The sequence below is a fragment of the Homo sapiens genome, chromosome 9, assembly GCF_000001405.40.
Source record: "Homo sapiens chromosome 9, GRCh38.p14 Primary Assembly".
NCBI lineage: Eukaryota > Metazoa > Chordata > Mammalia > Primates > Hominidae > Homo > Homo sapiens.
Genome location: NC_000009.12, coordinates 87832098 through 88099602, shown reverse-complemented (window position 1 = coordinate 88099602; position 267505 = coordinate 87832098). Strand labels below are relative to the sequence as shown.

Genomic DNA, 267505 nt, shown 5'->3' with positions numbered 1-267505 from the left:
AGGGACGCACCACACCTGGATAATTTTTGTACTTTTAGTAGAGACAAGGTTTCACCATGTTGGTCAGGCTGGTCTCCAACTCCTGACTTCGTGATCCACCCACCTGAGCCTCCCAAAGTGCTGGGATTACAGGTGTGACCCACCACGCCCAGCGACACTTCACTTTTTAAAAGAATGTTGCAAAAATATCAAATGTCACAACCATTATCAGATTTTAATGTACTGGTCTCAAGATTTCCTCTTAGACATTGGTATTTAACTGATACTGAAAAAAGCATATTTTGCTCAATGGTGTTCAATAAATTCATATGACACCAAAATAGCAATTTAGTAGAAACAAAAATTATAAAATTAATTATTTTGAAGCATAATTGTCTGTTTTTGAAAGGTACTTACTTGAAATGTATAACCATTGAATTCAGTTGTGCTTTGAACAGCCTTGGTTAAGAGGAATCCTGCCTTCCAGCACACAGGGAGTTGCTCTTGTCAAAATCCATCTCAAAAAGAAAAAATTGTCAGCCAAAAGATGGGAGCAAGACATGCTGCTTCTCTGCTGACCTTGGAAACCAGGCACCCTGGACACATCTGAGTCGTTGTGGGCAGGGATTGAGGTGGAGGATGAAGGTAGAAACATCCCCTTTCTGTCCACACCTGACACTGCCCTCCAGGTGGGCTTGTTGCTTACGTGTAACTTCATTTTAGATTCTATTTCAGTGTCATGTCTCCGATGATCCAAAGACAAGGTAGGGGATGGGTCAAAGCAGAGAGTGATTTGGCAAAGAAGATGCATTTTTGGTTTCTTTTCTTTCTTTCCTCAGTCCCCACATCAGTCCTACCCATGCCACACTGGGTGTCCTGAGGAAACCTGGGCCTAGGGTGAGGCCCCTCCCATTCTCAAAGCCACCTGGAAAGCAAACAGTGGGCACCACCAGTCTCAGAGGGGCTTTTCCTCCAGATGGAGACTGTTCTAATCAAGTAGAGGGATGCAGGCTGACAATAATGTTTCCCATGTCGTTCCTTGAAAAATGTGGCATGGATTTTTGCATTTTTTTTTAACCTTGAATCCTTGAAGAAAGTTACCAGCAAGTCAGTGAGCACCCATGATCCACTCACAAAATGCAAAGGGAAGCCATGTGGCAGGAAGTAAATGGCCTGTCAATCATAGAGACAGAGCTACAGTGGGATAGAAGAGGGTCCCTGATATCAGCAAATGCAAATAGGCAGAACTTCTGACTCAAAAAAAAATAAAGATCATTGCCAGTATTACAAAAAAAAAAGTTCAGTACTTGACCCCCTACAGGAGGCACACGTGAAATAAAAATACTCAAGCAGGCTGGGCGCAGTAGCTCACTCCTGTAATCCTAGCACTTTGGAAGGCTGAGGTGGGCGGATTGTCTGAGCTCAGGAGTTCGAGACCAGCCTGGGCAACGTGGCGAAACTCCGTCTCTACTAAGAATATAAAAAATTAGCTGGGTGTGGTGCGAGCATGTAATGTCAGCTACTAGGGAGGCTGAGGCATGAGAACCGCTTGAACCTGGGAGGTGGAGGTTGCAGTGAGCTGAGATCATGCCACTGCACTCTAGCCTGGGTGACAGAGCAAGACTCTGTCTCAAAAACAAAACAAAACACCGCAAGCATATTAGAAAGTAAGATCCCTCTGCTGGTGCAGACTGAAAGCAACATGTGTGTCTCTTATAAAAGTCACTGAGAGACAACGTCCACATGGGATGATGCGAAGATTAACTACATGCAATGATACTAAATTTGTGACCTCAAAAGCATGACTAGACAGAAGAATAATGATAATACCTCTATTTCTACCTAGATGATAGGAGATCAAGAACTGGTATTAAAATTATTCCTCAGAATAACACAATAAATGTAGATTTGATTGGCAGGTGGGAGATACCAAGAGGGACACTGTAGTGGGGATCCCAGATGTGTGAAAACTCCAGAGAGCAGACCCAGCACCATTCTCACTGCACCTGCCCCCAGAACATAAACTCCACTTGGAATAGGCACTGACTCTGCTGAGGGTTGGAATGAAAATGTCTTTAATTGTGCCTGACCCGCTTCATATAAATAAACTTGTTAATGGGCCAGTAGAAGGCCAGGATTTCTGTGCTGGGTTTTTCTGTTTCTTTCCCTGCCCCCCTCCCTCTGTGGTCTCCATCCTACTTTAGCCCTGCCTGAATACACACATTCTTTTCTAGGATTTATTTGTAAACTGCTAATATTATGCCACCCGCAATAAACCAATGCTGAAACAAAAGCAGCATATATAAAAAACAAATTAATAAATTGTTTGACATGCCCTAACTTCCAAACCATGAAAAATAAAGATGCAGCTAAATAACATCAATGCTGCCGGGCGCTGAGCAAGGAAAGGCATCCACGCAAGCTAAATACAAGGCCATCCTCATAAAGTGAAGTTTGAACTACCCTGAAATATCATCTCTAACTATATAGACACTGGATTTAGGAATATCCAGGTAGGATCAAGGGGTGTAAATCGTGTAGGAGAAACAATGGTTAGGCCTAAAATAAGATTGTCGCTCAGAAGCTGAAGTCACAACACACATGTTGCATCTTGTCAGAATGATCGACACCAATGAAAGGGAAATGGTCTGGGAGTACTTTAGACAATGGGGCCTACAAGTTGCAGTACGGATTTTTCAGTGTTTCAGCCAAGTGCACAGTGAAGCTGTTCTGGCCAACTTGAGGTCCACGTATGGGAGTGACGGACACATCAGTCACAATAGGACACAGCTCTCAGCTTCCAATTCATAGATGCTTCCTGAGGCCACCATCTGGGAAGATGCCTTTAATGTGTCTCATGCACCCCTCTCCTCCACCCCAGCACAACCTCCTAGGAATAACGGACTTCCCATATTGAGGGCAGAGAATGTGCAACACAGCAGAACTGTGCTTCTGGTCCTCTATTCACTCCGAATTTAAAAAATTAGGGCCAGGCATGGTGGCTCATGCCTGTAATCCCAGTAGTTTGGAAGGCCAACATAGGTGGATCACCTGAGGTCAGGAGTTCAAGACCAGCCTGACCAACATGGTGAACCCCCATCTCAACTAAAAACAAAAAATTATCCAGACGTGGTGGCGTGTGCCTGTAGTCCCAGCTACTCAGGAGGCTGAGACAGGAAAATCGCTTGAACTCAGGAGGTGGAGGTTGCAGTGAGCTGAGATCGTGCCACTGCGTTCCAGCCTGGGTGACAGAGCGAGACTCCATCGCAAAAAAAAAAAAAAAAAAAAAAAAAATATATATATATATATATATATATATATATATATATATATATATATATATATATATTTCGTGTTTGAGGTCTCTTGAGAGTTTGGTTAACTTGAGTTTATAGCTATGGGTCTATGGAAAATAACTGTGGACACTAGGCAGTAGAGACCTTGCTAAGGTGGCAATGTCTGGGAGAAAGCTCCCTGGCCAGCAGGCATCTTCCCTGACATCACAGTGAGGTCAAAGCTTCAACACTGATGCTTGTTCAAAATGGACTGGGGAGTCTGGGATCAGCCCACCAGTAACACACCAAAGGCCTTCTCTGCATGTCGTTTTCCACTGGAAAACATTTTCTCCAAAGAGAAAATTCCTTGGACGTTTTTGTCTCATCTTTTTATAAAATTTTTTCTCAATCAAACAACAGACATTTCATGAAAGTCTGAGTACTTCCTTTTTTTTTTTTTTTTCGAGACAGAGTCTTGCTCTGTTGTCCAGGCTGGAGTGCAGTGGCATGATCTTGGCTCACTGCAACCTCTGCCTCCCGGGTTCAAGCAATTCTCCTGCCTCAGCCTCCCGAGTAACTGGGATACAGGCATGTGCCACCATGCCCGGCTAATTTTTTAGTAGACACAGGGTTTCACCATGCTGACTAGGCTAGTCTCGAACTCCTGACCTCGTGATCCATTCGCCTCAGCCTCCCAAAGTGCTGGGATTACAGGCGTGAGCCAACGCGCCTGGCAGAAAGTCTCAGTACTTTCAATAACAAAAAAATGTAGTTTAATTTTGGCCACAGAATTTCTTTTTTGACCCAAAGTTACACAACATGAAAGTTCTGCCAGACATTTTGGGTTGGGCCAGCCTATCTAAAAGTTGGCATCTCACTGGGGATTTTGATCCCTGTTCTTGAGCATCTTGACCTGTGACCATGCTGTACAACTCTCGTGATACGGAAGCTGCTTCTTGTGAGAAGAGGACTCTTAGCTTAGATCTCACAGTGGTGATTTTCTAGCTGATGGGAAGATATGCAGCAGGTCAGTCTTGATATAGGTGTGGTGAGAGCAACAGGCTGGGGAAGGACTTGATATCCACAGATGAGCAAGCTGGGACAGTCACACAGCTGCAAGGAAGAGGCAGGTTCGTGGGCCCAGGATGAAAATCTTTCAGAGGGAAGGGTTAGCCTTGGTGCAGTGGTTAACAGCTCCAAAGCTATCACAGCTGACAGCTTACTTCACGACCCCCGATCTAGACTTCTGCCTCTCCTCAGCAGGAATGGGAGAATGGGAGAGATTATGCTGCACCAGCTGCCTGTCTCCTGGGGGTCAAATTTGAAGACATATATCTCCTTCAGAATTACAAACCAAAAAGGAAACATTTATTATAACAAGAAGACCCCCATTCCCTTTGATAAAGTTGTCATATATTTTATTGAAAATTATCAAAATTATAGTTTAATGCATTTCAAGGTGCTAGTAGCAATATCACAAGATTCTTGGCATGAATGAACACATGAGCGCAGTCATCTCATAGCTCTATCAAGATAAGCTGTGGTGTCAGTCATGACACAGGAGCAAAGAGCTTGCTCAAATAATGATCAGAGTTCCTGCCACTTCCCAGCTCTCTATTTGTCTACAAAGCTTCTTTTTTTCATTAAATTTTTAACATTTTGTACAAAACAGTTATTCCAGGCACTTTTCTTTCAAAATGATTTCATTACCCATTTCCTTCTTTTAAAATATGCCAAATTGGGGGCCAGGCGTGGTGGCTCATGCCTGTAATCTCAGCACTTTGGGAGGCCGAGACAGGCCAATCACTTGAGCTCAGGGGTTCGAGACCAGCCTGGGCAACATGGCGAAGCTCCATCTTCACTAAAAATACAAAAAATTAGCCTAGCATGGTGATTTGTGCCTGTTGTCCCAGCTACTCGGGAGGCTGAGGTGAGAGAATCAATCACCTGATTGATTATATATTGATTATATATATATAATATATATATACCAAATTGAGAAACTACAGCTCTCTCATTCCTTAAGGTGTAATGCTGAGTGTTTTATTAGAAAATTTGATTACGTTAGGGGAAAAATAATCCCACTAGACAAGGCTCTGACCAAACTGCATTCAAGGTGCTACCTTCAGCTCCAGATGCTGGGTCTTCAGTGGGGGCTACATCAGGTGCACCCTTGGTAGAGAGCTGCCCTCAAGCACAGGAACCTGGAGCCAGGATGTCTCAATGTGGTCAAAAAGACCAAGGCTATTAAGGCTAGAGAATAAAAGACTTCAATATTTGCTTTTCGTTATTCAAGAATGCATCACAGAGAATTAAGTGTCTTCTTCAACTTCACTCTTGGCCTCAGGGATGAGACTAAAAAGTAGAAACAGGAGAAGGGAACTAATATTTCTCATGCATCTTCAGTGCACCTGGAAATGCTCTCAGGCAGTCCTCCCATAATTGGCCCCATTTTACAGAAGAAGAAGTTGAGGCACAAGAGGATTAAGAATTCACATTCTCGGCCGGGCACGGTGGCTCACGCCTGTAATCCCGGCACTTTGGGAGGCTGAGGTGGGTGGATCGCAAGGTCAGGAGTTCAAGACCAGCCTGGCCAAGATGGTGAAACCCCACGTCTACTAAAAATACAAAAAAAAAAAAAAAAAAATTAGCTCGGTATGGTGGTGGGCGCCTGCAATCTCAGCTACTCGGGAGGCTGAGGCAGAGAATTGCTTGAACCTGGGAGGTGGAGGTTGCAGTGAGCCGAGATCACACCACTGTACTCTAGCCTTGGCGACAGAGCAAGACTCCGTCTCAAAAAAAAAAAAATTCACATTTTTTGCCTGTGAATTAGTTACACAGTCACCTAATGGCAAGATGTATCTTCGAGGAAGAGGAAATAGATACCCCCAACCCACAGGGAAGTCAGGGCAGGGTCTCACACCTGGAGGAGTCCTGGTCAGATGCTCCCTTTGGAGTTGAGTGAAGGGCAGGTAGATAGAAAGCAAAGAAGACAAACAGCCAGGAGACCAGCCGTGCACAGGCCATGTGCAGGCTAGAGCTGACAGAGACCTGGGCCAGGCCAGAGGCAATCAGACGGCAGAGAAACGGGGCTCCAGAGGGGCCCAGGAGGCGAGTCTGTACAGCGGCTGCCTCATGGGTCAGAGTGTGAGATGGTGCCCAGGTCACATGTCTGCTGTGCAACAGACAAACACAGCTGTAGAGGGCTGCAGCAGAGAACAGTTTCGTCATCACTAGTGCTCAGTGAGGAAAGGGGGGTAGTTCTCAAGCCTCTCATTTCATTGAGGGGTTCTGGGCAAAGGTTTTTAAGGGGATTTGTGGAGGTGAGGGGCTGGGAAATTTGGATGGTCAGTTGGTCTGGGTGAGGGGATGAAATCATCAGGATGTGGAAACTGCATTCCTTCCTGAGCCAGCTTCCTCCTGGGCCCTCCACACCAGCTGGTGTCTGTCGCTGAGCAGAACCTGAAGAAGCAGCTCGAACAGAAAGCTGATGGCCTCACAGCGCCTCAGACTTTATCCACAGAACGGCAACCCAGAAGCGGGCCAAAGGGCAAGCCGACCTAAAGATGGCTGTTTCAAGCCTAGTTGGATTTTATTTTCTTTTTTCTTAATTGATTTTACAAAATTGCGGAGGGGTGGGGGGGGCGTGGGGGGAGTGCGGGAGGCAGTTTCAATATGAGGAATACAGAAGAGAAAAAGAGATCTCCTGATCATCAGGAAGTTCATGTAAGATAGCCCATCCCAGACTACTGATCAGAAATCAAACAGGAGCTAGCCACAAACAGAGATCATTGGAACCGAAGAAAATAGATTTTTAATCAAAATTTCTATTTTTCAATTGTCTGGCTTTGTTGAGAGGAAATGTCCTCAGCACTGGGGCCCTTTCTCTAAGTCATCTAGCTGTGTGGGCATCTGCTTACTGTTAGTGACAGCACTAAAACGATTAGTAATAATTTATTGGTCATAATCATCGACAGTTTACAGCAGAAGGCAGCAAACTACAGTCCACCACCTCTTTTATGCCACCTATAAGCTAGAAATAGTTTTTTTTACATTTTTTAATGCCTGGGGGGGCAGGACAGTGGGGAGAAGAAGAATATTTAGTGACATGTGAAAAGTATGTGAAGTTCAAGTTTTAGTGACTGTAATAAATGTCCAAAATAAAGTTTTATTGGAACACAGCCATGCTCGTTCATTCAGGACTGGTCTAGGGCTGTTTTCCCACTGTAATAACAAGGTTGAGTAGTTGTGATAGAGGTTTGCAAAGCTTAAAATATTTACTATCTGGCCTTTCATGGAAAAAATTTGCTGACCTGTGATTGAGAGAATAAAGTATGTGTGTGTGTTTAATTCATTCCTTGCTTACTATTTGAAATGGCTGACTACAAAAACATGCTTAAATTTATCAAAGACATTTAGAAAAGAGAGAGAGAAATCAGAACCACACAAAGTGGCTTTTCCAGAGAAGGTATTTGTGAAATAAATGACAACATGAGCAAATTCCCAAAACTGATTAGAATTTCATACCCTTCAAAGAAAAGAGAATTTTAGATATGCTTTGAGATTTAGAAAACAGGCTCATATTTATAATATGTTTAACACAGAAAAACTGGACAGAAGAATCAAAATGGTAACTAAAATGGAAAGGTTTCCATTCATATCATATTAATGGAGTTGTGATTGTCCACTTAGCTGATAGCTAAACAACGTTTGCGTGGGGCGAGGTGAGGTTCACATGACAACCTCTTGTAGCAAATGTGAAAATTACAATGGGCATCCTCATAATCTGGAAACCTAACAGTCTCCATGGCTGGTAAGCCCTTTGTGCCTGATATACCCTGGGCACTCTTCTAAGCACCTGGCAGGCATTATCTCAGGAGGATTCAATTTTGAATTAGTGACTCATTTTTAGATCACGCTACTAATTTATTTCTTGGATTTTTTTTTTTTTTTTTGAGACAGAGTCTCTCTCTGTCACCCAGGTAGGAGTGCAGTGGCGCGATCTCAGCTCACTGCAAGCTCCACCTCCCGGGTTCACTCCATTCTCCTGTCTCAGCCTCCCCAGCTGGGACTACAGGTGCATGCCGCCATGCCCGGCTAATTTTTTTGTATTTTTAGTAGAGACGGGGTTTCACCGTGTTAGTCAGGATGGTCTCGATCTCCTGACCTTGTGATCCGCCCACCTCAGCCTCCCAAAGTGCTGGGATTACAGGCATGAGCCACCGTGACTAGCCTATTTCTTGGATTGTTTTAAAGGGTTTGGGTTTGTTTGTTTGTTTTTTAGACAGAGTCTCCCTCTTTTTTGCCCAGGCTGGAGTGCAATGGCGTGATACTGGCGCAGTGCAACCTCAGCCTCCCGGGTTCAAGCGATTCTGCTGCCTCAGCCTCCCTAGTAGCTGGGACTACAGGTGCCTGCCACCACGCCTGGATATTTTTTGTATTTTTAGTAGAGATGGGGTTTCACAATGTTGGCCAGGCTGTTCTCAAACTCCTGACCTCAAGTGATCTGCCTGCCTCAGCCTCCCACAGTGCTGGGATTACAGGCGTGAGCCACCATGTCCAGCCAAGGGTTTGAGTTTTTTAAAAAAAATTTAAACAGAGGAATCGATATGGAATGGTAACAATGTAAAATACATAGAGCCTGTCAAAGTCAAAATATAAATGTAGACCCAAATATCTAAATTTAATGTTTCATTTGGGAAGAGAGAATCACAATTCGGGGCATACACACAGAACAGGTGGTCTCTGGTACGCTCCGCAATGTTACGTATTGTTCTTTGAGAAAGTTCATTGACACTGGGAAGCTCCTGGAGAGCTGGCAAGCTCTGATTGTTGAGCAATGGCAATGGGAAAAATTAGTCCTAGAGTTGCAGCAAGTTATCTCAGAAGCTAGAGATAAAACTGGTTTCAGATTTCAACAAGCAGTTCCAGCAGCGAGACTCGCAAAGGATGACACCCTGGGAGCAATGTTTTGGTCCCTGAGCGCTTTTCCCACAGCCCTGTCCCACACCCCCCTGCCCTCCAACCACTGGCTTCTCGCTTCTTATCTCTGCTTTAGTTTGGTAGGACAAGAATGACCCAGTTGGGATGATCAACCCTCACAGGCCTAAGGACAATGTTGACATAACAGCCAGAGCATTCCTCCTGGTCTATGGGAGGCCCTGAACACCATTTTGATGGGGATAGATTGGTTTTAAATGCAGGCAAGGAGGCAATAAAAACACTCTGGATTTTCACGATGGGCTTCTGAAGTCTCGATGCTGCTCCCTGACTCGGCACCCCACAGCAGGTGAGGGCTGCTGGCAGGCAGGCAAAGCGGTTTAGGATTCCTGGTTTCTCCAGTGACTTACCTTTAATGCTTTTTACTAAAGTATAAGCTTGATGCTTCTCAAGGAGCCTGTGACCCCAGTCCTCTCCCTGCACAGTCATCTTTTCTTACCCGGATTTTCTGTCACTACGCAGTGCGTCCCCTCCTTCGTGCAGACTCCCACAGTGGGAGGGGACCTGCTGCTGGCAGAGAAAGACAGCTTGAAGCACGTTGCATATAGTTTGAGTGACATGGGATATAGAGGGGAAATTCCCAGTCCCCATCCAGAAACAAGACTGTTGAATGCTTCGTCCCTTCCCCTTGAGCCATGAGAACAGGCACCTGGACGGGAGGACACTTACTCTGGAGGACTGAAGAATGTGTCTGGAAAAGTCCTTTCAACTCAGGGTTCTTGTCTGACCACGACACACAGCAATTTGGACAAGCCCTTGTGGCTTATTTGGGTTCTGTATTCTAGGGAGCTCTTATCTGAATTGTTGTGTACCAACTGAGAGAGGGAGGAAGCAATTCAAAATCTCTCAGTTTAGAAATAGGAAAGCTGGGTCCTTGGCTGTGCCTGCCACCAACAGGGCCCTTCTCCAGGCCCTGATGGGAAAACATGAGGTGGGGGTGAAATTGCTATTGTCTCAGGCCCTTCAAGGCAGACATTAAAACTGCCTATGATGGCTGGGCGCGGAGGCTCACGCCTGTAATCCCAGCATTTTGGGAGGCCGAGGTGGGCAGATCACTTGATGCCGGGAGTTCGGGATCAGCCTGGTCAACATGGTAAAACCCGGTTTCTACTAAAAATACAAGAAATTAGCCCAGGTGCGGTGGTGCACACCTGTAATCCCAGCTACTCAGGAGGCTGAGGCATGAGAATCACTTGAACCTGGGAGGTGGAGGTTACAGTGAGCTGAGATCGTGTCATTGCACTCCAGCCTGGGCAACAGAGCATGATTCTGTCTCAAAAACAAACAAACAAACAAGCGAAACCTGCCTATGATGAGAATTGACCCCAGCAGAGCATTAACAGGTTTTGCTAGTGCATTCAGCTGGTTAGGACTTCAAGTGACCATTCACCTTTGTTTTGAGAATGTATTTCTAAGGCACAGGGCAGAATTATTTTAGAAATGTTATTTAACATTTCTAAATTAACAAAGCCTATTATGTGCATAACCTGATTAGGAGGAAGGAAGCAGAAAGTTTAACTCTATGAGATGAGTCAGACATGTGCGATTGAAAAAGACTTGTTCCTACCTCTCTTCTGAGAATGTTCGTGAACATCACAACAGGACACTTTAACAGAGGAGCTGATAGACATGGTCACAGGCATTAACCTTGGGACACCAGGCCACAGTGTGTGCACTAAATGGCACTGATGGACACTTCAGAGGCCTGATAGCCCATCTCCCAAAGAACCTACCTTATTATAGCTCAGAAACAGCAGAATGAGGTACTGTTTCCCAAGCTTAGCAGAAGATAAGAATGGCCTGGGATGCTTGCTAAAGATACAGATTTGGGGTCCAAACCAGGGAATTCTTACTTGTGTAACCACTCTGGATTGAAGTGAAACTTTCAAGAAATGGGGAGAGAAAAAAAAAAAGAAAAAAGAAAAAACTAAGTGAAAATTTAAGTGTGAAAGAGGAAGAGAAGGGATTTGGAGCCTATGTGCTCCCTCATCTCCTTCTGCCTCTCACAGCTCCCAGGGGTCTCCCTGCCTGGTTACAGAAAGAAGGACATGGACAGAGCTGGATAAAAGCAAATGTGTTTTCTGTTTCTTTGCTATGAGAGATCCCGACCTTAGATTTCAGAGTCCATCAGTCGACAGCAGACAAGGACTACTTTTGTCTCTGGGCGCATGTCAGTGATTACTAAATTGAGTGCATTGGCAATTCACTAGGCCATGGTAAAACTCTTCAAAGAGAAAAGCTTTCGTGGTTTTTAGTCACTGTGAGATGGTCATCTATGTGGCAGGCTCTTCACAAACCACAAAGTGCCACCCTCTTCTTTTCCTTGTTTTAAAAGATGGAGTAACCAGAACGTGGGAAAAGACATGAGCTGACATTTCACTGAAAATCTACAGACGGCAGACAGGCACAGGAAAAGACTCTCAGCACCATTAGCCATTAGGGAAATGTAAAGTAAGCAAAATGAGATATCACTACACTCCTAACAGGATGACTGAAATACAAAACAGTGGCAGCACCAAATGCCAGTGAAAATGCTGGGAAAACAGATCACTCACACACTGCTGCTGGGAAGGCAAAGTGGGACAGCCACTCAGGATAGTTTCGGCCAAGTTTTTTGACAGTTTCTCACAAAACTGAGCATGCAACTAATCTACAAACAAGCAAGTAAACTCTGGGGTATTTATCCTAGAAATATGAAGATTTATGTTCATACAAAAACCTATATGTGGCCGAATTCAGTGGTTCACACCTGTAATCCCAGCAGTTTGGGAGGCCGAGGTGGGTAGATCACTTGGGATCAGGAGTTCAAGACCAGCCTGCCCAACATGATGAAACCCTGGTCTCTAATAAAAACACAAAAATTAGCTGGGTGTGGTGGTGGGCGCCTGTAATCCTACCTATTTGGGGGGTCTAAGGCAGGAGAATCGCTTGAACCTGGGAGGCGGAGGTTGCAGTGAGCCAAGATCGTGCCACTGCACTCTGGCCAGGCTGACAGAGCGAAACTCTGTCTCAAAAAAAAAAAAAACAGCCTATATGTGAATGCTCAGAGCAGCTTTATTTGTAACAACCGAAAACTAGAAGCAAACCAGAGGTTTTTCATTGGATGAATGGTTAAACAAGCTCTGGTACATCCATATCATGGACTACTTCTCAGCAATCAACAAACTATTCATGCAACAACTTGTATGAATCACAAGGCAGTTACACTGAGTGTAAAAAAAAAAAAGCCACAGGTAACGTACTATATGATTGTTTATATATCATTCTCAAAATTACAAAATTAAGAAAGAAAAAATGAAATTACAAAATTATAGAAATGGGGAATAATCTAGTGAAGATTAGTGATTGCCCAGGGTTAGGGTTGGGATGGGAAAGCCAGGGGCCAAAAATGATTAATATGAGGGATCCCTGGAGTGCTGGGAATGTTCTGTATCTTGACTATGCCAGCATCAACATCCTACCGTGATACTTGTTTTACAAGATGTTACCATTGGGAGAAACTCAGTGAAGGATACTCAGGATCTCTCTGTATTATTTCTTAAAACTGCAAGTGAGTACACAATTTTCTCTAAATAAAAGGTTAATTTTCGAAAAATGTGGTGCGATTATAAGTGTGTTTCACTTCATTCTTATTGTTTTATATATCCCAGCACAACACACATTTATATTTGCTTGACTCCATAAGTATTTGAATTTCTGAACTCTTCTAAATGACAATTAAAACAGCCAAATGATTAATTAAACCACTGAAAAGATGTTAGCTTCTTGTTGTTTGTCAAAAGGATTTATCTCTTTTATCTGTTTCACATGACTGAATCATTCCTCCATATACATATCGCTGAGAAGCACCGTATAAATTTTTTTAGAAGTTATATATAAATAACATTTGTTGGCCGGGCGTGGTGGCTCACGCCTGTAATCCCAGCACTTTGGGAGGCCAAGGTGGGCAGATCACCTGAGGTTGGGAGTTCAAGACCAGCCTGACCAACGTGGATAAACCCCGTCTATACTAAAAATACAAAATTAGCTGGGTGTGGTGGCGCATGCCTGTAATCCCAGCTACTCAGGAGTCTGAGGCAGGAGAATTGCTTGAATCCGGGAGATGGAGGTTGTGGTGAGCCGAGATTGTGCCATTGCACTCCAGCTTGGGAAACAAGAGCGAAACTCCGTCTCAAAAAATAAATAAATAAATAAATAACATTTGTTATTCAAAATTGGGATTCCGAAATGAGTTTCACTGAACATTTTATTACAGAATGATTAAATAGAAGAAGCAGATGGTACCATGGCCTTGAGACCCAAAGGATGGGGAAGAGACTGTTGCTTAGATGAAGGAATGACAGTAAATTAGATATTTCAAGTAGACAAAATTGCTTACAATGATGGGGCCTACCATTTGCAAGCAAGTACAACTAGAATCAAGCACTGAACAGTCTGTAGGATCACATATAAAGACTATAAAGAATAAAAGCTAAGTCTGCAAGCATAAAATGCTATCTTTCATTTTCATCTTTCCTACGAAACATAAAAGACCCAAATCAAAAATTAAACCCACAGCCAGTGAATTGAGCGAGTCATCTCTGCAGCTGAATAGGCCTTAGGTGATCTTGGTGAGCAACAAATGAATAATGAAACACTTGAAATGCTAAGACATTTGTATAATTATGGAACCTGCTGAGGAAGGAGCGGCTGTAATGAAAGCCACAGGGAAATGCAACGCAGAGCATTCTGGGTAATCCCCTAATCACACTTTTTAACGAGAGAGAAGTCCTTTCAGGCATGTACCTTTCATTCCTCTAGAAACTAAGTGCTGAATTTCCCACTAGAAAATTATTTAAATCAATGAATCAATGAATATTCTTTGGAATTTGTCTTTATGTAGAAAGACAAACGAAGGATAAATAGTCCAGAAAAATAATTAAGTCCCATCGTTTTTCATAAGGCTCTTTTTCCTCGTTCTGAACTCAAAGCACTTTGATCTAGATACACTATCGTACTCTCCAGTATAGACTCAACTTCCACCCAGTGCTCGGTGGGACGAGAGCCAATGGCCTTGGACACCCCGGCTGCTGGGGTTTGGTCTCCTCCAGCCCCCATCTGCCCTCTCATTGTCAGAGGCATTTGAACCAGAACAACTCCATCTTGAATAGGGGCTAGATAAAATAAGGCTGAGATCCACTGGGCTGCATTCCCAGGAGGTTAGGCATTCTAAGTTACAGGAGAGACAGGAGGTCAGCACAAGATACAGATCACAAAGACCTTGCTGATGAAAGGCTGTGGTAAAGAAGCTGGCCAAATCCTACCAAAACCAAGGTGGTGATGAAAGTGACCTCTGGTTGTCCTCACTGCTCATTATGTGCTAATAATAATACATAAGCATGCTAAAAGACACTCCCACCAGCACCACAACAGTTTACAAATGCCATGGCAACATCTGGAAGTTACCCTATATGGTCTAAAAAAGGGAGAAACTCCCAGTTCCAGGAATTGCTCACCCCTTTTTCCCGAAAACCCAAGAATAAGTCACCCCTTGTTTAGCATACAATCAAGAAATAACTATAAAAATAGCCAAGCAGTAGCCTTTGGGGCTGCTCTGCCTATGGAGTCATTGTTCTTTCATTCCTTTACTTTCTTAATACACTGGCTTTCACTTTATGGACTCACCCCAAATTCTTTCTTGCATGAGATCCAAGAACCCTCTCTTGGGGTCTGGATCAGGACCCTTTCCCAGGCACATCATCACCATTCAGGAGGGTTAGTCCACTCACATTTCCAATCCCTGCTCCAACTGACTGCCAGCCAGAAAGGAGCTCCCAGTGTCTCACACGTCATTCTTGACATCTTACCTCCTTCACGAAAACCATTTTAACAGACAGGAAACGAGACCATAGAACTTATTGCCTTCTTCTCTGCAACTCACCCCAACACCTCTCGTATCTTTATCTTTGTCCCTGCTGCAAAGAATACAAATATATATATTGGTTGAGATGGCATGTGCCTCTAGTCCCAGCTACTTGGTGGGCTGAGGTGGGAGGATCTCTTGAGCCCAAGAGTTTGCGGCTGCAGTGAGCTATGATCGTGCCACTGCTCTCCAGACTGGGTGATAGAGCAAGACCCCATCTCTAAAAAATAAATAAACTAAAAGTTTTAAAAAAATCAGTGGCGTAAAACAACATCCATTTTATTATGCTGAAAAAAGAAAAGAAGAAAACAAACTTTTTATCCGAGGAATATGAGCCCCTTTAAATTATCAGGCCCAGAGAAGTGTTGGAATGAAACAGCAGTCTTATGTCTCCCCCTTGAGCTAAATAGTTATATTTTGAAGCCCCTTGCTTTGTGGACTCTAGGCTAACTGACAACAAGTAGCCATAAAATGCCATACATCTGGCCAGGAGAGGTGGCTCACGCCTGTAATCCCAGCACTTTGGGAGGCCAAAATGGGCGGATCACGAGGTTAGGAGATGGAAACCATCCTGGCCAACATAGTGAAACCCCCGTCTCTACTAAAATACAAAAAATTAGCTGGGTGTGGTAGTGTGTGCCTGTAGTCCCAGCTACTCGGGAGGCTGAGCAAGGGGAATTGCTTGAACCTGGGAGGCAGAGATTGCAGTGAGCTGAGATCACGACACTGCAGTCCAGCCTGGTGACAGAGCGAGACTCCATCACAAAAAACAAAAAACAAAAAACGAAGCCATACATCCTATGGTTGGTTCAACAATGTGTAGCTAATTACTAACCAATGTTATTTCTGAAAGCCAATGAGAATTCCTGACAAACAACTTTTGTAATATCCCCTCTCCTGATTCATCCTTTTTTCTTTGAAAACCAGAGCCTCCCCCTTGTTCCCCAGAACACTCTCCAAGGCAACCTGGGAAGTTTGTCCTGGGCACAGCCCTCAACCATGGCGCAAATAAACTGTTGGTTTTAATTTTGCCTCAGTTTCTTCCTTTTACATCAACAATGCTATCTGGATTCTCAGGTCAGGACTTTGAACAGGCCCCGAGAGGACAGCTTGTCTGCCCTACAAGGTCTGGGATCACAGGTAAAAGGACTCCAATGGCAGGGGCTGGAATCACCAGAGGCTTCTTTATTCACTTGAAGAAGTGAGTGAAGCTTTGACTTGAAGGCTGAACTCATCTAGGACTTGCCAGGTTTACATCATGTGCTTTTTGTCCCATCACATTTCTACATGGCTGTCAATCATCCTAGGAAATGAGTCCTCCATAAAAACCCAAAAGGACAGAGTTTGGAGAACTTACCTCCAGAGAGCTGAACGCGTGGAGGCTGACAGGAAGGTGAGCAAGAACCCATCCACATGCTGGATGGAGCTAGGACTGGAGCTCTGACGTGTGGCTTCTCTGTGAAGCTTGGACTTCCTGCCAGCATGGCTACCTCAGGTGGATGTGGATTCTTCTTACACAGGGACCCACGGCTGTGAGAGTGAGTGTCTGATAATGAAGGCAGAAGCTGCGTGGTCTTCTATGGTCCAGAATCAGAAATCCCATAGTGTTTGGGAAAAAACAAACTAATTTTTTTCTTCTCTCACACCAACACACCACCAATCAACACAGCAGACTTCTGTGACCAAATGAAGGGTTTTTTTCCCTACACACCAAGAAGCAGACACCAGCTGGGCATCCTCTAATTCAATTCCAAGATTATCTACCTGGAGATAGCATCAGATCCCACAGGTTGAGGGCTCAATCCCACAAGCCCCCTCTCCTCCTTCCCATCAATTTCAAGTCCAGGCCTCTGGAACTTCAGACTGACTGGCTTCAGGGTGGGGTTCCCATAATTCCCTCTTTGGGTTTCACTAATTTGCTGGAGCAGCTCACGGAACTTAGGGAAACACTTACTTGTATTTACCTGTTTATTATGAAGATATTTTGGTTTTTTTTTTGAGATGGAGTTTCGCTCTTGTTGCCCAGGCTGGAGTGCAATGGCGTGATCTCGGCTCACCACAACCTCCGCCTCCCGGGTTCAAGTGATTCTCCTGCCTCAGCCTCCCGAGTAGCTGGGATTACAGGCATGTGCCACCACCCTCGGCTAATTTTGTATTTTTAGTAGAGACGTGGTTTCTTCATGTTGGTCAGGCTGGTTTCAAACTCCTGACCTCAGGTGATCCGCCCACCTTGGCCTCCCAAAGTGCTGGGATTACAGGCGTGAGCCACTGCGCCTGGCCTTATTATGAAGATATGTTAAAGGATACAAATGAACACCCAGATGAAGGGATACACAGGGCAGGTCTAGAAGGGTCCCCAGGGCAGGAGCTTCCATCCCTGTGGAGTTGGGGTGTGCCACCCTTCCGGCATGTGGATGGGTTCTTGCTCACCTTCCTGTCAGCCTCCACGTGTTCAGTTCTCTGGAGGTAAGTTTTCCAAACTCTGTCCTTTTGGGTTTTTATGGAGGACTCATTTCCTAGGATGATTGACAACCATGTAAAAATGTGATTGGACAAAAAGCACATGATCTAAACCTGGCAAGTCCTGCCTGTCTGTTCAGACTTCTCTCGGCCTCTCTATGTAGCCTTCCTTCCTCTAGGGTTGGAAGCTGGGGCCTCTCTGGACTGGGAGTCTTTCGACCCACAATCAGATTAAGTCCTGCCTTTGGCAGATGAAAGATGGGCAGGAGAAGGGCAGAGAGAGGTTCTGTTTCCTGAGGCCTGCCTCTGAGGCCCAAAGTGTCCCAACACTATAACAAAAGACTGTAACAAGGGTTATGGGAGTTATTAATACAAGCCAGAAACTGTGGACACACACACACATATATACACATGTATGTGTGCATGTATGTATATATATATGTGTATATATATTGGTTTAGGACTCATATGTATACATATGTGTGTGTGTGTATATATATATATAATATATGAAATCATAATATCACAAATAGGGTCACCTCTGCCATATTCTGTTGGTCAGAGCAGCCTGCCCAAATAAAAAGGATGGGAACACCCCCTACCACTCCCCACCTGATGGGAGGGGCTGCAAAGAATTTGTGGCCATTTTTAAAAACTGCCGAGTGTCTCATACATGTTCTTCATTTGACCTCCTGAGCATCTCTGGGACTGCTTCTTTTCTTCTCTCCCACCTGTTCCAAACCATCCTCTCCCACCTGGACCAACTTGATATCCTCCTCACTGCTCACCCTGCACATGACCTTATGCACTGCTCAGCCACCATCTATTCTCCGCCCTATAAGCAGGGTGGTTGGACAAACCCAAATCTGCTTATTACCAGCCTCCAACCTTCGGAGATTAAGATACAGAGTCCTGGGCCGGCCGCGGTGGCTCATGCCTGTAATCCCAGCACTTTGGGAGGCTGAGGTGGGCGGATTGCCTGAGGTCAGGAGTTCGAGACCAGTCTGGCCAACATGGTGAAACCCCATCTCTACTACAAATACAATAAAAGTAGCCAGACGTGGGGGCGTGCATCTGTAATCCCAGCTACTTGGGAGGCTGAGGCAGAGGAATCGCTTGAACCAGGGAGGTGGAGGTTGCAGTGAGCTGAGATTGCACCACTGCACTCCAGCCTGAGTGACAGAGTGAGACTCCATCTAAAAAAAAAAAAAAAAAAAAAAAAAAAAAAAAAAAAAAGATACAGAGTCCTTGCTTGGTCTAGAAGGCCCTGTGTGGTTTAGTCCCTGGTGATATATCTAGTTTCCTGACCCTGGGCTTCATTATCTTCCTGAGTGCTGGGTGCCCTCTAGTGCCTCAGGGCCTTTGCACATTCTGGTCCCTCTGCCTCAAATGCTCTTTTTTGCAGATCCCACTAACCTTCACCCAGAAACCTCCTACTCATACCACTTGCACATGGGAGGCTTCTCTATGCCCCAGAGTAAGTAGGAGCCCCCCCGTAATGTGACCTTACAGATCGCACCATCAAGAGGTAGAGTCTACGCATGGGAGTCGGCGGTGTGATTTGCTTTGCCCAATGGGTCATTCACAAACATGAATACAAGAGGAAATCTGAAAAGTGCTTGTCCATCAGGGCCTACTCTCTTGCTATGACTGGAAGCCCAAGACCACCAAATCCTAATCAGCTTTCTGAACGCTGGAAGGTCATGTGCAGAAGAGCTAAGGCTCCCTGGCAGAAGACCTGCTGACTGGCAGACACATGTGTAAGGCCATCCTCCAACAGCCAGCGCCAGCCCACTCCTTAACTGACCAGGGACAGAGGAGAGAGCTGAGCAGAGACCACGCAAGCTGACCCAGCCTGGAAGGCCCTTCCAGCCCAGATGACACACAGAATCATGTACAACAATAAAACGGTGGTGGATTTAAGCCACTGAATGTGAGGGGAAACTGACGGATATCCATGGAAATTTGTTTACTATCAATAACCTCATCAGACTACGAGCTTCATAAAGGCAGGCACCAGGTGTATCTGCTCGCCGCTTGATCACATATGTTTAAAACAGCACCCAACATGAAGTAGATTCTCCGTAATTATTTATTGTTTAGTGAATTAAATGAATAAGTCAATAGTCTCCACTGGAGAGACAAAATTGACTGTCAAGGTTTTGCAGCTCTTTTTTTTGTTTGTTTGTTTGTTTTGTTTTGTTTTGTTTTGTTTTGTTTTTGGGACGGAGTTTCGCTCTTGTTGCCCAGGCTGGAGTGCAATGGCACAATCTTGGTTCACCACAACCTCTGCCTCCTGGATTCAAGCGATTCTCCCGCCTCAGCCTCCTGAGTAGTTGGGATTACAGGCATGTGCCACCATGCCTGGCTAATTTTGTATTTTTAGTAGAGATGGGGTTTCTCCATGTTGGTCAGGCTGGTCTCAAACTCCTAACCTCGTGATCCGCCCGCCTTGGCCTACCAAAGTGCTGGGATTATAGGCGTGAACCAACGTGCCCAGCTGGTTTTGCAGCTCTTAAAAACAGTGACTCTACAATGTTTTTCTCACATTTGCTGGGGTCACTTTCTAAGGTGTATAGACTAGTCCTTTACAAACCAACCCTCTCCTCTCCCTGACAACTTGGATATTGCTTCCTCCTCTGCCTGTCGAGGTGTTTTGTCTGTACCTTAGTTTGAGTTTCCCTGCTAAGCACCAAGTTCAGAGCCAGGCTGTGGGACACACGGTAACTAACCCAATATGTCCCCTTCCTGCAGAGAATACACAAGTCCCAAGAAGGTCCATGGGGCCTCAGGGAAGGAAAATATGGTAGGAGGGCTCAGGTCTAATTGAAAGTTGCTCACCTCCAGCCCCAAGGTTTTTTTTGACCCGGATAAAGTAAAACAAAGAAAGCACACTGAAATTAGAGGGAGGCAATGGCATTTTGCACACCTTAGTAACAGCATGTGGTGGCCTGTGGGCATCCTGTATGACTGCAGAGGACCAGGGAGCTTTCTGGGGCAATGAAAACATTCTGAATTTCCTCTCTGGTGGTGCATATTCGTCAAAACTTAGCAACTGCACACTTAAAATAGGTGCAACTTGTACATAAATCATTCTCCAAAACAGTGATTTTGGAAAGGCCTCATGTGGTCCTTTTCTCTTTCCTGGTTCCTTCTCTGCTCACCTGCCAACAGTGCTCCATGGTCCCCCAGGTTGGAGCACGTGGAGGGATGAAGCAAAGGGAAAAAAGAAATGTCATTCACATGGATCCAGAAGTAAGCTGGCTCATACTGGTGCCTAGAAACACCTCCCCACACACCTTCCCACCAAGGAGCAGTTTGCCAGCCCATCTGTTTTGCCCTCTGTGTTTCCCTGGGCAGGAGTTATCCCCCAGCCATTGCATCCCCCAAACTCCAGAGGTTCAGTTGAGCTGAACTTCACCGAGCCTGAGGCAAGAAGACAAGCTCCCCCTACCCAAGCCCTTGACAAGGCAGGAGGAGGGGCTCACAGCACACGGCTGCCTACAGAAGTCTTCCTCTCAAAGCTCCTTAACCTTCCTCCTTCTCGCCATGTGTAACTGCTCACTGCTTCATCACAGATGTTTAAATCAGCACCGTCTGTATTTTGGTCTGGCAGCTCACTTGGGAATGCAGCATCCTTGGAAATGTGGTGTCGGGTGGATGCACCAATGTCCATCTCCTGCTACAAATGGCAACTGAACTTGTGGCCATCTGGGCTTTTTAGTCTGTTGTTGTTGGTTTTACCTCTGTTTTATACTACCCAGCATCCACCAACAATCACAGGCTAATTTTTCCTACATGATGGCTACTTCCCCAACTCCAGGTGGTTGTAGTAAAGAGGACTCCAGCGACATACGGCCTAGTTCAAGGGGTGGACAGGTCAGCCTTGCAGATATTCAAGGGAGAGCCACCTGGGCAGAGGGAAAGTTATGGACTAAACTGTGTCCTCACAAAATTTGTATGTTGAAGCTCTAACCCCTAGTGTGACTGCATTTGGAGGCAGAACCTATAAGGAGGTAATAAAGGTTAAGTGAGGTCATAGGGTGGGCTCTGATCCAATAGAACTGTGTCCTTATAGGAACAGGAAGAAGCGCTAGGGATATCTCCCCTCCCCCGCTCCCTCTGTCTCCCTCTCTCCCTCCCCTCTCCCCTCTCCCATGAGAGGACACAGCCAGAAGGAGACCGTCTGCAAGCCAAGGAGAGAAGCCTCACCAGCCATGGAATCTATAGGCACCTTGATGTTGGACTTCCAGCCTCCAGAGCTGTGAGAAATGCGTTTCTGTTGTTTAAGTTGCCCCGTCTGGATTCTGTTACGGCACCCTGAGCTAAGACAGGGACTAACTGGTGCAAAGGCCCTGGGGGGGACCTGGAGGCAGGTTTGAAGGGTGGGGGGAGGGGAGGCCATGATCACCGGGTGGAGGGTGGGAGTAGGTGGACATGGGTTAGAAAGGTCGTGGGCCAGGCGGCCTCCTAGGCAGCTTCCTGATGTTGGCCTTTTCATAGATGGAAGCCAACCGTCGGGAGCACACACACCACATTACAAGGATCCCAGCCAGGCCCAGGAGGGGAAGCAAGGACACCCTAGAGGCAGAGAGAACTGGCAGGTAGCACCGTGGGGGATGAGAGCGGGTTGGAATCTAGATCCTTCTTGAGAAAGGAGGACGCTGGAGGGTGGGATGTGAAAACTGGGGGAGAGAAGACTCAGAGGTCACTGGAGGTCTGAACAAGTGCAAGGATAGAGGTGCCCCGAGCTGACACGGGTGGCCTGGGCAGGGGCCGGTGTGTTGGGGGAGATCCTGGGGTCTGGAGGCCAGGGGTCGGGCCATGAGGCCGTACCGGCAAAGGCGGTGCGGGCCCTGAAACCAGGCGAAGACAGAGCTGGCGGGAGGCAGCGGCCCCAAAGTCAGGACCGAGGAGGGCCGGGCTGACTGCCAAGGAAGGCCGGGCTGGCTGCCAAGGTCAACCAGGTGGAGGCCTTCGGGGTTCGGCAAGAGCAGTTCTGTGAGCTGGCGGAGCCTGGCGTCTGCCTGCGTGACGTGGAGGAACCGCAGGCGGCGACCGCGGACAGAATGTACAGGTTTCTGGGCGAGGAATGGAGAATGAGGCGGAGCTGGGCTGCAGGAGACGGAGGCAGAGAGAGACGGCCTGGCGGGAGATGCAGGGGCCCGCGGCAGGGCCCTGGAAGCTCCAGGCGGGAGGAGGGACGTGGTGGCGGGCGGGAGGGCAAGGGCTGGGGCCCGGGCTCATTCCGCAGAGCCTGCGGGTACAGCAGGCTGAGGGGTCAGACTGAGCACAGGGAGCTGAATAGCGAGCCCCGCCCGGCAGGGGAAATGAAGGGAGGGTGGTGTGAGAGCTTCTGCCAGGGGCAGAAGGACACCGAGGGACCGCAAGCAGAGCCGAGGGAGTGCGCGCTAGCCCCGGAAGAGGGTGCGCTGGGCTGGCTGCTGAGCTACCCTCAGGAGCTGCAGGGGCTCGAGGGGCTGGAAATGCTGCGGCAGAAACTGGAAGGGCCCTGCCTAGGTTGGCTTAGGAGTAGAGGGGTGCACCCTGGTCAACCCTGCACCTCCGGGGCGCCACGCGCTCGCTGGCGGGAGGGCGGAGGGAGGCGGGAAGGAGACGCTAAGGCGCTGCGATCCCGGACGCGCAGCCCTCTAGGCGTGGAGGCTGCTGGAGCCGCCAGGCAGCTTCTCGGCGACTCCACGCGTCAGTGCAGAGATGCTGCAGGGACGCAGCGCTCACAAAAGCAGCTCCGCTCACAAAAATACGGCCACACCGAGCAGACGTCTGCTTTGACACCACTCGACCCTGCCAAAAAGAGCAATTAATGGGATCAGAAGGGCGGGAGGTGGGAGGGAAGGCGGGGAGTGGGCAATGAGCAGAGCCTGGCTTTCTATCCCAGGACAGCGTGGTGTTCTCAAGGGAATTTAGACAAACATTTCATCCTAACCTCAACAACAGGTCCTCCTGAGTCCTCATACAACCTATCCTTAGGCGGTAACAGGCTGCAGCTGTTGAAGTCTAATTTCACTCTATTGATTGGTACTTTCAATGGAATGCTTTCTGATTAATTCTGTGCCTTTAGTTTTACCCTGGACATGTTTCAAGACAATGTATTAATAAGACTCTGGTGTTACGTATTCAATCAATTTATAGATGAAACCCAGAAAACTCAAATATGGTTAGAGGACTGGATTAAATGATATTTACTTTGGCAATAGAGAAATAAAAGTATACTGAACTGATGGAAATATTCTAAAACTATATTGCAGTGATGGTTACACAACTCTACAGATTTACTGACAATGGGTGAAATATGTAGCATGTTAAAAATACCAGCTGTTAAAAATGAAGAAAAAGTCTATCAGTAAAAAAATAAATACGTGTCTAACTGGAAGAAGATAAGATACAGAGGCAGGGGGGAAAGAGGGTAGGGTAGGGGGGCTAAGAGCCTCATTCACATCGTGGTGTGGCAGTTAATACAGTCTAAGTTTACAGAACAAGAAATTCAAGTTCAAGCATATTGCTTAAATCTAGTTAACCTATAGGAAAACTAAGTATAATAATAAGCACAGCAAAGTAGGAGGAAGAAGACAAGTAGCCTTAATCAGCTAAACCTTCCTCTTTTATAATGGAAAGCCACTGCAAAAGAAATCGAGGTTGATAAATACAGAAGCTCGATAAGTGTATTATTACTTAAAATTTTGAATTTTGAAAGGAACTCCCCAAAAATCTAAAAATGCTTATTGTTAAAAAAAATTTTTTTTGAGATAGGATCTCTCTCTGTCACCCAGGCTGGAGTGGAATGGTGTGATCATAGCACACTACAGCCTCTCTACCTCCTGGGCTCAAGCGATCCTCACGTCTCAGCCTCCTGAGTAACTGTGACTACAGGTGGGTGCCAGCACACCCAGCTGATTTTTTTATAGAGAAGAGGTCGCGCTGTGTTGCCCAGGCTGGTCTCAAACTCCTGGCCTCAAGCAGTCCTCCCACTTCAGCTCCTAAAGTGTTGGGACCACAGGCATGAGCCACCATGCCAGCCTAAATTTTGCCTTTAAAAATTGTCCCATGAATTCCTGGATTGGCATAACAGTTGGTATTGTCTTGATAGAAGAGTTGTTGAAATAATCTATCACCTTCACACTGCCCGGCATGTGCACACACGTGCATGTCTGCGCATGTCCGTATGTGTGCACATGTCACATGAATGTGCAAGTGTGTGCAAATGTGCAAGTGTTTGTGTGTGCTTGTCTGTGTCCATGTGTATGTGTGTATGTATGTTTTAAGAGACCTGTAAAATCAAAAGAAAACTAGCCTCAAGGTAAAATTACAAAAAATCCCCACATATTTACAGTGATCAGTGACATAGTCTTTCTTTTCTTGAATAAATATTACAATTTGATTATCTGAGATGCTTTTATATTTAGGAAATGAGTTAATACAGATTAAATTACATTTCAATATTTTAAATATCTTCCTAAATCTTCATGACTTTTATTACTGAATCTGCTGCTAAAGGTCTTGGTACAATTAAATTTTAAAACTTTTTTGAAAGGAGGGGAGAAAATTTTATTTTTCTAATTTTATGCTTCAAATTTATATTACGTACATTAAGTGCTATGTAAACTTGTCTTTAGGATATCAGTATTTAACTTGGGCAATATTATTTCATCTTAATTTATTTGGAGAAATACAACTTAGCTGTCTGCTTATAAACATCAAAAAATGTGCCAAATGAGAAAATAGGGCATTAACAATCAGAATTTAAATTTTTTTTAATTTCGATGGTTTTGGGGGTATAGGTGGTTTTGGTTATGTGAATAAGTTCTTTAGTGGTGGTTTCTGAGATGTTGGTGCACCCGAGCAGTGTACACTGTACCCAATATGTAGTCTTTTATCCCTCACCCCCCTCCCAACCTTCGCCACTGAGTCAAAAGTCCATTATATCATTCTGTGCCTTTGCATCCACATAGTTTAGCTCCTACTTATTAGTGAAAACATACAATATTTGGTTTTCCATTCCTGAGTTACTTCACTTAGAACAATGGCCTCAGGCTCCATCCAAGTGGCTGCAAAAGACATTATTTCATTCCTTTTTAGGGCTGAGTAGTATTCTGTGGTGTGTATGTACCACGTTTTCTTTATCCATTCATTGGTTGATGGGCACTTAGGTTGGTTCTTTGTCTTTGCGATTGTGAATTGTACTGCGTGTGTAGGTGTCTTTTTCATATAATGACTTGTTTTCCTTTGGGTAGGTACCCGGTAGTGGGATTGCCAAATCAAATGGTAGTTCTACATTTAGTTCTTTAAGGAATCTCCACACTGTTTTCCATAGTGGTTGTACTAATTTGCATTCCCACCAGCAGTGTAAAAGTGTTCCCTTTTCACCACATCCATGCCAACATTTGTTGTTTTTTGGCTTTTTAATTATGGCCATTCTTTCAGGAGTAAGGTTTCATCTCACTGTGGTTTTCATTTGCTTTTCCCTGATGATCTGTGATGTTAAGCATTTTTTCATGTTTGTTGGCCATTTGTATATTTTCTTTCAAGAAATGTTTATTCATGTCCTTTGCCCACTTTTGGAAGGGATTATTATTATTATTATTATTTTCTTGCTGATCTGAGTTCCTTGTAGATTCTGGATACTAGACCTTTGTTGGATGCAGTTTGCAAGTATTTTCTCCCACTCTGTGGGTTGTCTGTTTACTCTGCTGATTATTTCTTTTGCTATGCAGAGCTTCTTAGTTTAATTAGGTCCCATTGATCTTTGTTTTTGTTGAATTTGCTTTTGGGGTCTTAGTCATGAATTCTTTGCCTGAGCCAATGTCCACAAGAGTTTTTCTGATGTTATCTTCTAGAATTTTTATAGTTTCAGGTCTTAGATTTAAGTTTGATATTGTTTAGATCTGTGTCCGGATCCGCACCAAATCTCATGTTGAATTGTAATCCCCAGTGTTGGAGGTGGAGCCTGATGAAGGGTGACTGAGTCATGTGGGTGGCATTCTCATGAATGGGTTAGCACCATCCTCTTGGTGCTGTTCTCATGGTAAGAGTTCTCAGGAGATCTGGTTGTTTAGAAGTGTGTGACACCTCCCCACCATCTCACTCTCTCTTCTTTCTGCTCCAGCCATGTAAGACATGCCTGTGCCTGCTTCCCCTTTGCCTTCTGCCATGACTGAAAGTTTCCTAAGGCCTCCTCAGAAGCCGAGCAGATGCCAGCATCATGCTTCCTCTAAAGCCTGTGGAACCATGAGCCAAGTAAACCTCTTCTCTTTATAAATTACCCAGTTTCAGGTATTTCTTTATAACAATGTGAGAACAGACTAATACAAAGTGTTTGGCCATCTTGAATTGATTTTTGTATAAGGTGAGAGATGAGGATCCAGTTTCATTCTTCTACATGTGGCTTGCCAGTTTTCCCAGCACCATTTATTGAATAGAGTGTCCTTTCCTCAATTTATGTTTTTGTATGTTTTGTCAAATATCAATTGGCTGTAAGTATTTGGCTTTATTTCTGGGTTCTATATTCTGTTCCATTGGTCTACATGCCTATTTTTCTTTTTTTTTTTAGACAGAGTCTCGCTCTGTCTCCCAGGCTGGAATGCAATGGTGCAATCTCGGCTCACTGCAACCTCTGCCTCCTGGGTTCAAGCGATTCTCCTGCCTCAGCCTCCCCAGTAGCTGGGATTACAGGCACCTGCCACCACACCCGGCTAATTTTTTGTATTTTTGGTAGAGACGGTGTTTCACCATGTTAGCCAGGATGGTCTTGATTTCCTGACCTTGTGATCTGCCCACCTCGGCCTCCCAAAGTGCTGGGATTACAGGCGTGAGCCACTGCGCCTGGCCTACATGCCTATTTTTATACCAGAACCGTGCTGTTTTGGTAACTATAACCTTGTAGTATGATTTGAAGTCAGGTAATGTGGTGCCTCCAAATTTGTTCTTCTCACTTAGTATTGCTTTGACTATGCAGGCTCTTTTTTCGTTCCATATGAATTTTAGGATTGTTTTTTCTAGATGATCATGATATCTTTTTCTTTTTCTAGAAGAATGATGATAATATTTTGGTGGGAATTGAATTGAATCTGTAGATTGCTTTGGACAGTATGGTCATTTTCACAATATTGATTTTTCCCATCCGTGAGCAGGAGATGTGTTTCCATTTGTTTGTGTCATCTATGATTTCTTTCAGCAGTGTTTTGTAGTATTCCTTGTAGAGATCTTTCTCCTCCTTGGTTAAGTATATTCCTAAGTATTTTATTTTTGCAGCTGTTGTAAAATGGATTGAGTTCTTAATCTGATTTGATTTTCAGCTTGGTCGTTGTTGGTATATAGCAGTACTACTGATTTGTATACATGGGTTCTGTATCCTGAGACTTTATTGAATTTGTTTTTTAGATCTAGGGGCTTTTGGGATGAGTCTTTAGGGTTTTCTAAGTATACATTCATCATTGGCAAATAGCAAGAGTTTTACTTCCTCTTTTCCAATTTGGATGCCTTTCATTTCTTTCTTTTCTCTGATTGCTCTGGCCAGGATTTACAGTACTATGTTGAATAGAAGTGGTGAGAGAGGGCATTCTTGTCTTGTTCCAGTTCTCCAGAGGAATGCTTTCGACTTTCCCCCATTCAGTATGATGTTGCATATGGGTTTGTCATATATGGCTTTTACTACTTTCAGGTAAGTCCCTTCTATGCCTATTTTGCTGCAGGTTTTTATTATAAAGGGATGCTGGATTTTATCAAATGCTTTTTCTACATCTATTGAGATGACCATACAGTTTTTATTTTTAATTCTGTTTATATGATGTATCACATTTATTGACTTGCATATGTTAAACCATCCCTCTATCACTGGGAAGAAACCCACTTGATCAAAAAGATGTATTATCTTTTTGATATGCTGCTGGATTCAGTTAGCTAGTATTTTGTTGAAGATTTTTGCATCTATATTCATCAGGGATATTGGTCTGTAGTTTTCTTTTTTCTTATGTCCTTTCCTGGTTTTGGTAGTAGGGTGATAGTGGCTCCATAGAATGATTTGGGGAGGAGTTCCTCTGTCTCTATCTTTTGAAATAGTTTCAGTAGGATTGGTACCAATTCTTTGAATGTCTGCTAGAATTTATCTGTGAGTCCATCTGGTCCTGGACTTTTTTTTTTTGTTGGCAATTTTTTTAAATTACTGCTTCAATCTCACTGCTTGTTATTGGTCTCTTCTGGGTTTCTATTTCTTCCTTATTTAATCTAGGAGGGTTGTACATTTCCAGGAGTTTATCCATTTCCTCTAGGTTTTCTAGTTTCTGCATATACAGGTGTTCAAGATAGCCTTTAAATCTTTCGTATTTCTGTGATATCAGTTGTAATACCTTCTGTTTCATTTCTAATTGAGGTTATTTGGATCTTCTGTCTTCTTTTCTTGGTTAATCTCACTAATGATCTATGAATTTTATTGTTTCAAAGAACCAGCTTTTTGTTACAATCAGAATTTTTAGATTTACCCACATACGTTTTTCTTTTAACCTGCTATTGGGTTAACTTATATATAGCATTTACCCTTAAGGTTGTTGAAACATCCTATCAAGGTATTATGCAGGAGTTTACATCTTTTGCATAAGTGGTGCCCTGGGTTGCGCTTATTCTTGACCAAATGAAAAACAAACACTGCTGGCACCATACTCTAAACTATCTTTGTATCATAGGTTGTAAGACTTGGTGAAAGCCAAAGGGAACCTTTAAGGTTGGAGGGACCCGTTAGTGGTACATCTTTGGGCTTAGAGAAGGAAAAAAAATTGTCCTATACTACATTTCACATCTCCTACAAATAGTGTTTTAGCAGCTGAAGCCTTTTTACCTCTAAAACTTATTACACTAGGATTTACTTGGAAATATAGTTTACAACCAAATCAAGTATAATATACAGACACTGGCACTTTAGCACAAGGGCAAACTTTTTAAAAATTTGTTTTGGACCTTTAAAAGTAGGCCATAGTATAAAAAACAAGTCCACGCTCTTACATTCAGCAAATTCATACTAAAATATCTCATTCTTGTAGGATAAAGGCCAAGAAAACTTTACATATGCTACAAGTTTATTACATGTATTTACATGGCTCTTTCTTCCCTAGTTACTTAAAATTTTCACATTATACAACTCCCCAAAGTAAGTGTCCTCTCCCCAAAGCAAGCTTTGCAGAAACAATGAGGCCAAATCACCATAAGAATAGCTTGTGCAGGCGGGGCATGGTGGCTCACACCTGTAAGCCCAGCACTTTTGGAGGCTGAGGGAGGCGGATCACCTGAGCTCAGGAGTTTGAGACCAGCCTGGCCAACATGGCAAAACCCCATCTCTACTAAAAATACAAAAATTAGACAAGTTTGGTGGCCCATGCCTGTTAACCCAGCTACTTGGGAGGCTGAGGCACGAGAATTGCTTGAACCCGGGAGGCGGAAGTTGCAGTGAGCTGAGATGGCACCACTGCACTCCAGCTTGGTGGACAGAGCAAGACTCTGAAAAAAAAAAAAAAAAAGAATAGCTTGTGCAGTGCTATAATACAAAAGTGTATTTTGAAAGCTGTTGAGTCACTATTAAATAATGTTTCTGTAAAAATGGTTTTGGTGTATTTGTTGGCAGACACCTATCCACTGCATTTAAGAAAGAGAGCTATTGGGGTATACTGTGCCTCATTCTAATGAGCCCCAAGTGGCCTTTCCACCTTCATCACTGTACAGTTTACTAAAATGCAACTATTAGGAAAACTTCATCTTTTTATTTTACAGTACATCAAGTTGTTGGCATATTACCGTCTTGGGTATTTCTAGTATACTGAACATTTAGATGTTTACCTACTTCTCAATCTTTATATTCTTAGCTAGATGCTTATAATCTGATTCAGCAACTTTCAGCAATTTACTGTCCATGACTGATAATCTTATATTACTATTTTCCTCAACCCAACAATAGAAAAAGTTGGTTCTTTTACCACTCCCTAGGTCTAAACATGAATGGTTTCACTTAAAAGTTACTCAGTTGAGAACATTTAATATCAAGTACAATTATTAATTTAGTTACTTTAAGTTGTACTGATGCTACCATTACATCACAGTGCACCCAACACATAAAGCAACACATAAAGCAGATGAGATGAAGTCTAATTATGTGTGTGTGTACATATATATATATATTTTTGTTTGTTTGTTTGTTTGTTTGTTTGTTTGTTTTTTGAGATGAAGTCTTGCTCTACCATCCAGGCTGGAGTGAAGTGGCATGATCTCAGCTCACTGGAATGTCCACCTCCTAGGTTCAAGTGATTCTCCTGCCTCAGCCTCCCAAGTGGCTGGGATTACAGGTACATGCCACCATGCCCAGCTAATTTTTGTGTTTTTAGTAGAGACGGGGTTTCACCATGTTGGCCAGGCTGGTCTCAAACTCCTGACCTCAAGTGATCTGCCTCCCTCGGCCTCCCAAAGTGCTGGGATTACAGGCATGAGCCACCACACCCGGGCATATTTTTTACATTAATTAGCAGTTCTATGCAAATAGATTAATTCCCTGGTGAATTTGTTTCAGACCAATTGACAACTATCTGTAAACATAATTAAATTTAAACATAAGTACTTTATCTTATTTTATATCTGCACTTTTTGTTTTTTTGAGACAGGATCTCACTCTGAGATGGAATTTCGCTTTTGTTGCCCAGGCTGGAGTGCAATGGCATGATCTGGGCTCACCGCAACATCCGCCTCCTGAATTTAAGCAATTCTTATGCCTCAGCCTCCCGAGTAGCTGGGATTACAGGCATGTGCCACTACACCTGGCTAATTTTTGTATTTTTAGTAGAGATGGGGTTTCACCATGTTGGCCAGGCTGGTCTTGAACTCCTGACCTTAAATGATCCACCTGCCTCGACCTCTCAAAGTGCTGGGATTACAGGCATGAGCCACTGCGCCTGGCCTATATCTGCACTTTAGATTTTACGTTCAAATGTCTTTATTTTCTTATCTAAAGGATTAAAGGCAATAGGAAGTATATTAGTCCATTTTTGTATTGCCATAAAGAAATACCTGAGACTGGGTAATTTATAAAGAAAAGAGGTTTAATTGGCTCACAGTTCCGCAGGCTGTATGGGAAGCATGGTGGCATCAGCTTCTGGGAAGGCCTCTGGGGAGGGAACTTACAATCATGTTGGAAGGCAAAGGGAGAGCAAGCACTTCACATGACAGGAGCAGGAGGAAGGCGAGGAGATGCCACACACTTTTAAACAACCATATCTCATGAGAACTCACTCGCTATCACAAGAACAGCACCAAGAAGGAAATCCGCCCCCATGATCCAATCACCTCCCAGCAGGTCCCACCTCCAACATTGGTGTTTACAATTCTACATGATATTTGGGTGGGGACACAGATCCAAACCATATCAGGAACCCAGTGGTTTGGTGGTTAGGGAAGAATACTTGGTGATGGCAGCTCACTGCATTTGGCTCTGGCATCATTCTGGTTAGCTTCAGATTTTTGGTTTTTTTTTTTTTTGTGAGGTAGAGTTTCACTCTTATTGCCCAGGCTGGAGTGCAATGGTGTGATCTTGGCTCACTGCAACCTCTGCCTCCCGGATTCAAGCGATTCTCCTGCCTCAGCCTTCCGAGTAGCTGGGATTACAGTTGCCCACCACCATGCCCGGCTAATTTTTTTGTACTTTTAGTAGAGACAAGGTTTCACCATGTTGGCCAGGCTGGTCTTGAACTCCTGACCTCAGGTGATCCACCCACTTCAGCCTCCCAAAGTGCTGGGATTACAGGTGTGAGCCACTGCACCTGGCCATAACTTTAGATCTTAGAGTAAGCTGGGACTTGACAAACTAGAGCTCCAATTTGATTATTTGGAAAAGTTTTGTTAGTCCCCTTATCTTGCATGGCTTGCCAGGCAGTTGCTGATGAGTTATAACCCTGTCCTCTTTCTTCTTACAAACAGTCTTCATCGGGGAATTCTGATCCTTGGTCTTCTATTAAGCTACTGGTAGTTCTTACTCTCCTTTCTAGATGGAGGAGCTGGGTTGTTATTCCTCTCTCCACCACCTATCTTCAGCTGCTTTGTCACCTTTCTGTCTGCTTTTCAGATTGCAGGATTTCCACTACCTGTCCTCTTCCTTGGTGTCAAGCCCAGGACAATAGGTGTTGCTTTCTGACAGATCCTTTGCTTTGTCTCAATATAGGATTTTTCATGGGCCGATCTGCTGAATTCAGCCTAGGAGCTGAGACCAACATCTGAGTCTCTTCAGCACACAAGTTTGAAAGAAGTCCTAGCAACTTCAAGCTCAGAACTACGGGTGGCAGCAGCTCCCTCTTGACGTCGAAGCCTCCCATTCCAGAGAGAGTCAAGGCCTGGATCAAACAAAGCCCACAAGCACCGATGACTGAGCTGCTGACTACCCCCAGCATCTCCAACTCAACCTCCTCTTTCTGCCTCTACCCAAATTTTAAAACTTTCAAACATGGGTTTAAAAATGGTAATGAGTAAAGTTGCATCCAAGTGTATCAAATAAAACTAAATATCCATAAATGCTGTAATAATTCCTGCTTTGATGCTGAACTAAAGAATTTTCTGCCAGGCGTGGTGGCTAACACCTGTAATCCCAGCACTTTGGGAGGCCAAGGCAGGTGGATCACGAGGTCAGGAGTTCAAGACCTGCCTGGCCAACGTGGTGAAACCCCATCTCTACTAAAAATACAAAAATTAGCTGGGCATGGTGGCAGGCATCTGTAGTCCCAGCTACTCAGGAGGCTGAGGCAGGAGAATCACTTGAACCCGGGAGACAGAGGTTGTAGTGAGCCAAGATGGCACCACTGCACTCCATCCTGGGCAACAAGCGAGATTCCATCTCAAAAGAAAAAAAAAAAAGAATTTTCTGTTTATATTACATATAGTCTCACTTCATATTTCATTTCTCTCACCTCTGATACCTGGAGTCCTTTGCTAGTACTGAAATTGAGTAAAGTCATTCTCATGAGTTTTAGTAAACTCAAAACTCAAAACTCATGAAGTTGGCAAAACTCAAAGAATGCTTTGGTCTAGTTTGACATTGGCCAGTATGTTTTTCATATCCAGTCATTCCTTTTTTCCTGGCTGACATCCTCACTTCCTGCCTGTGGAGGAAAAGTTAAATATTAAATTTGAACTCAATTGAATGTGGACACAAACAATGGTCACCAAGTCCGGGAACAGGTTGTGTGAGTCCCTTGAGGCATTTATCCTGCCCTGTTTCGGAGAAATCTCTATTTCAAACTATTCCTATGTGTTACTTACTGAAAAACAACAGACAATCGCAAAAACAAGTTGACCTTTTTGTGTTCCTTGAGCCCAGTCACAAAGGGCCCTCATGACTGGGCCTCATGCCAAACAACTTGTTACAAAAAGAGCTAGGGTCCCAGACCGCACCAAAGACCCATGAGACCTCTCCTCGTCTGTGCACAGACTGGTGGCCGACTCTGGAGCCCAGGCTGTTGCTTCCTGGTCTGGTGATGAATCCTCCATAGTCTGGTGAGTGTAAATATATATATACATATATATCTTTTCCCGTCTCCCCTTCCCATTGCAATTTGCTTATTATATCATTTGCTTATTATACGTGTATTGCGATATACTTGGGATAAAGGCTGTTTACCCTTAAAAGTATTGTCTGTGCCTTTTCTTTTCCCCTCATGCATTTCCCACACAGAACACTGCCCTAGAGGAGGGGGTGGGAGAAATCTATGGAGATAGTACATTGAGTCTTAAAATGGACTTTGAAGGTCTCAGCAGAAATAATAGTTTGGAAGAAAAGACTTCTGAATCTCAAAACCATGAATTCTGAGTGTCATAAGCAGTGGTACTCAGTGTCATAAAAGATTTGTCATAAACAAGTTTTGCCATGAGGAAGATAGTGGGCCATGTCTAGGAGGGAAGTTGTAGAAGAAATTAAATGTGCTAAAACCCCAGGTGTGTGGACTAGGAGGATACCTTACCAGCTACAAGTTAAAATGTGCTTAAAATCGTATTAGTGTAGCCAGTGGTAAAAAGAAGGCTAAGAATTGGGATGTGTTCTTTGTCATTAGTCTAAGAATCTAAAAACTTACCTGCTGAATAAAAAATACTGAGTCTTAAGGCAAATTAGAGCCTATCTTGCTTCAGTGTTTAAAACGTGTTGGCACTTGGCAGAAATGCTGCTTCTCCTCACAATTTCACATAGTCCAGACACAAAAGCAGAACATCTGGCGGGATAGAATAGATTGTTTTAATTTAATTCTAAGTATGGGAAATCCCCAAGACTCCCTGTTTGAAAGCAAACGGCTATGTTGCAAGATTTAATAGATGATTTTTATTTAGGAGACATGGGACAGTGTGAATTTTGACAAAGACATACTTCCCCGCCACAGTGACTGTTCTCCACCTGCCCTGGAAGTGGAGGTAGACAGCAGCCCTGGGGTATATAATTCACTGTTTCACTCATTACTCCTTGTTTTCCAATCTCTGAGCTCCTATGATCAATTTTATGTAAAATAGCTGGGAAATTAATATTTCAAGCCCATTGAAGGATATATAAAATACATTGCAATTTTATACATGTGTGTGTTGCAATAAAAATGCCCTGATTAGAAAGAAAAAATTCCACCAGCTCTTGTCCAGCATCCAAGAGAGACAGGAGATGGAGCTTCAGACCCAGGAAACAAGTTCTCAACCACCTCAGCAACCATTCTTTATTTTCCTTTCAAATGCTGACTCAAACTTGGGTTTAAATCTTCTGTCTTTATTTGTGTTGGACCTTTTGTTTCTTCATCTGGAGACAGGAGTCATACCCCCTCCACACATCTAAAAAAGTACCCAGTGCCATAGCAGGCTGACCCTGGGAACTCCAAGAACAGAAGCTATTAAAATCAAAACAGAGGTTGCTTGGATCCCAGGACTCTCTACCTCGCCACTTCTGATACTGAATACCCTCCACAAACACAAAGATGTGAGGTTATCTAGAATATTTACTGATGTCTTGAGAAAGGTCTCAACGTGTGGTTCCCTCCCCCAACACTTGGTAAAAATTTTCAAATAAACAGCCACTCAACTTGTCCAAATGCTTCTTTTGAAAGATCACTCTGTGTGTTTTCAGTGACTTTTTTTTCATTATAATGAGTGTGATGGTTAATTTTATTTGTCAACTTGCCTGGGCCATGGGGTACCCAGATATTTGGTTAAACATTATTCTGGGTGTGTCTTGTGAGGGTGTTTTCAGATAAGATTAGCATTTGCATTGGTGGAGAGAGGGAAACAGTTGCCCCTTCCCAATGTGGGATCATCAAATCAATCTGTTGAGTGCCTCAGTCAAACAAAAAGGTGGATGAAGGTTGAATGTGCTCTCTCTGCCTGACTGCCTTTCAGCTGGGGCATCAGTCTTCTCCTGCCTTTGGATTTAGACTATAGATACCACCACCTCTCCTGGGTCTCCAGCTTTTGCTGATGCAGATCTTGGGACTTCTCAGCCTCCACAATTGTATGAACCAATTTTTTTTTATAATAAATCTTTTTCTATATATATATATACACAGATCCTATTGGTTCCATTTCTCTGGAAAACCCTGACCTAATACAAAGGAGTAATACATATATTAACTTTTTTAAACTTAGAATTTATAAAAGCTATTTTAAAAATCACCTATAGGCCAGGTGCAGTGGCTCATGCCTGTAATCCCAGCACTTTGGGAGGCCGAGGTGGGTGGATTATTTGAGGTCAGAAGTTCGAGACCAGCCTGAGCAACATGGCAAGACCCTGCCTTTACTAAAACAAAACAAAAGAAAACAAAAATAGCCTGGCATGGTGGTGCACACCTGTGGTCCCAGCTACTGGGGAAGCTGAGGTGGGAGGATCGCTTGAGCTTGGTGGGTGGAGGTTGCAATGAGCCAAGATTATGCCACTGCACTCCAGACTGGGTGACAAAGCCAGACCCAGTCTCAAAAAGAAAAGAAGAATAAAGATATTCACCTAAAATCTCAATTCTCAGAAATAACTAGAAACATTTAAATGCAATTATTCCCAATCATTTTTCTTTATATAATTGCACAGCAGCATAATATACAGGGTTTTGTCTTGTTTTGACTGAGATGGAGTCTCGCTCTGTCGCCCAGGCTGGAGTGGAGTGGCATGATCTCAGCTCACTGCAACCCCCGCCTCCAGGGTTCAAGTGATTCTCCTGCTTCGGCCTCCCGAGTAGCTGGGACTACAGGCACATACTACCACACCCAGCTAATTTTTGTATTTCTAGTAGAGATGGGGTTTCACCATGTTGGCCAGGCTGGTCTTGAACTCCTGACCTCAAGTGATCCACACACCTTGGCCTGCTAAAGTGCTGAAATTACAGGTATGAGCCACTGTGCCCGGCCTGCAGTTTTGTAATCTACTTTCTTTCACATTATTAAATTTTTAAGAATATGCTTTTTTAACATTATTATTTCAAATAATAGATGATTATTAATTTTAAAAAATATAGGTGATAACAGAAAAAAACACAAAGAACATAAACTATCATCCTAACTCCCATCAGCCAACAACAGTATTAGGTAGCACCCAGCGAACAACACTCAATGCATCCCTAAACACAGACAGAAGAATAGAAAAATTTTCACAAAAATCAGATGATATTATGTATGCAATTTTTAAATAAAGCTGTCAAATTTAATTTTCTGCAATTTAATAGAAGAAAATGAAACAAGTCAAATGTAAGGAATTTCTGTAGATCAAACAAAAGTTTCTTCATAAAAATTCATACCTAAATGATCACTCTGAAGACAGAAAAATGCACAGTATTGGGTTGGAGAATGTGTTAGAGAGGGTTCTTTTTTGCATACCTCAGAAAACAACTGGTTGGCTTGATCATAAAGAGAGGTTTTGTTTTTTGAGACAGAGTCTCACTCTGTTGCCCAGTCTGGAGTGCAGTGGCACGATCTCGGCTCACTACAATCTCTGCCTCCCAAGTTCAACAGATTCTCCTGCCTCAGCCTCGAATAGCTGGGATTACAGGCATGCGCCACCACGCCTGGCTAATTTTTGTATTTTTAGTAGAGATGGGGTTTCACCATGTTGGCCAGGCTGATCTTGAACTCCTGACCTCAAGTGATCCACCCACCTATGCCTCCCAAAGTGCTGGAATTACAGGCATGAGCCACCACTCTCCACCAAAAGAGATATTTTTTAAAAGAGACATGGTAGCTCACAGAATGTGGAAAGGTTGCAGGGCAACCTTTAAAATTCTTTATTGAGAATGTATCCTCTTATTGCCTTCACCTAGGGTGAGTCATTCCCACCACCTCTCCCCAGTTTAAGGAGTAGGGAAGGGGCCAGGCACAGTGGCTCACGCCTGTCATTCCAGCACTTTGGGAGGCCAAGGCAGATGGATCACCTGAGGTTGGGTGTTCGAGACTAGCCTGACCAACATGGAGAAACCCCGTCTCTACTGAAAATACAAAAATTAGCTGAGCATGGTGGTGCATGCCTGTAATCCCAGCTACTCGGGAGGCTGAGGCAGGAGAATCACTTGAACCCAGGAAGCGGAGGTTGCGGTGAGCTGAGATACGCCATTGCACTCCAGTCTGGGCAACAAGAGCGAAACTCTGTCTCAAGAAAAAAAAAAAAAAAAGAAGAAGTAGGGAAGGAAGAAGGGCCAGGCAGTCATGCTTACACTGCAGGGGTCAGTTGGAGACCGTTGGGCACACAGGCCCTGGACCCTTGGCCTGGCTGCTGCCACCACAAATGAACAATGTTACCGTCCCCATCTTTCCATCACTCCCTCAAGATTCAAGTCCCAGGAGGACACACCACAGGCCATGGTGCAGGGAGTGTGGACAGCAGGCATCTGGCCCACTCCGTGCCATACTGGGAGGAAAGGGCCAGTTATTCCGAAATCAGGGAATTATCCAGCACAGGATGAGTGTTTCTACTAGGTAGCCACAAAAATGTACTCTACAGTCACCGCTGCCTGCCCCACATCCATGTATATCCTTCTGCTACTTGTCGCAGAATTAATCACGGCTAACACCCCCAGTGGGCAGTGCCTTCCTTGCCATCTTATCCATGAGTCCAGTAAGCAAGCACTGGGTTAGCAGCTGACTCATTTCGTCATGTGGATCGTCTCATCCACCAGATTCTTGACAGCTCCATTCATGGTGGGGCATGGCAGAGACTTGAGTGTGTGTAAGCCAAACCCAAACTGTTCTCAAAGTGTGGGACCATTCTCATTTATGTCATATAACCTTACTTGCAAGGATGTTCAAGGGCGGGATGGTGCAGGTCTCAGATGGTGTCCTGTGGAATGTGCACTGCAGATGGCTGCGGAGAGCCAGACCACTGAAACCCTCGAGGCAAGACACAGAAGATGTGCTTCTTGGTCAAAAAAACTCTCTCAGTTGTTTTCTGTTAATTTGGGATTAAGAAAAAAAATTTCCTTATCTGTAGCTGCATTCTATATGCCTGAGTGTGTTTCGATTTGCTCCACTACAAAGCTCACTTCTGGGGCCGGGCGCGGTGGCTCATGCCTGTAATCCTAGCACTTTGAGAAGCCAAGGTGGGTGGATTGCTTGAGCTCAGGAATTCGAGACCAGCCTGGGCAACATGGTGAAGCCCCATCTTTACTAAAATACAAAAAATTAGCCAGGTGTGATGGCACACGCCTGTAACCTCAGCTACTAGGGAGGCTGAGACAGGAGAATTGCTTGAACCTGGGAGGCGGAGGTTGCAGTGAGCCGAGATTGCGCCATTTCACTCCAGCCTGGGTGACAGAGTGAGACTCTGTTTCAAAAAAAACAAAAAAGCTCACATCTGGAAAAGCAACTGTAATTATTGGTGAGTCATAATCCACTGTCATTATCTACCATCCATCCACTTTTCATGCTGGTCAAACTGGAGGTTAAATAGGACTATGACAGGAATCAACATCCATGCATCTTTGGTCACAAACAGCCAACATCCTCTGAATTTCCCTCATGGATTTGCTATTGCTTTTGGCTTTTTTGCCAATGGTGAGGGAAGCTATCAAGAGTTTTCTATTGTAATGATTTTTTTTTTTTTTTTTTTTGATGCAGGGGTCTCACTTTGTTGCCCAGGCTGGCCTATTCCAGGATTTGACTTTGCAGTTGATTCCCTAGACATGTGAAGATCTGAGTCTAATCAAAGATAATTCAGAGATCGTCAGGGTAACATGCAAGGACTGGTGAGTGAGGAGCCATTTCTCCATGCAATGGAACTTGCTTGAGCAAGAGGCCTTCAGGGTCTTTATGCCAGGAAAGTCATTCTGGTTATATTATGAGGGCAGGATGTGGGCTGGTAAGGAGGACCTGGGGGCAAGGGGAGGCGGGGTTGAGAGTAGTCTAGATGCTTCGGCTTCTCTTCTAGATCCCTAATCTAATTCTTAGAGTTTTGAGCAATGCTCTAACTTTCACCTAAGTGATATTGAGATTCTGTAAACTCAATGGACTTTACAATTCAGCAACCTGCAGGACTGAACTTTATCATTTCAAAAGGACCCTGGGTTACACTTTGTGCCTCAATTTCAGAATGTAAGACTTTTAGGTTTCTTTTTGTTTTTCCTCAAGCTGTCCTATGCCATATCAGCATTGTGTCCCTAAATACTAAGTGGATTTTCATGACCTTTTGTGACTACTAGGTCAGACTGCTAAGCCCACACAACCCACATTTCTTTAACAGTTTGCTTTCTGTAACTCACTTTCTGTATTACCTAAGTTTTTGGTGCAGTTAATAGAAAATGTTCCTGGCCATCCTAAGGAAATTTATTGAAGATATTGGAGGGCTGGCTATTGGGGAGCTACTAAAGCCAATGGGAAGGCCAGAGAAATAAGGCTTTGAAAGTAGTTGAGAATGAAGTGAGGCCAGGTGGAGGAAATACAGCCGAGGCCACGCCATCCGTATGTCACTAACCTACACCGTCAGCAGTGCCGCAGGCCAGCACCGCATTACCACCCCATCCCCTCCAGGTCCTCCCTTGCCATCATCCCAGGAATCCCCTGTGATTCTCTCCTAGGTCAGATTCCCTAGTTCCTGAGTGGCAGGTGTTTCTCTTAATGTGTTTCCTCCATGCCCATTTATGATTTAAATTAATACACTCTCAGAATATAAAAAATAAGAAATGTCCTCACCTTGATAAACATTACATTTTTTAAAAACACAGCAAAAAAAATATGTAATTCAGAAATGTCAGATGACTCTCCTTCAGACTGGAAGCAAAACAATTATGCCTGTTGTTAGCGCTATTTTTCAATATAGTACCGGGGGTGTTACCCAATGTTACAAGACATTAAGAAATTAAAATTGCCATCCAAATGAGTATTGGAATAAAAAAAGAGAAAACTGTCATTCTTTGCAGATGATGTGATAGTTCACATATAAATCTCAACAGAACAACATGTAATCTATTAAAACTATTAGAAGAGGTAAGGCCAAATCACAGCTCATGCCTGTAATCCCAGCACTTTGGGAGGCTGAGGTGGGCAAATCGCTTGAGCCCAGGAGTTTGAGACTAGCCTGGGCAACATGAAGAAACGCCATCTTTACATAAAATTGGACAGGCGTGGTGGTGCACACCTGTAGTCCCAGCTACCTGGGAGGGTGAGGTGGGAGGATCACCTGAGCCCAAGAGGTCGAGGCTGCATGATTGTGCCACTGCATTCTAGCCTGGGCAACAGAGTGAGACCCTGTCTCAAAAAAAAAAAAAAATTACAAGAGTTTATAAAGGTTTCCAGGAATAATATTAACTCATAAAAATCACTAGTGTGGGGCCGGGCGCGGTGGCTCATGCCTGTAATCCCAGCACTTTGGGAGGTCGAGGCTGGCAGATCATGAGGTCAGGAGTTCGAGACCAGCCCGGCCAAAATGGTGAAACCCATCTCTAATAAAGACACACACACACACAAAAAAAGGCAGGCGTGGTGGCACACACCTGTAATCCCAACTACTTGGGAGGCTGAGGCAGGAGAATCGCTTGAACCCAGGAGGCGGAGGTTACAGTGAGCTGAGATTGCACCATTGCACTCCAGCCTGGGTGACAGGGTAAGATTCCAACTCAAAACAAAAACAAAAACAAAAAACACAAGTGTTCCTTTTCACAAATTTACAACTGTATAAAATTATAAAGCAGGTAGGAATTAACTCATCCCAAAAAGCACATGATATTAATGGAGTCAATTTTGAAAGTCTAAAAAAGTCGTAAAAGAGTGAGTAGGCTAAGCCAGGCACGGTGGCTCATGCCTGTAATCCCAGCACTTTGGGAGGCCAAGGCAGGTGGATCACTTGAGGTCAGGAGTGCGAGACCAGCCTGGCCAACATGGTGAAACCCCATCTCTACTAAAAATACAAAACTTAGCTGGGCATGGTGGTACACAATTGTAGTCCCAGTTACTCGGGAGGCTGAGGCAGGGGAATTACTTGAACCTGGGAGGCAGAGGTTGTAGTGAGCCAAGATGGCACCACTGCACTCCAGCCTGAAGGACAGAGTGAGACTCCATCTTCAAAAAAAAAAAAAAGAAAAAGAGTAAATGGAGAAATAGACCATGTCCATAGAAGGGATAACTTAACATTGTAAAGATATCAGTTCACCCCCAAAATAATCTAGAAGGTTTATAGAATACCTATAAAATGTTGAGGTTTTGTGGGTTTTTTTCAATTTCAATAAACTAATTCTACAATGTACATGGTAGGTCAGGCATGGTGGCTCACTCCTGTAATCCCAGTACTTCGGGAGGCTGAGAAGGGAGGATAGTTTGAGCCCAGGAGTTCGAGACTAGCCTGCACGACATAGCAAGACCACATCTTTGCAGATAAAAAATTTATCTGGGCACGGTGGTGCATGCCTGTGGTTCCAGCTACTCAGGAGCCTGAGGTAGGAGAATTGCTGGAGGCTAGGAGGCGAAGCCTGCAGCGAGTCATGATTACATCACTGCACTCCAGACTGGGAGACAGAGTGAGACCCTGTCTCAGAAAAGAAAGAAGAAAGATTGAAGGAAAGAAAGAGAGAAGGAAGGAAGGAAGGAAGGAAGGGAACGAGCGAGGGAGGGAGGGAGGGAAGGAAAAGAAAAGAAAAGGAAGGAAGGAAGGAAAGAAGGAAGGAAGGAAGGAAATAGAAAATCAAAACAAAACAAAACAAAAAAACACTCAACAAACGAAGAGGTCTTTGAGGACCCTTTGTAGGCCTTTGATACTTGACTTGCCAAGACATATATTTATTTCTTTGTAGATCATAAATGTTTTCCTGGATAAATACTGCAACCTTTTCCAAATACATGCTGTCTGCATCTTTCCACTACTGTGCTTGCCTGCAGATTGTCACAATGTTCCACATTTGGCCTAAGCACCATGATGAGTCCCTCCTCCATGCTGGCCACAAACCCTGGAAAGGGCTCTGAGTGTCAAAGCCAGCCTGGGGCACCACTGCTTCAGGGACTGGCCTCTGACCTTGAGCTGCTTCTGTGGAATGGTCACAAGACACCTGGTCACTAAAGGGAATGGCTTATATCACGATTACTTATCATTTCTTTTTGTTGCTATTGTTGTTTTTGTTGTTTTTGAGACAGAGTCTCGCTCTGTCACCCAGGCGGAGTGCAGTCGTACAAATGGCTGGCCGCAACTTCCACCTCCTGGGTTCAAGCAATTCTCCCACCTCAGCCTCCCGAGTAACTGGGATTACATGTGCGCACCACCACATCTAATTTTTGTATTTTTAGTAGAGATGAAGTTTTCACCATGTTGGCCAGGCTGGTGTCGAACTCCTGACCTCAAGTGATCCACCCACCTCGGCCTCCCAGAGTGCTGGGATTACAGGTGTGAGCCACCGCTCCCAGCCAATTACCTATCATTACTAATCGAAGGGTCCCTGGTAATAATTTAACTTTCCTTCCATCCTATGAGATAAATTGATCTGTGTCATTGACTGTCAGCAACAGATATTTAGGGGCATTCTGGAACTTTGAAGGCTATGAACTTCACCACACATACCTGACGGTGTATTTTGAGTACTGACGACTCTGCATCTGGGAACCCACAGATCGCCAACGCCCACTCTTCTTTGTGAAGTCCAGCGGAGGAGCTTGGGCTTTAGAATAAGTCTCAGATATGCTGGCCGCTGCTGGCCAACTACGCTGCCTGGATAAGTTACGTTACCTTCGCCTCAGTTTCTTTATGTTAAAGCATGAGGACCACCTACAATGTGTGATTGTGAGAGCCTGACACAGTGCCATGGAGTCTGACGCCCTGCCTCACACCTGTCTCCTTCCTAATGCCTCTGGTTGCTGGTGCCGTGGGCCAAATCGCGTCTCCCCCAAAATTCAGACATGGAAGTTCTAACCTCCAGGACTTCAGATGTGTCTGTATTTGGAGATGGTGGCTTCAAAGAGGTCATCAAGTTAAAATGAGGCCCTTAGGGTGGGTCCTGACTCATCATGACTGGTGTCCTACAAGAAGAGGAGATGAGGACACTGACAAGCACAGAAGGCGACCATGTGAGGACCCAGGGAGAAGACGCGATCTGCAAGCCAAGGGGAAGCCTCAGGAGAAACCACCCTGTCAATGCCTGGATCTTAGATATCCAGCCTCCAGAACTGTGAGAAAATAAATTTCTGTTGTCTAAGTCCCCCAGCGTGTGGCACTTTGTTACGGCAGCCCAAACTGACCCATGTGCCTGGGCAAAGTGGAAGATGAGTGGGGATTCTGGCGAGAGGCAAATCCAGATCTCAGCAAGCCAGGCAGGGAGGCCGACGTCGCTCAACAGAAGCCCAGGAGCCGGCCCTGGCCTTGACCAGGTACTCCCTGCTACACTCTCTCACAGATGTTCCCAGCATCATGGGGCAGGGTCCCAAGGGCAGGATCCCTCCCTCCAGGACAATCTCCTGCTGCTTCTGCACCGTTTTGCAGATGGAAGAGCTCCAGGGCCCTGAGCCCTCTGCGGCTCCTCTGCTCACAGCATGTTCCCACAAACCTCATTTTGTACGGGCCCTGTGCTCGGCTCTGGGATGTGCTGCCAAGCCCTTTGCACGACACACGCTTCTTTCCCACACCTTGCCCCTCCAGCACCCCCTGGGTGCCAGGATCATGTGACCTCTTGCACCCCCAGAAGTCCCACATCCTGCCCCATGGCCACTGATGCAGAGACGACAGTGATAACTGACAATGGACAGCCTTTCCCGGGGCTCCCAAATCACACTTGCTCAAGCTCAACATAAAACCAGAGTGGTAGCAACTTCAAATGTGAGGAAGCTGAGTCTCGCAGAGGCAGGGCGAATTCTCAAAGGCACAGCGCTGAGATACTTGCGTTCACCCTTCTGTGTATCACAGAAGAAGCACTGAGCTCTCTCACAGCTTCGTCTGCACCACCCAGTGCCCAGGACCCAGGCTCCGTCATTGGAGGAGCATCATAGTTACAGATGTTGCTCTTAACATGAAAGCTGTTGTTGAATTCAGATCAAACCAAAAGAGAAGATCTTCCCAGTGAGGTGACTTCCCCTCCAGGCTGGATACCCCTGGGTGGCCTGGGTCAGGTGGTCAACACCTGGGCTCCCGTCCCAGCTGCAGAGGTTGCAGCGCAAATGACTCAGGTGTTGGAAGGGCTTGGCCTTTTCAAGTCCGTGTCTGTGTGCAGGACCAGGGAGCACATTCTAGCGCCTCTAGACCGGCCAAGGCCATAAGCTCAGCCAGTTCCCAGAAGCACGTGTGGCCATTTAGCAAGTGTGTTGGCCCCTTTCCTGGTTATACGGAATCAACGGTGGGAGGAGGAGTTGAGGTCAAATGTGACAAGCATATTTGGCATTCTCTGGTTGGTCCTAAGTTGGAAGCAGGAACAAAAAATGGGAAGCTGTCAGTTACCGATCAAGCCCTGGCCATTTGGGGCCAACTGTTACAGGAGAGTTATTGGTTGGCTTCCTGGATTGTCACTAGAGATAGCAGTCTGACTTCCTAGAAGTCTGACTTGTAATGGACAGCCTGCCTGCCTGGGCTGGTTCCTGTAGATAAACATTGGTTTCCTGGGCAGCTTGCTGCAGACTGTGGGGCAGGGCTCTGTTTTTTTATATAGTCTGACCATTGTCTGTTTGTGTACTCAGTCCTTTAGTAGCTAAACCAGAGACGTGCAGAACCATCTGGGCTACCTTCTCTCCTGCCACCCTGTAGCTACTTGTACTGAAGAACCAAGCCTGTGGGCTCAGAGGACCCACATGCAGGTGGGAAATGGCACCTTCCCTCCACCCAGGGCACATAGACCTGTGCCAACCCAACCAGCCATTGCAGTGTGGCTTATGGATTACCTATCAGATAAGTGCTCAAAATCAGCCTTCTTTTTATGCCTGGAGCCAAAAATATCTGGTGTGCTCTGCACACCACTGGGGCCCTCTGCACTAAAGGCCAGTGATCAGCCAAGTAATTGCTTCTCTCCTGGACAAAATAAGAGGCAGCCACTGCTCCCTCTTGGTGATGTTGCCCTACCCTGAGTATCCAAGTCTTTCCCCCATGTCTAGCCCAGTACCTTGACCAAGGTCAGGAGCTACTTTGGATTCTCTCAGAGGAGACTCTGCGCAAGGAGGGGAGGAGGCAGGAAGGGACCACTGGGAAGTGACAAAGATTGTTGCCCTGACGGTACTTGAGTCAGGCTCCCGAACCTTCTCCTAGACCTTGTAAGATCCAGTTTGGCTAGAACCCCCACCCTTGATATCTGATCACCCTCCATATCTGATCGGTTTCAGGTGACATCTGGTCACCCTGGCCTGTCTTCAGCGAGAATCCTATTAGGTCAGTTTAGCCAGAATCCCCCTCACCCCTGACACTTCCTCTTAGCAATTCTCCATCCGCTGACCCCCACCCTGCTCCTTGGCTGTAAAATCCCCCCTGCCCATGCTCTATTCAGAGTTGGGCTCAATCTCTCTCGCCCACTACAAGACCCCAGTGCAGCATCTCCTGCACCTGCAGTGACGGTCCCCACCAAACTTTCGCAGGTGTCATGAAGATATTATCCTTTAATAGGAGCTCTGGGGACAGGGTGGAATGTGCAACCCAAAGTCATCTCCCCACTGGGCTCTGGCTTCCTTGGTCATGCCTGAAGGCCAGTGGGCAGCTCTGGCCTGACACAAACCCAAACAGAGAGGGCTCCAGTGGCCAGTGAGCCTCTGCCTGGGATGCAGCTCCACCAGGGACGCAGCTGTGGCAGCTGGGGGTGGGGGATGGGGTGATGGCCCACTGTGGCCGTAACATGCCCTCTGCTTGACAGCTTCTTCCTGCCTCCAGGGCCCTGACTTATCTTTTCTTAGAACGTTTTCTTTAGAAAACTGGTTGTAAGTTCTTTCTCTGTCCCTTTGAGGTGTATGTAAAATGTTTTTAAAGGCCTCTTGCCAGCATTACAACCCAGGAATATCTTTCTTAAGGGCCTAGAAACCCTTTCTTTGAACTATAATCTCCCAGTGACTGTGAGAGGGTAGGAGCCTAACCTCCAAGCTGTAAAACTACTTCCTGTCTTAGAGATGTGAGAAGTTTACTTTTCCTTTGGGTAAAGCCCACTAGCACACACAGATGGCCCGAGGAGTCCACTCTGCAGGCCTTTATTTATTTTATTTTATTTTTTCGAGATAGAGTCTCTGTCTCCCAGGCTGGAGTGCAGTGGCACAAACATGGCTCACTGCAGCCTTAACCTCCTGGGCTCACATAATCCTCTTGCCTCAGTCTCCCAAGTAACTGAGACTATAGGTGCATGCCACCATTCCCACTAATATTTATTTATGTATTTATGTACGTATTTATTTATTTATTTTGAGATGGAGTCTTGCTCTGTCGCCCAGGCTGGAGTGCAATGTCACAATCTGAGCTCACTGCAGCATCCACTTCCTGGGCTCAAGCAATCCTCTCACCCCAGCCTCCCTAGTAGCTGGGACTACAGGTGCATGCCACGGTGCCTGGACAATTTTTGTATTTTTTATAGAGATGGGGTTTTGCCATGTTGCCCAGGCTAGTCTTAAACTCCTGGGCTCAAGTGATCCTCCTGTCTCAGCCTCCCAAAGTGCTGGGATTATAGGCGTAAGCCATCGTGCCTGGCTACAGGCCTTTAAAAGCCCTCTGCCCTTTGTCTCAGCAAAGTTGAGTTCAGACTGGGTTCTGCCCTCTCTCCCCCATGGTCATAGCCTGGAGTAAAGTATTCTATACCTGTCTGACTGTCTGGTACAGTTTTTGTTTCGTTTTGTTTTGAGACTGACTCTTAATCTGTTGCCCAGGCTGGAATGCAGTGGTGTGATCTCAGCTCACTGCAATCTCCACCTCCTGGGTTCAAGCAATCCTCCCACCTCAGCCTCCCGAGTAGCTGGGATTACAGAAGCATGCCACCACACCCAGCTAATTTTTGTATTTTTAATAGAGATGGGGTTTCGCCCTGTTTGCCAGGCTGGTCTCGAACTCCTGACCTCAGGTGATCTGTCCACCTCAGCCTTCCAAAGTGCTGGGATTGCAGGTGTGAGCCACCGCGCACAGCCCAGTTTTTGTTTTGACAGCACCCAGGGCCTCCTGTGCAGGTCTCTGGTTGGCCTCCTCACCTGCTTTCCTACTCTGAGGTGCTAACTGCAGAACACAGGGACCACCCGCCAGCGGCACAGCCAGGGGAGCTCAGGGCTAACAAGCCCCACAAGCCGCTACCAGTGCTCACCACAGGCCCGGGGCTGCCCTGCCGCATGCTCCACAAAGGCACATTTCTATAGAAAGTAAATCTGCAGGAAATGAAAGCAGTTATTGATTTCCATTAGGTCAATGAGATTCCCGCTGGGCAAAGGATGGGGTTCATTTCTCTTCCTTTTTTTTTAAGTTGAACTATCTTTATGTCCTAAAAAAAAGAAATTTCTGACATGCACCTCAATTTTCTACCTACACACTTAGCTTCTGCTAAAAAATGAAAATACCTGCTCATAGAGGGAAAAACTCTTGAATTTTAAGAAGATCCCTGAAAAATAATCCTTGGCCTTTCGCAGAAAGCTTAGAGGCCACTGGTGTGACCAGAGCCTGACTTTAGCCCCTTCTCTGTGAAGAGCTATCTTTTTTCATACATGCCAGGCCCCCAGAGAAGGCGTGACACAGAGCCCAGTGTGAGCGTCATAATTTTTCACGAGAACAGGTCATCAGGACACATGGTGGTAGCTGGCTTCTGCAGGCAAGGGGCTGCTGCCACAGCGAGGAGGGGAATGGAGGTGAGAAGGTGGCATTTCCTTCAAAACCATTTGGGGGGCTGGGCATGGTGGCTCATGCCTATAATCCCAGCACTTTGGAAGGTCGCGGCGAGCGGATCATTTGAGGTCAGGAGGTCAAGATCAACCTGGCCAACATGATGAAACCCCGTCTCCATTAAAAAAAATACAAAATTAGCCGGGCATGATAGCGGGTGCCTGTGATCACAGCTACTTGGGAAGCTGAGGCAGGAGAATTTCTTGAGCTCGGGAGGCAGAGATTGCAGTGAGCTGAGATCACGCCACTGCACTCCAGCCTGGGTGACAGAGCAAGACTGTGTCTCAAAAAGAAAAAAAAAAACCATCTGGGGAACAACAGGTTAGGTGTACTGCTCGGTTTGGGTTTTTTTTTTAGGTTGGGTGTCCTAGAGTTGAAAGCCATCCCCGTATTCAGAGAAGAAAGAGCAGGATGAAGCAGATGTTTTGGGAAGATAGTTCTTGGGAGGTGGGGTGGGGGGACCAGCACAGACCAGCTGGACCCTGGGCCACGCCGCACTTCCCATGACACCACCCCACACCTGGGCAGCAGGGTGGAAAGACTGCTGCAGGGCATCTACACCCTGCCAGAGCCCGCAGCCTCTTACGGTTCGCTTTTGTTTTCTCCAGTACTTCTGCGCTCATCAAGCTGGCTTGAGATGCATATTGCAATGAGAGCTAGGAATAGAAGCCTCTTGGAAACACTGCTGAGTTCCAGATAAAGAAAGGAGGCTCTTCTGGAAGCTCTTCCCCGCAGGGGCCACAGACCCAAACACAGCCATAGATGGGGTGGGGAGGGCCTCTTCACACTCAGCCCCCCTTCCTGGGGCTTCTTTTTCTCAAGAACTCTTAAAAGGTCACTTTGCAGTACTCGGAGGGGACTCCTGATAAATATTTCAGCTCTGGCCTTGGTCCTGAGCCTCCTGCCTTTTGTGATCACTGAGAGTCCATTTTTCCTCTCTCTGCTCTCAAGTGCTACCTGGTGGCTACTTAAAAATCAGTGGCCAGGCACGGTGGCTCACGCCTGTAATCCCATCGCTTTGCCGCTTTGGGAGGCCGAGGCGGGTGGATCATTCGAGGTCAGGAGATCGAGACCATCCTGGCTAACACGGTGAAACCCCATCTCCACTAAAAATACAAAAAAATTAGACAGGCGTGGTGTCAGGCGCCTGTAATCCCAGCTACTCGGGAGGCTGAGGCAGGAGAATCACTTGAGCCTGGAAGCCAGAGGTTATGGTGAGCCAAAATCACGCCACTGCACTCCAGTCTAGGTGACAGAGTGAGAACCTGACTCAAAAAAAAAAAAGAAAAAATTAGTAAGGGCTGTATGAGACATTCCGGAGAAAACATGGTGAAAGTTTCTTGACATTTTTGCAATAATTGTCATTATGAAAGCGAAACTGACTTTCCAGGCAGTCAAAAAAAAACAAAAAAAAGCTTCAGTTGTGTTCTAGTGGAAACTGGCTCTTTATTACAGCCTCAGTACTATAGGAGCCTGTAGCGCAAGCCAATGCAATGCCATTTAACATCACATAAAAAAATGTTTAAAAGTAGTGGTTAGGGGACGGCACGGTGGCTCACACCTGTAATCCCAGCACTTTGGGAGGCCGAAGTAGGCTGATCACCTGAGGTCAGCAGTTCAAGACTAGCCTGGCCAACATGGTGAAACCCTGTCTCTACTAAAAATACAAAAATTAGCCAGGCATGGTAGCACATGCCTGTAATCCCAGGTACTCGGGAGGCTGAGGCAGGAGAATCACTGGAACCCAGAAGGCAGAGGCTGCAGTGAGCCGAGATTGAGCCACTGCACTCCAGCCTGGGTGACAGAGCGAGAGGCCATCTCAAAAAAAAAAAAAAAAAAAGGTGGCGATTAGGATATCAGTGACGGTTCAAGTATCCTTTTGGAGTAAAAGTGTAAAGTGAGGGCTACTTGTCATATTTAATATTGTTCTTCCCCATCGCAACTAGAATCCAGCCTTCACTCTTCAGTAGGGCAAACAGTCTTCCTCAGAGCACCCCATTTTACACCTGCCATGTAGAACTAGAAGATCTTTATAGAAGTCCCTGGTACCTAACACCACAAATACATATTTTTTTCCTTTAGCAGTTTCATCTCCATACCTCTCAGAATACTCAAAACTCCCTATATATCCTCAGGGCCCTCCACCATGTGGCTTCAGCTCCCCTCTCCCTGCTTCACTGCGGTGCACTCAGACCACTTCCCCACCTTTCCTCATCCAAGTCAGGACCCATCATCCACTTTCCTGGAATGGTCTTCATCATTTTCACTTAGTCAGTGTGATGGTTAATTTCATGTGTGAACTTAGTTGGGTCTTGTACCCAAATATTTGGTCAAGCATTATTCTAGATGGTTTCTGGAAAGGTATTTTTCAGATGAGATTAACGTTTAAGTCACCAGACTTTGAGTGAAGCAGATGAACCTCCGTAATACAGGTGGGGCTGAAGGGGTTCAGGATGTGCCGCCCAGAACAAGCCGCTCTGGCGTAAGTATTATTTTGAGTTGAAGGCAACTGAAAAAAGTAGACAAAGTGAGCTCTCTGCTGCCCCACTCACTTCCTTAAAACAGAGCACAAATTTTCATTTGTGAAGGTGCTCCCCACTTTCCTGTATCAGGAAGGGGCTAACAGCCAGATCACCGAGATGAGATAGCACCAAGGAAGACTACTCACACAAGCCCTTTCTTGCCTTTTCCCCAGACATTAACCTTGTCTGTTCGCTGCCCCTAAAAGCCTAACTCCTCTTTCCTTTTTCTAGTCAATTCTCGACAAAGTTATTCTTCTTTATTAAGACACAACAATCTCAGCCCAAGTTCTTTTTTTGTTTTTGAGACAGGGCCCCACTCTGTCACTCAGGCTGGAGTGCAGTGGTGCGGTATGGACTCACTGCAATATCCATGCAACCTCAGCTCACTGCAACCTCTGCCTCTCAGACTCAGTGATCCTCCCGCCTCAGCCCCCCAAGTAGTTGGGAACACAGGCACATGCCACCATGCCCAGCTAATTTTTATGTATTTTTTTGTAGAGACAGGGTTTTGCCATGTTGCCTAGGGTGGTCTCGAACTCCTGGACTCAAGTGATCCACCTGTCTCTGTCAAAGGAGTTTGAACCAGAGCAACTCCATTTTGAATAGCGGCTGGGTGAAATAAGGCTGAGAAATGCTGGCCTGCATTCCCAGACAGTCAGGCATTCTAAGTCACAGGATAAGATAGGAGGTCATCACAAGATACAGGTCATAAAGACCTTGCTGATAAAACAGCTTGCAGCAAAGAAGTGGGCTAAAACTCACAAAAACCAAGAGAGCGACAAGAGTGACCTCTGGTCATCCTCACTGCTACACTCCCACCAGCACCATGACGGTTTACAGATGCCATGGCAACATCAGGAAGTTACCCTATAGGTCTAAAAAGGGGAGGCAGGAATAATACACCCCTTGTTTAGCATGTAGTCAAGAAATAGCCATAAAAATGGGCAACCAGCAGCCCTCAGGGCTGCTCTGCCTATGGAGTAGCCATTCTTTATTCCTTTAGTTTCTTAATAAACTTGCTTTCACTTTACTGTATGGACTCGCACTGAATTCTTTCTTGTGTGAGTTCCAAGAACCCTCTCTTGGGGTCTGGATCAGGACCCTTTTCCTGTAACACTTCAGCCACCCAAAGTGCTGGGATTACAGGTGTGTGCCACCGTGCCCGGCCCTAAGCCCAAGTACTAACTACCCCTTTCAACGACTCATCTCTGAGTCCTCCCATGTGTAAGCATGCTTTAGCAAACTTTGGTTTGTTTTTCTCCTGTTTCTTCGTCTTCTACTAGTCTAATTTGCGGGGCCTCATCCAATGAACCCTAAGATGGATAGGGTAAAGATATTTTATTCCTCCCCTACAGGGCTCATGCAATCAGTTGAAGGCCTTAAGAAAAAGGCTCACCTCCCCCATGGAGGAGGGAATTCTGCCAGCAAACTGCCTTTGGGCCCGAGCAGCAGCTTCAACTCTTCTCTGAGTTTTCAGCCTGCCACCTGCCCTGCACATTCCAGACTTGCCAGCCCCACAGTCATATGAACCAGTGCCTCAAAATAAACCTCTCAATCTATTTAGGAAGTTTATTTTGCCAAGATTAAGGATGTGCTCATGACACAGCCTCAGGAGGTCCTGATGACATGTGCCCAAGGTGGCTGGGGTACAGCTTGGTTTTATATATTTTAGGGAAACATGTAGCTTTTTTATCTTTGTAGCTATCTTATTTAGGAATAAAATGGGAGGCAGGTTTGCCTGATGCAGTTCCCAGCCTGACTTTCCCCTTTGGCTTAGTGATTTGGAAATCCCAGGATTTATATTCCTTTTACCATAGGTAGATAGATAGATAGATAGATAGATAGATAGATAGATAGATAGATAGATGATAGATAGATAGACTGATGAAAAAAGCCAAATTCTGTAAAATATTTGAAAAGGTTTATTCTGAGACAAATGTGAGGATCATGATCCTCAGGTGGTTCTGAGAACTGGTGCCCAAGGTGTTTGGGTTATAGCTTGATTTTATACATTTTAGGGAGACAGAAGTTACAGGCAAAGACATAAATTAATACATGTAAGCTATACATTGGTTTAGCCTGGAAAGGCAAGACATCTCGAAGCAAGACGCTTCCAGGTCATAGGCGGATTCAAAGATTTCCTGATTGGAAATTAGTTGTAAGAATTAAACTTTGACTGAAGAGTTGAAGTCAGCAGATAGAAATGCTTGGGGTTAAGATAAGGGGGGCTGTGGAAGCTGAGGTACTTGTTATGTAGATGGAGCCTCCAGGTGGCACGCTTCAGAGAGAATAGATGGTAACTGTCTCTTATCAGACCTTAAAAGGTGCCAGACTCTTAATTAAATCTCTCCTGGATCAGGAAAAGACCTGGAAAGGGAAGGGGATTTTCTACAGAGTGTAGATTTTCCCCACAAGAAATGGCTTTGTGCTGGGCGTTGTGGCTTACACCTGTAATCCCAGCATTTTGGGAGGCCAAGGCAGGTGGATCACCTGAGGTCAGGAGTTCAAGGCCAGCCTGGCCAACGTGATGAAATCCCATCTCTACTAAAAAAACAAAAAATAAGCCAGGTGTGGTGGTGGGCATCTGTAATCCCAGCTACTCAGGAGGTTGAGACAGGAGAATCACTTGCACCTGGGTGGTGGGGGTTGCAGTGAGCCAAGATCATGCCACTGCACTCCAGCCTGGGCAACAAGAGTGAAACGCCATTTCACAAAAAAAAAAAAAAAAAAAAGAAAGAAAGAAAGAAAAGAAAAAGCTTTACAGGTCCATTTTAATATATGTCAAAGAAAAATAAATTTTGGAATAAAATACTTTGATTCCCTTTAGGGCCTGTTATCTGTCATGGGATGTTATACCAGGGTCAGTTCAGAGTGGGTATCTCATTGCTACACAGAATCTGTGTTGTCAGTCTTGGGATCTCTATTTTAATGATAATACTGGTCAGTTTTTCTAAACTCCAAAAGGGAGGGAGTATAATGAGGCACGTCTGACCCCTCGTCCCTTCCTGTCATGACCTGAACTAGTTTTTCCCATGTCTTTGGAATCCCTTTGGCCACTGATCCATTCAGTCAGTTAGGAGGCTTAGACTTTATATTTGGTTTACATTCAGATAGATAGGTAGATAGATAGATAGATAGATAGATAGATAGATAGATAGATCATCTTATCTCTGTTTCTCTGGTGAAGCACTAATCCAGTGAGGCAGCTCTCTTCAACCATCGTGTCTAGAGGTGGTGGCTGACAGCGTGGCCTCTCTTGATGTTCTCCTTGGGCATTTTCACACCTGGGGCTACCATGTGTACTTGCCGCCTGATGTCCCAATGCCTGAGGGCCTTGATGGGCACTCATAGCACGACCCTGAGCCAAGCACAGGCTATCTGCTGAGCAATGGGTGGATGGTGAATGTAAGATACAGTAAATTCCCCTTCAAAGATTTAGCCTGTTAACTTCCTTATTCTTTGTTCTCAAACTCAGCTTCCTTGTTCTCCATGTCTCCTTGCCTCTAGTTACTGTAACAACCTTCTCACCAGTTCTAATCAATAACTCACATCTTTCCCTTGGTTACCCACTCTGCACCCATTCTTCCCACTGAAACTGCACGTCCCATCACTGTAACTCACATCCCCCTTCCCTTCCTTATTTGGAAAAGTATTCACAAATAGCCAATCAGGTCAACTTAGAATGTGTGGTCCAACCCCAACCCCTGGGGTAGTGACACAGAGGTAGGGACTGCATTAGGGATAAAAACCCTTTCCCTCCTTTGTTCAGTGTGCTCCTGTGATCGTGATTGACACAGGCAGCACCCTTCTGCAGAAGTAAATTGCCTTGCTGAGAAAACCTTTGCCTGAGTGCTGGTTTCACTTTGCAGCTCTGAGCATTTGTTTCCAGCAAATCTGGGGACTCATCCAGGATCCCCATTTTCCTCCAGGAAAGGGGTCTCCAGTCACCTCTCATGAGGAGACGCGTCCCACTGCCTCATTGAGGTGGCCTCAGGGTGAAGAATCAGGACCCACCTGGTGCAACGAATAAACCCAGACTCTCAGCATCGCGAGGAGAAAAAGTCTTGCAACACCGTGGCGACCAAGTAACTCTGTGCACATACTAAGGTAAGAAACTTTGCAGCAGCAACAAAGTACTTCCTTGGTGGTTGGGATATTCTGGAGGCTTAAAGCACATGAATGGCAACAAGCATGACTGCTGTGTAGTGTGAGTGAGTCCAATCTGCAGTTCTGTGGTCACCTCATACGGCTTAGGGAGGCCCTTTGGGGGTCCCAGCAGGGGTTTATACTGACCCGCCATCAATGCTAAGAGGGGCCTGAAACATTCCCAAGAGGGAAGTGGCCAGAGTGGGCGAAGCAAAGGGAGAAGGGTGCAAAGAGCCTCCAGCAGGTGGGGTTAAAGGATAAGCAAGAAATCTCTAATATGAGGGATTGAGCCTCAGCAAGCCTCAAGAGAAGAATAGGTAAGAAGTCTCCAGTATGAGAGATTGAGCCTAATTGGAACCCAACATGGGAAATACCCCAAGCAAGACAGGGAGTAAAAAGGATAAAGATAGGGCTGGGCACGGTGGCTCACGCCTGTAATCCCAGCACTTTGGGAGGCTGAGACGGGCGGATCATGAGGTCAGGAGATTGAGACCTTTGTGGCTACCACGGTGAGACCCCATCTCTACTAAAAATACAAAAAATTAGCCAGGTGCAGTGGTGGGTGCCTGTAGTCCCAACTACTTGGGAGGCTGAGGCAGGAGAATGGAGTGAACCCAGGAGGCAGAGCTTGCAGTGAGCTGAGATTGCACCACTGCACTCCAGCCTGGGCAACAGAGCAAGACTCCATCTCAAAAAAAAAATGGATAAAGATAGCAATAAAGATATTCCCCCGATAGTTCCCTAGGTCTCATGTTGAAATATTGGAAAGATAATGAGAGGACTAAACATAAGAAAAAGCAACAAATGATAAAATATTGCTATTTTATTTGGACTCAGGGACCCATCCTCAATCCCTCAATCTTCTGGCCAAAGTTTGGGTCTAATGAGGATGTGATGTGTCAACTTCTAATTCAATATGTAAATGATAAAAGTCCAGTTTCTCAAGAAGAACTGGACAGGCCGGGCGCAGTGGCTCACACCTGTAATCCCAGCACTTTGGGAGGCCGAGGCGGGTGGATCATGAGGTCAGGAGATCAAGGCCATCCTGGCTAACATGGTGAAACCCCGTCTCTATTAAAAAATACAAAAAATTAGCCAGGCGTGGTGGTGGGCGCCTGTAGTCCCAGCTACTTGGGAGGCTGAGGCAGGAGAATGGCGTGAACCCAAGAGGCAGAGCTTGCAGTGAGCTGAGATCCGGCCACCGCACTCCAGCCTGGGTGACTGAGCGAGACTCTGTCTCAAAAAAAAAAAAAATATTAAGAAGAACTGGACTATCCTCTTTGTTGAAGGCAGGGACCTGTCCTCCTCTTTCCCTTAAATACAACTAGGGAAAAACCCAATCTAGCAACTCAGAATGAAGAGTCAGAAAAGCCAGTTCCCGTGCCTAAAGACTCCAGCACATGGGCTCCCCTAGACCATCTTCCCCCACTCAGGGCCCCTAAACCTTCCCCTCAGGCAGCTGTTGCCATCCTGGATCCCGCTCCAGATCCTTCCCCTGCTCACATTATTTCTCCTCCTTAAAATCCTGATTCTTGGGAATCATCATCCCATGAGCCTGTTCCCTCCCAGCCCAAGTACTCCTCCCTAAAAGGACTCCAGCATGAGGTAGAACAATATAAAAAGAATATCCAGAATTTCCCATTTCTCTCCACACCTAAGAAGTCAGCCCTGACTCTCTTCCCCTTAAAAGAGGTGCCACAAGGAGGGGGAGCTATTGGCTTTGTGAATGCTCCCTTAACCAGTTCAGAAGTCCAAAGTTTGAAAAAGGAAACGAAGCCATTGTTAGATGACCCTTATGGGGTGTCAGATCAGGTTGATCAATTCTTGGGACCTCAGTTATATACTTGGGTCAAGTTAATGTCCATCCTAGGTATCCTCTTTTCAGGGGAAGAAAGAAGCATAATCTGTAGGGCTGCTATGGCAATTTGGGAACATGAACACCCTCCTGGTCAAAACATTCCACTGCAGATAAAAAATTTCCCACCCAAGACCCACAGTGGGACAATAATAATGCAGCTCACTGGGAAAATATGCAAGACCTATGGGAAATGATAATAAAAGGAATTAGAGAATCAGTACCCGAACCCCAAAGCTCTCTAAAGCATTTAATATACAACAGGAAAAAGATGAAGGGCCTATGAAATTCTTAGACAGGCTAAAGGAGCAAATGAGACAATATGCAGGCCTAAATTTGGAAGATCTCCTTGGACAGGGAATGTTAAAGCTCCATTATGTCACTAAAAGTTGGTCAGACATTTTCTAAAAGTTACAAAAATTAGAAGATTGGGAAAACCAAGCCCTAAGTGAACTTCTCAGAGAAGCTCAAAAAGTGTATGTGAGGAGAGGCGAAGAAAAGCAGAAACAAAAAGCAAAATCCATGCTATCTACTTTCCAGCAGATGGCTCCAAACCCATATGCTTCTAAACAAGGTCTCCAGGGGGCCAAAAACTATAAAGGGTCCAGACCCCTGTTCAAAGGACCCAAGCCTCCAACTAGGTGACCTAGGCCTTCATTTCCCAGGCCTTCTAAAGAGAAAGTAGAGGAGAGACCAAGTATATAATTCCTGAGAAATTGGTCTTTTGTTTCTAATGTAGGAATGTCAGCAGTGGAGTGTAAATAAGGCAATCCATAGAGCATCTCATAAGGAGAAAGGCCAGTATCTTTCCGAGGGGCAGTTCAGATTCTTAACAAGGCAATAGGAAGACATTTAATCCATGGCAGCCAAGTTTCTAGAACTAATTTGGTTAAGTGGTTCTTCAGGGTCTGATTCATCCTTTCTACCCTACCTGACAAAGGTGGGTGCCAAAGAGTATGATATTCCCATTTAATGTCTAGTGTTTGGGATAACTTTTTAATGATATGTGCTGTGAAGAAATCATCTAGGCTGGGCACAGTGGCTCACATCTGTAATCCCAGCATTTTGGGAGGCCAAGGCGGGTGGATCACCTGAGGTCAGGAGTTCGAGACCAGCCTGGCTGATATGGTGAAACCCTGTCTCTACTAAAAATACAAAAATTAGCTGGGCGCCTGTAATTCCAGCTACTCGGGAGGCTGGGGCAGGATAATCACTTGAACCCGGGAGGCGGAGGTTGCAGTGAGCTGAGATCTCGCCATTGCACTCCAGCCTGGGTGAAAGAGCAAAACTCCGTATCAAAAAAAAAAAAAAAAAAAGCGGTCGTTATAAACCCAAATGAAGTAGTTTCCCAATACAGACGTTTTTGAGTGTCTGCATCACCATAGTGACTTACTTTCCCCTATTTTGCCAACAGTCCTGAAATCTTGGTTGTATGGATCTTGAAATGATCTTTCATGAGAACAACCCGGGTCAACATTAAGGCCACACAGACAATCATCACACTGGGGTCACTGTCCAAACCAAACATAACTGTCTCAATCCCAATCTGCAAAATAGAAATGTATTAAAAACCTAAATCATGAGCCGCTGGCTCACGCCTGTAATCCCAGCACTTTGGGAGGCGGAGGCGGGCGGATCACAAGGTCAGGAGATCGAGATCACGGTGAAACTCCATCTCTACTAAAAATACAAAAAATAATTAGCCGGGCATGGTGGCGGGCGCCTGTAGTCCCAGCTGCTCAGGAGGCTGAGTCAGAAGAATGGCGTGAATCCGGGAGGCGGAGCTTGCAGTGAGCCGAGATAGCGCCACTGCACTCCAGCCTGGGTGACAAGAGCGAGACTCCATCTCAAAAAAACAAAACAAAACAAAACAAAAAACAAAAACAAAAAAAACAACTAAATCATGATGTGCTACATTTTCTTCTCCTTAAGCATAAAATGCACTGTTTCCTGTTATATTGAATATTTGATCAGATTCTGCTTAAAGAAAGAAAATTTAAAAAGCTTTCTCAAGTCCAACAGAGCTTATAAAAATAAAAAGTAAAAATAAAAAGCTTTCATCAGACTCTACGTTCTCTTTTCTTAAAACCAAAGGTCTCAAAACACAGGCACGGCCCCTGGAGTTCCCAGTACATCAACATCAGCCTGGGGATCATGTCCTCATCAAAAGCTGGAAAGAGGAGAAACTCGAACCAGCCTGGGAAGGACCTTACCTGGTGCTCCTAACACTGAAACCACAGTCCAGATAGCAGAAAAAGGATGGACCCATCACACCCCAGTCAAGAAAGCATCACCACCTCCGGAGTCATGGGCCGTTATCCCAGGGGAAAACCCTACCAAACTAACGCTAAGAAAAGTTTAACTCTCCTTCATCTATTCTATTACTCCTTCTTCTTTCCTCATTCTATGGCTGACCACCTCATTATTAATGTAACCAGGTCAAGCTCACCCCAAACTATTACCTTCGATGCATGTCTTGTCATACCCTGTGGAGATCTCCAAAGTCAAAAGCAACTCTCAGACTCAGAGAAGTATCTCTGCCCCTTTAAGATAAAAGGCTCCCCCTATCAAGACCCTTGTTCCTTAACGAATGCAGGAAAACAGGTCTGCCATAGCTGGAATGATGTTGTGTGGACAACTGAATATCAAGGCTGGACCTCGTCAACCGGTGGTTGTATGTCCTTAAAACCATACATTCACTTCACTAAAGAAAGTACCCCCCATAATTGCCAGTATAACCAATGTAATCCAGTGCAAATTTCTATTCTCATTCCAACTTCTACTGACCCTAAACCTACTTTAAGTTGCTTATATGGCATGGGAGCCGAAATAGCAGGGGCACATCTTATTGGATATTTTGAGATATGTTTTATTACTCCTTCACCTCCTACATTCCTTCTACATTATCCCCCAATGTTCTGTTCTTCCTCCACCCAAAGATAAAACCAAAATAGATATTGTAGAAGTAAATGACCTAAAACAAACTTTAGCAATTGAAACAGGATATCAAGATGCAAATGCCTGGATGGAATGGATTAAATATTCCGTCCACACTTTAAACAAAAGCAATTGTTATGCTTGTGCGCACAGCAGGCCAGAGGCCCAGATTGTCCCCTTTCCACTCAGATGGTCCTCCCGTCGACCAAGCATGGGCTGTATGGTAGCTCTCTTCCAGGATTCTACAGCTTGGGGCAATATATCATGCCAAGCTCTCTCTCTGCTCTATCCTGAAGTTCAACACCCTGCGGGTCAGCCCCCGAGGGCCATCCAGCTTCCGTCTCCCAATGTCAGTTTCATCTCATGTCTCTCATGACAAGGGAAAACTTGGCATTCCGTGGAAGCTTAATGGGATGTAGTGAGCTTAAGCCCTTCCAAGAGCTTACCCATCAGTCTGCTGTTAGTCATTCTCGAGCGGATGTAGCGGATGTATGGTGGTATTGTGGTGGACCCTTACTGGACACTCTGCCAAGTAACTGGAGTGGTACTTGCACTCTTGTCCAATTCGCTATCCCTTTTGCCCTTGCATTTCTTCAACCAGAAAAAGAAAAGCCACAACACCGTAAAATAAGAGAAGCCCCTTATGGGTCTTTTGACTCTCAAGTTTATTTAGACGCAACTGGAGTCCCACAGGGAGTACCACACAAATTCAAAGCTCAAGACCAGATAGCTGCAGGATTTGAATCAATATTTTGGTGGGTAACTATCAGTAAAAACATAGATTGGATAAATTACATCTATTATAACCAGCAGCGGTTTATTAACTACACTAGAGATGCTGTCAAAAGAATAGCTGAACAGTTAGGGCCTACTAGCCAGATGGCTTGGGAAAACAGAATGGCCCTAGACATGATATTAGCCAAAAAAGGTGGAGTTTGTGTTATGATCAAAACTCAATGTTGTACCTTCATCCCAAACAATACTGCCCCTAGTGGGAGCATAACAAGGGCCTTACAAGGCCTTACTGCTTTATCCAATGAATTAGCTAAAAATTCTGGAGTCAATGACCCTTTTTCAGGATGGCTAGAAAGGTGGTTTGGTAAATGGAAAGGAATCATAGCCTCAATTCTTACTTCTCTTGCAGCCGTAATAGGTGTAGTCATTCTTTTTGGGTGTTGTGTCACACCATGTATCCGTGGGCTAGTACAGAGGCTTATAGAAACAGTACTTACTAAAACCTCCCTTAGCTCTCCTCCACCTTATTCAGATAAGCTTTTCCTTTTAGAGGATCAAGTCGAACAGCAAAGCCAAGACTTGTTAAAAAGGTTTGAAGAGGAAGGACCATAACAATTGAAAGGGGGAAATTATAAGATACAGTAAATTCCTCTTCAAAGATTTAGCCTGTTGACTTCCTTATTCTTTGTTCTCAAACTCGACTTCCTTGTTGTCCATGCCTCCTTGTCCCTAGTTACTGTGAACAACCTTCCCACCAGTTCTAATCAATAACTCACATCTGCTCCCTTGGTTACCCACTCTGCACCCATTCTTCCCACTGAAACTGCACTTCCCACCACTGTAACTCACATCCCCCTTCCCTTCCTTATTTGGAAAAGTATTCACAAATAGCCAATCGGGTCAACTTAGAATGAGCGGTCCAACCCCAGCCCCTGGGGGAGTGACACAGAGGTAGGGACTGTGTTAGGGATAAAAACCTTTTCCTTCCTTTGTTCAGTGTGCTCCTGTGATCATGATTGATGCAGGCAGCACCCTTCTGCAGAAGTAAATTGCCTTGCTGAGAAAACTTTTGTCTGAGTGCTGGTTTCACTTTGTAGCACTGAGCATTTGTTTCCAACAGTGAATATTCTACTTGTTTTAAAAAATGTCTACTTTGAGGTAACTGTGAGGTTTGACAGATACAATTTTAAAGCATAATAACATTTGAAAGTTAATTCCAAGTTTATTCTTTTTAGAAGCTGGAACACAGAAACATAGGAACTGGAGTTAGAGAGCATCTCATTAATAGCTAACCCTCCTCTAATAACTCATGAATTAATTAATAATTACAACCTTAAAACCTCATCAGTAACTAATTACTCATTGGTAATTCATTTTTTAACTCACTAGTCACCTACGACTTCCCCCAAGTGTCCACAGAAGGGAGGAAGGTAGGAGGGATGCGCTGGCCCCGCCGGCCTCTGCTGGCACATCCCATCACATCCATCATCTGTCTCACAGATTCCCTGGCCTGTCCCCCAACAGGATCCAACACCACCTTCCCCAGCCCCTGCCCAGAGCTTCCTCTCCAAACATAGCTCACTGGATCAAGCTGGGCTGGGGCTCTTCTCCCCTTTTCTCTTTGATTGATGTAATTTAAGGGCATGGAAGGAAATCAAATTGCACATTGTAAACTTTTGCATAGAAAAGTTTATGATGAAAATTTCCTTTGCCCTGCTCATCCCCACCTGGAATGCAGCTTCCCAGTGAAAGGACCCACAACCCACCAGGAGGCAAGAAAGATTGCTTTAGACCAGCAGTCCCCAACCTTTTTGGCGCCAGGGACCGGGTTTGTGGAAGACAATTTTTAACCCGGGGTTGGGTTGGGGGATGGTTTCAGGATGAAACTGCTCCACCTCAGATCATCAGGCATTAGTTACATTCTCATAAGGAGCAAGCAACCTAGATCCCTCACATGTGCAGTTCACGATAGGGTTTGTGCTCCTATGAGAATCTAGTGCCGCTGCTGATCTGACAGGTAATGCTGGCTCACCCACCCACCATTCACCTCCTGCTGTGTGGCCCCGTTCCTAATAGGCCACAGACGAGCTCCAGTCCATGGTCCGGGAGTTGGAGACCCCTGCTTTAGACTGAAGACATCTGAGATACAGCAGACACAGCTAGATACTTTTTTTGTTTGTTTGTTTTTTTCCGAGACGGAGTCTCTCTCTATCACCCAGGCTGGCGTGCAGTGGTGCAATCTCAGCTCACTGCAACCTCCACCTCCTGGATTCAAGCGATTCTCCTGCCTCAGCCTCCCAAGTAGCTGGGATTACAGGTGCACACCACCACACCTTGCTAATTTTTGTATTTTTAGTAGAGACAGGGTTTCACCATGTTGGCCAGATTGGTCTCAAACTCCTGACCTCAAGTGATCCGCCCGCCTCGGCCTCCCAAAGTGCTGGGATTACAGGGGTGAGCCACTGCACTCAGCCTAGAGGCCTTTTTTGAGCTTCCCATATATGATTAAAGGCAGAGATTTCTGATCATGAAGCTGCCATACATCCCCTCTCAAGGTGCCTGTTAACACCAAGAGTAAACCCTGTGTAAGCAAGCCCTCTGAAAACCTTCCATACTTCCCTCCAAAGTCCTAACCACCCTATTTTTACGATGCTGATGTATGAACTCTCACCCCTGGCGGCTCCTGGAGCCACTCCTTTTGGAGTGCTCCTAAATACAGTGAAAGCGAACTTTTCTGCTGTTATTCTTTCTATTGTCAATTAAATTGCCATCCTCTCCACCTCCCCACCACTCAGATCTATTGGTAAAGAAAAGCTTTCCTAGGCCGGGCACAGTGGCTCACACCTGTAATCTCAACACTTTGGGAGGCCAAGGTGGGCAGATCACCTGAGGTCGGAAGTTCGAGACCAGACTGACCAACATGGAGAAATCCCATCTCTACTAAAAATATAAAGTTGGCTGGGCGTGGCGCATGCCTGTAATCCCAGCTACTCGGGAGGCTGAGGCAGGGGAATCGCTTGAACCTGGGAGGCAGAGGTTGCAGTGAGCCGAGATCACGCCATTGCCCTCCAGCCTGGGCAACAAGAGCGAAACTCCAACTCAAAAAAAAAAAAAAAAGAAAGAAAAAGTTTTCTGTCAAAGCTGGGAACACATGTTAATACTTTTCTGGTGGTTAACTCTATGATTCTTCTTTAAAATCCTATAGTTTCCCTTTTATTACTATTCTATAAATCCTCAGTTCCTTTTGATTCTTTTATTGCTTATCTTTACACTTTCAAATAATAATCTCAAAACTCCATTTCTTGTTTTGTCAACTGAACTTGCCCTTGGACTATGTGAGAGCATCAGCACCTGCTGCTCGGTCGCCAGCGCAGCGGCCCCTCCTAGCTCTGGCCAGCAGCACTCCAATTTTGACAGCACTGAGACTTGCCCACTTGCATTCTATTCTGCAACTATATTGGATTTGTCCATGTTTTTGTCTAACTGCTGTTTCTACAAGATAAAAATCAATATGCATCAAATGCATTATATTGACTACTATGTAAAAAGTGGTCATTATAGCCTGCTGTGGTGGCTCACGCCTATAATCCCAGCACTTTCAGAGGCCAAGGTGGGTGGATCACCTGAAGTCAGGAGTTCGAGACCAGTCTGGCCGACATGGTGAAACCCTGTCTCTACTAAAAATACAAAAATTAGGCAGCCGGGCGATGTGGCTCATGTCTGTAATCCCAGCACTTTGGGAGGCCTAGGCGGGCAGATCACAAGGTCAGGAAATCGAGACCATCCTGGCTAACATGGTGAAACCATGTCTCTACTAAAAATACAAAAATTTAGCTGGGCATGGTGGCGGGTGCCTGTAGTCCCAGCTACTCAGGAGGCTGAGGCAGGAGAATGGCGTGAACCTGGGAGACAGAGCTTGCAGTGAGCCAAGATGGCGCCACTGCACTCCAGCCTGGGTGACAGAGCGAGACTCCGTCTCAAAAAATATATATATATATACAAAAATTAGCCGGAGCCTATAAACTTGGGAGGCTGAGGCAGGAGAATTGCTTGAACCTGGGAGGAGGAAGTTACAGTGAGCTGAGATCGCACCACTGCACTCCAGCCTGGGTGAAAGAGCAAAACTCCATTTCAAAAAAAAAAAAAGGGGGTCGTTATAAACCCAAATGAAGTAGTTTCCCGATGCAGATGTTTTTGAGTGTCTGCGTCACCATAGTGACTTACTTTCCCCTATTTTGCCAACAGTCCTGAAATCTTGGTTGTATGGATCTTGAAGTGATCTTTCATGAGAACAACCCTGATCAACATTAAGGCCACACAGACAATCATCACACTGGGGTCACTGTCCAAACCAAACATAACTGTCTCAATCCCAATCTGCAAAATAGAAATGTATTAAAAACCTAAATCATGATGTGCTACATTTTCTTCTCCTTAAGCATAAAATGCACTGTTTCCTGTTATATTGAATATTTGATCAGATTCTGCTTAAAAAAAAGAAAATTTAAAAAGCTTTCTCAAGTCTAACAGAGCTTATAAAAATAAAAAGTAAAAATAAAAAGCCTTCATCAGACATTAGGGGCTGAGGTTTTCTGTTTGTAATTAAATGTGCCATTAACAAGAATAGAGAATACTTGAAAAAAAATTTTTTTTTTTTGAGACAGGGTCTCACTCTGTCGCCCAGCTGAAGTGCAGTGGTGTGATCTCGGCTCACTGCAGCCTCAACCTCCTGGGTTCAAGCCATCCTCCCACCTTAGCCTCCTGAGTAGCTGGGACTACAGAAGTGCACCACCATGCCTGGCTAATTTTTGTATTTTTTGTAGAGACGACATTTCACCATGTTGACCAAGCTGGTCTCAAACTCCTCAGCTCAATCTACCTGCTTCAGCCTCCCAAAGTGCTGGGATTATAGGCGTGAGCCACCATATCCAGCCAAGAATAGAGAATACTTAATCTCCATTTCTCTGTATAACATGCTGGCAAAATACTACATAATGCTCTTAGGCCCTTGGCCAACGAATACCTCAGTCAATCATCCAATTAACCTTGGTGGTTCGTTATTACCTGTCATAAACAATACAATACACCATTTCCTCTACCTCCCACATTTAAGGTTCTTTAAACATCAACAGTTCCATGTAGCTGAGTCCAACCCAGAATCAATGCAAGAGCATGTTCTTCAACCATTTTTAAGCATGGAGTTTTCCTTTCCTTTGAGTTCATAGTCCTCAGTAACTAGAGCTACTTAATATGTACATATGCAGGCAGGAAACCTGATGCAGAAGGGTCTTATAAATGCACTTATGAACCTGGGCAAGTTGCTGTGTCAAAATATGCACAGTCTAACCTCTGGCTGAGTTAGCTACAACCAATAAACAGTAGATCCATGCAATTTTTATTTGGGAGTTATCTTTATAAAATCACAGACAGAACTAAGAAGTCACGAATGTGAAAAGGCACAGGAAATGTAAATGAGTGAACAGAGCAAATCAGACAAGAAGGATGGAGGTAAGAGGGTAACAGGGAAACAGGGAGGTAAAGAGGGTAACAGGGAAATGAATGTGAGGATCAGACACTTTCTTCATCATTGAAATGGTCAGAACAGGGCTTTGGACCTAGGCAAAGCCTCCATGCCGGTGGTTCCCAAATTTCAGCATGAATCAGAATCCCCTGGAGGCAGAGCTGCCAGATACAATACAGAACCCCAGGCCGGGCGCGGTGACTCATGCCTGTAATCCCAGCACTCTGGGAGGCCGAGGTGGGTGGATCACGAGGTCAGGAGTTCAAGACTAGCCTGGCCAAGATAGTGAAACCCTGTCTCTACTAAAAATACAAAAATTAGCCGGACGTGGTGGCATGTGCCTGTAATCCCCGCTATTCGGGAGGCTGAGGCAGGAGAATCACTTGAACCTGGGAGGTGGAGGTTGCAGTGAGCCAAGATCACGCCACTGCACTTCAGCCTAGGCGAAAGAGAGAGACTCTGTCTAAAAAACAAACAAACAAACAAACAAAACAGTACCCCAGCTAAAGGTGAATTTCAGTTAAACAACAAATCATTTTAGTATTAAACATGTCCCATGCAATAATTGAGACATACTCATATTAAAAAATGATGTCACTTATCTAAAATGAAATGTAACTGTGTGTCTTGCATTTTTGCTCTACCTACACAGAGGTTCAAATACTGATTGCTGTGCCCACACCCAGAGTTCTTGATTCAGTGGATCTGGGATGGGGCCCAAGAATCTGCATTTTTTGAGACAGGATCTCAGCTCCGTTGCCCAGGTTGGAGTGCAGTGGCACAATCACGGCTCACTGCAGCCTCGATCTCCTGGGCTCAAGTGATCCTCCCGCCTCAGCCTCCCAAAATGTTGGGATTATAAGCATGGTCCATGGCACCTGGCCAAGAATCTGCATTTCTGATACTTTTCCAGCTGACGGCGATGCTGCTGTGTGAGGATGCCCTTTGAGAATCCCTGCTACAAAGCCCCTGCCAGTGGAGTGGCATTGCTGTGTGGTGGCCTTGCACTGCGGATTGCCCACCGGAGGGATGCTGTGTGAGCACTGGCTGTGTCACCCTGCCACTGTGTCTCTGCTTCCCTGGAAACATGCGTTTCTCCACTTTCAGGCAGAAGCACCAACTGCTCCTGTGAATTAATATGCTCATTTAATGCTCATTACATTTAAATTTTGTCATTGAAAGGGCTCATTTTCCCATACTGGACCGTGGCCCTCTCCCTGCTCACTTCTTTAGAATAAAGAAGAGCATGAGGCTGGTGAAGGGGACTGATGCATTATTGCACTGGCTCTGTCTGTGGTGACAGGCTCACAAAAATACTGTCACCATGGTATTTCTCAGCATTTGCTACATAGGAGGTTTTTCATACTTCAGGAAACATATTTACCATTTTAAAACCAAAGACATCAGGGTCCCATCAACATCTGTGATTTAGCTGTTACTAAACATTGTAAATCTATCAGTGTCTTGTTCCTTGGAAGTAGAACACCTACCACTGGACTCCCTTTACTCTAATTAACCAAAGGCACCCCACATGAGTGGTTAATAACTGGTTGGGCTTTGTCCCCTTCAGAGGGGACACACATGGTATAGTTGCCAAGTCCTGGACTCACTTTCTGACAAAAGCTTTTCCAAGATGCTCCTGGCTGGAAGCCGTGTGTGTCAGTTTGCTATGGCAGATAATACTCTGTCCTCTGGACACCCGAAATTCGTGTGTTGAAGTCCCAACCACCAGCGTCTCAGAATGTGACTGTATTTGGAGGCAGGGTCTTTAAAGAGATAACAGGCCAGGCGTGGTGGCTCCCACCTGTAATTGCAACACTTTGGGAGGCCAAGGCGGGCAGATCACCTGAGGTCAGGAGTTCGAAACCAGCCTGGCCAACATGGAGAAACCCTGCCTGTACTAAAACTACAAAAATTATCTGGGTGTGGTGGCGCATGCCTGTAGTCCCAGCTACTTAGGAGGCTGAGGCAGGAGAATTGCTTAAACCCGGGAGGGAGAGGTTGCAGTGAGCCACTACACTCCAGCCTGGGTGACACAGTGAGACTCTGTCTCAAAATAAATACATAAATTAATTAATTAATTAAAATAAAAAATAAAGAGGTAACTAAGGTTAACTGAGGTCCTTAAGGTGGAACCTAATCCAATATGACTGGTGTTCCTTATCAGAAGAGGAGATGAGGACACAGGGCAAGGACGCCCATCTGCAAAGCTAAGGAGAGAGGACTCAGGAAAGAACAACACCGCAGATGCCTTGATCTCAGACTTCCGGGCTCCAGAATTGTGGGAAAACAAATTTCTGTTGTTTAAGCTGTCCAGTCTGTGATACAGAAAGCCCTCACTTAACATTGTCAGTAAGTTCTTGGAAACTAACTTTAAGTGAAATGATGTATAACAAAATCAATTTTCTAATCAATAGGCTAATTGATATAAACAAGAGTTAAGTTCCTACAGCACGCTTCTCCCTTTGCAGGGCGCACTCACACACATGCCCACCCTCACTCACCTTGGGACCACGTAGACACATCAGTTCACCTAATGGGCACAATCATGGGATCAAGGAGGAAACGAGAGCACCCAGAAAAAACCCACACAGACATGGGGAGAACATGCAGACAGACTCCAACACAGGTAGTGGCCCCAGGTGAGGATTATTCTTTTCTCATCGACCTTATAATAAAGACCTGTTGAGGCCAGGGGAGGTGGCTCATGGATATAATCCTAGCACTTTGGGAGGCTGAGGCAGTAGGATCGCTTCAGCACAGGAGTTTGAGACCAGACTGGGCAACACAGGAAGACTCCAGTCTCTACAAAAAATATTTTTTAAAAATTAGCCAGAAATAGTGGCAGGGGCCTGTTGTCCCAGCTGCTTGGGAGGCTGAGACGGAGGAAGATCACTTGAGCCATGATTGTGCCACTGCACTTCAGTCTGGGCAACAGAGCAAGACCCTGTCTCAAAATAAATAAAAACAAAATGACCTTATTCTAGGACCTGCTGTACTTTGTTACAATAGCCCAAGCAAACTGAGACACCATGTAAATGCCAGTTTTCCTTTACAATAAAGACAATAGTGCACGTACCCCAGATGTGACAACTGTAGGATTCCATTTGAAAGAGCAGGCAGGCTGGGTATGGTGGCTCATGCCTGTAATCCCAGCACTTTGGGAGGCCGAGGTGGGCAGATCATGAGGTCAGGAGTTCAAGACCAGCCTGGCCAACATGGTGAAACCCCATCTCTATTAAAAATACAAAAATTAGCTGGGCGTGGTGGCGGGCACCTGTAGTCTCAGCTACTCAGTAGGCTGAGGCAGGAGAATAGCTGGAATCTGGGAGGCAGAGGTTGCAGTGAGCCGAGATGGTGCCACTGCACTCCAGCCTGGGTGACAGAGCAACTCTGCTCAAAGAAAAAAACGAAAGAAAGAAAGAGCAGGCAATTTTCACCTTACAGTAACCTATGATTGAGGATCTCAGTTGCCCCTCTCAATAGGTTTTCCTGTTTTATCCTTCAGTTCTTCTCTGCCCCTGGCTGGAGACCAGACATAAGCACAAATCTGAAGGTTGAGCCCTGGGGTGGAGGACAGGAACCATTTTCTCACTACCACCACCCTCTGTGAGCTACCACTTGCTTCTGCCAAGAATCATCCTTACAATGAGCTCCTTCCTTACTCATTATTTTTCTTCTTCCTTGCAACACGCAGAATTTATCTCTCCTCATCTTGATGTTGATGAAAGGCAATATTCTTTGCTAATTTAAAGTGTGATGAAACATACAGAAGAAAACAAGATTTCTGATAAACACTTTTTGCTAATTAAGTATTTGGAAATCTGCTTGTACCAAAATAATATGACATTCCTCCCTGTGCCCTCCCTGTGCCTTTTATTTCCTCTAATAGAATTGTTTTCCTCCACACAGAGGTTCTCTTTTTTTTTTTTTTTTTCAGATGGAGTCTCACTCTGTTGCCAGGCTGGAGTGCAGTGGTGCTATCTCGGCTCACTGCAACCTCCGCCTCCTGGGTTCAAGCGATTCTCTTGCCTCAGCCTCCCGAGTAGCTGGGATTACAGGCACCCGCCACCGTGCCCAGCTAATTTTTTATTTTTAGTAGAGACAGTGTTTCACCATGTTGGCCGGGATGGTCCCGATCTCTTGATCTCGTGATCTGCCTGCCTCGGCCTCCCAAAGTGCTGGGATTCCAGGCAAGAGCCACTGCTTCCGGCCAACAGAGGTGCATTCTAGATCTTTAATTTCTCCACCTCACTTGGAAGATTGCTAGAAATCACAAATAAAGTTTGTAATGTAGTTATATAGCTTTCACTGAACATTTTAAATACTTGAACAAAAAATTCATGACGATTACACATAACCAAGCCCATCCCAAACTTTTTGAAGACTTCATATGTCAATCCCCCGATAGTTAATAAATACTGTATTTTTTCATGACTCCCACTCTTAATCATCATACTGACTCATACCACTCAAAACTGCAGTTTAATTATATTAGTTTTCTCTAATATAAAATTAGTTACATATTTAATTAACTTCCTTTCTCCCAAAATAGCAACCATCCTCTTTGATTAACCTGGCTGAGTCATGCAAAACCTTATGCTTATCTTGCTGTCAATTACAAGCATATTTTAGTTTTAAGCAGAAATAGCTTACATTGTACCATGCAAAAATTACGGTGTTAGGGCCGAGCGCTGTGGTTCATGCCTGTAATCCCAGCACTTTGGGAGGCCGAGGTGGGTGGATCACCTGAGGTAAGGAGTTCAAGACCAGCCTGGTCAACATGGTGAAACCCTGACTCTACTAAAATACAAAAATTAGCCGGGCATGATGGCGGGTGCCTGTATTCCCAGCTACTTGAGAGGCTGAGACGGGAGAATCTCTTGAACCTGGGAGATGTTGGTTGCGGCGAGCTGAGATCACGCCACCGCACTCCAGCCTGGGCAGCTGAGTGAGACTCCATCTCAAAAAAAAAAAAGAAAAAGAAAATTACGGAGTTAGGAGGAAGGATGGCATATGGTTAGGAAACTAATTTCACAAGTAAATGGATCCTCTATTGACTTTGACAGACAAAATGTAAGAACAAGAATGCAAAAGTAAGACCTTTTTTTTTTTTTTGAGATGGAGTTTCGCTCTTGTTGCCCAGGCTGGAGTGCAATGGCAAGATCTCGGCTCACTGCAACCTCCTCCTCCTGGGTTCAAGTGATTCTCCTGCCTCAGCCTCCTGAGTAGCTGGGATTACAAGGCATGTGCCACCACACCGGCTAATTTTGTATTTTTAGTAGAGACTGGTCTCAAACTCCCACCGTCAGGTGATCCACCCGCTTTGGCCTCCCAAAGTGCTGGAATTACAGGCATGAGCCACTGTGCTTGGCAGTAAGACTCTTATATTCCTAGACTTTTTTTGTATGTATGAATCACTTTGGTACCAAAAGGTCCTTTATTTGATAAAGACAGTTCATGACTGCTTTATTCATTACCAGTTTATTTCATTTAAAATTTTATTACTTTTGGAATCTGGATGTCACAGACAAGGTTGGGTGATAACAATTTAAGGTTAGAGTCCTCCTGCAAGGACAAGGATGTCAATAAGAGGTGAGGAGGGTTCCAGGCACATTGCTGCCCACATAAAAGAGCAAGCTAGGACCCAGGCGCGGTGGCTCACACCTGTAATCCCAGCACTTTGGGAGGCCGAGGCAGGTGGACCATGAGGTCAGGAGATCGAGACCATCCTGGCTAACACAGTGAAACCCCATCTCTACAACAAAATACAAAAAAAAAAAACAAATGAGCCAGGCGTGGTGGTGGGCACCTGTAGTCCCAGCTACTCGAGAGGCTGAGGCAGGAGAATCTGTTGAACCTGGGAGGCAGAGGTTGCACTGAGCCGAGACTGTGCCACTGCACTCCGGCCTGGGCAATAGAGCGAGACTCCGTCTCAAAAAAATAAATAAATAAAAATAAGAATACCAGCTTTTTAAAGGAAAAATCATTTAGGACCAAGGTCTAAAAGCAATTCTTTGGGAGTGTGTGTCCTAACAGAGCAGACCCTGAGTACTGAAACTAACAGATTATTCCGTGTGATGGCTGCATGGTGCCTCTCAAATGTCATATGTTGAAATGCTAACCCCAAGAACCTCAGAAGGTGACTATATTTGGAGGAGGGGCCTTTACAGAGGTAATCAATTAAAAATGATGTCATATGGATGTGTGGGCCCTAATCCAATCTGACTGGGTCCCATAAGAAAAGGCTTGGGTGCAGCGGCTCACACCTGTAATCCCAGCACTTTGAGAGGCCGAGGCAGGAGGATCGCCCGAGGTCGAGAGTTCGAGACCAGCCTGACCAACATGGAGAAACCCTGTCTCTACTAAAAATACAAAATTGGCCAGGCGTGGTTGCGCATGCCTGTAATCCCAGCTACTCAGGAGGCTGAGGCAGAAGAATCGCTTGAATCCAGGAGGCGGAGGTTGCAGTGAACCGAGATTGCGCCATTGCATTCCAGCCTGTGAAACAAGAGCGAAACTCTGTCTCAAAAAAAAAAAAAAAAAAAAGAGATGAGGACATAGACACACACAGTGGGGACACAGGGAGAATACAGCCTCAGCCTTCTGCAAGCCAAGGAGAGAGGACTCAGGAGGAATCAACTCTGCCCACACCTTGATTTTGGACTTCCAACCTCTAGAACGGGAGAGAATAAATATCTGTTCTTTAAGCCCCCCACTGTGGCACTTTGTTATGGAAGCCCTAGCAAATTAACACATGCATGCAACAATATTCCTCAACAAATGCAAAAGTAGCTTTAAATGGGAATTTGTTAATCCCATCCTCAGAGTACTGTAAGGTCAAAATGTCTACATTTAAATTGCTGAATGCAATTTTCAAGGAGGGACATCACTTTCAAACAAGTGAGATTTGCAAATTCCTCTGCCCATTGCATGCTTCTCAAGATCAGAGTTAGGAAAGAGAAAGGGGTGCCCCCTCTTCGTGGCACACACAAATGACCCTAGGAATGATGCTAAGCAAACAGGCCCTCCCCATGGGGAAGCCCTTGCTGCTGACTCTGTGTCACGAGCAGCAGTGCCACAGAACCAGACTCTGGCCATGCCGCTTTACAGCGGCGGGTCTTCCCTGTGCATTGACACATTCATCCCAAGTGAAATGGCTTATGGAGAAACAGCTCTTCCCTGGGTGCTAACTTCTATGGGGCAACTAATTAGTGCTATGGCTTAGGATAATAAAGAGATACAAAAAATATTTGAGTTGGGAAATGTGACCATGACATATCAAGGCTAAAGACAATAGCTGCATCCTGGAGGGCCAGGGCCTTTGCCAAGCATCAAAAGGACTGGTCTACTGCAGGAGCTCGACTCCTGCCCTTCAGAACCCAGGGTCTCCACCCCTTCCCAGTTCCCTCCCCAAGCTGCCAGAGTGCCACCTGCTGGGGGCCTCAGAGGAATTGCCCTCTGCCCCCAGGAACTGCCCTCTGCCAAGTTTTGTCCCTTTCCTGGGAGCAGCCTGGATCTGATGGTTGCATGTGCCGCAAAGCCAGGAATTCAGAGGGGCCAATCTCACCCAGAGTCCATTCCAGACAGCCAGCTACGGAGAAGGCATATTTCCTTGGGGTGGCACTGGATTGAAAGTCCTTCAAAAATGCTACATGAGAAGTGCCATGTGGTGTTAAACAAGACTCTAGGATTTCAGGGCAGCAGGTAGTGAGCAAGAGCCCCAGCCTGCCCCCTCCTCCTACTGCCCTTGCTTTCATGGAGAACATTTGCGTTCTTCTTTGGAAGTAAAGAAAGTAATGCATAATAACTTTCTTTGACAAGTATGTCTTTCTGCCGTGAGCTAACAGGCACTGGACTGAGACGCAGGAAAGCCTGCAGTGAATCCTAACAGTTCACTTCCCTCTTACAATGTGAATTCATTCAAATTAGACCTTCGAGTGAAAGCCTCTTAATTAGATGATTTCCTAAGTCCCCATTGATGTCTCCTTTCCCATACAAAGGCATCTACAAATGACTGCATGTTTAGTCCTGAAGTAGTGGCTTTGAGAAACAGGCTTCAGAGGGAAGTGAAATATAACCAGGTTAGCAGGCCATGCATCAGCTATTGACTGAATGAGTGCCAGGAAGTCACCTGAGGAGATATCATCAAACTACTGCTCCTCTTGCAGCCTATCATGCAGATAATAGTAGAAAAAAGTTGCAGGATCTGGAGTCATTTTCAAATAGTTATCAATGATCACCATCATGTGATCCACAAGCAGGTCCCTTCATCGTCCCTAGAACATATCTTATCTTTTATTATCACTTGTGGATTTTGCATGAATTTGCATGAAGTCTCTCCCATTACCCCTCAAACCTAGTAAAAAGTTTCCAAAGCCCTTTCTAAGCACTGCAAGTCAAAACAACTTTGACTTGGCCAGGAGCGGTGGATGACGCCTGTAATCCCAGCACTTTGGGAGGCCGAGGCGGGAGGATCACCTGTGGTCAGGAGTTCGAAACCAGCCTGGCCAACATGGTGAAACCCTGTCTCTACTAAAAATACAAAAATTAGCTGGGCATGGTGGTGTTTGCCCATAATCCCAGCTACTTGGGAGGCTGAGGCAGGAGAATAGCTTGAACCCAGGAGGCGGAGGTTTTTAGAGAGCTGAGATCATGCCATTGCACTCCAGCCTGGGCAACAAGAGCAAAATTCCATCTCAAAAAAAAAAAAGACAAACTCTGGCAACCTGTATTATATGGTACCTGTGTTATCTATGGGCTTTGAAACTCATCGGCTATTATGTATGGTCCTGTCTTTCCATGTTCTTTGCCTACATCTCTACTGAGCATCTTTCTATGGTTCAGGGATATTACATATTTCCTCCTCTGCAGTTATAAAGGTGTATTTCGTGGAAGAGCTATGCAGTAAATCCTAATTAATGCACTTAAAGAATTTTTTAGGCCAGGTGCAGTGGCTCACATCTGTAATCCAAGCACACTGGGAGGCCGAGGCAGGCAAATCACCTGAGGTCAGGAGTTCGAGACCAGCCTGGCCATCATGGTGAAATTGTCTCTACTAGAAATACAAAAATTAGCCGGGCATGGTGGCTGTGCCTGTAATCCCAGCTACTTGGGAGGCTGAGGCAGGAGAATCACTTGAACCCAGGAGGCAGAGGTTGCAGTGAGCTGAGATCGCGCCATTGCACTCCAGCTCAGGCAACACTCCGTCTCAAAAAAAGGAAAAAGAAAGAGAGAGAGAATTTTTAATCAAACAATCTGGCTTATTATTTTTGAATATATTACTTAAGTCTTCCTTCAGGACCCAGACAAAATTCCCATAGGATGCCCATACATACACCCCATCCCTGTCCCCCCACCACCACCAACAGCCAGCTTCTCCCCTTCCGGGCACACACAATGCACAGGTCATATTCTGCCCATAGTCCTTTGGCTTCATTTTCTCACATGCATATCAAGACCAGAACCAACCGCTTGTTAAAGGATTTCAAGGTGTTTAGCATATGCATGAGGAAGAAACACCCAGGGCCTGGAAGGTGACTAGATTACCCATTTTCTTCTTACCTGTTTATTGAGTAATGGGCGGTGACTGCTTTCAGCCTGTAAGTAGGAAGTAGACTGATGCAAGATGACTCTTGAAAAAAAAATAACTTTAAAAATGTATTTAAATTGCCCCTAGATCGCTTTACTTAATGTGTGTATTAGCCCATTTTGCATTGCTAATGGAATTCTTCAGACTGGACAATTTCTAAAGAAAAGAGATTTCTGGGCTCACAGTTCTGCAGGCCGTGTAAGCATGGTACCCGCATCTGCTCAGCCTCTGGGGAGGCCTCAGGACATTTTCACTCATGGCGGAAGATGAGCAGGGAGCAAGTGTGTCACATGACAAGAGAGGAAGCAAAAGAGATGCCAGGCTTTTTTAAACAGCCAGCTCTTGCATGAATTAATAGAGCAAGAATTGACCCATTACCACAGGGAGGTCACCAAGCCCTTCCAGAGGGATCCGCTCCCGTGACACCTCCCACCACGCCCCACCTCCAACTTTGAGGATTATATTTTAATGTGAGATTTGGAGGGGTCAATGTCCAAACCATGTCACTCTGACTGTAAGTTGAGCTCAGAACCAAGTATATTCTTTCTTTTATTCGCTTTCCACTGCTTCCATTTTGTTACAAAACAGCCCTTAGAGAATATCAAATTGGCGGGGCACGGTGGCTCATGCCTGTAATCTCAACACTTTGGGAGGCCGAGGTGGGTGGATTACCTGAGGCCAGGAGTTCAAGACTAGCCTGGCCAACATGGTGAAACCCCGTCTCTACTAAAAATACAAAAAATGAGCCGGGCGTGGTGACACGCGCCTATAGTCCCAGCTACTCGGGAGGCTGAGGCAGGAGAATCGCTTGAACCTGGGAGGCGGAGGTTGCAGTGAGCCCAGATCGTGCCACTGCACTCCAGCCTGGCGACAGAGCAAGACTCCGTCTCAAAAAAAAAAAAAGTATATATATATATGTGTGTGTATATATATATATATATATATATACACACACACACATATATATGCGCTATCAGTCTTTAGGTACAAAAGTGAGACTTCCAAATTTAAAGGCAGATCTTTAAAAAAATCAGATCTGGGAGAGAACTAGAGAAAACAATTGGGGTAACTCCCAACTGTACAAACATACATCTATTGTTTCTCTTGCTGGTCTTACAAAGGTGGGTCAGGTAAAACCAGAGGTGTTGATGTGGCAGGACTGACCACCGAGTTATTTGTGGTGAAGGAAATTGAAGCAATAAGAGGAAAGGAAAACTACTGATTTTTCCCTAAAACTAGACTCTTTTAAAAATGGAAACTCATTTCTTTGAAGAAGCGGCAGGATTTTTTATTCTGCTCTAGCTCTGTGGGGTGCCTGGTTGAAGAGCCGCGCACATTGACTTGAGGGTTCGGTCTTGAAGGAGCGGTAAAGGGCCGCTCATTGTGGAGGAGACGGGGCAACCGTCAGGAAACTTGGCTGCAGGTGAACAGTGCCCCTGAGAACCGTGAGAAGTTCCCCCAGATGCCCGGCTAAAAGACAATGAGCTGGATTCAGAATAAACAAGTTAGTTCACACAAAACTGTAAGTTCCTTGCCCGAAGGATTAATTGTCAAAGAGAAATGAGAGGCTCTCTCTTCCCAGAAAGCTTTAAAATGGAGACCCAAGAATATGGCGGCAACCGTGGCAGCAGCTTGGTTTTTGGATCTTATAACATCTTTTAAAGAGAGAGAGAGAGAAGGCCAGGCGCAGTGGCTCACGCCTGTAATCCCAGCACTTTGGCAGGCCGAGGTGGGCGGATCACAAGGTCAGGTGATTGAGACCATCCTGGCCAACATGGTGAAACCCCGTCTCTACTAAAAATACAAAAATTAGCTGGGCGTAGTGGCGGGCACCTGCAGTCCCAGCTACTCGGGAGGCTGAGGCAGGAGAATCTCTTGAACCCGGGAGGCAGTGGTTGCAGTGAGCCGAGATTGCGCCACTGCACTCCAGCCTGGCCACACAGCTAGACTCCGCCTCATTAAAAAAAAAAAAAAAAAAAAAAAAAAGTGGGAGCTGAAAATTGGGTACTCATGGACAGTAAGATGGCAACAATAGAAACTGGGCACTGCGACTCTATGGCCGGGTGCAGTGGCTCATGCCTGTAAACCCAGCACTTTGGGAGGACGAGGCAGGAGGATTGCCTGAGTTCAGGAGTTCGAGACCAGCCTGGGCAACATGGCGAAACCCCATCTCTACTAAAATACAAAAAATTAGCAAGGAATGGCGGTGTGCCCCTGTGGTCCCAGCTACTTGGGAGGCTGAGGCAGGAGAATTGCTTGAACCCAGAGGCGGAGGTTGCAGTGAGCCAAGATCGTGCCACTGCACTCCAGCCTGGGCGACAGAGTGAGACAAAAAGAAAGAAAGAAAGAGAGAAAGAGAGAAGGAGAGAGAGAAGAAGGAAGGAAGGAAAAGAGGAAGAAGAAGGAAGGACGGAAGGAAGGCACGCACTACTAGAGAGGGGAGAGAGGGGGTGGGGGTTGAAAAATTCACTATTGGGTACTGTGCTCAGTACCTGGGTGATAGGATCAATCGTACCCCAAACCTCAGCATCACACAATATACCCAGGTAACAAACCTGCACAGGTACTCCCTGAATCTAAAATAAAAGATTCTTTAAAATAAAAAATAAAATGTCAAGTATGATTTGACAGTGTATCTACTACAAACTTCACAATGGAAATATGACAAACTTAGATATCCTAGAAAATCCTGGGGGATCCATTCTTCTTTACTTTGCTGGTCAGAATGAGAGCTAATGGGGTCAAGTGGTTTCAGGGGCCAAGGGAAAATTTCCCCTTTGCCCTCTGAAGATTTGCTAAAAAATCAACTCACAAAAGGCAGATTAATTGGAGAGAAGGCACAGAAGTTTATTGGTGTGCACAGGGGAGAACCACAGAGTGATTGCCCAGTATCTCAATGGGGTGCAAATGCTTTTACACCTTACTGCTTAAGAGAAAGGGAGATGGAAAAGTGTGGATGATTTTAGGGGAATAGTAAATGACTTTCAGTGGATATTTAAAACATACAATGGTAGCCAGGCACGGTGGCATGCTCCTGTAATCCCTGCTACTCAGGATGCTGAGGCAGGAGAATCACTTGAAGCTGGGAGGTAGAGGTTGCAGTGAGCTGAGATCACACCACTGCATGCCAGCCTGGGCGACAGAGTGAGACTCCATCTTAAAAAAAAAAAAGAAAAGAAAGAAAGAAAACAGATATTCCCATTACTATTGGTGCATCACAGACCATCCCCAAATTTAGTGCTGCAGCTTTGCCACCATCATTTACTATACACACAAATCCTATGGCTCAAGAATTTAAACTGAGCAGACCAGGGATGGCTTGTCTCTGTTCCACAGTGTCTAGGGCCTCAGCTAGGACAACTCAATGGCTGGGGCTGGATCATCGGGAGTCATCTTCATTCACATATTAAGAATCAATAAGGCCGGGCGTGGTGGCTCATCACTGTAATCCCAGCCCTTTGGGAGGCCGAGGTGGGCAGATCACCTGAGGTCAGGAGTTCGAGACCAGCCTGACCAACATGACGAAACCCTGTTTCTACTAAAAATACAAAAATTAGCCGGGCATGGTGGTGGGCTCCTGTAATCCCAGCTACTCGGGAGGCTGAGGCAGGGAGAATTGCTTGAACCTGGGAGGCAGAGGTTGCAGTGAACCGAGGTTTCGCCGTTGCTCTCCAGCCTGGGTGACAAAGGGAGACTCTGTCTCAAAAAAAAATAGAATTGATAGTTGGGCAAGGTGGTTCATGCCTATAATCCCAGCACTTTGGGAGGCCAAGGCAGGAGGATCGCTTAAGCCCAGGAGTTTGACACCAGCCTGAGCAACATGGCAAGACCTCATCTCTATTTATTTAAAAAAGAAAAAAAAAAAAAAAGAGGCCAGGCACGGTGGCTCACACCTGTAATCCCAGCACTTTGGGAGGCCAAGGTAGGTGGATCACCTGAGGTCAGGAGTTCGAGACCAGCCTGGCCAACATGGTGAAACCCCATCTCTACTAAAAATACAAAAATTAGCCGGGCATGGTGGTGGGCGCCTGTAATCCCAGCTACTCGGGAGCCTGAGGTGGTAGGAGAATTGCTTGAACCAGGAGGCGGAGGTTGCAGTGAGCTGAGACCGCACCACTGCACTCCATCCCGGGCAACAGAGCAAGACTCTGTCTCAAAAATAAATAAATAAATAATAATAAAATAAAATAAATTTAATTTAATTAAAAAAAATGATAATCCCTGTTGACCAGGGCATCACTGGACTTTTGGCTGAAACAACTACACATAGCCCCACTATGTGGTATCTCTGCATGGACTAGTTTGGGCTTCTTCATGACATAGCTTCCCAAGAAAACCAGGTGGAAATGACCTTCTTTTATGACCTCATTTTAGAAGTTGCAGAGAATCAACTTCATCCTAGTCAAAAACCCATGCAAATCTAAGAGGAGAAAACAGAGACTCTACTTTTCAAGTGTCAAAATTATTGCAAGAAGAGGGTATAGAGTTAGAGATATTGTGGTAGCCAACATTGGAAAAATCTAATACTCCCTTAACAGGAAACGAGAAAACAGCAATCAACTTTGAAAGCTGGAAAAATAAAGAAAACTAATGATTAATTTTGCAAACCTAAGAAAGATGATTTTTTAAATTTATTTATTTATTTATTTATTTTTTAGACAGAGTCTCAGTCTGTTGCCCAGGCTTGGAGTGCAATGGCACAATCTCAGCTCACTGCAACCTCCACCTCCCAGGTTCAAGCAACTCTCTTGCCTCAGCCTCCCAAGTAGCTGGAATTACAGGTGTGTGCCACCACACCTGGCTAATTTTCGTATTTTTAGTAGAGACGGGGGTTTTGCCATGTTGGCCAGACTGGTCTCGAACTCCTGACATTAGGTAATCTGCACACCTTGGCCTCCCAAAGTGCTGGAATTACAGGTGTGAGACACCACACCTAGCCTAAGAAAGATAATTCTAGGCCAGAAGCGAGTTCAGCTGAGAATCAAGATGTTTAAGAAGCAGTTGGATCCCTCGATCCCATTCCCCACCCCACAGGGCTGGGTAACATTCAGCAGAACGCTGGAGGTCTATTTTCTTGAGAGGACCTTTGGGCTGAGAGTTGACCACAACAGTTGAGCTTAAGGGCACATTCCTCAAAAAGGGACGCAATTACATTGATGCAAACTGATTGCTGACAGCCCCAGCCCTCTTGGCTCACAGAATGCTAAAACCACATAAGAACCCTTCAAACAGGAAATTGGAAGACTACTTTCTGGAGAATCTGAACAGTACATGAGGAAAAAGCAAGTAATATTGATACACGTATTGGGTTCCCTAATAGCATACACACAGACCTCACGGTGAATTGCAAGGTAAACAAGCCACACCTACTTACAAGACTTCCAATAAGTTGTTCAGTTCCATATTTCTAACTGCAAGCCAGGCTGGGTGCAATGGTTCACGCCTGTAATCTCAGCACTTTGAGAGGCCGAGGCAGGCAGATTGCTTGAGCCTAGGTGTTGGAGCCCAGCCTGGGCAACATAGCCAGACCCTGTCTCTACAAAAAAACTCATAACACTAGCCAGGAGTGGTGGCAAATGCCTGTACTCCCAGCTACTTGGGAGGCTGAGGGAGGAGGATCACTTAAGCCCAAGAAACCATGGAGGCTACAATAAGCTTTGGTTGCACCATTGCACTCCAGACTGACCAACAGAGTGAGACCCTATCCCCCAAAAAAGAAAAAACCCTGAGCAGACAACCAAGATTTACCAGACAAAGCCTCTAAAATGGAAGATATGGGCCAAAACAAGCAGAGACAGAAGCAAGTTGGAGGAACAAAACTATGGAAATGTATTATCATGTTCACATATTTAGAATTTCTTTGATGATATTACACATCTATCTATGCCTATTTAGAGTATGCATATGAATATATAACTATGAAAAACAAAGAGGTTGCTGTTAAAAAGAGCATTCAGAACAGAGGAAAAACAAAAGGTGAGTAATTAAAAACTTAGTAGAATAGTTGGAAGAGCAAGTTGGGGAAATCTCTCAGAAGGTGGAGCAAAAGTACAGAGATGAAAATGAAAATGTTAAAATCAGAGATTAAGTTCATGGATTCCAATGTTATGACAGGATTTCCAGAAGAGAGAATGGGAGGAGGAGGAGTGTTGGGAAAGAGGGAAGGAAATTAAATGTTGGACTGGCAAGATTCTTTCGTTTTTGTTCAACTGATAGCAACAACTATTCTTATTAGTGGTATTGGCCAAACTCTCCTAAAGTCATTCTTTTATTTATTTATTTATTTTTTTGAGATGGAGTCTCGCTCCGTCACCCAGGCTGGAGTGCAGTGGTGCAATCTCGGCTCACTGCAACCTCTGCCTCCCGGGTTCAAGGGATGCTTCTGCCTCAGCCTCCTGAGTAGCTGGGATTACAGGCGCATGCCAGCATGCCCAGCTAATTTTTGTATTTTTAGTAGAGATGGGGATTTCACCATGTTGGTCAGGCTGGTCTCGAACTCCTGACCTCGTGATCTGCCCGCCTCGGCCTCCCAAAGTGCTGGGATTACAGGTTTGTTTGTTTGTTTGTTTGTTTTAAGGATTTTTGGCTGTAAGTTTATTCAATGCAAAAGAATCCTCTCCAATTTTACTGAGGTGGCTGACCACGTCCATGACCAAATCCGCCTCTAAACTGGAATTCGGTTGCTGACCCAGCCCCAGCCTCAGCTTTCTTGCCGGCACCAGGTGGCACAGCACTCATCTGTGGGTATCTCTGTCAGCTTCCCCTCTTGCGAGTCTCGTAGGTCGCTCAATCTCCAGACCTTTAGGCCGAGGCCTGCCAGTCTCTGGACGGCTACGGCATAGGGTGGCAGGCACAATCTCTGGGGGCAGATGAAGGTAATCACGGAGATACTGGATACCCTCATTGGTAAGATACCAGTAGAAATGTCTCCAGGCAAACTGTTCCTTCACATAGCCTCGGGACTTGAGAAACTGCATGGCCTTCATGACATGAAGGTTGGGCACATTCTTGTCTGCCAGCTCCGGGTGCTTAGGCATGTGGACATCCTTCTTGGCCACCATGACTCCCTCCTTAAAAAGGAGTTCATAAATGGCAATCCGGTTCTTCTTAGGCATCAACATCTCTGCAGCTGCAAGGGCCGGGCTGGGGCTGGGAAAGGGGATTACAGGTTTGAGCCACCACACCCGGCCCCAAATTCATTCTCAAGTAAAATCGGGGGTAGGGGCTGGGTCATCCAATGCTGTGCAATGAACTCTGCTCTGTTGAGACTCACTACAGAGGTTGGGCATGGTGGCTCACATCTGTAATCTCAGCACTTTGGGAGGCTGAGGCAGGCGGATCACAAAGTTAGGAGTTCGAGACCAACCTGACCAACGTGGTGAAACCCTGTCTCTACTAAAAATACAAAAATTAGCCAGGCGTGGTGGAGCTCGCCTGTAATCCCAGCTACTCAGGAGGCTGAGGCAGGAGAATCGCTTGAACCCGGGAGGCAGAGAATGCAGTAAGCCAAAATTGCACCACTGTACTCCAGCCTGGATGACAGAGTGAGACTTCGTCTAAAAAAAGAAGAATTAGATTGGCATGGTAGGTGCCTGTGGTCCCAGCTATTCAGGAAGTTGAAGTGGGAGGATCACTTGAGCCCAGAAAGTCAAAGCTGCAGTGAGCTGTGATTGCACCACTGCTCTCCAGCCCAGGAAACAGTGAAACCCCGTCTCTAAATACATGAATAAATAAATAAGTTTTTAAAAATAAAAATAAAAATGATTTGCTTTAAAAAAAAATCTACCTGGTATCATTTGGTTTCTAGATCCAGTTGAAGAGACCACTGAGAGCTAAAAGTGGGGCTGGAGGTGATCTCTGGCTCCCCTAACATTCTTGATCAAAAATCACACAGTGCCTTAACCACTCTGTGATGCAGTCAGCTACAGGTTTTTCCCTGCAGGCTTGACCCAAAGCTGGGCCTCAGCATTGATAAAGATACCTAGGTTGTTTGCCAAAAACACAGAAAGAAACTGGCCCTGACCCTCAGCTAAATTCCTTCAACCCTGACATCTATAAACCCTGGTCCCCCTACTGCAGACATACCTAGGGAGAAGATGCTTGTCTCTCGCTGTCCCTCGAGTGGGTTGCTGCAGCCTCTGTATGTAGGTTCCCTAATAAATGCTCTGGATTCATCACCCTGGTGTTACTGGTGTTAGTGCTTTTTTTTTTTTTTTTTTTTTTTTTTTTTTTTTAAGACTTAGTTTCACTCTTGTCCCCAGGCTGGAGTGCAATGGCACGATCTCAGCTCACTGCAACCTCCGCCTCCCAGGTTCAAACTATTCTCCTGTCTCAGCCTCCCAAGTAGCTGGGACTACAGGCGTGCGCCACCATGCCCGGCTAATTTTTCTATTTTTAGTAGAGATGGGGTTTCACCATGTTGGCCAGGCTGGTCTCGAACTCCTGACCTTGTGATCCACCCGCCTCGGCCTCCCAAAGTGCTGGGATTACAGGCATGAGCCACTGCGCCTGGCTAGTGCTTCTTTCTTTGGAATCCCAACCAACCCCATCTTGGGATGGTATGGGGCACTCCCTTCTGGCAATTTCCCTGCCAGCATTTTGAGGCAACTCTAGCTGTGTGCTTGGCGGGACAAAACAAGACCATGTGGAGCACAAGTGTTGGTGTATTTTGCTCTTTCCTTTAGGCCAAGTCCTACCCTAAGTCCTCATGTGTATTAATTAGTCCTCACAATCTCCCCTAATCCTTTTATCCCTTTTCTTTCTTTTCTTTTCTTTTCTTTTTTTTTTTGAGACAGGGTCTTCTCTGTCACCCAGGCTGGAGTACAGTGGTGTGATCACAGCTTACTGTAGTCTCAACCTCTGGGGCTCAAGCAATCCTTTCATCTCAGCCTTCTGAGCAGCCTCGACTGCAGGCATGTGCTACCATACTTGGATAATTTTTGTTGTTGTTGTTGTTTTCTAGAGACAAAGTCTCACTATGCTCCCCAGGCTGATTTTGAACTCCTGGGCTCAAGCAATCCTCCTGCCTCAGCCTCCCAAAGTGCTGGGCCTATCTCCATTTCTTTGAGAGAGAAGGCCAGAGCACAGACTGAGCTCCTCTCTCAGAGCAGCCCTGGGATTCTGGCCCGTCTCAGCCACCATGAACTACCACACTGAACCCGAGAAGGGCTGCTTCCTCCTCTTACAGACTAGCAGGTGTGGGAGGAGAAGGGCAGGGAGGGTGTTCGTGTTCACTTGTCCTGTGCTATCCAGGACAGCAGCCCTGGTCCACACACAATGATTGTGCACCTGAACATGGCGAGGCCGAATTGAGTTGTGCTGTGAGTAGACGACAGGACACACACCAGATTTTGGAGATTTACCATGGAAAACAGAATGTGACCTATCTCAGTGATTTTTATATGCATTACATGTGAAAATAACATTTTTGACATATTGGGTAAAATGAAATGTATTATTAAAATCAATTTCACCTGGTTCTTTTTAGTTGAATGTTATTAGTGTAAACGTAATGTTACATATGTGGCTGACATTATATTTCTCCTGAGCAGCACGGCTCCAGGAGGGTGGACACTGAAACTGCTCTCAGCCCGCATGGTTGTGCGGTAGAGCTGTGCTGCCAACTCAGGCCTGGGGACTGGTGTCATCCCTATGTTTCCATGGAAACAGGTATTCCTAAGAGAAACACCAACCCTCCTCCACCTAGGGACAGATGTCTATTTTCTTTTTTCTTTTTTAGTAGAGATGGTGGCAGGGAGGGTGGGGGTCTCGCTATGTTGCCCAGGCTGGTCTCGAACTCCTGACTGCAAGGCAAACCTCCCGCCTTGGCTTCCCAAAGTGCTAAGATTACAGGATTGAGTCAATGAGCCCAGCTGGGAACAGATGTTCATGTCCTCCTCTCATCTTTTCCCCAAATTGCCCTTGGAAACTCTTGACAAGTCTTGGCCTAAGTTCTCTACCTCTTCCCCACCTATCTAGAAAAGGCTACCAGAGCCCAGAACACCTGGAGAGATGATAGCTTTCAAGGTGCAGAGATAAAGAGTTCCCAGAAAGGAGACACATTTTGGGGATTGTGAATTGTCTCCTTAGTGGAGAGAAGGACAAGCTTCCTGCAGCTTTCACTCTCTCCTTTGTCCTGGAACCTGTCCCTGCCTAAGGAACTCTTTGGCAAAAGACTTTGCTTTCTGGGTCTCACTTCCTGCTTGATGAAATAAGCTGCTCAGCATAGATTATCCTTAAATGCCATTGAGATGCAAACAAATGTCACTGGTGCCCTTTGAGCACCGCCCGAATATTTTAACACCTCCAGACAGGAGGACTGCACTTGTCTCCTGTTTGTTGTGACTTTTCTCCAGCTTCTTTTCTGTAGGTTGTTAGCAGTCAGAAAACTGTTACAATTACCATGGAGCTGGGTTTGCAGGGGTGAAGGCTAGGAGATGGAAAATCACTTCCCTAAAGGGGACCTTACCCACAAGTGGCAAAGCCAACATTTTAACCTGAACTGCAGGTTCCAGGTGAGGGCCGGCACCCCTGCATCACCTGAAAAAGGAGGTCACTGGATCACGAGTTCTAAGAAATCATTCAACTCTGACATGTGGGGGCCTATTTATTTTTATCTCACTAGAAAACAAAGTCAGAGACTGGGTCTGAAGGTAAGGATGCAGACATCTGAGACAAAATCTCTCTCCTTCCTGTCTTAACTTTGTTTTATTTAGTGTGTGAGGTTTGTTTTTGTTTTTGTTTGTTTTTGAGATGGGGTCTCACTCTGTGGCCAAGGCTGGAGTACAGTGGCATGATCTCAGCTCACTGCAACATCTGCCTCCGAAGCTCAAGCAATCTTCCCACCTCAGCCGCCTGAGTAGCTGGGACTATAGGCCTGCGCCACCACACCCAGCTAATTTTTGTATTTTTAGTACAGACAGGGTTTCACCATGTTGCCCAGGCTGGTCTCGAACTCCTAGATTTAAGAGATCCACTTGCCTCAGCCTCCCAAAGTGCTGGGATTACAGGCATGAGCTACCACACCCTGCCCTGTTTTATTATGTATTATTGTTTATTTTTTTGTAGAGAAGGCGGGTTGCACTATGTTGCCCAGCCTCCTCTCGAGCTCCTGGCCTCAAGAGATCCTCCTGCCTTGGCCTTGTTTTATTAGTTTCACTAGGAAAATTACAGAGGAAGATAAAGCATACAAATAAGGTTAAAACCAACAATAATCCCACAATTTTTTAAAAAGATATAAAATTAAAGTGAAGCATCTGCCCTCGGCTCACCACAGCCCTCAGTACCTGCCCTTCCAAGAGAAAACCCCTCCCCTCCAATAGGTAACTATTCATATTGTCCTCCCAGAATTTTCTTTTTTTCTTTTTCTTTTTCTTTTTTTTGAGATGGCGTTTTGCTCTTGTTGCCCAGGTTGGAGTGCAATGGCATGGTCTCAGCTCACTGCAACCTCCACCTCCCGGGTTCAAGTGATTCTCCTGCCTCAGTCTCCCAAGTAGCTGGGATTACAGGCACCCACCACCATGCCCCTCTAATTTTTGTATGTTTAGTAGAGACATGTTGTCCGGGCTGGTCTCAAACTCCTGACCTCAGGTTATCTGCCTGCCTCGACCTCCCAAAGTGCTGGGATTACAGATGTGAGCCACTGCACCTGGCCCAGAATTTTCTTATATTAATACACACAGTATATTATTTATTTTACAAAAAGGTAAGCATGCTAAATCTATTAGACTGCAAAATATGTTTTCTCATCTCTTGGATATCCTTTCCTGCCAGCACATTGGCAGTATTTAGTGGGTGCACAGAATTCAGTTTCCTGGATTTTCTCTATTTTAACTCTTCCTCCCTCTGCTGGTAGACATTTAAGTTTTTCTCCAGTATTTTGGAGCTGCAGTGAACAGGGCAGCTCTCTACAGGGGCAGATTCCCAAAGAGAGACCTAGTGCCCTGGGAAGAGAAGGGGGTTTCATCTACCAAGAAGCCAGGCAATTAGGAATGAGTTTGCCATCAAATCTGTCAGAAAGAAAGGACTGGGCAACAAGAGCAAAACTCCGTCTCAAAAAAAAAAAAAAAGAATTTAAGTTGCTAGAGAATGTGGAAAGTTTCAAAGGCAGAACTTGTAGCCCTGACATAGTAAAACCTTAAAGCAGCTTTTAGAAAGTCTTGGGCAAAGGCCTTGAAGCCCAACTGGCTCTACACTGATTCTCGCTCCCAGCCTTGGGCAAGCAGATCCACCTGCCAACTCTCAGTACTGCCTTTTCATAAAACCTCAGATAAGCACAGTGCTCTCAAACAGCATAAAAAGCACTAGCCACAAAGGGAAACAATGACTCCATTAAAAACATTTGACTCTATTAAGGCCAAGAACTTCTGTTCATTAAAAATCTGGATTTAAGAGTGAAAAGGTGGGGCCAGGCTCGGTGGCTCATGCCTGTAATCCCGGCATTTTGGGAGGCCGAGGCAGGTGGATCACAAGGTCAGGAGTTCAAGACCAGCCTGGCCAAGATGGTGAAACCTCGTATCTACTAAAAATACAAACAATTAGCCAGGCGTGGTGGTGGGCGCCTGTAGTCCCAGCTACTCGGGAGGCTGAGGCAGGAAAATGGCATGAACCCAGGAGGCAGAGCTTGTAGTGAGCTGAGATTGCGCCACTGCACTCCAGCCTGGGCGACAGAGTGACACTCCATCTCAAAAAAAAAAAAAAAAGAGTGGAAAGGTCAGTCATAATGGGAAAAGACTTTTATCATCCATAAATCCAACCAAGAACTCTGCATAATTGTGGCCCTATATTAATTTTAGGAATTGGTATCACTATCACATAAAAGAAAATAATATTTTTGGTGGTAAGGGATGGAGCCTTGCTCTGTTGCCCAGGCTGGAGAGCAATGGCATGATCTTAGCTCACTGCAACCTCCACCTCCTGGGTTCAAGCAATTCTCCCACCTCAGCCTCCCAAGTAGCTGGGATTACAGTTGTGTGCCACCATGCCTGGCTAATTTTTGTATCTTTAGTAGAGATGAAGTTTCACCATGTTGCCCAGGCTAGTCTTGAACTCCTGACCTCAAGTGATCCTCCTGCCTTGGCTTCCCAAAGTGCTGGGATTACAGGTGTGAGCCACTGCGCCTGAACTGATTGTGTCCTCTAATGCACAAAGTTTTAAACTTGTTTGTTTGTTTGTTTTCTAACCACTAGACCACCAGGGAAAAAGTTTTCCATTTTTATTGACTTCAATTTATCTATTTTTTCTTATGTTGCCCATGCTTTTGGTATCACATTCAAGAAATCATTGTCAAATCTGATATAAGGAAGACTTCTTTTAAGATTCTTATAGTTTTTTTTTTTTTTTTCGAGACGGAGTCTCACTCTGTTACCCAGGCTGGAGTGCAGTGGCACAATCCTGGCTCACTGCAAGCTCCGCCTCCTGTGTTCATACCATTCTCCTGCCTCAGCCTCCCGAGTAGCTGGGACTACAGGTGCCTGCCACCACACCCAGCTAATTTTTTTGTATTTTTATTAGAGATGAGGTTTCACCGTGTTAGCCAGGGTGGTCTTGATCTCCTGACCTCGTGATCTGCCCGCCTCGGCCTCCCAAAATGCTGGGACCACAGGCGTGAGCCACTGTGCCCAGCCTAAGATTCTTACAGTTTTAGCTTTTATAGTTAGGTCTTTGATCCATTTTGAGTTAATTTTTGCATATGGCACTGGGTAAGGGTCCAGCTTCATTCTGTTGCATGTGGAGACTCAATCTCCCTACAACATTTATTATTTTTATTTTTTCAGAGATGAGGCCTCACTATATTGTCCAGGCTGATCTTGACCTCCTGGGCTCAAGCAATCCTCCTGCCTCAGCCTCCCAAAGTGCTGGGATTACAGGTATGAGTCACCATATCCAGCCTTTCAACACTATTTTTTGAAAAAACTATTCTTTCCCTGTAAATGGTCTTGGTATCATTGTTAAAAAAAATCATTTGAAAGCCTGGCGGGGTGGCTCACGTCTGTAATCCCAGCACTTTGGGAGGCCAAGGCGGGTGGATTGCCTGAGGTCAGGAGTTTGAGACCAGCCTGGTTAACATGGTGACACCCTGTCTTTACTAAAAATACAGCAATTAGCTGGGTGTGGTGGTGTGTGCTTGTAGTTTCGGCTACTCGGGAGGCTGAGGCAGGAGAATCACTTAAACCTGGGAGATGGAAGTTGCAGTGGGCCAAGATCATACCACTGCACTCCTGCTTGGGTGACAGAGCAAGACTCCATCTCCAAAAAAAAATAAAAATCATTTGACCATATATATAAAGGTTTATTTCTGGGCTTTCTGTTCTATTCCATTAGTCTATGGGGCTGTTTCTATGCCAGTACCACACTGTTTTGATTACCGTAGCTTTGCAGTAAGTTTTCAAATCCAGATGTATGAGACCTCCAACCTTATTGTTTTTGAGATTGTTTTGGTTACTTAAAGTTCAAGAAAATAACATTTTGACAGACACAATGTGATGCACTGACAGCAAATTATACCATTATTTGTAAAATGCTTGGTCAGGCACTTATACAGAGAACTACAGTAGTTTCCCCCCTCCTTATCCATGGGGGACACATTCCAAGACCCCCAAGACCCCCCAGTGGATGTCTGAAACCTCAGATAGTAACAAACCCTATATATATTATACTCTGGGTTTTTTTCTATGCATACATAACTATGATAAAGTTTATTTATTTATGTATTTTTTTTGAGACAGAGTCTTGCTCTGTCACCCAGGCTGGAGTGCAGTAGTGCGATCTTGGCTACTGCAACCTCTGCCTTCCAGGTTCAAGCAATTCTCCTGCCTCAGCCTCCTGAGTAGCTGGGATTACAGGTGCGTGCCACCACACTTGGCTAATTTTCGTATTTTTAGTAGAGACAGGGTTTTACCATGTTGGCCAGGCTGGTCTTGAACTCCTGAGCTCAGGTGATCTGGCCACCTTGGCCTCCCAAAGTGCTGGGATTACAGGCATGAGCCACCACGCTCGGCCTTATGATAAAGTTCAATTTATAAATTAGGCACTGTAAGAGATTAATAACAACAATAATAAAATAGAACAATTATAACAATATACTGCAATAAAAGTTATGTAAATGTGGTCTCTCTCTCTGTCTCTCAAAATATCTTATCCTGTACTTACTTTTCTTCCTGATCTGATAACTGAGACAGCTAATAAGTGACTAATGGGAAGGTAGCATAGACAGGGTGGATATGCTGGACAAAGGGGCGATTCATGTACTGGGTGGGACAGAGCTGGACAGGGCAAGATTTCATCCCACCACTCAGAACAGAATGCAATTTAAAACTTACTGTTTATTTCTGGAATTTTCCATTTAATATTTTTGGACCAAGGTTGACCTCCTGTAACTGAAATTGTGGAAAGCGAAACTCCAGATTAGGGGTGATGACTTTAGGTGTATTTCTTGTCTCATGTCACAGAGGAGCAAGATAAAAATAAATTATAGAGCCGGCTTCAGGCAGCTGCTGCCTAAAGTCAGGGCCTAGAGGGAAAATGTAAAAACTGACTCAGTTTGTTACCTGAGGCATTTTATTTTTCTGCCAAAGGCAGAATGAGCCACTGTGAGCTCTGCAGATTCTCCAGGCAAAAGGATTTAAATGGCTTCTGGGTACCTCTCCAGGGACAGTCACCACATTTGGGGGTCTTGAAACATTTCAGGGAGCATCTGCTATTTCAGTTCTTTAACAGGATCAGTCTGAGAAGCCGCTATGCCGTCTGAGGCACCCCTGGCATTCTTGCTATGTGGCCTACTTTTTCCTTTCTAGGTTCTTCCATCCCTTGAGAAGTCCCGCCAGACGCCTCTTCACCTTCCCAGCAGGAGGGGCTGGGCTGCGGGAAGAGTTGGGGGTCGGAACCACGCCGCCAAAGGGCGGGAATGAGCGTCTGTGACCTCTGAGCGCTCGAAGCACACCCACATAAGGTGTGAGCCAGCTCAGAGGAGGAAAGAAACCAAGAAAATCTTTAGCAGAAGAGAATCTGGAGAGGAGGGAGGTTAGCGTGGCTTACCGCAGGAGTCTGCTATGAGGAGAGGTGGGGACTTCCCAGACAGTTCTGCAAGTCATGTGAAATTTCCTTTTACATCCTGTGGCTTAAAATGGAGCGGCAATAGCCTCTCAGAGCAGAAAGGAACACCTACCCACACCCCACCCCACCACACCACACCGAGGGCAGGGCATGGGGGTGAGCCGGCCAGCTAAGGAATGGCCGGGACATCAGCGTTCAGATGCTCGTGCGGGCCCTGTCGTTTCCATCCTGAAGCTGGCCCGGGAGGAGCGCCGCAGAGCGAGCCTGGAGCCTGGGGAGTCCCCCGACGTGCGAGAGCCGGAGCTGCCTGGACCGGCCTCCCTACTCGCTGGCTGGACTGCGGCCTCAGGGGCTGCCTCGAGTTCTGGGGCCTGCAGGTACTGGACACGACATCTGAGCTTCCCGCCTTCCCCTGCTCTGCATCCTCAGGCGCTGGAAGGTCCTCGGACAGGATGTGCTCGGATGGGCAGTCCCCGAGTTGTCCTGTGGCGGAGCGGTCCAGGGACTGGGCCACCCTGGGGCTGGGTGGTCCTCGGATGAGACTGTCCCCCGCGTTGGGGGGTTTGGGGTTCCTTGAGAGAAGCTTCAGGTCATGCGGCTGATGGGCCCCCTGAGCCTGAGAGTAGGGATGACCCTGGAAGCGGCGCTAGTGCTGATCCGCAGGTCCCCGCGCTCCCGCCAGAGCCGCGACCCGGCTTGTGCCACCCAGCTTCGGGGCCTGCAGGGAGCGCTGCTTCTTCTGAGCCTGAGTCTGGGACCCTCTTTGCAGTGTGGCTGTGGGGGCGCTGGTCCCATCACGGCCTTTTTCATAAAGTAAGGAGACTGTTTTAGGCCTAAATAGTAGGATTATACTGATTTGCCAGGCAGCCTTTTTCCATGATTTTGGAAACATTAGCCTCAAATAACAACAAAAAAAATTCGTTGATTCACAGCTATGTTGCAAATCCTGGCTGGGCGCGGCGGCTCACGCCTGTAATCCCAGCACTTTGGGAGGCCATGGCGGACAGATTGCTTGAGTCCAGGAGTTCGAGACCAGCCTGGTCAACATGGTGAAGTCTCTACTAAAAATACAAAAATTGGCCGGGCATAGTGGTGGGCGCCTGTAATCCCAGCTACCCGGGAGGCTGAGGCACGAGAATCTGTCTCAAAAACAAAACAACAACAAGAAAACACATCCAGCCATCTCTTATGGAAAGAACATATTAATTTATGAGTGTCTAATATACTTTGTGAATAAAAACATAGTCTTGACTAGATCAACTCAACTCACTATGGAATGTCTTGTTTGTTGTTGTTGTTGTTGTGGAGACACAGTCTAGCTCTGTCGCCCATGCTGGAGTGCAGTGGCACCATCTCGGCTCACTGCAACCTCCACCTCCCAGGTTCAAGCAATTTTTGTGCCTCAGCCTCCTGAGTAGCTGGGATTACAGGCGTGTGCCACCATGCCCGGCCAATTCTTTGTATTTCTTCTAGTAGAGACGGAGTTTCGCCATGTTGCCCAGGCTGGTCTTGAATTCCGGAGCTCAGAAAATCTGCCCGCCCTGGCCTCCCAAAGTGCTGAGATTACAGGCATGAGCCTTTGCACCCGGCTGAAATGTCTTTTGAGGAAAAAAAAAAAAAAATTAAAACAAAACAAAACTTAGTGTTTTTGTTGTTGCTGTTGTTGTTGTTGTTTTTGCCTCTTTCCCTGTTATTCTTTGAAGGAATCCAGAACTTTGATGGTCTCTCATGAGGTTCATGGAATATTTTTGAAGCCATAAAACAAACCGTATTTTCCTTGTTTATATACTTATCTTTAGAATCTTACCCAGTAACTGACACTGAACAGGCACCACATAGCAATTACAAGCACAGAATTCAGTTACTTAGGAATTGTATTTCAGTTCACCTTCATTTTTGAAAGGTATTTTCTCTGGTTATAGAATTCTGGTCTGGCAGGGTTTTTTCTTTCAGCAAATATGACATTAGTTCCATTACTCACATAAGAAAAATGAGGTTTACAGCATTTTTCGGAATCTTCCAACTTGAGGGAGCTAGAAGGGGAGGAGCCAGAACCACAACAAAACCCACCCGATCTCAATGCCTCACTCCGCTCCCTGAAAGAAAAGAGAGAGCCGGGCGCAGTGGCTCATGCCTGGAATCCTAGCACTTTGGGAGGCCGAGGCGGGTGGATCACGAGATCAGGAGTTCAATACCAACCTGGCCAAGATGGTGAAACCCCGTCTCTACTAAAAATACAAAAAATTAGCTGGGCATGGTGGCAGGCACCTGCGATCCCAGCTATTCAGGAGGCTGAGGCAGAGAATTGCTTGAACTCAAGAGGCGGAGGTTGCAGTGAGCCAAGGTCATGCCATTGCGCTCCAGCCTGGGCGACAGAGTGAGACTCCGTCTCAAAAAAAAAAGAAAGAAAAGAGAGAGGAGACAGGAGGGGGAGATGAAGGGGGGAAGGGACGGGGAGACAGGGAGCAAGAGATAGAAGGGAGAGAAACAAGTATGAGAAAGAGAGATTAATATTAAGAGTGATTGAGGAACTAAAACTATTCTTTCCAAACTTATTTTCACCAAGGCTGTGTATCAGCTGTCTTCAAGGCCATCCTCCCCCAGTTGACTGAAATGAACCAAACCCCTTTAATTTTTTTTCCCACACGTTCTGACCATGTTCTAGATGACTAGATTCCCTCAATCATGAAATACACACTCAATAATAATAATGGCAACTTAATTTGACTGTGTGCTTACTACATGCCAGGAACCAGTCTAAGCCAGTTCATGAATTATTTTAGATATTCTTGACAATTACCATAAGAAATCAGTACACATGCAGCTTTTCAATGACTTAGTATGATTTGGGGGCTTGGTTCTTTTTTTTTTTTTTTTTTTTTTTTTTGAGACGGAGTCTCGCTCTGTCGCCCAGGCCGGACTGCGGACTGCAGTGGCGCAATCTTGGCTCACTGCAAGCTCCGCTTCCCGGGTTCACGCCATTCTCCTGCCTCAGCCTCCCGAGTAGCTGGGACTACAGGCGCCCGCCACCGCGCCCGGCTAATTTTTTGTATTTTTAGTAGAGACGGGGTTTCACCTTGTTAGCCAGGATGGTCTCGATCTCCTGACCTCATGATCCACCCGCCTCGGCCTCCCAAAGTGCTGGGATTACAGGCATGAGCCACCGCGCCCGGCCGGTTCTTAAATTCCTTCCCTATGCACAAGATGACAGTAAACAGCCACACTAGACAATTCCTGTGAACTTGCTTGTCTTTAATCCACATGGGACCTAAGCAGCTGAGTGTAACAGCAGGGTGTGGCAGGAATGCTCTGAGGGTGCCAGCCTTCCTTGCCTAAGGTATTCAAATTCAAATCCTTTCTAAAATACTCAATCTGTCCTCGTGTTTTAATTTCTATGCCCAAAATTTGACCTGCACTTGATTTTGCTTTCTGTATATCAGCTCAAAAAATATTAGTCCGTAATAACCATTAGAGAAGAAACGTTAAGTCTATAATTTTTATAAGTTTTTTTTTGGAAGTAATAAATGACTTTATGATGATAAAGGTGAGGGGAGGGAAAGCTAGAATCCTCACAAATTGGTAGCAATTGAATTAGGTTTATCATTTTCTAAACTATGAGCTTGGCTGGGCACAGTGGTTCACACCTGTAATCCCAGCACTTTGGGAGGCCGAAGCAGATGGATCACTTGAGCCCAGGAAGTCAAGTCTGCAGTGAGCTGAGATCATGCTCCAGTCTGGGTGACAGAGTGAGATCTTATTTCAAGAAAACACACACAAAACTATGAGCTTACAATAAAGTTCCTTAGGAGTATTAATAAATTATAATAAAGATATTTAAAATAACAAAATTATAATGAAATATAGCCAAGCAGTTATGGATCTGATCCCAATACTAAATTTTCCTTATCTCTGAGATGGAACTGGCTCTGTTAGCTTAAGAGAGCTGATTATTATTATTGTTTTTTTTTTTTGAGATGGACTTGCTCTTGTTGCCCAGGCTGGAGTGTAGTGGCATGATGCTGGCTCACTGCAATCTCTGCCTCACAGGTTCAAGCAATTCTCCTGCCTCAGTTCCCTGAGTAGCTGGGATTACAGGTGCCTTCCACCACACCCGGTTAAATTTTGTATTTTTAGTAGAGACGCCATGTTGGCCAGGCTGGTCTTCAACTCCAGACCTCATGATCTGCCTGCCTCGGCCTCCCAAAGTGCTGGGATTACAGGCGTGAGCCACTGTGCCTGGCCAAGAGAGTTGATTATTAAATTATTAAATTTTGCAAGCTAATTGTTAAAAACACTTGTATTAGACTGTTTTCACACTGCTGATAAAGACATACCAGATACTGGGCAATTTACAGAAGAAAGAGGTTTATTGGACTTACTGTCCCATGTGGCTGGGGAGGCCTCACAATCACGGTGGAAGGTGAAAGGCACATCTCACATGGTGGCAGACAAGAGAAGAGAGCTTGTGCAAGGAGACTCCCATTTTTAAAACCATCAGATCTTGTGAGAGTAATTCACTATCATGAGAATAGCATGGGAAAGACCTGCTCCCATGATTCAATTACCTCCCACCAACACGTGGGAATTGTGAGTGTTAGAATTCAAGATGAGATTTGGGTTGGGGCACAGCCAGTTCGTATCATTTTGCTCCTGGCCCCTCCCAAATCTCATGTCCTCACATTTCAAAACCAATTATACCTTACCAACAGTCCCCTAAAGTCTTAACTCATTTCAGTATTAACTCAAAGGTCCACAGTCCAAAGTCTCATCTGAGACAAGGCAAGTCCCTTCCACCTATGAGCCTGTAAAATCAAAAGCAAGTTAGTTTAGTTACTTCCTAAATACAATGGGGGTATAGGCATTGGGTAAATATAGCCATTCCAAATGGGAGAAATTGGCCAAAACAAAGGGACTACAGGCGCCATGCAAGTCTGAAATCTAGTGGGGCAGTCAATTCTTAAAGCTCCAAAACGATCTCCTTTAACTCCAGGTCTCACATCCAGGTCATGCTGATGCAAGAGGTGGCTTCCCATGGTCTTAAGTAGCTCTGCCCCTGTGGCTTTGCAGGGTACAGCCTCCCTCCCAGTTGCCTTCACAGGCTGGCATTGAGTGTCTGTGGCTTTTCCAGGCACATGGTGCCAACTGTTAGTGGATCTACCATCCTGGAGGATGATAGCCCTCTTCTAACAGCTCCACTAGGCAGTGCCCCAGTAGGGACTCTGTGTAGGCGCCCTCACCCCACATTTCCCTTCCACACTGCCCTAGCAGAGGTTCTCCATGAGGGCGCTGCCCCTGCAGCAAACTTCTGCCTGGACATCCAGGTGTTTCCATACATCTTCTGAAATCCAGGCGGAGGTTCCCAAACCTCAATTCTTGACTATTGTGCACTCCCAGGCTCAACACCAGATGGAAGCTGCCAAGGCTTGATGCTTGCACCCTCTAAAGCCATGGCTGGAGCTCTATGGTGGCCCCTTTCAGCCATGGCTGGGGTGACTGGGATGTAGGGAACCAAGTCCCTAGGCTGCACAAAACATGAGGACCCTGGGCCTGGCCCACAAAACCACTTTTTCCTCTAGGCCTCCATGCCTGTGATGGCAGGGGCTGCTGCAAAGGTCTCTGACATGCAATGGAGACATTTTCCCCATTGTCTTGGAGATTAATGTTTGGCTCCTTGCTACTTATGCAAATTTCTGCAGCTGGCTTGAATTTCTCCTCAGAAAATGGAATTTTCTTTTCTATTGCATTGTTAGGCTGCAAATTTTCCAAACTTTTATGCTCTGTTTCCCTTTTGAAACTGAATGTCTTTAATAGCACCCAAGTCACCTCTTGAATGCTTTGCTGCTTAGAAATTTCTTCTGCTAGATACTCTAAATCATCTCTCTCGAGTTCAAAGTTCCACAAATCTCTAGGGCAGGGGCAAAATGCCAGCAGTCTCTTTGCTAAAACATAAGAAGAATCACCTATGCTCCAGTTTCCAACAAGTTCCTCATCTCCATCTGAGATCACCTCAGCCTAGACCTTATTGTTCGTATCACTAGCAGCATTTTTGTCAAAGCCCTTTAACAAGTCTCTAGGGAGTTCTGAACTTTCCCACATTTTCCTATCTTCTTCTGAGCCCTCCAAACTGTTCCAACCTCTCCTGTTACCCAGTTCCAAAGTCACTTCCACATTTTTGGATCTTTTCAGTAATGCCCCACTCCCGGTACCAATTTACTGTATTAGTCCATTTTCACACTGCTGGTAAAGACATACCTGAGACTGGGCAATTCACAAAAGAAAGAGGTTTATTGGACTTACAGTTCCATGTGGCTGGGGAGGCCTCATAATCATGGTGGAAGGTGAAAGGCACATCTCACATGACAGCAGACAAGAGAGCTTGTGCAGGGAGACTCTCGTTTTTAAAACCATCAGATCTCATGAAACTTATTCACTATCATGAGAATAGCATGGGAAAGACCCACTCCCATGATTCAATTACCTCCCACCAGGTCCCTTTCACAACACATGGGAATTGTGGGAGTTAAAATTCAAGATGAGATTTGGGTGGGGGACACAACCAAACCATATCAACAATCATTTATGAAAAATTAAATCATATAAACTTGTAATTAAATACATTATATTAAACACACAGGTATTGAATGCTCAAACTCATCACTTTCTATTTATTTGACTAATTATTAGAAGTCACCCATATCATTGCGCAAGTGAAGTTCTCTCATGTTGGCAACAAAACTATTAAATACTCTTCTGGATTTTACAAGAAATAGCAGTTCAAAGTGAAGTCATAGGTGCATAAAATTTGTGATAGAGTATTGTATATTTTACTATTAGTAGTAAATTGTGTGCTATATATTCTTTATATCAGTAAAATTTATAATAAACTCATAAAATATATATAATAACTCCCTATAAGGCCTGTTGATAGACATTTAGTCATACACCACTGAATGAAGCTGTTTTGTAGCACATGGAACTACAAGGAGATTTGGGATGAAAAGCTCTAGAAGATTTAGGGTAAAATACATAATCCAGCATTTATTATGCAGCACTTTAGATCCTTAAATACATTATTATTTAACTTCTCCAGGCTTGTAAAGACTTAATAATAACAAACATTTATTGAGGTCTTAAGGACTTACTATGGACAGGCCAGTAACATGATGATCTCATTAAATCATTGCAGTAACCCTCTGAGAGGAATATTATTATTATTATCCCCAATTGAAGAGGGGGAACGCAGTAGTTGTCATGGTACCCCAGATGGTGAAGAGCAGTTTGAGAAACCTACTGCAGATGGCTGTGCTCTGAGCCCTGTCTGAGCCTATACATGCTCAGGTAGAGACAGAAGCTCCCTGAGATCGAAGCTTGGTTCATGGACCTGGGCCCAGGAGATGGCACATTATGGACACTCAGCAGAGGTTTACTGATTTATTACTTAATGGATCAAGTAACAGTGGATCAAGTCATGATTTAAGCATCATGGGAAGCCACTGATCCAGTTTTAGTCTTGAGAAAATAGTGAATTTGGGGGAGATGAGAAGCTGTAGAGGGGAGCAGAAAGATTAACTAGAGCTAGAGTTTAAAACACTTGCTGCAAATATATTAATATTTAACCCTCACAAAGGTCCTTTATGAGAGCTGTTGTCTCCTTCCTTCAGCCAAGGAACTGCAGGCACTTGCGTAGAAAATGGGACTCATGTCTTCATGAAGAAGAGCTTATAGAGGGTCGTTCTTGACCTGTAGTGTGTATCTGAGTCATCAAGGGACCTTGTTAAAAATGCAGAGTCTGGTTCAGTAGGTCTGGGGTGCTGCTCAAGCATTTGCACTTGTGACGAGCACCTACAGGAGGCTGAAGCTGCTGGTCTGCCAGTAATACTTGGAGTAACTAGTCAAGAGGGTTTGTGTTGTTTGTTTGTCATTGAGAAAACTTTCAATGAAAGTTTCAGTTGAGAACTTTCAAGCTCATTGGCTTGGATGGGATAAGGCAAAATAACGTATTCTGTGTATTCTGAATACACAGAATAACCTGGGGTCCTGCATAGCTCCCTTTTGATAAATGAGAGCTCCCTTTTCTAGACAGATAACTCACTGTTAACTTATGGTCAGAGTATCTCACACAAGATTCCATGGAATCCTCCCAGCAGCTCTGAGAGATGGATATTGTCTGTGGATAAAGATGCTAAAGCATAAAGGGAATTCCACATTCTAAAATAAATAAGAGGAGGAGAGAGAAAATTAATATAGAGTAAGTGAATATAAAGTCCAGAAATGAGGGATCTATTGACATTACTCCTGAAGGACAAAAAGTTGTCGAGATGAGTTTTAGGCTCCTGAACCGACCATGTCACTAGGAACCAATTGTTACGGGAGCCAGAAGAGAAACTGATGCGCTAATGAATTTTTGATTGCATGAAGCTGGAGGCTCAGTGAGGGAGAACAGAGGTCTAAAAGAAAGATAGTTCTATGCTAGTTCCACTACCATTACTTTTGTCTGGAAATTTAAAGTTTGTATCAGTGTGTAAAGTTTGTTATTCACTCCCATTTCTTCATATACACATAGAACACCTCTGTCAAGAAAGAACTGCTGGGGCCGGGGGAATGTGGCTCATGCCTGTAATCCTAGCACTTTGGGAGGCTGAGGCAGGTGGATCACTTGAGGCCAGGAGTTTGAAGCCAACGTGGTGAAACCCTGTCTCTACTAAAAATACAGAAGTTAGCCAGACATGGTGGTGTTTGCCTGTAGTCCCAGCTACTCAGGAGGCTGAGGCAGGAGAATCGCTTGAACCCAGGAGGTAAAGATTGCAGTGAGCAGAGATTGTGCTACTGTACTCCAGCCTGGCTGACAGAGCAAGGCTCTGTCACAAACAAACAAACAAACAAACAAAAAAAAAACAAAGAACTGCTGGATACAGGTCATCTTGGCTGCAGAAAGGAACCTGCCTCCTTACTATATATCTGTGCTAATATTTATATTTTAATTCATGCACTTACTAATTTTTCAAATATTTTATATTAAAATCAGAATTTATGTGCTTGCTTCTGCAGCACATATACTAAAACTGGAACGATACAGAGAAGATTAGCATGGCCCCTGCACAAGGATGACACACAAATTCATGACGTGTTCCATATTTAAACAAAAAAAAAAAGAAAAAAAAATCAGAATTTATGAAAACTACCAGTCTGTTGGGTTATGAGCTCAAATTTGTAGCATAAATACATAAGCATATTTTGAAAGAATAAGTATATGAAGGTATACCAAAGGAGAGAGTAAGAGTGAGAATCCAACAGGATGTAAACCCAGGCTTCAGCAGGGGCTGTCCCTGGGTGGACATGATTATGGGGGTAGTTCATGACTTTTGCTCATCTGAATGGAGTGAGGTTGTTTTCACTGAACTTGCTTTGAATAGTGATAAGAAGGTGTCAGTCCCTTCTGTGCTGCTATAACAGAAAACCTGAGACAGAAATTTATAAAGATCTGAAATGCATTTCTTATAGTTCCAGAGGCTGTGAAGTCCAGGATCAAGGTACTGGCATCTAGTGAGGTCCTTCTTGCTTCATCCTCACATGGCAGAAGGCAGAAGGGCAAAAAAGAGCAAACCCACCCTTAGAAGCCTTTTTTTTTTTTTTTTTTTTTTTGAGGTGGAGTTTCACTCTTGTTGTCCAGGCTGGAGTGCAATGGCGTGATCTCGGCTCTCTGCAACCTCCGCCTCCCGGGTTCAAATGATTCTCCTGCCTCAGCCTCCCAAGTAGCTGGGATTGCAGGCATGCACCACCATGCCCGGCTAATTTTGTATTTTCTAGTAAAGACAGGGTTTCTCCATGTTGGTCAGGCTGGTCTCAAACTCCCAACCTCAGGTGATCTGCCCGCCTCGGCCTCCCAAAGTGGTGGGATTACAGACGTGAGCCACCACGCCCAGCCAGAAGCCTTTTTATACTGGCATTAATCATGACCTAAATACCTCCCCAAAGGCCCATCTCTTAACACTGTTGTCTTGGAGATTAAGCTTCCAACACATGAATTTGGGGGGACAGAGTCAGCCCATAGCAGAAGGGAAAGAGGAAAAAAGAAACAAGCTGCAAATGAACCTTTGAAACCAACATATTGTTAGACCTTTAGCTGTTCCAACTAATCTTCTGTTGTAGGACATTTTTGTTCTATGTAATCTTCTATTGTTGAGAATTCACTGATTTTTAATACTGTACCTGGATTAACCATGAGTAGTTATTAAGTGTGATAAAATAAAGATAAAAGTTAAAAGTACAATTAAGAGGAAAAACAACAGCAGATTAAATCTCCAAAATTCTGTCCAATATAAAAGCAACAAGAAAAGTAGCAAAAAATGGTCAGAATCAAACATTTTCAGAACTCTGGAAATTAATTCAGAGAGTATTTATTCAAAGAAAGTGGCTGAATTTCAGGAAGGACAGTGAGCTTTGTGATACCATCACTGGTTCTAGTCCCATCCCTTCTTGACCAGCTCCATAAAACAGCTCACAACTGCCAATGAAACCAGCAGCTTGGCAGCTAATGGAGGGGCATAGCAGGATTTGAAATCCTTCAAACCCTCATTCCCAGAGAATTGTCATTATTTGACTCGTCTAGTGGTTTCCTGGATACCCTACTCAATAACGCTATCTTTATCTCACCTAACTTGCAGTTAACCCAGTGCAAAAAGCCTTTGCCCTGGGACATTAGAAGCAATTTATTGATTTTGTAGCTGCATGATGCAGTAGATAACAATTTGGGCAAACAACAGGCTAACCAAAAAGCTTGAAAGAAAAGGCTGAGGAATGAAATGCTGACAGGGCTTTAAAAACTCTGACATATTCCTGGGAATCTAGAAGGCCATGCACATGTATGGTAATGTGTGCATGCCCAGGGCTATGTGCCTGCTCGGAAGAGATGTGAGAAGGCCCTAAATTCTCATCTCTGGGTCATCCTGAGGCTCTATGTAAGGAGGAAGTGAAGGATAAGTCCCAGTTAGCAACTTCCTAGCTGAGTGTTGAAAGTGTGTCCCAGCACATACACAGAATCCCTCTGCAAGGACTAGAAACCTAGTGGTTTCAGGTATTTAAGGAAATTTCTCTCTAATTATTAGTTGATCACTAAGCTAACTAAGCAGAGATTTCAGAGGCCACCATGATAAGAAAACAGACATTACTCAACCAAGTCAGAAAATACACTAAAGAAGCAAACAACAACCAAAAGCAACAACAATAAACCTTTAGGAAGAAAGAGAATCTGATTTCCAGAGTTGCCAAAATACGTTACTTTAAAAGTTCAGTTTTCAACAAAAAGTTATGAGACTTGCAGAGAATTTAAAAAGTATGGTCCACAAGCCGGAAAGTAAGCAGAAAACAAAAATTATCCCTGAAAAGCACAGATGTTTGATTTACTGGACAGACCTTAAATCACCTATTTTATTTTTTTCTTTGAGACAGAGTCTTGCTCTGTCACCCAGGCTGGAGTGCAGTGGTGCGATCTCTGCTCACTGCAAGCTCCGCCTCCCTGGTTCACGCCATTCTCCTGCCTCAGCCTCCCAAGTAGCTGGGACTACAGACACCTGCCACCACACCCGGTTAATTTTCTGTATTTTTAGTAGAGACGGGGTTTCACCGTGTTAGCCAGGACGGTTTCGATCTCCTGACCTGGAGATCCACTCGCCTCGGCCTCCCAAAGTGCTGGGATTACAGGCATGAGCCACCGTGCCAAGCGACCTATTTTAAATATGTTCAAAAACTAAGCAAAACTATGTGTAAAGAACTAAAGAAAAGTATGAGAATAATCTCTTCCCAAATAGAGAATATTAATGAAAAAGAGAGGAAATATTAAAAAGAACCATATAGAAGTTCTGTAGTTCAAAATTACAGTAACTGAAATGAAAAGTTCACTAGGGAGGCTTAGCAGCAGATTTAAACACTCAGAAGAAAGAATAAACAAACTTGAAAATACATCAATGAACATTATCTAGCCTGAGGAACAAAATGAAAAAAAAATGAATGAAATTGAATACAAATGAATCAGTGGGATATCATTAACTGTGCCAATATATACACACTGAGAGTCCCAGAAGGAGAGAAGAGAAAGGGCAGAAATAATATATTAACAAATAATGGTCTAAAGTGTCTGACTTTATTTTTTTTGAGACAGTCTCATTCCGTCACCCAGGCTGGAGTGCACTGGCATGATCTCGGTCACTGCAACCTCCACCTCCTGAGTTCAAGTGATTCTCTTGCCTCAGCCTCCCAACTAGCTGGGATTATAAGCACCTGCCACCATATCCAGCTAATTTTTGTATTTTTAGTAGAGACGGGGTTTCACCATGTTGGCCAGGCTGGTGTCAAACTCCTGACCTCAGGTGATCCACCTGCCTCAGCCTCCCAAAGTGCTGGGATTACAGGCATGAGCCACCACGCCCAGCTCTTGGGCAGTTCTTTATAGCATCCTGAGAACAGACTAATATACCTGCCCTATAAGAAATGCTAAAAGGAGACCTTTGTACTGAATTGTAGGGCTCTAGATAGTAATAAGAATCCACACCTATAAATAAAGAGTACCAATAAAGATAACTACATAAGCAAATGTAAAAGACAGTATACATGTATTTTTGTTTGTAACTCTTTCTTTTATTTGATGTAAAAGACAGCCACATAGAGAAATAATTCAATAATTATAAATCTGTGTTGATGCATACTCTATGTATAAAAATTAGTTTGTTTGCCAATAACAGCACAAAGGAGAAGGGAAAGAACAGAGCTATAGGACCAAAGTGTTTAGATGCCATTAAAATGAAGTTGATATTAATCAAAATTAGATTAATATGTTATTAATTTTAATCCCAAAAGCAACATTAAGAAGATAATGTTTTTAAATATAGAAGGCCAGGCGCAGTGGCTCATGCCTGTAATTCCAGCACTTTGGGAGGCTGAGACAGGTGGATCACTTGAGGCCAGAAGTTCAAGACCAGCCTGGCCAACACAGCAAAACCTGTCTCTACTAACACAAAAATTAGCCAGGTGTGGTGATACACGCCTGTAATCCCAGCTACTTGGGTAGCTGAGGCACAAGAATCACTGGAACCAGGGAAGTGGAGGTTGCAGTGAGCTGAGATTGCGCCACTGCACTCCAGCCTGGGAGACAAGAATGAAACTCCACTTCAAAAAAAAAAAAAAAAAAAAGAAAAAAGAGTGGGGAAACCCAGTGTCTGTCTAGGTTTTTTGTGGTCTCTGTGAGCATGCTTTCTTTCCTTCTGGGTGTGGAGCAGGGTCCTCTCAGCAGGGATCGGAGCCTTATGACCTACAATCAAACAAGGTAGGTCAGATAATCCTTTATGACCAGTTTTTACACAGAAAGATGGAGGAAAGGCTAGATTCATATTTTTAGGTTTTATAGCTGGCTTTGGGGAAAAGGGGTTCTGGTTTCTATAACCCACCTTGTGGAAAAGGGATTCTAGGTGTCTCTGGCTAGCCTTGGTGGAGAATGGGACTGAGAGACAGGAGGGTAGGAGAAGGTCAGAGAAAAACTTTTTCTTCTGAGGCTGTTTCTGAGGCTGTCATTCTGGGGTATGGTTTTATGAATGCCAAAATTCACAATGGGATGAAATTAGATATCAACAACAAATTTGGCAAATATGTGGGAATGAAACAACACACTCTTGAATAACCAATGCGACAAAAAATAAACACAAGAAAAATGAGAAAATGCTTTGATATTAATGAAAACAAAAACGCAGAATACCCAAATTTATGGATGCAGCAAAATTAATGCTTAGGGTGAAATTTATAGCTATAAATGCCCATATTTTTAAAAAAGAAAGATTTCAAACAATAATCTAACCTTCCATCTTAAGACACAGGGGCGCCAGGGATGGTGGTGTGTGCCTGTGGTCCTAGCTACTCAGGAGACTGAGATGGAAGGATCACTTGAGGCTAGGAATTTGAGGCTGCAGTGTGCTATGATTGCACCTGTGAATAGCTACTGCACTCTACGCTGGGCAACTTAGTGAGGCCCATTTCTTAAAAAAAAAAAAAAAAAAAAAAGACGCTGGGGAAAAAGGAGCAAAATAAACCCAAGGCAATCAGAATTAAGAAAATAATAAAGATTAGAGGGAAAATAAATGCAACTGGGAAGATAAAAACAATATAAATAATTAACAAACCCAAAAGTTAGTTATTTGAAATGATTGATAAAACTGGCAAAACTTCATTATAGCTAGAATGACCAGGAAATAAGAGAGAAGACTTGTATCACTGAAACCAAGAATAAAAAATAGGACATGACCGGGCGCGGTGGCTCACGCCTGTAATCCCAGCACTTTGGAAGGCCAAGGCGGGCGGATCACGAGGTCAGGAGATTGAGACCATCGTGGCTAACATGGTGAAACCCCGTCTCTACTAAAAATACAAAAAAAATTAGCTGGGCGTGGTGGCGGGCGCCTGTAGTCCCAGCTACTCGGGAGGCTGAGGCAGGAGAATGGCGTGACCCCGGGAGGCGGAGCTTCCAGCCTGGGCAACTCCGTCTCAAAAAAAAAAAAAAACCAGATTCGTGGAAAGACACAGACTACCAAAACTGACTGAAGAACAAATAGAAATTCAGAATAAACACATAACAATTAATAATTATAAAGCTTACCACAAAGAAAAGCGCAGGACCAGATAGCTTCACCGGTGCATTCTACCAAGTGTCTAAAAAAGAATTAACACCAAACTCTTTCAAAATATAAAAGAGGAGGAAATACTTTTCAACACATTCTATGAGGACTGTGTTACATTGATACAAAAACCAGACAATGACATTGTAAGAAAACTACAAACCATTATCTTTTATGAAAAAGGATGAAAAAAATTCTCAACAAAATACTAACACACCAAATCTAGCAACATATAAAGATTACATCAAAAGAATATTAAGACAATTCATAGACTGGGAGAAAGTATTTGCAAAAGACATATCTTACAAAGGACTGTTATTTAACCCAATTAAAAAATTGACAACATGTCCGGGAGCAGTGGCTCATACCTGTAATCCCAGCACTTTGGGAGGCCAAGGCGGGTGGATCATTTGAGGTCAGGAGTTTGAAACCAGCCTGGCCAATGTGGCAAAACCCGATTTCTACTAAAAATATAAAAATTAACCAGGCAAGGTGGTGCATGCCTGTAATCCCAGCTACTCGAGAGGCTAAAGCAGGAGAATTGCTCGAACCTGGGAGGCAGAGGTTGCAGTGAGCCAAGATTGTGCCACTGCACTCCAGCCTGGGCAACAGAGCAAGACTCCATCTCAAAAAAATAAAAAATAAAAATAAATTGGCAAAATCATCTGAGATATGAGGACTTGAAAATTAAAAAAAAAGAAAAAATTGGCAAAAGATCTGAACAGATACCTCACCAAAAAAGATATACAAATGACAAATAAGCTTATGAAAAGATGTTCAACATCATATTTCTTTAGGGAATTGCAAATTAAAACAATAAGTTATCACTACAAATCTATTAGAATGGTGAAAATCCAAAACACTGGCAACAGCAAATGCTAGCTAGGAGATAGAGCAACAGAAACCCCCATTCATTACTGGTGAGAATGCAAAATGATATATCCACTTTGGAAGATAGTTTGGCAGTTTCTTACATAAGTAAACATACTCTTAACATACATTCCAGCAATCATGTTCTTTGGTATTTACCCAAATAAGGTGAAAACATGTCAACACAAAAACCAGCACACACATTTTATGGCAACTTTATTAATAATTGCCAAAACTTGGAAGCAACCAAGATGCTCTTTAGATGAGATCAGGTGCGTTCAGGGTGGTATGGCCGTAGATCAAGATGTTCTTTAGTAGGGGAGGAGATAAATAAATTTTGGTACATCCAGGCAACAAAATATTATTCAGCACTAAAAACAAATGAGCTAACAAGCCATGAAAAGACATGAAGGAAACTTGCATATTGCTAAGTGAAAGAAGCCAATCTGGAAAGACTACATATTTTCTGATTCCAACCATATGACATGTTGAAGAAGGTGAAACTATGGAAACAGCAAAAACATCAGTGGTTGCCAGGGGTTTGTGTGAGGGGAAGAAGAGGTAGAGCACAGGCATTTTTAGGGCAGTGAAACAATTCTATATGACACTATAATGGTGGATATGTGCCATTATATTTGTGCCAAAACCTACAGAATGTATGACACCAACAATGAAACTGAATGTAAACTATGGAACGTGGATGATAATTAAGTGTTAATGTTGGTTCATCAATTCTAGTAAATCTCCCACTCCAGTGCAGGATATGGATGGTGAGGAGTGCTATGCATGTGTGGGAACTCTGTACTTTCTGCTCTATTTTCTGTGAACCTAAAACTGTTCTAAAATGTCAGGTGTATTTTTAAAGAAAAGGATTAGACACAATGAGTAGGTGCGAGTTACCCCACAAATGCAAACTGGGTTCAACATAAGAAAACCAATCAATGTAATACACTATATTAATAAAAGACAAACTCTACATGATAATCTCAAAAGAAAAAAAATTTGACAAATCCGAAACCTTTTCAGGATACAAAATATTCAACAAAGTAAGAATATTCCTCAACCTAATAAAGCCATCTACAAAAACCCTACAAGTAACATCCTACTTAATGATAAAAAGCTGAAAGTGGCTGGGTTCAGTGGCTCATGCCTGTAATCCCTACAGTTTGGGAGGCTGAGGTGGGAGGGTCGCTTAAGCCCAGGAGTTCAAGACCAGCCTGAATAACATAGCAAGACCTTGTCTCTACAAATAATTTTTTTGGAGACGGAGTCTAGCTCTGTCGCCCAGGCTGGAGGGCAATGGCGCAATCTTGGCTCACTGCAACCTCCGCCTCCCAAATTTAAATGATTCTCCTGCCTCAGCCTCCTGAGTAGCTGGGATTACAGGCGCCCGCTACCACGCCCAGCTAATTTTTGTATTTTTAGTAGAGACGGGGTTTCACTGTGTTGGCCAGGCTGGTTTTGAACTCCTGACCTTGTGATCCACCCACCTCAGCCTCCCAAAGTGCTGGGATTACAAGCATGAGCCACCGTGCCCAGTCTTACAAATAATAATTTTTAAAAACTAGCCAGTCATGGTGGTGTGCACCTGTGTTCCCAGTTACTTGGGAGGCTGAGGTGAGAGAATCACTTGGGTCCAGGTGGTTGAGGCTGCAGTGAGCCATGATCATACCACTGCACTCCAGCCTGGGTGACAGAGAGAGATCCTGTCTCAAAAAAAAAAAAAAAAAAAAAAGCTGAAAGTCTTCCTGCCAATATAGGGAACAAAACAATGTCTGTTTTTTCCATTTCTATTCCACATTGTACTGAAGATTTTAGTCAGGACAATCAAAAGAGGAAGAAATAAAAGGCATACACATTAAAAGGAAGGAATAAAACCATCCATTTGCAGATAATATGAATTTGCACGTAGAAAACACTAAGGAATTCACATGAAAATTGTTAAAGCTAACAAATAAGTCTGGCAATGTTGCAGAATACAAGGTCAATATATGAAAATCAATTATATTTATACACACTAATAGTGAACAATCTGAAAATAAAATTAAGACAATAATTCCATTTACAATAGCATAAAAATACATTTTTAGGAATAAACTTAAAAGAAGCACAACTTGTTGAGATAGTTTTGATATTTGTCCTCTCCAAATCTCATATTGAAATGTGACTGCTAATGTTGGTGGTGGGGCCTGGTGCAAGGTGTTTGGGCCATGGGGACAGATCCCTCAGTAATGGCTTGGTGCCTTCCCTACATTAATGAGAGTTCTAGTGCCATTAGTTCAAGCAAGATCTGGTTGTTAAAGAGTCTGGGATCTGCCCTATCTCTCCTGCTCCCTCTCTCCCATATGACATGCCAGCTTCCCTTGCCTTCTACCATGAATAAAACTTTCCTGAGGCCCTCACCAGAAGATCAGCCAATGCTGATGCCATGTTTCTTGTACAGTCTGCAGAACTGTGTGCCAAATAAACTTATTTTCTTTATAAATTACTCAGCCTCAGCCAGGTGCAGTGGCCTGTAATCCCAGCACTTTGGGAAGATGAGGTGGGTAGATCACTTGAGGCCATGAGTTCAAGACCAGCCTGGCCAACACAGTAAAACCCTGTCTCTACTTAAAAAATAGCAAAAAATTAGCTGGGTGTGGTGCACATGCCTGCAATCTCAGTTACTTGGGTGGTTGAGTCACAAGAATCACTTGAACTCGGGAGACGGAGGTTGCAGTGAGCTAAGATTGTGCCACTGCACTCCAGCCTGGGCAACGGAGTGAGACTCTGTCTCAAAAATAATAAATAAAAATAAAAAACAAACAAATTACTTAGCTTCAGGTATTCCTTTATAGTGGTGCAAAATGGACTAATATGGAAAATTAATACTGAGGAGTGGCACATGGCTATAAAGAAAGCTGAAAATGTGGAAGCAGCTTTGGAACTGAGTAATGGACAATTTGGAAGAGTTTGGGGGACTCAGAAGAAGAAAGGAAGATGAGGGAACGTTTGGAACTTTTATGAGACTGGTTAAGTGGTTGTGACCAAAGTGCTGATAGAATTAGGGACAGTGAAGGCCAGGCTGATGAGGTCTCAGATGGAAATAAGGAACTTATTGGGAACTGGAGGAAGGGTCACCCTTGTTACACCTTAGCAAAGAACGTAGCTGCACTGTGCCCATGTCCAAAGACTTTGTGAAAGTCTGAACTTAAGAGTGATGATATGAAAAACTACAAAACAACATTGAAACAAATTAAGATCTAAATAAGTAGAAAGACATCCTGTCTTCATGGGATTAGTATTTTCATCTTAAGATTGTGTACAGATTCACTACAATCCTCACAAAATTTAGTTGGCTGTTTTTGTTGGAAACGTTGAGAAGCTAATCCAAAAATTTATATCAAAATTTTGAAGTCTTCCAAGGACAAAAAAATTTTTTTTAAATCCAAGGAACTCAGAATAGCTAAAACAATCTTGAAAAAGGGAGACAAAGTTAAAGGATTTACATTTCTTGATTTCAAAACTTACTACAAAGCTACAGTAATTAAGATCAGGTAGTACTGGCATAAGGATAGACATGTAGATCTATATCCATATGAACAGAATTGAGAATCCAGAGATAAACTTATACATTATGGCCAACTGATTTTTGACAAGGGTTCCAAGACAATGCCAAAGGGAAATAATAATATTTCCAACAAACACTGCTGAACAACTGGTTATCCCTACATCCAGAGGAATAAGGTGGACCCCTGCCTCACACCATATACAAAAATGAGCTTAAAATGAATCAAAGACATAAATGTAAGAGCTAAAGCTATAAAAATCTTCAAAGAAAATATAATCATACATCTTTGTCATGTGGAATACTCAATGGTTTCTTAGATATTACACCAAAAACACATGCAACCTCCAAAAAATAGGTAAATTGGACTTCATCAAAATTAAAAATGTTTGTGCTTCAAATGACACTATCAAGAAAATGAAAGACAATCTCCAGAATAGGAGAAATATTTGCAAATCATATATGATAAGACAGCGGTCCCCAACCTTTTTGGCACCAGGGACTGGTTTTGTGGAAGATAGTTTTCCACGGATGGAAGTAGGGGGATGGTTTCAGGATGAAACTGTTCCACCTCAGATTGCATAATCTAGATCCCTCACATCTGCAGTTCACAATAGGGTTTGCACTTCTATGAGAACCTAATGCTCCCGCTAATACAACAGGAGGCAAAGCTCAGGCGGTAATGCGAGCTTACCAGCTGCTCACCTCCTGCTGTGCCAGTACTAGTCTGTGACCCTGGGGTCTGGGGACCCCTATGATAAGGAACTAACACCTAGAATAATACATAACTCTATTGTTATATAAGTCAGTGGTAAACTACAAATATCTTTAACGAAAATGGGCAAAGGATTTGAATAAACATTTTTTCCAAAGAAGACATACACATGGCCAAGAAGCACATGAAAAGAGGTTCAACCTCACTGATTATCAAGGAATTGAAAATCAAAACCACAATGAGATACCACTTTACACCCACTAGGATGGTTGGAATAAAAAAGACAATAGCAAGTGTTGATGAGGATGTGAAAAAGTTGGAACCCTCATACATTGCTGGTTGGGAATGTAAAATGGTGCAGCCATTTTGAACAGTGTGGAAGTTCCTCAAAAAGTTAAACATACAGTTACCATGTGACTCAGCAATTCCAATCCTATGCAGATACTAAAGACAAGTGAAAACATAAGTTCACACAAAAATTGTACATAAATGTTCATAGCAGCACTATTTATCATAGCCAAAATGGAAACACTCCAAATGTCCATCACTGATTAATATATAAACAAGATATGCAGCCTGGGCAACATAGCAAGACCCCATCTCTATGAAAAATTTTAAAACAATTAGCCAGGTGTAGTGGCATGTACCTGTAGTCCTAGATATTCAGGAGGCTGAGGCAGGAGGATCTCTTGAGCCCAAGAGTTCAAAGTTACAGTGAGCAATGGTCATGCCACTGAACTGCAGCCTGGGCAACAGAGGGAGATACTATCTCCAAATAAATAAATAAATAAATATAAACAAGATATGCTATATTTATTCAATGGAATATTATTCAGCCATAAAAAGAAGTACTGATATACATTTCAACGTGAATAAACCTTGAAAATATTATGCTAAGTGAAAGAAGCTAGGCACAAGAGGCGACTTACTGTATGATTCTATTTATATAAAATGTTCAGAAGAGGCAATTCCATAGGGACAGAAAGTAGATTAGTGTTGTCAAGGACTGGGGGAAGGGAGGAATGTATACTGACTGCTAATGGGTGTGGGCTGTTTTTGGAGGGTGACGAACTATCTGGATTAGATAGTGACAATGGTTGCAATCTTGTGTATGTAACAAAAACATTGTAAATATGCTAAAACATTTAATCATACACTTTATAAGGGGGAATTTTATAGTACGTGAATTCTATGTCAATTAAAAACTAACAGTTGGCCATATTAGTGTTAGTCTACTCTTGAACTTGATTCCCTTCCATCTATTTGTATGTCTGCCCCTCTGCCATATCATGCTATCTTGATTACAGTAGTTATATAAAACCTCTTAAAATTGGGTAGGGTGAGTCCTCCAACTTTATTCTTTACCTTCAAAACTTTAAAAAAATAGCTATTCTAGAGCCTTTGCTTTTCCATGTAAATTTGACAACCAGCTTGTCTCCATCTACAGAAAATCCTGTAGTTACCTGGTTGATGGTGCTGTTCAGTTCCTCTATACCCTTGCTGATTTTCTGTCGGGTGATTCTGTCAATTACTGTGAAGAGTGTTAAAATGCCTGACTATAATTGAGAATGTGTCTACTTCTTCTTTCATTTCTGTCATTTCTTTTGTTTAGTGCATCCACATTTTTGATTATATCTTCTTAGCGAATTCATCCTTTTATCATGATAACGTTCTTCTTTGATTCTGGTAATTCTCTTTGCTCTGAAGTCCACCTTATTTTCTAATAATGTAACCATTCTAGCATTCTTTTGATTAGTGTTTTCATTGTCTATACTTTTTTATTACTTCTTTTTTTTCTCTTCTCCTTTCTTGTTTCTTCTTTCTTCTTGTATAAATTTAGGGGGTACAAGTGCAGTTTTGTCACATGAATGTATTGTGTAGTGGTGAAGTCTGGACTTTTAGTGTAACCATCACCAGAATAGTGTACATACTCATTAAGTCATGTCTCATCTCTCACCTCCCTTCCACCCTGTCAAGTCTCCACTGTCTATTATTCTACACTCTATGTCCATGTGTATACATTATTTAGCTGTTACTTATAAGTGTGAATATGCCATATTTGACTTTCTGCTTTTGAGTTATTTTACTTAAGATAGTAAGCCGGGTGTGGTGGCTCATGCCTGTAATCCCAGCTCACCCTGTAATCCCGGGTGACAAGAGCAAAATTAGCTGGGTGTAGTGGTATGTGTCTGTAGCCCCAGCTACTCAGAGGCTGACATGGGATGGTTGCTTGAGCCTGGGAAGTGGAGGCTGCAGTGAGCTATGATTATACCATTGCACTCTAGCCTGGGCAACAGAGGAGCCCCTTTCTTAAAAAAAAAAGGAAAACGGGAAAAGAAAGCCAGGCACGGTGGCTCACGCCTGTAATCTCAGCACTTTGTGGGGCCGAGGTGGGCAGATCACCTGAGGTCAGGAGTTTGAGACCAGCCTGGCCAACATGGTGAATCCTCAACTCTACTAAAAAAATACAAAAATTAGCCGGCCACGGTGGTGTGTGCCTGTAATCCCAGCTACTCAGGAGGCTGAGGCAGGAGAACTGCTTGAACCCGGGAGGCAGAGGTTGCAGTGAGCCAAGATCCTGTCACTGCACTCCAGCCTGGGTGACAGAGCAAAACTCCGTCTCAAAAAAAAAAAAATATATATATGTATATACACGTATATACACGTATATACGTGTATATACGTATATACACGTATATACGTGTATATACGTATATACACGTATATACACGTATATACGTGTATATATGTATATACACATATATACATGTGTATGTGTGTATATATATATAGATATAAAAATGATATCCAGTTCCATGTTGCTGCAAATGACATGATTTTATTCTTTTTTTATGGCTGTTGGGAAAAGGGCTTGTGGGGTGCCTGCATAAACTGGCCATAAAAATATGGGACAATAAGTTGTGGAAAGCCACAAGAGGCCTCTGAGGAGGAAAGTCTTCTAATTGCCATAACGTTCCCATGACCAGAGCGTGACCTGCTCTCTTATCTATAAACACTGTGCTCAAGGAGAAAGACACTCCTTTGAAGCATTGGAATGTGGCCAGATATGCCGGCTCCTAGTTATGCCCACTCCCGATAGCTGCTCTCCAATAAGTTAAAGAATAAATCAGTAGTTAAGTTTATGCTGCTTCAGCACAAAGAAAATTTACCTAAACCGCCATTGCTATAGATTAGGTGTATGTCACACCGCCCCCCGCTTTCACCGTTTCACCCCTGAACATCTGCTTCTTAGATCTAAGTGACTGTACTCAATAAATAGTGTGGAGACCAGAGCTTGGCACCTTCGCAGCCTCTGATTTGTTCTGGCCCCCTGGCTCCCACCTTTATGAACTCTTAACCTGTCTCTTCTCATTCCTTTGTCACCACCGGACTTTGGGTACCCTACGGGTGGTGTTGGGGTTGGTCCCCAACATATGGCTGAGTAGTATTCCTGTATATACACATACATATATGTGTGTGTGTGTGTATAAAACATTTTCTTTATTCAATCATCCTTTGATAGACACCTAGGTTGACTTAGGTTGATTCCATATCTTTTCTGCTGGAAATAGTGCTACTACATACATACAAATGCAGGTACCTTTTTGATATAATGATTTCTTTTCCTTTAGGTAGATACCCAGTAATGGGATTACTGGATTGAATGGTAGTTCTATTTTTAATTCTTTGATAAATCTCCATACTGTTTTCCATAGAGGTTGTACTAATTTACATTCCCACCAACAGTATATAAGCATTCCCTTTTCTCTGTATCCTCGCCAACATTTTTTTTTCTTTTTTCTTTCTTTTTTTTTTTTTTTACAATTTATTTATTTTGAGACAGAGTTTCGCTCTTATTGCCCAGGCTGGAGTGCAATGGCACGATCTCGACTCACTGAAACCTCCGCCTCCGAGGTTCAAGCAATTCTCCTGCCTCAGCCTCCCTAGTAGGTGGGAGTACAGGCATGTGCCACCATGCCAGGCTAATTTTGTATTTTTTTAGTAGAGACAGGGTTTCTCCGTGTTAGTCAGGCTGGTCTCAAACTCCCGACCTCAGGTAATCCACCCGCCTCGGCCTCCCAAAGTGCTGGGATTACAGGCGTGAACCACTGTGCCTGGCCTTTGACTTTTTATTAATAGGCATTCTGACTGGTGTAAGCTGATATCTCATTTTAATTTTCATTTCCCTGATGAGTAGTGATGTTGAGAATATTTTCATATGCTTGTTGGCCATTTGTATGTCTTTGTTTGTCAAATGTCTGTTCATGTTCTTTGACTGCTTTTAGTGGGGTTATTTGGTTTTTGTTGTTGTTGTTAAGATGTTTGAGTTCTTTGCATATTCTGGATATTAGTCCGTCAGATGCATAGTTTGCAAAATATTTTCTCCTATTCTGCAGGTTGTTATTCACTGCGTTATTTTTCTGCTGTGCAGAAACATTTTAGTTTAATTAAGTCTCATTTGTCTATTTTTGTTATTGCTGTATTTGCTTTTGAAGTCTTAGCCATGAATTCTTTGCCTAGACCAATATCTAGAAGAATTTTTCGTAGGCTTTCCTTATGTATATTTATTTTATACTTCGGTTAATAATGTACTATTATATTTTTTATTTTCTTGGTCAAATTGTTCTAGCTTTGGCCATTAGGAATTCTTTCAGCTGGCTCCTGTGTCTCTATAACATACCCCCATCACTTCTTTTTACAACTTCTTAGTTTTTGTCACTACTTGTTTTCAAACTATTTATATTGTTATATTTGGAATGAGTTCGTTGTAGATGGCTTATGGTTGGGTCATGTTTTCTTTAGATTCATTCTGTTTGGTGTTCACTCAGCTTCATGAATCTCCCTTTCCGTATATTGCTTTTTTATTCTGTTGTGTCCTTTGATGCACAGAAGCTTTTAATTTTGATAAAATCAAATGTGTCTATTATTATTTTAAAATTTTGATTGACATATAGTAATTGTATGTATGTATGGGGTACATAATGATGTTTTGACAGGTACAGTGTCCAATACATAATGTATAAAGATCAGATAGGGTAATTACCATATCCATTATCTCAAATATTTATCATTTATTTGTGTTGGAAACATTCAATATCCTCCTTCTACTTATTTGAAACTATATATTATTGTTAACTAATATATAGTCATACCACAGTGCTACAGAACACTAGAACTTATTCCTTTTATCTAACTAGTTGTAATTTTGTATCCTTTAACAAATCTCTCACTATGTACCCCCCCTTCTCCACTACAAGTATGTTCTGTTCTACTTTTTACTTCTCTGAGATTAACTTTTCTTGGCTTCCACATGTGAGAATATGTGATGTTTCACTTTCTGTTCCTGGTTTATTTCACTTAACATACTATCCTCCAGTTCCATCTATGTTGCAGTGAATGACAGGATTTCATTCTCTCTGAGGCTGAATAATATTCCATTATATATATATACCACATTAAAAAATTCATTCATCTATTGTTGGACACCTGGGTTGATTCCATATCTTGGCTGTTATGAATAGTGCTGTGCTGCAATAAACATGGGGATGAAGATGTCTCCTCAACATACTGATTTCCTTTCCTTTGGATAAATATCCAGTAGTGACAGCACTGGATCTTATGGTAGTTCTAGTTGCAGTTTTGTGATGAATGTCCATACTGTTCTCCACAGTGGCTGTACTAATTTACGTTTTCATCAACAGCATATTAGAGTTTTCTTTTCTCCGCATCCTTGCCAGGATTTGTTATTTTAGCCATCCTAACTGGGATGAGATTATACCTTATTGTAGTTTTGATTTGCATTTCTGACAATTAGCATCATTGAGTACTTTTTCATATGTTTCTTGGCCATTTGTATGTCGTCTTTTGAGAAATGTCTTATCTAGATCATTTGCCCATTCTTAAACTGAATTGTCGTTTTTGTTTTGTTTTGACTGTTGAGATGTTTGAGTTCCTTGTGTATTCTGGATATTAATCCCCTGTTGGATGAATGGCTTGCAGATATTTTCTCAGATTCTGCAGGTTGTCTGTTCACTGTGTTATTTCTTTTGCTGTGCATAAGCTTTTTAGTTTGATATAATCCCATGTGTTTATTTTTGCCTTTGTGGCTGTGTTTTTGAGGTCTTACTCATAAAGTCTTTTCCCAGACCAATATCCTGAAGCACTTCCCCTATGTTTTCTACTAGTAGTTTTATAGTTTTTTGTGTTACTTTTAGGTCTTTGATCCATTTTGGGTTGATTTTTGTATAAGGTGAGAGGTGGAGGTCTAATTTCATTTTTCTGCATATGGATATCCAATTTTCCCAGCACTATTTGTTGAAGACATTGTCTTTTCCTCAGTAAGTGTTCTTGGTGCCTTTGTCAACAATCAGTTTGCTATATATATGTGGATTAATTTCTGGGTTCTCTATTCTGTTCCATTGGCCCACGTGTCTGTTTTAAGGTCAGTACTATGCAGTTTGTGTTACTACAACTTTGTAGTAGATTTTGAAGTCAGGTAGTGTGATGCCTTCAGTTTCGTTCTTTTTGCATAGGATTGCTTTGGCTATTCAGAATCTTTTGTGTCTCCACATTGTTTTTAAATCTTTTTTTCTATTTCTGTGAAGAATGTCATTGGCATTTTGATAGGGATTGCATTGAATCTGTAGATTGCTTTGGGTAGTATGGTCATTTTTTTTTTTTTTTTTTTTTTTTTTTTTGAGACAGAGTCTCACTCTGTCACCCAGGCTGGAGTGCAATGGTGCAATCTCGGCTCACTGCAACCTCTGCCTCCCTGGTTCAAGCTATTCTCCTGCCTCAGCCTCCCGAGTAGCTGGGATTAGAGCTGCCTGCCACCGTGCCCGGCTATTTTCTGTATTTTTAGTAGAGACAGGGTTTCGCATGTTGGCCAGGCTGGTCTCAAACTCCTGACCTCAGATGATCCACCTGCTTCGGCCTCCCAAAGTGCTGGGATTACAGGTGTGAGCCACCATGCCCGGCACAGTATGGTCATTTTAACAATATTAATTCTTGTACTCCATGAGCATGGGATGTCTTTCCATTTATTTGTATACTCTTCCATTTCTTTTATCACTGTTTTTTAGTTTCCTTGTGGAGGTCTTTCACCTCCCTGGTTGGATTTATACCTAGGTATTTTATTATTTTTTATTTTTTGTAGCTATTGTAAATGTGATTGCCTTTCTTTTTCAGCTAGTTTATTGTTCAAATATAGGAACACTACTGATACTTATATGTTGATTTTGTATCCTAAAACTTAACTAAATGTATCAGTTCTAAGAGTTTTTTGGTAGAACCTTTAGGTTTTTCCATATATAAGATCATGCCATCTGCAAATAGGGACAATTTGACTTTCTGCTTTCCAATTTTGATACCCTTTCTTTCTCTTGCCTAATTACCCTGGCTATTATTACATTTGTTGCCTATGTTTTTAGTGTTACATGAAGAAGTCACTGTCAGGCCAGGTGCGGTGGCTCATGCCTGTAATCCCAGCACGTTGGGAGGCCGAGGCAGGCAAATCATGAGGTCAAGAGATCGAGACCATCCTGGCCAACATGGTGAAACCCTGTCTCTACTAAAAATACAAAAATTAGTTGGGCGTGGTGGCATGCGCCTGTAGTCCCAGGTACTTGGGAGGCTGATACAGGAGAATTGCTTGAATCTGGGAGGCAGAGGTTGCAGTGAGCCGAGATCATGCCATTGTACTCCAGCCTGGCAACAGAGTGAGACTGTGTCTTAAAAAAAAAAAAAGAAGTCACTGTCAAACCCAATATTATGAAGCTTTTCCCTTATGTCCTTATGTTCTCCTCTAAGAGTTTTATAGTTTTAGCTCTTTCATTTAGGTTTTCTTTTTTTTTTTTTTTTTTGAAACAGAGCCTCCCTCTGTTGCCCACGCTGGAGTTCAGTGGCGTGACCTCAGCTCACTGCAACCTCCACCTCCTGGTTTCAAGTGATTCTCCTGCCTCAGCCTCCTGAGTAGCTGGGATTACAGGCATATGCCCCAATGCCCAGCTCATTTTTTTGTATTTTCAGTAGAGACAGGGTTTCACCATGTTGGCCAGGCTGGTCTCGAACTCCTGACCTCAAGTGATCCGCGGGCCTTGGCCTCAAGTGATCCTGCCTCAGCCTCCCAAAGTGCTGAGATTACAGGTGTAAGCCAGTGCACCTGGTGTAAATTTGGGTCTTTAATCCATTTTGAGTTAGTTTTTCCATATGATATAAGGGGTCAATTTTTTCATTTTCTTGCATGTAGAGCTCTAGCTTTCTCACCATCATTAGTTAAAGAGACTGTCCTTTCCCCATTGAATGGTCTTCATAATTTTTTTAAAAATCATTTGATCAGGTATGTGAAGATTTACTTCTAGGCTCTCCATTCTATTCCATTGGGCTGTCTGCCTTTATGTCAGTACCACACTTTTTTGATTACTATAGCTTGTGGTAAGCTTTAAAATCTGGACGAGTAAGACCTCCTCCTTTTTTAAGATTGGTTTTGGCTATTTAGGGCCTCTTGAGAATCCACATTGGTTTCTGAATAATTTTTTTTTCTAATTCTGCAAAAAAGAAATCCCATGGAGATTCCATTAAACCTTTAAATTGTTTTCAGTAGTATTGACATATTCAAAATATTAAGTCCTTCAGTCCATGAACACAAGATGTCTATTTATTTGTGTCTTTCTTTCAGCAACATTTTTTAGTTTTCAACCTATGAGTCTTTTGCTTCCTTATTTACTCCTAAGTATTTTATTCTTTTTGATATTATTGTAAATGGAATTATTTTCTTAATTTCTGTTTCAGAGTGCTCATTGTTAGTATATAGAAACTATTGATTTTTGCATATTGATTTTGAATCTTGCTACTCTGTTTATCTTGTTTATTAGTTTTAACAGTTTTTTGTGGCATATTTAGGATTTTCTACATATATTATCATGTTGTCTCTAGACAGAGATAGTTTTTTCTTTCCAATTTGGATGCTATTTATTTATTTACCTACATTCATTTATTTATTTATTAGACGGAGTCTCACTCTGTCACCCAGGCTGGAGTGCAGTGGTGCGATCTCGGCTCACTGCAACCTCCGCCTCCCGGGTTCAAGCGATTCTCTTGCCTCAGCCTCCCAAGTAGCTGGGACTACAGGTGCGTGCCACCATGCCCGGCTAATTTTTGTATTTTCAGTAGAAATGGGGTTTCGCCATGTTGGCCAGGCTGGTCTTGAACTCCTGACCTCAGGTAATCCACCTGCCTCAGCCTCCCAAAGTGCTGGGATTACAGGCATGAGCCGCTGTGCCCGGCCTATTTATGTATTTATTTATTTATTTTTCTAATTGCTTTGGCTAGGACTTCCAGTATTATATAAAATAAAAGCGGCAAAAGTGAGGATCCTTGACTTGTTCTTGATCTTAGAGGGAAAGCTTTCAATCTTTCACCATTGAATGTAATGTTAACTGTGGGCTTTTCCTGCATGGCCTGTATTATGTTGAGGTGGTTTTCTTGTATTTATAGTTTGTTGAGTGCTTTCTTCATTAAAGAGTGTTGAATTTTGTCAAATGCTTTTTCTGCATCAATTGAGATTATCGTCTCCTTTTACCATTTCTTGAAGAGAATAGTGAAATAACTCCCATTACCATAATCATACTAGTCTTTGTGCTGTGATGTTATGCACAAAATGGTGCTTCATAAAGCATTTGATAATTGTACGACAGTCTTATGTGTGGGAAGATAAGTAAAATTTAGTCATGTAAAAGTCATTATGCAGTTATTGATTTGGCAAAAAAAAAAAAAAAAAGAAAAAAAAGAAAAAAGTCACTAGTCCAATAAAAAGGCATTTGCTTTGAAACTTTTCTTGAACCTCAAACTAGCTAGTAAAACTTGACAAAGTGGAGCCGTGTGTGGTGGCTCAGGCCTGTAAGTCCAGTACTCTGGGAGGCCAAAGTGGGAGGATCCCTCAAGCCCAGGATCAGCCTGGGCAACATAGAGAGACCCTGCCTCTACAGGCGTGGTGGTACGTGCCTGTGGAAAAAAGTGCCAGTTTTTCCAAGGGGTTGTATGAACTTGCACTCTTAGCAGCAGTGTATGAGAGTTCAAGTTGCTCTTTGCTAGCATTTGGTATTATCTATCTTTTTCATTTAAACTATTCTAGTGATTACAATAACACTCTGTTGTGGTTTTAATATGAAATTCCCTTCTAGTCAGGGAAGTTAAACACACATATTGCAAAATTTATTGGCTGTTCAGGAATCACCTTTTGCGAAGTGTCTATTCCAGGTTTTTCTAATTTTTTTTTTGTAAGATTGTCTGCTTCTTCTTCAGTGTTATAATAAAAGTTCTCTATAAATTCTACATGTGAGTCCTTTGTCAGATATATGTATTACAGTTCTCTTTTGCCTTTCTGTGGCTTTCTTGTTCACTCTCTAATGGTATCTTTTTTTTTTTTTTTTTAATTTGAGATGGAGTCTCACTCTGTCACCCAGGCTTGAGTGCAGTGGCGTGATCTTGGTTCACGGCAACCTCCACCTCCTGGATTCAAACAACTCTCCTGCCTCAGCCTCCTGAGTAGCTGGGATGACAGGTGCATGCCACCATGCCTGGCTAATTTTTGTATTTTTAGCAGAGACAGGGTTTCACCATGTTGGCCGGGCTGGTCACGAACTCCTGACCTCAACTGATTCTCCCATGTTGGCCTCCTAAAGCGTTGGGATTACAGGTGTGAGCCACTGTGCCTGGTCTCTAATGGTATCTTTTGATGAATAGATATTCTTAGCATTGATGAAGGCCAATTTCTCATTTTTGTTTTTCTTTTAGTGTATTCTGTAACCTAAGGATCTTGAATTAATCCAAAGCCATTAAGATATAATTTTCTTCTAAAAGCTTCATTATTTACCTTTTATATTTAGATTGCAGTCCATCTGGAATCAATTTTGTGAATGGTGTGAGACTGGGGTCAATATACATTATTTTCCCCTTATGACTTCTCAAATGACCCAGCACTATTTGTGAAGACCATCCTTTCCCTACTGTATCTTTTTTTTTTTGTTTGTTTTTTTTGAGACCAAGTTTTGCTCTGTCGCCCAGGGTGGAGTGCCTTGGCACAATCTCGGCTCACTGCAACCTCCGCCTCCTCCATTCAAACGATTCTCCCGCGTCGGCCTCCTGAGTAGCTGGGACTACAGGCCGAGTGCCACCATGCCCGGCTAATTTTTGTATTTTTCGTACAGGCAGGGAGTTTCGCCATGTTGGCCAGGCTGGTCTCAAACTCCTGATCTCAAGTGATCCGTAGGACTCGGCCTCCCAAAGTGCTGGGATTACAGGCCTGAGCCACCATGCCCAGCCTATCTTCGCCAGTTTTAATGCTAAAAACTATTCCATTCTATGGCACTCCCTTAACTTAACTTAGCCATTTTTCCATCTGGGTATTTGGGTTGTTTTCAGATCTCTGCTATCATCAAACAGGAGGAATACTTTGTATGGACATCAAGTCATTCTTCTGCAATTATTAACCCAGAAGTGAAATTTCTAAGCTAGAAAATATTTGCTTTTTTGGAAAATTAATAAATTATATTCAAAACTCAAATAATGTAAAGAGACCCAGTGAAAAGTCTGCCTCCTATTCTGTCCCCCTGTCCTCCCAGTCCCTCTTCCACCAGGTAACCACACTCAGGAAATCTTGTGTATCTTTCCAGATATCTTGTAATGGATGTACAAGCATTATTTATATTCTTTTCTCCTTTTGTTTACACAGCCAGTGGTACTCTATGCATTCTGTCCTGCATCTTGCCTTTTTCATTTAACAACCTATTTTAGAAATCTTCCCATTGCTGTACATAAAAAGATTTAATACCTCATTTGAAGGAGGCACCACAATGATGGACATCTGTGTTGTTTCCAATAGTTTGCCGTTGAAACAACGTTGCAATGGAATAACTTTGTACATGTCATTTCACATGTGTAAAAGGTGTCTATTGGGGAAATTGCTAGAAGTGGCTTTGCTGAGTCTGAGGGTCTGTGCATTTGTGATTTGATCAACATCGTCAAATTATACTGCCACCAGCAATGTATGAAAGTGCTTGTTTTCCCGTAGCTTGGTCAATGAACTATTAGACCTGAGATCTTTAGCCATCCAATATGTGAAAAACTGTAACTTTAGTTTGCATTTGTTTATTGTATGTGAAGTTGAGCATCCTTTCAGAAGTTTAAGGCCTACTCTGTCCTGTCTGGGTCAGAGTATGCCCTTTTATTTTATTTTTAGTTTTAGTTTTTGAGACAGAGTCTCGCTCTGTCACCCAGGCTGGAGTACGGTGGCGCAATCTCGGCTCACTGTAACCTCTGCCTCCCGGGTTCAAGCGATTCTTCTGCCTCAGCCTCCTGAGTAGCTGGGATTACAGGAGCACGCCACCACGCCCGGCTAATTTTTTTTGTATTTTCAATAGAGACGGGGTTTCACCATGTTGGTCAGGCTGGTCTCGAACTCCTGACCTGATGATCCGCCCGCCTCAGCCTCCCAAAGCGCTGGGATTACAGGCGTGAGCCACCGTGCCCGGCCCTCAGAGTATGCCCTTTTAAAAATCTGTGGGTACACGTAGCCAACTGACATTTTAAGACAAGAGGACCCACAGACCCTCTTTCCACAACGCAGCCCGGGACCTGTCTGTCTGCATCAATAGTGCCTGGCTTTCGGAGCTAGAAAACAGCACCTGCGCGTGGTCGAAGCCTGAACCTCTACTTACAGGTGCGGAGCTTCCGGCTTGCCAGGGGAAGGAGCCCGCCCCTCCCGGCTGCGTGCACCAGCGCAGCTAGTCACGTGACGCCGGGGGCGGGGGCAGATAGGAGGTGCCTGCTGTCATCGTTCCGTGGGCCCTGCTGCGGGCACGCTCTCGGCGCATGCGTTTTTTATGCGGGATTAAGCTTGCTGCTGCGTGACAGCGGAGGGCTAGGAAAAGGCGCAGTGGGGCCCGGAGCTGTCACCCCTGACTCGACGCAGCTTCCGTTCTCCTGGTGACGTCGCCTACAGGAACCGCCCCAGTGGTCAGCTGCCGCGCTGTTGCTAGGCAACAGCGTGCGAGCTCAGATCAGCGTGGGGTGGAGGAGAAGTGGAGTTTGGAAGTTCAGGGGCACAGGGGCACAGGCCCACGACTGCAGCGGGATGGACCAGTACTGCATCCTGGGCCGCATCGGGGAGGGCGCCCACGGCATCGTCTTCAAGGCCAAGCACGTGGAGGTGAGGCTGGACCGCGGCCGGCAGCCTGGCGGGGGTGTGCCCCCGCCACCCTCCGGCTAACGCTCTAAACTGTTTCGGTTCCCTTTTTACATCCAGTACAGTTTTTAAAACCTACTCATATTCTAAACCTACTTTGGGCCGTTGCGCTTCCCTCCGCACAGCTGGCTTGGTCCCCTACCCCAGCGGCTGGGTCCCAGGCTAGTCCTAGACCCCCGAGGAGGGCCTCTGGCCGAGCCGGGGGCGCGTGTCTCTCTCTCAACCACCTTCCCCTCACCCACCTTCATCTCTCTTTCCCAGCCGAGGGTGGGCTGGCAGTGTCTGCCTTCTATCCTGCAGACTGGCGAGATAGTTGCCCTCAAGAAGGTGGCCCTAAGGCGGTTGGAGGACGGCTTCCCTAACCAGGCCCTGCGGGAGATTAAGGCTCTGCAGGAGATGGAGGACAATCAGTATGTGAGTAGGGGAGGGGGGGCATGGTATTCTCACCCTCAGTCGCTCGTTCCCACTTCTTTGTGCCTTCATTTTCCCAGCTACGCCTTCACCAGCTTTCAGGGATTTCCTCCCGCTGTCACTCACACACACTGCTCATTCATCTGCCTCCTTACCCCCTTTTGCCCTTTTTTGTCCACTTGTTCACCTTTATTTACCTATTTCTTTCATTTCTCACACATTCACTCTCATTTGCCTACTTATTTCTTAATGTATTCATTCATTCACCGACTTTTTTTCTCAAAACATGTAGTGATTTATAATGTAACTAGCACCTATTGAGCTCCCGATGTGTTCTGCAGGCATTATATACATTGTCATTTTGAGACCTCTTTACTACTGTACAAGGCAGGTTTCCAGATCTCTGTTTCTCAGGTGAGAGGAGGAGGTTATGTCACCAGCTCTTGGGCCCTCCGTTAGTCAGTAGAGGGTTTGGCCCAGGTTTGATTGAGAGTCCATTCTTCCCTTGGGACCTCCCATAGGCTCTACCCTGTGTTGGGCACTGGTGACACAGAGAAACCAGCTCCAGCCCAGCTCCTGAGGACTTAAGTGTGCTAACAAGAGACAGAGGCAACAGGGCCCACCTAGTGTGGTTCGTGCTGTGATAGGGTACCGGGAGGGGCTGCTGGAACACGAAGAGGGGCATCTTTCACCCCTAGTGTCATTACTCTTTTGGTGCTCTCTCTCACCCATGTCGAAATAGGGAATGTATTTGACTCCCTGGAGAGTTAACAGGGTTGGGTCTCTGTGATCTGGAGATATGCATGATATATTGGATGACAAAAGCATGTTATAAAATTTTGTGTCATCTGGGTTTTGTTTGGAAATATTATATATGTGAATGTGTATTTGTGTGTGCCATATCTGTTGTAAAGTCTGGTAGAATACACTCTAAGATTGACTGTAGGATTTTTCTTTTGTTCTTTTTCTGTTGGATTTTATGTCTTACCTGAATGTGTGCATGTGTTTTGATCTGTTAAATGGTTGTGTACTACCTGAAAAATCCGAAAACAGCAATCAGGCCATTTTGATTTTTTGAGGAAGATAAAAGGGCTTCCAGACAGCCATGTGTGGGATAGGTGGAGAGATCCATAAGGAAGCTGGTGATATGGTCCCTACATCCAGTTGGTCAGCAATTCTGAAGGTTCTAACTTTAAAACATACTCTAGATTTGCTCCTTGCCCAAGTCATCATCACCACTCATCAGAATGACAGTGGCAGCCTCCCCACTGCTCTCCATAGCCACAGTCCGGAGGGCTTTGTCAAAAGTGTAAGTTAAGTCATCGGCTCCCCTGCGTAAAAAGCCCTGGTGGCTTCTCTTCACACTTAGAGCACTATCACCATGTGCCCACCTCCAGCTGGCCTCTCCCTTTTCTCTCATTCAACACAACTTCTTAGGCATCTCTCCAGTGACCAGCACCTATCTAGGGTCCAGGAGCACAGAACAAGGCAGACACATCCTTCCCTTAAACAATCTCATGTACTCACATCCCTCTAGCCTCCTTCTGTGCTGGCGTTAGGGCCTTGCACTTGCTTTTCTTCCTGCTCAGAGCTTTATCCCAGATCCCCACAAACTGGGTCCTCATCTAGCCCCACCCCACCTAAATAAAGAAGTATCCTTTTCTCCACTCACAGAATCACACTATCCTCTTCTAGTTCTGTTGATTTTTTTTCTTTTTTTGATACAGGGTCTCACTCTGTCACCCAGGCTGGAGTGTAGAAGTGCGATTTTGTCTCCCTGTAGTCTCAACCTCCTGGGCTCAGGTGATCCTCCCACCTCAGCTTCCCAAGTAGCTAGGACTACAGGCACGTGTCACCATGCCTGGCTAGTTTTTTGTATTTTTTGTAGAGACAAGGTTTCACCATGTTGCCCAGGCTGGTCTCAAACACCTGGGTTCAAGCCATCCGCCCACCTTGGCCTCTCAAAGTACTGGGATTACGGGCATGAGACGTCATGCCCAGCCCCCTTGTATTTTGGTTCCTGTACTTACAGAATCTGAATATATCCCTTTTATTCATTTATTTGTTAAACTGTTTGTCCTTTGTGCTGTGAGTTCATTAAGAGTCCTGTCTCTCAGCTCACTCTCTGTGTAGCCTGGCTCCTCTGACAGTACTGGCCTCAGTGTTTGTGATGTGTCTGTAGCTGTCCCAGCACTGGGAAAGGTGGGATTCCTGGTGTCCTTTCCTTGGTGCTGGGATTCGGTGGTTCTAGAGGAAACAGGAGGAGACCTGTCCATCTCATGTGTGACCATCCAGATGATTTTCAGGCGGGTAGGCTGGGTGGGCGGACCAGATGGTGCCACTAAATGACCTTTTTTAGACCTTTTAGTGTTCATGGAGAATTAGAGTGGGGGCACACCTTATCTCAGGAGAGCAGAGCAAATCATGAGCATCGAGCTCTCTGATTCTTAGCTCAGGTCCACGTCACCTTCTTTGCTTACTGTCTTTTTGGATACAGGGTCCTCTGTCAGGGCATGGGCTGGGGTCTCAGGGTCACAGAGAGGGTCTGGTGACTTGAGTCTGGGGGCTAACAAGATGTCCTGCCCACAGGTGGTACAACTGAAGGCTGTGTTCCCACACGGTGGAGGCTTTGTGCTGGCCTTTGAGTTCATGCTGTCGGATCTGGCCGAGGTGGTGCGCCATGCCCAGAGGCCACTAGCCCAGGCACAGGTCAAGAGCTACCTGCAGATGCTGCTCAAGGGTGTCGCCTTCTGCCATGCCAACAACATTGTACATCGGGTCAGTCTCAGCATAGGCCGGGCATGGGGTCTGGGGAGCTGACTTGGCTTGGGGATGGGGCTAGCCCTTGTAAAAGGTGTGATAAGAAGTTGGGACAGAGCTGGTCAAGGCCTCCAGGTAAGTGGCCAGGGCATGGCCCTGGAGGAGGTGGGGACCGGGGCTGACCTGAGTGGTTAGACTGCCAAGCCCGCTTGTCCCAAGGTCCTATGGGGGATTTGGAGGGACTGATGCTTCTTTTGGTACTCCCAGGACCTGAAACCTGCCAACCTGCTCATCAGCGCCTCAGGCCAGCTCAAGATAGCGGACTTTGGCCTGGCTCGAGTCTTTTCCCCAGACGGCAGCCGCCTCTACACACACCAGGTGGCCACCAGGTAGGGAGGGCCAGATCCCTTCCAGTCTTCTCCATGGGGAAGAGATGCTTCTGGGCCTTTTCTCCAGACATTGCTTGTGGGGCTGGGGTCACCTCCCCAGGCATCCTTTTCTCAGCCCAGTGCCTGCCAGCCCTCTTCCTCGCAGGTGGTACCGAGCCCCCGAGCTCCTGTATGGTGCCCGCCAGTATGACCAGGGCGTCGATCTGTGGTGAGACCCCTGTGGGTGGTCAAAGGGTAACATGGCTCATGGATTTCTGCTAGGCTCTGAGGTCTCTGAGCTGTTTGGTGGTCTTTTCCCTGGTGGGAGTTTAGGCTTCCTTAAGGGTGTCTTCCCTGGTTGGGGTATTCTGAGCACTTTGGGGTTGGGGTTCCTCACTATGATGTTTTCGAGCTGGGTAGGGGCCAGGTGGGATGAGAATGGTGGTCCCAGGTGGGAAGCTTTCTGGGCTAGATGGGGAGGTGGTCTGAGCCGATATGTGCTGGAGTTAGATCCTAGGATATGGCATCTCTGAGCTGGTCAGAGGCCTGTGTCCTTGGACATGAAAGCTCTGAGCTTGTTTTGCAGCAAGAAGATAGTTGGCAGTGCCCATGGGTCTGAGATTTGGGGCAGGTTTGCAGGTCTGCCCCAGAAGTGTCCTAGAGCAGGAGTCTCCGAGAAGTCTTGGAACAGCTGGGGCTTTGCTCTGGGTTCTAGGGTTGAGGGCTTTGAGGGTTCAGGGACTGGGCCTCTGGACGTGAGGCTCCAGGGCTGGCTTGTGGGGCCTTGCCCTGGAGTGCAGTGTTAGAGCTGCTCTGTGGGTGGGTCTGTGGTCCATGGTGGGAGATCTCTGACCTGCTTGGGGCTCTGTGTCCACAGGTCTGTGGGCTGCATCATGGGGGAGCTGTTGAATGGGTCCCCCCTTTTCCCGGGCAAGAACGATATTGAACAGCTTTGCTATGTGCTTCGCATCTTGGGCACCCCAAACCCTCAAGTCTGGCCGGTTTGTAGGGGCCCTTGGTGAGGTGGGTGTGGGGCAGGTTTACTCCACTCCCAACAGCAAGTAACCACTCCCTCCCCTGAACCTTCTCTCTCCTGGCCCCAACCCCCCTTGATGGACAGGGACCACTGTCCTGGCCCAACTCAGGGCTTCCTCCTTCCTGCTGTCATTTGGGTTGGGGTAGATCCTGTCCTTTGTCCCTTTTCACCCCAGTACACACATGTGCAGTGTCTCAGCAAGCTGTGCACAGAGTCGTCATCTGAGAGGGCAAGGGGATGGATGAAGGAATACAGGGGTGGGTGAGTGAATGAATGATGGGTCAGGGAGACACATGGATGGGAGAGCACCCCCCATGTGAGTGTGTGTTAGGGGCTGAGAGTTGACAGCAGAGAGCATGGCAAGGGTCGGGAACTACTCTCATTGTACCCTGTTCCTTCTCCCTGGCCCAGGAGCTCACTGAGCTGCCGGACTACAACAAGATCTCCTTTAAGGAGCAGGTGCCCATGCCCCTGGAGGAGGTGCTGCCTGACGTCTCTCCCCAGGCATTGGATCTGCTGGGTCAATTCCTTCTCTACCCTCCTCACCAGCGCATCGCAGCTTCCAAGGTAGGGGGAGAGGCTGTAGTCTCTGCTCCTTCAGCTCCCCTCCCCATCACCCTGGTACTCTGTACTTGGTAGCCATGTGACCCCATCACATCAGCGACCCTCAGAACCTGTGATTGGCATGGACCAGCACCAGACATCTGGAACCCAGGGGACAGGGGCCTTGGAGCAGGTGTGCCTCTCATGAGTAGACCCCACTGGACATCCCCAGACTTCCCCTGAGGGTGGCCCATACGAGGGGCATGCCCAACTCTCAGGAGAGCGCGTGTCCGGGAGTGCAGGTTTCTGGGCTGCCCCTGACCCTGTGGCAGATACAGTAAGAGAGTCACTGGGGACTCATTCCTTTATTCCATTAGCAAGTATTTTCTGCACATCTGGCACATGCAGGGATTGTCCTGGGCCCTGCACAGATGGTAAACAATCAGTCCTACCTCCGCGGGGCACTCCTGGTGGTGAGGTAGCTCCAGGTCCAAAAGGTCACAAGAGGTCATGTTCTCCAGCTGTGGGAGCCCCAGGAGAGAGGCAAGGCCGACTTTGGGGTCAAGCAAAGCTTCCTGGTGGAGGGCAGGTTTAAGCATGAGATGTTTGAGGAGGTGTTCGCTGAAGAGAGAAATGGTGGGCAGAGGCCTGGAAGAGAGGACCCAGGAAGGCTGGTTATGGCTGGTAGGCCTGGGAGGACGATGACCACAGGAGCATGGGCTGACAGGTGTCAGGGTGTCTCTCAGGGGTCCCTGTCCCCTCCCTGCACTCAGCACCAGCCGCGTGTGTTTACATACGCCCTCTTGGTCTCCACTGTCAGCAGCTCCTGTGGGCTCTGTGTCCACAGTGTACCCAAGCCGTGTGACCCTTATCTCTTGGGTTGCCTCCCAGAATCTGGGTCTCCCCTCATCCCATTTAATCTCTTCTCCACCTGGCAGACAGAGTAACTTTATCCAAGTAGAACAGGACACATTCCTTCTCTGCCAGGGCCCTCCTGTGGCTCCATCTCAGAGGAAAAGCCAGGGTCCTTTTTGTGACCCACAGATGTCGTATGCTTGGGTGCCATCACCTCATGACGCTGCCTGCTGTTGTGCCCTGTGCTCACTCCTCTCCAGCCCCAGGGGTCAGTACACTTTTGTCCCTGGCCTGGAGCCTCATGTCCCACTTGCTTATGTCTCAAGTCTTGGCTTAAATGTCACTTCTCAGATGGCCTTCCCTCATGACTCTTCAGATCTGCAACCTCTCTCCAGGATTCCTCATTCCTCTGTCTTGCTTTCTCTCTTCCACTGCACTAATCATTATCTGACATACTGTGTATTTTACTTCATCTTGTTTATTACCCCCCACCCTCACTTATGTCAGAAAAACAGAGCTTTTGTCTGTTTTATTAACGGCTATGTTCCCAGCTTCTGGAATAGTGCTTCAGACATAGTAGACACTCAGAAAACACCCAGACACACTGAGTCAGCTGAATGCATAGATGAAGGAACATCTGCTTGAGGCTGGGGACAGGGAGGTGACTAGTTTCCTTCTGCTGTTCCTTACTTGCCACCCTCAGGCTCTCCTCCATCAGTACTTCTTCACAGCTCCCCTGCCTGCCCATCCATCTGAGCTGCCGATTCCTCAGCGTCTAGGGGGACCTGCCCCCAAGGCCCATCCAGGGCCCCCCCACATCCATGACTTCCACGTGGACCGGCCTCTTGAGGAGTCGCTGTTGAACCCAGAGCTGATTCGGCCCTTCATCCTGGAGGGGTGAGAAGTTGGCCCTGGTCCCGTCTGCCTGCTCCTCAGGACCACTCAGTCCACCTGTTCCTCTGCCACCTGCCTGGCTTCACCCTCCAAGGCCTCCCCATGGCCACAGTGGGCCCACACCACACCCTGCCCCTTAGCCCTTGCGAGGGTTGGTCTCGAGGCAGAGGTCATGTTCCCAGCCAAGAGTATGAGAACATCCAGTCGAGCAGAGGAGATTCATGGCCTGTGCTCGGTGAGCCTTACCTTCTGTGTGCTACTGACGTACCCATCAGGACAGTGAGCTCTGCTGCCAGTCAAGGCCTGCATATGCAGAATGACGATGCCTGCCTTGGTGCTGCTTCCCCGAGTGCTGCCTCCTGGTCAAGGAGAAGTGCAGAGAGTAAGGTGTCCTTATGTTGGAAACTCAAGTGGAAGGAAGATTTGGTTTGGTTTTATTCTCAGAGCCATTAAACACTAGTTCAGTATGTGAGATATAGATTCTAAAAACCTCAGGTGGCTCTGCCTTATGTCTGTTCCTCCTTCATTTCTCTCAAGGGAAATGGCTAAGGTGGCATTGTCTCATGGCTCTCGTTTTTGGGGTCATGGGGAGGGTAGCACCAGGCATAGCCACTTTTGCCCTGAGGGACTCCTGTGTACTTCACATCACTGAGCACTCATTTAGAAGTGAGGGAGACAGAAGTCTAGGCCCAGGGATGGCTCCAGTTGGGGATCCAGCAGGAGACCCTCTGCACATGAGGCTGGTTTACCAACATCTACTCCCTCAGGATGAGCGTGAGCCAGAAGCAGCTGTGTATTTAAGGAAACAAGCGTTCCTGGAATTAATTTATAAATTTAATAAATCCCAATATAATCCCAGCTAGTGCTTTTTCCTTATTATAATTTGATAAGGTGATTATAAAAGATACATGGAAGGAAGTGGAACCAGATGCAGAAGAGGAAATGATGGAAGGACTTACGGTATCAGATACCAATATTTAAAAGTTTGTATAATAATAAAGAGTATGATTGTGGTTCAAGGATAAAAACAGACTAGAGAAACTTATTCTTAGCCATCCTTTATTTTTATTTTATTTATTTTTTGATGGAGTCTTGCTCTGTTGCCCAGGCTGGAGTGCAGTGGCACAATCTCGGCTTACTGCAACCTCCGCCTCCTGGGTTCAAGTGATTCTCCTGCCTCAGCTTCCCGAGTAGCTGGGACTACAGGCGCGTGCCACCACACCTGGCTAATTTTTGTATTTTTACTCAAGACAGGGTTTCACCATGTTAGCCAGGATGGTCTTGATCTCCTGACCTCGTGATCTGCCTGCCCGGGCCTCTCAAAGTGCTGGGATTGTAGGCGTGAGCCACCATGCCCAGCCCCAGGCTCCCTTTATTTTTAAAATGTTTATTTTATGCTTCATGTGGATAAACTCTTCTGTGAGCACTCAGGGTGACTAACACTGCTACAGATGCTGGCCTTCAAGCACTTAGTGGAGAGAGAAAACATACTCAACCCTCGTTCTTGGCTTTCAGGAAAGTCTGATGTTTTCATGATATGGCCTCTGTTTATTTCTCCAGCCACATCTTCTGCAGACTGTAAGCTTCTAAGAGAACTTCAAAGAGAACTCTAAAATGTATATAACATTTGCAAGTAAAAGGAGAAAAAATGATTTATCGTGCATACACAAACCAAAAATCTGGTGTAGTTATTTGATATCAAATAACAGAGGCCGGGTGCAGTGGCTCATGCCTGTAATCCCAACACTTTGGGAGGCCAAAGTGGGCAGATCACCCGAGGTTGGGAGTTCGAGACCACCCTGGCCACCATGGTGAAATCCCATCTCTAATAAAAATACAAAAATTAGCCGGGTGTGATGGTGCATGCCTGTAATCCCAGCTACTTGGGAGACTGAGGCAGGAGAATCGCTTAAACCTGGGAGACAGAGGTTGCAGTGAGCCGAGATCGTGCCACTGCACTCCAGCCTTGGTGACAGACTTGTCTCAAAAAAAAAAAAAAAAAAAGAAAATAGATTTTAAGGCAAAGAGCTGTTATTTAATATAAGATACAATTTCAAGGCAAAAATCATTACTAGTGATAAACACATTCAGTTCTAATTATATTCAGTTCATTGGTAAAATTTTTCAAATTTGTACGTACCTAATCTCAAATATTATCAATATTAGAAATGAATAGGATTCAAAAGACTAAGGATATTAGAAGTAACTTTATACATGCGAAATTTTGGTAAAATTGACAAATCCATAGAAAAATTCGACTTGCAATAATAAAAAACAAACCCCTGAAGTGTCTTAAAACTGTTAAAAAGGAATTGAACCTCCAAATTAAAATATTTTCATTATGTAATCTCCAGGCCCAGATAGCTTCACTACTAAATTCTACCAGTCAATCACTTAATAAATGGACAGTGTCACGATTCCAGAGAATACAGGAGAAAGCTTACTCAGCTTATTTTGTGACACCAGCAGTAGTCTTGATACTAAAATTCAACAAGGACATTAGAAAAATGAAAATTATATAATGATTCTTGTGTTACCTTTCAAAAATAAAGGAAAAATCAGCCGGGTGTGATGGCTCATGCCTGTAATCTCAACACTTTGGGAGGCCGAGGTGGGAGGACTGCTTAAGTCCAGGAGTTTGAGACCAGCTTCGGCAATACGGCAAGACCCCATCTCTACAAAAAAAATTAGCCAGGTGTGGTGGCATGCGCCTGTAGTGCCAGCTACATGAGAGGCTGAGGTAGGAGGATCGCTTAAGACAGCAGTGAGCTGTGATCACACCACTGCACTCAGCTTGGGTGACGAAGAGTGAGACCATGCCTCCCCATAAGGGGTAGCCCCCACAAAACAGGAGTGTGGTCCTCCCTGACCCTTGCCTGGCCAGGCTCTTCCCAAGGCTGAGGCCCCTAGTGGCATGAGGGTCTCCAAAGAGCCTGGGGCCACAGGCCTTGCTCTGGGAGCCCCAGGAGCTCAGGGTCTGGCCAGCCTGTCCCCAGCCCAGGACAGACCACCAGTTGTTTGGTGGTTACTGCAATGGAATTCAGTCCCAAACCTCCCCATAGACCCTGACGTCAGGGCCCCTGGTTCCCACAGTACTGCTTCGGGCAGGAATGCTGGGCCCCCATCCCTTCAGCATCTGCCCTGGCTACCTCCCGGACCATGGACAGACTGGCCCTGCAACCCCACTGGGGCCCATCATCAACCCCTGCCTAGCTTTCTGAAGATCCACAGGAAGAGCCGAAGACACCTCCCCTTCACAGTGGCCCATGTCCTATCCCTGTCAGTTTCACTGACCTGCATGTTCTGGAAGGAGCCAGGACAGCAGCCTACCCCGCAAGCTGCCCAGAAGCCCCGGATGGCCCCTCAGCCAGCTGAAACCACCGTCCACTGGGAAGATGGCTACTTGGAGGCCTCTGGAGGGGAGGGGGTGTGGCATCCTCATAGCTCTGGCCAGCCAGCAGGATGTCTTGTGTCCTCATGCTGACCTCCTGTGGGACAGAACTCCCTAACACGGCACAAGGTCCAGATCCAGAGGGGTTTGATCTGGCCTCAACCCGAGCCTGGGGCCCCCAGCAGCCAAGGTGATCACCAAAGGGACTGAGCCACCTGTAGCTCTGACCAGTACTAGAATCTAGCCCAAGGTAGGGCGAGCCCTCTCAGAGCAGTGCATGGCTACTTGGGACCTGTGCAAACCCCAAAAGGCCAAGTCAGTGACCTTAGGGGGCCTGAATAGCAACCAGTCACCTTGGCGATGAGGCTGCAGGAGTAGGCAGGCCAGCCACCACCCTCATTCATACAAGGAGGCAGGGATGGCCAGGCTCCAGGACCTGAGTGGTCACCTGGTCACCCATGAGAAAGAGCCCTGAGGCCAAGCGTGGTGCTGGGCCCTCCTGCTCCAGGTGGTAGGACTGGAGGAAACTGGGCAGGCCTGGGCCCAGGAGACTGCGTCCCTCTATCTGCCATCCTTGGCAGGTCACGGTCCCCAAAACTCATGAAATGTGGCCTTACTCAAAGCAAGGAGGCTTCAAGGTGGGGACCAGAGTCCCCAGTCTTGGTTCACCATTCAAAGCTTCCCTCCTGGGGACAAGGGATGCTCCCCTGGCCTCATGCCCACCCCTCCCCACCCCCCACATATTGGTTAAAAGACGATAAATTGTTTATCATTATGACTCATCTGTTCTTGGGGCACCCAGAGTTGTCTGCAAGAAGCATCAGACACCCTGGAACAGGTGAGAGAAGAGGGTGGCACAGCCCATGCTGCCTGACCTGCCTCCCCCTTGCAAAGGCTATAGTAGGGCCTAGGGCCATACAGAGCCAAGGCTCCCATATACTTCATGTAAGACCATCAGGAGGCCTCAGGAAATCTGAAGCGGGGAGGTCAAAATTCTCTGATTGCCCACTCAAATGTCCTAATCCCACATCTCAGGGTCTTGCTCTTTCCCTATCTGGGCCTGACTTTTTAAAATTGCCATCGACCATGAGGCTGCTTCCCTTCCGCAAGCCAAACAAACCACCTACAACCATGCTCCTGCCAAGATGTACAAGAGAGGTTATACTAGAACCTAAGGAACAAGGGGGTCCCAAATTGGATGATCTCTGGGAAACCCGTGGGGCAGTTACAGTTCTTACTAGGGTCAGATTATGGTATCTCCTTCAAGCCATCCCCGCCTTCTGTGCCTGCCCCTGATCTCCACCAGTGGCAGGTACCCACCCTACACAGGGATTTGGTGATTGTGGAATCAGGTTCCCCTGAAAGACAATCACCCTATTCCATTAACTGTGGTTTGGGTTCCAAAAAATAAACACCACAGCCTGGCTCTGTTGGATGTGGATGCTCAAATCTCCCTAACCCAGGAAGCACTCATGCTTTAAAGGGACACTTCAAGGAGGTGACAGGCTTGGAAGGAAGATTAATAAGCCACTTAACTATTAAAGTTAGTCCCTAGGGCCGGGCATGGTGTCTCATGCCTGTAATCCCAACACTTTGGGAGGCCGAGGTGGGTGAATCACCTGAGGTCAGGAGTTTGAGACCAGCCTGGCCAACGTGGCAAAACCTTGTCTCTACTAAAAATACAAAAATTAGCTAGGTGTGGTGGCGTGTGCCTGTAATCCCAGCTACTCAGATGAGGCAGGAGAATTGCTTGAACCTGGGAGGCAGAGGTTGCAGTGAGCTGAGATTGTGCCACTGCATTCCAGCCTAGGCAACAGAGCAAGACTCCGTCTCTAAATAAATAAATAAATAAAGTTAGTTCCATTTTGCTAAGAAATACTTCTCTCTTGTTCCCACTACTGAATGGACCTCCTCAGTCAGCAGCAACAAGCCTAAGACTTTTACACTATTGGTGGGTGGGTTCCCTGTGGGAATCGGTCAGCCTTCCTCTATCCAGTTGAGGTGGTAGATACACCACTGTGCTGCCTAAGACAAGACACTGAAGGGTGCCAGCCTGTCGGGACTGACTTGGGTAAGAAGGGATGCTGATTCCTACCATCTCACCTTTCAGTTCCTTTAAGCCTGTGCTTAAAGCTGTTACTGATGACTGGACTTATTATAGATGATACAAAGCTAAACAATGCTGTTCTCTTCATTACAGCATCTCTACCAAATATTGTCACCTTAATGGATGACATTCAAAACAACATGGGTAAATGGTTTAGAGTTACTGCACAGACTTGGCTAACAGGTTTTATTCACTAAAATTTTTTCATGACAGCCAACCACAATTTGACTTAACCTTTGAGAGTCAACAGCACAGCTTTACCTGACTGCCTGCACTGTGGTGAAAGGCCTTTACTTACATCTGGACTTTGCTAAGAGGACCCCGATGCTTGCCCCACACTTCCCCCAAGAAACTTAGCTTTGGCATCATATCAGTGACATCCTCCTCACTGGTCCTGACCAAAACTTTGTTTCACAGGTCATCACAGCTGTGAGCAAGCACCCCACTGAGGGGATGGACAGTTGCCCCACATAAGGTGCAAGACCCCTCCTGACCTGTTAAAGTGTTGGGCTACACCTAGAACTCAGAGAGGTAAACTATTCCCAATTTGGCAAAAGAGAATCTCCTAGCTCTCCAACCTCCCACATCAATAAAGGGATTCAATCAACACTGGGATTCTGGCACCAATACATCCCTTCCTCCCATATTTCTTCGTATCCAGTCACCCACAAATTTTCTGCTTTTTAGTTATCAAAATTGAAGCCCTTACTAGGGCAGAGCCCATTTACCCTATGAACCAAGATTCCTATTATGCCCTGGGTAATGGAAAAAGCTTACTGTAAAACTGGATCAGCAACAGAAACCTTCTTACTACAATGGAAATGGTATTTACAGAATCAACTCACATTTAGTCCTACTGGAGTGTAACATTCCATGAGAAAATAGCCACATACCCTGCCACTGAGGTCAACTTGCCAAAATCCTGAAAATGCCTCTGCCTCTTGCTTAGTGGGGACTGGAGGGAGGATGGTCAGCAATCTCAAAACAAGAGAACCAATGGCCTCTCATTACTGATGAGGGAGCACAGGGCATAAGGAATTCAGACCAAGGAGAGCTACAGCCTTTAACCCCATTCAGACACTCATTCCATATGTGCATTACTCCTAGCAATAGATACGCCATTTTCCCAAGGTTTCTATCTTCATGAACTCTTGGTTAATGGCTAATGAGCTAACTACTTGGTTGGGACTTTGGCAATATCAGAGCTGGAAAATACAAGGCCAAGATATTCAGGGTAAAAAGATGTAGGGAAAATAATCATTATGAGACAGTATAGGAAAGAGACTTGGTCTTTGTAGACCGAGGCTCATGGGGCTCACATGTCCAGGCATATTCCCTCCCCTACCTTCTTGCCTCCCTTAACAAGCTGACCTAAGTCACATAGCAGAAGGGAAGCCTCTCCTAACTTAGCTGATCAGGCTGAATTCTTAACCACAAATAGAAGAAACTGTTTATTGCCTTAAGTGATGTCTCCCAAGGTTGCTAAAAGCCGGACTCTAGCATTCCTGATAAGAACCTGACCATATTCCAAGTTTACTAAAACAAAACTCTGGCATTCCCTATGAGAATTGGACCAGATCCAGTTGGCTGAAGACAAGATGGACTTCAGCACTGACCTTTCACTGAGTTTTCCTCATAATCTCACTGTAATACGAAAATCTCTGCCCAAATTGGGGCTTATCTACCATTTTCTAATTATGCAATGTATGTTAGGGCATGACACCCCACTGTACAGGCACAAAGAAAACTGCCTAAACAGGCTTCTGACAGAGCAGGAACATCACCATCTTGGACAAGCACCACCATTTTAAAATTCCCCTTGATCAGAAACCACCTAAATCCAAAGGGCATCAGCTAAGGTCAGCATGACCATAAATCACAAATGACATCTCCAACCAGAAACATTCCAACCCCTAAGATAAACCCCTCCCCAACCAGACACATGCCAGCCCCGAGATAACCTCCCCTCCAGCTGGAGACATTCCAAACCCCGCAATAAACTTCTCCTCCACACAGAAACATTCCAAGCCTGTGATAAGCTATCTTGCCCTAAAACACTTAAATACTCTTAGTCTGTAAGAGAGAGTGCTCCTGACTGAAATCGGCCAGAAACCCCTCTCAGGTTCATTCTCCAAAATAAACCTGTCTTTGACTGTTGAGCCACTTTTTGTGTTTCTTTCCTCTTTCTTTAACTCTCACAGCTTCTATGTCATTCCTTTCTCTGCCTCAGCTTCCTTAAAATGACAAGAGCTGAGCCCTTTTTGGCTGTAGCACTGGGGTCCTTTTCCTGGGCACTGCTCCCTTGCTTTGATTGAGCTCAAGCCCATTAAAACTTGCCTGAGAAAAATTACTGTTTGGCCTGGTATTAATTTGTATTTACTCGAGAGCCAAGATGCTGCACTAACACTTACAGTGGCTCCCATTCTGCCTACCTTGATGCACCGTACCTTGGCTCATACCAGACAAGACATGGAAGAGGCATGACACAACACCAAAGCTGATGAACTAACCATAGCATACCAGCAGATAAGCCTCTTGAAGGAGGCAGAGTCCTAGAGCTTTGGGATGAGCTACCCTATCCCATGCAAGGGCATGTAAGAGGAGAGGTCAGGGCATTTGGGCATCATGGGGTTACAAAAATGAATTATTATTTTTTATTTTTCTTTGAGATGGAGTCTTGCAGTGTCACCTAGGCTGAAGTGCAGTGGTGCAATATCGGCTCACTGCAACCTCTGCCTCCTGGGTTGAAGCAATTCTTGTGCCTCAGCCTGCCAAGTAGCTGGGACTACAGGCACGTGCCACCACACCTGGCTAATTTTAGTATTTTTAGTAGAGACGAGGGTTTCACCATGTTGCCCAGGCTGGTCTAGAACTCCTGACCTCAAGTGATCCACCCGCCTCTGCCTCCCAAAGTGCTGGGATTACAGGCGTGAGTCACCATGCCCGGTCAAAAAGGAATTATTAACAGAGGAGTCAACCCAGCAGAGACACATTTATGCAAGGTTATTAGGGACTGTACCATGCTAGAAATTTAGATACTGGGTTCACTGCCTGGGAGGAGAAATTCACAGGAAGGCCATTATCAGAACTGGCAAATCAACTTCAAAGGGCCTCCCCCTACAGTGACAGGAGCCAATGAATATGCTAAGGGATATCTACACAGGCCATCCATTTGCTTACCCATGTGAGGCAGGAACCTCTACTAATGTCACAATGGGTTACCAAAACAGCTTTTACAGCCTTTGGGTGTGCCACAAGTTACACAGTCAGATCAAGGCTCTTCTTGTACCACAAAGCAAATGCAACGATGGGTATTACAAAGTAACATTACAAAGTAACAGCAGTGGGTATCATAGAAAGATATAATGAGCTTTTAAAACGGGGGCTACTGAAACGATGTAGATGACAATGGTGACCTGAGTCATCAAAATGCTGCCTCTAGCCAGGGATGGTGGCTCACGCCTGTAATACTGGCGCTTTGGGAGGCAAGGTGGGTGGATTGCTTGAGCTCATGAGTTCAAGACCTGCCTGGGCAACATGATGAAACCTCGTCTCTAGTAAACATACAAAAATTAGGCATGGTGGCATGAGGTCTAGTTACTCAGGAGGCTTAGGTGGGAGGATGGCTTGAGCCCAGGAGGCAGAGGTTGCACTGAGCTGAGATTGCACCACTGTACTCCAGCCTGGGTGACAGAGCGTGACCCTGTCTCAAAAAACAAAAACAAAAAAAGCCAAGATGGTGTCCCAAGTCCTAATTACATTATATGAACTCTGCACCCCCTAGGGCATAACTACACAATATTTAAATTCACAACCAATGAGGGACTATCAACAAGAAAGGCTGCGACCTCTGCCCGTGACCACACTGGCCACAACGTAATTACAGTTTTCAGGTACACAGAAGCACTGATATGGCTGCACATGGCCAAGAAACCACTCGACACTTTTACCTTCCCCTTCTCCCTCATAGAAAACCCACAGCCTAACCACATCCCCCTTGATCCTGCCGCCCACATACATATAATACATATGTGTGTGTATACACATGTATATATGTATCTATTCATGGTGTGTATGTGTGTGTGTGTGTAAAGGAGAGGCTGGGCCGGGCACAGTGGCTCACGCCTGTAATCCCAGCATTTTGGGAGGCCGAGGTGGGCAGATCATGAGGTCAGGAGATCGAGACCACCCTGGCTAATGCAGTGAAACCCTGTCTCTACTAAAAATACAAAAAAATTAGGCAGGCATGGTGGCACGTGCCTGTAATCTCAGCTACTCGGGATGCTGAGGCAGGAGAATCACTTGAACCCAGGAGGCAGAGGTGCAGTGAGCTGAGATTGCACCACTGCACTCCGGCCTGGGCGACAGAGCAAGACTCCGTCTCAAAAAAAAAAAAAAAAAAATGAGGCCACTAAGATATTTTGTACTTGAATTACAAGTATATTTAAACATGAGGGTGGTAGATACGTCATGGTTAAGTAGGAATATACAAGCCTCTAGTCGCCTTGGTGTGTGCATTCTGATTGTTAGATTTTTTTTCTCTAGGATGCTGCAAACACATTTCAAAGTATAACCATGGAGTTATAGTATCAAAGAACTTAAGATTGAAAGGGCCTGTGGACATTATCTAGTCTGACTCTCATATTATAGCCTCAGAAAAAAATGAATGCCTACGAATGGAAACGGATTTGCCTAGCAATCCTGGAAAGAGCTGGGAACAGAACTTGACCTCTATTACACAGTAATAAAAATATTAATGGAAACAACAGTCATCACAAGAGCTAGTACCATTTTAGGGGTGGCTGCAATATGCCCTATATATATGTTATCTTATTTAATCCTTAAAAACAATATTTTAATATAGGTATTATCCTCATGTTGAATTTAAAAAATGAGTTTTTAAGTCTAGGAACATACAACTAATACATGGGAAAACCTACATTTAAATTGAGTTTTCTTATAGATACAAAATTCCATGTATTTCCCACTATTATTTTCACCTTAATTTTAATATTTATTATTATTTACTCATGCTATTAAAACTGTAGAAAATAATTGAAAATGATATCAATGAGAAGAGAACAGGATTAAGGCAAATATAATATGTATTTCATGATCAGTATCTGAAAGATCTCTAAAATAGCTCAGCTTTATTCTTGCCTCCAGGAGAATCTGTAAGAAAATAACACGTGCACTGCATATTACCACCTCAAGTTGTAAAGAAATAGAATCAGCTGGGAAAAAAATCAGCGCATTATTCTCTCTTTTGTAGGAGGTTTTGTTTATTATTTTAGAGGCAGTCCATTTGTGTCCTCAATTATCTAGTCCTTTTTTTTCTTTTTTGGCTTGTCCCAGTAGCCACTTCTACTGCTTTCTTGGGTCACAGAGAGATACAGAAGGAGACCCAGGTGTGTTCTGTCTGTATTGGATGTTTCAGATGAACTCGTCCCCTATGGTGGCACAGCATCAGTCACCACAATGGCTTTTGAGGAAAATAGCCAGTTGTCTTGTGAAGCTTTACCAAAAATCTCTTCAGGGCTGCTTTTTCTCTATCAATCTCCCTGATCTGGATGTCTAAAGCCTTCTGGATGCTTTGGATCTGAATCCTGGTTCTCCTTTCCTCTCCAAGGTTGTTCACGAAGGCCCTTCGCAGGTACAGGGAATCTCCTGCTTTGAAGGCGCTCTTATTCGTTACGAAGCCCATGCCACCTGTGTTCACACTTTGGTGGAGGATGTTCAAGACAGGACAGTGAGGCTGCCTGTAAATGTCTCTGGAAAATGATTCTCCTGTGGTTTGGAATATTATAACCACAGCACCATGGGAACAGAATCTTGGAGCTGAGTGGCATCAGAGATCCACTTAGCCCAAAACCCTTACATTTACTAGTGAGAAGATTTTAAGCTTGCAGCTGTTCTTAGTGTAAAAATATAGATGAGTGCATTGATAGACCAGAATGGCCATAAGGATGCTGACTGCCATCCTGGGCTTCTACTTAGGCTGAAAGGTAAGTGCCTTTCGGTCCTCATAAATCAGGACCAGAATGTTTATGGAGAGAAAAAACTAGAAAGTTGATTCAATAAATTTGTTTAGTTTCAGAAGCAATTCTTTATTCCTTTATGTGTATGCATCCTTGAAGTTGTTAAATAATTAAGATTGTGCCATTTGTCTAGGTTTGGGGTTACACTTAAATTAGATAACTTTTTCATGAGGTATTTAGTTTTCATATAAGAAAGAACAGGAAACAGAAAAATACACGTTATCTATTCTTTTGCTCAAAAAGGAAACAAGAAATCTAAACGAAAAACCAGTAAGATTAGAGAGACAGGAAGAGGCAGGGTAGATAGGATGGGGGAATGGGAGTAGAAAAGGAGGAATAGGAAGAGGGATACCTTTTTGAGTGTACCCTTTACCTGTTCTTATATTTAGAAACAAGCTAATTTTTCATGTGCTCAAAAATAATTAAGGAGTGGGAGGGATGCTACCCTAAACTACTTTATGTGTATTCTAAGATTGTGCAAAGAAGTAAATACAATATGGATAATGAGGGCCGGGTTCTCTCTGTTGGAGAAGGAGCTATAAATAAGAAAGGAAGAAGGTTAAACTATACCTGTGGTGCTGAATTGGAATTGCAGATACCAGTATAAATTTATGATTCTACGAATCAGTATGAATCTGTAGTTATGTGAATCCATTATTACATGAACCAGTATGAATGAATGGTTCTATGAATCAGTATGAATTCTTGTGAAGAATGGCCCACTAGACCTTCTGGCCTTCAAAGGTACCTTAGGAGTTGGGATTTTGTGACTCTTCCTCGCATGAATTGAGCCCCATTTATTCCCAGCTTCAGAATTATTTCTGAAAAATTCAGAAGACAGGTTTTATGTCTCCTCTTTGGGTTTTATCTCTGACTTTCACCTAAGTCTTGATTATGTTATTTTATTCCTTTAAAATTCATCATGAGCAGATACATGTCAAATTCTTCCTGCTGTCTTTAATCAGGAGCAGAAAATCGGAGCAATGTGTCCTTCATGTCTAGGAAGGGGCATTTTTCTTCTGACAGGATAATTTTATTAGTTTTCAACTTTCAACTATAGCCTTTGGAAAGCGTCAAAAGACTTAGTATTCATATTCATGTCACTAACTAGAAATGAATGTACTTACTGAGAGCCCAATCAGGCCCACACACTTGGAAGTGACATCTCAAGAGACCTTTCCAGACAGGACACTCTGGCAGAGATGACCAAGCTGGCACGAGGTGTGGAAATGAATGTTTGGACAGAAAAGACTTGGGCAAGAAAACCCCTTCAAATCACTGAAAGGCTGGCCTGTGGAAAAGGAAGTAGACACTGTGCCCTGACCGCAAAACCAGGATCAGCAGATGGAAACAGCACATTACTGCTCAGGGCCAGGAGGAATTTCCCCAACTTCTAGAGGTGTCCACTGATAAAATAAAATCATTGTCACTGGCGATGTTCAAACTGAAACTGAAAGATCATCACAGGGGTGTATACAAAGCAAGAAGCTAGATGGTGTCACCTCCTTTGGAAATATCCTTCACCGACCTGACATAGATGTGAACTATGCCCTGAGGTGGACTCCTCTGAGACACCCTGAGCACTGCCCTGCTTTGGAGGATGTTTGAAGAGTGGCCATGGCCTGGGAGGATCTGGGCTGCTCTCCCACAGGCTGTCAAGTCTAAAGTTTGCTAGTTTTCATGCAGGTGAATGTCAGTACATATATGCAGAAGACATAAACTTGAACATATAGCAATACAAACTGTCCAAAGTAAAAGAAAAACAAAAGACTGAAAATAAAGAACAGATCATAAGTGACCTGTGGGAAAACTTCAAGCAGCCTAAATACAAATACCTGTAGTCCCTGAAGAAGAGGAGAATGGAAGAGAAAAATTATTTGATGCAATAACGGCCATAATTTTAAAAAATTGGATGAAAACTATAAACTCACAGATCCAAATAATTCAATGAAACAGAAGAACAAGAAACAAGAAGAAAATAAAACCAAAGCATATCATAATAAAATTTTTCACTACTAGTGATAAAACAGCCAGAGAAATAATATTACATATAAAGGAGCAATAAGAATAACAGAAGAGGCCAGGCATGGTGGCTCTTGCCTGTAATCCCAGCACTTTGGGAGGCCGAGATGGGCGGATCACGAGGTCAGGAGTTTGAGACCAGCCTGGCCAACATGGTGAAACCCCATCTCTACTAAAAATACAAAAATTAGCCAGGCATGATGGTGTGTGCCTGTAATCCTAGCTACTCAGGAGGCTGAGGCAGGAGAATTACTTGAACTCGGTAGGCGGAGGTTGCAGTGAGGCGAGATTGTGCCACTGCACTCCAGCCTGAGCAACAGAGCGAGACTCCATCTCGAAAAAAAAAAAAAAAGAATAACAGATTTCTCCTAAGAAACAAATTAAACTAGAAAAAAACAAAAGCACCATCTTTATAGTATTAAAATTAAAAACAAAACAAACTGTCAACCTAGAATTATATCCTCAACAAAAACTAATTTTAGAAATGAAAGACAAGGATAATCACTTTTTTTCAGAAAGGGAAAATCTGAATGAATTAATCACCAGCACATGTGCCCTATAAGAAATGTTACAAGAAGTCCTTCAGGCAGAAGGAAAAGGATGCCATATGGATATATGCATCTTCACAAAGGAATAAAGAACACTAGAGGCCGGGTGCGGTGGCTCATCCCTGTAATCCCAGCACTTTGGGAGGCCTAGGCGGGCGGATCAGGAGGTCAGGAGATCGAGACCATCCTGGCTAACGCGGTGAAACCCCGTCTCTACTAAAAATACAAAAAATTAGCTGGGTGCGGTGGCAGGTGCCTGTAGTTCCAGCTACTCGGGAGGCTGAGGCAGGAGAATGGCATGAACCCGGGAGGCGGAGCTTGCAGTGAGCGGAGATAGCGCCACTGCACTCCGACCTGGGCGAAAGAGCGAGACTCCATCTCAAAAAAAAAAAAAAAATACTAGAGCCGGGCACAGTGGCTCATGCCTGTAATCCCAGCACTTTGGGAGGCCGAGGCAGGCAGATCACGAGGTCAAAAGATCAAGACCATCCTGGCCAACATGGTGAAACCCTGTCTCTACTAAAAAAATACAAAAATTAGCTGGGTGTGGTGGCATGCACCTGTAGTCCCAGCTACTCTGGAGGCTGAGGCAGGAGAATCCCTTGAACCCAGGAGGTGGAGGTTGCAGTGAGCCGAGATTGTGCTACTTTACTCCAACCTGGTGACAGAGTGAGACTCCATTTCAAAAAAAAAAAGAACACTAAAAATAGTAAGTATGTGGGTAAATATAAATGATATATGTTTTCTTATTTTACAATTCTCTTTGGAAGACTTTCTAAAGCATAGTAATAATACATCGTGGGGTTTATGATATCTGTAGAAGTAACATATATTGTAATAATAGCAAAAAAGCCAATAGAGTAGAAATGGAACTATACTATTGTAAGGTCCTTATGCTATCACATGAAGTAGTATAATATTACAGAAAGTTAGTGACGAAGAAGTATAAACAAACATAGGGCAACCACTACAAAAAATAAAAAAGACAGTTACAGCTAATAAGCCAACAAAAGAGATAAAAATAAAGCTAAAACAATTACTCATTCCAGAAAGAAGGAGGAAGCTGAGAACCCTGCATAGAGTTGCCCAGCTCCTGGCCCTGAACAGGTCCTAAGGGAGGGTGAGTGAAGGAACTATGGGCAACACACTCCTGCCATGGGCTTCTGGGATCCTATAGCCACAAGAGATGCCATGGCCCCACAGTGGGGTCATGCCCGGGGAACTGCCAGAGAGTAACCAGAGGCAGAGCTCATGCCTGCGTGGAGCCAGAAGGTTTTGTGTGCAGGGCAGCTGCAGCAAAACACAATCATAGGTGCCCATCCTCCAAGGCACTCCGTCTTGCGCCGAGTGGCTCTAGCCCCTGCTCAATGCTGGGCAGGAGAGAGCAGGGCTGTCTTTCCTGTGGGACCAGGGTGCATCTGACCTCCCCCGACTCCCCCTGCCCCCTGCTCAGCATCTACTGGCCCCTCCTAAAGCCTTTGCCTGGCTGCTCCTGCAAGAGCATGCACAAAGCACAGCCTCCACTGCCTTGCCTGGGAACACTTTGGCTCCCCCAGCACAGCCAATGCTCAACTCAACAGGACAAAGCTGCAGGCCCAGTCCCAAACCGCCAGGGTGTGAGAATATAGCTCAGGAGTATTGAGCTGAGATCTGTGACTGGAGCTTGAGCAAGAGAGGAGCCTCCACTTTCAGAACACTGAAAAGAGTGCGGCACAGGTTCATGGGACAGTGTGGGAGCTAGGCCTGCCTCCCCCTGTAACACTGGTCTAAAAAGGATGCAGCTTATTTGCCAGCTGCAGCCTCTGCCCAAGGGTGTCCCAAAGCCTAGAGCACCTAACAACCCAAAGATCTAGTGCAGAAGGCTTGGGACAAAACTAGCTGGCTAGGCCAGCTCCAGGGCAGACACTAGGAGACCCAGTCTGGGTAGCACAAGCTGGGTGGTTCCCACAGCCATCTGCTGGGCAAAAAACCCTGGGCCACAGGTGCCACACCAGCTGCACACCCACAGCAACACCACCCTCCCCAGGGATCCTCTACCCTTGACCCAGTGCATCCACAGACACCTGCAGACATAACCCACAGCCTGCTTGGACTCTGCCAAGCACAGAGGATCAGTGGGCCCTTGGGGAGCTGCAGGTCTCCTGGAGTCCTAACCTTCAGTTCAGGCTGCCCCTAAGGGAGGCAGGAGCGCAGCCTGCCAGAGCCCCCCTTGGGGCTAAGGAAACATGGGGGCAATGCCAGTGATTGGAGGAGCTTCCCTAAGGCCTGAGAATGCACTTAGTGAGGGGGTCATCTCTCACTGCCCCCTCCTCAGTCTCCCCCACCCAAGAGTACTGCTGCAAACATGCTAAAATACAGAGGAGGCAGGTGGCTGAGAGCCTATCTGCTGACCCTTACACTTTAGCACCATCTACTGGATTATGGTTTTAATTACACCACCAAACGAAAATGCCTTCAGCGCACATCACCTGTGAAAGCCAATGCAGGTGTCTAGCCACAAATAAAGATCCTGTAGGAAGCCTTGGCCCTCTGAAAGCACCTAGAAACTAAACCTATCAACTATACTCAACATACCGCACAGTCAAACCTTCAATGGAAATAAACATATAAAAACAAAAAGCCACATCCAATGACAGCAATTTCAAAAAGACAAAGGAACATAAGCCCTCTCAGATGAGGATCAGTACAAAACGCTGGCAATTCAAAAAGTCAGAGTGTCTATTTACCTCCAAAAGATCACACTAGCTCCCCAGATTGAAATGGCTGAAATGACAGAGAATTCAGAATCTAGGTGGCAAGGAAGCTCAACAAGCAGCTAACAAACATATGAAAGAATGTGCATCATCACTAATCATCAGAGAATTCCAAATCAAAACCACAATGAGATACTATCTCACAACAGTCAGAATAGCTATTATTAAAAAGTCAAAAAACAACTGATGCTGGCAAGGCTGTGGGGAAAAGGGAATGCTTATATGCTACTGGTGGCAATGTAAATTAGTTCAGTCACTGTGGAGAGCAGTTTGGAGATTTTTCAAAGAAGTAAGAATTGAACTACCATTTGACCTAGCAATCCCATTACTGGATATATACCCAAAGGAAAACAAACCATTCTACCAAAAAGACACATGCATGCGTATCTTCATTGCAGCATTATTCACAATAGTAAAGACATGGAATCAACCCAGGTGGCCATCAACAGTGGACTGGATGAAGAAAATGTGATACATATACACCATGAAATACTATGCAGACATAAAAAAGAATGAAACTGTGTCCTTTGCAGCAACATGGAAGCAGCTGGAGGCCATTATCTTAAGTGAACTAATGCAGAAACAGAAAACCAAATACCACGTTTTCATTTACAAGTGGGAGTGAAACATTAGGTACAAATGGACATAAAGGTAGGAACAATAGACACTGGGGAACACGAGATGAGGTATAGAGAGGAGAACAAGGGCTGAAAAGCTAACTGATGGATACTATGCTCACTTCCTGGGTAATAGTCAATCATACTCTGAACCTCAGCATCACGCTATATACTTTTGGAACAAATCTGCGTATGTACACCCTGAATCTAAAATAAAAGTTGGAAAAAAAACCCCTACTCATTCCAAGAGCAGGCAGAAAAAGACAGAAATGGGAATGAACAGAAGATGGGACAAACAGGAAGCAAACTATTACAATGGTAGAATTAAGCTCAGTTATGTCAATAATATTAAATGTAAATGGCCCATCTAAACAGCCCCATTAAAAGGTAGATATTGTTCAATTAGATAAAGAATTAAGATTCATCTCTATGCTTCCTATAAGAAAAACACTTTAAATATAAAGATGCAAAGAGGTAAAAGTAAAAACACAGAAAATGATATACCATGGTAACACTGAGCAAAAGGAGCTATAGTGGCTAAATCAGTAACAAAGTAGACATCAGAGAAAAGACAATTACCAGGGTTACAGAGAGTCATTTCATAATGATAAGGGGTCAACTAATCAAAAGTTTATAACAATTGTATATATTTATGTACCTAATAATTTCAAAATACATGAAGCAAAAACATATAGGATTAGAAGAAAAAAATTAAAAAATCCAAAGTTATACTGGGGAGATTTCAATACCTTTTTCTCAATAACTGATAAAATAAAAATAGACAGAAAACCAGTGACAACATAGAAGACTGAAACATTATCGGCTGGGCGCGGTGACTCACACCTATAATCCCAGCACTTTGGGAGGCCGAGGCAGGTGGATCACCTGAGCTCAGAAGTTTGAGACCACCCAGGGCAACATGGTGAAACCCCATCTCCACTAAAAATACAAAATAATTAGCCGGGTGTGGTGGCGCATGCCTGTAGTCCCAGATACTGGAGAGGCTGAGGCAGGAGAATTGTTTGAGCCCCTGAGGCAGAGGTTACAGTGAGCCAAGATGACACCACTGCAATCCAGCTTGGGCTACAGAGTGAGACTCCATCTCTCTCTCTCTCTCTCTCTCTCTCTATATATATATATATATATGTATATGGGCCATTTACATTTGATATTATTGACGTAACTGAGCTTAATTCTACCATTCTAATAATTTGCTTCCTGTTACCATATACCATTGAAACACAATGTATCAATGTGTGTGTATATATATATAGTATCAATGTATATATGTGTGTATATATGTATCAATGTGTATATATATACAGTTTATGTATATATAAACTATATATATAAACTTGCTGTAATATTAATACTCTACCCAATAACATATGTTCCTTTAAAATGCACTAATAAGATTTCCAAGATAGACTGTATTCTTGGCCATAAAACAAGTCTTGATTAATTTTAAAAAGATTTAAATCATATATAGCAGACCACTGTGAAATCAAAGTAAAAATCAATAACAGTATCTCTAGAATATCTCCAAATACTTGGATATCAAACAGCACACTTCTAATTAAACCATGAATCAAAGATATCAAAGGGGAAATTAGAAAGTTTTTTTTTTTTTTCCTGAGACAGAGTCTCACTCTGTCACCCAGGCTGGAGTACAGTGGCATGATCTCAGCTCACTGCAACTGCCACTCCCAGGTTCAAGCGATTCTCCTGCCTCAGCCTCCTGAGTAGCTGGGACTACAGGCACCCGCCACCATGCCTGGTTAATTTTTGTATTTTTAGTAGAGACAAGGTTTCACCAGCTTGGCTAGGATGGTCTCAATCTCCTGACCTCGTGATCCACCTGTGTTGGCCTCCTAAAGTGCTGGGATTACAGTGACAATCAAAACACAATGTATCAAAATTTGTGGAGTGCAGACAAAAGGTCTGTATTAGAAAAGAAAGCTCTCAAATCAGTGATTTCAGCTTCCTACCTTAAAATACTAGAAAAAGATAAAAATGGATTAAGGACTTACATGTAAGACCTGAAACTGTAAAACTCCTGGGAAAAAAGTAAAGAAAAAGCTTCATGAAATTAAATCTTGGCAATGATTTAATGGATTTGACACAAAAAGCAGAGGCAACAAAAGCAAAAACAAACAAGTGAGACTATATAAAACCAAAAATCTTCTGCACAGCAAAGGAAATAATCAACAGAGTGAAAAGGCAACCTACAGAACAGGAGAAAATACTTACGAACCATACAACCAATAAGGGGTTAATTTCTAAAATATATAAGGAACTGCTATAACTCAATAGTGAAAACTCAAATAACTCAATTAAGAATGAGCAAAGAACTTGAACAGATATTTTGCCAATGAAGACATAAATGGCCAAGTGTCTGAAAAGGTGTTCAAATTCATCAATCATTAGGGAAATGCAAATGAAAACCACAATGAGATATCATTTCTGTATTAGTCCATTTTCACACTGCTATGCAGAAATACCTAAGACTAGGTAATTTATAAAGAAAAAGAGGTTTAATGGACTCACAGTTCCACATGACTGGGGAGGCCTCACAATCATGGTGGAAGGCGAAGGAGGAGAAAGTCATGTCTTACATGGCAGCAGGCAAGAGAGCGTGTGCAGGGAACTGCCCTTTATAAAACCATCAGATCTCATGAGAATTATTCACTATCACGAGAACAGCAAGGGAAAAACCACCCCCAATGATTCCATTACCTCCCACCAGGTCCCTCCCACAACATGTGGAGTTTATGGGAACTACAATTCAAGATGAGATTTGGGTGAGGACACAGCCAAACCATATCAATCTCATACCTGTTAGGATGATTATTATTAAAAAAAACAAAAGATAAAAGTGAGGTTGTGAAGAAATTGGAACTCTTGTACACTATTGGTGGGAATGTAAAATGGTACAGCCACGATGGAAAACTGTGGAGATTCTTCAAAAACTTAAAAATGGAATTACTATGTGATGCAGCAATTGCACTCCTGGTTATATATTCAAAGGAGTTAAAATTATGATCTCTAAGAGATATCTACACACCCATGTTCACTGCAACACTATTCACAATAACTAAGATACAAAAACAACCCAAATATCCACTGATATATGAATGGAAAAAGAAAATGTAGTATATATATATATATACAATGGGATACTGTTCAGCCTTAAAAAAAAGAAAATTCTACCATTTGTGACAATATGGATGGACATAGAAAACATTATGCTAAATGAATTCAGTCACAGAGAGACAAATACTCCATGATTCCACTTAAATGAGGTATCTAAAATAGTCAAACTTATAGAAGTAGAAAATAGAATAGTGGTTGCTAGGGGATAGGGGAGGGGGAAATGGGGAGTTGCTGAATGGGTGTATAAGGTTACAGTTAGACAAGATGAGTAAATTCTAGAGACCTGTTGTACAACATAGTGCCTACAGTCAACAATATGGTATTATGCACTTAAAATTTTAAGATCTCATGTTAAGTGTTCTTACCACATACACACAAAACAATAAACAAATAAACAAAAAGCAACAAAAGGACACAAGAAAACTTTTGTAGGGATAGTATCACGAGAATATGCATATGTTCAAACTCATTAAATTGTACACATTAAATATATATAGTTTTTAATATATCAATGATATCTCAGCAAAGCTGTTAAAAAATTAAGCTGACATACACAATAAGCACAACAAATTGGAAGAGAATATGAAAGTTAAATAAGCCAAAGGGAAAGATAAAGAAAATAAGCCAAAGGGACAGATAAAGATTAGTAACCATGAAATAGAAAAGAGAAAAAATATAAAGAAATGAATTAAAAATGGTTCTTTGAGATTAATAAAGTCATAGATTCTACAGATATTCAAAGGATATAAGAGAATATTAACAACTTTATGTTAATATATTCAACAACTTAGATGAAATTCCTTGAAATAGATAAATTACCAAAGGGCACTCAAGAATAAATATATCTATTAAAAATTAAACATAGTTAAAAACATACCCACAAAGAAAACCCTAAACATATATGGCTTCACTGTCAAATAGCACTATATATTTAAGGAGTAAATAATGTTGATTATACACAAACTCTTCTAGAAAATTGAAGAGGAGGAGACATTTTCCAACTTACTCTATAAAGCCAGTGTCTCAGTCCATTCAGGCTGCTATCACGAAATAACTTATACTGAGTAATCTATAAACACAAGAAAGTTATTGCTCACACTTTTGGAGTAAGGATAGACCAAGATCAATGTGCCAGCAGATTCAGCATCTGTCAATTCCTCATCGATGGCACCTGCTATGTGTCCTCACAAGGTGGAAGAGGTGAATGAACTCCCTTGTGCCTCTTTTATGAGAGCGCTAATCCCATTTATGAGGTCTCCACCCTAACGAAATAATCATCTCCTAAAGTTCCCACCTCTTAATACTATTGCATTGGTGGTTAGGTTTCAATGCAGTGAATTTTGGGGGAAACACAAACATTCAGACCACAGCAGCCAGCATTACTCTGAAACCTTTTTTGGTTTCAGAGCAGATATTACAGGAAAATAGATATTACAGGAAAATAAAACTGCAGATGATAATCCCCACCATGCACACAGACACAAGAATTATCCAGTTAATAAAAATGTAGCTAAATGAATCACACAATATATAAAACAGTTCATACATGATGACTAAATGGGGTTTATCCCAGAAATACAAGGTTGCTTTAATTTTGAAAATCAATTAATATAATGTGCCATATTAACAGAATAAAGATGAAAAATTCTATGACCATGTCCGCAGATGCAGAAAAAGCATTTTACAAAATCCAATATTAATTCCTGATTAAAAACTCTCTGGAAACTATGAATTGAAGAAACTTCCTCAACCTGATAAAGTATACTGACCAAAAACCTGCAACTAACATCGTATTTAGTGAAAAAATGCTCTTCTTCCCACGCCACAGGAGGACTTCCCAGCGCTCGGCGGCCCCCGCCCACCCCGGATGCCGCGCCCCCAGGCTTCAGCGCTGTGGTGCTCCTGAAGGGCACGCCTCCCCCTCCCCCACCAGGCCTGGTGCCCCCAATCAGCAAGCCGCCCCCCGGCTTCGCTGGCCTTCTGCCTAGCCCCCAACCCCGCCGCCGCCACCACCACCACCACCACCACCACCACCACCACCACCACCACCACCACCACAAAAGCACCCAGGCCGCCGCCTGCCCCACGGGCCTACCTAGTCCCCGAGAACTTCTGGGAGAGGAAACTTCAGCTCATCCAGTCCATCAGGGACTTCCTGCAGAGCGACGAGGCCCGCTTCAGCGAGTTCAAGAGCCACTCAGGGGAGTTCAGACAGGGCCTGATCTCCGCAGCCCAGTATTACAAGAGTTGCCGGGGTCTGCTGGGGGAGAATTTCCAGAAGGTCTTTAATGAGCTGCTGGTCCTGCTGCCCGACACGGCCAAGCAGCAGGAGATCCTGTCTGCACACACGGACTTCGGCAACCGCGAGAAGACTCTCAGCACCAAGTCCAAGAACAACAAGAAGAGTGCGTGGCAGGCCACCACCCAGCAGGCGGGCCTGGACTGCCGTGTGTGCCCCACCTGCCAGCAGGTGCTCACGCATGGCGACGCCAGCAGCCACCAGGCGCTGCATGCTGCCCGGGACGACGACTTCCCCTCCCTGCAAGCCATCTCCAGGATCATCACGTAGCTCCTGCCAGCGTGGCCAGAGCTATTGCACCATGAGCGTCCTTCCTCCTTCCTCTCCGGGCTGCCAGGCAGCCAGGTCAGGCCCGGTGAGGCCACCTGGCCTCTTGGTTGGCCAGGCCCACCAGGAAGTCACCAGGACGGTCCACCTGCCCTGTTGGCACACTCAGGCGGGAGTCCACCCCTGCCTCAGTGGTGGGCCAGTCTCGGTTTGCATTCTTGTGCTTTTGGGAGGCGCCAGGGGAGGGAAGGGCTGGGATGCTGGGACCTGTTGTTGCTGGCAAAGCCAAAGGTCACAGTGGCCTGATCTGGGCCCTCCCGAAGCTGAGGGCTGCAGCCCCTGCGGCCTCAGAGCTGAAAGCTGCGGCGCCACTGGTGCCAGAGTCAAGATGTCACATATGTGTGTTGTGTAAACAGTTGGCTGTTTCGTGCTTCAAGAATGTTCAGGATTAAAAGCAGACAAGAAATTGTGCTACTTGAAGTTGAATCTTTTTATGAGACAAGCTGAATCTGGGATCTCGAATTGCCTCTGACCTTTTATAAGACATTTTATCTTCAAATAAATTTATTTTGCAATACCACACACACACACACACACACACACACACACACACACACACACACACGCTCTTCTTCTAATATCAGGACACAGCAAAAATGACCACCCTTTCATTCTTATTCAACAATGTATTAGAGATCCTAGCCATTCTAGCCAATAAAAATAAGATATAGAAAGTGATCTTATTTAAATGGAAGAAGTAAAATTCTTTAATTTGAAGATTACATGTTTTATTTTTATGCAGAAAATTCTATAGATTCAACAACAAACTACCAAAACTAATAACTGAGTTTAGGAAGATCACAAGACATAAGGTCACAAAAATCAATTGCATTTGTATTCATTAGCCAAAAAACTGAATTTAAAAATGTTTAAGTACAATTTATAAGGTACCAATAACATATAAAATATTAAGATGTAAAGCCAATTAAGTATATGCAGGAGATATACGTTGAAACTACAAAATAGTGATAAAAGGAACTAAAGAAGACCTAAATAAATGGAGAGACACATGTTCATGGTCAAAGACTCAATATTTTTAAGATATCAATTCTCCCCAAATTGATCTACAGATTCAAAACAATCTCAGTAAATCTTTTAGAAGGATTTTTTGTATGTATTGACAAGATTGACAAGATGATTCTAAAATTTATATAGGAAAGCAGGTAACCTAGAATAATCAAAACAACTTGAAAAACCCAGTGTTTAGCCGCCCTGCCATATCCATTCTTTTGCCAAATTATTTTCTTTTTTTTCTGTTTTTGAGACAGAGTCTCGCTTTGTCACCCAAGCTGGATGTGCAGTGGCGCAATCTTGGCTCACTGCAACCTCCGCCTCCCAGGTTCAAGCTATTCTCCTGCCTCAGCCTCCCAAGTAGCTGGGACTACAGGCACGTGCCACCACACCCAGCTAATTTTTGTATATTTTTAGTAGAGACAGGGTTTCACCATATTGGCCAGGCTTGTCTTGAACTCTTGACCTCAAGTGATCCACCTGCCTCAGCCTCCCAAAGAGCTGAGATTACAGGTGTGAGCCACCGCACCCAGCCCCAAATTATTTTCAATGCCACTTTGGTCATATATAAAATTTCCTTATGATTGTGATTCTGTTCCTTAGCCTGTATTCTCTTCTCTTATACAACCACTATCTTTGCTCTATTATCACCTATCAAATTTATTATAAACTTAAAACATGCCCTCTCTGTGCTAATTTTTGCCTTGTTCTCCTTCAAAATTGTCTTGGCTATGTTTGGCCCTCTTATCTTTCATATAAAATTTAAGATATTTTTGGAATTTCCATAAAAATCTGTCATTATTTTGACAGAAATTGTATTGCATATATGATCATATTTGAAAACCAAAATCTTTATGTTACTGTCTTCCCATCCATGATCATCTATCATAACTTTATTCAGTTTTTCTTTTAATACCTCTGACTAAAGTGTTATATATTTTGAACAGTCTAAATTTATCATGCCATGTATATAATAGATTGATCATGTGTTTGTTATTCTAAGTATCTTTTTAAAAATCTACTTAATGTAACTTTTTGCTGGTATTTAAAAATGCAACTGATTATTCCTGGTATGTTTTCCTCTGACTACTTTTAAGATCCTCGTTGTCTTTAGTCCTCCCCATCTTATTATGTTTTTTTTTTGAGACTGAGTCTTGCTTTGTCACCCAGGCTGGGGTGCGGTGGCGTGATTTTGGGTCACTGCAACCTCTGCCTCCCAGGTTCAAGTGATTCTTGTGCCTCAGCCTCCTGAGTAGCTGGGATTACAGGTGTGTACCACCATGCCTGGCTAATTTTTGTATTTTTAGTAGAGATGGGGTTTCACCATGTTGGCCAGGCTGGTCTCGAGCTCCTAATCTCAAGTAATCAGCCTGCCTTGGCCTCCCAAAGTGTGAGATTATGGGCATGAGCCACCATGCCCGGCCTAAGATGTGTGCTTTTTATTTCACGTTTTTAATATGTTTTTGTGCCCTATGTTCTTAATACACTCTGAAGCACTGTCAGTCTTCATCTCACACCTAGAGTTGCTGTTTTCCCAGGCTCCTCATTTTTTCCCTCAAAGCTACTCCTTTTCCTTTGCTATCTATCATTTATACAATGTCCAGAGTGAGATTTTTAAAATGCAATTCAGATAATATCATGCCCCTGCTTAAAAGCCTGGGAATGATTTCCTTTGCATTTAGGGTTCTTAAAAAAATCTTTATAGTAGCTGACGAGGCCCAGCCAATGTCCACACCCTTTCTTTGGCATCCTCCTTTGTTTTGTGATTTAGTCCCACTGACCTCCTTCAAATTCTTTCCAAAAAATTCCTGTCAGGCCATTCACTCTCTGGTCTGTTTGGGCCACTGCTCCTCACTCACCGTACCTGCCTCATTTGTCTTTATTCTTCATGTTGGAGCTAAAGTATAACTTTCTTAGGTGACTTTCTCCATGGAACCTACTATTATAACTCACTGTCCTTGTTAAACTCCACATAACACCCTGTTTTTCCTTTATAGAACCTACTGCATATTGTGATTATATGTATATTTGTGATTACTAATTTGTTTCTTTCTCCTTCCTTACCACAAATCTTAAGACAAAAATTAGCCTTTTAAGGCCAGGCATAATGGTTCATGCCCGTAATCCCAGCACTTTGGGAGGCTGAGGCGTGCCGATTATGAGGCCAGGAGATCGAGACCATCCTGGCTAACGCGGTGAAACCCCGTCTCTACTAAAAATACAAAAACATTGGCCGGGTGTGGTGGCAGGCACCTGTAGTCCCAGCTACTCAGGAGGCCGAGGCAGGAAAATGGCGTGAACCCAGGAGGCAGAGCTTCCAGTGAGTCGAGACCGTGCCACTGCACTCCAACCTGGGCGACAGAGCGAGAGTCCGTCTAAAAAAAATTAAATTAAATTAAAATTTTTTAAAAATGAAGAAACAACCAGAGAATGGAAGCAAGTATTTGCAAACTATGCATCAGACAACGGATTCATCCACAAAATATATAAAGAATTCAAACTACTCAAAAGAAAAAATACAAACGATCTTATTAAAAAAATCTACCCAAAACCTTTGTCCCCCACCATTATTTCCCTACACCTTCTTTTCCCGACCACCTTTGACCCCCTCCCTCTGGCCACCCTTTTTCTTCCTCCATCTGCCCCCAAACTTCTTCACCATTTTTCTCCACCATCATTTCACAAAGCCTTCTCTACTCTCCTGCTCAACACCCTTTTCCCCATCCACCGACCCAAACCCTTTCCCCACTGTTTCTTCCCACCGTCTTTTCCTCTTATCCCTGGCCACCCTCTTTTTACCCCTCCCGCATCACACTCTTTTGCTCCTTCATCTAAGCAAAAACATTTTCCCCCGCCTTTTCCCAAAACCTTCTCCCCACTCCTGCTGCTCACCACCGTCTTTTCCCCCTTCATCCACCCAAAAACTGTGTTCTTCATCGTCTTTCCCCCCGTTCCTCCTTGCCATTTCTCTTTCCCTTCTCCATCTACCCAAAAACATTTCCCCCATCTTTTCACAAAGCCTTCTCCCCACTGCTGCTCATCTTCCTCTTTCCCCCCTCCATCCACCCCCCAAAACTTTCCCCACCATCTTTTCAAAGTCTCCCCCCTTTACCACTCGTGCTCTTCTTTCCCCAATCCTGCTTGCCATCCTCTTTTTTGTCCTGTATCTACCCCAAACTATTTTCCCGTCGTTTTCCCAACCCTCTAATCCCTGCTCCCTCTCCCCACCCTCTTTCCTCCTCCTCGTCACTCTCTCCCCCCTCCATCTATCGAAACACTTTTTACCCACCGGCTTTCTGCAAAACCTTCCCTCCCTCCCGCTCCCCACCCTGTTTTTCCGCCTCCATGTACCCAAAAACTTTTTTCCCCACCATCTTTTCGCCGCCATCTTTTTGCAACCCCTTCTCCTGCTAAGCTATCCTTTTTTTCCCTTTGGCATTAACTACCCTCTTTACCCCCCTACAACTATCCCAAAACTGTTTTCCTTCTTCTACCTCTCCAGCCGCGCCATCTCCATCGCTGCCAACAACCGCAGCGACGCAAGCCACGCTCCCGCGTCTCCAGCCTCCAGCATATGGCCAGTGACTCCCGATTCCTAGTCCTCTACGCCGGGATGCGACCACCTCGACACGTCAGTACGGGAACCTGAAAAGACCAGATTTCTTTTCAGCATCATTTATATACTGCCGTTATGCCCACGGAGGATCCTGGACTGCATGTATTGATTGGATGAGAAAAAAACCTCCAGGCTTACTCTGATTGGACTTCATGATCATGTTCTGATTGGATGAGAGCAAGTCTTAACAACCAACCACAGCATGAAAATAAAGTCCAATCAAAGTAGGCCTAGAGGTTTTTTCTCTCATCCAATCAGAACGTGTAGTCCAGGAACCGCTTTTGCATAACTTCAGTAGATAAAGCATGCTGAGGTCATGTCAGGTCATTTCAAGCTCTTCTGTGTCGAGCTAAGGAGCTGCTCTGTGCCCGGCTTACAGAACTGGAAGGGGTAGCCACCTTCCGCCTGATGGAGGCTGGAGAACGGATGGAACCTGGATCCCTGGAGCCTGGGACACTACCTCGCTGCGGTTGGTGGTGGCCACAGACCAGTAGGAGGGCGGCTGGCAGCGGGAGCTTCTTCTGCCGGGCTGGAGGATTAGGAGAAGGAAGAGGGAACGCCACATGCTGGAGGCTGGAGCCTGTGCCACCGTGGCTCACCTCGCTGTGGTTGGTGGCAGCTCGCCTTGCTGTGGTTGGTGGTGACGTCGGAGACTGCAGCTCGGCCACAGTGGTAGAAATGTGTTGGGGTAGGTGAGTGTTCCGGGGCTGCCCTGTACGTCTCTGGGGGTAAGGGTTGGGTGTCCTATTGGGGCTCACTGCTAGAGGCTACACTGCCTGTGGTAGTGGTCTGGTTGGGGGCACTCTCCGGGGTTGCATTGCTGGTGGTGGGGCAGGTTGACTGGCTATCTGGGGCTATGCTGCCCGCGGTGGCAGGAGTGGTGGCGGGAGGCAGGTTGTGTACACTAACGTGTACTGCTGGTGGCTGGGGAAGGGTTAGGGGCGCTATCTTCTGCTGCACTTCCCGCAGCAGGGGGTGGGTTGGGTGGAGTTACCCAGGGCTACAATGCTGGCAGTGGGGGGTGGTTTAGGGGCGTTGTTGGGTGCTGTACTGCCTGTGACTGGGGGGTGCGCCATCAGGAGCTGAACTGCTGTGGTGGAGTGGGGGGAGGCGGGTTTGGGACGCTATCCAGTGCAGCAACACCTGTGGCTGGGTCAGATTGTGGGCACTATCGGATGGTACACTCCCTGCGGTGTGGGGGGAGTGCTTTGGGGGGGAGTATTGGGGTTACATTGCCTGAAACTGTAGGGTGTGTTGGATGTGCTATCTGGGGGCTACACTGCTAGTAGCAGGGGGCAGATTAGGGGTGCTACGGGGGCTACACTGCCAGCGGTGTTGGCGAGCTGAGGAGGTGGCAAAGGCAGCGACAGCAATGGCCTCCTTCTGCCTTCTGGTGGCTTCCAAGTAAGGGATCGTTCTCCTCTTGGCAGACTCCAGACTCTAGAAGGAGATCTTCTCCTGCTTGAGCTAGATTGCACCGCAGGGCCCCCACACCCACTGTGGTTTCCTGTCTCGCCCTCATGCTCTGTGTTGCAGAGACCACCTGGGACTACTGGGCAGGGAGTAGGCACCACGGGGGAAGTGGGGGACAGGGCACTGTGGGTGGAGGCGTCAGGAATGGGAACCAGCCCTTGGGTGGGGAGGGCTGGCTGGGTCTGAGTTTCTCCTACTCAGGCTCCCCGAGGAAGGCAGCCCTGGCGGGCCCAGTAATTCCTGGCCGGGTGGACCTGGCCAGGGGCTGGTTTCAGTGAAGGCACTCACTCCCACCCCAGGCCCCAGTTCCTGGCCAGCTCTTGACAGAAGGAGAGGCTGGACTTTGGAAGGTGGGTGTGAGTGCCTTCAATGAAACTGATCCCTGCTACCCAGTCACCAGTGTGACAAGGTGAGGCTCTAACGGTTCCACTCCCTGAATCCTGTTTTGGGCTTTTCGGGCTTGCCTGCCCAGCTGCTCCAAGCCAGGCTGAAGGAGGAGAAGGAGGAGTTGCCTGTGGTATGGTTTAGCCTGCAGATGACGTGGTTCTGCAGCTTGCCTCATGTGGTTGGTGGTGGCGATGGAGACTGCAGCTCGATCAGAGCGGTAGGAGGACACCCACGGGGGCCAGGTGGTAGGAGCCTGGTAGGGTGGGCTGGTACATTGAGGGCGACGGTGGTTGTATTGGCATCGGCGCTAGTGGTGGTAGCAGTAGGAAGTCTGGGGGCCGGGAAGGGGGAGTAGGAGCACTGCAGGACCCATCCCGTTCTGGGGTGGGGAGGAACCTGTGGGTGCTGTAACGAAGGCCTCGGTGGCAGTGGTGGTGGTACACCTAGGGTCTTACTCTACTTGATTGTAGTTTGTCTGTGGTTCACATCACTTTTTTTTTTTTTTTTTTGAGACAGTCTCGCTCTGTTGCCTAGGCTAGAGTACAGTGGCACGATCTCGGCTCACTGCAACCTCCGCCTCCTGGGTTCAAGTGATTCTCCTGCCTCAGCCTCTTGAGTAGCTGGGACTACAGGTGCCCACCACCACACCTGGCTAATTTTTGTATTTTTATTAGAGATGGGATTTCACCATATTTGCCAGGCTGGTCTCAATCTCCTGACCTTGTTATCCCCCCGCCTCAGCCTCCCAAAGTGCTGGGATTACAGGGGTGAGCCTCCATGCCCAGCCTATACCACTTCTAAAGTTTCTTTGCATCATCTTAACTCTTTCCACCCATAATCACAAGTGAATGACAACCAAACACTTAATGACATGTAGATATTTATTATTTAATAGAATCCAAAATAAGTGCATTTTATGAATTAAATAAACAAAACACTGAAAGGTTCATTTCCATTTTTCTGTTAAAAGCTTTGTGCTTGGCCAGGTGTGGTGGCTCATGCTTGTAATCCCAGCATTTTGGGAGGCCAAGGCAGGCAGATCACCTGAGGTCAGGAGTTTGAGACCAGCCTGGCCCACATGATGAAACCCTGTCTCTACTAAAACTACAGAAATTAGCCAGGAGTGGTGGCAGGCACATGTAATCCCACACACAGCAACCCCATTACTATACTAGGGGTATACCTCAAGGAAAATAACTCATTGTAACAAAAAGATGCATGCACATGTATGTTCATTGCAGCACTATTCATAATAGCAAAGACATGGAGTCAATCCCGGTGCACCAAAGATAGATTGAAAATCCAAGGTAGATTGGAAAATTCCATATATATACCATGGAATACTGTGCAGCCATGAAAAGAACAAAATCATTTCCTTCGCAGCAACATGGATACAACTGGAATCCACTATCCTAAGCAAACTAACGCAGAAAGAGAAACCAAGTGTCTCGTTTTCACTCATATGTGGGAGCTACACATTAGGTGCACATTGGCATAAACATAGGAACAATAGACACTGGGAAATAAGAACGGGGAGGGACAGAGTGGGCCAGGGTTGAAAAACTACTTCTTGGGTCCTATGCTCACTACCTGTGTGATGGGTTCAATTGTACTCCAAACCTCAGCATCCCTCGATATACCTTTGGAAGAAACTTACACAGGTACCACTTTAATTTAGAATACAAACTAGAAAAAAAAAAAGAAAAATTTACTATAAGAAATTTTCTGTAAGTAAATATAAATTTCTTTTTAAGAAAAAAATTACTGAAGTAAAAAAATGGATTAAACTTTTACAAAGGACAGAGTTTTGCTAAGAATTTCAAAGCAATGCATTCATTGCAAAATATGACTTTAATTGTTTAACTTTTCTTCTTTTTTTGGAGATGGAGTCTCGCTCTGTCACTAGGCTGGAGTGCAGTGGCACGAGCTCAGCTCACTGCAACCTCCGCCTCCTGGGTTCAAGCAATTTTCCTGCCTCAGCCTCCCGAGTGGCTGGGACTACAGACATGCACCACCACACCCAGCTAATTTTTGTATTTTTAGTAGAGTCGAGGTTTCACCATGTTGGCCAGGATGGTCTTGATCTCTTGACCTCATGATCTGCCCGCTTTGGCCTCCCAAAGTGCTAGGATTACAGGCATGAGCCACCGTGCCCGGCCATTATTTAACCTTTGTACTAATAAAACACCACCTTTCTAAAATTATGTATATCCAATAGACCAATATTATCTATTTTTGTCAGATTACTCTAAACAGCATTGCACAGATACATCCTCTATTATCTAAACTTAAAATAAGCAGGAATTTTACTTTATTTATGTGATTACTTTTCTTTTTAAGCAAACTTCATGTTACGTCTAGTCCCTAAAAATACTAAAGGCCACATTTTGTAAGTGATATATTATTCTCATGATAATGTCTCTTGTTTAACTTAAACATTATTATTTTTTTAACGTATTTTAGATGGAGCCGGACTGTGTAGAACAAATAATTACAGAAACAAAGAAAAGTATGTTTCCAAAATTTATTAATTAAATTTAGGTTTATTTTAGTAATAAAGTGTAAATAGCAAATGGCATTCCTTTTCATTATTGGGTTAGTAGATACTACGTTCAGTATCTTTTCCTTACACACATCTAGTGAAAGATGTGAAAACAAAAACTTTCACAGTGAAGAGTATACTCATGTACCATTAATTCATCATGTCCGATAGCTTAAAAAATTCCCAAGAAGTGTATCCATCTCTTTTTTACTGGCTCTACAATTTCTTCACTTTTGCCATCCTCATGGAACTGTCAGCCAGCACGTTGAAAGGATTCTCTGAAAACAAAGTCATCATCAAGTTCTCTGGGTTTTGGTAGAGATTGAAGACCAACAGACCTCAGACTCATTTAGAAGTACTTAGTTGAGGAAAAACCCTTCATAAGCAGTCGCTTGACAGGTGACATTTTAAATCTCCTGTCATTTACTGTGCCATTGGCTTACATCTGTTCTCAGGAAAAGTTCCAAAATTTTCACCATGAAATAAAAACACCTGTGTCAATGTAATTGTTGTCAGGTTACTCAGCCTTATCTCTCGCCGCTTACCGCACTCTGCCCTTTGCTCTAGCACCAAAGTGGGCGGAGTAGAACTCTGTAGGGCTCTTCCTCACCTCAGGCTCTTTGCCTTCGCCTCGTCTCTCTATCTGGCAAGCTTTTCCTTGTCCTTCAGGTATCAACCTATTTATCTGCTCCACAAAGCCCATGATATTGACACAAAAGTGGGGTAGATGTCCCTTCTGTGTTTTCCAGTAGTGCCCTGCTTTATACCTGTCATAGTGTCTATGACTCTATACGGACATTGCCTGCCTGTCTGTTGTTTTAGGTTATAGCATATGACTGTTGAGAGGTGGACCATGCCATCTTCATATTGTAATTCCAGTACTGATTCTAGTGCCTTAGCACGTGGGTGTTGAGTACATGAATAAAGAATGGAAAAGCTGTGATATTTAACCACAATTAGAATTAATGCCATGCGTTAATTATTTAATAGTAATTTTGTATTGTAATCGTACGTACATATTTCTCATTCTTTTTAACTCTGATAACGTTCTCAACTCTTTAGATTTTAAACTCACAGTTAACTGAAATGTTTTGGGTAAAGAACATAATCCTTTCTTTTTCTTTCCAGCTTTTGCTGTGTTGGGCACTTGCTCCCATCTGCTTTCTTCTCTAGAATCCACTGGTAAGCCACATCTAATAAAGAGAATATTTAACCATAAAATCTTAAGGAAAAGTTGTGTGATTTAAAAGATCATAAAACTTTATTACTGGGCTATTGACATGAAATTTTAATTGCTTCTCATAAAATATATAACATCACAATCTTTACTAAAGTAGAATATTTTCATATCATATGTATGATGAACATTTATTATGGTATTTTAAATGATGTTTTTTAGCCCCCTTAAGTTTTAAGTGGATCTTGCAAATGAACACCAGTATTATGGAGTTTGACATACTCAAATTGCCCAAATGTCAGCTGTTTAAAAAGCCAAACAACCAAGTCATCCTTGATACTTTAGTAAAGGTCATCGAAGCCTTCTTTGCATTTTACAGGTTTTATTACTATATATAGTAGGAGACTTAAAGAGTACCTGCCAGGTTTGTCCATACTAATGTTATGAATTTCTTTTTGTAGTTCAACCGTATTTTGTGTGGAGATACTTTGAGGCTCTGTAAATATCTGGTTACTCCTAAAAACCCACTAGATTCGGTATTTCATTGATGTCTTGTCTTTGAACAAGTATTACTGTGATGGTTGCCAGATGATTATTTTCGTATTCTCTTGTTTGTTCTACATGGAGAAATAAAACCAATAAATAAAGGAGAAGGGAAAGCTCATGATTCTGGTGCTCCAATTCCCCAAGATGAGGCCAGTGGTAGACATTTCTTTATGTCTGACTTTATGTCTTTTTGATTTGTCTCTGTTACTCTTGTCAGCACTTTTTTACTTTCTGGCACAAGATGTTCCAAACTAATCTTGTATTTTCTCTGTTCCAGCCCTAGAATGAGTAATTTTTCTTAGAAGCAGAGTTGGAACCACTGAGGAAGCACAGGTGAGCCCTCCCCAGCACACACTCGCTAGTCCCCAACAGAAGAACTGTTGCTGCATCCATTGAGGTACCAAGAAACTAGCAAAGGGCCTTCTGGCTGTCTGGGGACAGTCCTCATGTGGTCCCTGGCTCAGCCTCAAGGGTTCTGGATTAATTTGTCTGCAGCCTCTGTGCTGTGTCTCTAGATCGGGGCTCTGTGGGAAGGGCAGTGGGAGACCCAGCAGCACAGGGTGTCTCGTCTGCCAAATGTCCCTCCCTTCTCCCACTCTGACACTCAGGAATAGGGTAGATGGCATGTCCAGGCAGTGCCAGGCCACCTCATTGTCTCCTTTGAGATGGGCCCAGAGGGCCTTGGGGGGCGAGTGTGAAGCTGGGTACCTGGAGCCTGAGGCTGACTGTCCTTCCTGTGTCTTGGAGGAGAGGCCTTGGGGCCCAAGAAACCCCCCCGGGCCTGATCTCTGGGCACACATGCAGGGAGGGAGGGTCTGTGGGCTGACTGGGGCATTGTAATGAGACGTTGAGCACCACTGCACAGGGGCCTCGTCAGTGGATCATGGTTAGAGATGACCTAGCCATCAGGACCTGGTCAGTTGGGACCAGATCAGCAGGGACCTGGCTAGAGGGTGGCCTCCTCAGTGAAGGCCTCACCAATGGGGACCTGGTGACCTAGTCATTGGAAGCCTAGTCAGTGGGGACCTGGTCAGTGGTGGCCTTATTAGTGGGGTCTGATCGGTTGGAACACAAACAATAAAAAACTGGCCGGTGGGGTCTATTCAGTATATTAGGGGTCTGGTCAGTGTGGGGCCTTAGTGGCTTGGAGCCTGGTCAGTGAGGGCCTGGTCAGAGGGGGCTCGGTCAGCTGGGGACTGATCCATGGAGAATTGTTCAGTGGGGGTGAGGTGAGGGGCAACCTGGTAAATTGTGGTCTTATCAGTGGGAACCCAGTCAGTGGGGTCTGGTCCGTGAGGCCTATTAATAGGGGCCTCTTCCTGGTTATGGAGACATGGCCAGTGGGGACTTGGCCAGTGGGACCTGGTCAATGGAGGAGTGGTCATTAGGGGCCTTGTCAGTGGGGATCTGGTTTGGGGGGCGCCTGGTCAGTAGGAACCTGGCCAGTTGGCCGCTGTGTGACCTTAGGCAGGGGGTTTGTGGAGCCTCCTTGCTTCCATGTGTAGGAAGGTGAGTCAGGGCACCCTGGAGCGTTGCTGGAAAGAGAATGTGAGAAGATGTGTTGAATTCAGCACTGCTTGGCAGACCTCCAACTTTACACACAACCTGGGTTCCACCTAGAGAGGGTACCAGCCCGCTCTACTCTGCTCGGCGCCCCTCCTCTGTCTGCATCCCCAGGACCACACTCGGTGGGGAGGGCAGAGATTGGGGAGCACCTGTGGATTCTCTAATCCTGGCCCTGGGCCCTGGTGGTGATAGTGATGAGGACCTGGGTGCACCTGTGAGTGGAGCAGCTAGGCCAGGCCAGAGAAGCAAGACAAATACACCCATATGCACATAGACACATACATGCATAAACACATTGCATGCACACATGTGAGTTCAGGGGATAGAGGACACTGATTCTGGGCCCTCTTGACCCAAGCAGGCTCCCGTTGTGGTGTGTTGTGTCACCCCACGATGTCACTGTTGCTGAGCCCCCATTGCCTATGTGTTGTGGAGCAGTTAGAGACACACAGCAGTGTCTGTGAGTGGCTCTGCATGAAGGGCCATTTTCTAGGTGAGAGGCACACCTCAGCACATCTCACTGATCAGACTTACGTGAGTGGAACCTGCTCTCTTCTCTTCTTCCTGGCTTAGGGACAGTCGCTATCAGGTGGATGGTTTTGGCCTCTGGGCAGCTACTGAGGGTAAACCCTGAGCACTCACCAGGTGCCTGTTCTGTGTTGACAGTCATCTGATTCATCCTGGTAGCAATTCCATTCTGCATCTCCTCTGGACACCCACAGGACCACCAGAACAACACCATCATGGCCCTGTCACCAGGCCCAGTTTGGCTCCATGATAACCAAGACGCAGGTCCAGAGACAACCGCCCTGCTTGATGCCTGCATCTGACCTCCCTTGGTGGGTAGTGATGAGCACAACATGGAAGAAGCCAGGGCAGCTTGTGGCCAGCTGCCCTACAGCCCCAGATGGCTGGGGACAAGGATTCCAAAAGGATGATTTTAGAGCTGTAGGATTGAATGACTGGCCTGCTGGGTTTTGGATGTTCATGTATCCTATGAGTCCCATCGGTGTTTGTTTTTCTTTCAGGCAATTTTTCTTCTATTGGCTGGGAATGCTTACCCATTGCCTGTACAATCATTGTACCTTGGAAGTAGTTAACTTGCTTTATAATTCAGAGGCTCATGGGCAGAAGGGACTGTATCCTTGTCCCAGATAAAACTTTGGGCTTTGGACATTTGCTGGAATGAGTTAAGATTTGGGGGACTGTAGGGAAGTCATCATTGTATTTTGCAACGTGAGAAAGACATATGAGATTTGCATGGGCAGGGACAGAATAATATGACTTGGCTCTGTGTCCCACTGCTGTGAAATTGTAACGGGAAATGTTAAAGGTGGTGGGGGCTGGTGGAAGGTGATTTAATCATGGTGGAGAGTGGAGGTTGGAAGGTGGGGGTGGTGGGGAGAATTGGGGGGAATTATGGTGGGGTTGGGGGTGAAAGGCAGGGGTGGGGGTAGATCCTTCACAAGTAATTAAACACCATCTCCTTAATGCTGTCCTTCTGATAGTTCTCGTCATAATTTCGTAGCTGTGAGATTGAATACTGGTCTGCTGGGTTTTGGATGTGCATTGGGCCTGTGGTCCCATTTGTGTTATTTTTCTGGGAAATTTCTTCCCTTTGGATTAAGAAAGCTTACCCAATGCCTGTACCATCATTGTACCTTGAAAGAAAAGAACTCCATTTTAACTTCAGGGACTCATAGGTAGAAGATACTGTAGCCTTGTCTCGGATGAGACTTTGAACTTCTTATAGTTGAGTTGATGCTGGAATGAGTTAAGGCTTTTGGAAACTTTTGAAAAGGCATGATTGTGTTTTACCCTGTGAGAAGGACATGAGATTCGGAAGGGTCAAGGTCTGAATAATATGGTTTGGCTGTGTTTTGCTAGAAAAACTCATGTGGAATTGTAATCCCGAATTTTGGTTGTGAAGCCTGGTGGGAGGTGATTTAATCATGGATGGGAGGTGGGTGGAGGTGTAAGGAGAAAGGGGTGGGGAGGAGTACGCTGGCTGTAGGGTGGTGGGAGGGTGGTGGGTAGTAGGAAGGGGGAGTAGCCTGCTGCACAGGTAGAGGCTCATGGAAAACCTCTACTAGGGCAGTGCACCTGTGGCTTTGCTGCTCTCATGGCTGGGCTGGTGTTGAGTGCCTGTAGCTTTTCCATGCAGAGGGTGGGAGCTGTTGGTGGGTCTATGACTGGGGTCTGGAGGATGATGGTATCCTGTGTGGGAGCTCCAAGCCCATATTTTCCTTCCGCACTTCCCTAGGAGAGGTTTTCCCAGAGGCTCTGCCTCTGCATCAGGCTTCTGCCTGGAAACAGTGGGAGTTGGGGGTGGGGGGCGAATCCTTCATCAATGGTTAAGCACCATCTTTTTGATGCTGAGCTTGTGATAGTGAGTTCCCATGAGATCTGGTTGTATAATAGGGTGTGGCACCTCTTTCCTCTCTCTGTCTTGCTCCTACTCCTGCCACATGAATCATCTCATTGCCCCTTGACATTCTGATATGACTGGGTGGCTTCCTGAGTCCTCCCAGATTCAGAAGCCACTATGTTTCCTTACAGCCTGCAGAATCATGAGATTCTTTATGATCATAGAGAAAATTAGTACTGGAAAGTGGATGTATGAAATGTCTTCAAGGCCTTTTCCCTGTTGTCTTGGCAATCAGCACTCAGCTTCTTTTCATTCAAGTATCTGAAGCCTTGAATTTTCCCCCTGAAAATGGACTTGCCTTCCTTTACCACATTGCCAGGCTGTGACAAAGATAGGTGATAAAGTAGAAGCAGGTTCAGAAGGGGGTAGCAGACAGAGGTTGGGAGAGTTTGAAGGGCTTTGAAGACAGGAAAATGAGGAAAAGTTTGGATCTTTGTAGAGAATTGTTAAATACTTGCGATCAGAAGGCTGACAGGAAAATGGTCAGTGAAAGCCAGACTTAAAAGGTCTCAGATAAAAATGAGGAACTTATTGGGAACAGAAGCCAAGGTTACCTTTGTTTTGCTGTAGCAAGGAATGTGGTGGCACGGTGACCCTGCCCTGGAGATCTGTGAAACTTTAAACTTGAGGGTGATGACTTAGTACATATTTGGTGGAATGAACTTCTAGGAAGCAAAGCTCAAGAGGTGTCCTGTCTGCATTGAACAGCCTGTGCTCTGATGTGTGACTGAGGAAATGACCTCTGGATGGGACTTCCATTAAACAAGTCCCAACTCTTACATTAAATAAGAAACAGAACTCAGAAGTTTGGAAAATTTGCAGCCTGGCCAAGTGGTCAAAAAGAAAATCTGATTTTCAGGGAGAAAATTCAGGAAGGCTTCAGAAATTTGCATAAAAAGGAGCCCAGTGCTAATAGCCAAGACAATAGGGAAGAGGCCTTGAAGGCATTTCATAGAACTTTGCAGCAGCCCTTCCTGTCACAGGCCCTGGGGCCTAGGAGAGAAGAATGGTTTCCTGGGCCAGTCCCATGACCCCCCTCTATGTGCAGCCTCAGGGCACTGCTGCCTACATCCCTGCAGCTCCAGCTCCAGCCATGGCTGAAAATGCACAGATGCAGCTTGGGTCACTGCTTCAGAGAGTGCAGGCTAGAAGCCTTGGTAACTTCCTCATATTGGTAAGCCACTGGGTGGACGGATCTTGAGACTAGAGGCTTGGAAGCCTCTCTGTAGACTTTGGAAGATGTATGGAAATGCCTGGGTGACCAGAAAAAAGCATCCCAAAAAGGCAGAGCCTCATAAGAAACCTCTACTAGGGCAGTGCAGAAGGAAAATATGGGGTTGGAGCCCCCACACTGGAGGCCACCATCATGCAGACCCCAGATTCGTAGACCGACCGATAGCTTGTACCATCAGTCGGGAAAAACTACAGGCACTCAACACCCGCCCAGCCCATGAGTGCAGCCGTGGGGCATAAACCCTGCAAAACCAAAGGTGCAGAGCAGCCCAGGGCCTTCAGAGCCCAGCCCTCACGTCCCTGTGCCCTGGATGTGGGACAAGGTTTCAGAAAGGATGATTTCGGAACTGTAGGATTGAATGACTAGCCTTCTGGGTTTGGAGTTTCATGGGGCCTGTAAGTCCTGTGTTTTGTTCTTTCTGGCAGAATTCTTCCTTTCGGCTGAGAATGCTTACGTAACATTGCCTGCACAAGCATTGTACCTTGGAAGTAGTTAACTTGCTTTATTGTTCAGAGGCTCATGCACCTAAGGGACTGTAGCCTTGTGTCAGATGAGACTTTAAGCTTTGGACATTTGTATAAATGCTGGAATGATATAAGATTTGGAGGGGCTGTAGAGAAGGCATCATTGTATTTTGCAATGTGAGAAGGACATGAGATTTGGGAGCCAGGGACAGAATAATAAAGTTAAAGGTGGGGCCTGGTGGAGGGTGATTTAATTATGGTGGAGAGTGGGGGTTGGAAGGTGGGGGTAGGGAGAATGAGGGGATTATGGTGGGGGTGAGGGGTGAAAAGTGGTGGTCGGGGGTGGATCCTTCACAAATGATTAAACACCACCTCCTTATTGCTGTGCTTATGATAGTGAGTTTTCTTCATGATTTTGGAGCTGTGAGATTGAATGGATACTGGCCTCCTGGGTTTTGGACTTGCATTGGGCCTGTGGTCCTATTTGTGTTTTTTTCCTGGGAAATTTCTTCCCTTTCGATTGAGAAAGCTTATCCAGTGCCTTTACCATCATTGTACCCTGAAAGAAAAGAACATCCTTTTAAATTCAGGGACTCATAGGCAAAAGGGACTGTAGACTTGTCTCAGATGAGATGTTGAACTTTTTACTTTTGAGTTAATGCTGGAATGAGTTAAGACATTTGGAAGGAAACTTTTGAAAAGGCATGAATGTATTTTGCTCTGTGAGAAGGACATGAGATTCTGGGGTATCAGGGTCAGAATAATATGGTTTGGCTGTGTTTATTTACAAAACTCATGTGAATTGTACTTCTTAATGTTGGAGGTGGGACCTGGTGGGAGGTGATTTAATCATGGCAAGAGGGGGTTGGGGTTGGAAGGAAAAGGGGTGGGTAGGGTGGAGAGTAGGTTGGCAGTAGGGTGGTGGGAGGGTGGGGGGTAGTAGGAAGAGGGAGTAGTCTGCTGTAGAGGCAGAGGTTTGTGGAAAACCTCTACTAGGACAGTGAACCTGTGGCTTTGCAGGCTTCAGCCCCCATGGCTGCTCCCATGGGCTGGGCTGGTGTGGAGTGCCTGTAGCCTTTCCATACTGAGGGTGCGAGCTGTTGGTGGGCTTATGAATCTGGGGTCTGGAGGATGGTGGCCTCCTGTGTGGGGGCTCCAAGCCCATATTTTCCTTCTGCACTGCCATAGTGGAAGTTTCCCAAGAGGCTCTGCCTCTGCAGGAGGCTTCTGCCTGGCAACAGTGGGTGGTGGTATGGGCGGTGGTTCCTTCACCAATGGTTAATCTTCTTGATGCTGATCTCCTGATAGTGGGTTCTCTTGAGATCTGGTTGTATAACAGGATGTAGCACCTCCTTCCTCTCTCTGTCTTGCTCCTACTCCTGCCATATGAAATATCTCATTGTCGCTTGGTCTTCTGGTATAGTTAGGAGGGCCCTGATCAGTGTGGGCCTCGTCAGTGGACCTAGTCAGTTGGGACTTGGTCAGTGAGGCCTATTTATTGGGGGCGTGGTCAGCAGGGGTCTGCTTAGAGAGGGTCTCATTAGGGGGATCTAGTAGTGGGGTCTTGGTGAGTGGGGACCTAGTGGCAGCCACTTGTTTGGTGTCTGGTCAGTGTAAAACTAGGCTGCAGGACTTTGTCAGTGGAGACCTGGTCAGCTGGGGCTTAGTGGTGGCCTTGTCAGCATGAGCTGGGTCACTGGTGACCAGGTCAAGGGGTGCTATTCAGTGGAGGCCTGGTCACATGGGACCTAGTCAGCAGGGCCTGGTGGCCATGTCCTCATCAGTGAGGCCCTTGTCAGTGGGGCCCTGATCAGGGCAGCCTGGTCAGTGGAACCTAATCAGTGGGGGCCTGTTCAGAGAGAGCGTGGTCAGTGGTGGCTTTTGTAGCACTGGTCTGTGGGTGACCTGGTCAGCAGGGATCTGAGCAGTGGGTGCCCATTCAGTGGGGCCTACTCACTAGGGTCATAGTCAGAAGTATCTGGTCACCTTGGGCCTGCTTAATAGGGGCCTGGTCAGTGGCAGTCTGTTCCCCGGAGGCTTAGTCAGTAGGACCTCATCTGTGGGGCCAGGCAATGGGGTCATGATCGGTGGAACCTGATCAATGAGGCCTTGTCAGTAAGGACCTGGTCAGTGAGGCCCTGGTGTGTAAGGTCGTGGTCAGTCAGTAGGGTCCTGGTCACTGTGGGCCTGGCAGCAGGGCCTGGTTAGTGGGGCATGGTCATGGGGTTCTAATCAGTGAGGGTGTGGTCAGGGAGGACCTGATGTGCGGGATCTGGTCAGCAGGGACCTGGTGCGGGGGCTGCTGAGCACTGCTGGGAGATGCCAGGTGCAATGCACGTTATCACAGGCCCTATGGACAGCTCAGATGGGCCAGTGGTGCCCAAAAGCCCAGTCAAAAGTGGACAAAGCAGGTGTTTGGATGGACCTGGGAGATCTTGCTCAGAGATTTTGACAGGACAAAGGCAAAGGAAGGGCCAGAGTAGCCGGTGAGATGGTCACAGTCTATGGGCTGCACGGGATGGAGGAAGCCAGGGAACAGGCAGGGTGGGCAGCTGGGGTGCAGGGAGAGGCAGGTACATGCTGGGAGGTCAGATCCTGTCAGTGCTGTGGGGGCGTCAGGTGGGGTGGTCTCCAGTTGCACCCTCAGTGCACTGGGCAGGTCTCAGCCCAGGCTCCCTGCACCCTGGTCGAGTGATGGCGGTCGCTCCCTGAGGGACTTCCGTCGGGCCCCAGCCACCCACCCTGGGCAGTGCTGTCCCATCTCAGGACTGGACTTTCTCAAATCCTGCAGAGGGCACAGCCTCCAGCCCAGGAGGGGCAGCCCCATGGTGCAGCCCGAGCTCTCCATGGGCCTGGAGCATCCCCTGCCAGCCCTGCGCTCCCTCTTCTTCCAGGTCCCGCGTTTCCAGTGTCAGCCAGCAGGGAGGCCCCGTCCTCCCTTCCCTATGTGTCTCCTGGGCAGAAATTTGTGGTGGATTGGGACAGGGATGGTGCTTCCCTCAGGCCCATTTAGGGAGGGGACTGACTCCCAGCCTGGCACGGGTCCTCAGCTCTGCCTTGGTTGCCTTAGAGTGAGAAGGATCATTCTTCATGAAGGTAAAGGTAAGAGACTGTCCGTGCTGTGTGGGAGGCTGGTCTAGAGATGGAGGACTTAACAGTTCCTCCCAGTCTGTCAGGCCTGGGCAGCACCGTCCTGTCTCAGGACTCAGAAAGTCCAGTCCTGCGATGGGACGGTGCTGCCCAGGGTGGGTGGCCGGGGCCTGACAGCAGTCCCCCAGGGAGTGACCACATCACCCAGGTGGGGTCCAGAGAGCCTGGCCTGAGACCTGCCCAGTGCACTGAGGGTGTACCTGGAGCCCACTCCACCTGATACCCCCACAGCCCTTGCAGGCTCTGACTTCCTAGCAGGGTCATTCACTCATCTGGGGCAGGGGAGTTCGCCGCCCTCAGCAGCCTCCATGAAGGCCGTCCCCCCAGCCCCCCGCCCCCCACCTACACATGCACAGAGCTGGAAGGTCTATCCCCACCACCACTCCAGAGTGCGAGAAAGGGAGAGGCAGTGGGATGGGGACTCTGTGCTTCACATGTTGGCTGAGCTAAGAGGGCCCATCTCCATCCCAGCCTTTGTCAGGGAGAGAAGGGGCTTCCCAGGGCAGACATTATCTATTCTTCACCAGGATACCCAGGGTCAAGACTTCTCCCACTTCTGAACTCAGGGTCCAGCACTCTCCCACCCAAACTTCCACTATTTTGTGACACATGAAGTTATTTGGCTGTGGCACTTCCTGGAGCCTGCATGGAGATGTTCAGCCCTGTGACATCTCTGCAAACCTTCTCCCTATAGTTGCATAAAGTTTGAGGTGGACAGTAAGTAGTGGAAAGATGGGTTGAACCTTATTTCAGAGTGGGATCTTCATAGGTTTTTCTCATCTTGTTTTTAGAATTTTTTGTTGTTTGTGTAAAGATGGTATTACGGAAACATAAGGTTCAGTGAAGGAACTCAGGATGAAGGTGGGCTTACAGCACCGCTGTCAGCCTCCCTCCATGTCCTGTCGCTTCTAGAAACCAAGCCCACACCAAGCACAGCACAAATAAAAGCCATCACCCTCTTATGAATAAAAAACCGTATATATTGTGGAATATTAAATGTTCTGCGTGTACTAACATGAGAGAAAATACTTTTCCTCTACATAGAGTGAATTTTTTCTTGGTGACTTGTTTTTCTCTAGGGAAGGCTAAAAAGGAATTTGTGACTGACCAAATTAGATACCTCCCTGAAAAAGACAGTGCCTTGGTCAGTGGTGATGGTGGCTGGAGGCACTGGGTGTCTTCGGCCGGTGCTGAGGGGGACTGACTGGGGATACAGCTTTCTTGGGGAGCAAGAGTTGGGGATGTCGCAGGCCCCATTGCTCATTGTTGCACCGGACACTTTTCAAGGGCTGCTGATCTCTGATTTGTCTGTCTCTGTTGGGACGACTCTGGTTCTTGAGAGTGGCTTGTTGACTGCTGGCTGCATAGCTCAGCATTCTGCTGTGGTCTGAGTAGAACGGGTGTCTGTGGTTGCAGGGAAACCCACAGACTGGGGCTTGAAACTGCTGTCTTTGCTGATTTACCTTCGAGGCATGGCGCGCATGGCAAAGTGACATGTTCTCCTCCGGTATCTGTCCAACTGCTGTCATGAGCCTCTCAGCTTCAGCACTGCTGCCGTACACGCATGATCTGTTTTTTACTGTTTTTTGGCTCTCAGCAGTGACTGGTGCTGGCTTCCTTTCTTTCTTTGAAAAAATCGTCTCAAAAAATTGCTTGATGTTTTCTCCAAAGTGGCTTATTGAAGGAGGCTGTTTCTTTGATGGCAGTAGCTGGACGCCTTCATTCTGACGGGTGTCTTCTGTTTTTCTGCCTGGGGTAAGTTGAGGAGTCCTCAATCCTTGAAACATTTCTTCATGTTTTTCTAAGTTGGGCTTCCTAGAGTTCTCCCTCTTGTGAGTAGGGGGAAACATTGGGCTTTGGCTCTTGCATGAGCCTTGACAGTTTGGGTTCCTGGGCTCCTTGTGCCCCATGTTACTCCTTCTGGCTGACATGAGGTCACATAGCTCCTGGGAAGCCTGCATGTTCCCAGTAGGCGTGCTCTGGAGATGGCCCTGGGGCACTTGAGAAGCCAAATTCTCTGAAGCATGGGGCACAACAGATGCTTGCCCATCTGGAAGGAGCACAACAGCGGCAGAAACTTGAGGCTGGGTCTCTGACTTCGTGGCCATTCCAGGCTCAAATTCACTAACAGCCTCCTCCATGAGACACAGCTTTCTTGGGTCTTGGGAGACAGACATTCTAGGGAGTAGAGAGCTTTTGCTGGCGCCTGGAGCCTTGAAACCACGCACATCCTCACTTGTGGCTTGGAGGTTTGCTCTCATACAGGTTCCCAAGGGGACTGTGGGTTGTGGCACTGCCTCCCTGGTCTCTCCAGCCCTTGAAGATTGGGCTCCTAAGCTCCTGCTCTGCTGGGTGCTGCCTTTGAGGCTGTATGTGAGGGGCTTAGATGGCCACCTGCCCTCCTGTCCAGCTGTAGGAGCCTTCAAGGACCCATGATCATTTGAAGATGGGATCCCTCGCGGGGCCCTCTGGAACTGCTTACATGCAGGTGAGGAGGCCTGAAGCCTCTCTGGCATGTGAACAGATGGTTTGGTCAGCACTTGCTTTCTCAGACTTGCCATTGGTGGCTCTCCAAGGAGCGTGGCCACCTCAACTTTTGAGCCAGCCCCAGATTCGCAGGTGTCTGAGGAGGGACCAGCAAGCTGTATAAGGGACAAGGATGAAACCTTTTCCAGTTGAAAGCACTGAATGGGCTTGAGGACCCTGAGGGGTAGACCCCACCTGTGTTTGGCCCAAAACCTCACAATATGGGCTTCCAGCACCTGCTGAGTACACAGCTCAAGGAAGGAAAGCACCTGGGCTGTGTTTACACAGGCTTTCCTACTTTTCGGGGCTGCTAGATTGCTGGTTTTCACGTGGGTGTTGGATACGGGAAAAGCCTGGTTGACAGCAAGCCAGGATCGACGCACACTCACGGGGATCAAGCCCTCGTTGGTCTGGCCCAACTTTCTGCCCATGTGGGCTTTCAGGATGTTTTCTATATGATTCCTCTCTGTGCGTCTTAATAAATCACTTCCTGAGTCACTCCTCAAGGGCTTCCTCAGGTTCCTTTCTGACTCCTCAGAGGTCGCCCCCAGAACCTTCCCTGGGAAGCTTTCCATGCCCCTGGATAGATTTTGTGGGGTCTCACCCAGAATTTGCCCCAGATGTGGGCATGGGTCCCTCTCTAGCTGGAACTTCACCGTCTGTGCCTCCTTGCTGCTTTCACCTGTGGACGTGGAGGACTGCCAGGGCCTGGGTTTGCCCTTGGCCTGACTTGTCCCTGGCAATTCATCCTGAAGCTGCATCAGATCCAGAGACTCTTGGATCCTTCCACGTTGCCCCATGTATTGCTCCAGTTGTCTCCAGAGTTCAGGACTGACTGGAAAGTTCTCAGGCAGAATGGATGTCAGTCTTTCCTGGGGAAGGTTAGGAGTGGAGACACTAAAGACGTCCTGAGATTTTTGGACCCTAGAGGGTAAAGCCAACCCACCTTCTAGTTGTTTCCTCAACAAAGGCCTTTCAGGGTGCTGAGTTTCAGGTAAGGAGAGAGCTTGCACTTTATTCTGCGACGCAGGGCAAGCTACTCCAGTGTTCTTCATCGGGGATAGAAAAGCAGGAGATAGGACTGGGAAAGAGGATTGAAGATGGGCCTGAGCCTCGGCCTGAGCCATAGGTGTGGGCCGGAATTGGGGTGTGGATGAAATAAAGGGTTGGGACTCAGGCCCCAGATGGGACAGGGGCTGGGCCTGGAAAAGCAGTGGGGACATTGTGGTGTCCCTTTGGCGGGAAAGATGATCTTGCTGGACTGACGAGTTGAAGATGCACCAGGTTTTGGTAGTCTCCTGCGACCAGGAGAGGGCAGAAACTTGACTGTTTGAGCCGCCAAGGCCTGAGATGGCTGGGACAGAAGCCGCCAAATCCTCACGTGGAGACAAGCTTTGAGGGACGGTGTCCAGTGGAAGTGCCACTGAGTCACAGTGAGATGGTGTTAACAGAGTGGAGTCCCGCAGGGGAGGAGGAGTGAAGCCTTTCGGAGGAGGTGGAGAGCAGGCCAGAGGATCAGGGGTGTGTGGTGGGTGAGGGAAAAGTGCAGGTGGCTCGGGTGAGGGGCGTTCTAGGAGAAGGGAAGGTTCTGGTGGCTGGGAGGCACTTAGGGAGGAGACTGAGGTGGTCATTGGGCCTGGTGGTGGGGTGGAGGCCAGATCCTGAGGATGCTTGGTTCGAGGATCCGGGGAAGCTAACGGGGAGACAATGGGAGCAGCATCTTCCATAGGCTCATGAGAGGACCGGGAGGCTCCATCAGGTGTTCTTTTGCCCACCTCACCTGGCGGGTCTGGACCAGAGAGCTGACCAAAGTCACCTTTTTCAAGGTGTGGCCCCAGGAGGCTGCAGGAGACAGGAGGCACAAGCTGCAGCCAGGAGCCAGATGGGTTCGGAGGGCAGAGTGGGCGCTTGGGCCACAGCCCCTCCACCACGCCACACCCTCTCCACCACGCCACACCCTGACCACCCAATTCTCCTGCTACCCCTCGCCCCAGGGCTTTACTCCCATCCTCTGTCCCCCTGGTCTCCCCATCCCAGGTCAGCTCCAGGCTGCCTGTGGCCCTGGGGTCACGTCCCAGCCCTGGTAGGAAGGATGCAGGGAAGGGGAAGTGCCTCACCTCTGCAGTTGTGAAAGCAGGTCCCAAGTCTCCTCCAGGCCTCTCGGGCACTCTCTACAAGCTGGAAATCAGACCGGGTTAGGGCAGTGAGGGAGGGGCTTGGGATCTCACAGGAGGCTGAGTGTATGTTTCTTTAGGGAAGACCATGGGGAATTAGACCCTGGAACCCACCCATCTGTGTCCAAAGCCACATGGCCCCGACGGTAATAGCAAGGCATAGAGGACAGGGCTTTGTCATTCACAAAGGGCTTCCACACACAGACCCTCCACCCCCACGGTCCTCACAACTGCCCTGTGAGGAGAAAGGACTGGGGTGGTCTCAGAGAGGAATCAGCCTTAGCAGAGTTGAACAGCTGTTCCCAGGGAGCGGGAGGCCCCTCACCCCCCTCCGCATCCAGGCAGGCATTGGTCTCCCCAGGACACACACACTGCCCCCTGCTGGGTAACGCTCAGTCCCTGGCCCACCATGGCTTCATTCCGGCGGCACAGAATCTGAGAAGGACCCAGGGTTCTGATTTCCTTCCTAGGAGCCCCCACCTCAGGTTTTTTCAACTGACTTCTTCAGAGTCAGTTCCCTCCCGGACAGATGAGATCAAATTAACTCTAGTGTGCCCTGGCAGAGCCTTACCTCTCAGACTGTGGTTTTTCATCCTGCCTCTGGGCCTCCCCCTCCGCCCTGTTGGACACTGGGAGACAAGATGACGCTGGGAGACAAGATGACGCTGGGAGACAAGAAATGGCGAGGAGCTAGGACCGGCTCTCCCTCTCTGCCCCCAGCCGCAGCACGCTGCACTCATGAACCGCATGGCTCTGTCTGTCTTGCTCAGGGAGCTCTGTGTGCTTTCTCCCCTCCCACTCATGTTTAAATGGATGATAAACTGCTTTTCTTAGAAAAACAGGAAGAGGGGGTCGGGTGCGGTGGCTCACGCCTATAATCCAAGCACTTTGGGAGGCCGAGGCAGGTGGATCACCTGAGGTCAAGAGTTTGAGACCAGCCTGGCCATGGTGAAACCCCATCTCTACTAAAAATACGAAAATTAGCCAGGCGTGGTGGCGGGCGCCTGTAATCCCCAGCTACTCAGGACGCTAAGACAGGAGAATAGCTTGAACTCTGGAAGCAAAGGTGGCACTGAGCCGGTATCGCTTCATTTCACTGCAGCCTGCACAAAAAACAAAATAAATAAAAATAACACACAAACACACACGCACACACACAGGGATTTTCAATATGAGGTCCACCATGGACGCCATCAGTCCCTGTTCCTCTGCTCCAGGAACACCCAGGCTCAGGCCCGCAGGCACCACTGAGCTGTCAGGTAGCATTCTGCTTGCCAGGAGACCAGAGGAGATGCCAGGCCCCGGTGGGAGGCCCTCGGGGGCCCAGCACAGGCCCCATATCACCCCACACAGAAGAGGCTGGGTCCCGAGCCACCTGCCCCAGGAAGGGACTGATGAGCCAGGGCTCAGGGCCTGGCCTCGGACAGAGACCTCCCGTCTCATGACCAGAGACCTCCCCCGTCTCATGACCGGTCCTGGCCGCTGAGCCCACGGGTTTGATTTTGCCTTCATGCCTCCTGGCTCCCCCACAGATGGACTGAGAGCTTGGGATGGAAATCCCAGTACACGATCTACCCCTACCAACCCCTGGCTGCCCTGCCTCTCCCTGGAAGCATGCTGTTCTGGTCTCTCCTGAGACTTCCCATCGCAGAAGTCTCCACTGGATTTGGAAAGGTGGAACTAATAATAAAAAGAAAGAAGAGAATCAAGCTCTGTGGGTCTGGACTGAGAGCTCCTTACCTTTCTCTTCCTAGGCGATGGTGAGGGTGGGTTGTCACAACGGAGGTAAGAGAAGTAGGGGAGTAATAGGAAGAAGAGCCCCAGGGCAAACACCAAGGTGAGGAAGATATCCAACACCCATGGTGTGGAGCTGGGGGTGTTTAGTGATGAGGCACTAAGTAATTTTAGAGGAAAGGGAAGATTCTCCATGTGAATAGGCGCATTGCTTTCTAGCAACTGAGCTCTGGGCATCCTCGTGGAGACTAGGGACTGGGGCCCAGGCCCGCATCACAGAGCTGGGGCTTCACATCACAAAGGGCTCCTTTGTTGGGGAGGGGCAGTAGGAGGGGGAGGCCGAAGCACAGCCCCTCCCCACCCTCCAAGCCGGGGATCCCTTCACCCTCCCGCCTTCCAGATCCCTCCTTCGCACTAAGTTTTGTCAGTGATAGAACTCAGCCAGTTTTCTATTCTTTCTCCCTGGAACACAGATATTACCTGGTTCCTTTTATCTATTGGAGTCGGTGGCTTGAGGTTACCTATTTCATAGCCTTTGAAAATCTGTAGTTGACTCTGAAATTTTGGCTTATGTACCAGGGATTTTTATTTTCAGAATCTCGTTCGTCCTCAACTCCAGCTTTCCCACACAATGTTTTTGTCTTCTGTGAATCCAGGGACAAAATGTAAATTTCTTTTACTCTTATTTAGTTTTGCAAATTTTGAATAGTAAGTTTTAAAAAATTATTTCTATCTCACTTTCCTTTTTTTTTATTTTTTTTATTTTTTTGAGACGGAGTCCCTCTCTGTCGCCCAGGCTGGAGTGCAGTGGCGTGATCTTGGCTCACTGCAAGCTCCGCCTCCCGGGTTCCAGCCATTCTCCTGTCTCAGCCTCCTGAGTAGCTGGGACTACAGGCGCCCACCACCACCACGCCCTGCTAATTTCTTTTTGTATTTTTAGTAGAGACGGGGTTTCACCGTGTTAGCCAGGATGGCCTCGATCTCCGGACCTTGTGATCTGCCCGCCTCTGCCTCCCAAAGTGCTGGGATTACAGGCATGAGCCACTGCGCCCATCCTTCTATCTCACTTTGAATCAAAGGGACCTACCCACATACAATTAAGATTTTTTTAAAATTCTATTTATGTACTTATGTATTTATTTTAAGTTCCGGGGTACATGTGCAGGACCTGCAGTTTTCCTTTCTTTTTGAGATGGAGTCTCACTCTGTTGCCCAGGCTGGAGTGCAGTGGCACGCTCTTGGCTCACTGCAACCTGTGCGTCCTGGGTTCATGCCATTCTCCTGCCTCAGCCTCCCGAGTAGCTGGGACTACAGGCATGTGCTACCACGCCCGGCTAATTTTTTGTATTTTTGGTAGAGACTGGGTTTCACCGTGTTAGCCAGGATGGTCTTGTTCTCCTGACCTTGTGATCCGCCCGCCTTGGCCTCCCAAAGTGCTGGGATTACAGGCGTGAGCCACCGTGCCGGGCCTGCTGTCTTATTTTAATGTCTCTCTGGGCTTGATAATTTAAAAGGACTGGCATTCCTCTGATAAAAGTTTTTTTATTTTCTCATTTTCCATCAATCTATCCTGTTCAGTGAAATATCGGTTCATGCCTTTAGCCCATTTTCTAATTGGCTTGTTTTTTCTTGTTGTCGTTGTTGACTTTTGAAAACTTTAAACAATATTCTAGATATGAGCTCCTTGTCAGATATGGTTTATCAGGTGTGGTTTGCACTTTTCTTCCAGTTTTTACCCTGTCTTTTTATTAACAGGCTCTTATGCAGGGCAAAAGTTTTAAATTTTGATAACATCCAATTAATAAATTCTTAGAATTGATTGTGCTTTTCTGGTGTCATGTCTAATAATTATTCATCAAGTCCTAGGACCTGAAGAATTTCTCATTAAATTTCATATTTTTACATTGAGATATGTGATCTTTTTTTTTTTTTTTGAGATGGAGTCTTCCTCCATCTTCATATCTGACCACCATTGGTATCTAATTGGTTTTCTTATTGTCTACCATCCCCAGGTGATATCTGATCACTCTGGCATGGCTTCAGCAAGAATTCTGTGAGGTCAGTTTAGCCAGATACCCTCCTATTAGTAATTTTCCATACACTACCACCCCTCCACCCTGCTCTGTGGCTATAAAATTTCTATTCAGAGGGAAACCTGAATATATGGAAACTGGAGATTACTGCAAGACCCTATTGCAGTAATCTCTATATCTATTGCAATAATCCCTCTGAATAACGTTTGTCTTACTATTTTTTAACAGGTGTCACGAATAGTTTTTTCTATAATACAGCTCAACAAAACAAGTCTGAAATAGAAGAATAAAGTGGGAGGAATTATTCTCCCCAATTTTTTAACTTTTTACATAGCTACAGAAATCAAGACAGTGTGGTATTGGCAGGGGGACAGACAGTTCAATAAAACAGAATTGAGAACTCAGAAATAGTTCCATACAAGTACAACCAACTGACTTTTGAAAAAAGTGCAATATCAGTTCAATAGTACAGTGGTTCTGGAGCAGTTAGATACCATAGACAAAACAATAACCTCAATCTAACCTCATGTCTTTATTAAAAAAAAAAGGATCAGCCGGGCGCGGTGGCTCATGCCTGTAATCCCAGCACTTTGGGAGGCCGAGGCAGGTGGATCACCTAAAGTCAAGAGTTTGAGACCAGCCTGGCCATGGTGAAACCCCATCTCTACTAAAAATACGAAAATTAGCCAGGCGTGGTGGCGGGCGCCTGTAATCCCCAGCTACTCAGTACGCTAAGACAGGAGAATAGCTTGAACTCTGGAAGCAAAGGTGGCACTGAGCCGGTATCGCTCCATTTCACTGCAGCCTGCACAAAAAACAAAATAAATAAAAATAACACACAAACACACACGCACACACACAGGGATTTTCAATATGAGGTCCACCATGGACGCCATCAGTCCCTGTTCCTCTGCTCCAGGAACACCCAGGCTCAGGCCCGCAGGCACCACTGAGCTGTCAGGTAGCATTCTGCTTGCCAGGAGACCAGAGGAGATGCCAGGCCCCGGTGGGAGGCCCTCGGGGGCCCAGCACAGGCCCCATATCACCCCACACAGAAGAGGCTGGGTCCCGAGCCACCTGCCCCAGGAAGGGACTGATGAGCCAGGGCTCAGGGCCTGGCCTCGGACAGAGACCTCCCGTCTCATGACCAGAGACCTCCCCCGTCTCATGACCGGTCCTGGCCGCTGAGCCCACGGGTTTGATTTTGCCTTCATGCCTCCTGGCTCCCCCACAGATGGACTGAGAGCTTGGGATGGAAATCCCAGTACACGATCTACCCCTACCAACCCCTGGCTGCCCTGCCTCTCCCTGGAAGCATGCTGTTCTGGTCTCTCCTGAGACTTCCCATCGCAGAAGTCTCCACTGGATTTGGAAAGGTGGAACTAATAATAAAAAGAAAGAAGAGAATCAAGCTCTGTGGGTCTGGACTGAGAGCTCCTTACCTTTCTCTTCCTAGGCGATGGTGAGGGTGGGTTGTCACAACGGAGGTAAGAGAAGTAGGGGAGTAATAGGAAGAAGAGCCCCAGGGCAAACACCAAGGTGAGGAAGATATCCAACACCCATGGTGTGGAGCTGGGGGTGTTTAGTGATGAGGCACTAAGTAATTTTAGAGGAAAGGGAAGATTCTCCATGTGAATAGGCGCATTGCTTTCTAGCAACTGAGCTCTGGGCATCCTCGTGGAGACTAGGGACTGGGGCCCAGGCCCGCATCACAGAGCTGGGGCTTCACATCACAAAGGGCTCCTTTGTTGGGGAGGGGCAGTAGGAGGGGGAGGCCGAAGCACAGCCCCTCCCCACCCTCCAAGCCGGGGATCCCTTCACCCTCCCGCCTTCCAGATCCCTCCTTCGCACTAAGTTTTGTCAGTGATAGAACTCAGCCAGTTTTCTATTCTTTCTCCCTGGAACACAGATATTACCTGGTTCCTTTTATCTATTGGAGTCGGTGGCTTGAGGTTACCTATTTCATAGCCTTTGAAAATCTGTAGTTGACTCTGAAATTTTGGCTTATGTACCAGGGATTTTTATTTTCAGAATCTCGTTCGTCCTCAACTCCAGCTTTCCCACACAATGTTTTTGTCTTCTGTGAATCCAGGGACAAAATGTAAATTTCTTTTACTCTTATTTAGTTTTGCAAATTTTGAATAGTAAGTTTTAAAAAATTATTTCTATCTCACTTTCCTTTTTTTTTATTTTTTTTATTTTTTTGAGACGGAGTCCCTCTCTGTCGCCCAGGCTGGAGTGCAGTGGCGTGATCTTGGCTCACTGCAAGCTCCGCCTCCCGGGTTCCAGCCATTCTCCTGTCTCAGCCTCCTGAGTAGCTGGGACTACAGGCGCCCACCACCACCACGCCCTACTAATTTCTTTTTGTATTTTTAGTAGAGACGGGGTTTCACCGTGTTAGCCAGGATGGCCTCGATCTCCTGACCTTGTGATCTGCCCGCCTCTGCCTCCCAAAGTGCTGGGATTACAGGCATGAGCCACTGCGCCCATCCTTCTATCTCACTTTGAATCAAAGGGACCTACCCACATACAATTAAGATTTTTTTAAAATTCTATTTATGTACTTATGTAATTTTATTTTAAGTTCCGGGGTACATGTGCAGGACCTGCAGTTTTCCTTTCTTTTTGAGATGGAGTCTCACTCTGTTGCCCAGGCTGGAGTGCAGTGGCACGCTCTTGGCTCACGGCAACCTGTGCCTCCTGGGTTCATGCCATTCTCCTGCCTCAGCCTCCCGAGTAGCTGGGACTACAGGCATGTGCTACCACGCCCGGCTAATTTTTTGTATTTTTGGTAGAGACTGGGTTTCACCGTGTTGGCCAGGATGGTCTCGATCTCCTGACCTTGTGATCCGCCCGCCTTGGCCTCCCAAAGTGCTGGGATTACAGGCGTGAGCCACCGTGCCGGGCCTGCTGTCTTATTTTAATGTCTCTCTGGGCTTGATAATTTAAAAGGACTGGCATTCCTCTGATAAAAGTTTTTTTATTTTCTCATTTTCCATCAATCTATCCTGTTCAGTGAAATATCGGTTCGTGCCTTTAGCCCATTTTCTAATTGGCTTGTTTTTTCTTGTTGTCGTTGTTGACTTTTGAAAACTTTAAACAATATTCTAGATATGAGCTCCTTGTCAGATATGGTTTATCAGGTGTGGTTTGCACTTTTCTTCCAGTTTTTACCCTGTCTTTTTATTAACAGGCTCTTATGCAGGGCAAAAGTTTTAAATTTTGATAACATCCAATTAATAAATTCTTAGAATTGATTGTGCTTTTCTGGTGTCATGTCTAATAATTATTCATCAAGTCCTAGGACCTGAAGAATTTCTCATTAAATTTCATATTTTTACATTGAGATATGTGATTTTTTTTTTTTTTTGAGATGGAGTCTCGCTCTGTCGCCCAGGCTGGAAGTGCAGTGGTGCCATCTCGGCTCACTGCAAGCTCCGCCTCCCGGGTTCACGCCATTCTCCTGCCTCAGCCTCCCGAGTAGCTGGGACTACAGGCACCTGCCACCATGCCCGGTTAATTTTTTTGTATTTTTAGCAGAGACGGGGTTTCACCTTGTTAGCCAGGGTGGTCTCGATCTCCTGACCTCGTGATCCTCCCGCCTCAGCCTCCCAAAGTGCTGGGATTACAGGCATGAGCCACCACGCCCGGCTGATCCTTTTTTTTTTTAATAAAGACATGAGGTTAGATTGAGGTTATTGTTTTGTCTATGATATCTAACTGCTCCAGAACCACTGTACTATTGAATTGATATTGCACTTTTTTCAAAAGTCAGTTGGTTGTACTTGTATGGAACTATTTCTGAGTTCTCAATTCTGTTTTATTGAACTGTCTGTCCCCCTGCCAATACCACACTGTCTTGATTTCTGTAGCTATGTAAAAAGTTAAAAAATTGGGGAGAATAATTCCTCCCACTTTATTCTTCTATTTCAGACTTGTTTTGTTGAGCTGTATTATAGAAAAAACTATTCGTGACACCTGTTAAAAAATAGTAAGACAAACTTTATTCAGAGGGATTATTGCAATAGATACAGAGATTACTGCAATAGGGTCTTGCAGTAATCTCCAGTTTCCATATATTCAGGTTTCCCTCTGAATAGAAATTTTATAGCCACAGAGCAGGGTGGAGGGTTGGTAGTGTACGGAAAATTACTAATAGGAGGGAATCTGGCTAAACTGACCTCACAGAATTCTTGCTGAAGCCATGCCAGAGTGATCAGATATCACCTGGGGATGGTAGACAATAAGAAAACCAATTAGATACCAATGGTGGTCAGATATGAAGATGGAGGATTCTGACTAAATTGCCTTGCTAGGATTCTTACTAATATTGGGCAATTTATAGACAACACAAAAGCCCAAAAGCCAGGGTTTAGTTGACAAGAGAGTTCAAAGGAGTATGGCTAGAGTCTGGTTATGGAGAGAATTTTTGTCAGCTGGCTGGGTCTTCCAGAGCTATGTAGAATAAAAATGATGAGCACAGACATATTTTCCTTCTTCCCAAACTGAACGGGAAAGCATTCAGTCTCTTTCATCTTTTAGTTTGATGTTAGCTGTAGATTTTTTTCTAACTTAAAAGTTAGAAAGTTTACCTCTGTTCCTAATTCCTGAAAGTTTTTTTTTCATTATAAATGGGTGTTGAATTTTTTCAAATGCTTTTCCTGCATTGATATAATCATGTAATATGCTTATCTTTAGCTTGCTAATGTGGCAGGTTACACGAATTGATTTTTGAATACCAAAACAGCTTTGTATTCCTGGAATAAATATCACTTGTTCATGGTTTGTAATTATTTTTATATGTTGTTGAATTATTTTTGCTATTATTTGGTTGAGAATTTTTTCCATCTATATTCATGAAGAATACTGATTTATTTTCTTCTTCTGTCTTTAGCTCTGATATCAGAGTAACTAACACTGGCCTCATGAGTTGGAATATCTTTCTATTGTCTTCTTTCTATCCTTTATTCTGGAAGAGACTGGATATAATTCGTGTTAACCTTTAAATGTTTGTTAGAATTCTCTGATCTAGCTATCCAGGCCTGAAGATTTCCTTTTCAGATGTTTCAAATTATGACTTCAGTTCTAAGTCTATTCAACATAACTATTTCATGTTGTAAGAGAGAATTTGTGGTTTTTCAAGAATTAATGCATTTCATCCATGTTGTGAAATTTATGTTTGTAGAGTTGTTTGTAGTATTCTGTTTATTCTTTTGATTTCGTCATGGTCAACAGTGGTATCTCCTGTTTCGTTCTTGATATTGATATTTTGTGTCTCCTCTACAGGCTTGTCAATTTTATTAACATTTATAGAACCAGCTTTTGTTTAATCGGTTTGTCTCTATTTTTCTTTTTACATTTTATTGAGTTATTTTCTTATCCTTATTATTTCCTTTCTTTCACTTGCTTTCGGTTTATTTTGCTCTTCTTTTTCTAATATGTGAGGGACCTTGGTTATTGCTTTGAAATTTTTTTCTTTTCTAATGTAAGCCCTTAGTGGGCTACATTTTTTCTTTTTACATTTTATTGAGTTATCTTCTTATCCTTATTATTTCCTTTCTTTCACTTGCTTTCGGTGTATTTTGCTCTTCTTTTTCTCGTACGTGAGGGACCTTGGTTATTGCTTTGAAATTTTTTTCTTTTCTAATGTAAGCCCTTAGTGGTATACATTTTTTTCTCACCACTGATTTAGCCACATTCCACAAATTTTGATATGTTATGTTTCACTTTCATTCATTTCAATGTATTTTAAAAATTTGAGACTTTCTCTTTGAACAATGGATTATTTAGCATGTGTTTTTGCGTGTTTGGATATTTTCCTTTTATCTTCCTGTTACTGAGTTCTAGTTTAATTCTATTGTGTTCAGAGAACAAACTGTATGATTTCAATTGTTTTAAATTTGTTGAGATTTGTTTTATGGCCCAGGTTAGTTCATATCTTGCTAAGTGTCCCATTGACACGAATAAAATGTGTATTCGGCTGCGTTTGCGGTGTTATGTAAATGCTGATTAGTTCCTGTTGGTTAACAGTGTTGTTGTGTCCACAGAAGCATTGGAGAAAGACTGTAACCTGAGGTGACAGGCTTTGATTGTGTCCTGGCTTAGTATGATGGGACACACCTCTGCTTGCTTACTTTCCTTTGGACAACCCTCAGCCCCTCAGTCTCTACATCGCCTCAACATTGCCGCCCACAGGCCAGAGTGTCTACATGAGCGCCGCCATACTGGCGCTCAGCCTAAGCCGCAGAAACAGGAGTGTGTTTGGCAAAGCGCCATGTTGACTACTGGCAACCTTTGGCCACGAAGACTGCTGAGCTTGCACACACCCAGGCAGCACTGTAAGAAGTACCTCTAGGCCTGGGAGGCATTGAGAAAAAGGAAGTGGGTCCTGTTCTGGTTCTTGCGACTGTAGTCACCGCCCGAGGCAAATGACCACTGTCCTGAGAGGACGTGGATGAGGGCAGGTGAGTAGAGGGATGGCAGCATCTGTGGACTGAGCAGGAAGAATCTCTGATGTCTGTCCTGAGCCCTCCGGTCAGTGATGGGGACGGTCAGTGGATGGAATAGTGGAAGTTGGAGCGATCTCTGATGGTGGATCTGAGGGAGGAGTGAGGGGGCACTGAGGGGTCTCTGGTGGTGGATCTGCAGGCGGAGTGAGGACGGACTGGGGGTCTCTGTCTGGTGGTGGATCTGAGGGCGGAGTGAGGGCAGACTGTGGGGTTGTGGGGGAGGATGACTGTGGGGACTTAGGAGGGATCTGAGGAGTGAATGATGCACATCTTAGTTTCCTCTCTTTTATATGTACCGATCTGTTTATATTTTCGTTTCTGTTTCATTATCATGATATATTTTGCTAAAGATTTAAAGAATATATTACATAGAATTGCATGTTTCCATTTCCATTTTGTTCTCTTTCATATCCAGACTAGTAGCTCCTTTATCATTACAGTTAGTATATTTATATATCATTCATTTTTCTCTCTGTTTAAAAAGAATCAAGTGTTTGAAAGGTTTATCTATTTTATTGGACATTTTGAAATGTCCGATAAAATACTCCCTACTCTTTTAGTATTAATTTTTTTCTCTTTTTCTTTTCAGGTACTTTCTCTTTTTTCCACTTTTCGATGTAATTTGTTGTTCTTTTCCTTATTTTCTTAAGTTTTATGCTGGATATATTTAGGGTTGTAAAGTTTCTTTAAGTACATCTTTATCTATGAAATGCATAAGTTCATCTTGATGTTTCCCTTTGATTCTTAGTTATTTGGGAGAGTTTCTTCATTCCCAAATTATTAAAGTATGTTTTAGCTGTTTTTTATTTTATTGTATTGTCAGAAAATGCAGACTATCAAGTCTCAACTTTCAACAATTTATCAAGATTTTCCTTGAAGCCAAGTTACTCAATGAACTTTGTTCAACAGATATAAGAGAAAAATTATATTTTGTTGTATGGGCCAAAATTCTCTTTAATTAAATCTTGCTTGTTGCTATTTTTCAAATCTTTATCTTTACTAATTTTGATCTACTTGTTTCATATTCTGGAAGAGATACAATAAAAATCACTTTTAATAGTTCACTTTGCAGTTATATGTGCTTTTTTGCTAATTTTATTTGTGCGTCTGATGGACGGGCATACATACACTTAATGGTTAGTGCATTTTTTGTCCTTTTTCATGTATTAAGTGGTATTATTATAGGATCCCTTTTTTCAACCAAAAAGAAAAAAGAAAAACACTTTTTAACATTGAATTCCACTTTGATACTCACATTGCCATCCTTGTTTTTACTTTTATTGCATTTGGATGATGTGTCTTTGCCCAGAGCTTTATTTTATATCCATATTTGTCTGTGTCAGATTACCTATTTGTTTACAATAGATACTTTTGTTTTTTTCTTTTTTAAAAAATTTTATTATTATTATACTTTTAAGTTTTAGGGTACATGTGCACAACGTGCAGGTTTGTTACATATGTATACATGTGCCATGTTGGTGTGCTGCACCCATTAACTCGTCATTTAGCATTAGGTATATCTCCTAATGCTATCTCTCCCCACTCCCCCCACCCCACAGCAGTCCCTGGTGTGTGATGTTCCCCTTCCTGTGTCCATGTGTTCTCATTGTTCAATTCCCACCTATGAGTGAGAACATGCGGTGTTTGGTTTTTTGTCCTTGAGATAGTTTGCTGAGAATGATGGCTTCCAGCTTCATCCATGTCCCTACAAAGGACATGAACTCATCCTTTTTTATGGCTGCATAGTATTCCATGGTGTATATGTGCCACATTTTCTTAATCCAGTCTATTGTTGTTGGACATTTGGGTTGGTTCCAAGTCTTTGCTATTGTGAATAGTGCTGCAATAAACATATGTGTGCATGTGTCTTTATAGCAGCATGATTTATAATCCTTTGGATATATACCCAGTAATGGGATGGCCAGGTCAAATGGTATTTCTAGTTCTAGATCCCTGAGGAATTGTCACACTGAATTCCACAATGGTTGAACTAGTTTACAGTCCCACCAACAGTGTAAAAATGTTCCTATTTCTCCACATCCTCCCCAGCACCTGTTGTTTCCCGACTTTTTAAGGATCACCATTCTAACTGGTGTGAGATGGTATCTCATTGTGGTTTTGATTTGCATTTCTCTGATGGCCAGTGATGGTGGCATTTTTTCATGTGTTTTTTGGCTGCATAAATGTCTTCTTTTGAGAAGTGTCTGCTCATATCTTTTGCCCACTTTTTGATGGGGTTGTTTTTTTTTTCTTGTAAATTTGTTTGAGTTCATTGTAGATTCTGGATATTAGCCCTTTGTCAGATGAGTAGGTTGCAAAAATTTTCTCCCATTCTGTAGGTTGCTTGTTCACTCTGATGGTGGTTTCTTTTGCTGTGCAGAAGCTTTTTAGTTTAATTAGATCCCATTTGTCAATTTTGACTTTTGTTGCCATTGCTTTTAGTGTTTTAGACATGAAGTCCTTGCCCATGCCTATGTCCTGAATGGTATTGCCTAGGTTTTCTTCTAGGGTTTTTATGGTTTTAGGTCTAACATGTAAGTCTTTGATCCATCTTGAATTAATTTTTGTATAAGGTGTAAGGAAGGGATCCAGTTTCAGCTTTCTACATATGGCTAGCTAGTTTTCCCAGCACCATTTATTAAATAGGAAATCCTTTCCCCATTGCTTGTTTTTCTCAGGTTTGCCAAAGATCAGATAGTTGTAGATATGCGGCGTTATTTCTGAGGGCTCTGTTCTGTTCCATTTGTCTGTATCTCTGTTTTGATACCAGTACCATGCTGTTTTGGTTACTGTAGCCTTGCAGTATAGTTTGAAGTCAGGTAGCGTGATGCCTCCAGCTTTGTTCTTTTGGCTTAGGATTGACTTGGTGATGCAGGCTGTTTTTTGGTTCCATATGAACTTGAAAGTAGTTTTTTCCAATTCTGTGAAGAAAGTCATTGGTAGCTTGATGGGGATGGCATTGAATCTATAAATTACCTTGGTCAGTATGGCCATTTTCACGATATTGATTCTTCCTACCCATGAGCATGGAATGTTCTTCCATTTCTTTGTATCCTGTTTTATTTCATTGAGCAGTGGTTTGTAGTTCTCCTCGAAGAGGTCCTTCACGTTCCTTGTAAGTTGGATTCCTAAGTATTTTATTCTCTTTGAAGCAATTGTGAATGGGAGTTCACTCATGATTTGGCTCTCTGTCTGTTATTGGTGTATAAGAATGCATGTGATTTTTGCACATTGATTTTGTATCCTGAGACTTTGCTGAAGTTGCTTATCAGCTTAAGGAGATTTTGGGCTGAGACAATGGGGTTTTCTAGATATACAATCATGTCATCTGCAAAGAGGGACAATTTGACTTCCTCTTTTCCTAATTGAATGCCCTTTATTTCCTTCTCCTGCCTGATTGCCCTGGCCAGAACTTCCAACACTATGTTGAATAGGAGTGGTGAGAGAGGGCATCCCTGTCTTGTGCCCATTTTCAAAGGGTATGCTTCTAGTTTTTGTCCATTCAGTATGATATTGGCTGTGGGTTTGTCATAGATAGCTCTTATTATTTTGAAATACGTCCCATCAATACCTAATTTATTGAGAGTTTTTAGCATGAAGGGTTGTTGAATTTTATCAAAGGCCTTTTCTGCATCTATTGAGATAATCATGTGGTTTTTGTCTTTGGTTCTGTTTATATGCTGGATTACATTTATTGATTTTCATATGTTGAACCAGCCTTGCATCCCAGGGATGAAGCCCACTTGATCATGGTGGATAAGCTTTTTGATGTGCTGCTGGATTTGGTTTGCCAGTATTGTATTGAGGATTTTTGCATCAATGTTCGTCAAGGATATTGGTCTAAAATTCTCTTTTTTTGTTGTGTCTCTGCCAGGTTTTGGTATCAGGATGATACTGGCCGCATAAAATGTGTTAGGGAGGATTCCCTCTTTTTCTATTGATTGGAATAGTTTCAGAAGGAATGGTACCAGCTCCTCCTTGTACCTCTGGTAGAATTCGGCTGTGAATCCATCTGGCCCTGGACTTTTTTTGGTTGGTAAGCTATTAATTATTGCCTCAATTTCAGAGCCTGTTATTGGTCTATTCAGAGATTCAACTTCTTCCTGGTTTAGTCTTGGGAGGGTTTATGTGTCGAGGAATTCATCCATTTCTTCTAGATTTTCTAATTTATTTGCGTAGAGATGTTTATAGTATTCTCTGATGGTAGTTTGTATTTCTGTGGGATAGGTGGTGATCCCCTTTGTCATTTTTTATTGCGTCTGTTTGATTCTTCTCTCTTTTCTTATTAGTCTTGCTAGTGCTCTGTCAATTTTATTGATCGTTTCAAAAAACCAGCTCCTGGATTCATTGATTTTTTGAAGGGTTTTTTGTGTCTCTATTTCCTTCAGTTCTGCTCTGATCTTAGTTATTTCTTGCCTTCTGCTAGCTTTTGAATGTGCTTTCTCTTGCTTCTCTAGTTCTTTTAATCGTGGTGTTAGGGTGTCAATTTTAGATCTTTCCTGCTTTCTCTTGTGGGCATTTAGTGCTATAAATTTCCCTCTACACACTGCTTTGAATGTGTCCCAGAGATTCTGGTATGTTGTGTCTTTGTTCTCACTGGTTTCAAAGAACATCTTTATTTCTGCCTTCATTTCGTTATGTACCCAGTAGTCATTCAGGAGCAGGTTGTTCAGTTTCCATGTAGTTGAGCGGTTTTGAGTGAGTTTCTTAATCCTGAGTTCTAATTTGATTGCACTGTGGTCTGAGAGACAGTTTGGTATAATTTCTGTTCTTTTACATTTGCTGAGGAGTGCTTTACTTCTAACTATGTGGTCAATTTTGGAATAGGTGTGGTGTGGTGCTGAAAAGAATGTATATTCTGTTGATTTGGGGTGGAGAGTTCTGTAGATGTCTATTAGGTCCACTTGGTGCAGAGCTGAGTTCAGTTCCTGGATATCTTTGTTACCTTTCTGTCTCGTTGATCTGTCTAATGTTGACAGTGGGGTGTTAAAGTCTCCCATTATTATTGTGTGGGAGTCTAAGTCTCTTTGTAGGTCTCTAAGGACTTGCTTTATGAATCTTGGTGCTCCTGTATTGGGTGCATATGTATTTAGGATGGTTAGTTCTTCTTGTTGAATTGATCCCTTTACCATTACATAATGGCCTTTTTTGTCTCTTTTGATCTTTGTTGGTTTAAAGTCTGTTTTATCAGAGACTAGGATTGCAACCCGTTTTTTTTTTTTTTTGTCTTCCATTTGCTTGGTAGATCTTCCTCCATCCCTTTATTTTGAGCCTATGTGTGTCTCTGCACGTGAGATAGGTTTCCTGAATACAGCACACTGATGGGTCTTGACGCTTTATCCAATTTGCCAGTCTGTGTCTTTTAATTGGAGCATTTAGTCCATTTACATTTAAGGTTAATATTGTTATGTGTGAATGTGATCCTGTCATTATGATGTTAGCTGGTTATTTTGCTCGTTAGTTGATGGAGTTTCTTCCTAGTCTCAATGGTCTTTACAATTGGGCATGTTTTTGTTGTGGCTGGTACTGGTTGTTCCTTTCCATGTTTAGTGCTTCCTTAAGGAGCTCTTTCAGGGCAGGCCTGGTGGTGACAAAATCTCTCAGCATTTGCTTGTCTGTAAAGGAGTTTATGTCTCCTTCACTTATGAAGCTTAGTTTTGCTGGATATGAAATTCTGGGTTGAAAATTCTTTAAGAATGTTGAATATTGGGCCCCACTCTCTTCTGGCTTGTAGAGTTTCTGCCGAGAGATCTGCTGTTAGTCTGATGGGCTTCCCTTTGTGGGTAACCCTACCTTTCTCTCTGGCTGCCCTTAACATTTTTGCCTTCATTTCAACTTTGGCGAATCTGACAATTATGTGTCTTGGAGTTTCTCTTCTCGAGGAGTATCTTTGTGGCATTGTCTGTATTTCCTGAATTTGAATGTTGGCTTGCCTTGTTAGATTGGGGAAGGTCTGGATAATATCCTGCAGAGTGTTTTCCAACTTGGTTCCTTTCTCCCCATCACTTTCAGGTACACCAATCGACGTAGATTTGGTCTTTTCACATAGTCCCATATTTGTTCGTTTCTTTTTATTCTTTTTTCTCTAAATTTCTCTTCTTGTTTCATTTCGTTCATTTCATCTTCCATCACTGATACCCTTTCTTCCAGTTGATCGAATTGGCTACTGAGGCTTGTGCATTTGTCACGTAGTTCTCGTGCTGTGGTTTTCAGCTCCATCAGGTCCTTTAAGGACTTCTCTGCATTGGTTATTCTAGTTAGCCATTTGTCTAATCTTTTTTCAAGGTTTTTAACTTCTTTGCAATGGGTTCGAACTTCCTTCTTTAGCTTGGAGTAGTTTGATTGTCTGAAGCCTTCTTCTCTCAACTCGTCAAAGTCATTCTCCGTCCAGCTTTGTTCCATTGCTGGTCAGGAGCTGCGTTCCTTTGGAGGAGGAGAGGCACTCTGATTTTTAGAATTGTCAGTTTTTCTGCTTTGTTTTTTCCCCATCTTTGTGGTTTTATCTACCTTTGGACTTTGATGATGATGATGTAAAGATGGGGTTTTGGTGTGGATGTTCTTTCTGTTAGTTTTCCTTCTAACAGTCAGGACCCTCAGCTGCACGTCTGTTGGAGTTTGCTGGAGGCCCACCCCAGACCCTGTTTGCCTGGGTATCAGCAGCAGAGGCTGCAGAACAGCAGATATTGGTGAACAGCAAATGTTGCTGCCTGATCGTTCCTCTGGAAGTTTTGTCTCAGAGGAGTACCTGGCCCTGTGAGGTGTCAGTCTGCCCCTACTGGGGGGTGCCTCCCAGTTAGGCTCCTCGGGGGTCAGGGACCCACTTGAGGAGGCAGTCTCTGTTCTCAGATCTCAAGCTGCGTGCTGGGAGAACCACTGCTGTCGTCAAAGCTGTCAGACAGGGACATTTAAGTCTGCAGAGGTTTCTGCTGCCTTTATTTGGCTATGCCCTGCCCCCAGAGGTGAAGTCTACTGAGGCAGACAGGCCTCCTTGAGCTGCGGTGGGTTCCACCCAGTTCGAGCTTCCTAGCCACTTTGCTTACCTACTCAAGCCTCGGCAATGGCGGGCGCCCCTCCCCCAGCCTCGCTGCCGCCTTGCAGTTTGATATCAGACTGCTAATGCTAGCAATGAGCAAGGCTCTGTGAGCGTAGGACCCTCCGAGCCAGGCATGGGATATAATCTCCTGGTGTGCCGTTTGCTAAGACTGTTGGAAAAGCACAGTATTAGGGTGGGAGTGACCCAATTTTCCAGGTGCTGTCTGTCACCCCTTTCCTTGGGCAGGAAAGGGAATTCCCTGACCCCTTGCGCTTCCCGGATGAGGCAATGCCTCACCCAGCTTCGGCTCATGCTTGGTGCACTGCATCCACTGTCCTGCACCCACTGTCTGACAATCCCCAGTGAAATGAACCCAGTACCTCAGTTGGAAATTTAGAAATCATTCATCTTCCACATCGCTCATGCTGGTAGCCGTAGACTGGAGCTGTTCCTTTTCGGCCATCTTGGCACCCAACAAGGTATGTCCTTTCTATGCCAATTTTGCTGAGGGTTTTAAATATAAAGCAATGTGGGATCTCCCCAATGCTGGATTTTTTTTGGAATAGTGTCAATAGAATTGGTATCAATTTTTTTTGAATGCCTTACAGAATTCAGCTGTAAATTCATCTGGTCCTGGACTTTATTTTTCATTGGCATTTTAAAAATTACTGTTTCAATCTCTCTGTTATTGTTCTGTTCAGAGTTTCTATTTCTTCTTGGCTTAATCTAGGAGTGTTGTATATTTACAGGAATTTATTCATCTCCTCTAGGTTTTCTAGTTTGTGTGAATAAGGATGTTCACAGTAGCCTTAAATTATCTTTGGTATTTCTGTGGTATGAGTTGTAATATCTCCTGTTTCGTTTCTAATTGAGCTTACTTGTATCCTCTGTCTTCTTTTCTTGGTTAATTTCACTAATGGTGTGTCCCTGTTGTTTATCTTTTCAAAGAACCAGTTTTTTGTTTCATTTATCTTTTGTATTTTTTTAATTAATTTTTTTTTTGTTTTAATTTCATTTAGTTCTACTCTCATCTTCATTTTTTTTTTTTCTGCTGCTGGGCTTGGGTTTGGTTTGTTTTTGTTTCTCTAGTTCCTTGAGGTATGATCTTAGATTATCTATTTGTACTCTTTCAGACTTTGTGATGTAGGCATTCAATGCTATGAACTTTCTCTTAGCACCACTTTTGCTGTATCCCAGAGGTTTTGATAGGTTCTGTCACTATTATCATTCAGTTCAAAGAATTTTTAAATTCCCACCTTGACTTCATTGTTGACCAGAGATCATTCAGGAGCAGGTTATTTAATTCCCATATATTTGCATGGTTTTGAGGGTTCCTTTTGGAGTTGATTTCCAATTTTATTCCACTGTGGTATGAGAGAGTACTTGATATAATTTTGATTTTCTTAAATTTATTGAGACTTGTGGCCTATCATATGGTCTATCTTGGAGAATATTCTATGTGCTGATGAGTAGAATGTATATTCTGCAGTTGTTGGGTAGAATGTTCTATAAATATCTGTTAAATACATTTATTCTAGGGTATAGATTAAATCCATTTTTTCTTTGTTGACTTTCTGTTTTGATGACCTGTCTAATGCTATCAGTGGGGTACTGAAGTCCCCCAGTATTATTGTGTTGGCATCTATCTTTTAGTAGACTGTTGGAGTCAACTTACTAATATTTGTTTGGGAGTTTTGCATCTAAAGTCATAAGGATTATGTGTCTGTCTTTTTTTTAATGATGTTTTTATTTGGCTTTGGTATCATATTAGTGCTAGACTCATAGAATGAGTTAAGAAGTATTCTGTACTCTTCAATTGTTTAGAAGAGTTTGAGAAAGATTAGTGTTAATTCTTATTTAAATGGTAGAATGCTCTGATGAAGCCATGTGACCCAGAACTTTTCTTTGTTTTGAGATTTTTATTACTGATTTAATCTCTACTTGTTATAGGCCTGTTGAGATGTTCTATTTATTTGAGTCAATTTGGTAATTTCTATGTTTTAAGAAGTTTGTCTCTTTCACTAGGTTATCTAATTTTTTTGGCATGCAATAGTTTATCGTATTTTCATATAATTCTTTTTATCTCTAAGTTAGTAGCAAAGTCTCCACTGTCATTTCTGATTTCAGTTGTGTCTACACTGACAATTGCCAAAGGTTTTGTCAATTTTTTGATCTTTTCAAAGATCAATTATTTCTTTATTTTCTTTATTTTTTCAGTGCTCTATTTTGCTTATTTCCAGTCCAGTCTTTATCACTGCCTTTTATTTGCGAGCTTTGGGTTTATTTTGCTCTTCTCGTGTACATTTCTTACAGCATAAAGTTATTTAATGTAGATATTTACATCTACAAATTTTCTTCTGATCACTGCATATAATAAGTTAAAATATGTTGTGTTTTCATTTTCATTTGTCTTTTAACTGTTCTCTAATTTCCTTGTGATTTGCTTTTGTGTGTGTGTGTGTGTTGTTTACTTTTCACATATTTGTGAATATTTTTGTTTTTCTTCTGTTACTGATTTTTAACCTCCTGTTGTGTTTGGAGAAGATACATTGCATATATTTATCTTTTTAATGGATTGAGACTCACCTTGTAGCCTGACATGATCTGTCCTGGAGAATGTCTTATGTGCACTTCAATATATATTCTACTGTTTTTGGTTAGAGTGTTCTGTTTAACTTTCCTATATGTATACCACTGGTCCCTGAATTAACAACTTTTTGACTTTACAATGTTTCAAAAGCAATATACATTTAGCAGAAGCCGTACTTTGAGTATCCATACAACCATTCTGTTTCATTCTGTTTTTGACTTGCAATATAGTGTTCAAAAAATTACATGAGATATTCAATACTTTATTATAAAATAGGTTTTGTAATAGATAATTTTGCCCAATTGTAGGCTAGTATAAGTATTCTGAGAGGGATTAAGGTAGGTTAGGCTAAGCAATTATATTTGGTAGGGTGGGTTTATTAAATGTTTTTCTCAACTCACCATATTTTTAACTTACAATGGGCTTATTGGGAAGTAGCTCTGTGGTAAGTCAGGAAGCATCTTTAGTTGGTTTATTGTGTTGTTGAAGTCCTCTCTTTTCTTACTTTTTTTCTGTCTGATTGATCCATCTATTATTGAAAGTATACATTGAAGTTGACAACTAGTATTGTATAATAACCTATTTCTCCCTTCTATTTTGTCAATTTTTTCTTCACGTATTTTGAGGGTTTATTAAGTGCGTATATATTTGTAATTGTTATGATACTGCTCTACTGAACCTTTTATTAATATTCAATTCCTTCTTGTCTCTTTTAAACTTCTTAAAGTCTATTTTACGTAATACTACTATAGCTGCTCACTTTTTGCATGTAATATCTTTTCCCATCATTTTACTTTCCACCTATTTGTGTCTTTAGATATACAGTGAGTCTCTTATAGATAGTGTATAGTTGGATTATGATGGTTTTGTTAGTCATTCTGCCTATGAATGTTTCTTAATTGCAGAGTTTAATCCATTCACATTGGAAGTAATTTCTGCTAAGAAAGGGATTGCTTCTGGTACTTTGTTATTTGATTTTTATATGCCTTATAATTTTTACTACTCCTTTCCTTTATTACTTACTGAGTTTGTTTTACTTGAATTTTTTTTCCTAGTGAAAGTCTGGATTTTTTCATTTCCTTATATGTATATTCTATAGGTGTTTTCTTGGTGGTTACCATAGGGTTCAATTTAGCATCCCAAAGTTATAACAATATAATTTAAACTGATGCCAACTTAACTTGAATCACATGTAAAAACTCTGCTTCTATACACCTCTATCCTCATGTTCTGTTTTGATGGCATAGATTACATCTTTACATATTGTATGCCCAATAATAAAGATTAAATTTATCAAGTCATGTATTTTGTCTTCTGAATTCTATAGAAAATAGAAAAGGTGAGCTATAAACTAAAATCAGAAAAACAAAATCACCTGTTACAACTGACTGTATATTTTACTTCACCTTAATTTCTTTACATTGATTCAGCATATGGTCTATCTTCCTTTCATTTCAGCCCAAAGGACTCTCATTAGCATTTCTTGCAGGGGATGTCTAGGGGTAATGAGCTCCCTCAACTTTTAAAAAAAAATCTGGGAATATCTTTATTTCTGTCTCATTTTAAAAGTAAGACAGTTTTTCTAGATACAACACTGTTGAGTGACTCTCTTTAAGCATGTTGAATATGTCAACCTACTGACTTCTGGTTTCTAAGGATTTAATAGAAATTGGCTGGCAATCTTAATGAGAATTCCTTGTATGGGGTGAGTCACTTCCCTCTTGCTGCTTTCAGGATTCTTTCTTTATCTTTGTCTTTCAATATTTTGAGTATAATGTGTCACAGTAGATGTGTTCCTGAGTTTATCCTACTTGGTGTTTACTGAGATAGTTTGTGTATTTGTTTCTTGCATAAAATTTGGGAATTTTTCAGGCTTTATTTCTTTAAATATTTTTTCTGCTCCTTTCTAACTCTCTTATCCTTTGGGGATTCCCACAATGCATATGTTGGTCTGCTTGCGGGTGTCTCCTAGTCTTCTTAGGCGCTATCCACTTTTCATTACTCTTCTTTGCTTTCTGTTCCTCCAACTCAATAATTTCAGTTGTGGTTTGCTCAGGTTTACTTCTTCTTTCTTCTGCTTGCTCAAATCTGCTTTTGAATCCTTCTAGTATATTATCATTACAGGTAGTATGCTTTTTAGATATACTTTAGATATACTACTTTAGATATACTACAGGTAGTATACTTTTTAGATATAGGAAGAATTTTTTGGTTCCCCCTTATAATTTTATATCTTTATTAATACACTTATTTTTTTCAGGCATAACTTTTTTAGTTGTTCATGTCTTCCTTAACTCTTTGAGCATCTTTAAGACAACTGCTTTAAAGTATTTGTATAGTGTGTGTGTGACATCTGGGCTTCCTCAGGTTTTGTGCTGATTTATTTGGTACCATTCATGGGTTGTAATTTCCTGTTTTGTTGTATGCATTGCTTTTTGTTGTAGTTGTTGAAAACTGGACATTAAAACTTATAATGTAGGAACTCTGGAAATCAAATTTTCCCCCTTTTTCTGTGACTTGCTGGGCTTAAAAAATGTTATATGATGTCTCTGTGTTGGGACTAAATCTGAGTTGAGAGCTTAAGGTCTTCATCAGTTCTTTTCTGGGCCTGTTTCTTTCCTTTAGCATTCATGGTAGCTTCCTCAATTTCCCACATATGCAGTTGTTTCTGAAAGTTCAAAAAAACAGGTGTAGCTGCTTTAAATCTTCTAGGAGACATTTCAGGTGAATGCAGATTGGAACAGTGGTGGCTAACCTCCATGCCCACACCTCAGTGATCAGAGAAACATTCCACAATCTCAACACAGAGCCCTGATATTTGCAGGGACAAGATTTTATTGCCCACCCTGGCTCCAGCAAGCTCCCTTGCCCCAAAATGTCAGTTATGACCCCTACAGCTGCCTGACATGGGACTGTGGTTGGGGATAGACAGCTGCCACTGTGCTGAAGGCTGAAATAGAGCCAGCATTATCATAATTTAGCAGCCAGTCTGTTCCTTGGGAGTTGCAAGTGTTCACATCAACTACAGAGTCCCAAAATATTCACTTCAGAGAGTCCCTTTCAGTATAATTGTTGTCCAGGAGGAGAGTTGGATTCCTGGTGGGTGTGTCCTATTCCACCATTTTTCTTGACTTCACTCCTCTAAGGATCAATTTTAATAGAAAAGCATAATTATTCTTTTTTTTTTTTTTTGAGACTCAGGTGACTCTCCTGCCTCAGCCACTAGAGTAGCTGAGACTACAAGTGTGCACCACCATACATGGCTAGTTTTTAAATTATTTGTACAAATGGGGTCTCCCTATGTTGCCCAGGCTGGTCTAGAACTCCTGGACTCAAGTTATTCTCCTGTCTCAGCCTCCCAAAGTCCTGGGATTACAGGCATGAGCCACAGGGCCCAGCCCATAATTAATCTTTGAAACATATTGCTTTCTCTGTATTGGAGGACCTTATTTACTCCTCTTTTATTAAATTTAGGTTTTCTATGTCTCTTTTTATTGGCATCCAGAAATAAATCTTTGTAACCTAGACAAAAATTTTCATTTTGATTAATCCGAAAATTACATTACACTCACATCCTTGTCAGTCAAGTATTTATGTGGCATTTGGTCCTACTTTGTGGGGTGACTGTAATCACTAGCTTTGCCATTACTGCCTTTAGAGTGTGAAATAACTATATATGTATGAAGGTCTCTGGGGAGAGAACCTATGCTCTTGCCATTCTCATTTACTATTAGAGCAACAACAGTTTTCTGGGGATAGTCAGCTCAAACGGCTTCAAATTCTTAGGCAGTAACTCCATGGTAAAGAAAATAAGTGGATAAATATAGATTTCAGTGTGAAAAGTCATAGATTTACCTTTTGTATTTTTTGTTTTTTTTTGAGACAGGGTCTCACCCTGTCACCAGGCTGGAGTGTAGTGATCACAAAGGTATCACACAGAGAATTTTAGGCTGATGCAGCTCTTCTGTGTAGTGTTGGGTGGTGGACACATGTCTCTATGGGTTTCTCAAAACCTACCACATGCTACACCATACAAACTCATCCTTATTTTTCTCAAATTAAAAAAAAAATAAACCAGAATGTCAGAATATTTTAGGAGGAAAAAGAAACTGATTAAAGACACTTTAGAAAATTTTGATTGGATACTCTAAGACTAAGACAAAACAAACTTTATAGAAACACTCTAGTTGGTAATTTTATCACAGGGGCAAATGATAATTCTGACACTAGGTGAGAACAAACGAGTAAGTCAGTTGTAGATCATGTGAGCTGGAGTTGTCACTGTTGTGGAGTGACTTTTTCTTGCAGCATTGAGAAATGTTTCTTTCCCAGTAGTGTGTTAATTCTCCCCAGAATTCTCACCAACCTATTCAAGTATTTTTAAAAATACTTGCTCTTATGATTTTAAGACAAAAACACATCTGTTTTCAGCCCAGTTGGAGAAGCCTCATTACTATCACATCCTTTGTGTTCTAACTGAAACCCTGCACATAAAACAGCAAACGAGCATGGGAAATGTTGGAAAAGTATAATAAGGATGACAGACTCCCTGGGGAATGACACAGTGGTACATTCCTTGGGTTTCTTATTCTTCTCATCTGCCCTGGAGAGAGTGCTGCAGAAGCCTCCAACCAGAAACCACACCCAGCAAAACCAAACCCAACACAAACCCAGCTGTCTCAGCCAAAGAACCTGGAAAATAATGGCCTGGCAAGAAATACGCACCTGACTCCAGCCAAACACCAATGGAAAAAACCCTCAAACACCATAGTTCATTGGAGTCAAGTGCGGAGCTGATGATCCACTTCACTTCCACCTAGTGGAAGGAAGCAGCAGCGCTCTGATTCCCTTGCCTGATGGTGTCCATGGGGCCAAGGAGGGAGGTAAATCTTCTCTCTTCACCTGGCAAAAGAAGGTAGCATTCTGATATTTCTTTCAGGTGATGTCAACAGACCAAGTAGGAAGCTCTTCCATTTCCTGTCTGACAAAAGCAGACTGTTCTACAGTTCCTTTGCCAAGATGGTGTCTGGTGGTGCCAGAGGCAAGCTTAGCCTCAAACTCCTCAAACTCATGCAGCAACGATGACATTGACTGAGGCAGGGTGAGGTAGGCTAGTGTCATCCTCCCCACCCTGATGTCACTGGAGACCAGCAGGAAGCTGAACCTCTGCTGCCGCCTAAATCAACCACACTGACAAGGTGTAGCATCTAGGCTAATTAGTACTCCAATTTCCCCCCACTCCCGGTGTCAGTAGGGCCCAGTGGTGAATTAAACCTCCATACTGACCCAGCTGAAATGAGACTGAGTGAGGTGCTACCGGCAGGCAGTTATTAACAGGAATTCCTTTGAACCAAATGCAAATCTTGAAAATCTCAGAAAACAAAAAAATAGCAGTTATAAGAATGAACCAATTGGAAATTATAGAATTAAAAAATACAACTGAAATAAAACTTTACTGGGTAAGCTTAATAGTAAAGGGGAGAAGACAGAAGATAGAATCAGTAAACTTCAGGACATATCAGTAGGATTTACTGATTCTAATCTGAACAAAAGAGAAAAAATAGATACAAAACAAAACAAAACAACAGAGAACAGCCTCAGGGACCTGTCAGACAGCATCACAATACTGAGTATATGTATCATCAGGGACCCAGAAAGAAAGCAGAAAGAAATAGTGGGACTGGAAAAACAGTCAATAAATTGATATCTGAAAACATCTTAATTTCGACAGAGACAGAAATCTACAGAATCAAGTAGCTGAGTAAATCCTAAATAAGATAAACCCAAATAAATTCATACTGAAACATATCATATAAAAACTTCTGAAAACAGAAGACAAAAATTCTTGAAAGCCTGCCCCCAATCTGAAATAGTGTAGGACACAAGGAAGTGTTCCAACATTTTTTATGTCCTGAAAGAAAAGAACTGTTAGCAGCAAATTCTATGTCCAGCAAAAATAGCATTCAAAAAGGAAGGAGAAATAAATGCATCCTTATGTGAAGGAAAACTGACACAATTTGTTTTTTACCAAAACTCCTCTTAAAAATGTGAAAAGTAAGTCACCTAAACAGAAATCAAATGATATCAGAAGAATGATTGGAACTTCAGAAAGAAAAGAATAAGAGAATGGGAAAATGTAAAAAGATATAATAAGTTATGCATCATCTCAGAAGTTTTCAAAATCATATTTGGTGTTTTCACAAAAATTATAACACTGCTTGTTGCAGCATCCTGTGTATTAGATGTGTTACTCAGTGCAATTCTATTTTTAAAAACAAGGTGGGTGTAAAGGGAGTTACATGAAAATAAGGTTTCTACACTAGATGTAAAGTGGTAAAACATCAATATCAGTTGACTGTGGTCGGTTACAAACGAATACTGATCATAAGGTAAAGATAGAAAATAATGTAGAGATGTACTAGAAAACTGTATAAAGAAATAATTATGTAATCCTAAAACTATTTAAGTAACTCACAGGAAGGTAAGAAAAAAGAGCAAAGAAAAAGAGAATGAACAAACAGAAAACAAATTATAAAGTAGAACATCTAGGCCTTAACATATATATTACAGTTATCTTAAATATAAATTGTGAACATGTGTCGATTAAAAGACAAGGAATGTCAACCTGGACAAAGAAACATGATTCAAAAATACTATGCCACTTATGTCAATTGATGTAGAAAAAGCATTTCCAAAGTATAGCACAGTTTTATGATAAAAACTTTCAGAAACCTACAAATAGAAGGAAACTTCCTGAACTTTATCAAGTGTATTTATCAAAAACCAACAGCTATGTGATACATAATGGTGAAAGACTGAATGGTTTTCCCCTCAGGGTGGAAACAAGGCAGAGACATCTGCTCTCACCTCTGCTATTTAACAGAGCACCGAAAGTTCTAGTCAGCACAATTGGGCAAGAAACAAGTAAGGCATACTGATTGAAAAAAAAAGAAAGAAGGAAAACGGCCTCTATTGCAGATTACACGATTGTCTTTGTAATGTCTCCGGGAATCTAAAAAAGTCTTGTAGAAATAATAAGTTACTTAGCAAGTTCACAGGATAAATGATCCATCCTACAAAATTCATCATATTTCTATAAACTAACAATGAATGTGTGGAAACTGAAAATACCTTTACAGTTGCTCTAAAGAAAATACTTAGGCATAAATCTGACAAGATATGCAGGATCAAGATGGCAAAAATTACAAAATCTGCATGAAAGAATTGAGAGAAGAACTAAATAAATTCAAACATACCTTACTAATGGTTTGGAAGACTCAAGATAGCAAAGATGTCAATTCTCTTTAAATTGATGCGTAGACTTAATGACATTCATATCAAAACTCCAGCTAGATTTTTTTATGCACATAAACTTATTTTAAGTTTATATGAAAAGGCACATGATATTGGTGGAGAGATGGACACATAGGTCAGCAGAACAGAATACAGAACTCAGAAATGGACCCAAGCAAATATGCCCAACTCATTTTTGAGAAAGGTACAAAAGCAATTGAAGGAGGAAGGATAGTCTTTTAATCAAATGCCACCGGAGAAAATAAACATTTATAGGCTCAAAATCTCAGTGTAAACTTCACACTTTATACACTAATTAACTTGAAATGGTTTGCAAACTTAAATATAAAAGGTTTTACCATAAACCTTTTAGGAAAAGAGATTAAAAAATCATTGGGATCTAGCTAAATAAAAAGTACTTTCTTACATGTACCTTTTAATGATTTTTTTATTTTCAGTAAAAGATCAATGTGTACCTGTACTTATTCTAAAAAAGAAAAATATTCAATATGCTTTTCCAGGTTAATAGACAAATGAAATAGATTCATCTTTCTTTATGAACCCATAGTGTATCAGTGATCGAGCCATTATTGTTTTCCTGAGAGGAAAACTCTCTTTACGCTCATCACATTTTTGGAGCATTAGGAGTGGAACCAGGGGCCTTAGGTGAGGTGGACATGCTGCCAGTGGAGGTGAGCAGGAAGGAAATTTCCAAACCCAAGAACTGGCAGGCCTGGCAGAAACTGCTGGAGAGAGAACAGTTACTCAGGCTTCAAGATATGTGTGTATATGTGTGTATTTATAACTGAGGTTGAACCGTTACGCAATAAGAATGCAGTCCTATTTTTCTACCCTCTCTTTTCTAACATCTTTCAAACAGATGATGTTTTGTAAGATTTTCAATTATTTTCAATAATTTAAAAAAATTTCCAACAGAACGAATATGCATGCCGAATTATTTATCAATACCCTATTTTACACGTGGTTGTAAATAAGCAACCCGTTTTATAGATTCAGCATTTTGGATGTTAAGGTAAAAATATAGCTGCTCCTCATTTTTAGAAGAGTGGATTTACAATATGTGTGTCGGTTGGAAGTTGTATATTTAAATTACTTAAAAATATATCCTCTTTGGTAATAGTTTTTTAAAATGAATTTGTGGCACATTAGAATGTTTTGAAGCAAAATTTGTTTTTAGTTTGTATTCTCTAAACATCAGAAATTTACGTTGAAGAATTAAAAAACTTACAAGAATATTCATATTTGACCTATAAAATAAGTAACTTGGAATAATTTGAATTTGGAAATTTCTTTATACCACTAAATTTGAAGTATCGATGCCATTTTATTTTTACAGATTTTCCTTGACACATTATATTGGCTACTGGAAAGAGTTAAGACCCTTTATGAAAATATGATTTTAGTGATGCAACTTATGTATGAGGTAGATTAGGAAGCATTGATTCCTGTGCCCATTAACTAAGAAGATTTTATGAAACAATTTATAACAGGGGCCACAGTCAGTACCGGGAGTGTGGTCAGGCACGCCTCCGTCCTCACCGGGCCCACCAGAAGCTTTCAGGGTTCTGGGAGAAACGTGCCCAGGTGTGGAGAGGCTGTCACAAGGGAAGAAGGGCCAGGTTGGGGAACCCAGCACAGGGGACCTGGCCTCATAGGGGAGTCAGAGAAGGTTTTCTGAAGAAGCTGTGTCCAAGCCGAGATCCTTCCTGTTCCATGTGCTCCAGCACAAGGCCCACAGGAGGAGCCCTGTGAGCAAGACCAATCTAGACCAGCCGGGTTTATTCCCTTGGCAGTGAGGGGGAGCATGGCCTGAGGGGCTAAGGGCGGTGTCAGAAGCACAGCGTCAGAGGAACTCTTACCGTTTCCATCATGAATGATTACAGTTTGATATCAGCATGGGGGTTGTAATTGGGTGATCTGGGGAAGGGTCTGCCAGCGGGTTGGGGGGTCGCTCTAAGTTGGATGTCGACTGATAGAGGAGGCTTTTCTATTGTTCAGTTTCTCAAGGAATCTTACCTAGAAGAGGGCAGAGGGCTGCCAGGAGAAAGCGCTGCTGGGAATGAGGTAGATGCCGCTCATTTTCACCAAGTGCAATGCTAGGGATTTTAGGGGGTGGCAAAGTGACCTTGATATATTTTCTCTGTGCAGGTCTCTGTTAGAGTCACCTCTAAAATCTCCGTGGGGATCTCTGTTGGTTTTGAAGGGTCTCTGTGTGAGTCTGTGTCAGGGGTTTCTGTGGGGAGTCCTTCTGGGGGGTCTTCATGGGGGGATCTCGGTCAGATTCTCTGTTGGGGTCTCTGGGGGTCACTGTGGGGAATCTCTGAAATCTCTATGAATGTGGGGTCTCTGTGGGAATCTTTGAGTTTGGGGGTGTACATGGGGGTCTCTGTGGGGCTCCTCTGCTGGCGGGTTCCAGGATCCTGGGTCCCATAGATGTTGGGCCCACACTGGAGCTGCCCAGGTCACCACCCCAGACAGGACTTGGCTCCAGCAGTAGCCTGGGCACCCAAAGTGACACCAGGGCCTTTTCCAAACAGGTCCCCAGCATGGGTCCCGCCACGCCTGGGTACAGGCCTGTCCCCTTGTCCTCAGCCTCCACAGCCCCTGCAGGTGCAGAGCTCTCCCTGGGCAGAAGGCCCCTGGGCAGAGCCCTCTGGGGAACCAGCTCCTGCATTTGCTCCTGCCTTCCTTGGGGATGGACAGGAGGGACCCAGCACCAGGACGGAGGAGCCCAGGACTGTGCCCTGCGGGGACTGTCCCTGCCAACCATGTGACCAGATCCTCTGAGCCCCAATGTGTCCCCTGCCAGCACCTGGGCTTGGAGCCATAGATGTGCTGTGTAACCAGGCCAGCCCTTGCCTTCTGGGTCCCTCTCCCCTGGGAGTGGCACTGACCACCTTTGCTTGTCATGGTCACCAGACTATGAGGACCCTGGTTACAGCTGTGGGCAGCTTGTGGGTCCTGCACTTGCGAACTTACGTTCGTCTTCCCTGATTCTTCTCACGACCTCTCACCCTGGGCCTAAGGTCTCCTCCTGCGGTTCCTAACCACAGAGTCCCACCAGAGGGGCAGGCAGCAGCCCTGGGTGCCTCCTGAAACAGACACCCCACACTAGTGGGCTGGGAGACTGCTCTGGAGAGTGAGGCAGGGGACACCAGACGCAAACCCAGGGGTGTTAACAAGGCTGAACCAAGTGCTGGTGGGGCCCAGGTCCATCCCAGAACTCAGCAGGTAGGGAGGGGTCTGGGGAGGGTGTCATTTCTTCCCCACCAGGACATCTGAGAAGGAGCTGTCCCTTCTCTCACCCAGGGCCAGTACAGGACACCCCCACATTCCCAGGCTACCACGGGGCAGGGAGGCTGCTGGGATCCATCACTCCTCCAGCCTGAGGGGAGCCTGCCACCCTCTCAGTCCATAAGGCCCTTGCAGACCCAGCTCCGACAGCAGCACAGAAGTTACCTTAGTGAGAACGAAGATGCAGTGAGCCAGAGCCCGGGTGGGGTCTCCATAGGGTTTGCTGTCCTTACACGTCCTGAAGGCTCTGGGTCATGATACAGTTTGGAAACCAGACATGGTTTCTCCCTGGACAGGGAGAAGAGGGGGTCCTCCACGTCCCTGCCAGCCTTCTCCAGGCCCAGCCATTCTGGAAGCCGCACTCAGAAGGGGCAGATGCTGTGCCCTTTCCTGCCCCCTAGCATGGCACAGACAGAAGCCACGCCCTCTGCAGGGAAAGCAGGTATATTGGGAACTTCTCCGTGAACGTCATGAACACATGGCGGCTGTGATCACCCACGCAGGACAGGTTTATTGTGTAGGCATCAGTTTTATTTGAGTAGAACCCCCTGTCTCCCCCAGGAGACATGCAAGAAGACTGGTCTAGTTCAGGAGGCAAGACACCTCTGTGCAGACATCAGTTCCTGCAGCTGTGGATGGGGGCCGCCCGAGGTGCTTGCCATTCTTGGCCTGTGGTGGTGGGGACCAGCTGGGGACACAGGCTCCCTGGGAGGTGGGGCCCAACTGCTGTCTCTGTCTCTGATGCCCCTGTTTTTGACAGGACAGTGGTGGCCCTTGGGGGTGGCTTTAGGGCTGCAGGCCAGAGCTCTCATCTCTCTGCTACGTTCTTGGTGGCAGTGACCCCTGTGGCAGCAGGAAGGCACATTCTCCTGGGCGCGGAAGTCACCTTTGTGGCGATTGACCTCTGAGGGACCTCGTCCCCACTGAAGCCCCAGTTTGTCCACCAGGATTTGTCCCACAACTCTGCTGATGGTCCAGGCTTTGTCAGCCATGCAGTCCATAAACTGCCTTGGTGGGCCAGACCCCCAGCTCTGGAAAGCATCTGCCCCAGGCTTGCCTTTCTGCAGGACATCTTCCCACCGTGTGCCTCCTTTCCTGGGGTGTAGACCCTGTGGATGGTGACTGATCTTTCTCTGGAAGTGGCTTTCTGGTGGTGTCTGTCCCTTCTCCAGCTGAAGCTGGTTGTATTTCCTTTCTTGTTTGTCTCCTATTTCCCTGGCTTGGGCAGGGTGGCTCCTCCCACTGGCTTCAGAGGTCCTGGGTCCCTTGGACCTGTGTCCCTGCTCCCCTGTTCTGGGCCTCCTGTGGGCCTCGCCCTTGTCCGCACAGCCCAGCGTCTTCTGACTCTTCTGTGGGGCCTTTGCTTTTGGGCTCCCAGGCTCCTGCTGCCCTGGACTGTCCCCTCCCTTCCATAGGAGGGCACATGGCCCCTGGGAAGCTGTCATGTTCTTACCAGACACACTCTGGGAGGTGGACAGAGGGGCTTGAGTGGGCAGCCTGTCTGCGGCAGTGAGCATGTCCATGTGGCGGCCTGGAAGGCACAGGCCTGTGGCGCCGTCCTGGAGGAGGATGCCCGGGGCACGGCCTGGCAGCTGCTCCTCTGAGTCCACCTGCACTATGAGCGCAATCTCACTGACCACCTGCGCTTTCAGGTGCAGCTGCTCTGGATCCTGAGCAACACAGACTGAAGACGCTGAGGGGTTACCAGTGGTCCCCAGAGCCCCTGTGCTCCTCAGATCCTCCTGAACACTTCCCGAACTTGCCCTCACACTGGCTCCCAAGGTGACTTCCCAAGTTGGGGGCTTCTCCCCCACTTTCAGTGCCTGCAGGGCATCTTCAGCCCTTGCCCACTGGGACCCTATGCTGAGCACTTGCAGGGCTCTGCTACTACAGGGGTCTCCTGGGGACATGCTCTCACTCTCAAGCCATGCCTCGTTCCCAGCCATTTCTGAACCCATACTCCCCTCTAGTCTGGGTTTGGGTTTCCCGGATTCCAGGACAGTCCTGCTCTGCCAGGTTCTGCCCACAAGGCTGCATGTTGGGGGCTGAGAACACCCCCTGCCCTTGTGTCCAGTCGGAAAGGCCTCTGATCGCCCATGGGTATCAGCTGACTGGGACCCTCTCGGGGGCCTCTGGACTCCCTCCTGCTCAGGCGGTGGGGCAGCGAGAGGGCCACTCACGGTCGGGACTGACTTGCTTGTTGTTCTGTTGTCTCCTGGACCATTCTGAGGACGTTTTCCCAGGAAAATGGGAACCTTGGGTACAGATTCAACCCGAGATACCCAGGAGGCCCAGGGGGTAAAGGTGGATTGTGGGAAGGGCGGGGCCTGAGCCTCACCTGACCAGACATTTATGGGCTCCAGGGACTGGAGGTCTGTACCCCAGCTGTGCCTCACACAGAACCTTACAAGATGTACTTCCAGTATCTGCTGGGTGCAGGGATGGAGGAAGGAAAGCTCCTGGGAGGTGTTCACGTGGGCTTTCCCACCCCTCCAGGATGCCAGCTTCCCAGGTTTCCTGTGGGTGTCAGACTTGGGAACAGCACATTTGGCCATGAGCCAGGAGCGACGCACAGGCATGGGGATCCAGCCCTCTTTGATCTCCCCTACCTTCCTGGCCAGATGGATTTGCAGCTTGTTTTCCAGATGCTCCTTGTCTGGGTCCCTGGGTGTGGAACTTACTGATTGGTACTTCCAGGACCTCCGTAAGTCACCTTCTGCCTCCTTGTCTTCGTCCAGAGCCTTCACTGAGGTCCTTCCTGAGCCTTGATCCCGGCTTGGGTCCGGCCCTAGTTTGGACCCTAAGCACCCCTTGTCAGAGAACCTTCCGGAGCTCCTGAACCCGGTCTTCTGCACATCCTTCCTGCCCTTCCCTGCAAAGTCAGAAGGCTGGGAGGGCAAGAGGGCCTGCTGCGTGTCTTCTGCCTGACTCTGGGGCCTCCCTGGGAATTCCCCATCAGGCTGTAGCAGGTCCCCAGATGCCTGCAATCTGCTGGGAGGGCCACAGGACTGCTCCTGGTGGATGGCATTCCTTCCTTGCCACCAGTGCTCTGGGAGCTCAGGGCTGGTGACAACCCCGGGAAGGATGGGGGCTGACTTGGGGCTCCAGGAGGCCGGCCTCTCTTGGGGAAGGTGGGCAGTGGGCTGGCTCAGAACAGCCTGAGACTTTTTGAGGAGAGAGGGCAAAACCCTCTTCCACTTTGGTCGCTTCTTCAAGGGCCATTCAAGATACTCCTTTCCAGTGGGGATGACAGACTGTGTCCTCTCCTGGGATGTAGGGTAAGATGCCCCACAGCCCCTAATCTGGGGTGGAGAAGAGCACCCCAGGCTTGGGACAGGGGGTGAGAGGTGGGCCTGGGTCTGGATCTCAGCCAAAGGTGGGGGCTGGGACTGGGGCCAGGCTGGAGTGAAATGTTGGGGCTGGGCCATGTGGTGGGGCTGGGGCGGTGCCTGGGAAAGCTGTGAGGATGCCTCAACCTCAGGTTCACCTGGAAGAGAAGTGGAGGCTTTATCCAGTGGTACAGAGTGTGCATTCTGTGAGGAAGGGTTCCTAGAAACCCAGACTGTGGTCGCCAGGGACTCGCTATTGAGAGAGGGGAGGTCCCAGAAAAGCTGGCTGCGTTTCTGCTGTAAGTGGTTCCCCACGGTTGTGGCATCAGAGACTTGCTGAGGACGGGGCAGCTGCTGTGGCTGGGTTGACACGTTCCAGAAGGGATTTAGGGTCGTGATGTCCCACTCCTTCCCCAGTGATGTCATGTGCGGGTGGTCGGCCCGTTTTCTTTCTTTCTCCTGCCACATCTTCATCAGTGCTCTCTTGGCGATGAGGGTCTCCAGCAGCTTCTGCACGTCAGGGTGGATGAATGTGCAGCCACCTACCTCCATGTGCTTGGGTGTGGGGTCTCCCCAGAAGGAAGCCTCTGAGGTGTGGTCGGGAAGATGCCGTGGCTGGGATTTGCCATGTGAGTAGGTGGAGAGGCCCCAGGTGGTGGCAGCCTCCCTCCAGCAATAGAGGTCCCAGATGGGATCGCTGGAGCACCCCAGGCCAGAGATCACCCTGGTTGGAGGAGGCAGCACCTGGTTGTGTAGAGGGGAGCTCTGGGGGACGGGGCATGTTGTGGAGCCACACTGAAGTCCAGCCAGGCTGGAGTCGGGTGGAGGTGGAGAGGAGGCCAGGGGACCATGCGGCTGTGGTGAAGGAGGAAAAACCACATGTGGCTGGGTTGCAGGGCATTTTAGGGGAAGCAAGGGCTCTGGTGGCCCGGAGGCACTCAGGGTTGAGTGTGGTCCAAAAGGCTCTGAGAAGGTCATCGGGCCTGGTGACAGGGTGGAGGCCAGAGGAGCTGGGGGAGCTGGTGGGGACAAGCTGGCAGGAGACGGATCTTGCATGCATTTCCCATGCGGCTGGTGGGCCTTAGCAGGCACTGGTTTACACACGTCCCCCAGGGGGTCTCCACCTAAGGGCAGGTGGGAGCTGCCTTCGCCAGCGAGCTTCCTCAGGTGGCTGCAGGAGACAAGAGGCACAAGCTGCAGCCAGGGGTAGATGGGGCCGGGAAGCTGGGACGGGTGGGCACCTGGGGCCCCCGGTTCCTCCACCTCCCCAACTGCTGACTTCATAAAGCTCTGCCTAAGCCTGCCCCAGGGCTTCAGTCCCCTCCTGTCCCCTTCCCGGGACCTCCCCCTCCCAGATCACCACCAGGCCGTAGGGTTGCATCAGAGGCCCTGGTAGGAAGGAGGACAGGGACAGAAGGGGGAAGCTCCTCACCTTTCCAGAAGGTAGTTCAGGTCCCGAGTCTCCTCCAGCTCCCTCAGGAGGATTCTGCAAGCTGGAAATCAGGAGACAGGGTTATGGTGGAGAGGGCGGTGCCTGGGAACCTCATGGAGGCTGAGTGGATGTCTTTTTAGGGGACACCATGGGGGACTAGACCCTGAAGCCCTCGCATCTGTGTCCGAGGCCACATGGCCCCAATGGTGACAGGAAGGTTTCCACTGTGCAGCACTTTGTCATTTGCAAAAAGTGCTTCCACGTCCACCCCCTCATCGGTGTCACAACCATCTTGTTGGGAGAGCAAATGGGTGGTCTCAAAGAGGAGTCAGCCATTGCTGAGGTGAACAGCTGTCCACATGGACCTGGAGCCTCCCTGACCTCCCCCCATATCCAGGCAGGCCTTGGTCCCTTCCCCACACCGCCCCCTTATGGGCAATACCGGTCCCAGGCCCGTGGCTTCATTCCCGCAGGGAATCTGAGGAGGCCGCAGGTTCTGATTTCTCTCCCAGGAGCTTCCCTCTCAGGCCTCTGCAAATGACTTCCTCAGGGACAGGCAAAGCTCAGTTACCTCTGGGGAGTCCCGGGGGGCAGCAGAGCCTCACCTTTCAGAGCTGAGATCTTCCTGCTCCTGGACCTCCCGCTTCTCTCCCTTTGAGGCTGAGAGGCAAGAAAGGATGAGGGGCTGGGACCAGTTCTCAGTCTCCTCTCCCCAGACCAGCTGCACACACGCAGTGCTCATGAGGGACACGGCTCTCAGCCTCTAGCTCAGGGAGCTCTGTGTGTGCTTTTTACTCATGTTTACCGTGAATGAAATGTTTTCTGTTTTCCTTCTTAGGGAAATGCAAGGAAGGGTTGTCTGTGTGACTCCAACCTGGCTGTCCCCAGTCCCTGCTCCTCCGCTCAAGGAACACCTAGGCTCAGGCCCACAGGCGCCTCTGAGCTGCCAGTAGGATTCTGCTTTGGATGAGAATGGAGAGGAGGCCAGGGTACCATGGGGCTGTGGTGAAGGAGGAAAAAGCACATGTGGCCGGGGTGCAGCCACAGGCGAATCCAGGCTCTACTGGGAGGCTCTCAGGAGCTCAGCACAGCTCCCAGATCACACCCAGATCATACAGAGGAGGCTGGGCCCCCAGGCACCTGCCCCAGGAAGGGGGTGATGAGCCAGGGCTGGGGCCTCTCCTCCCACAGAGACCTCACCCCTCTCCTGACCCGGTCCTTGCCACTGAGTCCAGTGTTGGTTTTTGCCCTGACGCCTCCTGTGCACCCCACAGATGAGCTCGGGATGGAATCCTCTGCCCACTCTCACCCCTGCCTGCCTTGCCCTTCCCTAGAGGGATGACGAGATTTCCCATCACAGAAGGGTCTCACATTGCTTAGGAAAAGTGGAAATGAGGGGAGGAAAAGAAGAGAGAATCTTTCTCTGTGGGGCTGGGCTGAGGACTCCTTACCTCCCTGCTGCTCCTCTTCCTCCCGGGCGGGGGTGAGGGTGGGTCACTGTGGACGTAGAGGAGCAATAGGAAGAGGAGCACTAGGCCACACACACTGGTGAGGATGAAATCCATCATCCAGGGAGTGGAGCTAGGGCTCAGCCATGTGGCACTAGGGCTCTTCAGAGGAAAGAGCATTTTCTCCATCTGAAGTGCAATGTCGTCTCCTGTGCACTCCACAGATGGTCTGGGAGCTGGGGGTGGAATCCTCTGCCCACTCTCAACCCTGCCTGCCCTGCCCTTCCCTAGAGGGATGACGAGATTTCCCATCGCCTTCAAGCAACTGAGCTCTGGGCATCCCCTTTGGGACTAGGGACTGGGGCCCAGGCTTGTATCACACAGCTGGGGCCTCCTCCTCACAAAGGGCTCCTGGGGGTGGGGGAGGGGCAGTGGGAGGAGGAGGCTGAAGCACAGCCCCGCCCTCAGCTCCCAGCCCCCAGTCCCTCCACCCTCCTGGGTCCCCCAAATCGCTCCTTCCCACTCCAGCTGCTCACCCTGTCAGAGACAGTCCTCAGTCCATTTTCTATTCTCTTCCCCTGGAACACAGGTGTCACCTGGCTCTCCTTGTACCTTGGAGATCTAGGCCTGAGCCCACCCATTTCATAGCCTTTGAAACTGTGAAATTCTCCTAGGAATTTAGGTGGTTTCTTAAGGATTATTTCAGAATCTCCTCTGTTTTTGTAATTTTCCCACACCTTACATTTTCTACTTTCATCAACCCAGAATAGAACTCTTAAATTTACAAAACTAAAAAGTATAAAAATTACAAATAATTAAACCTCCAAATGACATTTTTATATTAGGAACATAATTTTGAGTTACCGAATTATGGAGCTTGCTGTAAAAAAACCTCAAACACTTTGACAAATTATTTTCAAAACAATAATTAAGCCTTTACTTATTTTCTTTAGATCTTTCATATGTTGTCCTGATCCATTTTTTCTTTCTCTGCCCCAAATACAGTCCTCACTTTCCTAAGTTTTGGAACATGTGTGCTCCACCATGAGCCAGGAGTGGTTTGGGGTGATCTGAGGTCCAGCTCCTTTGGGTGGAGAGCGGGACTGGGCATTCCGTGCCAGGCTCAAGTCCAGTGTTCAGCAGACTCTTCTGAGATCACTCGTGTCCTCCGTACATATTCTTTTTTTTTTTTTTTTTGAAACGGAGTCTCACTCTGTTGCCCAGGCTGGAGTGCAGTGGCATGATCTCGGCTCACTGCAACCTCTGCCTCCTGGGTTCAAGCGATTCTCCTGCCTCAGCCTCCCAAGTAGCTGGGACTACAGAAGTGTGCCACCATGCCCAGCTAATTTTTGTATCTTTAGTAGAGACCAGGTTTCACCATAGTGGCCAGGCTGGTCCTGAACTCCTGAGCTTGTGATCCGCCCGCCTCGGCCTCCCATTTGTATTCTCTGCTCCACAGTGTGTCCTGTTTTTCACCTCCTGCCTGCTCCAGACCACTGGGGCCTCATGTCTGGCCTGTACCTGATAGGGAGCATACTTTGAGCCCTGGAGGAAATGTTCTCATTATACTATTAGACATCTTTTGGGCAGCAGAAACTCAGGATTAGAGATTGCACTTTTTAATCACTATGTGATACATTTATTTAATACTTGAAAAGTGGCCTTGAAAATCATGTATATCTTTGTCATGCGTTCTATATAGCCTCAATGGGAGTGAGACCATCTGAGTCTATTTGGGTCTGTTCTCATGAACATGCATCTTCAAGAGCATATCTGCTTCATCTACTGCTGCTTTTATCTGTCTACAGTCTCTTCCTCCTTTATGAGATTGTCACTGGGGAGGCATGACAGTCCCTAATGTGGTCAACTGGGTTAACTGGCAAGAGTGGAGACCCCAGTGACGCCTGCTAGGATCACTGGGAAGTATGGGGGTCCTAAGTTCTACTTCATTTGCAGGGAACTGAAGCCTGAGAAGTGGGTCTCATCTTGACCTATGCAATTGGGCTTGGGCATGCAAGGAATCGCCTCCCAACAAGCCACTGCCAGGTCAGTAGGTGCGCTCTGTGTGAGAAACAGGAACTGGAGAGCAGAGACAACTGGTCGCATCAGCTCCACATTTAGGGAAAAGATTTGTTTTAGGTTCCATTCCTCCTCAAACCTGATGTTCGCCTTTCTGGATAAATGAGAGGACCATGTGGGTGTGGGGGTTCCCAGTCTCTGGTGGGCTGTGTGCATGTCTCCATCCATGCACCTCTGTTCCCTCCACAGACTTCACTGCAGGGTTATGCTGTTCATCCAACCATCCACCCACCTGCCTGCTGCAACGAGGGCGAGGCTTCCCAGTGCCAGCCCCTTGCTCCTGCTGCTGCAGGGGAAATGAGCCTCAAGGCCCTTCCTTGACAAACCCCCCCCCCGCCCCGCCAACCACACACACTTCCAGACACTGTGGTGCCCACAACAGAACCCTGGGGGCTTTTGAGGGACACCACACCTACCTCGGAAGAACTGGGCCTCTCATCTCACCTGGGCGAACCTGGGTGCCTTTTGCCTTCCTGCCTTTGTCAGTCCGTATTTTACTACAGCCAATTGCTGTTCCTCATGGTGACTGTAGAACCCTCCTTCCCGCATACCACAAGCCCCTGGTCCTCAGGCATCTCCAGGGTCCTGGGAGTCTTCCTGGGCTCTGGTGTGGACTGGAGTCACAGCTTTGGTCTCACTCCACGTTTCCTGCAGGGAAGCAGAGGAAAGGGGAAGAATTCCTTAGAAAATGAGAGTGAATTTCTCTTAGGAAGAACAGCTTTTCCCCCCATAGTCTCTGATCATCCTTAAGTATTTAAAACAAACAAATACACCCACACAGGCATTTCCCATCGTGAAGCTTAACTTCCTGCAAATATCTCTCATGTTGCATACACGTGAAATTCGTGCACCTCAGCTGCACAGCCTTATCATAGTCAATGTCTGAATGTCTCAGTAGAGACCTTGAGGTACATTTCAGTGTGTTTTCATTGTCAGCCTTTGTGGACCCCTGTGCGCTCCTGCTTCCCTAATTTCCGCATGAGGAAAACGGATGGGGGAATACGGGCTGGCAGGGGAGTGCTGCGAGTGTGCATCTGGTGGGCAAGAAAAAATGATCATCCTGCTGACAGTCTTCCTTTGGACTTCATAGTTAATCTAGAAATCTACTTGAAGAACAGTGGAAACAGTACAGATTATTGATTCTATGAACCCTTTGGTACACATAAATGCTTAGGCATCCAAATTTTATAGTTATTATGCAATTATACATACGGATTATAGGAAGACAATTTTTTATATGATAAAAAAGATAATCTTAGTTATACCAACAGAGTTCTTGGATAAATTGTTCTTGTTGACTGGGCGCAGTGGCTCACGCCTGTAATCCTAGCACTCTGGGAGGTTGAGGTGGGTGGATCACCTGAGGTCAGGAGTTTGAGACCAGCCTGGCCAACATAGTGAAACCCTGTCTCTACTAAAAATACAAAAATTAGCCAGGCGTGGTGGTAGGCGCCTGTAATCCCAGCTACTCTGGAGGCTGAGGCAGGAGAATTGCTTGAGCCTGGGAGGCGGAGGGTGCAGTGAGCCAAGATTGTGCCACCTCACTCCAGTCTGGTGGACAGAGTAAATTTATTTCCAATTTATACATATTTTCTATCACAGAAGAATTTGCTGCATAGTTAACTCAGTAATCACCAAAATCAAACAAATGCATCCTTAATTAGTTGAACAAAGATCTTTTATTGGAGCTATAACTCAAACTCAAGGCTACTGTATTGCCAAATAGCAAGTGGCTTAGGTGGAACTAAGAAACAGGAGCATAGCAAGGAAACTGGTGGTTACAGTGGGAAGTTATTTATTCACTTTATATTTACTTATGCAGCACTTATGAAGGATCAAGTACAGTGCTAAGTACCTTTAAAATGCAAATCTTCGAATACTTAAATAATAAAAGCTGAAGCTTGGCATAAATAATGTATAACTGTAGGGTCTGAAGCACAAAGGGGCATCACTAGCATGTCTGGAAAATAGAATTACTGTTAGGCATGAGTCAAACTGTAGCTCTGCATTTTGATGAATCATTCTTACTGGCAAGTTCCTACTGCATTACTTTTCACCAAAACACATTGTGCACTTACCATTTCTGAAGAGGCCATGCATATCAACTCTTTGCAGTTTCAATCAAATTTCTCCTGCCTCTTCCCCATAGTTCTACAGAACCTCTCAACTATGTGTCTTAGTCCATACAGACTGCTATAACAAAGCACCATAAATGGTGTTACAGGACCAACGGATGCATATGCCCGCTGTACAATAACAGAGCAGTAACACCAAGACAGCAAGATTTGTAGCAGAGAAAGAGTTTAATGATCACAGGGATGGAGCAAGGGATGAGTGGAGACCCCCAAACCCATCTTCCGGAGGAGTTCTGAGCTGGGGTTTTTAAGGAGATTGTGGAGGGTGAGGGATAGAAGATTGAGGTTGTTGATTGGTCAGGATAAGGAGGATGAAACCATCAGGGTGTACAAGCTGTGTTCTTCGGTGAGTCAGCTCCTGTGGGGTCCTTCAGACCAGCTGGCATCAGTGGTTCCATTCGTATGCAGGACCCAACAGAGTCCCTCACCTGGAAAACATAACATTTTATAATGTTCAAGTTGCTGCCTATAGAGCAGTGATGGGGACTGTAATCTTTTGACGAGGTCTCTGTGACTCGGAGGCAATTGGCACGAACAACTATGAGGAAAGGGGTCAGAGAGCAGCTGCCCTCATGGTTTACGCTGAACGTGCTGCAAGCTTAGCTTATTTTCATTTCTCCCTCTCCCCTCCTCCCTAATTAATTTTATAACGTTTGTAGGGATGGATTCAACAGGGTGACTTATAAACAACAGAAATGTATTTCTCACATGTGGAGACCGAGAGGTCCAGGATGGAGACACCAGCAGATTTGGTGTCTGGTGGGGGTCTGCTTTCTGGTTCATACATGACTGACTTTTCTCTGTGTCCTTGTGTTGAAGAAGAAACAACTGAGCTCCCTTGGGCTTCTTTCAGAAGGGCACTAATCCCGTTCGTGTGGACTCCACCCTCATGCCCTAATCACTTCCCAAAGGCCGCATCTTCTAATACCATCACCTTGGGGGTTAGGATTTCAATACAACAATTTAGGAGGAACACATACATTCAGCACCTTGATTCAAAGTTTAGTTCCCTAAAAACGTCCTTGTGGAGAATTTCAGAGAACCCTAGAGTAAATTTCCACAAGTGCATCATTCCATTTCCCTTTGTAACTTCTGTTAAATCACTTAGTGGCATGGGCTTGGTGGCAGAGTCATCTACTGTTATGTCTAACTCTTTTATGATATGGCAGATCTCTGGAGAGCAGGAGCTATTTTGGATAAAACGTCTGTTCAGGTTCAAGCAGCATCAAAGAACCTTGAGTTTCTGTGAACCTAGGCATTTTCTTTTCCAGGCAAGGCCCTATTAGGGTTGGAGACCTTTGAGAGAGACCCACAACAGAGACCCCCACAGCAATCCCTCCAAAGACCTACACAGAGACCCCAAAGAGATACCCAGAGACCCACACAGGGAGCCCCAGAGACCCACAGAGACCTCCACAGAGATCCCCATGGAGACCCACACAAAAACCTCCACAGAGACCCCACAGAAATTCACACAGAGACCTTCGGGAGAGACCCACACAGAGATGCCCAGAAACTCACACAGAGATCCACTAGTGACCCCCACACAGATCTCCACAGAGATCCACATGGAGAACCCCCAGAGACCCATACAGAGATTCCCCCACAGAAATCCACACAGTGACTCCCAGAGACCTGTAGAGACTTTTGAGAGAGGTGCTACAGAGACTTGAGAGAGACCCTTAGGGACTTATAGAGACCCCCACAGAGATCTCCCAGAGACCCATGCAGCCACCTCCACAGAGAATCCCAAAGAGACCCTGAGAGACCTACACAGAGACCTGTGAGAGAGGCCTCCACAGAGACTCACATCGAGAGACCTCTGACTGAGACTCAAACCAAGAGGGAACTCGGAGACTTAGCACTGAGAGCTCCCCAAGGACTTCCAGGAGACCTGGAGATGAGCACAAGGTCTTTCATGCAGAGACCTCCCACGGAGAGCGCGTCTCTCAGCACCACCCAGGCATCTCCCAGAGCTCTCTTAGGAAGACATCACGCAGCCTCCTGGACCCTCCAGAAACCTCACAGACTCCCTCAGAGACCACACAGGGAGTCCTCACACGAGAGACCTCCCTCACAGAACTTGCACAGAGACCTCCCCAGACACCTTGCACAGAGACACCAGGCAGTGACCTCCCACAGGGACCACACATGGTCACCAGGTGCTCACACAGTGACCTCCCACACCACCACCTGAGCACAGACCCATAGACCTCCTCACAGAAGCCTGGCCCAGAGCTCTACAGACTTCCAGAGAGTTCCCCACAGAACTCACCTCAGAACACACAGAGACCTCATATGGGATCTCTCCCAGAGACCTGTCACTGAAGCCTCCCCGATTAACACCTGGGGCCTGGATCTCTTCTAACCAGCCACACCCACCGACCTTGGCTTCTGATCCCTACAAGTCCAGCAGTAGGAGGGTGGGGGGATGGAGTAGAAGGGCAAGAAAAACACCTGTGTTGGGCACTGGGCTGCCAGGAGCCCCTGATAGTAGGGGCTCAGCCAGGACTTCATAAGAGCATTCTGTGCCACTGCCAGGGGACTTGCACCTGCCCTTGTCAGGGAAAGCACTTCCTCTGGCTGGTCCCCATAGTTACCCTATCAACCCCCTCATCATCAGGCAGTACCCTATCTGTAGCCATCCTCCTCCCCTTAGATCCTGGCTTTGAAGCTGGGCCCGCTTTTGCTCTAACCTGGTGGTGGGGGAGCAGTTACTCCTAATGCAGTCTCTTCTCTGCTGCTGCTGGCACTTCATCCTGCCCTATCCTCCGGGATGGCTGGAGGATGTTTCCCCAAAAGCCAGGGGAACAAGGGCAGGTTCTCAAAGTTGGTCCCTGGATGCCCCTTGTGGAGACAGGCACAGAGATACACAGAACACCAAGAACACTAAAAACCCAGGCTCCCCTCCCTCATCGTTCCCTGTGTTGCTGCAAATGCTCCATGCACTCGCCTCCCGTCCAGGTCCTGCCTGGGTGGTCCAGGGCCTCCTGTTGTGTTAAGCCTTCCAGCTGCTATAAAGCAATCTAAATTCATAAAAGTTTTCTTTCCATTTTCAATTAACTTTGTTGCCTACTTATACCAGTTTATTTAAAAGAGCATTTGTGGTCTCAGGAAAACAGAACTCAGATATAAGTTTTTCAAATTTTATATAAATTTGGAAATGTAAAGACTTAGGCTTAGCTATTGTTGCTTTTTATGTAATATTGGCACTTACTTATATAGATATTTGCCAATTTCTCTCCCTTTCCTCTTCACAAAAATTAGAAGATATGTTTAGAATTAGCTGTGAACACAGTTCAATGTGCTGTGGTAAAGAGTCCCTGCATGCCCCTCTCTGCCTGGGCTGCCCCTGCCTCCTCTCTAGGACCATCTATACCTCCCTATTCTGCAGACAGCTAAAGCCCTCTGGGCCAACTCCAGCACTGCAGACAGCATCCATTCTTAGAGGTTATAGACTGTGCCATTCTGGTGGTTAGAAGTTTTGAACAACATTCATGCTGATCTGTACAACATTCATGCTGATCTGTCTTTGTTTAAAATTTTGATATTTTGAAGTTCATCATGGAGTTTTTGCCTAAATTTGTATTCTTGGAAATATTGCATTAAAAAATTATTTATCTTGACTAGCAATTTTTTTACTCCCCTTAAATTATGCACATGACTCATTTGATTCACTGTAGTCTTTGCCCATCTGCATGTGCCTTAGTGTTCAATTTTCACATGGATAGAGCTATTCACTGTTTCATGGAAAGCATTAACATAGTGAGAATGGTGTCAGGTGCTGCTGGACACACAGACTGTGATATTGTAAAATATGTATTTGGTCTTTGACCCTGTTTCCTGGCATACAACTCTTAAAATCCTTAGCATCTCCACAGTGATGTCTTTTTGTATGTTAATGAGTTGACTGGTGGCTGAAGGCCCCTAGGTAACTTCAGGATGAGACAGGTCCTGGAAAGACCAGGGCTGGATTAGAGGGTTAAGACTTTCAGCCTCAACCTCCTGTGAGGGGAGAGGAGCTGAAGGTGAGGTGATCATCAATGTCCAGTGGTTTAGTCATTCATGCCCACATCATGAAGCCTCTGTAAAAGCCCAAAAGGTCAGGGTTGGGAGAGCTTCCAAACAGCTAAACCCTGGGAGGTTCCTAAAGGATGGTGCACCCAGTGAGGGCATGGAAGTTCCACGCCCCTTCCCATACTTCACCCTACATGTCTCTTCTCTGTATCCTTTGTAATATTATTTATAATGTTGCAGAAAATCAGGAGGGCAAGAGAGACCTCCGGGTAAAGCAGGAGAATCTTTATTGAGTGCACTCAGACCCAGCAGACTCAACGTCCAAAGACTGGGCCCTGAACAATGACAGGGTTTTGCTTATATACCTACTCATAAGTGGCACGAACACGAATGTACAGAAGCAAGGCAAAGGCAGTTAATCAAACTAAGACAGGTTCATAACTGAGGTCTACGTATACTCCTTGCTATGCAGTCCAGATGGTCGTTATCCAGACTGGTTCAAAGGAGTTTCTCAAAGACTTATCTTGCGACCCCCACCATGGCATCCAGCTGGCTGCAAGCTAGACCTGCTCAGGCATGTCTGGCGACCTTTGCTATACTGCTTAGATGAAAAAGCAGGAACCTACGATCATTAAATATAGGAAAAACAGGAACTCATAAAACTTACAGAGCAAGGAGCAAGGTATAGTTACATAGCAGAGGGGATGGGATTTAAGGGGAGGTTTACTTACACTCAAAGGAGAGATAGGAGAATGTGATCTCCTCATATCCTTATGTTGAGGGAGTGCTGGGAGAGTCTTCAGAGCACATTCCTTTGAGCTCTGGCCCTTAGATAATGTAATCAAAACTTTGCCTGTTATTGCCTTTGAGATGAGCCAGCCTAACACAGGCAGCTTGTTTTTGCCCTTTTAATTTTTATTTCTCTTTTCTTTCTTTAATATCCCACCTCAGTAATAAACCAGTAAACATAAGAGTGCTTTAGAATTTACTGGGGACAGGCTTATAGTTGCCCTAAAAGGAAGTGGCTCCTACAGAGGCTTGAAAAGGCTGGGCTCAGGGTCAGGGCTTGGCCTCCTTTGCTGTTGAGCTGATCTGGGTGGAGTTTTCCCTGGGGTTGGGTTGGTGGAGTGTGGGTGGAGCCCTTATTTTGGGGCACCTGGGGAAACCTTTGCTAGTCTGCCACATTCCCCCATAGGAGCCCATACATGCCTGGACTCAGGGTGGCACGGGACATGGGGACAGGTTTCGGCAACCACTCTTGCCCACCGATCAGTCTTGCCCACCGATGCCCACAGGCGTTGGAAGCAGGCAGCACCATGTCCATGCCCAGCTGCCAGGAGTGAATTTTCACCAAGGTCTATGTAGATGGAAGCATTCTGCTCCCTACCAAATTCATTCATCCATCCTTCACTCATTCATTCATTGATGACCAACAGATCTTCACAGAGTGCCTGCCATGCTCTGGGCCCTATTCTAGGCACACTGCTGAAGCTGCTATTCTAGAACATTCTGATTCTCAGCTCCTTCTGTCTCACCTCCCCCCACCTCGCCCCTGCCACCCATCACCCTCACTCCTTCCACCAGCTCACAGCACCCTCTTCAGCAGAGGCAGCCCCAGGAACATTTCTGAGAGACGGTGGAGAAAGCTACAGGGAGGTTCCGTCTCCTTCTCCTTCTGATCCCTTTCTCTCTCTCACCTCTGTTTCTCCCACTCCCTCTCTGTTTCTCTTCTTTCTGCCTCTCTCCCTAACTGTGTCCACCCCCTCCTCCTCTCCCCATCCCTCTCCTTTCTTCCCTCTCTCCTCCTCCTTCCCCTTCTGATCCCTTCCTCTGGTTCTCCCTCTTTCCAGATCTCTGTCTCCCTCCTCTCTGTCTTTCTCCCTTCTCTGCTTCTTCTCCGGTCTTACAAAGACACACACATACACACAGACACACACTCAGAGAGACATACACACAGAGACACACACACCCCATAGCTGTCATCGCCTGAGGTAACTGCAGCAGACATGGACCCGATCTGAGGCTCTGCGTTTGAGGGGAATGGAGAGGCCCCTAAGATGCTTCTGAGAGTGTGGCCCTCGTGCCCATCCCTTCTCATCTCCATTTGCAGCACCACCCTTTCGGCACCCCCAGCAGCCTGGACCCTGGGGCTGGGAGGAAGGTGGGGCTGTGCTGGTGCATGGGCTGAGCCCTGCTCAGGAGGCAGCATCAGGAGGAAGCTGTGTCAGGAGAGTGGTCTATGTGAGCTGGGGCTGTGCCCAGCACAGCCATCACCAGGGACTCTAGAGATGTTTGTGGGTGGATGGGATGACGTGGCCAGCTGCATCTTGGCAGGTGAGCCTCACCATCCCTCCCATGATGGCCCAGCTCAGCCACTGACCACTGGAGCCTGGGAGGAAGGAGGCTCCACTTTGCTCCGACAGACATCATTGCAGGCCTGAGGTTGTTCTGGTGAGGACAGGACCCACATGCAGAAGGCACAGGACTCTTCTCTTCACCTCCTGTGGTGAGCCAAGCCTCAGGCCAGTGCCCAGCCAGGGGCTGCCTGTGTGCCAGGCTGGTCAAGGCAGCGCCTGGAGGGGTAGAGCCTGGCTGGCCCCATGGGGGCAGACAGGCAGGAGCCTCCATCTGGGAACGAAGGCCCTGTGGGATCTGAGCTGCTGAGCCAGGCGGGCTCTGTTTCTGTTCCCATGGCCACCCCCGCCCCCAGGCCTAAGTATCAGATGCCAGGATGGAAGGCAGCCAGTAAGCACTCCCGGCTCAGCCTCCCTGACGGATTTGTCCAGGCTCACATGAGACCATACAAGGCAGTCCCAGCAAGCCTAGCTGGTACATCCTTCTCTACCTTCTTGGGGGATGCAGGCCCCTGCATTTCATTATCTCGGCATCAAAAAATAAGCGAGAACAGCTCTGCCTACTTCTTTTGTGGGGGAGAAAAGTGCTCAGAAAACTGATCCAACAGCATGGCTTTGCATTTGAGCGGCTCTGCCAACTTCCAATGATTATTTGAGGAAGCCAGTGGTGGGGAAGTTGGTGCCCTATGTTGAAGTGGGATGAGGCTGGGGCCTGGGATGGACTTGAGGGATGGCAGGTGGCAGAGCCAGTGAGGGGGGTCGGAAGGGTCCCTCTGGTAGGCCCAGTGTGACCTGTGGAAAGGAAAGAGGCAAAGCAAAGCAGCCTTCGCCAATCTGACTGCCAAACCTAAGTGTTCTATGTTGTGCCCTGCAGGGCTGGCACCATTATCCAATAAAGCCTCCATTTAAGATAAAGCAGTTGACCTGTTTTGAGAAATTTGATACATGGCAAAGCTTTCTGAGACACCATCTGAGATTTAAGATTGGAAATCTCTGCATCAGCCTGTCATTTTGTAACAACGGTCGTCAGGAAATTTCCTGTAGACCCTCCTTCTGTGATATGTTGAGGTTTCAAATGGAATTGGGTGGCAGGTTGTGGTTGTAAAGATATGTAGCCAGATTGGCTGAGGTAGGAGCCACTCTCCCAAGCTCCTACATCCCCCAGTGAGGGCTAAGGGGAGCTTCCGTTTCTCATAACAAAAGAAAAACTTCAGCCAAGTTAAATTTATAGGAGTTTAATTGAGCAATGAATGATTTGCCTTATTTGAACATGGTTCGAATAGTTGGCTGCATTTGCTTGACCAAAACTTGGTGATTGGCGCAAGTGTAGGCTATGATCTGTTTACACCTCCGCTTGTTGTAGTTCACAATGTACAGAGAAACCCTTAGGCCGAACTTAAATATGTAAGGAGGCAGCTTCAGGCTAAACCTGATTTAACACCCATAACAAGCAAACTGAAGGGACTCCGAGGCCCCAGAAGGCAGAACTGGCTGGAAATCCAGCCACCTTCAGCAAAGTGTTAAACAAGTGAATGGATGACCGATGCTGATTGGTTACCAAAGACAATCACGATATTTGGGGGACATCTTTGGTGAGGGTTTCTTGGGAGAGAACAGCCTGATGTCAGGCCCCTGGAGGAAGATAGCATCCTGCATGCCCCGAGGAACCAAGCAAAGGTCGGGATCTCAGATTCCATCCCAGCCCCACTCAGCCGTGGGCCTGCGGCTGCTCTGCTCTCCCTGGGAACCTGGACTATGGTTAGGGGCATGGGTGACAGGGAAGGGCCTGACCATACCCTGCTCTGGGGTCACGCGGACCCTCCCCACACCCTCCTCAATACTGAGACAAGGACACATCCCCAGCCTCTGCACAGACCTGGCGGCCTCACCCTGCCCGCCCCGTCTAGAACAGTGGACCCCTGGGCCTCCCAGTTCTCCCTCAGCCGCCGCCCTAGCCCTGGGGTTCTCTCCCCAGCTCCAGGTGCCTGCAAGGGCTGCAGGCTCAGGGTCCGCTTCTCCCACTGGAGCGGCAGCCAGGGAGAGGCTCTGTCCCCCAGCTTAGCTTTGTGCATCTCAGAGCTGGGAAGAGGCTTGCAGAACCAGTGGTTGTCCAGGAGCAGGAATGTGCTTCCTAGGCCAGGCACGGTGACTCACGCCTGTAATCCCAGCACTTTGGGAGGCCGAGGTGGGTGGATCACTTGAGCCCAAGAGTTGGAGACCAGAATGGGCAACATGGCAAAACTCCGTCTCTACTAAAAATACAAAAATTAGCCGGGTGTGGTACACACCTGTAATCCCAGCTACTTGGGAGGCTGAGGCAGGAGAATCACTTAAGCCCAGGAAGTAGAGGTTGCAGTGAGCGGAGATCGTGCCATTGCCCTCCAGCCTGGGTGACACGGCCAGACGCCTCAAAAAAAGAGAATGTGCTGCCTCCATGGGAAAGGCTGGGCTCTCTTTAACCTCTCCCAAAAAGTTGTGTGTGTGTGGAGTGTGGTGTATGTGGTATGTGATGTGTGGTGTGTGGTGTGGGTGGTGTGTGTGTGGTATGAATGTGTATATGTGGTGTGTGTGTGATGTGTGAGGTGAATGTGTGTTGCATGAGTGTCGTGTGTGTGTGTGTGGTATGGGTGTGGTGTGTATGGGGTATGTAGAGTATGTGTGGTAGAGTGTGGTGGGTGTTGTGTGTGGTGTGTGTGCTCTGTGTGTGGTAAGGTGTGTGTGTGGTGTGTATGTGGTGGGTGGTGTGTGTGGTATGTGATATGTGTGGTGTATGTATGTGGTGTGTGTTTGTGGTGTGTGTGTGGTGTGTGTGTGGTGTGTGTGTGGTGGGTGGTGTGTGTGGTATGTGATATGTGTGGTGTATGTGGTGTGTGTTTGTGGTGTGTGTGTGGTGTGTGTGTTGTGTGCTTGTGGTATGTGTGGTGTGCTGTGTGTGTGGTGTGTGTGTGGGGTAGGATGTGTATGTGGGATGTGTGTTGTGTGTGTGATGTGTGGTGTATATGTGGTGTGGTGTGTGTTTGGTGTGTGTGTGCAGTGTGATGTGTGTGTGCAGGTTGTGTGTATGTGTATGTGTGTGTGTGTGTGTGAGAGAGAAGGGAGGTTAGATTTGAGGCTCAGGGACTCATGTCATAAGTGGTAGCGTGTCCCTGGATGGACATGGCTCTGGCTATGTGGTGATGGTAGGGTTTGCGTCCTCCTGACCCACCGTCCTGTGATCCGGAAGCGCTGCATCAGGGTCCCAGCCCTCTTTGATGTGGGGCAGCCGGGCCTCAGCCCTCCATGGCTCTCCCTGGGGGGCATGCAGGCGCTGGGAGACTGAGCTGGGAAGGAGGGCACCTGGCCCTCTCCCTCTTCCCCTCCTCCCGAGGTGAGCTGAGGTTAGGGCCCTGCCTGGCACCGCTCCTCTCCAGCAGCTCTGCCTGTGTGTCTTGCTGCAGAGGCTCGCCCCGTGGAGGCTCATCTGCTCCATCCAGCCTCTGAGTGAGGAAGGCACTCCCTGTCCCTCAGCCATCTTCTCTCTTCTCCTACAGATGCACTGGTCTGTAAGGCACTGTCTTCTTGACCTGCCCCAACATGGGCTAAGTTTTGAAGGGAAAGGAGGCCTGCAAATTTGCAGATGTGAGTCAAGATACACCAAAATCATCTGGTGCCTTGGGCCTTGGTTCCTAAGGAATGATATCTAGAAAAATAACACAGCACTGACTACTGTGGCTTCTGGCACTGGCAAGGCAGGAGGCAGGGGCTTTGTGAGCCTGGCGGGCCAGAACTGGGCATGTGGACTTTTTATCTTATCAGGTCACAGCCACGGAGCTGGCCTGGTCCATAAGTGGACAGCTGCCTGTACCACGCAAGGTTTCACTTCTAGAGAGGCAGGGTCCTGGCAGAGGGCCTTGGGCCTGGCCTTGGGGAGGGAGAGCCCTCACAAGCAGTGCCATCCCTCAGGTGCCCAGTGGGGTCAGAGGAGGGTCCTAGCCATGTGCTGGTGGGCTTCAGAGGCCTTGGTGGGCAGGTGGGGCAAGGATCCAATTGTAGACAAAGAGCGTTTTCAGTATCCTTCCACCCAGGGGGCATAGGGGCCTTCCAAGAATCCAGGTGTGTAATTGGGGCAGTCCTGATGGGCAGGGCCAGGTCAGCTCCTCCAGGCTCCATTTTACACGCAGGGCCCAGGGGGCATGCGGACCCTTGCCCTGGATTCGGGGGGTTCCCACAGGCTCCACAGCCAAGCCCTGGGCATGGTCTCCAGTTGGCTTAATATAGAGGCAGGAGAAGGCTTCCCTGGAAGGCGAGTCTTAGGTCTGAGAAATTCCACAACAAGGGGCAATGGGAACAGCGAGGGAGATGGGCAGGAAACGGCTGCTCACAAGCGTGTGGGGACCATGTTCTACACAGAGACCCTGCTCGATCCAGAAAGCTCTGAGAGGACACGGCACTTAGGGGCTCTAGAGGTTGGCATGTGCCCTGGAGTTGTAGAGGGCACACTCTCAGAATGGATGTCTTGCTCAGGGAGCTCTTCCCCTGACTGTGATCTTAGGTCATGGAGGTGAGCCACAGGCGTTGACTGGCTGGCAGTGCCTGAAAGCAAAGCCCAGAAGAGTTTCCCCATCAACCTTCCTTCTCTCAGATCCCCCAAGTCTGTGATGACTTTGGAAGCACTGGGTCCTAGGTTCTGGAAAGGTTATTGTGCCTGGGATAATTGCTCTACGGACCAAAGCTTGGCGCCTCAGGTGATCTGCCCGCCTCGGCCTCCAAAAGTGCCGGGACGACAGGCATGAGCCACCACGCCTGGCCGAAATTCAGTGTTTTAAGTTTATCAGCCTCAAATACATATATACATGTATTTCTCAGTGTCGATGCATGGGAAGCCCAAGCCACAGAGGGGCCCCAGGCAGGTGCTCTGGTCAACAGCTCAAGATGAATGTCCACCTGACACCAGCATCTGTGGCCAGCCATGTGAGTGAGTCCTCACTGATGTCCAGTCCAGTCAAGCCTACTGATGTCTCCAGCACAGATAGAGACCTCTATGTAAAAACCACGCAGCCGAGTCCAGGCAGATGTGCAAGATGTTTCTTCAAAGCCGCTGGGTTTCGGGTGGTTTGACAAAAAGAACTGGAACAGTCTGTTCACTGCATCCGCCCCCTCAGTGGTTCCCCTGTGTCCAAACACTCCACTGGGCAAGCTTCATCACCCAAACCCTGGATGCAGTTGCTTCCTCGGGGTCTCTAACCACAGGGTCTTGACTCAGGGTTGCTGACATGCTAGTCTCTGCTAAGATGCTCACTTCACCTTCTCATACTGACTGCTGCTCTGACTGATGCCTGCATTCCCTTCCTCCTGGAGGCCCTCCCTGATGACCTCCTCTCTCTAACAGCTGCAGCTCCTTGAGGTCAGGGCCTGTCTCTTCCACTGTGGTGATGACCTGCACATAGCAGATGCTGTATAAATTCAAGTTATATCAAACCTAGGTCCCAATCAGTACAATAGATTTAGCTTTGGAGTCTCCCAAATCTCCCTGCTACCACACTGGCTATTTTCATTACGAAATCCGAAGAATTTCACTTCGGATGCCACACTTGTCATTTTAGGTCAAAAAGTGTGAAATTTTGGCAACTACTCAGGAGGGACCCAGGAGAGTCCAGCATGGCATGTGGTCCAATCCAAATGGACCTGGGCGGAGCCTGCTGGAGGCTTTGTGAGCTGAGACCCCACTGTGTACCTGGTTACCCTCCTCTGGGATATAGAGTCTATTCACTAAACACTTCCACTTATTGTTTATATTTCTTGAGGGGGAACATGAGATTGTGGAAAACACACAGATGATGAAACTATGTGCTTTTTAAGCCAGTACAATGTGGGAAGTTTTTCCTATTTATTAAGAAATTATTCAGGGATAGGGCAGCTTGGTTTAAATGCAGCCATAGATCCTCATTTCTGGTTCTCTCATCTGGTCCTCCACCTTCCAAAGCCAGCACACCACCTTTGAAGCTCAGCCTCAAACCCTGGAGTTTATCCCTTGTCCCTTGAGGACCCAAAGACAAACAGCCTTGGCAATGCCCTAGTGCCCTGTCCTGCCTCCACTGCAAAGACCATGGGTTTCCTTTGTCCTCATAGGTCATTTGTCAGTTTTTTCTCCAATCAAAGATTGGGTCAGACATAGCCGCTGGGCAACTGACATGAGATCTGCATATCTGTAAGTAGAAGAGCAAGAAGGCCACCCACTCTTCCTCCTAGTGAACCTGTGGCACAGCAGTTCCATCTTTAGAGCTCAATTACATGCTTGACTACACTACCAAACGTCAAAACATCAAAAACAGAAAGAAGCCCCTCCACTCCAAGTGAAATTAAGTTTTATTTAAACAGGTAAAATTTTTTCCATCCTTTTAAAGCAAAAAAGAAATCTAAAGTCATTCAGTGAATCAATAATGCAAAGCTGGTTATAGCAGTAATCAAAATAGTGGTAACATTTACCATTACGAAAGCGTCACAGAATTCAAATCACACTTGAATCTTCAGTGATTCCAGTGTGCATCCCACATGGCAGGGGCTGGTAGATTTCAGATGAATTCCTCCCATGTATGTGCCATCCCCAGTCAAGTCCTTCCTCTTCACCATCCATCAGCTCACACAATAGGAAGGCTGGCCAGCATGGCGATTCTGCAGTTGTTATTCTGGTCTTTGGCCATCTTTATGTAGCCACGCATGTCCCAGTCTTCACTCCAGCTGAAAGAAAAGCAGGTTTTCTGTTGCAGTGAAAGAATAAAATCCACTGGGCTGTTAACAGGAAGACCCAACTTAAACAGTGTGCGAGAGGCCACAGGCTTAACAGAAAGAATCAGGAGAGGCCAATGTTTTTGTTAATCATTTATACATTCTTGAGTCATAACCTACACATAACTTCTATCCTATCTGTGACCTTTTGCAGAACTGCAAAATCAGAGGAAGAAAAATAATTGGATGTTTTTCAGCCAGATATGTTTCAAGATTTAGAAAAATTTCAGAATGTAGCAATGCAAAGGTAAAAATATTACACTGATACCACTTGTGACAATATCCTAACTGTATAATCAAACGTTAATATTCTGTGTTTAACCTAAATAGGATAAAGAGTCTAAGACCTGTGTGCAAAATACTGATTCTAAACAAAAATTCCCTTTTGAATTTCAAATAGAAGTATTTTTGGCAGTTTATACCTGGTCTTCACCAGCCAGTATTTATCTTTATTCAATTCTGCTCCTTCATAGCCATAGCCAGCCACCAAAAGAGCAAAATCCATTTTTATACTGCTGCACTGTGGCTCAAACACTTGGGCGAGTAAAAGGAAGGCTGGGGTGAGAAGCTCTAGGAGACACCTGACAGTAACCCACCCTGTCATCCAAAGGTATAAAGGCATCTCTAAATTCAGTGAAATGACACACATTCCAGATAGAACTTAACAAGAGTATCTACTGTTATCAAGGCTCTCATCTAAAGCTAGCAGAAATACAAATTTGCATAAATCCTTTTGTCGGCCGACAAAAGGAAATAGGAGGCCAATACTATTTATTTCCAGAAAAATAACCAGTTCTACCAGGCTCATTTACTAAATAAACTTTCCCCCACTTAAAATCAGCAATATCTTTATTTACTATCAAATTGTGATAAATATTGTGATTTACTTTGATACCCTCTAACCTGTACCTCTTATTTGATTGTATTGATTAACCTTGATAATGTTTGATTTCGTCTTCCATCAAAATTTTGAAATAAAAATTTTATTCTGCTTCATCTCATTCAGTTGCTTACAGTAATTATACTAAATTTGTATAACTTGAGAAACATGAAATCTTTAGTCATATTCTGCCATCCGAGAACACAGTCTCATTCCATAGGATCATCTACTATTTTATATATTGCAGTAAATTTTATTAGTGTCTGATTTTTCAGTTTTCTGAAGTTTGTAAATATTCTATAATAAGTCACCTTTGCTTTTGCAATTTGTACAACAAAATTTTATTTTAAGCAAATCATTGAAATAGTATGAATTTCATGAAATCAAGGTGGTCCACCTTTGCTCATAACAACCCTTCATCTCCTGCCTTCTCCTTGTTTCTCTACTCTTCCTTCCTTGTCCTACAGCACTAGGATCAAAACATGTCCATGCAGCCACCTTATATTGGGTCCCAACAGAAAGTAGTCCCCTGAAACTCAAGCCAAACGCCACAGGCAACACAAACAGGCTCGCTGGGTGGTGCTGGCAAAGTCTGGGTCCAGGTCCTGTCCAGGGTGTACTTACTGAAGCAATCTGGCTCCATATGTCTTGCAAATGATTTCAAAGCAGCTACAAATCCCTAGACCCAGAAGCCCCAACATCTGGAACAAAGAGCTTATTTGAAACACGAAAATTGTTCCCTGACCTAAGGGAAGAGCAGCAGCCTCCTCAGCAGTGAGCCAATCTCTCCAGGTCTTTCCATGGAAGGCCCAGGCTCTTCCCGGCCCTGGAGGCAAGGAAAGTTCTAGTGATCTTGCAAAGGCCCCTTCATCCCTGCTGTTTGGTGGACTTTGCTTTACCAAACTGGGTACAAAGGTTTGAGTAAATTAGCACATGATCGAATCACAAGAACTGGAGCTTCAGGTTTGCAAAAACCAGCATGAGCACAGCATGGAAAGATGTAGCTTCTCCTGATGCAGGAAAGGTGAGGCCTAAAGCTCTGATCCCACACGTGAGGACAAGAGACACTGTGGAAAGTGGAGAGACTAAGAATAGACATATGAATCTAAAAGTTACACCACTGATCTAAATATATTAATAGCCCCATTTTTATATCAAAAAGGCAACAGATAACTCCCTCACATTGGTATTTCAACAGGTATATTCAACAGGTATATACGTCAGCTGCTACTAACGTATTATATATGCCTACAAATTCAAACTTTTTGACTCCAAGTAAAAATAGAAAATTTATATTGTGACTCTGAGTACCCCCATATTTATAAGTGAAAACAAAAGTTTTATGAAATAATGCTTGATGCACTCTCACATATTCAATTCTATTCTACACTATTTCATTCCCTTCCATTTCATTCCATCCCACTTTTGAAAAAGAAGGTCATGGAAGGCCTAGCAAGATGGCACATGAGAGGAGGTTAATGCCTGTGTCCTCCAGAAAAAAGGACAAAAACAGTGACTAAACAAGTTCATTTGGACTGGAGTGTTTGAGAGAGAACCCTGGACAGCAGGGAAGAGACAGAAAACCTGAGGGTCAAGGAAACCGTTAGGGGTGGCCAAATAAAGAGGAAAGCAAAATAGCCTGCTTCTGCCACACAGTCTTCCTAGTTGGGATCAGCTGGGAACAAGAAGACCATTTCCTCAGTGGGAAAAAGGTAAGCAAACAAACTCCAGCAGGCCCATTAACATTGTGGACACCTGCATTCTTTGTTGCTGGGAACTCCTTTAAGTGCCCACAGATTCTCAGCTCAGTTTAGGGAGCTGCTTGGTGTCCACAGGGCTATACTGCCCCAGAGGAGGAGCCCACATACAGCACCACCTAGACGTCCAAGCCATAGCTGAGTATATTCTGCTCCACGAACTAGTGGTCACTGCCTCCTTCCATTCCAGAGGCTACCCTGTCATTACAATAGGATTCTCCAGGAAAGCAGCTATTGCTCTCTATGTCCTAGAAACAAACTCTCAAAGAGGTTTGCCTTCCACATCCTAGTGACTGCAACACTCTTAACTGTGGACTGATTTCTTGTGCCATCGGTGTGCTCACCACCTGGGCCTGTTGCTTCCAAGAGATCCGCATCTCAAGCCTGCAGAGCAGCCCCAGTAATCCACAGCCAGGCGAGTGTTTCCAGGGGAGTCCCATCTCAAACTGGTGAACCAACCCCTGTGACTCAGTAACACACTCACTAGCTAGGCATGCAGCTTCCTGAGACCGCTGCCTTCCCCCACAACCCCCGATCCAGAGCAGGAAAACAAACTGCACATGCTCCTGCAGCCTAGGTCACCAAGGCACTCACAGGTATCACCAAAATGGATACTAGCAAAAGAAAAAAAAATGGCAAGAGAAAAGCACAGATACTACACTACTGTGTCCTCCTGGAACTAAAGCAGATGCAGCCCATCCAACTGACACCCTAAGATACATCTCCAGGTGAAAGTCTTTCTCTACATAAACTACTCTATACAATTAGAACAGGTAACCATGTCAACAGTCTCATAAATATAAACATAGGAGATAAGAACATGAAAATGCAATGAAACTTGACACCACCAAAGGTGCACAATGATTCTTCACAAAGTTACCCTAAATAAATGGAAATTTTCAAATTGCCTTAAAAGGAATTTGAAATATTGATCTTAAGAAAATTCAATGAGATACAAGAGAATACACATTGAAATCTTAATCAAATAATAATAAAAAACAAGCTATAACCTGAATGAGAAATTCAACAAAGATACAGATATCATTTAAAAAAACAAACCAACAGAAACCTTAGGAATGAAGTACTGAATGAAATAAAAAGTACAACTGAGTGCTTCAGTGGCACACTAGATCAAACAAAAGAAAGAATTTCTGAACTTGCAGACAGGACTTTTGAAATAACCCAGCCTGAGGGAAAAAAGGAGAAAGAAAAGAATAAAAGGAAGCAAAGAAAGCCTATGAGACTTGTGCCATGGCATTAAGATAACAAATTTTTGCAATATAGAAGAGAAACAGAGAGAAGAGACAGATAGACACAGAAAACTTATTTAACAAAATAATAGCTGAAAATCTCCCAATTCTTGGGAGAGATATGGACATCCATGAAGCTTAAAGGGTCCCATACATATTCAACCCAAAAAGGCCTTTTCTAAGGCACATTATAATCAATTTGTCAAAAGTCAAACACAAAGAAAAACATTCTAAAATTAGCAAGAGAGAAGCATCAAATCACAAGTAAGTAATTCTCCTTTAGACTATCAGGAGTTTTCATAGCAGAAACCTTGAAGGCTAGGAGAGATTAGGATGATATATTCTAAGTGATAATGAGAAATCAGTTAGCAAAGAGTACTGTACTTAGCACAGCTGCCTATCACAAATTAAAGAAATAAAGGCTTTCCCAGACAAGCAAATGCTTATGGAATTTGTCACCATAAGACCAGCTTGACAAGAAATGCTTAAGGGAATGCTTCAATCACAAGTGAAAGAACAATAACTACTAGTGCAAAAACACAGGACACTATCAACCAGTTAAAAGTAAATTCACATTCAAATGGAGAATTCTACGTTACTGAAATGATAGTTCTTAATAAATACCCAATACAGAACAATATAAATTGAGACAAAAAAGTGCAAATTTTGTGCATTGACAGGGGATGTGGGGGGAGTACAGCATGTTTGTGTGTGATCAAAACTTTTTATCAGCTTTAAATAGTCTATCATAACTACAAATTTTTTAATGTGAGCTACAGTGTAACCCAAGAGAAAAAAATTACACCAGATGTGTCAATGAAATAAAGGAATCAAAGCTTATCAGTACAGAAACTCACCAAACCATAAAGGAAACAATAAGAGAAGAAACAAAAGATCTACAAAACAACCAGAAAACAATTAACAAAATGACAGAAGTAACTTCTTGCCTTTTAATAATATATTTGAATATAGATGGTTTCAATTCTCCAATAAAAAGATGTAGAGTGGCCGAATGGTTTTTCATACCTGTTTCCCTAGTCCAGACACCCAAGAGTATGTCCTCCTCTTGGGCATAAGCAAATCTAGAGTTATATTTAGGGTATCATAAAGTGTGGTGAAGAGTGGACCGAGCTGGCATGCTCACAACAACCAAATTACGTTGGTCATATTTTAATCCAGTACATTGATCCACTATTAACTTGTAAATAATGTACTTGCTTTCTAGACCATTCTAGGAAGACCAGAGAAACAGACTTTTATCTATATGGTATAATCCACTGGCGAATTTCTTTTAGGATAGACCAGAGCTGATCTAGAACATAATCGTTACATATTTGGACGAGTCGAGAGAGAACCCACCAGACGAGAAAGAACATCTGGGCTGAAAGGCTCCATTAGAAGAGCAATGTGGAATGATGCTGTGCTGGCAACTGGTAGTCCCTGCCCTACATCTTTGCAGAGGACTGGAGCCCAGAGTGGGCCATGGTCAACTTATATGTTGAAGTGAAGACCTCCTTCTAGGTGTGCATGTGCTTATTACAGATATGCCACCATGCTAAGTACCCCCGGGCTACAGGAAAAAATAAGAATACACGCTGTATCCATGATCAGGAGGCACACAGGCCAGAGCACCAGCTGTGGAATCGCACAACCTGGGTTCAAAGCCTGGCTGGACCATGACCACCTGGATGACCTAAGGAACGGTCTCAGGCAAATTTGTAAGAAGAAGTGGAGACCCTGCCTGCCAGGAAGGGATGTGGTAAGGGGCAGCATCCAGTCAGGTCAGGGTACCGCGTCCTCTCCTTGGAAGCCTGCACAGCGAGCCTCGTGGCCCTTAAGGCCACGGCAGCCATGGAGAAAGTGGGCCTGGCTCCAGGTGGCATAGAGGCACTGGAGAGGCCCCCGGGGAGCCTGGCGGGATCTGGCTGGTCCTGCGCTCTGCTTCCAGGTTCTGGCCCTGTAACCCAGGGGAGAGGGCTGGCCAAGACAGGGCCACTGGGTGTCAGCCAGCACCTGGGCCAGATGCCAGGCGGGAAGGGCTCTGGCAGATCAGCCCCACACCCTCCACAGCATCACAGGGGGGCCATCCAGGGCCACACACCTGCCCCCAGGAGTGGGACGTCCCTGAGGCTAGAGAGTCCAGCTGGACCGGTGGAGGGGCCTTGCCTTTTGCCCTTTGACTCCTCTTGTAGGCACCCTCGCTGGGCTCCCGCTCACTCCTCCACACCCTGGCTCTGTCACCAGCCCCAAGGTGATGTTATAAATTCCCAGGTGCCCAGTGGACACCTGGCCACGGAGAAGTGGGTGACTTAGGAGTATCCTCTCCACTTCTGACCCTTGGTTTCGTCTGTGCACAACTCGCTCGAAATGGGCAACTCACTAAGCATATTTTGTTCCTGGTTCCGCCGCAGGTCTCAACCACGCCATCGGCAACCTGCTCTTCTAAGCGTATGTTGTTACTGCTTCCACCGCATGACCCAGCAACACCACCGGCAATGTTCTCGTCTAAGCATATGTTGTCCCTGCTTCCGCAGCAGGTCCCGGCCACACCATCGGCGACATTCTCTTCTAAGCGTATTTCGTCCCCGGTTCCGCCGCAGGTGCCGGCTATGCCATCGGCGACTTACTCTTCTAAGCGTATTTTGTTCCTGGTTCCGCCGCAGGTTCCGGCCACGCGATTGGCAACGTGCTCTTCTAAGCGTATTTTGTTCCTGGTTCCACCACAGGTCCCCGCCATACCATCAGCAACCTGCTCGTCTTGTCCGTGAGGCCTTCCCAGCTGGCTGGGCTCACCCCATGGCTCCTGCACCTGTGCCTGCCCTGGGAACCTTGGGCTGTTACCGATTCCTCTTCAACCCTCGGCAACATCTTGGGCCTTCTTTTCCAGCCAGGCGGTATGGCGCCCCTAGGAGGCTGTGTTTTCTCCCTCAGAACACGGGCACCCCACTGAGGGTCCTGCCTTCTGTGTTCTGGAGCCCCCCCTCAAGGAAGAAACCCGTGCTGTCTGCTCGCAACTCCAGGATGTTTGGACACCTCAGCCCCGTGAGGATCCCTCATCTCAGAGGCAAGTTTAACCTCAGACTTCCTTCATTAGATGAGCAGGTGATCCCAGCCAGGCTTCCGAAGATGGAGGTGAGGGCAGAAGAGCCCAAAGAAGCAACGGAGGTCAAAGACCAGGTAGAGACCCAGGAGCAGGAAGACAATAAAAGGGGCCCCTGTAGCAATGGGGAAGCAGCCTCCACCTCTAGGCCCCTGGAGACTCAGGGAAACCCCACTTCCCCCCGGTACAATCCCAGGCCCTTGGAGGGAAATGTCCAGCTCAAGAGCTTGACAGAAAACAACCAGACTGACAAGGCCCAGGTACATGCAGTGAGTTTCTACTCCAAGGGCCATGGAGTCGCCAGTTCACACAGCCCTGCTGGAGGCATTCTTCTCTTTGGGAAGCCTGACCCAGTTCCAACAGTGCTCCCTGCCCCAGTTCCAGGCTGCTCCCTGTGGCCAGAGAAGGCGGCCTTGAAGGTGCTGGGTAAAGACCACCTGCCCAGCTCTCCAGGTTTGCTGATGGTGGGGAAGGACATGCAGCCCAAGGATCCTGCAGCTCTTGGATCAAGTAGGTCTTCTCCACCCAGAGCTACCGGCTACAGGTCCCACAGGTCCCGCAAAAGAAAACTGTTGGGGCCACTGCCGCAGCTGCAACCAACCCCTCCCCTGCAACTGAGGTGGGATAGAGACGAGCCGCCCCCACCCGCTAAGCTTCCCTGCCTATCTCCTGAGGCACTGTTGGAGCTGGGTCAGGCTTCCCAAGGGGAAGGACGCCTCCAGCAAGGCAACATGGATAAGAACATGGGGATGTCCAAGAGATGAAAACAGCTGCTTGAGGGGAGAAAGAAGACATGGCAGGGCAGGTGTGGTGGCTCACGCCTGTAATCCAGCACTTTGAGAAGCCCAGGCAGGTGGATCAGAAGGTCAAGAGATTGAGACCTGAGGAGCATCTCTGCCTGGTCCCTGCACCATCTGGGAAGTGAGGAGCGCCTCTGCCCAGCCGCCTCACAGTCTGGGAAGTGAGGAGCACCTCTGCCCAGCCGCCCCACTGTGTGGGAAGAGAGGAGCACCTCTGCCTGGCCACCGCCCCGTCTGGGAGGTGAGGAGCACCTCTGCCCAGCACTCCCCCCGCACCCCCCATCCCACCGCCTGAGAAGTGAGGAGTGCCTCTGCCTGGCTAGGCACCGCCTGGGAAGTGAGGAGCGCCTCTACCTGGCCGCCTCACAGTCTGGGAAGTGAAGAGCACCTCTGCCTGGCCACTGCAGCGTCTGGGAAGTAAGGAGGCCCCAGCTCAGCAGCCACCGCATCTGGGAGGTCAGGAGCACCTCTGTCGGGCAGGCCCACTGTCTGGGAAGTGAGGAGCGCCTCTGCCCGGAACCCAACTGTCTGGTAAATGAGAAGCGCCTCTGCCTGGCCACCCCACCATCTGGGAAGCGAGGAATGCCTCTGCCCTGCCCGCCTATCATCTGGGAAGTGAGGAACACCTCTGCCCGGCAATCCCGCCATCTGGGAATTGAGGAGCGCCTCTGCCCAATCCCACCGTCTGGGAAGTGAGGAGCGCCTCTGCCCTGCCCCCGCAAGGTCTGCGAAGTGAGAAGAGCCTCTGCCCAATCCCACCCTCTGCCAAGTGAGGAGCGCCTCTGCCCTGCCCCCACACCATCTGGGAAGTGAGGAGCGCCTCTGCCCTGCCACCGCCCCTCTGTCTGGGAAGTGAGGAGCACCTCTGCCCAGCAGCAGCCACGTCTGGGAGGTCAGGAGTGCCTCTGCCCAGCTGCCCCACCATCTGAGAAGTGAGGGGCGCCTCTGCCCGGCTGCTGTGCAACCGTCCAAGTGTGAAGTGACAGCCTTGTGTGTGATCTTTCTGCCCTCCCCAAGTTTGCATTTTCGACATTAAAGTTTACTTTTATTTATTTATTTATTTATTTATTTATTTATTCATTTATTTTTAGACGGAGTCTCGCTCTGTCGCCCAGGCTGGAGTGCAATGGCATGATCTGGGCTCACTGCAACCTCCGCCCTCGGGGTTCAAGCGATCCTCCTGCCTCAGCCTCTTGAGTAGCTGGGATTGCAGGCCCGCACCACCATGCCAGGATAATTTTTTTTTTTTTGTACTTTCAGTAGAGACAGAGTTTCACCATGTTGGTCAGGCTGGTCTCAATCTCCTGATCTTGTGATCGACCCGCCTCGGCCTCCCAAAGTGCTGGGATTACAGGCTTGAGCCACCACACATGGCTAAAGTTTACTTTTTAATTAAAAAAAAAAGAGATGGAGACCATCCTGGCCAACATGGTGAAACACCGTCTCTACTGAAAATACAAAAATTAGCCAGGCATGGTGGCTCCCTCCTGTAGTCCCAGGTACTTGGGAGGCTGAGGCAGGAGAATGGCTTGAACCTGGGAGGTGGAGGTTGCAATGAGCCAAGATCGTGCCACTGCACTCCAGCTTGGCGACAGAGCGAGACTCCGTCTCAAAAAAAAAAAAAAAAAGTAAGACATGGCAAACTGCAGTGCCACCCAGCCTGCCCCTGCTGTCTCCACACCTGCTGAGACTCCCTGCCCCCGGCCACTTACACTTCATAGATCCCAGCTCCTCCTCCTACCTCTGACTTGGCCCATGTGGCTGCTGGGCCCCTCACCCTGCCTGTCCCTCCACCTTTGCCCACACCAAGAATTGAGTTAAATTTGATATCCATAATTCCTAACTCTTCCCTGGCTCTTCCCACTGACCTTGCCCCCATTTTGGGGGTTCCACCTAATGAGAAAGGAGGCTGCCCTCATTCAGCTGCAGTTTCAGTGCGTCTGACCCCTGCCCCACACCTCCTAGCCCCGCATCTTTCTCCTTCCAGCCTCCCTTCAGATGGGAGCCTCCTACACCCATATGTGTGCATTCTTCTCCTCCTCTTTCCTCCCTGACTCCTCTCCCAGTCCCTTCCACCGGGATCCCTGATATCACCCATCAGCAGATGAATTCCACAGCAGCCATTTCCACCATCACAGCAAGGGCATCTGACCACCTGACCTTGCAGCCTCCTTTAGGCCCTCAGCTCTTTGCTATGGACACGACTCCTGCTGTGATTTTCAGATCTTCACCAAGCTCCAGAGTGAGCACTCTTAATTTCCCAAATTCAGTGCACAGTAGAGGCACCCTGGAAAGACATCAGCCTACGTCTGCCCGGCTACATTCATATTCTCCAGCCCTGCCCCTCAGCCCACACTTGGGGCCCCCTGATGGGCAGCAATGAAAAACCTTTGTCCCCGGTGCCCTGTTTTTCCGAGCCTTCCCATCAGGGCTCCTCAAGGCACCTCCAGTTTAGGGAGCAGCGCCTCTGCAACATCCTCCTCCAGAACAGATGGTGCGATGGGGGACGGCACCACAACTGCTGTGACTGAACACAATTAGGGTCCCCACTCAGAAAGAGCACCTGAGACCCACTGGTACACACAGGTGGTACGATGGGGAACAAATAAGCAGCAAGTCTCCCTCTACATATGGTCCCCATGAATGGACACTGCTCCTGGAGGAAGGGGCTCAGCCCCTCGAAGTTAAATTTAAGCTGCTCTCTCCTTACGGAAGCCAGAGGCCCAAAACCTCAAAGTATGTGTGTGTGTGTGTTGGAGGGTGTGAGGCTGATGAGCCCAATCAGAACCACAATGTATTTGAGACATTTCCCTCTGGACAGAAGCAGCAGCCAGCATGTGTCATCATCAGCTGTGCCCTCCCTAGCTTGACTGTTCATCTGGCTGACCCAAGCCCCCAGCCAGGTTTCTATTCTTTGCACTGGCAGGATGCCCGCTATTTACAGGTGCCCCCTTCCCCTTGTCCATTTACTTTGATGGGCCCTTCTCTCTCCTGATTGTGTGTCTTAAAACCTTATTCTTGTTGCTCTGCCTCTGCTCATGTGTGTATATATTTTATTATATCATATATTTTAATTTTTATTAAATATTATATATAAATTATATGTAACCTTAAAACTAAAGATAAAGAATGTATGCATATAGATATCTTGCAACAATAAAACCTAGAGAAACTTGCAGATCAACAAATATAGGGGCCTCATAAAATTCAAATGACAATTTTAATGTAATGGAAAAAAGGCAGAACAGTCACTCCCCTCCGCCGTGAGAAAGTGGCACTCCCTGCCCACGTGCAGACTCTCCTGACACCCGCCTGTTAGCGGCCTGCTTTGCAGTAACTGGATGCTTCCACCACTTGTCCTTATGTAAGTTACACAGAGGCTTTCTTTGTGCATCCTGTAATGAAGTCTTTTGGCCTTCACTTGGTGAGAACACAATATTTCATATTAACTCCCTGTGCATTCTTTTTTTAAAAAAATATTTCTCCATAACAAAGAAAATGTCACTCCCTGGCACCAAAAAAACTGTTAAATAGATAAAAATACAGGCCTTGAGAGGATATGGAAGCTCTCTGTTACGTCAATCATCCAAATGAATCAAAATATGTTGATCTTTATCGGTTATTCCACATGTCCAGCAATATGACCCTGTAGGCACCTCATCTCCTCCATTAACATTTTATTTACAAAATCAGACTTCAGGCCAAAGCTGGCTATGCTTTGCTAACCCCTGTTCTAGTACAAGAGACATTCAACAACTAATTACAGAAATAACAACTGCTAAGTGCTATCAAGTAAAAGTTCCCAATGCTTAAAACTCTCTAAGAGTAGAGATTTAACCTATGCAGGGAGATCAGATTGCCCTGAGGGAGTGAGTCTTAGATTTAATGTAGTTAATTAGTCAGGCGAGGGCAAGACTACTCCAGATGGAGGAAACCACCTGGGGAAAGGGTTGGGGCAGAAGACAGCCTGGCAAACCCAGTCTGAAAGAGGCTTATGGAGTGGGAGCAGGAAGAGTAAGAGCCAGTGCCTGTGAGCTCAGGCTGAAAACAGCAGGGAGGCCAGCCCTGTGAGGTCCTGTGGGTCTTGTGAGGGAATCAGGTCTCTGTTAAATACAGAGACTGTGGCACAAGAAGTAACATGCTCAAGGCTGCACAGCCTGCACAAGGGAGCTGGAAGCCTCCTCTGTTCACCTCCAGACTCAACTTCCATATTCTCTTTGTGTTCATTTTGGTTCTAGGCTTGCCCAGTGTCTTTACAAGTTTCCCTCCCCGCAATTCCAAAATCTTTCAACAAAACGAAAAGGAAAGGGAATTTTGTCTGCACCTAGGCTATCCTATAGTGGCTATCCTATAGGATCCTATAGGGGTTCCTATAGGGGATCCTATAGGGGATCCTATAGGATCTAGAGGACTGGGGAGAGCTGTGTTCCCGCTTCTCCTTTCCTCTCTAATGCTCCCTTATATGGAGTCTTAGCAAAGCTTCCTCTGTCCTCGATGTCAAAGGAGATTTCAGAATATCGCCTGGGCTCCTCTTCCTGTGTTGCCATGCCCTCTGAGTCTCGCCCTGCCCACCTCTGCACTCTGTCCTCATTGTCTCACTTCCATGCTCCTCTTGGGGACACTTGCACAGCTTGCTGCCCCGTGAATGCTCCATGTCCCCTTTTCAGTTCCAGGTTGTTCCTCTGCTGGAAGAGCACGTGCCTCGCCTGGCCTCTTTGTCTGGACACCTTCTTTTCTTTAAGAATCCACCCAGGAATGGCTCCTGACGCTTCCAGGTCTGCAGAAAGCCATCCCCGGCCCCTTCCTCACCCAGCCTGAGCGCTGTTCTCCCCTGCAGTGCCCACACAGTTCCCGGTGTGAACGGCTGACATCCCGTTCACATCGGCCTCCTGTACTGCACCCTGAGCTTGTGAGCTCTGTGACAGCAAAGGGCTTATGTGAAGGGCGTTTGGCACCTTCCACATGGAGGTGAACCCATTTACCTTGTTAATTCCATTTGCTCCCACCTCTTAGGTACCTGCATATTTCTATCCTTCAGATTTCCTAGCACTGGGCCTTATAACAGCATTTCTTAAAATGGGGTCCCCAGTCCAACAGCATCAGCATCACATGGGAATTTGCTAGAAATGCAACTTTTGGAGCCCTCCTTGGACCTCTGGGATCTAAAACTCTGCAGGTAGGTGCAGCGTTCTGGGCTTTCATAATCCCTCCAGCTGACACTAAGGTGGGCTAACGTTTGAGAACCACGGCCTCCCAGGAAGTCATTGCTCATGAGATTGTTGATTCCCTGAGGACAGTAACTGGTTATTTTCAATCTGGAAAAGAAAAACAGTAACTGAGGAAATGATAAAGAAAACTTTTACTGTAGAAGAAGAGTTTTCTGACTTGATATTTCAAATATGTGACTTCCAAAGAAGGCCTAGCTTTGTACATTTAAAAACAAGGTTGATTCTGTCTGGCTCAGTCTACCCCAGATGTGGTTTTGCTGAAGGGCAGGTGTTTGGAAGAGATAGCCTTACCAGGTGCCCTCCATTGCTCAGATTCTCTGCTTCTAGGATATTCTATGTACTATGAAATAAACATAGGCTAGAGAGCAGGGCATGATTGCTAGGGGAGTAAAAAGATGGTTTCTGCTTTGCAGGATGAAAGTATTCATGGATGGATGGTGGTGTTGGTTGCATAAAAATGTGAATGTATTTAATGCCACCAATCTGTGCAGTTCAAGATGGTTAAAATTATCAACTTTATGTTATTTATGTTTTACCACATTTTTAAAATAAAAATAAAAAGATAAAGCTGGAACCTAAAAATGCCCAGGTAACAATAAAGCTGGCAGAGTAACGTATAGGACTACCCATTGTATTTAGAGCAGCCCAGCAAAGCAGAACCCCCAGAGAAACGGGGGATAAGAAAAGTGAAAGATTGTTATTTCCAAAATAACCACCTATAAGGTGGTCTTCCTAGTGGGAAGTGATTGTTCCTTGGCTCTTTTGTTTGTTTGTTCGCAGGGTTTTTGTTCAGTTTGAATTCATATATGGGAGGATGTCATAGTCTTTGCAGGCCTTTGGATTCTTGAGAACTTAATCAGGCCAAGCTGTTCATGAGTAGTAGGGTGCTCAAATTCATCCTTCCAACAAGGGACTGTTGGGTACCAGTATGGTGCCAGCCCCGTGCTGGCAACAGGGATGAAATGCCCAGTGAGGGCCACATCCTGGCTCACCTACCAGGCCATGGGCTCAGCTCCACAGCTGCCTGTGAAATTTGCTTTCAGGAGCAATTTGTAGAGATTGTAGCTGAGGTTTGGGTGGCAACCTGAGATGCAGTCCAACTTTGTCATCACAACCAAAAGTCACTTGATGAGAGGCTCCAAACAACACCTGGAGCCCATGACCCAGCAACTTCCAGATGTTGAGTTGGGACAGGGGATGGGCTTGTCTGCTCCAAATGAATGCCCTGGCCAGAAAAAGTAAACTAGGGAGGCACTCTTGAAAGAGGGTGTTAAGGAGCAGTGAGCCCCCTTCCACCTCCACCAGGAAACGTCCCCAGGACAGACAGCTGCTGACCTTTTTCTGGAAGCTCTGGGCCTCAGAAGGTTGCTGGTTCCTGCCTACTTGCTCCCAAGGCATATTCTTGATCAGAAAGGAAGGAAGTGCATGGGCGTGGGGAGGAGGGGCAGGGAAGAAGTCACAGGAATGCCCACAGCAGAGGTCTGTGGGGACGCTGGGCTATCCCTGGTGGCAACACTCTTGGGGCTGGCGCTGGGTGAGGATGGCCTCACAAGCACCCTATGCTGTGACTCCAGCCCCCAGGATCCTCCTCAGGGTACAGAGAAGGAGCTCAGTACCCTGATACTGTCTTTTCCCATTGAAATCACAGAATTTTACAACTAAAGAGAACTTCCAGATGATTTGAGTCAACCACACTCTTTTGGGGGCTGGAAGCAGAAATGAAAAGATTTAGACAAAATTACACAGTTCAATTATTAACAATTCGGACTAAGTGTAAGGCCATCTGACCACAACTGAGATCCCCTGATGCTACTCTACTAAGTGTATTATACTGTGGTGTGTATGCATGTGTGTGTGCACATGTGTGTGAATATGTGTCAGGAGTACATGTATATACATGTGTATTGTGTAAGGGTGTGAATATGTGTGCATTTGGGTATCTGTACATAAGTGTATGTGTATAGGTGTGTCTTGTGCATACATGTTCATTTGTATAATGAGTTTGTGTGCATGTACATGTGTGTGTATTGGGCATGTGTGTAATTCTATGCGTTTGTGGATGCACATATATGTGTATTTGTGTGTGCTTAGCGAGGGCTTCGCTGGCCATAATGGCTTGTTTTTCTGGCCAAGAGACTTGATTCTCCCTGATTCAGCCTTGAGTGTGTATTTCCAAGGATCAGGGTGACTAACCAGGACATCTGGAGAACTTTCTTCTTCTCTGCCCCACCCATCCTGCCCATTCCATTCTCGGGTGTCAGAGGCTGAGGCTCTGGCCCCTGTGTGAGCCCCACAGGAGGTCTTCAGAGCCCTCAGGTTGCCTCACAGCTGGCAACCATTAGCATCTTTCTGTTTTCCAAGAGGGTGAGCCAGGGCTGCTCCTGTCAATGACAAGATGCTGGGACCTGGATTCATGTGCAAGGAGAAACCAGGCACTGAGGGGCTGAGGGTCCAGCTGCTGCTGGGCTGGGAGTCAGCAACCTCTGTGCTTCCAGGGCTTACCCTTCCTGGCCATGGGCAGTGCCCCTTGGCTTTGCGGCAATTTGAGGCAATGAAAGTTTTTATTTCCTCTAGCTGCATTTTCTAGATATATTTTAATGTAGCTGTAATCATACAAAATGTTGAATTTTTTGTCCTGCTTTTAAAAAGATTTTAATCAGGTTAGATTAGAACCAAGCACTTTGGGAGGCCGAGGCGGGTGGATCACCTGAGGTTGGGAGTTCGAGACCAGCCTGACCAACATGGAGAAACCCCATCTCTACTAAAAATACAGAATTAGCCAGGCATGCTGGCGCATACCTGTAATCCCAGCTACTCGGGAGGCTGAGGTAGGAGAATTGTTTGAACCTGGAAGGCAGAGCTTGCAGTGAGCCGAGATCGCGCCATTGCACACCAGCCTGGGCAACAAGAGCCAAACTCCGTCTCAAAAAAAGTAAATAAATAAATAAAAACGCCTAATACTTATTGAAAGTATAAGTATAGAAAAACTTTAATTATGTTAATTATGAGATTTTTAAACTGTATTACTGGAGAAAAGAGACCAAATCTCCTCGTAATACTTTTCTTTATCAATTTATTTAATGATAAAGATGAACATAAGCATTTGTGCAATTCAGTGTTTAAAGTTTGCCAAGGTATATGTATACATTTTTCCCAGAACTGATGCTATGAGAAGCCCAAGCCATGGAGAGGCCCTAGGCAGGTGCTCTGGTCAACAGCCCAAGCTAAATGCCCAGCCAACACCAGCATCTGCGGCCAGCCGTGTGAGTGAGCCTTTGCAGATGTCTAGTCCCGTCAAGTCCTACAGATGTCTCCAGCACAGATAGAGCCTACAGATGTCTCCCCATGAAACCACACAGCCAAGTCCAGGCAGAAAATGTGAAAGATGTTTCTACAAAGCCACTGAGTTTCTGGGTGGTTTGTTTTACAGTAATAGAGTAATAGAAAACCAGAACAGTAATAGAGAACCAGAACAGTCTGTTCCTGCACTCTCCAGTGGTCCTCCTATGTTCAAACACTCCACTTAGCAAGCTTCATCACCCAACACCTGGACCTAATCACTCTGCAGGGTCTCTCACTGCAGAGTCATTTCTCAGGGTTACTGATGTGCTAGTCTCTGCTAAGATGCTCACCTCTTCACCTTCCCTTAGTGACTGGCTGCTCTGGTTGATGTTGGCTTTCCTTTCCTCCTGGAAGCCCTCCCTCATTACCTCCCTTTCCCTAACAATTCCAGCTCTTTGAGGTCAAGACCTCTCTCTTCCACCATGGTGATAACCTGCATATGTTGGGTGCTGCATAAATTCTAACTGTATCAAATCTAGGACCCAGCCTGCACAGTTAAGGGATTTACCTTGGGAATCTTCCCAATCTTCTTGCTAACATGGGCTACCTTTATTATAAAATCCAAAGAATTTCACAGTTGCCACTTTTGTCATTTTATGTCAAAAAGATGGTTTTAGCAACGACTAGGGAAGGGCACATAAGAGTCCAGCATGGCACATGATCCAATTCAGATGAACTTAAAAGGAGCCTGCTGGAGGCTTTGTGGGATGAGACCCCATTGTCCACCTAGTTTTCTTCCTGCAAGATTATGGCGTCTATTCACTAAACACTTCTAACTATCTTTTATATTTTTTTCAGTGAGAACACGAGACTTTTGAAAAAACACAGACGATGAAACTATGTGCTCTTTCAGCCAATACAATGTGGGAAGTTTTTCTGTTTGTTAAAATAATTCAGGTCCTTACAGGGTAGCTTGGTGTAAATGTGGCCACAGACTCTCAGTTTGGGTCCTCTCATCTGGTCCTCCACCGTCTAAGGCCAGCACACCATTCCTGAAGCCCAGCTTCACACCCTGGATTTTACCCCTCATCCCTTGAGGACCCGAAGACAAACAGCCTTGTCAACGCACTAGTGCTTTGTCTCACCTCAACTGCAAAGTGGCCATGGGGTCTTCACCAGCAGCTGGGGAGGATGCTCCAGAAACTGGCCCTGATAGCTTTGCCCTGTAACTTGACTGGATTGCAACCACTATGGGTGAGATAAACATGATCTCTAAGGCTCTTTTTCAGTATTGAAATTACATGTATGTCTGATCACTTTAAAGAAAAATGTGAATTTTTTCTTTATTAAAACAATTTTCCTTTGTCCTTATGGATCATTTGTCATATTTTGCTTCAATCAAGAGTTGGGTCAGACACAACCACTGGGCAGCTGACACGAGATCTGCACATTTGTTACTAGAAGAGCCAGAAGGCCACCCACTGTTCCTCCTAGTGAACCACTGGCAGAGCAGGTATGGCTTAGAGCCCAGTTTCATGCTTGACTACTGATATGGTTTGGCTGTGTTCCACCCAAATCTCATCTTGAATTTTAGCTCCCACAATTCCCACATGTTGTGGGAGGGACCTGATTGGAGGTAATTGAATCATGGGGGCAGGTCATTCCCATGCTGTTCTCATGATAATGAATAAGTCTCATGAGATCTGATGGTTTTATAAGGGGAAACCCCTTTCGCTTGACGCTCATTTTCTTTTCTTTTCTGCTGCCATGTGAGATGTGCCTTTCACCTTCCACCATGATTATGAGGCCTCCCCTGCCATGTGGAACTGTGAGTCCATTAAACCTCTTTCTTTTGTAAATTGCACAGTCTTGAGTATGTCTTTATCAGCAGCGCAAAAACAGACTAATACAACTACACAAAAAAGTCAGTGCATCAAAACAGAAAGAAGCCCCACCAGTACATTTGAAATTACATTTTAAACAGGTAAAAATGTATACATCCTTTTAAAATGAAAATACAAAGTAAGTGAATCAATAATACAAACATGTTTATAGCAGTAATAAAAATAGAGGTAATATTTACCAATGTGAAAATATCACAGAATTCCAATCACACTTGGATCTTCAATGATTGAAGTGTGCATTTCACACAGCAGGGGCTGGTAGATTGAAGATCAGTTCCTCCTCTGGATGTGCCATCCTCAGTCGAGTCCTTCCTCATCACCATCCATCAGCTCACACAGTTGGGTAGCTGGCTGCTGTGGTGATTCCACAGTTGTTCCTCCGGTCTTTGGCCATCTTTATGTAGCCATCCATGCCCCAGTTTTTACCCCAGCTGAAAGGAGAGCAGGTTTTCCATTTCAGAGGCAGGATAAAGCACGTTGGGTTATTAACTTAAACAGTGTGCCAGAAGTCACAGGCTTAACATAAAGAAACAGGAGATGCTGATGTTCCTGTTCATCCCTTATAAATTCTTGAGTCAAAACCTGCATATCACTTCGATCCCACACCCAAAACTGTGACCTTTCATGGAACTGCAAAATCAGAAACAGAAAAAGGATAGGATGTCTTTCCAGCCAGATATGCTTCAGAATTAAGAAAATGTTCAGAATTTAGACATGCAATGGGACAAATACTATATTAATATCCCCAGCATGCTTGTGACAGTATCTAGATGTTACAATCAATCATTAATATTCTGTGTTCTGCCTAAGGGGGATGAAGACTTCTGGGATTTCAGAAATGTGATTAAGGGCTTGTGGTATGTAAACATTGATTGCAAAAAAGGATTCCCTTTTGAATTTCAACTATAAGTCTTTCTGGCAATTTATACCTGTTCTTCACCAGCCAATATTTGTTATCCGAGTCTGATCCTTCATAGCCATAGCCAACCACCAGCATAGCATGATCCAGGCCTTCAGAGTCACAGCGTGGCTCAAAATAAATTTCCGAGAGAATAAAATGAAGGCTGGGTGAGGAGTTCCCGAGGACACCTGAGAGTAACCCACCCTGTCACCCACAGGGAGGGAGGCAACTCTAAAATCAGTGAAATGACACACAGTCCAGATCGGGCTTAACAAGATCTATTGTTATCAAGGCTAGGGAATTAGGCTGTCATCCACAACTAGCAGAAATAGAAATTAGCATAAGTCCCTCATAAAAAAACTTTCTTACAGGCATAAAAGACCACTCATTTTAAGCTTGTAATTCTACTCTAGAATATCAATCTTAAAAATAGCACAGAACACCAAAATCCTTGAATCAAAAGGCTCTTTTCAGATTTAATCACAAAAAAAACTTTGGAAAAATTCTAAGAATACAACAATTAGAGAATATTTAAGTAAATTAAACTATACATAACATAGCTATTTATAAAAAGTTATGAAGTACATGTATTCATGGACATACGTTCAACGTAATATCAAATGGAAGCATTAGGTATGATTATTGCGTGTATAGAGTCCATCATGCTGGTATGTCATGGTGGTTTACTTTTTTTCTGCAATAATTTCTATGAAGAAAGATGCTTACCTTTTTTTATAGAACTGGAAGGAGACATGGCTTGCATCAACAGCAACAGAGATGGGCCCCACAGTTGCCACTGCCTTCGCCAGGTCCTTCTCCCATGAAGGTATGTCCACAAAGCCAGTGTCATTAGCAACAGAATACTTGGGATTGTACCTACAGGTTTTAACCTTTTAAAGGTTAAGAGGGAGGAGACTTGATTACTACCATCCTTCTCCTGGGGAACATGAGTCGGAACCACAACACTCAGCAGTTTGCAGCATAGAATTTCCAAGTCAACACTCTTACAAATCATCCAAGGAAGTGAAATGTAATTATTAATAGTTAATTTGAAACGGAAAATTAGCTCAGTTCTCTTCAGTGAGACCCCTAGGTTTACTTTCCATAAGACATTTTTCACAATGGAGATGTGTATTATATGTAGAATGGTTTGTATATTCTCCATGTTACATAGAAGCAAGAACAGCTGCATGTTAACCATGTAATCACAGAACTGTGCAAAGGCTATAATTTATAATGACAATACTGACAGTTTGCAGATAGAGATTCCACCATCTAAAATGGGAATTCTGAAAAGTGTCTGTTATCTCTGAAAGTGTCCCAGTAAAACAAAGCAGGAATGGCAGCAAGAAAAGGAGCTCCATTTACCTTTCCTTCATATGGATAGGAGGCCTCAGAGTCCAGGTCTCCGTTCTCCTCAACATACCAGAAGGAAGTATCCATGAAGCCACCATTGCAGCCCTCATTGCTTTGAGGACCAGAGCTACCAGATTCTGCTCACTCAGTGAGATAAGTTTGCCTGTTTTCTAGAACATCTGCCCTTCCAGCATACCAGTTGTACTAAAAGCCCAACAAGAGCCACAATGACCCTGAAAAGAGAATAAAAAAGCTGATATCCACACACACACACACACACACACACACACACACACACACAGAGCAAGACTTTTAACAACAGCTCATATATCTAAATACTCCTTTAAAAAGTGAACTGCATGTTGCAGCACAGTCTAGCATAGCACAAATGTCAATTGCTTCTTGGCTTTCCTGGGGTGATGGGAGGTCTGAACCTAACACAGTCTCACCTGATCCTTCACAGGACTCATGTAGCCTTTCTCTCTCCAGTTCACAGATGTGGGGATCTCAAGAAGCAGACGTTCCTGGAACTCTTTCCCCTTCCTGTGCTTCTGGTATTGAAAACCATTCATCACCTGCCTGAATTCTTAATTAGTCTTCAAGGAAAAGTAAATAAAATGTTAAAAAGCAAGAGATTGATTTGGTAAAGAACTGAGGAGAGGAAGCACAGAGTTCAGCAGTCCACAGCACACTCACCATGTCTCCAAAGGCGTTCATGGCTGTTGTGAAGCTGTGTTTCCCTTGGCTGTGTTCCTGATTGTGCTGCTCAATCATCTTCATGTTCTCCCACACTGCTCTCCTCCATCCTTCTTCATTCTAAAGACAAACATGTAACTGATGCTCTTTATTTCTAATTAAAACCCAGCCTATGCTAACCAAGTGAATCTTCAGACAGAGATGTAAGAGTAACCATGGCAGGGGAAGGCTTGACACCTCTGGGAGATGTTCTCCAAGCTGAGACACAACAAGGGTGTATGCCCATATCGTGCTCATAATCGGTGCTATTAAGTTATTGCATTAGGTTATTGGTAAGAGCTGGCATCTAGAAGCTACTTTCTGGCCGTATGATCCCAATAGCAAGGTCCATCTCTCTGGGGTTCCCCTGGACAGTTTCAGATGCCACCAACCATGCCATATAATCTCTTGTGCTTTGCCTTCCACTTGGTCCATTGTTCATCTAAACTGTGGTCACGTGTTACAGCAGCTGAGGCAATAGGCAGCCAGGAAGAGTGAAGGGTTCATGTTTCAAAAATCTGGGAAGGGAAAAGAAATGAGGATCTGATTAGACTAATCCGAAAAAGTCATCTTACTGCCCCCTGAGAAACTAGGGCCACCATGATAGAATAAAAATATTTAAATTATTCTCCCATGCATTTACCTAAGGACTGTGGAAGAGGCCAAGGATCTGGTTGGAGAAAAACAAGGCAAGTGGAAGTATTGGATGGACTCACCAAAATGAAAAGCAGCCTGTCCAGAGCTGTAGGAGCTGAAACAGTTTTATGGGATGATAATTTAGGCTATGAAAAGGATAGGAAGGTACCTTATGGGCGAGAAGTTAAAGGCAACAACCAGGAAACTAGGAAACCGTTGGCCCAGGTTTTGTACCAATTGTGCTGAGGTCATCCAGGCAAAACCTCACTAATGAAGACATCTAATTTCAAGAAGGGACAAAGGGATCCCCAATAATTGGGAAGTCACTTCACACTTTGTTCTTGGCTAATGCATAGCAGAAGGTGAAGTATGTTTTCCAAACACCCCTTGTAACGGAAACAGTTCTTGAATGTCTTCCCAGGAGAAACTGGGAAGGAGAGCACCTATCTACCGCCGCTCCCGCAGTCCTGCAGTCCTGCAGGGGCCAGTCCTGCCAACACTCCAACTCCCCTCATAGAGCATAAACCCAATCAGGTGGCCGAACCGCCAGAAGCCAGAGTCCCCAGTGTCCGCGCCCACACAGGGGTAGGCAGCTTCCCAGGCTTTGGGCTGGGGACCCAGGCCAGGTCCCCTGCCTCTTGCTTCCACCCCCCGCTCATGCTCACTGTGGCCCCAGGAGGTGGGTGGTGGTGCAGGGAGCAAGCGGCGCCTCTGCCTGATTTGCCCGGGTCGAGCCTCCCTGTCCCACCCCACCAGCCCTGGGAATACTGCGGCCTGGCACTCCTGAAAATCCCTCACTCACCGAGCTGAAGGACTTGCTGGGTCCCTGGTGGCCCCTGTCCAATCTCAGCCCACTGGGGTCTCAGCTGCAGTAGCCACAGGTGGACAGGCACAGTGGGCAGGTGCCGAGTCCAGGAGTCTCCCGTCGCCTAAGGCCGCCCGAAAGCAGCTAATTGACTTCTTAAGGCTGGGCGGGACCTTCCGGCGGGCTGACTCCTAGCCTGTGGAGCGGCTCAGTCCACTTGCCTCAGTGGAACCGGGGGGAGGGGAGCTGGGGGCTACGAAGAGAAGGGTCGGAGGTCTCCCTGGAGGGTTCGGATCAACTAAGTACCTTATTTAATGCCCTGGGCCGGTGGTTCATGAAAAGAAGTTTACAGGAGCCCTGTGTGCATTTTCAGCCTAACCCTGCTTTTCCTTTAGGCCTAGAATTGTTTATTAAAATCTCCTGCAGGGCCGAGAGCCAGAGGACTCTAGCCCAGTGGTTCCTGTTTAGTCCACAGCAAAGAAGGGGCCGGTTGGAAGAACTCACAGCCCGCAGGCAGAAGCCTTATCTCCCAATTAAGGGTATAGAAGAATCTGGGCATGTTGCTGGTGGCTCATGCCTGTAATCCTAGCACTTTGGGAGGCTGAGGCAGGCAGATCACTTGAGCCCAGTAGTTCGAGACCAGCGTGGGCACCCTGGCGAAACCCCGTCTCTACTAAAAATACAAAAATTAGCCGAGTGCGGTGGCCTGCGCCTGTGGTCCCAGCTAGTCGGGAGGCTGAGGCACGAGCATCCCTTGAACCCGGAAGATCGAGGCTATAGTGAGCCGAGATCGCACCACTGCACTCCAGCCTGGGCGAGAGGAGACCCTGTCTCAAAAACAAAACAAAACAAAAAACAGCAAACAAAATACAACTGGTAGGAAAACGCACCCTCAAAACACATGATGAGATGGTCAAGACCAGACCCTAGGAGGGTGGGGACTGGCTGGGTGGGTATCCAGAGACCATGGGCGCTTCATAATGCATTGTTTCCAGTCTCCTCCACTCAGCGATTCTTCTTCCCCTGAAGTCTTGCATTAAGTAAGTGAATGAATCAATCATCAAGAGTTAATGAAGCTCTGACTTTGTACATATTGTCCTTTGCTTGGTACAGTTGGGGACTGCCTTAGAAACAATCTCCAGGTAACTTTTCCAACTGCTTTTGTGAGGCCCAGTTTTCCATTTTAAAATCTAAGATTAACTCAGTAATCTTGCTTTTACAGCAAGTGGGCATGGAGCCTGACGGATATATTTAAACTAAGTTATGGACAAGCTGCTTGGTGCATTAGATAGCACAGGAGATAACCTTGTGGGACATCCCACATTCGTAATATCCACCCCTAAGTCTATAATCAATAAATGCTTGTTTGGAGGCCATAGAAACTCTTCTCGAGATCTGACCTGTGTCTTCTGCCATCTACCTGATTTCTCCCCATAGAGTAGGAAAACACTGTGTAGGAGATACTGTGAATAGAAATATGAATATAGGCTGGGTGTGGTGGCTCACGTCTGTAATCCCAGCACTTTGGGAGGCCAAGGTGGGCGGATCACCTGAGTTCAGGAGTTTGAGACCAGCCTGGCCAACATGGCGAAACCCCGTCTCTACTAAAAATACAAAAATTAGCCAGGTGTGGTGGTGGGCGCCTGTAATCCCAGCTACTCAGGAGGCTGAGGTATGAGAATTGCTTGAACCCTGGGAGGTGGAAGTTGCAGTGAGTGAGATGGCACCATTGCACTCCAGCCTGGGCAACAGAGTGAGACTGTCTCAAAAAGAAAAAAAAAAAATTACAAAAATTAGCCAGGCACGGTGGTGGGCGCCTGTAATCCCAGCTACTCAGGAGGCTGAGGCAGGAACAACTGCTCAAACGTGGGAGGCAGAAGTTGCAGTGAACCAAGATCACACCACTGCACTCCAGCCTGGGCAACAAGATCAAAACTCCATCTCAAAACAAACAAACAAACAAATAAATAAACAAGAAGATGGATATGTTGATAGAAAAATAAAAGACATGAAATATACAACCTACAAAATAAAAATGATCAATAAACTCTAAAAAGTTTACCTCACTCATAAAAATAGAAATTAAAACAAAAAAGAGGTCTTTTTTCCACCAAACTGATGAAGTTGAAAAGACAATACTATCTTGTGTTTGCCAGAATAAATTAAAAAGAACCCTCTTATCACTGACGGTAAAAGTATAAATTTATGCAACCTTTCTGGAGGAAAACTTCAATATGTATAAAAAGATTTTTTACCCAGTAATTTAATTATTTGGAATTTCTGTTGAGAAAACAATCAGAGAATCATGTATTTATGACCTAGATTGTTAATCTCAGGTTGTTTTGTTTTTCAAAAAGTTAGGAGCCATCAAAAGGATAGTAAGGGAATATTATAAACAACTCTACACACATAAAATTGATAACTTAGATGAAATGGACTAACTTCTCAGAAAGCACAGTACTCTAACTCACCCAATATAAAATAGATAATTTGAAAGACTAGGTTCAGGGCTCAACTATTAGAAAATAGAATTCAAAAAAGAAATCTCCAGGCCCGGATGGTTTCACTAGAAAATTATACTAAATGTTCAAAGGTTATTCAATCTCTTCCAGAAAAGAGAAGAGGAAGGAACATTTTTCAATTCATTTTATAAAGTCAGCATTACTCTGATACAAAAACCAGACAATGATAGTAAAACTGACCCAATAATCTCATAGACTGTTCTTTCGGATAAACATAGAAACTGACCTTTCTGTTCTTAAAGCTTGAAGCTTACATTTGTTTTATATGAATTCCTTCCTCAGGAAAGGAACTTCAGACCTCTCAAAAAGAGTATTAGAGAACTGAAAGTCACCAGATCACCACATCCTGACAATGAGAAGCCTGGAGCCCTCATTCCTCATTATTGCTTCCTTTCCCCTCTCTAGTTCCTGTATTCTTGCACATTGTCACATTTCTTCTCTGTTATATAAACCTCTAGTTTTAGTCTGTCAGGGAGATGGATTTGAAACTGAGCTCCCCCATCTTCTCAGCTGCAGCACCCAATTAAAGCCTTCTTCCTTTGCAGTACTTATTGTCTTAGTGATTGGCTTTTTGTGTGGTAAGCAGCAAGGCCTAGACCAAACCCCTGGTGTTTTGGTAACAATAGTTCCAAAAAAACAAAAACAAAAGACTACTACAGACCGGCTGGGTGCGGTGGCTCACGCCTGTATTCCCAGCACTTTGGGAGGCCGAGGTGGGTGGATCACGAGGGCAGGAATTCAAGACCAGCCTGGCCAGTATGGTGAAACCCCATCTCTACTAAAAATACAAAAATTAGCCAGGCGTGGTGGTGAGTGCCTGTAATCCCAGCTACTTGGGAGGCTGAGGCAGGAGAATCGCTTGAACCCAGGAGGCGGAGGTTGCAGTGAGTCGAGACCGCACCACTGCACACCAGCCCGACAACAGAGCGAGACTCCATCTCAAAAAAAAAAAAAAAAAAAAGAATACCAAAGACCAAGATCCCTCATCAATAAATGAAAAAACCCTTAACAAAGTATTGAGAAGTAGAATTCAACAACACATAAGACAAATTATACACCATGACTGAGTGGGATTTATTCTGGTAATAGAAGGCTGGTCCGGTATTCAAAATCAGTCAGTGTAATCCACCATATCAACAGGCTAAAGAAGAAAAATCATATAATTATATCAATTGATGGAGAAAAACCACTTGAACAAATTCAAAACTCATTCATGACTTAAAAAAGAAACTCGCTGAAGTGGGAGGATCACTTGAGGCCAGAAGTTTGGGACCAGCCTGTGCAAAGTAAAAAGACCCTATCTAAAAAAAAAAAAAAAATTAGCCGGGTGCAGTGGCTCACATCTTAATCCCGGCACTTTGGGAGACCAAGGCGGGTGGATCACGAGATCAGAAGATTGAGACCATCCTGGCTAACACAGTGAAACCCCGTCTGTACTAAAAATACAAAAAATTAGCTGGGCATGGTGGCACACGCCTATCGTCCCAGCTACTTGGGAGGCTGAGGCAGGAGAATCACTTGAACCCAGGAGGCAGAGGTTGCAGTAAGCCGACATTGCGTGACTTCACTCCAGCCTGGGCAACAGAGCAAGACTCCATCCCCACCCCCCCCAAAAAAAAAATTAGCTGGAGAGGTGGGTGGTGGTGCATGTCTGTGGTCCCAGCTACTTGGGAGGCTGAGATGGGAGGATCGCTTGAGCCTAGGAGTTGGAGGCTGCAGCGAGCCATGATCACACCCCTGCACTCCAGGCAGAGCAACAGAGTAAGACCCTGTCTCTGAAAAAAAGAAAATCTTAGAAAACAAGAAATAGAGGAGGAGCTTACCTCAACCCTATCAAGTACATCTACAAAAATTTATAGCTAGCATTAGTATTTAATGGTGAAAGAGTGAATGCTTATCCTCTAAGATCAGGAGCAAAGCAAGGATGTCCTCCTTCACTACTGTTACTCAACATATGTAACCCTGGAAGTCATAGTCAGCACACTAAGGCAAAAAAAATAATGGAAGGGAAAAAGATTGGAAAGCAGGTAATAACATTGTCGTTCTTTGCAGATGTCATGATGATCTGTATAGGAAATCCCAAGGAATTTACAAACAAAAAACCAAAACACTCCCTAGAATGAGTGAGTTCAGCAAAGTCACAGGACACAAGATCAACATACAAAACCAACTGGATTTCTATATATTAGCAATAAACTAATTCATAATAGTAATTAAATTTAAAATATGTACTTTAATCACTTAAAAAATGAAATAGTATTATATAAATCTAAAAAACGTTTGTAGGATTCTTATGCTGAAAAGCACTACATGTATGCATGTATATATTTATGTGTGTGTATAAACTTGCATATATATGTATCTGTGTGTTTGTCTGTATTAATTAAATGCAATGATCATGGCCCAGATTGTGTTACATGGTGGGAAAACAGACATGAACAAGACGGAGTGGGTACCTCCCTTCAGGTTGCTTACAGTGTAGCTTGGAAGTCAGACACTAAACCCAAGAATGAAAATGTGTTGGGAGCTTCAAAGAAGTAGCCCTGGATGCTCATGGCATCAAGCACCTGGAATACCAAATCATGAGGTCAGAGCATAGGGGTGAGACCATTCAGATTTACAAGGCTTCTAACTCTACATCACCAGAATGTCCTCTAATTCTAGATATCTGGAGGAGAGAGGCTGATTGGGCCATTCTAGGTCAGGACTCTCTCTCCTACCCCATCAAGAGTGTGTGTGTGTGTGTGTGTGTGTGTGTGTGTGTGTGTGTCTGTGTGTTTGTGTGGTGGGAGGCGTGACTCAATATAAACGTAGCAGCTAAGAGTTCTAATTTTGGATAAGGGGGTGAGGAAGAACCATTTGCACTGGCTGGATGCACCAAAGGCTAGAAAAAAACTAGAAAGAGGACCAAGATTTAAAGAACCAGAGGAAGAGGAGCTGTGGGGAAGAGAAGCAAATGAGGAGCATCCACAGAGTCAGAGAGAAAGCAGAGTCAGGGCTTCCTGCTGTTGAGTGAGTTGTGCAGCTGTTCCAACTGCAGTAGATTGTTCATCTCAGGTTGTTTTTTTCTCAGAGTTCTCCCACTGAGCCATGAAGGTGACAGTGCTATGTGCCTCAGATAGCTGTTGAGTGTGCAGAGTGAGACGCTGCACCCTCCGCTCAGTGATCTGAGTTGTGACTATCATGGCTCAGGAGTGCAGCTTACGATTTTAGCATCTGGGAGTGCTTTTCTTGGCAGGCTGCAGACACATGCGTTTGGAAAATAGGAAGAAATCCAAAAATGGCCTTTGCCATAGCTCAGCTAGAATTGTCGGTAACGTGGCAACTCATTTTCTCTGGATAGATTTGTGGCAGCTTAAAATTCTAAGAACTGCACTTTCTTCAGTGGTTCAAGGAGATCTGAATCCCATGCCTCTGACAAAGGGTTCTCTCCTGAAACAATAACACACCGTGTTTCTCTCCTTTCTTCCACAGACCTCAGAGGACAAGCCTTCTGAAAGGGATGCCCTGCAGCCTGGCTGCAACATTGTGACCATAGTTTATACACTGTACAGTAGCACAACCCTGGTGGCTCTCTCCACAGGGCAAGGGGTGGACCTCTTCATGCTTGACTTGGTAGGTACAGAATATGGCAGCCTCTGGGCTTGGGGACTTGATGGGCCTCTGTGCTTTAATGCTAGTCCCCTGGGATAATTTCCTGGTCATTCCTAATACTTGTTTTTGGGGCCAGAGAGTCTGAAAACCTAGTTTTGGGAGCCAACGCCATCATCAGAAACCATGAAGGGCCTTTGTCCCAGTGAGGGAACCCGGGGTAGGGGTGTCCTGCAGAGTCAGTTGCATCAACTCAAGCCCTGTCCTTAAGGAGTTCATTTTTCAAAAATGCACTCGATCTCTTTGGTTTATGAGAACTCCATGATTTAAGAATCGTAATGCTGCGAATTTCCAGACAGAAGCATGAATGCTTTAGAGCAGCATCATCCCATAGAATGCTCTGTGAGTTTTGCTTTTAAATGCTGGATGCCTTGTTTATCACTTGTGAAATGCTTTGCCAAATACACTGAGGTCTTGTGAAAACTCAGATAATGTTGACCAATGACGACTTCAAAACCCCTTGTGTTCACTTAGATGAAAGGTCTGTATTTAAATTTAATTTAGATTTACAGATGTTATTGAGCATCTACTACATCCCAAAGCACCATTTCAGGCAGTGGAGATACAACATTGATCAAACACACATGCCAGCCCTTGTGGAGTTCACATGTCAGTTTGTATGTGGAGAGAGGGGGATTGCAAATTTCAAAATGAAACAGAGTTAACAAAACAGGGTTTGCAGTATGGAAATCCAGAAACTTTTCAAATCTTTTCACCTATAAACCCATTAGACCAAGGCCCACTGCTGTGTCAGTTTGCTAATGCCACAGTTTCCCTTTATTTTCAAAGAAGCTGGCAAACCCTCAGAAATTCTATGGCTTACACATATTACTCTCAGACAATAAATTGCCCTTTCTACAGTTGCTATAGAGTAACAGCTAACATAATTCTTAATAAGTTGTAGGAATGTAGGTACCTGTCCTAGGGAATTTACATCTATTAATGCATTTAAACATCACAGCAGCCCTGTGAGGTAGGTCCTACTATTATTCTCATTTTCAGATGGGGAAAGTGAGGCACATAGAGGGTGAGTAACTTGCCTGAGGTCAAGCTAGTGACTGGTGGTGTCAGGAGTCACACTCCGGCAATCTGTGCTTTAACTACTAAACCAGACCGAATTTCAAAAACAACTGCTCTTGAGTACAAGTAAAATATCTCCAAGAACATTCTGAGCAGTTCTAAAGGCAACGGGAGGTGCTTTGACTCAGGTACTCAACTCAAGGATTCCCAGGCAAAGACAGAGCCTCTGCTTTCTGCCCTCAGTCACGACAGCAGGGCCCAGTCTGGACATAGGTGGGCACGAGAGCTTGTCAGCATAACAGAAGGAAGAGATGAACCATAGCATAATCTTTCCTGATTTCTGTGTATTATCCTGAAACCCCTTTGGATCACATCACTCTACTATAAAGGACATTTGAGCAAAGACCCAGTGCACAAAGCTTAGTGCCTGTTTGGGATGTTGACGTCCAGTGGAGATAGCTTGTGGCAGTTGTCACAGATAGAAATGCCATGGAGGGCAGTCAGCAGTGATGGAGGCAGCATTCCCTGGTGGGTCAAACTCAGCCTGTGAGGTCTGTGGGTTTGCAGACCTGATGATTTGATTTTGTCAGAACACACATATTGTTCAGGCACAGAGAGACCACCTCCTGTTAACCAACTCCCCATTGTGGGATAAAGCTCAATGTCAAAGCATTCATTTACAGATTCTTTGTTTCTCAGTGACAAGGATCTGGTGCCCGATCATCAGGGACCCTCTTATCTGAGTGTATGAGAGCTCATATTAAAAATCAGCAGTTGGTGACCACACAATCAGAACAAAGGGGCATATTTTCCAGGTTAATAAAACTGTGGAAACAACATTCCAGGGGCCTGAGAGTCCCTGCCCCAGACCCAGGAGCGGATCAACCCAAGGCGTTTTCACCCACCCTGATGCAGAATGAGCTCCTCTGTTCAGGTGGAGAGTGAGTGCCGCTGTTTAAATGACAGCTGCGCATCTCCATGCTCTTTGCTGAAAAGCAAGAGCAAAATCGACCCCAGCTCAATTAAGTGAAAGGAGTTACTGCATTGATGGTGATACGAGAAGGGGGCAGGGAAATGCTGGGAGGAAAAGGGCAGGGTCCTTGGTGAGGGCTCCACCCCCGGGCCTGTGCCCACGGACCTAGGTGAGGACAGGCATTTCTGTTTCAGTGCCCAAATGTTGTATTTCTCAAGACCACCCTGGCCTGCCACGCCCCCATCCTGTGCCTATAAAAACCCCGAGACCCTGGCGGGCACGCACCCAAGCGGCTGGACTTCAAGAGGAACACGCCGGTGGAAGAACACACTGGCATCTGCCATCAGGCCATTGACCTGTGGATGGCGGAAGATAAGGCAGGGCGTATAATTGAGCTGACTAATGCAAGCCGCCTATGGACGGATGGCTAAACTGAAAGAGCACTCTGTAACACACGCCCCACTGGGGCTTCAGCTGTAAACATGCACACCTAGATGCTGCCATGGGGTCGGAGCCCCACAGCCTGCCTGTCTGCATGCTCCCCCTAGAGGTTTGAGCGGCGGGGCTCGGAAACAGCAAGCCACACCCCCATCACATGCCCTGCGAGGGGGATAAGGGAACTTTTCTCGTTTCATTGGGAAAGCAGAGGACCTTGGCTAGGAACGGGCAGGGCTAGAGGACCAGGAAGCAGAAAGCATGGCAGTAGTCCTGCAACACGGCCACTCTGTCCTGGACACCAACTCCAGTGCTGTGCCTGTCTCTCAGGTTTCAAATCCCATGGAGGGGTATATAATTTTTAAGCTAAGGCACGTGCCTGGCCTTGGTCTAGAAGAGGCCCAGATACGGATCTTTCTAGACTGACATCCCACTCTTTAAGGGATGTCAGGGCACTTTTCAGAAGTGGAACTCAAGGCTGGTCTGCTCCAAAGCAACAGATGTCCACAGAGAGTTAAAGCTCATGAGACAAAAACCATCACGTGCATGCCTGTAATAAAAAGAAGTTCGATTTACTGGGCAGGGGGAGTGCACTGCAGAGGAACCACGGGGTTTTGCTTGGTGATTCTAAAGAGGGTTTGAGGAACAGAGGGTCAGTCTGGATTGGATATTGCCTGGAAGTGGGTGCAATTAATGATTAGTTATCTTAATAATTTTTAGTTAGGAGCCAGGGAGATTAAAGTGAAGTCATTGGTAAAGAAGCAGTTGTCAGTCTTGTTAGCAGAAGAGAGGAATGTGTAGTTGTTGAGTCTCCTAGTCACCATCTTATTTCAGACATGGACAGCATGGCCTTCCTTCTTTATATTCTGGGAATATCTCTGATGTTCCTTGGGAAACTCTGGGCTAGCTGTTAGCTGTAAGCTGTCATTTTGGAGTTTCTCACTTTCTCAAAATCTTGAACATTAATCAAAATGAATCTGGTTTCAGGCCCTGACTTTACCCCTAGTGACTTAGAGAGACATCAGCATTTAAGGTGGTGTCTGTTGTGAGCTGATCACACTTTTAGTGACTGATGTCACCAGAACTAGATAAAGGGGTGTCTGAGGGATGCCCTGCAGGTATTGACCATGGTGGCTATAAGAGGGACTGGGCACAATTTTATTAATAAGTCTGAGGATTCCTTTAGATTTTGCCAACTTTTTCTTTATGCCAGGCGAACAGTTTCCAATTGAAAGAACCTCCTCTTTTCCCCGGGTAAGAGTAGTTGGGATACCAGAAACTTTTAATGGTTTCTGAGATTGAATCATTAACATAAACGAAATAACTGGACCACAAATTGTCAAAATGCATCCCTCACACATCAGTACAACTTCTCCTCTAATTGTTGATGGCCCAAGTCTTTCTGAAAACATTAATCTGGGGGTGAGAACTTGGGAGATAAACACAGTCATGTTCTTTATAAATAAGGAGCCTCCCTGACAGTAGAAATCACAAAGAAAAAGAAAGAAGACCATGGGCCTCTTCCCTTTGAATTGTCTTCCCTCTTGCTATGTTACTGCTTGAGCTTCCTTTGTGGGCTCCATATTGTCACTGTTCTTTCCACCACTCATAAAAACACCACGGGGCAGGCTCCAGAGTGACCACAGCTAGGCCCCAGCTCTGCCAGCTGTGGGCTTCTGTTTCCTGGCGTCTCTCTTCTTCCTGGCATCTCTCTTCATCTCTCTAGGCTCTTGGTGAATTTGTACTGGTGGAAAAAGATGTCAAGATTAGTAAGAAAGGAAAGATTTACAACCTGAATGAGGGCAATGCTAAGTATTTTGACAGGGCCGTCACCGAATATGTGCAGAAAAAGAAATTCCCTGAGGTGAGTGAAGAAAGCCCAGGTGGGTCGGAGGGAAAGTGTTGTCTCTATGGGGTCCTGTTTGGGTGGTGGCTTCAGGGGGCCTTGCTGAAAGAGGTTGGAGCCACTGTTCATAGTTCTGGACAGTATGAGAATGGCAGACTCTGCTTTTCTTCATAAGCAATCAGTATCTTTTATAGCTAAAATTTACATTCTAAAGGTAATACTTCCCTTTACATTTAAGTTGTTCCAGGAGAAATTGTTTGTAGCAAAAGTTAGGGATCACACTTGCAAAATTCAGAGCTCAGGCCAGAACCTTTCTTAAGTCATTTGTTTAATCTAAGCTCCAACCTGCAGATTCACTCACTCAGTTGCATTTGCTTTTCGAAGGAATAATTACACAAGAGAACTTCAAAAAGTTCATGGAAAAAAATGAAATTAAAATATAACAATAAAAAATACAAAATTTATTTCTCAACATAAGCTCCATTGAGCTCAAGACACTTTTGTAAGGGTTTATACCAGCCACTTAGTCCAACCCTAAACCCAAGGTCCTGGGAATTTAACCCTGCCAAGGCAGTCTTTTTTATGTTATTTGCTCAAGAAAAATGGATGCCCTTTAAAGGTTTTTTAATATTAGAAAACAAAAAGAAGCCAGAAGGAGCCAAATCAGGGCTGTAA

At 45.4% G+C, this 267505-nt stretch overlaps 5 protein-coding genes, 7 long non-coding RNA genes and 7 pseudogenes across 34 annotated transcripts, besides 4 other annotated features; 10 read left to right on the top strand and 9 right to left on the bottom strand.

Annotated features, from left to right (window-relative positions):
- Positions 1-21702: 21702 nt before the first annotated feature.
- On the top strand, positions 21703-33168 carry LINC03026 (long intergenic non-protein coding RNA 3026). Of its 2 annotated transcripts, NR_135137.1 has the most exons (3): positions 21703-21880; positions 22120-22220; positions 32822-33168. It is a non-coding gene; the product is annotated as a long intergenic non-protein coding RNA 3026 (long non-coding RNA). The 2 variants fall into 2 exon arrangements; NR_135138.1 differs by lacking the exon at positions 22120-22220.
- LOC124902201 (syncytin-A-like) lies at positions 21703-62135 on the top strand. The gene is made up of 7 exons (XM_047424307.1): positions 21703-21880; positions 22120-22220; positions 30862-30959; positions 32822-34146; positions 39709-39836; positions 55326-55503; positions 59492-62135. Exon 7 carries the CDS (start codon positions 60698-60700, stop codon positions 61679-61681), a length of 984 nt encoding a protein of 327 aa, XP_047280263.1. The 5' UTR covers positions 21703-21880; positions 22120-22220; positions 30862-30959; positions 32822-34146; positions 39709-39836; positions 55326-55503; positions 59492-60697; the 3' UTR covers positions 61682-62135.
- Positions 22455-23005: an enhancer, noted in NCBI's record as "H3K27ac-H3K4me1 hESC enhancer chr9:90691513-90692063 (GRCh37/hg19 assembly coordinates)". NCBI's record gives its function as "activates a minimal SCP1, AML or CMV promoter by ChIP-STARR-seq in primed H9 embryonic stem cells {active_cell/tissue: H9 hESC(primed)}" and the evidence as "EXISTENCE:reporter gene assay evidence [ECO:0000049][PMID:30033119]".
- Positions 29552-30108: an enhancer, noted in NCBI's record as "OCT4-NANOG hESC enhancer chr9:90684410-90684966 (GRCh37/hg19 assembly coordinates)". NCBI's record gives its function as "activates a minimal SCP1, AML or CMV promoter by ChIP-STARR-seq in primed H9 embryonic stem cells {active_cell/tissue: H9 hESC(primed)}" and the evidence as "EXISTENCE:reporter gene assay evidence [ECO:0000049][PMID:30033119]".
- Positions 73039-73804: an enhancer, noted in NCBI's record as "OCT4-NANOG-H3K4me1 hESC enhancer chr9:90640714-90641479 (GRCh37/hg19 assembly coordinates)". NCBI's record gives its function as "activates a minimal SCP1, AML or CMV promoter by ChIP-STARR-seq in naive H9 embryonic stem cells {active_cell/tissue: H9 hESC(naive)}" and the evidence as "EXISTENCE:reporter gene assay evidence [ECO:0000049][PMID:30033119]".
- On the bottom strand, positions 82755-83341 carry RPS10P3 (ribosomal protein S10 pseudogene 3; annotated as a pseudogene).
- Positions 101268-101372, top strand: RNU6-86P (RNA, U6 small nuclear 86, pseudogene; annotated as a pseudogene).
- LOC105376131 (uncharacterized) lies at positions 104875-125433 on the bottom strand. 2 transcript variants are annotated; one of them, XR_930088.2, is made up of 3 exons: positions 124741-124968; positions 106874-106926; positions 104875-105538 (listed from the first exon to the last, which is right to left on the bottom strand). It is a non-coding gene; the product is annotated as an uncharacterized LOC105376131 (long non-coding RNA). The 2 variants fall into 2 exon arrangements; XR_930089.3 differs by lacking the exon at positions 124741-124968 and adding an exon at positions 125364-125433 and having other exon boundaries at positions 105372-105538.
- On the top strand, positions 125070-133162 carry CDK20 (cyclin dependent kinase 20). 16 transcript variants are annotated; one of them, XM_047423121.1, is made up of 9 exons: positions 125070-125231; positions 125568-125681; positions 128268-128456; positions 128706-128827; positions 128973-129035; positions 129684-129807; positions 130254-130409; positions 131430-131508; positions 131944-133162. In XM_047423121.1, the coding sequence occupies exons 1-9, from the start codon at positions 125157-125159 to the stop codon at positions 131994-131996; spliced, it is 975 nt and encodes a 324-aa protein (XP_047279077.1). In that variant the 5' UTR covers positions 125070-125156; the 3' UTR covers positions 131997-133162. The 16 variants fall into 16 exon arrangements, with proteins under 16 accessions (XP_047279077.1, XP_016870051.1, XP_047279076.1 ...); XM_017014562.3 differs by having other exon boundaries at positions 128958-129035; XM_047423120.1 differs by having other exon boundaries at positions 125529-125681; positions 128958-129035.
- Positions 130736-132471, bottom strand: LOC124902200 (uncharacterized). Of its 2 annotated transcripts, XR_007061646.1 has the most exons (3): positions 132381-132471; positions 131931-132129; positions 130736-131033 (listed from the first exon to the last, which is right to left on the bottom strand). It is a non-coding gene; the product is annotated as an uncharacterized LOC124902200 (long non-coding RNA). The 2 variants fall into 2 exon arrangements; XR_007061647.1 differs by lacking the exon at positions 131931-132129 and having other exon boundaries at positions 132381-132469.
- A 9557-nt stretch (positions 133163-142719) lies between the features above and the next one.
- Positions 142720-143389, bottom strand: LOC122394732 (uncharacterized). The gene has a single exon (NM_001395917.1). It carries the CDS (start codon positions 143334-143336, stop codon positions 143103-143105), a length of 234 nt encoding a protein of 77 aa, NP_001382846.1. The 5' UTR covers positions 143337-143389; the 3' UTR covers positions 142720-143102.
- Positions 147112-147965: an enhancer, noted in NCBI's record as "H3K4me1 hESC enhancer chr9:90566553-90567406 (GRCh37/hg19 assembly coordinates)". NCBI's record gives its function as "activates a minimal SCP1, AML or CMV promoter by ChIP-STARR-seq in primed H9 embryonic stem cells {active_cell/tissue: H9 hESC(primed)}" and the evidence as "EXISTENCE:reporter gene assay evidence [ECO:0000049][PMID:30033119]".
- Positions 154580-155527, top strand: LOC645937 (zinc finger protein 598, E3 ubiquitin ligase pseudogene; annotated as a pseudogene).
- A 4815-nt stretch (positions 155528-160342) lies between these two features.
- LOC497256 (uncharacterized) lies at positions 160343-231930 on the top strand. Its single transcript, NR_149022.1, has 4 exons — positions 160343-160704; positions 165547-165600; positions 166419-166474; positions 231830-231930. It is a non-coding gene; the product is annotated as an uncharacterized LOC497256 (long non-coding RNA).
- On the bottom strand, positions 175946-185667 carry SPATA31C1 (SPATA31 subfamily C member 1). Of its 2 annotated transcripts, none has more exons than XM_011518702.1 (4): positions 184893-185667; positions 180255-180348; positions 179627-179687; positions 175946-179351 (listed from the first exon to the last, which is right to left on the bottom strand). In XM_011518702.1, the coding sequence occupies exons 1-4, from the start codon at positions 185121-185123 to the stop codon at positions 176129-176131; spliced, it is 3609 nt and encodes a 1202-aa protein (XP_011517004.1). In that variant the 5' UTR covers positions 185124-185667; the 3' UTR covers positions 175946-176128. The 2 variants fall into 2 exon arrangements, with proteins under 2 accessions (XP_011517004.1, NP_001138596.1); NM_001145124.1 differs by lacking the exon at positions 184893-185667 and adding an exon at positions 181424-181641.
- Positions 210700-216726, bottom strand: SPATA31E1 (SPATA31 subfamily E member 1). The gene is made up of 4 exons (NM_178828.5): positions 216403-216726; positions 215557-215611; positions 214952-215012; positions 210700-214690 (listed from the first exon to the last, which is right to left on the bottom strand). The coding sequence occupies exons 1-4, from the start codon at positions 216709-216711 to the stop codon at positions 210778-210780; spliced, it is 4338 nt and encodes a 1445-aa protein (NP_849150.3). The 5' UTR covers positions 216712-216726; the 3' UTR covers positions 210700-210777.
- Positions 220763-223502, bottom strand: LOC124902199 (uncharacterized). The gene is made up of 2 exons (XR_007061645.1): positions 223310-223502; positions 220763-221041 (listed from the first exon to the last, which is right to left on the bottom strand). It is a non-coding gene; the product is annotated as an uncharacterized LOC124902199 (long non-coding RNA).
- A 1381-nt stretch (positions 231931-233311) lies between the features above and the next one.
- On the bottom strand, positions 233312-235509 carry LOC107987091 (uncharacterized). The gene is made up of 2 exons (XR_001746819.3): positions 235254-235509; positions 233312-233701 (listed from the first exon to the last, which is right to left on the bottom strand). It is a non-coding gene; the product is annotated as an uncharacterized LOC107987091 (long non-coding RNA).
- Positions 235510-240546: 5037 nt separating this feature from the next.
- Positions 240547-241560, top strand: NPAP1P9 (nuclear pore associated protein 1 pseudogene 9; annotated as a pseudogene). The gene has a single exon (NR_040117.1). The product of NR_040117.1 is annotated as a nuclear pore associated protein 1 pseudogene 9 (transcript).
- NPAP1P5 (nuclear pore associated protein 1 pseudogene 5) lies at positions 243017-244023 on the top strand (annotated as a pseudogene).
- Positions 245971-255086, top strand: LOC112267903 (uncharacterized). 2 transcript variants are annotated; one of them, XR_930087.2, is made up of 6 exons: positions 245971-246712; positions 250905-251300; positions 251450-251559; positions 251821-251874; positions 253590-253677; positions 254697-255086. It is a non-coding gene; the product is annotated as an uncharacterized LOC112267903 (long non-coding RNA). The 2 variants fall into 2 exon arrangements; XR_001746818.2 differs by lacking the exons at positions 251450-251559; positions 251821-251874; positions 253590-253677; positions 254697-255086 and having other exon boundaries at positions 250905-251317.
- On the bottom strand, positions 252179-254858 carry CTSLP8 (cathepsin L pseudogene 8; annotated as a pseudogene). Its single transcript, NR_033405.1, has 3 exons — positions 254657-254858; positions 253578-253741; positions 252179-252381 (listed from the first exon to the last, which is right to left on the bottom strand). The product of NR_033405.1 is annotated as a cathepsin L pseudogene 8 (transcript).
- FBP2P1 (fructose-bisphosphatase 2 pseudogene 1) lies at positions 262378-266855 on the top strand (annotated as a pseudogene).

Bases quoted from the DNA above. Each gene is read 5' to 3' on its own strand.
- SPATA31E1 (NM_178828.5), bottom strand. From the start codon at position 216,711: ATGGGAAATCTCGTCATCCCTCTAGGGAAGGGCAGGGCAGGCAGGGTT. The intron at 215,612-216,402 runs GTAAGGAGTCCT...CTTGCCTCTCAG, and splicing joins GGAAGAGGAGCAGCAGGGAG to CCTCAAAGGGAGAGAAGCGG. The intron at 214,691-214,951 runs GTGAGGAGCTTC...TGTCTCCTGCAG, and splicing joins CTGAACTACCTTCTGGAAAG to CCACCTGAGGAAGCTCGCTG.
- LOC122394732 (NM_001395917.1), bottom strand. From the start codon at position 143,336: ATGGGCTTCGTAACGAATAAGAGCGCCTTCAAAGCAGGAGATTCCCTG.
- SPATA31C1 (XM_011518702.1), bottom strand. From the start codon at position 185,123: ATGCCCAGAGCTCAGTTGCTAGAAAGCAATGCGCCTATTCACATGGAG. The intron at 179,688-180,254 runs GTAAGGCTCTGC...TCTGATTTCCAG, and splicing joins GAAAAACCACAGTCTGAGAG to CTTGTAGAGAGTGCCCGAGA. The intron at 179,352-179,626 runs GTGAGGCACTTC...TGTCTCCTGCAG, and splicing joins CTGCTTTCACAACTGCAGAG to CCTCCTGGGGCCACACCTTG.
- LOC124902201 (XM_047424307.1), top strand. From the start codon at position 60,698: ATGTCTCTCATGACAAGGGAAAACTTGGCATTCCGTGGAAGCTTAATG.
- CDK20 (XM_047423118.1), top strand. From the start codon at position 125,157: ATGGACCAGTACTGCATCCTGGGCCGCATCGGGGAGGGCGCCCACGGC. The intron at 129,036-129,683 runs GTGAGACCCCTG...CTGTGTCCACAG, and splicing joins GACCAGGGCGTCGATCTGTG to GTCTGTGGGCTGCATCATGG. The intron at 130,410-131,943 runs GTAGGGGGAGAG...TGCCACCCTCAG, and splicing joins AGCGCATCGCAGCTTCCAAG to GCTCTCCTCCATCAGTACTT.